Source organism: Panthera pardus, unplaced genomic scaffold (genome assembly GCF_024362965.1).
Source record: "Panthera pardus isolate Hobbes unplaced genomic scaffold, ASM2436296v1 HiC_scaffold_2, whole genome shotgun sequence".
Lineage (NCBI taxonomy): Eukaryota > Metazoa > Chordata > Mammalia > Carnivora > Felidae > Panthera > Panthera pardus.
Window position 1 is genome coordinate 67,975,061 of NW_026526765.1, and position 288,358 is coordinate 68,263,418.

The 288,358-nt window shown below is 37.6% G+C and overlaps 1 protein-coding gene across 1 annotated transcript; it reads right to left on the reverse strand.

Moving 5' to 3' along the window:
* Positions 1 to 3,256: 3,256 nt before the first annotated feature.
* CAMK4 (calcium/calmodulin dependent protein kinase IV) lies at positions 3,257 to 217,003 on the reverse strand. The gene is made up of 11 exons (XM_019450514.2): positions 216,725 to 217,003; positions 114,427 to 114,505; positions 88,079 to 88,141; positions 85,817 to 85,899; positions 63,576 to 63,648; positions 29,964 to 30,054; positions 27,845 to 27,919; positions 15,107 to 15,182; positions 10,383 to 10,509; positions 5,451 to 5,603; positions 3,257 to 3,847 (listed from the first exon to the last, which is right to left on the reverse strand). Exons 1-11 carry the CDS (start codon positions 216,883 to 216,885, stop codon positions 3,407 to 3,409), a joined length of 1,422 nt encoding a protein of 473 aa, XP_019306059.1. The 5' UTR covers positions 216,886 to 217,003; the 3' UTR covers positions 3,257 to 3,406.
* Positions 217,004 to 288,358: the final 71,355 nt, after the last annotated feature.

Below are 288,358 nucleotides of genomic sequence, written 5' to 3' on the forward strand. Positions count from 1 at the left end.
GTCATGTGTGGCTATTGAGCACTTGATGTCCTAAAGGTGTAACGTATATATATATAATATATATATATATAATATATATATATATTATATATATATACTCCTGATTTTTAAAACTTAATATAAAAATAATAAATTCAAAATATCTCAATAATTTTTCATATTGATTATACATTGGGATTATAGCACTTGTTCTAGATGATAACTTCTACAACCATGTTATTCTAATTTCTCCCTTATTTATGTATTTGTGGGGCAAATGAGCTCTTACAGCCTGAAAAACCCAGTGGGATTCTGACTAGACTTTTTTAAATGTGAGAAATAATAATTACCATAATTCTTCATGGTAAAATAGTCTAGTTCATGCTATGTATCTGAACTTATTTGAGAAACAAAAATCAATAATGTATTAACTGTCAGCTCTAAAATGCAAAACAGAATTTATTGTTCTGTGCTAAAATAACCTTAATGTTTTTGCTTTGTGACTATATTGTCTTAATTAAAGGTAACATTATGAAAGAGTTTGTCAAATTAAGGCTCTCTCTACAACAGTCTACCATTATTTAGCTAAGTAATCTTTGTGGGGTTGTTGTTGTTTTTTTTAATGTTTACTTTTGAGAGAGAGAGAGCATGAGCAGGGGAGGGGCAGAAAGAGAGGGAGACACAGAATTCAAAACAGGCTCCAGGCTCTCAGCTGTCAGCACAGAGTCCAATGTGGGGCTAGAACTCATGAACATGAGATCATGACCTGAGCTGAAGTCAGATGCTTAATGGACTAAGCCACCCAGGCGCCCCTAGCTAAGTTAATCTTTGAGATAGATAACAGATCTCTTTTAAATAAAGAAGATAAATGTTTGTTGTTCTTTCAAAATGGTTAATCTAATTATCCTAACAGATTGTATTTCTGTTAAATCTTAGATTGAATCCTTTGGCTGAAATGACCAATTTTTGTGAAAGTCTGACTTGTTTTTGCATTGAAATGACAAAGTTAGTCACTATTTTGGCATCATCAGGACTTCATCTTTTACAGTCAAAATTTAAAACTCCCGTTAATCTTTAGAAAGTGCAATTTACAGGTTAAAAAAAAAAAATAGAGGAAATCACCCTCAGGTGCTCAAGTACTCACCAAGGAAAAGGCATGGGTACTCATTTAAATGGGTAAATTCTTAAACACACACTGGCCTTTCGCATCCCCTACTGCTGGAGCTCCTGTTAACACAGGCCACAGGCAGCACAGTCAGCCTGAGTGATGGATCAGAGAATGACTGCCCTCCCTCGGAACACTGTGGGGGTGGACGGGGCCCGGAAGGGCAACGCCTAATGATGTTCCAACAATGCCACTGTCCAGTAAGATCCATTTCCCTCTCTTCTTTCCTTTTCCAGTATATGGGACAACGACCCTATCTGCCTGTTAAGTCTCATTAGGAAAAGCTCACCGGGCAATTGATCTTCTTAAATGGAAATGTTAATGCTTAGTGAAGAAGGCATTCTTAAAGATTAAAAAGAGTGAGCCCTTTATAATTACTAACCTGGAAATTCTGAGAGAATAAAGAAGGAAGGAAAGAAACGGGAGAAAATAAGTACTCTCAACTAGCTAAAAACAAAAAATAATCTTCTGAGCCCAGATGATGTGCTCTTTCAGGGCTTTTTCCTCTATCCATGTCGGTGACCCATCAGGCCCTTAAACCACGGACGACGAGAAGTCCTACCTTTCCTTCTTATGAGAACAGTAGTAAAGGAAGGTTTGCGCTTGGAAAGCAGAATATCTACCAAGGTCCAGGAGCCCGCAGGAACCAGAGATTTAATTTCATTTTCCAATTTGACAGTTTTGAGGAAGAGCCAAAAGAATTTAAGATCTTTTCTCGGTGAAGATTTTTATGTGACAGTCATTTTTACTGTCCATATTTTGGTCTCTGAAAATAATCCTTTTTTAAAACTGAGGAAACCTATTTGTGATGCATAATTTGATAAAAATGTTCACTTCATCTCCAACTAGAAAGAAATATGAGGTACTTGGAATTTAGGTGTGGTTTCTATAAGGGAAAAGTGTTCATATGAAAAATCAAAGAAAAATATTTTGAAAAAAAATCATAATGAAGTATTAGGTCTAATGTTACAGCTTCTTGTGAGTCTGATTTGAAATCAGTGCTTTTTCTTTGTTTCTTTTTGTTTTTGTTTTTGTTTTTTAAGGCAAATAAAATGTTGCACTGTCCTAAATTTCTTGGCATGGAAACTAAAAAACTACATTGTAAGATGTGGGCACTTCTATTCCAAGTATGAGAAAAAGATATACCAGATTTTCTGAAATATCTTTAGTTCATAAGCAATGTATCTAGTTCATCATCAACTGAAGGGAAAAAGGACTTTCATAAACAAAAGTTTCCTTACTCTAGTAAAGTGGATGATCTTATAATGGAATATTATTCTCACTCTATTCAGACATTTTGGCACCAGCCTGTGGGGTAGATTTTTCTGAATATTTGAAACTCGGTAAATACAGAGTTTATTCATAAAAATGTCACAGTCTTTAAAGTTGTACAAACTCATGAATAAATCCAATTGTATCTGAAAATGACAAGCAGTCAACCTTTGTTAGTTTAGGTCTAGGCCTTAGCTCCTTCTCTTCCCTCAGTTTCTTTAGCCTACCTTAAGTTGTCCATGAGAAAGAAACTGTATTAGCGTGGGAAGGAAGGGATATATCTCTCAGCAGGAGTCTGTAAAATACTTTCTCCAGGATTGTAAAATGGCAGGATTTTGTGATAGAACATTTTTGGTTATTAGTAATATAGTGTGCATAAATAAGGACAAAATTAGAAAACATTTGCTACACAAGCTTTAAGGGCATTTTGTTTCATGGCCCTTAAGTATGCTTCAACTTCTTACCATTGTAAGTGGGATTTTTTATATGTACCATAAAACTGCACCCTATAACCATCTCCTTGTAAACAGTTTGAACACACTGAAAAGTATAATGTGAATGCCATGGGAACATGTCTTATAGCATTACCTAATATTGAGCAACAGTCCAAAGGAATTACTGCCTTGTGAAGAAATCCAAAGGATGTATGATGGCTAGGTTTTCAAAGCAAAAACAGTGTGTCACTAGTTACTTCAAATGTATGCTACTGGTCCCTGAAAATGTATGTTTTTAAAATGTATGTTGTTTACTCAAAATTTCAAATTTAACTCATCAGAATTAGGTATCCATTACATACCACAGAAGACACTATTTTTTCATAAAGCAGTCACATGCATGAAGTTAGGATTACCAACTGATATATATGTATTTTTTTTTGCACCTCAAAAAACAGAATCACTATAATGCAGATCATGCTTCCACATCTTCCTTGCTGAAGGACAAAACATACAAAGTGCCCGCATTTGGCCTCCCGACTGGAAAGAAGCCAAATCAGTACTCTGGCAGGATCACATCATTCTGCTGAGCTCCAAATACCACAGCCGGGTTTTCTTGCTCTTGTTTGGAGGCTGCTGCTTCCTCCGAGGTCTTCAGCTTCTCCTCTACTAGGCCCTCCTCGATTTCTGGGTCAGCCACCTTTGTCCCATCTTCTAGTGCTTTGGGCACCGCACTGGTGGCCTTGGCAGCACTTATATCAGCATCTTTAACTTCTTCTACGGCCTGTACCTTCATCAGCTCAGCCTCTGCCCGCTCAACTGCCACTGGGGCCCCACTTCCTTGAACTTCCTCTCCTTCTGAGATAGCTTTAACATCTTCACTGCCATCCTGAATCGAAGAAGGTGCATGGCCGGCCTTCTGGCTCTCTTGGATGCTGCTGTGGCTGCTGCTGGCGCTTCCCAGCCGGGAAGAGGCCACCACGGCCTTCACTGCTGCCTGATTAGAAACAGAGAAGTGTCAGGTGTCACCTGCACTTAAAATCCCCAATCAGAGCTCCATCTCAGCTTTGCATGTTCCAGACATATTTATTATTCCAAGATGGTTGAATGAAAACTTGTTTGGAGCATAAACAGAAAAATCTCTTTAATCCCAAGCTAGAGTATTTTTAATCATCTGGACCAGTGAAAGCTTGAGTAAATATGTTTGCCCATGGATAACCTATTTTCAAATATTTTGGACTTTGTTTCCTAAAGTATTTGTTTCATGGAACACTAGTATTATGTGACAAAAGAATTCCATGGTTAGGTTTGTTTGAGAAGTCCTGGGTTCAGTCAAAGTTATTTAATCCATAGTATTTCAGATCAATTTGACCACAGAGCCCTTAAGGTTCATTTAGTCTTTATCAGCCTGTAAGTGATGGCTGAATTGAACGTTATTTTTGACCTTCAGCTGTTCTCTGAAATTCTCTGGATATACAGTCAGTCCTAAACACCATTATGTAAGAGAAAAGCATCTAATATATCTTCTATGTATATTCTATAAAAAGATATATTTTGGACAGTTTTCTGTATCACATGAATTACAGTTGACACGTGAACAACATGCGTTTGAATTGCAAGGGTCCATTTACATGCAGATTTTTTTCAATAGATACATTGAAAAGTTTTTTGGAGATTTTCAACAATTTGAAAAAACTCACAGATGAAGTATGTAGCCTAGAAATACCCGAAATGTTAAGAAAAAAATTAGGTATTATTGTAAGAATATAGTACATAAAACATTGAACATAAAAACTATGCATTAATTGACTGTTATCTCTAAGGCTACCAGTCAACAGTAGGCTATTAGTGATTAAGTTTTGGGGGAGCCAAAAGTTATAGGTAGATCAACTGTGTTGAGGGGTTGGTGCCCCTAAACCCAGGATTGTTCAAAGGTTAATTGTATTTTAATTTTTACCAAGTATTGTAATTTATCTACACTACATTATAGTTTTTAAAAGCTTCCCAATTTTCACATATTCAGAAAGAAAACTTTCTGAATAAGTACCAGTTTCCTGAGCAATGCTGTTTAAGCAATTCAGTCACAATTAAATGAGTAGCAGTGATAATGTGTTTGGTGAGTAAATCTCAACATATAACACATTTCCCTTTATTAATAATGAATTCTTTTAAAAATTTTTAATGCCTATTTATTTCTGGGGGGGAGAGAGAGAGAGAGAGAGAGAGAGAGTGAGAGCATGAGTGGGGAAGGGACAGAGAAAGAGGGAGACACAGAATCTGAAGCAGGCTCCAGGCTCTGAGCTATCAGCAAAGAGCCCGACACAGGGCTTGAACTCATGGACTGCGAGATCATGACCTGAGCTGAAGTTGGACACTTAACCGACTGAGCCACCCAGATGCCCCAATAATGAATTCTTAAGAGAGAATAACATGACTGTCAGTGGCTTTACATTGTTGGGATTTCAAAGCAGGATTTTCCCTGGTACCATAGGAGATAAATAATATTATTAGATGAAGAATAGTGGAATTATCTTTAATAGTTCAAGCTAAGAGAGAGATTTTTTTTTTTTAACAGAACAAAACAAATCTACAAATCTTACCTTAAGCTTGCGTCGGGCATTGAATTCTTGGAGCTTCTTTTGAGCAGTATCCATGTGTACAAAATTAGCTGCTTTGCCTGTGACCCATGGGTGCTGGAGAGCTTGGAAAGTAGTCAGCCGTTTCTTAGGATCCAAAACAATTAATTTTCTAACCTGAAATGATAAAGAACCATAGATTTCTTAGGGAGATTTTTTTATGGCTTGCCCCTCAGCTTGTGAACTTCTATTTTCCTAGCAATACCATGAAATATACATTAAAAAAAAAAAAAAAGCTTTTAAGCCGTCAGTAGTCACTGTACTGATAGCTTCAGGTAGCAGCGGCTGAGGGGGTCTGAGAAGACAGTGGTGTGTACCAGCTAAGAGCCTAAACTTGCAGACAGTTTTCCAAGGGAGGTTAAAGAAACAGGTCCTGGCTTGCCTGTGGACTGGAAGCTGTCTGAAGGAGAACCAGCATCTGAATAATTCTAGGCTGTACTTCATACCACTTAGAATTCAGAACTTGTTGGGGAGCCTGGGTGACTCAGTCGGCTAAGTGTCCGACTTCAGCTCAGGTCACGATCTCGCAGTTTGTGGGTTTGAGCCCCGCGTCGGGCTCTGTGCTGACAGCTCAGAGCCTGGAGCCTGTTTCAGATTCTGTGTCTCCCTCTCTCTCTGACCCTCCCCTGTTCATGCTCTATCTCTCTCTGTCTCAAAAATAAATAAAAACGTTAAAAAAAAAAAGAATTCAGAATTTGTTGTATCTCAGTGGAGATAGTATCATTGTGCATCCATCATGTCTTCTATGGGGATTAAATGGCATCAAAGGGACAGTACCATAGTCCTTACTCTTATCCCATGACTCTGTGATAAAGTTCATTCTTTCTAATACCTTCAGGGTTTTGAAGGAATAAGCCAAGTGCTGGAGTAAAAGCCTATTTAGAATCAAAGCAAAGGTGTCAGTGGTTTAGGGGCATGATTTGTTTAAAGGACTGAATTCAACCCATGGCAGACCATTCTGGAGGTTGACCCCTGAGGATGAGCAGATAATAAACTGCCAGGGAGATCAACAACCAAAATAATCTCTGGTCCTGGGCTCAGAAGGGGTGACCTAGAAGGAGACAGAGACTATTTGGAGTTAGGAGGCATGTTCAAGCCCAGTTACATCTCTTGCCTACTTTTGTGACCCTAGACAAAGACCCACATACTAACTGAGTCCCTGTGGACATTCTCCTAGGCCCTTTTCTTATATGATCTCATTTCCACCTTCATTCCTGTGTAAATACACTCTTATGTGCATATAAAAATGTTTCAAAATTCATATAATTCTTTCAATGACCTTATCAACTTGGAACTATTAGCTCCAATTCATAAATGAGGGATGAGAGGAAGCTCAGAAAGATGTAGTGCCTTACCTAAGGTCGGACAACTTGTAATTGGTGGAGGCTGTGTGCAAACTCAGGTCTGTCTTACCTCAGAGCTCATTTTGTGGCTACTCTACCACAGCGCCTCCGTGGCAGTCCGTCAACGCCCCTGGCCTTCAGTCTGCGCATGTGGCAAATGAGGGGCTTTTGGTGTCGTAGGCCTAAGGTCTTCCTAACTCTGATAAGGTAAGAAGAACTGAACACAGGCTAACACAAATCAGGCAGCAACTCAAATGAAGAACACATACCTGGTTCTCCTTTTACTTCTTTTCTGTAAAATTTGCAAAGAAATGTGTGTTTGGGGTAAGAGACAAAATTTGTAGAGGGTAGAGATGTGAGGTTGTTTGGGCTAAAACTCTGAGAGGAGGAAGAACACATACCTGGTTCTCCTTTTACTTCTTTTCTGTAAAATTTGCAAAGAAATGTGTGTTTGGGGTAAGAGACAAAATTTGTAGAGGGTAGAGATGTGAGGTTGTTTGGGCTAAAACTCTGAGAGGAGGTGGTGGGAGGCACAGGTGGTTAAGGAAAATGAATGTGCAGAAGGAAGTAAAAGTCTGATTGCAGTCCCCCTATAACCTGTGGGATACATGTCCTAATAATTTTATGTAAATGGCACCTAATCCTTAGCAACAATTCACAATATTATTTCCCTCCCGTTTTTCAATGGTCCTTTTCCTCCTCCTCATCATTACCATCCTCATCCTCATGAAAATACAAAGAATTTACTGAAATTCAGAATGTTCCCCCAAATTCCACATGTACAGCATTAATCTTTACATCTGAAGATACTGATGCACTGAATTGTTAAACTTGCTGAAGGTCAGAGAGACCCGGTGATCCTGCCAAGATTCAAACCCAAAGCCTTGCCTTGATCCGACAGCTCCCCTCACAACCTGACTCCACCATGTGTTGGCACTGTTCCCCTGCTGTTATCAGAACAGATGCAGGTTCTTCTGGTAAGTACACAGCTGTGGCACTCAAGGACTCTGTTAGTTCTGAAGTTTCATAAATTTATTAGCTCAAAGGTAAGACTTAGCTGGATGGAGGTGCCTGGGTGGCTCAGTCAGTTAAGCATCCAACTCTTGATGTCAGCTCAGGTCATGATCTCACGATCCATGAGTTCAAGCCCTGCATCAGGCTCTGCGCTGACAATGTGGAGCCTGCTTGGGATTCTCTCTCTCTGCCCCTCCCCCACTTGTGCACGTGTGCTCTCTCTCTCTCTCTCTCTCAAAATAAAATAAATTAATTAAGGAAAAATTAGCTGAGGAGTGCCTGGGTGGCTCAATTGGTTGAGCATCCAGCTCTAGGTTTTGGCTCAGGTTCATGATCTCGCAGTTTTGTGGGTTTGAGCCCCACATCTGGCTCAGACAGTGTGGAGCCTGCTTGGGATTCTCTCTTTCCTTTCTCTTCCCCTCCCCCACTCACGCTGTCTTTCAAAATAAATAAACTTAAAAAAATTAGCCGAACGAAGGAATATCACAGCTAATGCTCTTATCCACTTAATTTTCATTAGAGATGAAAAGAAAGTAAAGGAACTGTTATGAGTTAGTTGACGGTAGTTAGTTAACATGCATTATATATCCTTAAGTCTCACAATAATCTAGACAAAGGTACTGTATCATCCCAGAAAAGAAAACTAAAGTAGAGAGAGTAGATAACAAGCCCAAGGTCACACCTGTAGGTTGTAAGAAAGGGGGCACTTTAAAAAGGGGGCACTTCAGGTGTGTCAGACTTTAAAAATCTATGGTCTATTTCCTGATCCATTGTTTCATTCAGTACACATTTACTGAGTCTGCACTACATGCCCATGTGGTACTAAGACCTGGGCACACATGCCTCGACCTCTCCCAGAACTTGCAGTCCAATTAAGGAAGACCTTTCCACAAGTAAATATAACTAACAACCATCATGAAAGCGTGAGTTGGAGGCAAAGGAATAATAGTGGCGGAAGGAACAAGGCAGGTGTGGGAAGGAGGGACTGCTGAAGTGGGAGGTGGGGGGGCGGCAAAGCTACCCCGAGGGAGTCAAATGGCAGCTGCGGCTTGACATGAAGAGTTACCCATGCGAGAGGTGTGTGTGCACGTGTGTGTATGTGCACACATGTGAGAGAGAGGCAGTATGGAGGAAGAGGCTGGAAGATAGGAGGAAGAACGTTACAAAGCAGAGGAAAGAATAACGGCCCACACGCTGAGCTACCCTGACGAGGGGCTGTTAGTCTGATACCCTGGTGTGAAGACAGACCAGAGGACAGTCTGTGAAATGGGTGGCATGGGCAGGGTGACAGGTTCCCGGCCAGGTGGTGCTGTGTAGATCTCATTACAGATTTTGGATTTTCTCCTAAGGGCCTCAAAGCAGGAGAGTGACAGAATTGATTTATTTACTAGGCCCTTCCTCAGGATCCTGCTTGGAGAGCTTACCTGAAAAGGGCATGGAGGAGGTGGGAAGGCCACAGGGGGGTTGTGGCAGTGGTCACAGTAGAGGACAGGCCTGGTAGGGGCAGTGGTGGTGGAGTGGGGAGAAGCGGATGGATTCAAGAAGTGTTCAGGTGTGTGGGGCCTGGCTTGAGCCAAGAGTTGGGATGATGCCTCCACACATCGCACACACTGTCTCTCTGCCTGACTGCACTGAAAAGTCATGGTCTATAGGGGGTTTGTTCCATGAAAGAACATGGATGGGAAGGAGAAAAAGTTTGGAGGGAAAAGAGCATTGGCTGGAAACTTGGATCATTTGTTCCGCTGGGGAGCTGTGTGACCTTGGACAGTCAGTTCACCTCTCTGGGCTTTAGCACCCTCATCTTTAAAAGGAGGGAAACATTCGATGACTTCTAAGATCCCTTGGAGAGCTATCCTTCTGTGGTTCAAAAGTTAGCTTTTAGTTATTTCTGGGTGGTTTTTCTCTAGCCATTGATGGTTACTGCTTTCATCCCATGCTAGTATCCCCTTCATTTTAGAATAGGTGGGCCATCTCCGGTGACGATATACACACAAACTTTAATATGAGCTTAAGTGAGATCCCAAGTAAAACAAACAAAAAACCAAACAAAATGAATTATCAGTAGAGTGTAACTTGTTTATGATGCTGGTGATGCATGATGGGACTTGTGTTACTACTGGGATATTTTAATAAGTTTGAACCTCTCAAGATGCAATGCTTATTTGAAATATAATCAAATCTAGGTAATCTAGGCAAGCCAGGTTAAAATGGAATTATTCTGTGTAAATTATATTTGAATTCACCCAGAACAGCTGGCTTCACAGGCAAGTTTTTACCTTGACTAGATGGTAAAAACTCACTAATTAATACTGTAGTGACTTTTAGTTTGTGATAATTCAGCTGGTGATGAGTCAGGCATATCTGTTTTTCATTATCTACAAGGAAAATGCATTAGTGTGCCTTTTATATGTTTTATAAAAAATACAATTATAAAGAAATAAGATATTAAGAGGGGCAAATTTTAAAAAATGACACTGCCCATTAACTAATTAAAAACGAATATGAGGATTGTTCTTCGTTTTGTTTTGATCACACTTACCAAGTCCTTGGCATTTAGAGATACTTCATCCCACCAGGGGGAGATAAAGTAGTATTCACAATTCAGAATTCTCCTGAACATGAACTGATCACCTCTTTCATCATAGAATGGTTCAAATCCACAAAGTCTAGAAGGACAAAAGATAGGGAATAAAATGTCTTTAAATGCCTAAATACATTTCATCAAATTTTTGTGGTAATTCAGAATTGTCCTTTTCACAGCTTCCCATTACGAACACCAGTCTACTCAGCACGAGTGTGGAACTGCCTCGTTATAATTCACTTTTGCTGTGTAAATACACATCATGCTCTCTGGAAGTAAGAATAGGTACAAAGCCGATTCAGAATTTCTACAAAGAGTTTATAATAACATCAATAACTCTGACACAAAACAATAACAATAATTGTTAACACTATTACAGGCACTATGCTAATGATTTTCTGAGGATTTCTTTTCAGCAGGAATTGAGAAGATGGACTGATTAGAAGTTCCAATTTATTACAAAGTGGAAGAATTAGGATTTTGAGAATAAACAGATTAAGAGGTAGACAGAAAAGATTTTTCAGTCATTTTTCCTCAGCTCTATTCGTTGAATTCCACCATAGAAATGAGTAAAGTACTAGATTTCCATCCCACACCAGTTTGGATGTCAGGATGAACAAAGACAGGAGCTAAGACTATTGTCAGGAAATGACCCTTTAAAACCTGACAGAGTGAACACATGGGGCCAACAGAGATGAATGGGCTGGTGCTCCCTCAGCCCTGTGTGTGACCCTCACTTCTGTATCTCTGGAAGACCTACATTCACCTTCACTTTCCACTAGGGGGTCAGCATACAAGTGAACGGGAAAAGTGGGGGGAAAGAAATAGAAAATCATCTCCAACATCCTAAAGAGAGAGAGGAAAAGTGAGTTGCTGAAAAGAGACCACCAAAAGCCTCCACTGTAGGGGCAGCTGGGTGGCTCAGTCGGTTAAGCATCTGACTTCGGCTCAGGTCATGATCTCGTGGTTCACAAGTTTGAGCCCTGCATCTGGTTTTCTGCTGTCAGCTCAGAGCCTGGGGCCTGCTTTGGGTTCTGTGTCTCCCTCTCTCTATGCCCCTTCCCTGCTCGCGCTTGGTCTTTCTCTCTCTCTCCCTCAAAAATAAAAATATTAAAAAAATTAAAAAGAAAGCCTCCACTCTTTACGGATGGGTACAGGTTCTGAAATCACTAGGGATCAAGAGGAAACTATAAAAACAAGTCCCTACCAGGATATGAGTTGCACTGGACAAAAAATGGAGGGGAAAGGATGAACATGTTAAAAAACATTTTCTTAAATTCTTCTTTCAATCTGGTCAGGAGGGTGCAGAGCATGAAATGTTTGAGTGCTTTCTAATGCAGTGGGTTTCTAGGGAAAAGCATTTTGTCATGTCCTTTGCTCAGGGACTGTTCTATTGGGAGTCTTTGTCTCTTTTGAATATTCTGGAGCCAGGCAGGACAAGAAAGGCCTGGCAGTGCTGAGGCTCGGACCAGTGTGTCCTCTCCCACCGCAGCCAGCCATCTGCACTGAGAGTCCTGCTCCCCCATAAGGAGAGAAGGGAGCCTACGTCCACACAAGGGGGCAGCTCAGCCTTGCCTGGCCCTCCAGTGCCAGCCACAACACTAGAAAAATATAGCCTACTGTTAGTTAGTCATGGAGAAATTAGCCAACGTCCCAGGCTTGGTTTAGGAAACTCTTCTGTTTCCCGTTCTGGAAGTCTAGAAAGAAAAATTACAGTTCAGAAGGTACAGTACTCAAATGCCTTTCTTACTTCTCAAACATATCTGTAAATCTGTGCACTGATGACAGAAGTAAAAAGTTTATGTCATGTCAGCCTAAAATGCCAAAAATGGAAGAACTGTGACACAGAACACACACACACACACACACACACACACACACACACACACACACACTACAAAAAGCCTTCAGAAATGGAAATATTTGAGAATCCTGACAACGGAAGTTGCAGAGGACATTAGGGTTAGGCCAACCATGTGAATGTCTGATACAGGGGAGCTCCAGGCTGCTGGGCAGAACTGTAGGGTGGGACAGATGCAGGACAGAGTTCAAATCTCTGGCCTTATCTGAGTCTGATTCTGACCTGAGCATTGTAGTAGTTGCTTTTGTCTGACGGCACAAAGGATTTAGGTGTAAAAGGTAGAGGGACCAGAATTTCTGTGAGAAATAACAAAATGGCCTTCATTTCTAGTCTACTGTCATCCTTAGAAAATAGCAAGGTCACAGCACAAAATAGCTCAGTGGAACTTTTAATTATAGTAAAGGAGATACACAGGTCCACTGGCACAGTCTTGGAGAACTTGTCCTGGTTGGAGGGCTGTGGTGGTGGTCACAGGCTACTACTGCATACTTTGAAGCAACACCTACTAATTAATGACCTTAAGTGAACCAGGGGAAGGGGCTTTGACAGACTCTTAAAATTATTTTCAGGGCTATGATGTTTCTCCAACAATCACATTCTTCCCTCTTCGTTTTCCCTGCTCAGTGACCACATTATGGGGTTTTACTCGTTCCAAATTTCAGGTTCTCAGGGTGAATGTGATATAGTTTCCTACCTCCATCTCTGAGTTCCTATACAACCTTAATGCTTACACCCCCCCCCCCCCCCATCACATTTCAGCATGAAATTGCAATTGGGTGGGCACACTGATACTTTAGGGGCAAATCTGATTCATTATTTGTGCAGTTCAGTTTTTTATTTCACATCACTGTGATATGTCACCTGCCTAATTCAGGAGCCAATACTGTCTCCTGAGTATAAAAGTGACCTCAAATGTAAGCTGAAGGAGTTCCATGATGTGGCCTCGGGAATTCGTTTTAGTGAATTAAGCACTTAGTATGGCAAAAAAATTACCTAACAGTTTTGCACTTTCATAAGAAAAAACTATGTTTCTCTACCTCTCCAAATGCTTTTCAAGCCTTTACTATATTCTGGATACACAAAGAATTCAACACTGAAACTATCTTTTGACGTTACACAGTAGCAGACAGCTATTTAATGGGTTGCTTATTAAACTTTTTTGTTTTGGCTACTGACTACTGAATATATCCAGGTGAACATAGAGTTTACTAATTTGTTTGGGGGTACCCTAGTTACCCTCTTCCTAGTCCTTATTACCCAGATACTACACTTTCTAAGATCACTATTAAATTCAAAAACAACAATAACAACAACAACACCCAAACCTCTTTCTGCTCTGGACTGAAATGTGTCTCCCTAAAATTCATATGTTGAAGTCCTAATCCCCAGTGCAATGGTATTTGGAGATAGAGTCTTTGGGAGGTAATTAGGGTTTGATGTGGTCATGAGGGTGGGCTAACTTCATGACGTGATTTGCGTCCTTAGAAGAAGAGATACCAAAGAGCTTACATTCTTTCTCTGCCATGTGAGGAAAGAGTTAGAGGACAGGTGTCTGCAAGTCAGGAAGAGAGCTCTCACCAGGACTGGACCTCCTGGCACTCTGATCTCAGACTTCCAGCCTCTGAAACTGTGAGAAATAAAATTCTGTTGTTTAAACCACCCAGTTTGCAGTATTTTGTCATGGCAGCCTGAGCCGATTAATATCCTCTCTTTCATACCTTCCAAAATCTCTACAGATTTGCATGGTATAGGTTCCAACAAGTAACTGTGTAGTGTCCTCTAAATGGCAACCAAATCTGCTTGTCTTAAGTTAAACTCCAGAACTCACTGACACCTTTCTTCTGCAGCCTCTCTTCAGCAGTCTTCCCAGACACTCCTCTGTCCTTGCTTACCTCCCTCATATTCCTCTGCAATTCCATCATGTCTTTGGCAAATTTCCTGAAACCCTTTGTTTATTCATAGCCAGGAGCTCAGGAATGGAGTGGGGGATACCAGAGAGCGAGAGATTAGCCCAACTTTTTTCTACCAGAGAAAAGGTTTCTCTGAGTTTAGGGTATTAAACTCAAGGTCCTTGAGGACCTAACACAAATAGAAAACAAAATTGATAGGCAAATTGCATTAAAAACATTGCTGACAAGAAATGTACCAGTCTGGAATTGTTTACGAAATTAAATAGCCACTTGCTTTTTAAAAAGCAATACTAATAACTAAATACTAAATAATTAATAACTAAATACTAATACTGTATTTTGATGAGATGCAAATAAGTAAAATAAGAGCATGTTTTTAATAGATGGACTTGAGTTTCATATTCATTACTATCATCAAATAATGAATTGTTCTCCAAATCTGCTACACACTGCACCGCAAAATGGGACCGAGAAAAGTCCTGGACAGTGGGGCGCCTGGTGGCTCAGTCAGTTAAGCGTCTGACTCTTGATTTCCGTTCACAGTTCATGAGATTGAGTCCAGTGTTGGGCTCTGTGCTGACAGTGCAGAGCCTGCTTGTGATTTTCCCTCTCTCCCTCTCTCTCTGCCCCTCCCCTGCTCATGCTCTCTCTCTCTCTCAAAATAAATAAATAAACATTACAAAAAAAGAGAGAAAGAGAAAAGTCCTGGACAGAAGTGCCGGTTCTAAGGAAATTATAGAATAAAAAGTAATGCTTATTTTCAGAAAATTCTATCACTGGATACATTTAGTATGTCATAGAAAATTACAAAAGTCAAAAAGTAGTCTTGCTTTGTATGAGGACTATCAGTACCTAGAAAATATTACAGCAAAGGCAAATAGAACACATAGAGGTTGCTTTTCTTCACTTACAAGATGTAGGTGATTATTCCCACAGACCACATGTCCACCTCAGGTCCATAGGCACAGCCTCTAAGGATTTCAGGTGCTGCAGAAAGAATGAATATTGTGTTAAATGGGAGTTTAAATTTAACATTTACATCTCAATAACAAGCAACAGGTAAGACATTAATTAACACAAAGTTCAGAACAGTTTTGTAACCAATTTTGTCTCCCCAAACCAAAGTGTGAGACTACAAACCCTCATGTCTACTTTAATGGGAGAAATCAAAGTCTTTCTGTGTTTGGGGTGCATAAAAATAAAGGTATTAACTTTAATATTCTACATCAGAACATTCATTCGAATCAGACAGAACTGCATCTCTGCTATAAAAGATCCCTTACTTCAGAGGGAGCTTTGTACGCAGAAAAGGAACACAAATTTACCATAATAAGGGGAAACATGCAAGTTATGCTACCTTGAGATCTAGACCTTCTTGGGAGCATGGGGCATCCATGCAAACCTGTATTTGACAGCATGCAGGGCAGGGACCAGCGTAGGGACCTGGGCGGACAGTGGGAAGGACTGGGAAGTCTCTATGCTGGAAGGTTGGAACAGGTGTTAGAAGGGGCCCGGCACATGTCTTAGTACTGACAACTACATGTAGGTTCCCAGAGAGCATCTGTCCCCAGTTTGGGATTATGAACTGAGAAAGGGATCTTCTCCGTGCACAATGAGCCTGCTCCTATTAGCCCTGCCCACCATGGTGAAAATGGAAGGTCTTCTCAGCCATCAAACGGCCCTGTAGTATAGAATGAGGAGATCTTTTCTGTTTTTATTATCTTAGAGCTGTGAAAATGGAGAGTTAACTGCGTCCAACTGTTTGCACCAAGAATTGGAGGTGTTATTTGTTTGCCTAACAAAGGAAGAAAAGGAGAAGTGAGAGTTTTACAATCCATGCAGAAATAAGGCTCGGGCCTCTAGCCCCAGAGTGGCCTATAGCCTCAGTGTTCCCATTTTGAACAAAAGTGCTGTAGATGTCAGTGGGGTCTCTGAGGGAGGAGCTGACCAATCCATGTTGAGAGCTCCTTGAGGGAGGCTTTGGGAGTGGGGGCACCACCCTCCTCCTTCCAGCAGGGGGCAGGAGAGCAAGGGAGCTGGATCCCCGATCTGCAGGCTGAAAATGTCATATTCAGAGTAGGTCATTAAAGTGAGCCCTGGAAGGCTGCTATCCTCCTGGAACTCTGAATTTGACTTAGAGGAAGGAACACAGAGGATTTTCCACTGATGTCTTCCCATACTACCCCCCTCCCCCATCCTTTTGCAATCAGGATATTCTCTTCTCTGCACAAACTGTGTTACATAAAATACAAGAGATGAAGAGCCCATACAGTGAAACGAGAGTGTGCAATGTAACACTCCAAGCAGCAATTCAGCAAGATGCACCCTTTAAAGAATGGTGTCTGGGGCCAGGAAGTTTTTCTCATCTATAGGCATATTATTCCTAGAAAATTTTCCTCTTAGAATTTAATTAACATAATTAAGAAAAATGCACGCTCGTTGCCAACACCATTCACTCCTTCAGGTTAGCTTTCGTTTTCCAGGGCAATCTGTACCCCACACATGGTTCCTTTGGGCCTCAACACTGAGCGCCCACTTGCAAATGCCTTGCTCATCAGGGTTCAGAGGAAACTCTGGTTAGGCTGCCTCTTCCAGGAGGGCCGCTGTGCTGTCTGTGTCACTGGGAGCTGTTCCAGTCAGGGAGCTGAATGCACTCACATTTAGTACGATTAGCCCTTCCCCACTCAGGTCTTCCCATCAGTGAAGTGCTGTCAAGTCCCACACTGACATTTAGACATACAGAAATCTGTTGGGGAGAGTCCTTTACATTTTCTGGGACTCGTTTTTACCTCTAAAACCTAAGTGAATTGGATTAGCTAATTTCCAAGTACTTCCAAGAGTTTGAAGCTACTAGCCACTGTGATATTAGTAGAGGGGTTGTTACTGCCAATTTAAGCAAGAAGAGAGGACAGGCACTCCACTGAATTCCCGTTCCTCTGCCGGAGTGTCAACTGTGTATGCTGGCCCCGGGCGTACCTATCCTATTGGCTCCAGGGCTCTCAAGCCTCCCCTCGGTGCTGTCCAGAGGTGAACACCCTGTCGCAGAGGTCAGGTGCTTTTTCTGGCCATTCTTGATAGCTCCCAGGTAAGGGCCCAAATGAACCGAATACCATGGAACAAAACTCTTTCTGAATCCACTTTTTAGGGCATCTGGTTTTCTTACCTGACCTGGTAATATCTGACCTCCCCTCACAGCACAGGGTGCAACCTTACCCTCCAGAGGCAACTTAGTTCCTTGTAAGGCGGTAGGCTGCAATGTGGGCAATCCCCTGGTGTGAAACACTAAACTTTCCATGGTGAGGTTAACTGAGACAAAAGGAATATAGAATGTTTTTGCCCTCCATAATAAATTTCTCTTAAAAAGAATTTATAATATTTACTAATCAGAATACAAAACTTAGGTGAAACAAACCCTAAGCATCTAGATACAATCAGATCCCATTCACAGAAACCTTTAAATATTTTCACAGTTGCTAGTTATCATAACCTTGACTTCAGGACCAGCAGAATATACTCTTGTAATCTGTCTGAACCCTTTCCAAGAGGCAGAAGCTTTCCAGAATACATTTCAAGCTCCAGCATACCAGCGCTACAGGTCTCCTAGGTATCAAATGTCCTTGCGGTGGATTCTACAAATTTGTGATTTTATTAAGGAGGGAAATACTTGACTACTTCCAACTTGGTTCAGGAAAAGACATCAGCCCACCTTTTAATGCTATAAGCACTTCCAGGTGTCCTACATATCTTTTCACCTCACTGCCCAAACAAACAAATAAGTCAAAAAAATACAGTAAGGGAGAAAATCATTTCAAGGTGTGATCCAGTTTTTAAAAATGTGTTTAAAATAATTTAGAATCCTCTTTTCTAAAAAAGTCAATAATCCTTTATTGATTTCTCTGGATGTCTTCTAAGCGGATCCAAGTTTTGTGCCACTTCGTAAGCTTATCATTCGTGTTATTGCTCATTAACACTAAATGCTACAGAGCTCATACTCCAATCTCCAACACAGAATAATTGTGGTAAATGGTCTTAGAATTGCCAAGATACCAGCCTTCACTTTTTTAAAAAGCAATTTTAACTGAATATCAAAATTATATTAAAAATTCAAACTTTATGATATTTATTTACCAACATACCACTTAGACCTCAGAGTGTTGCTTTTTCGATAAGATCATGGTACCATTAAAACTTCTAGACACTGAGGGTCCATCTACAGACTGGGATGAATTTCAGTTTATTAAATAAACTCACTGTTACTAGTTCTCGAAATGGTCCCACATAAAAAGTATGAGGTATGCCCTGTGACACTCTGACAGGGGCCACTGAGGCTAAGTTTCCCCTCTTTTTCTAAAGCCCTAGGAGAAAAGTAGAGGGATGATTTTGGTCATGGATTGCACCTTCATTTTGTCAATTCCTTCCTACCTATTGAGTTAAGACCACACATTGGCATTCTTTAGCAGAAGACTTTTTTCAAACTACTGTTAACTCTTCTGAGAAAGACAAATCCCAGGGAGACTAAGATGAGTGAAATCCACATGTTCATTCATTCACTCATTAAACAAACCATGAACTATTTATTAAGTACTTGCTGTATGATGGGCACTATGTTAGATGGTGTTGGGGGAGCAATGGGGAGTTCCAGAGAACACGTCTCTGCCACCATGGAGCTTACAGTTTGGTGGGGGAGGTAGGCATTGATCAAGAAAGCCACATGAAGAAACACAAAGTGGTAACTGTAAGTGCTTGGATGGAGGGTGTCTCCAATAGAGGGCTGACCTGGTGAGAAAGATCAAGGAAGGTGAGTAGAGAAAGCAAAGTTTAAAGTGAGATGTGAAAGACTGGAGAAGTTAACCAGGCAAAGGGGGAGAGGGCAGTGGTTGAGGAAAGAGAGTGAAGCGGGTTGGGTGGAGCTGCCACACATGCAGAGACTTTGTGGCTGGCAGGAGCGGGCAGGAGCGAGGGTGCCCAAGGAGCTGAGTGTGGCTGGAGCACAGCCCTGGGCACAGTGAAGTCCCTGTGAGATGAGCCCCTGTGAGGCAGAGGCCAGACTACAGATTCCAGGACATGAGGGCTTCTGTTTGTTTATTTGTTCTTAAATTCTCTCCTATGCTTTTGTTTTAGTGATTCAAAACACAAAGGAACAAATCTGTTTTCATCTTAAAGCCTGAATCTGACTTTGCAGAATTCCACCCCCTCCTACAGCTGAGGGAGAGCCACTGTGGAGCTTTTCACTGTACAGTCTTGTCTTGAATTGAGTTTTCTTCAGAGCACAAGTCTTCAGCATCTAGAAGTCTCTCTACACTTTGCCTCTGAGGAGTGAGCACTGAGGAAGGGATTTATCTACCAGAAGGAGAAGAGCAGTGTTTGGAAATTCTCTCCCCTTGTTGCTCTTAACATGGTGAGGAACCCAGAGGAGAATGCACTCCAGGCAGCTTCCTACAGGCAGCTGGGCAGACCCTACTCTGTGCTTTCCTCAGCACCTGTACCATGTGTGGTCCTTTGTCAGGGTGTCACAGATATTTGGTGAGAACGGGGCACAACATTTAAGCCCTGTCAAGTGCAATTTTTGCTTTGACAACAGAGAAGACAGGTCATGTCCCGGCGCCATTTTGCTTAGTGTTGTAACAAAGGGGTGAATCAGACTGGGATACAGTTGACATGTTTCCAGAAGGAGTTGCCTCTGGCTAGGAGCAGCCTTACCAGTTTACTACAGTGACTCTCAGAATACTACTGATTCCATACATGCCATGGTGTGAGAGGTTGAGAAGGGCTGAGGAGGCATGTGGGGCCTCCGTCACTTTGGGTATCTATGACTTGTAGTGTAGAGCAAGAAAGAAGTTTGAAGGATATTTTAAAACTCAAGGGATACACTTCATGACCTAACTCATCTTTTCCATTTTCCTGGGCTCTTGATCTTTTACACTACAAACATCAGTCAATCCATCTCTCACGTAGTATTTTTTCATTAAAGCTGTTTAAATAAGTCTTCCTTGCCACACGAATTGCATGATACTTCTCTTTGTATAAATCTTATAAATGGGTGAAGAAAGATAGCCTGTTTATTTTCCCCATCTTACTTTTTATTTTTTAAATAATACCCCAAAGAGGAAATCAAGTATTTGAGAACACCTAAGTACTTTCAGAAGAGGAAAAAATAAACACAACCTATTTTTATTACCCTGGGAAAGTTTTATGTCTATGAAATTCACTTTTCTATGATCCCACAGAGCCCTCCCATCTTAGAGCAATCACTATTTGTTCCGAATCTTAATCAGACTGAGTCTCCTGCTCACTTCAAAGCTGTGATGGATGCAGGCCCAGGGACAGCAAAGAGGTATTCATTCTTGAAAAGCTGCCTCTACAAGGAGGTGGAGTATCAATAAATAAACTGAACTCATCCTAATATTAACATCATGCAAGAGTCTCTTTTGGATATGGAGATACAGATATAAAGTGATGGACACGGACTTCGAACTCTGTTAAGTATGGCAAATACCATGTTTTTCTCTAATGGAGCTATAAATCTTATTGTAATTATCACTAATAATTCTCTCAAAATATTTTTATTTTGTGCATATCCTATCTGTGACAACATTCTAAATGGAACACTCTGTGGGTGTTCAGGGCCCAAAGAATACATTTTAAGCAAGTCTCCTTCCCACTTGCCATCAGTCACCCTTCCTATGACCACTTCTCCCCTGCATTCCGCCCTCACATGGGTAATAATAGAGCTGAGTCCTTAGCACAGTGAGTTCTCTGGCACAGCTGGTTCTGTTCCTTAGGTAGTCATTTACAGTTACAAAGAGGGAAGGACAGAGAATGATTTATGGTATGGGGACGCAGAAGTTAAGGATGACCAGCACATTAAAAGGCTGTTTCTAAGCCAAAGAGAACATGAAAAGTAGGCGGAAGGACAATCTCTTCAGACTCAATTTTATAAGCCGTCTCAGGTCAGAATATATTTGGTTAACTTGGATTAAATGAAGCGCTTGCCATAATCCTCAACATAGTTTACACATATAAAATATATATAGACAGACCGTGAAGTAATATTATGAATGTCAAATACTATGTATCTGCTGGGTGATGCAGAAATGAGCAACACTCTGTCTCCTCTCCCCTTGCTCCCCTGAATCCTGAGACACGGGTCAGTAGTCAGCCTCTGGGACCATTTCCCGAGCCAGGGAGGCAGCCCCTCCTTCTGCTGATAGCTTTAGATGCTAGAACACTGTTGAGTATATTGTGCCCCATATCTGTGCCTTGCAGCACCCATTCGTAATTCCTAATTCTGTCCAGTGATGCTTCCTCCACTATCTGATGTTCTATGAATAATAAACATGGTTTCTTCTCTCTGGCCTCTACTGGTGATGTTGCCCCAGGATCAGTCTGGGTTGTTTCTTCTTCTTCCCTGGAGTCTCATGAGTTTCCATAGCATCTATATGGTGACAGAGCCCCCATTTATATCAACAGACATGACCCTGCTCCTGAACCTCAAACATATATACCCTCTGCCCACATGTCATCTCCACCTGGATATCTAACAGGCATCTCAAAATCAACGAGCTCCAACCCCGTTGCTCCTCAAGTCCTCCCTATCTCAGTAAATGTGAACTCTATCCTGCCAACTGGAGCTCTTTGGTCCCCCTCCTACCTATTATTTCTCCCCTTATCATTGCACTTCACTCAACTGTGTCCTTCTTCAACCTATAGACACCCAGCTGTGTTCCTGCCTCAGGGTTGATGTGCTCTGTCCCCTCCACCTGGAATGTTCTTTCCATAGAATCTGCATGGCTTGCTCTCTCCCTGCCTCTTCCAAATCTTTGCTCTTCTGCTCCCTCATGAGTGAAGCCTTCCCTGGTCAGCCTGTCCCAACACTTTCTATCCTCTTTCCCAACTCTATAGGAATGATCACCTTTCTATATATTGACACAATCATTCTCTTTATTATTTGCCTTCTCTCACTAAAATGTACCACCCTTAAAGAAGAGATCTTGTTTGTTTGTTTGATTGATTGTTATATCCCTAACACCTAGAATAGTGCCTGGTGCATAGTAGGAGCTCAGTAAATAATTTATTAAATGAAAAAAGAATTGAATAGGTACATAACTAAAGTTCCACAGAATACACTTTGTCTAGGTCAGTACCAGATCAATACAAATACCCCGAGAGGCTCCTTTTCCTCTAGATTTAAAATTCCAAGACAGCCTGCATTCCACCAGCAGAGTCCCTGTCATCTGTAAGGTCAAGACCAAGATAAGCTACGGCCTTTCCTCACCTCTCGTGTATCTATCCCCAGCCCCACTTTTTCCTTTACCTGGCATGTGCTCATACGGATCAAGCATTGCAAGCGTGCCTGGGACAGTCATATGGTGGCTGCAGACACAGCCTATCTTAGGGAGAAAGAAGGGCCATGGTCAGCAATGGGAGATGGACCTAGGCACTCCTTACTCACCTGCTGAGCATTCTCTGCTTGCTTCTTCTCACATCCCCTGCTCTTGCCCATCGTCCACTAACCCCACAGGAGCCCCGTGTACACACATCAGCCCATCAAGCATGTTATAGGCCGTGCAACTGACATTTTACTATGTACTCTTCTGTTTTCTCTTAAGTTCACTGTAAAAAGAAAGTCACCATAGTGGGTATTTAATTAGCTCTCAGGTGAGATCATCCCTTAGCCAGTTAGATTACCAACATAATCTGACACTCTTGTTATTTCACCTTAGCTATTTAGTCCTCTAGAAATGAACAAAATACATCTTTTATGAAACTATTCTGAAAGCTTATATTTTAGATGATTAGATTTCCTTCTACTACATTAAATTTTCCTACATTGGTCATATTAGTATGTGTTCATGTAGACAGAAATCCCTTCTGTCTGACTCTAGGCTATTGAGAAATTATCTTTAATTTTGGTATAGTGAACATAATAAATTATTTCTTTAAAATATAACAATGCAGAAACAACACAGGATTATCACTCCAATGGGACTCTGGCAAATGCCAAGAGAAAATCAATTCTGAAGAGCTTCTAGACCCTGCAAATTGAATTTGGATAGACGGGCAGAAATATGAACCATGAACATACATAGTTTAATTAACTAAGCTTATGAGTAAATTAGAAATCAGTATTATACAGAAATACTCTTTTACCTAACCCTTTACCATATTGTTTTCTTTTCTACTCTCACAGCTTTACTTGTTTTTGTGACTGGCATTGATAGGCTGAACACCCGCAGACTTCCAGTCTTAAATAGTTAAACCAGTCAAGACATTTGGTAGTAATATTGCATACGTTGTGGCCTATTTATCGGGAGCCATGACCTAATGGATTTTTTTTTTTTTTTCTGAGACCTATTTCTTTTCGCAATAACAAGATGTGGAGAATCTCTTCACGGCTATTTCAGAACACTAGTCATTGATTTCATTTATCTGGATCACAGATTTTAATTTTCTGGCCTGGAGTTTATTTTCCATTGGGCACACTTCCCAGGAAATAATGAGTATTTGCTTAAACATACAGCATCTGTGATTTTTCTTTTGCAATTCACTTATAGGAGAACCCTCTGTTATTAATAGCCTAGGGCAAAGGTTCTATGAATGAGACTGAATGGATGGCTTTTCACTTTTGTATTTCCTGACAAATGACAGATGGTGTAATATAAACACCCACTCCCTCAAAAGATGTAACTGAAAAAGCCTTCCATTAAAGGTAGACACTAGACCCCGTGTACATGAGGAGAACTGACCTGGAGTGTAATCACCCTTCCAATGAGCAAGAAAACAAGCTCACACGTCTCCTCTCTGTCAACTGAAGGGGCCTCAGATACCTTTTCAAGTTAAAACTAAAGTCTGTGTGTAAAGCCATGGTTTCTGTAGGACGACGGTGATTCCCACCAGTCTCATTTCCAACTCATTGTATAAATGGGCAGTTTCCTCCCCACCTAGGTACTCTCAGAAGGGACACGCCAAACTGATGATGGCACTTACATGTATTGCAGGGAGGAAAGGCTAGAACTGAGTGAACCTCAAAGGGGCTTCAGCCTTGCCTATAAAGTCTAATTGTTTCATTACTATATGTTATTATCATTCACTATTATATTAACTAAAAAAAACAAAAACAAAAACGTTTAAACTCTGCATCTTGCCTCTTCTCTAGGCCATCCACTTCCTGTGCCCTGGTGTGACTGCGACCTTGTTTTCCCTAACTCAGCCTTTCCAGTGTTTTTTGTGTTACTATACACAGGTGTATCCTTAAAATCCTGTCCCTAACCTCTAGGCGGGGGTGGGGGTGGGGTGGGGGAAGGGATAGTAAGTGAGAGTAGTGTGGGTACTTTTGGCAGGGGGGAATAGTAAGTGGAAAATAAGCCTCCATTATTAGATGGCATTATCTGTAAGAAGGGTCTGTTTATGGCAAGGACAAGACTCTGAACTAGTATTTTTATTATCATTTTATATTAAAAAAATGATTGGATGTAGGAACAGATCGAATACATCATTCTGAGAAGCTGTTTACGGGAGTGACAGCATTCTGTGTGTACATTTCTGACATCAGAGGGACAGGAAAGAGAATTTATAATCACTTTCTAATTTGTCTTCTTTTCTCTCCCTTTTTTCCCTCAAAACCATCTGTCATAATGACATTGTCGAGATATTTGTAAGATACAGATTTGATTTTAAAATATAATTGCCCTGATTAAGAACCTTTGCTCAATCACTACTATTTACTAAAGCAAATCTGAATTCCTTAGCCTGATGTATAGGTTATTTAAAAATATGGTCCATTGTATCTTTCCAAGTCCAACTATATCTATACTGCAGTTGTGCAAAGTGCCAAAGTAACCAACAGTCCCTGAATCTGCCAGATGCTACCACTCCTCTATGATTTTTCTCTTCCTTTGCCTACTTGTAAAGAATGCCTTGTGGCTACCTCTTCACTTGTTGAACTCCTATCCAACCTTCAGAGTCCAGCTCAAATATTAGGGAGGATTAATTGTTCCCTCCCCTCTGAATACCTAGGCCTTTAGCTTGGATAAAACTACAACTTATCAACACAAACTGATTTATCGTGTATGGGTATTTTTTCTTTAATAGCCCATGAAATCCTTAAAGGACAAGACCATATGGTATTCACTCTTGAATCTCAGAGCCTCTTAGACATTCAATGTTCATTTTATCAATGAATGAATCATTCACTCATAGAATGGCTATTCTGTCACGCTGCAGGAAAGAGCTGCTCTTATCACTATTATCAAAGCCATTAAAAGGATGCTGCTATCTCTTAGTCACAGAAGGGACCCTTAGAGATGGCTACTGTAAGTTCTTCCAGATCTTCCCATTTCAGGGCTGCTAGTTCTCAGAAAAATGCTCCAACCTACCTACCTCCTAGGAATACTCAGTATTTGTACTTAGATAATGATTACTAAATTGCCCATCAGCTTTCTTCTTTTGGGAAATCCTTACTTTGTTTTATCATTCTTTTGTCAATTCTCTTTCAGTGCTACTTTTGATTGGTCAGCAGTTAATACTCACAAATGGGCAATCCCATTTGGCACATGGTACAAAATTCGGGGTTCTTTTTTTATCTTTATGGCCTTGGAGATCGGGAGGCATGAAAGAAATATAGGAGGATGACAAGGACACATGAATTAGAGAAAGGGGAAATATCTATGGCACCATTAGATGTCATGGACAGGTTGCCGGCTAACGGTTCTAAGGAAAATAAAATATACATAAATATACATAAATATATATCTATATCTATATATCTATATCTATATATAAATTATATATGTAAAACAAGAGGATGTCTATAGGGAACATGGTATACTTTAATAGTTTTTTTTTTTTTTCCCCCCCCGGTAATGGGAATCTTACTCAAGTTTGTGCTAGAGATAGTGAGCGGTCTAATGAAATACTTATGCTTAGTAACAGAACGCTGAATTCATTTGGGGCAGCAACATGTCCAGCCAAAAGACTCACTCTGGTAGTATGGAGGCTGTAACCAAGTACTGGCCAATAAGATAGAAGTGGAAGTGATGTGGAGCTTTAGCAAGTCTATTTAACAATGAAAAGGTACACCCTTTTTTCTCCCCTTCCCCCCTTCCTGTCACAGAGAATGTGGATGTAATGACTGATTTCAAGCAGCCATTTTGGACTGTGAGGAAGCATGCTAAAGAACGGTAGAGCAAGACAGAAAAGGCCTGGACCCCTGGCACTGAGATCCACAGAGCCTTACCTGGAGAACCCACCAGGATTGCCTTTCACTAGACTTTTAACATGAGAGAAATCAATTTCTATCTTCCATAAGCCACAGTTACTTGGAGATTTCTGAATTTACTCCTAATTGGTAGACTACTCTTGCCAAGGAGTTAAAGGTCCAGAACAAGAATATTTGGCACAATGTAAAGATTTAATAGAAAGACAGGTATACTTAATTCTGTGTAATTACTGGGTCTATGAACAATTGAGCTACAAGGACATAATATTTTAGATTCAGTAGGGAAATTAACTAGGTAAAAACAAAATAATAAAAAGTTTATTGTGAATATGTGAATTCCATATGTGAATATGGAAACATGGAGAAAGATGAGGAAGAATTCATAAGGCTATTAATACTGATTACACATACTTGGATTTTTACTTCCTGCAATGACTGAGTAATACTTTTGAGGTTTAAAAAACTAAAAACAAAACAAAACAAAACAAAAACATTTTAAGATGTAAATAATAACTGATAAATATTTCTATGAAGGAAAATTATATTGATTTATCTATATTGGCTTTTTTGAAGAGGGAATTGTATAAATCTGTTTTTAGGCTCTTGGATACCTAGATTCTCATCTCTGACCCACTAACAAGTAGATGTGGAATCTTGGGGAAGTCATACTCTAGAACTCAAAATGAGAAAGTTAGCAAATGAACTTTAAAGCTTCTTCTAGCACTAAAATTCTGTGAATTCAATCATATATTTGCTTCAGTGGATATCTAACTGTACCTTCTATAGTCTGATGTGCATGAATTCAAACATTGTTAAAATAAGTTAGTTACGTGGTTGTTAGGAGTGAGGACTGTCACACAGTCCATCTCTAGAGACTGGGGGACTCTGGCGGGGCAAACCCACCTGAAGCCTTTATCTTAATAAGGCTAGGCGAGTGCCGTCAATGAGGACTAGGGACTACCCCAATCTCACTATTATCCTATACGCCCTTTGAATTAATGACACACTCCCTCCTCACCCACCCTCCCAAGTAAAAGCAAACAAGGAAAGTGACAGGAGGACTCATGGCTCTATTTCCAACCACAAATAAGGTTGTTTCCCTGCCCTCTTTCTTGATGATTGTCCTTCTGCTTCGAAGTGGGTTCAAGAGTAGCTACTGCCCAGGAGACAGGTGCAGAGCACCCAGTCCTTTTTCCTAGGGCTCCTTCTTTCCCTGCTTTTCTAAGAAGGGGGCCCTAAAACCAACATCATTGAACCCCTCATGTAGAACAAGAGGTGGTCTAAGTATCATTTATACACGCCTTCCTCATGGAGACTCACATCACATTGTAAGCATTTTAAATAGAGATATTAGGAGTTAGAAAATTAGATCATGAAGTAAAAATCGATTTCAAATAACAATAAAAGTAAATATCAGTATTAAAGAGCATACCGCAGTACCCTGGGGTTCCACACACTGTCTTCATGAGCACTTGATGTTCCACAATTTTAGAGAGTCCAAAATCAGCTAACAACACAAGAGAAACATTTAATGAAACAAGTCTTTTCTTAGCTTTTATAAGATGACAGAATATTTCTGTTATTCAAAATAAAACAGATTTATTTGTTTTTGTATTTGATGACGGATGGATATGTAGAAGGGGACCAGTCACATGGGAGAGGGAACTAAAAAAATAAAATAAAATAAAATAATAATGATAATACCAATTCAAGTCTTGCTTTAAATTTGAGAAAAACATGACTCCCAAATACATTTTATGCTCTATAATCCCTAGTGTTTAGCAAATAAGCTCTTTTTTTTCTTGAAGTAATAGTTGCAATAGATACATTTTGTCTAATATTAATTCTGAGATTTATAAACAGTAACTCTAAAGTATAATATGGTGATATAGAATTAGTAATCCCTTGGACAAAATCAAAATAAAAAATTAGGTTTTCATGAATGTCAAAGAAATTAACAGAAATATCAAAACATTTATTCTGCTTCAAAATAATGTCATTCTTTAGTATATTTGATGGATAAGGATTTACTCTCATATGAGAGATAAAACACTTTTTTTGGGCAAAAGTTCTTTTTATTTATTCCTCAGAATATTACCTAGATAAAACACTACCAAAGTTGCTACCATTATGGTCTGTTTGCTGGGCTACATCTCTCTCACTCAGGAAACATCAGGAAACCATTCAAGGCCACTCTTCAAGAGAGGCAGGTGCAGAATTGATGCCATTTTAGACTTCAAAGATAAACCCACATTTCCACGGAGGTGCTGATCCTTATCAGGGAAAGCAGCAGGAAGTCCTTCAGAAAGAAAGCCTCTCCTGTCTAAATTAGTATCTATCCATCCATTTAAAGAAATTTCTTTAAGGATAAAATCTTTGAAAGTGATGTCAAAGGAAATGGAAGTCTCCCCGCCGTTCACTGCCTTTCAGGAGTGATTATAAGAACAGGATGGCTGCCTAGCAGGCCTTTGGTATTTTTTTCTTTGAGTTCTTGCATTCATAAAGCACATTATGTTGTCTGAGCTCTTCTATGATATGTATAACTTAATTTTCAAAGATGTTAACACTTCTAATGCAGTGAACTGATCAGATTAACATTACACAGGCCAGCACCAGAAGAGCAATGTCCTTCACAGGACTTAATGCAGATCTACTAAAGGAGGATTCATATAAAATAAATTTTATTATTATTATTTGCAAATGAAGATTTGCTTTGGAAAGTAGCATTTAACATATGTATATTTTTTTTCTAAAATGCTGATTTAAGGAACCCTTTGAACAGATGGGAGTTTCACAAAGTTCATCTTTGTAGTTCTTCAAAATGCTTACTGGTAGAAAAAACAAGGTTTCCAAAGTCAAATAAGGTTTGGGAAAAACCTCACAGTACACTAATTTAGATGTCAGTTTACACATTAGCATTTTTAAAGTTCTGGGAAGTCCTGCAAAAATAAAAAATCGTGTTTAAGTTGGCATTTCCTACCTTATTTGACCAACCTTAGCACTTCCACAAACAACTCCCATTTCCCACAAAGGGAATTACAGTAGTTACCCCTGTTCACTCAGCTGAGGAACCAGTGTTCTGTGGAGTGTACTTTGGGAAATACAGATCTCAATTTTCTCTGTTCACATAAACAAGTGACTCAGACCCTAAATTCAAGAATATGTACTAAGCATTTTGTGTCAAAGTTCTTGAATATCTAAAATTAAGCTCCAACTGAGTTGTGGAATAAAAAGTAACAAAAAAAGAAGTGTTATGTTATCTGTGCTTTTCTTCTCTATAAACTTATCTACAAAATACACCATCACCCCCTGGAGTCCCTGCCATTTCTACAAACTACGTTTCCTTTGTGTTCAGCACTGGAGCACCTCCTAGGTACTGATTCCAGAAAGAACACAAACTTCCAAAATAATGCATTATTCCTTTACAGACACCAAATATTCAAGGAAGTTAAATGGAGGCAAAACCGGATGGAGCAGTATTTAAAAATTCCATGAAATAAATTTCTTCTACTCTGGGAAAGGAGTCATGAGACATTAGGAAATGTCCTCACCGATTTTGAGGGGTGCATCTGGGGCTGGAGTTGCATAGAGAAGATTCTCTGGTTTGAGATCACGATGGACAATCCCATTTTCATGTAGGTACTAAATAGGGAAAATAATGAAGTAACATTACAGTAATTGTACTTAATGGTTCCAACATTCATGTTTAATCTTTTCAGAATTAGAATTATCTTTACTAAGTCATGTGATTCGACAACACACATATATGATGATTTTAAAAATAAACACCATAAAGGAAAACATGTTTATACTATACATAATTCAAGAACAGCTGACAGTTACTTGAAAGTGAAATGAATTTTAAAGTGTATAAAACCAACTGCCAGAAATAAAATATTTACTCCTCAGAGAATATTAGTTGTAGCTCTCTTTATGCATATTACCATATCAGTTCAAATCTAATTATTATTATAATAAGTCAAGGTTCTATGTATTGAAGTCTGTCTGGTTTATATCTGAAAAGCATAATTGTATGTGTCATCTCAGAAGCTCACAACCACAGCAAAGACTTACTAATTATTGCTTGAACAGACATTTAGATGTGAGTAATTATTATAGAAGACTATCCTTAATATGATAAATATTGCTTAAAGATGATGAATGCTCTCATAGGCTCTTCTGAGGATTAGTAAATCCAGCTATCAATATAGAGTGGTATATTGGAGACGACATTAAATTAAAGATCACCTCTAGCAATTCCACTAATTTTATTATATTTTAAATTATTTCGTAAATTATGTGTTATCACACATGTAACATACTCTCGCTGTGATTGTGGAGGTCTTACCTGGTCCTGCTTCCCCTGGTTTCAGATCCCTCTCCAAAAGTAATCACTCATCAGTTTGAAATGGTTTTAACTTTTTTCTATGAATTCACAAACATGAATGTATGTATGCAAGGAAATATCCCTGATTTTTCCATTTTCTTATATAAATGCATGATTAATATTAATTTTTATATTGCTTTTTTCACACAATATGTCTTTGAAACCTTTTCCACAAATCACTACAGCTTAATCTCTTTACCACTTGCTTGTATCCATTTCATTGGAAGCATCATAATTTATTTTGCTAGTCCCTTTTTGATGGACATTCAAGTTTTTAAAAATTATAAATAAGGCAATAATAAGCCTTCTATCCCTTGGATGTTTGGCTAGTTTTGCTGGTGTTTCTCTAGGACAGATACCTGGAAGCAGGTATGGTGGGGTCAAAAAGTAAATTTTAAATTTTAATAAATACTGCAAAATCATTCTCTGAAAAGACTCCATCAATATCTACTCACATGAACAGTGTAAGTATTTATGTTTCCCTGACATCTTCACCAAATCTGTATTTTTAACCTTTGCTGGGCTTCAGTGTAAATATTGTATCTTAGATTTGGTTAAATTTGCCTTTCTCTGTTTACTGGTATAGTACATGCTTACTGGTTTTCCTCTTCTATGAACTGCCTGTTTATATCCTTTGCCCATTTTTCTGTTGGGTTGGGAGAAAAAGTTGCCAGTGTACTTCAGTATTTCTCCTTTCCTATCTCCTACGGGAAGGGAAGGAGCCTTCTCTCTTTGCAAGCCAAGTAACAGAAGGTGGATAGCTTCAAGGTCACAATTTGTGGTGCTTGACATGTCAGTGATTTGGGGAAACAGGAATTGATATCCAGCTCACTCATGAAAAAGAGATGGTTGGAGTAGGTGAGTGAGGAGAAAGGGCCCCAATGAGATTCAGCTACTCGCAAAGAATAGCTGAACATAGGTGCAGTTATCTCACGAGGGTTCAATGTGGACTGTGCAGAAGGGAACCAGACATGAGTCTCCCTGAAGAATGTTTCCTGCTGGGGTGATGCCATCTCATTTTAGCATCACAGGAAGCAGAACATGGGGAAGGTGAGAGCAGGCAGTTGAGGAACCAGTGACTCCTCAGAGCACCTGAAGTGAGAGAACTCCCCCGCAATGGGTCTCTGTAGAGCCATCATTGGTGTCCCATAGGGAAAGAACCCTAGGCATTGTAACCTGCCATCCCCGGAGATCACAGATGCCAGACCATAACTGTAGCAGTCTGGTGAGACCTTTCTTCACTGTCCTTCTCCTCTCCCTCTCCTGTCACCCTCACCGCAACTTTAGAAGGAACATAATCAGTTGGTGGGTAAAAAGCAGGAGGAAGAGAAGAAACTAACAAATATTCCTATCCCCTATATTTAGAAATTATAGATCTCTCATGTCCACGTTGGGGGAAGGAAGACATTTAAAAGTTGGATGAGTCTAAAATTTTAGTCTTTTCCTTATGCAAGAGTGCCTGGAAAAGCTATAGGAATAGCTTGAAATTTTATTCATGAAGGAGAGGAATGGGTTCAGAGTGGATCTGCCAGAGCAATGGTGAGATAAAATAAAGTTGCTTTTGCTCATGTCTCACCAGGCTGAGCTCACTCCTTACAGTAGATAATGATCACCTATAGACAATAACACCATACGTGCCCTATGCACGTCCTATATTCCAAGCACTATTACAAACACCTCGTACTTGCAAATCCTATAACGCTTGTTCTGCAAATGAGAAAACCGAGGTAGAGAGAGGCCAAGAGATGTGCTCAGTGTCACAACTAGATGTGTGGAGCTGAGTGAGGTTCAGACGTAGGTGTCCGGAAGTGGAGGCCATAGCCTTGTCTATTATGTGACTCCCAAGCAGATGCTGGACTGTGTGGGGTGGCAATCAGAGGAAAATCACAAAGATGGAGAGGAGAGGAACATGATGGAAGGAGAGGGAAGGTAATGGCAGGGGAGGAGAAGTGAGAAGGCAGAGGGCCATGCTCAGCCTTGAGTGACACCCAGGGAAAACCCACCAGATCCCTGAGGAGGAAGATGCTGTATGTTGTATAAGCTGAGTTTGAAGGCAACAATACAAGTTTCTCATACAGTTGCTTTGGAACACACCTAAGAATTGCAGTTTGGGATCAAGAGAAAATATTGCTCTCCCACAGTCTAACCCAATTTAGAAGCTCCATTCCGTTGGGAAGAAAATGACAGTGAAGATAGCAACACAATAACAACAGCAAATGAGATAAACTTACAAGTATTGGTTTAGCAAAGTACTAATTATTTAAAGACGTTCACTAACTACTGTTCTGGCTTTCTAGAACAGAAATGGTAGTTTTGTGTTCTAAGTCCAAATTAACACGAAACAAAACAAAATGACACCATTTGGCACTTCATAAAGGAGAGCTAGACCAGATAACAGAAGAAAATTTTTAGAGAAAATAATAGACTTAGGAGCTATGCACCAACAGAAGAACAAATTTAAAGACAAAATAAAGCAATGAAATACTGAAGGTCATGATCCTGCCTTTTAAAAATATAGGCAGGGATTAATTACTATAAATTACTTGGTGCATAAGGATTATTAAAAGTTGAGATATAATCATGTACAAATGTTGTAGGAGTCATTTAAATGTATTTGACTGACAAAAATGGCAGGGATCATTATTTTATTTTTGCTTAGACCCACCGACTGCTTTTAACCAATAGTTAATACTTTTACCTTTTACATTATCTCTAGTCAGGAAGCCAAGCAAAAAAGAAAAGGTGGAGCATGATCTTTTGCCTTCCCCCAAAAAGATACAATTGTTAGAAGCAGCAGCAACCTTTTAGAACACCAGATCTCAAACCTTTTGGTCTCAGGACCCTGTTAGAGTAAAAAAAATTATTGAGAACCTCAAAGAGCTTTTGCTTATGTGAGTTATATCTAACATTAGTTACTATGTTAGTAGTTAAAACTGAGAAATTAAAAAAAATCCTAATTTATTTAAAAAAACAATAAACTAATGACACATGAACATAAACATTTTCTAATAAAAATAACTATTTGCTAAAACAAAAAATAGTGCTGTGCTATTGTCTTAAAATTTTACAAATTTCTTTAATTTCTGGTTTAATAGAAGATGGCTAGATTCTCTTATCTGCTTCTGCACTGTCTACTGCAAAATCACACATCATTCAGACTCTGGAATATTCCACTGTACTTTCACAAGTGAAGAGAAATGTCTTCATATTATGACAACATACTTCTGACCTCACAGACCCTCTGAAAGGGAACTCAGGGACCCTCCAGGAATCCTCAGACTGTACTTTGAAAATTTCTGTCTCAGAGCATCTGAGGATATAAAAAGAGCAGTTTAAGGGCTGAATAATAGGCACGCTGCCCTTTATTTTTAAACGGGGTTTTAAATGAAATACACACTTCTAATCTCACCAAGCACTAATCTTATCTCGACACATCAAGATCACTGCACACGGAGAAGTGAAAAAGAAATTAAGGGGAAAAATGCCCCTCAAAATTGTGTACTCATGGGGAATTGTACAAAGACATTTTATGATATCATATTAATGATACAGAAATGATTAAAAAATATCTAATTATGGAGAAAGAGACCTTATCAAGATGCTGCTGATCTTAGCTACTGATCATTTAAATCATGGGGATTCAATACAAACAGACAAAAGGATTAGAGAAATTGAGAAACTTGAGATAACTGGATATTCCAGAACAAACCAAGTGTTCAAAGTAATCATAATTAAAGTAAACCAAACACAAACAAGGAAACCTTGAAAACTAAACACCATTTTGGAAGAAGACCTCTATAACCTAACAATTTAATGGACAGGAAATAATAAATCTGGCAAGAACTGTAGCATTTAACTACTGAATCATGACTAATTGTAACCTATTTTAATAAAGAAACTGTAAGAGCAGATAACTAGGTATATATGAATTTACTTAAAACTTTAAGGAATAAAAAGAAGGAAAAGGAGGAGGGAAAGGAAGAGGCAGAGAAGCACAATTAATTTACTGGCTCAATTTTTAAAAAGTATATTATCTTTTTAGAAAAAAAGCATAAAATGACAAATATTTTATACGCAGAGTAATTAAGATAGGCAACAGGTACGTTTTTAAGGATTAGGCAATGATGCATTTAATGCACTGGTACCAAGGGCATACCTTTGCTAAGTTCTGTTTCAGTATTATACCCTCAGTTTTGAGGAAGGGTTGATAAAAGAAACAAGCATAAGAAGGTTTTTGTGGCATTGTTTTTGAAATAATTATTGAAGAATAACACCATGAGAGGCACTTTGGGGCCATATACCCCCAAGCATGCTATTTATTAGCTGTGTGACCTGGAACAATCTGTCTACCCTTCACCTCCCGGTTTCCCTCTTTGTAGCACCCACTTTGAAGGTTGCACTGAGAATCGGAGGTTAGGCATGGAGACACTTAGCATGGAGTGGACATTCTGTTCTATAAATGGTAGCTGTTAGGAGCACCCTACCACTGTTGTTCCATGTCTCTTGTACAATAAATTACATCCAAAATCCTTTGAGATTTGGAAAACTTGCTCTTTCCTGAAGTATCAAAGAATACTTTAATGGGAAAATATTTGCTTTTTATTTCATCACATTTTCTTCTTCTGTTTTGGTGGCCCCAAACTCAATGTACAAGAGGTTTCAGTTACAATTACCAGCCTGGTTTAGAATATTTACTTCTCCCTCTCTCTTTTTTAAAATTCCCTTTTCCACTTTAATAGCTTTATTTTGTATGCCTTTTTCACTTAATTTGCCACAGCTCCTGTTCCCAAGAAGATGCAATGATAAATCACAGAGTAATAGAATGTAATATATATTAGTCTTCTTCACCCTTGAAATAGGTCTAAGGGAAATACAGACTTAAGTTGCTGTATCTGTGTTCAGTTTCTAAGAGCATTTAGAAGTCAGAAGTGAAACAAAGTATATGCCAATTAGGATTTGAAGCATTCTTACTATATCTGTTCTCCATTGTAAAACAAAGAATTACTACGATAAATACTATTTGTCACTGATAAAGAGGAGCATTTCACAGCCTGTTGTTTCCCTTATGCTCCATCCTCCTTCTCCGGGCTCTTCTTCAGGAGCCATCCTTGGGTGCCCCTGGGTGCCGCTCAGGGTCCTCCTCCATACCCCTCTCCCTACTCAGAGGCACTGCTCCATCACTACTGCCTTTTTCTCCCACGTCTGCTATTCCCTCTTTTTTTGCTTTCATCATACACATACCTCCAGAATGAACAGTATCACCATCAAAAGGAAACAGGAAAAAGAAATCAACCATCACCTCCATGGTCTCTCAAATACACACATTCCCCTCCTGCTCTAGCTGCACTCAGCTATACCCTACTCTCCTCAGTCTCCACTCCCCATTTCCATTTTCTTCCCTCTCATTTTCTTTCAACACACTATTGTTTCATTTCTGACCTCATCAAACCTAACACACACTTTCTGACTCTTTATCTGACCTGTTTGGCCTCTGAGCACACGGACTTGTCTCTCACTTGGCCTCTCATCGCCTGGGGCTCTTGCCACACTGGCCGCATGGTGCTCCTCACCTCTGCTCCCCCCTCAGTCTCCTCCCCAGGCCCTCTGTCTCAAGACTTGCTCAGCACCCTTCTGCTTTTCCTTTGGTTTCCAGAGTTCAGCTCATCTAAAGCCACAAATAAAGGTACCACTTATCCAATGTGCCCCAAATCTCTATTGCCTTCCCCCAACTTCTCTGTGGCTCTGATTTGACAGAACTTTCTACTTCCCATTCCACTTGAATGTCTCACACGTGTTTCAAGGTCAACACGTCCAAAATCAATTTAGTATTTACCCTAAATTTACTCCTGCTGTACCTGTATTTCCAAACCCAACGAATGACAGCATCCTTTTGATCAAGCCAGAACCTGGGTTTACCTAACTTCTCTATCTTCTTTACCGACACATCCAGTCCATGACCCATGACAGTAAGTAGCTCTCGCTCCTTAGTGCCTCATGTATTGGCCTCTTGTTCCTACTTATCCGCTCTTGCCTTCAGTCAGGCCACAAACATGCTTCCCTCTTGATTACTCTGGTGACTAGCTTAATTACCAGCTCCCCAACTTCCAGGGTTGTTCCCATGCAGCCCATGCTCCACAGTGCCATGACAATCATTTTTAAAAAGTGCAGTTTTGGTCACGTCATTCCCCTGCTTAAAATCTTCAGCATCTTTCCATCGCTTTGGTCATTCAGGGTAGCAACGACGTTGCATTTGATTTTGCATCTCTTGAGCAGGGACCAAAAACTCTCCAGGGGTCAGGAAGACACCCTAAAAGAATGAAGGAAGTTGGCAGAGTGTAAAATAAAAGGAAGGCACTGGGAAGTCCTAGGGACTGCATCTGCCCCTGGAGAGCATGACTCCTTACAAGGAGAAGGCGACTCAGATTCAGCCAGGCAGGAATGCAGGCCCCATGTTGCTAGCTCTTTTGATTTTTAAAAAATGTTTTATTATTTATTTTTGAGAAAGAGACAGAGAAGAAGTGGGGGAGGGGCAGAGAGAGAGGGACACACAGAATCTGAAGCAGCTCCAGGCTCCGAGCTATCAGCACAGAGCTTGACACGGGGCTCAAACTCATGGACTGTGAGATCATGACCTGAGCTGAAGTCGGATGCTTAACCGACTGAGCCACCCAGGTGTCCCTCGCTCTTCTGATTTTAAAGGAAAGATAGAAATTCAGATTTTTTTAATGTAAAATATTACAAATTTTAAATGTTGGCACTTAAGTTGAAAATTTTAAAAGCCTGTGCAGGGTACAAACAAAACACCCTGCAGTCTGTGATTCCTGCTTTGGAATTTAAAACAGGAATTGGCGCCCGGCAGATGCTCAATAAACATTTGGGAAGTATAAGTTTATGAATAAATAAACGAATTTTGTTTCTGACTCTGCTTCTTAAATTAGGTATCTACTACTGTGCTTGTAGCCTTCTCTTCTGCTATAAACTCTTCCTGTCTATTCCTTTCTCTCCAGCTACTTTTTATAGCCTCCCCAAAAGTATACATGTGTGTAAAAAAATTGTGGGTAGGGTTATAATTAATTTTAGTTTTTTCTTTTTTTTTAAGTTTTAAAAAATTGTTTTAATGTTTAGTTTTGAGAGAGAGAGAGAGAAAGAGTGCAAGTAGGGGAGAAGCAGAGAGAGAGAGAGAGAGAGAGAGAGAGAGAGAGAGAGAGAGACATGGAATCCAAAGCAGGCTCCAGGTTCTGAGCGCAGAGTCTGACGTGGGGCTCGAACTCACGAACTGTGAGATCATGACCTGAGCTGAAGTTGGATACTCAACTGACTGAGCCACCCAGATGCCCCTTTTTAAGTTTTTTTTTTTAAGTTTATTTATTTTGAGAGAGAAAGAGACCACAAGTGTGGAGGGGAAGAAAGAGAGAGAGAGAGAGAGAGAGAGAGAGAGAGAATCCTAAGCAGGTTCCTCACTGTCAGTGTGGAGCCTGATGTGGGGCTTGAACTCACGAACCATGAGATCATGACCTGAGCCGAAATCAATAGTTGGATGCTTAACCAACCGAGCCACCCAGGTGCCCCAATTTTAGTTTTTTATTATATGAAAGTTAACTATAAACATTATATATTATTTGGGTAATGAATTTTTAAAAACATAAATTTTATATAATTGGCAGGCATTTCATGTTGGCTTGTCCTGAATACCATGCATCTACTATGAATGATGTTCTCTGAATATGAATATGTACATTTAGATGGTAACTATGTCTGGTCTCATATGAACTAAACACATGATGCCATTAATATTGCTAGTAGTTTAAGACTGCAAAGACTATTCCATGATAGTATCTAAAAAAGATGTTCTAATTCAAACTGTTGTTTTCTTAAGCTCCAGGCCCATATATCCACCTGCCCAGGTCTCATTTCCAGCTGGCTGTTTCACAGACACCTTACGTTCAATACGTCCAAAACTGAACTGTTGAGCGTCTTCCAGCCCTGTTCTTTCCGTTCTTCCCACCTCAAAATGTGATGTCTCAACCAACTCAAGTGTTCAAGTCAGAAACTGTTTCTCTCTTCTCCCCCAGTAGCCTCCATCCAAGTCATAGTAGAGTGCTGTGAATTCTAATTCCAAAATGTCTCCAGAATCACTTTGCCTTTCTCCATGGCATTGCCATGAGCTTAGCTAGACCACCACAGTATTCCCTTAACCCTCTTTGATTTCCAACAGGCCCTACCTTCAATCTATTCTCCACACAGCAACATAGGTAATCAGGCCACTTCTTCTCCTTGGGAAGCTCTTCAATGGTTTCCCATTACTGTATCCTAGCTTTCAAGGCCTTGGTCACCTGGCTCCAGCCTTCCCCTCCAGACTCATATCCTGCTATTTCCCCCTTTCTTGCTCTGTTCTTCCAATACTGACTTTCTTTCAATTTCTCTCAAGCCCCATTCCCTCCCCTACCCCCATCTCAGCATCCCTTTCTGACTGCCCTCACTTTCTGGAATGCTTTTTTACATGTTTCTACCTGGCCAGCCCCCACATCCTCAGGCCTCAACTATAATGTCAATTCTTCAGGGAGGCCGTATCTGTATTTCCAAACTAACATGTGCCCACACTTATGTGCCTTCATGGATGCCTCCTACTTTTCTTTACAACATGCCTATTTCTTTGCAAGCTTTATGATTAGGATGCCTCCCTCGCTAGACTGAAAACCCAGGAAGACAAGGAAATTTGGATCTGGTTCCTCAGATATCTAGTTTCTTGCACAGTGCCAGGTACTAAATATGTACTCAAGAAATTTTTTTGAATGATTGATAAACTCAATTTTCCTATAGACATGTATGTTGTTCTACTTTTGAGTCATTAACTTATAGATACTCAAAGAATGGTCATAATCTGCAAAGGATACTCATTTGCCATTATTAATCTTTGATAGAAGTTAAAATTTTGTGCCTACATTGTGGCACTATATTTCCATAGCAACATCACTTTGATACATTTAACTGAAATAAGGCATAGCATCTGTGCCATCTACACTGATTGGATAATAATACTTAGCCACCTCAAAGGTGCTATGAGATTTACAGCATCACTCTGGGAAAAGCCAAAACCCAACAAGAACATTTTAATTGTAAGATAAGGCAAAAGGGTGTCAACCTCATAATGACATCTTGAATACTTATATAGTTTTTGTTCTTCTAAGGTAGCATTGATAGTTATGGCTGAATTAATTTCTTCACATCCTTTGAAGTTGATCTGAATATCCAACACAACATATGCCTACTCAGGGGAGCTTGGGCAAAGACAGCTGAAAATTCATCTGTTAGTTTTCTCTTCAGTTTCCTTTATGTCTGAAACATTCAAAAACTGGACTTGTCAGTGTGAGAAAATGGAAGTGAATAGTGATTTGGCCAGGTGTAATGACACGTTAATGAACAGTGGGCAAGCCAAAGTCGTCTGTTTGTAAATGAAGGTGTCCTGCTGGGCCCTGCAGTGGTGCCCTTGAAGAGCACTGAGCCTGTGCTGTCCCTGTGGTAAGTGTCCCATGGGAGCATCTCTGCTTTAGATTTGGGGTGTGGCTTAGGAGTGTCTGGATAAAACAAAGATGGGAATTTTGGAGTAGCAATGTCATGGAGAAAAGGGGCAGGATGCTGACAGAGAGGATAATTAGGAATGCCACTGGGTAGGGAAACCTGAGGTGTCAAGATTAGAACACTTGATAGGCAAAGAGGTCATGAAAAACCGTCATACTCCAGCTCTTGTTTCTGATTTTGGTATGAGTCTCCTCATGTGCAAAGTCAGAGTGAGGGAACAGGGATACTTTCAACAGGCTGGAAGTTCATTTTCCTGTCTATTTATATATGTGCATGTTACAGAAGTCTACTAAGTACACATTTACAAGAGTGGTCTAGATAGTACTGGTGGCAAGTATAATTTTATCTATACTATTTTCCTTAGATTCAACCCCAAATCCAAAACATTCACTCTTCAATGAAACACTTATCATTGTTTTCAAGAGCAATTATTAAATGAAAGATTATCATTTTAAATTATACATGCAAAAAATTAATGGAAAAAGTGATGTGTCCTGATTTAAACAGACAAGTCTCATGCTAAAAGAGTACAAAAATGAAATCTGAAACAATGTACATGTAATCAACAAATAAATCCATAAATAAAAGGTTTTTGTATATAAGACTGGAGCAAGTGCATGCTGTGGGACAACTTTCCAAGGGGCTGTTGAGAATGCTTAGAAAGGGTAAGCATGTGATAATTTCACCCTCTTATTTCCAATGCATACAGCCAGATTTCAGGAGAGATGAGAATTAAGGAATGGAGGCTATGGAAAGGCTTGGCCAATTAAATGGAAGCTGTATTCAGGAGATGGTACGTAACTGGGGGAAAGGTCCAAAAATCATCTGGAGTTACAGAGAAAGAGGCAGCAAACACATTTCTGTAACGAGAAAGAAGAGATCAGGTTGGGGAACAAAAGAAACACAGGAGCTCCTGAACCTGTGTGCTCTGGTCCAGCAGAGAGAATAGAGTCTACAGAGAGGCTTGAATGAGCGGGACTGAGGATAAAGGTAGAAAGCACTCTATGCTCAGGCAAAGTGTTGAAATTCCTCACAAGGAAGAGGAAGCTGGAAATATTATAATAGATGACTGTACTTCAGATTACATGCTTTATATGTTAATAAGTCAAGTGGATATTTGCAGGTATATTAGAGAAAGAAAGCTTTTGGATTAAGTAAAATGTATATCAAATATCAAAGATTTTCAAAGAGTGAAAAATCTATGCATTTTTCTTAGAAAATATATCCACAGATGTATAAATGGCTCCTAAATCACATATGCATGAAAGTAGAATGTGGAATTAAAAAAAATAAAGAACCCCTAATATATCTTACCATTTGGTCTTTCAAAAAATGCAATCACCAAAAGCCGAAACTCTCTTTTAAACAGAAAAAGACAATACTGCTGCTCTGAATTCAGGGGGTGTCTAGACATGTAATTAAACTCTCTCTATGGTCCTAACAAAAACTGTGTCATTGTGTAATGAAAGCTACTGCATAGTAATTTAGTTTAATTACAGCTATGCTGTGTTCAATGGGCTGTGTGTGGCTAATTGATAATGTCTCAGGAGTTGGTAGGAGGAAGTTTGAATCTCTTTAAAAATCTAACAGGACAAAAAAGAGCCAGTCATTAAAAAAAGAAAACGGTATTCTGATCACAGCTCTCCTTTGCAAAGAAAAATTAAACGGCATGAATTTGCTCTTCTCCACTGCTCAGAAAATTCAGAATCAACACATAAAAATTTAAGTAAGAACTTCAGAGTGAATACTCTACCTTTGTGTCATAACTGCTCTGGAGACCTGCTGCTACCCTTGTCTTTACGCTTGACCTCTAACCTGTGACGCCTTCAGCATTGTCAACAGAATGTATGGGAAAAGCAGTAGGTGACTACCATCTCCCATGACCGGATCAACAGGCATGATTAGGACTGGCCGGCTGTGAGATCCATGTAAGCTTGATCTGTAGAGCATCCCAGGGCTGGAGGAATGCACCTGCAGCAAAGCAGCCAAGTGCTGGCGCTTCTTAGGCATTCCCATTTATTTCAGTCCTCTTTTCTCTCGGTAGTCTTGGTCAGTCATAATTCCACCTCCAAAATACATCCCACATCTAGTCTTTCCATTTACCCTGTCACCACTGAGTACGTAAGCCTTCATATTCTCTACCTGCACTATGAACATCTGTCTCCTAACCACCCCCGCCCACATCCCTACACCTAGATCATCTTTCTGAAACACACATTAACTCATTTCAATCCTCTAGTTTAAAAACAAAAACAACCCACCCTTAAGGGCTCCTCGTTGCCTATAAGTTAAAGTCTAGTATTTTCAGTATGAAAAAAAGGCCCTTCAAAATTTGCTCCCAATTTCTCACTGTGCATTATCCTGGGACATTCTTATCATGCACTGACTACACCCACAGCCTTACTTACTATTCCTAAATCATGCCATACATATTCCCACTTGGTTCCTAGGTAATAATAAGCTTTCATGTGCCAAACTGTATTTTCTAAAGATTCTTGCAACAATATTACACATCCAAATGCTCTTCCAGAATGTTGCCACCTCCCATCTAGAGGTGGAGTCTAATTCTCCTTGAATCTGGTCTGTGACTTGTTGGAAACCAACAGAATGCAGTGGAAGTGAAGGTGTGTATCTTCTGAGGTTAGATCATAAAAAATCAATGCAGTTTCTACCTTGTGTGCTAAATCCTTATTTTTAGATCCCTAAGCTGCCACACAAAAAGTCTTACAATCCTATGGCTGCATTGCTTTAAGAACATTGGGCAACACACAGAAGCCATGTATAGCTTTTCCAGTTGATAGTCCCTGCTGAGGTCCTGTGTGGCAGACCTTTCAACGGCCAGACATGTGAGTGAAGACACCTGTAACTGATTCCTGTTTCCAGACATCAAACCACTAAACCTTTGAGTCTCCCAGCCCAAACTCCAGACGTTATGGAGCAGAGATAACCGTCATTCCCACCATGTCCTGTCTAAAGTCTTGACACAGAGAATATGTGAGTACAATAAAGTGGTTATTTTAAGCTGGTATTTGGGGATAATTTGTTAACATGGCAATAGTACCTGGAATTCTACTTCATAACCCAGATTATACACCATTTCCTCTGTGTGATTTCTCCCCAGCAAAGCAAATATCACTTTCTCTGCCTCTCCCAGCAGCATTTTTCTTCATATCCCTGTAATACTCTAATACTCTGATATAATTGTGTACTTGTCTATCAAAGTAATAGATAAATTCCTTGAGAGAAGGGGTTATTTTATTCACCTTTGTACCCACAGACTCTAGGCAAAAGGTCTGGTATGTTTTCGATAAATGTCTGTGAAAAAATCAATGAAAGAGTGAATGAATGAATGATCAGAATTATGGGCTGAATGAGGCTCTATGACAGGCATCAACGAACAGACACAAAACCCCAGGGAACAGCTAGAACTCATTCTAAGGTTTACCACATACTGGCACTTGTTTTTGTTAAACAAATGAAATGGTAAAACTATCAGGGCTGTGATAGGAAATCTCTCCTAATCCCTCTGGATTAGAATGTCCTATGTCCATCCCAATTCATAACCTTGTGTGGCTCTGTGTTCAAGAAACTTGGTGAACTCAACTCATCCTGCTCTTTGTTTAAGACAATATTAAACAATATAGCTGTCCTTGGACAGCGGGCTGGAAAGTGAATAAAGCATAGACTGGTCAGCTCCATTTTATAGTGCATAACCAAATCTACTCTGGTATAGTATGTATGCTAGTGATGAATTCTATTAGGTTGTGTATGACGAATAAAGGCCTTATTTTGCCTTCACTTTTGGAAGTTATTTTCACCAAGTTTAGAACACCAGGCTGCTTTTTTAAAGTAATGCTTTGATGTCTCTTATTTGCATTCTTTCTCTTTTTTTAACTTTATTTTGAAAGAGAGAGAGAGTGAGAGAGCACATAAGTACATGCCGGTGAGGAAGGCAGGGGGCAGAGAGAGAGGGAGAGAAAGAATCCCAAGCAGACTCTGTGCTGTCAGCAAGGAGTCTGATGTGGGGTTTAATCCTACACACTGTGAGATCATGACCTGAGCGGAAACCAAGGGGTGGACACTTAACCGACTGAGTCAGCCAGGCGCCACTTAGTTGCATTATTTCTGATGAAAATTTAATGTCATCCTTGTCTTTCTTCTTCTGATATAATGCGTCTTTTCTCTGGATGCTTTTTTTTTTTAAATTCTTTTTTTTTCTTTAATTCTTTTTTTTTCAATATATGAAATTTATTGTCAAATTGGTTTCCATACAACACCCGGTGCTCATCCCAAAAGGTGCCCTCCTCAATACCCATCACCCACCCTCCCCTCCCTCCCACCCCCCATCAACCCTCAGTTTGTTCTCAGTTTTTAACAGTCTCTTATGCTTTGGCTCTCTCCCACTCTAACCTCTTTTTTTTTTTCCTTCCCCTCCCCCATGGGTTTCTGTTAAGTTTCTCAGGATCCACATAAGAGTGAAACCATATGGTATCTATCTTTCTCTGTATGGCTTATTTCACTTAGCATCACACTCTCCAGTTCCATCCATGTTGCTACAAAAGGCCATATTTCATTCTTTCTCATTGCCACATAGTATTCCATTGTGTATTTACCCAAGGGATACAGGAGTACTGATGCATAGGGGCACTTGTACCCCAATGTTTATAGCAGCACTCTCAACAATAGCCAAATTATGGAAAGAGCCTAAATGTCCATCAACTGATGAATGGATAAAGAAATTGTGGTTTATATACACAATGGAATACTCTCTGGATGCTTTTTATGGTATCTTATTTTAGTTCTAAGAATACTGAATATGCTGTGCCTTGGTATCACATTCTTCATGCTCCTTGTGCTTGAAATTTCTTAAGATTCTTGGATGTGTGGCTTTATAAGTTTCATTAAGTTTGGAATAATTTGCATATTATTTCTTTAAATATTCAATCCCCCATCATTCTTCAATGATTCCTGTGATATATCTATATCTATATCTATATCTATATCTATATCTATATCTATATCTATATCTTCAAACATATATTTGAAGTTGTTCCAAAGCTTACTGATGTCATTTTTTCTTTGTGTTACACCTTGGATAATGCTATGTCTTAAAGTTCACTTTTAATTCTGAAATGTCTAATCTGCTGTTCATTCCATCCAGTAAACATTTTGTCACAGTTTTCATCTCCTGATGTTTGATTTTGGTCTTTTTTTTGAACATGTATTTTACATCCTCAGTCTTTCCTCTACCCTCTTGAATACATGGAACACAGTTACAGCAACTGTTTCAATGTCTCTATATACTATTTCTTTCACTTGTGTCATTTCTAAGGATATTCCTCTTGATTCATTTTTTCCACCTGCTTTCAGCCAGTCTCACTATGGATGTGCTTTTTGCATGCATTTCTCATAATTTTGACTGGGTGATAGACATTATGATTCTTAACTGGGTGCAGTTAAGTTACACTACTTGTAAACAGTGTGATACTTTTGAGGCTTGCTTTTAAACTTTGTTAAATTCGTCTACTCTATTGGAAACACAGACTCTTCTCAACCCTAAGTGTGCTGCAAGCATTGTTCCCTCTGCTCTGTGGTTCTTTCCCTGGCCTTCTCACATGCACATGTGGATCAGTACTCTGCAGAAGACCTGGGGGGAGTAGTATCTGCAGCTTTCCAGAGATTTCTCTCAGAGCAGCTTTCTCCTCTAGGGCACTCTGCTCTGTGAACTCTGGTCTCCTTGACCTCTCAGACTCTATTCTTTCTCCTCAACCCAGGGAGATTTCAGGGTGGCTCTTGGTTTCTCCCTCCCTATATGGCAGCCTGGAAACTCTCTTCAGGTAATTGTGGGACTCATATTACTTGTGCCCCCTTTTTCAAGGATCACTGTCCTGGGCTGCCAGATATTCAATGTCTGGAAACCATGATGCAGAGTTTTTGGTTTGTGTTTCAGAAAGAGTGTAAATTAGTCCCTTTTATTCCATCTTGGCCAGAAGCAGACAATGTCAACGTTACTCCAGACATTTGAAATGTTTCTAAATAATATTCTATCCGATACCTAAAATTGGAATTATCCTCAGTATTTGAGACCATTTTGAACCTATTACTGCCACTCATAACTGCTACCAGTTAATGCAGTTAAAGCTGCTAGGGAAAGAAAGAATGACAACGGCAAGAAACTCTGCACTTAGTTTAATGTTGATCAAAATTTCTATGGTACTCATTTATAAGTTTCTGAGGTTTCATACTATAGTAAAGAAAAAATAGTTTCAGCTTGCTCCTTGGTTAGAAAGAATTTCTTCCCCTTTTGTGAGCCCATAGGAGTGCTTGAGAGAAGTGCCAGATGTGAAGTGCAGCCAAAGTTGTAGAGATATAAAAGATAAAAATCATATTATGTTTAAGAGAGGCAATAGCGCTTGGCTTGGAGATAATCGTCTCAAAAATTCTTAAATCTACAAAATAGGTGAATCAATGTTTTAACCATTAAAGGCCATATTTCCTTCCAAGTAAAGATGATGTGCTTATTTATTATAGTCTACTTATGCAATGTTTAATTTATTATTTCTAAATCTCTTAAGATTTATTGATAATAAAAATGAACATTTACCAAAATAGGAAAAAAATGCTAAATACATGAAAGGTATAATTATTCTATAAGTATATCATTAAAGCAACCTTCTTAAAGAGTTGATATGAGGAATTATATGGAAGGTTACTAGTTTTTAAGTACTAGTATCAACAGTCCAGTTAGTAATTAAAATGTTTCAGTAATGCTTCATAAAATTATAAAGTAAATCAACTTTGCCTGTATATGGTGATTGTTCAGAGATTCTCTATGCTTTATGACAATTATAAAATCTCTTGATCTTTATAAAATGATCAAATGATCTATTGTGTTCTGTGGTATTTTATTTAAAGAATAGAAAATACAATTTTATCAAACTCTTGAGGGTTTCACTATGTTGAAGTTCCTTCTAAGCCTTAAGTGGCCTCAACTCATATATACTTTAAAAAACATCAAGTGCCTTTCCAGGATATTAAGTCTTATTAAACAATGTTTCGGATTATAATAAATTTAGATAAGCAAGGTGTTTTACACGCAAATTCTTTTAAAGCCCTCTCTGAAGGATTACTGTAAGAATCCTAGAGCCAGTTCAGACTTTAAGAGATTATTTAGGAATCTCAAACTCAAATACTTCTAAAGGAGGGTTGAATAATACGAGAGTGAAGTGCTTGGAACTCCCATTTGAACTTAAATATTTTTATTTAACAACTTTTCTATAGCACTTCCTATGTGACAGGCACTGTTCCAAGTAATTTACCACATATACCAATCCTATTATATCCTAGGTGTATCATATTAATCCTATATATAATATTTTTATGTATAATTCCATTATCTCCATTTTACACATTAAGAACAGCCAAGTTAAATAACATGCTGAAGCTCATACAATTAGTAGCAGTTCTGGAATTTGAATTTAAATAGTCTGGCCCGGAGTCTGTGGTCTTACTCACTAGGCTGGGGAGCAGTGGCTTATGGTAAATGGAGACAGTATATCCTACCCCCAAAGCTCTTCATGATATTTGAAAGCATCGGGAGCTGCTATTTAAGCATCAGCCTGTAGTCATCAGTAGGCTCTGGAGCTGAGTATGCCAGTTAAGACCAGCCTGAATAATCAGCCCAGGAGTACTGCACTACATTTGTGCCCCTCAAAAACTGGCATAAAAGGTCAACTACTTGTAAAGAAATACAATAATTAAGTGGAAGTTGAATGTAGCTACAAAGAATTGAATAAGTAGTCTTCTATCCAGTTTCTTACCACTGACTCACACTGGGGATGTTTCACTTTTGATGTTACCGTCATTCTGGGTATTGATTAAGTTATAGAGCTGCCTACACCTGGAAGAGTTACATCTGTGGAGCTATTCTTATTCCCACCTCCACTTGTCCTAAAAAGAATGGAATATGCATTTGCACATATTCTTAATTTATTTGAGACAGATTTAATTTTTTAATTATAGCATGTAAAGTGATTCTCATTATGTCAAACAAGTAGCTTTCAAGAACTGAATCCAAGAGTAAAAAAGCAGAAGCAAACCTAAGAGGTACACCTGCTGCAAAGCACCTGTGTCTTTTTTTAAAAATGTGAGTTTTTTCCTGCTATGTGATCTTTAAAGTGGATGTACCTTGCTTGCCTCGTTTCACTGCTAGCCCTTGACTTCTTGCCGTGCTTAGGTCTCTGGTCATCAGTGTCTCTGGCTTTGGGTCCAACATAATTTATAGCATGGTACGGTAGGGTAGGCAGACAGCAGAGGACCTAAGAGCATAAACTCTGAAGTCATCTTTGATTTTGTGTTCCAGTCCTGACTCTGCCATGAGCCAGTTATATGACCTTGGGAAAGTTACCTAATCTTTCTGAGTCTCAGTTTCTTTATCTGTGAAATTAATAATAATTAGACAGCCTTATAGGTATGAAGATTAAGTTAATATAATTAGACAGTCTTATAGGTATGAAGATTAAGTAAACTGATGCACATGAAGTTTTTAGCTAAAGCTGGTCTACAGTAAGTACTTTTTTAAAAAAAATGCTTATTGATTTTTGACAGAGAGAGAGAGACAGAGACAGAGCATGAGGGCGGGGAGGGGCAGAGAGAGAGGGAGACAAAGAATCCAAAGCAGACTCCAGGCTCTGAGCTGTCAACACAGAGCCTAATGTGGGGCTTGAACTCACAGACTGTGAGATCATGACCTGAGCCAAAGTTGAACGCTTCACCAGCTAAGCCACCCAGACACCCTAAAGCTTGGTCCACAGTCAGTAACACATGGTAGTGATGGCTGGTGTTACTACTATTAAGGTAGTCACACATGTGACTTGAGAGGAAGAATCTTCCTCTCAAGATTCTTCTTTCTGCTTTCTAGCAAAAGATAGCATAATCATTTAGCCTCTACCAAATGGCCTACTATATGCATAAACAGAAAGTATGAACATTGTGAATCAGTGTGTAATAGGGCTCTTTCTCAATGATATTCAACTTAAAATAAGGTGGCATTCTGGAATTCTGTAGGATCCAGAGCCATTAAACCCTGAGCGTGGCTAAGTCTCTATAGCAATAATTTCACAGGCAAAAGCAGGAAGATAATTTAAAAGTTGGATATTGTAGTTTTGGATGAATTCAAACATTCAAAGGAGTATTTCAAAGGATAGATTACACAGATTGTCAGAACCTATGACACGTTCAATATATTATTCATGAAAAAATGTAAGTGCTTCCAGGTTAAAGTGTGAGGAGTAGAAGCCAAGACTAGAATGCAAAGTGTATGTGTGAGAAATTGTGTTTTTCAACATTATTTCTCCCTGTATCTATCAGCATGTCAAGCTCTATGAAATTAGATATCTGTTCCAAAACATATGGAAATATGCGATGTACATTTAGATTTTAAAATACATAATATTCCACGAAAAGTGCTCTCCTGCAAAACTGGATTAATCATTTTTTAAAGTGGTGTGATTTTTGAAGGTAATGTGACTTAAGTTTATTGAATTATTAAATGTATTTGAAGTCCCACTGTCTTTTAGAAATCATGGCTAGTTCTAAAATATTCCTAGCACTCAAAATGCTGGGATCCTAAACAAGTTTTTTTGTAAACAATTGGATTCAAGTCAGTGAATATGTATTGTGTTTGTTATGTGCTATGAGTACACTGGGGTATAAGGTGTTGTTTGTGTGCTTGTAAGGAGGGGAGAAGGCAGAGGAAAAGGATGACAGATACAGGAGAATAAATCATTATTCCTAGCTTAGAGATAATCTGCCTCTTTCAGGAGACAGGGCCCATGTACAACAAAGCAGAATACAGGGTAGCTACCACTATACAGCAGTGGTAGAAAATGCACAGAGCACAGGGAAGGAAGTAGATTTGCTGAAATTCTGAACTTCTGTCTCTCAGAAAAAGAAAAATGAAAACAAAGACATGTATTTAGCTTCAGAATTTCTTATAGGTGAATGAAGGGGGAGGAAGAACCTTAGATAAGGGTTCAGAAGTTCCATAAGAAATGGGCCAGAGAGTTACAGAAACCAAAATAGCTCAAATGTTCCATCTGCTTTGACTTAAAGAGATAAGTATAGGAAATTATCAAAAGCCCACAAGATTGCTTAAATTAGACTTTTTGTGCACATTGAAACTTAAAAGACCCAGAATCCCAAAGGCCAATAAAGAAGACTTGTACAGATGCCAGGCAATGTGGTCAGGCCTAGACTAGGCTGGGAGTTGTAACAACTTTGGTTCCACTGTTTGTACAGCTGTTCTGAGCTGTGGTTTGGTGCACAACTGTAAGATGGGGGGAAATGCTAGTGCTGTTTTCCTCACAGGAAAAGAGCTGGGGAAACTGACACACAACTGCTTAAGTTATTGACTTTCAAGGATGAAGAAAGGATTCTTAGACCTGTAGGCAGAAGAAAGCAGACCATCTCTACGAAGGGAAATATCAAGGTGGTGTCAGATTTTTGCAAGGCAGCTTTCAGTGCAAGGAGACCACAGAGGAATGCATACAGATTTCTGAGGTGAGAGCCAGGTGTCCTGCAAATATTACAATATGTCCTCCAAGTATAAAGTGGACATAAAAGTCATGAAAGAATTCAGGGGATATATTGCTGCTACGTCCTTCTGCAAACAGAAAAATCAAAAAGACACAAAGAGAGACAAAAACTCAACTACTTGAATGAATACATTCAGCCACGTAATAAGTTAAAGAGAAAAAAATGTGATAAAGGGCTAGTGATGAGCATCAAGACCATTTAAATGTTGAACCCAAACAAATACATAAGATAAGTAAATATAAATGATATAACCCTTACCAATGTAAAACAGAGACATGACAAGAGAGAATCTGAAGGTGGAGATAAATAAAAGGAATCGTATGTATGTTACTTTCCTTATTTTTTCTCAGTGGAAAGATGATATATACTGCTTAAGTTTAATGAAACATAAAATAGAAGTTGAAGGATATTGTTTAAAGTTAGAAAAGTAATCCACCAGAAGAACTAAAAATATAAATGCACACATAAGCTCACTAAACTCACACCAAGATATAGAAGCAACCTAAGTGTCCATCCATAGATGGATGGATAAGGAAGATGTAATATATATATATATGTGTGTGTGTGTGTGTGTGTGTGTGTGTGTGTGTGTGTGTATATATTATATATATTGTGTGTGTATATATACACACATATATATATGTGTGTGTGTATATATATATATAATATATATATATTATATATATATAATAAAACAAACAGAAACAGAATCATAAATACAGAAAGCAAACTGGTGGTTGTGAGAGGAGAGGGGGTTGGAGGGGTGAAGGGGATTAATAGGTTCAAAGCTCCAGTTATAAAATAAATAAGTTATGGGGATGAAAGTAGAGCAGAGGAAATATAGTCAATAATATTGAGATAACTGAATGGTGACAGATGGTAACTATATTTATCATACTGAGCACAGCAAGATGTATGGAATTGTCTAATCCAACAAACTACCGGTTACCAATGGGGAGGTCAGTTGGGGGGGATGAGTAAAATAGATGATAGGGATTAAGGAGTGCACTTGTTGTGATGAGCACTGGATGTTTATGGACATGTTGAATCACTACATTGTACATCTGAAACTAACATTACACTGTATGTTAACTAAATGGAATTTAAATTAAAATGTAAAAAAAAAACCCCAGTTCAAATCACTATAAAAAATGAAAATTGCACAAGATAGCATAAGCAAAGCAAAACTAGGAAAAAACATTTACTTCATTCATCTATCAATATGATACAGATTACATATAAAGATAGGTATGATACAGATTAAAATTTGAATATATAAGGAGCTCCTAGATACCAAGAAAAGAAAAAAAAAACAAAAACAAAAACAAAAATCATTGCAAAGAGAGCAAGAAATAGGAAAAGGTAAAGAATATGATGACCCACTCACAGAGGATTGAAAATGTCCTGTAAACCCAGGAAATATTCATGACATTTTAGTATTATAATTAGAAAAAGTACATCAAAATAATGAATTATTTTTACCACATATATTACTCCCCCCTCCAAAAAAAAAGACTGATGTTATCCAGGATTGGTTAGATGCATATGTTGGTAAAGAGGCAGACTCATACCACTGGCAGGATTGCAGATTGGTAAAGCCTTGCAATTTAGCAGCAACTATAAAATGTATAAAATTATTTTTTTTAATGTTAATTAATTTTTGAGAGAGGGTGAGAGAGAGAGACAGAGCTCAAGTGGTGGGGGGTCAGAGAGAGGGAGACACAGAATCTGAAGCAGGCTCCAGGCTCTGAGCTGTCAGCACAGAGCCCGATGTGGGGCTTGAACTCACAACGGTGAGATCATGACTTGAGCTGAAGTCAGACGCTCAACCAACCGAGCCACCCAGGTGCCCCAAATTAATATATTTTTTTGTCTCATAGAAGCCACTTCTTAGAATGTATCTTAAAGAAATATTTTTACTTATGTGTTAATATGCTTGCAAGGATATTCATGATAATACTATTTATAATTTTTTAAACTGGAAAAATGTTAAGTAACTATCTAGAACCTGGATAAATACATTATAGAAACCACAGTATGAAATAAATTACCCTGTAGCAATGAAAAGAGTGAAAAAGATCCATATGCACCAAAATGTAGTAGACAGAATTATGACCCCTAAGAAGACCCTATGCTCTAATCCCACAGGACTATGAACATGCTACATAACATGGCAAAAAGAACTTTGCAAATGTAGTTAGGGTTACTCATCACTTTGGCCTTAAAATATAGAGATTATTCTGCATTATCCAGATGGGCCCAACATAACTGCATGAGCCTTTAAAAGCAGAAGAGGAAGGCAGAAAAGTAAGTCTAAGATTTCAAAGCATGAGAAGAATGTGATCACCACTGCAGGCTTGAAGACAAAGAAGGTAAGTGTCAAGACAACCACAAGGAATTCTGAATGAGCAACAAACCGAATGAGCCTGGAAGCAAATTCTTCCACAGAGCCTCCAGAAAGAAACACAGCTCTGCTGACACCTTGATTTTGGAATGGAGAGAATCTAGTCATGTCACACCCAACTTCTGTCCTACCAGAACTATGAGGTGATATATGGGTGTTGTGTTATGCTTAAGTTTGTCTTAATTTGTGATGCAGCAATAGCAAACTAATATATAAATGGAAAGATTTCTAAGACATATTATTAAGGGAAGCGAAATAAAAGAGAGTACCACGAAAAAAGAAATGTATCAGAGTATATTGTATATTTATATTTTGGTGTCCCAAGATGCCACATAGTTTCAGCCTCAGCCTCAGCCGTCATTCTTTCTTTTTGATCGCTGATCTGTGTTTGAGCTTGTTTTCTAAGATACAGCAAATAGTTTTGAAGACCTTTGAAAATACTTGTTGTGGTTAATGCTTTGAAGTAGCAGAATTGATTTCCTAACATAAAAACCTGGAGAAAACAACAGGAGAAAAGAATAAAAGGAAGAGCATGAGAACACAGAATAAGTGCTACACATTAGAAAACAAACAAACCAAAACACTTGCCAGTGAATGAGTCTCCGAAAGGCCTGAAAACCAATGACATTCGAATTTATCCTTGTGTCTGGGTCAGCCTTTGGGCTCCTAATTTACTTTCCTACAGAAACCATGTTTGGAGTTGATTAGGTTAAATGCATTATGTTAAAAACCTCATGCATCACACACTGATTATTAAGAGTAGGTTGGTCTGGGTGGAATAGGCAGAATGCTAAGAATGACCACTCTATGGACTTAGCCCCCATATTAAGTGCCCTCCCCTGTGAATGTGGGTGGAATCTATGCCTATGATGAGGTAGCATTTCCATGATTATATTAAATTAAATGACAAAAGGGAGATTATTCAGGTAGGCCTAATCAAATCTCATGTGCCCTTGAAAAGCAGAGAATTTCTCTGGCTGGGAACAGAAAAGAAAAACAGGGAGTTGAAGCTCTCTAGTTGGCTTTGAAGATGGAGGGAGGCATGTGCCAAGAAATGCAGGCAGCTTTTGAGAGTCCCTGGCTGATAAGAAATAAGGAAACAGGGACATCAGTCATACAACCACATGAGAGTGAATTTAGCCAACAACCTGAATTGAGCAAGGAAGCAGATTCTTCCTAGAGCCTACAGATAAGAGCCCATCTGACCAACACTTTGGTTTCCACCCTGTGAGACTCTAGGCAGAGAACCCAGTAGAGCCCACTGGACTTCACACCTACAGACCTGTGAGATAATGAGTTGTTTTAAGCTGTTAAATTTGTGGCAGTTAGTCAGTAATAGAAAATTAACATACTGAGTATTCTGTATTTAGCAAGTGATGAACTAAAGAACATAAACTCCTGGCACATACATGCCACATGTCTCTTCATGACTCCACAGCAGTAGGGACTAAGTATATGCTCAATAAACACTTGTAGTTTGTTTAGGTGGTGAGTGAATGTATCAATGAATTAATGAATAAAGTAATGAAGAATCTTTGGCCAGTCAAATCATCCAACAAATATTTAAAGAATACCCAATATGTATCCGGAAATATTCCAGACATTGGACATAGTACAATGGGGTCCAAACCCTCAGGGAATTTATATTCTAGTTTCAAACAAGAATTCAAAGTTCCAAGGACTAGAATTTCTCATATTGGAGGAATAAAAGGTCACTTAAGTGCCATGAATGAAGGCACATGGAGAGAGAATCATAAGGTCCGCGAGGAGACTCTCCAGGCAGGACTTTAAGGGTCACACATAGAAGGGTGAGTGTGATGGGGAGACAGTGGAGGGTTAAGTGGGGAAATGCTATGATATGATGTATGTTTTTCTCTCTCTTTTTTAAAAATTTATTTTGAGAGTGTGCGTGAGCGCACACACACAAGCAAGTCGGGGAGGGGGGTGGTGCGGGGAGAGTCCTAAGCAGGCTCTTCACTCTCAGCACAGAGCCTGATACGAGGCTTGATCTCATGAGTTGTGAGATCATGACCTGAGCCAAAATCAGGAGTCAGACACTTAAATGACTGAGCCACCCCATGCCCCTGTTTTTCTCTTCTAAATCATGAAGGGTCCCAAAGATTCAAGCAGTCTTTTAAATAACAAAAAGTAAATGTGAGGAAAACCGATGACCACAGAAAGGACAATGCAATAATCTCCAACATGTAGGTCAAATTTAGAACTGAAAGTCTTGTTATACTTTCAGTTCAGTATAAAATGCCCCATAAAGAAAACAAAAGACAGTTAAATGTGACCAATCCTTGTCTGCATCCCAAGTTATGTGTGTAAACTATTCATTTTCCTGGTGGACATTGCCAATACAATTATGCAACTTACATATACCTTTTATTTAAAAAAAATTTAAAAAAAAATTTTTTTAACGTTTATTTATTTTTGAGACAGAGAGAGACAGAGCATGAACGGGGCAGGGTCAGAGAGAGAGAGGGAGACACAGAATCTGAAACAGGCTCCGGGCTCTGAGCTGTCAGCACAGAGCCCGACATGGGGCTCGAACTCAACGGACCGCGAGATCATGACCTGAGCCGAAGTCGGCCGCCTAACCGACTGAGCCACCAGGCGCCCCTTAAAAAAATTTTTAATGTTTGTTTATTTTTGAGAGAGACAGCAAGAAGGGGAGGGGCAGAGACAGAGGAAGACACATAATCCAAAGCAGGTTCCAGGCTCTGCGCTGTCAGCACAGAGCCCGATTGGGTTTGAACTCACGAGCCATGAGATTATGACCTAAGCCCAAGTTGGACGCTCAACTGACTGAGCCACCCCGGCACCCCTATATATTTTTTAAACGACTTGGATGTCCTATTAGTAAAATCTGAGTTTTGACTATTTTTAAGGGTGTACTACATAAGTAAGTAGTTTTTTATTTAATCCACCAACTGTTTATAACATAGTAGGCAGAGCCCTCACATTCCAGGTAAATTTTACAGATTGAAAATAAATAGGACGGTATTTCCTTGAAAAAAAAAATTGGCAAATCAGGCCCTGTAAACTTTAAGCAAAATAATGTGGAGAAATCCCAAGGTTTGGGAATTGTGGAAGATTAATATTAAATATACAGCATGTTAAATACAGGAGATTTATCCAATGCTTCTTTTATGAGCTAAAAATAAACAGGATATAGCACAGAGGGGCCTTAAGTTACATTTACAAAAGGTAGAATGATAAAGTGGGACATTGGAATGAGGAATATATTCTTGCCCTAGGTCAAAAAAACATTTTGAAATCCATAATGGTACTGAAAATTTTCTTTAAAGTAGGCCAAAAAGTTAATAGGAATTGTTAGGGTGTCTAGCATTGCAAATGTTGTTTACATTTGAATCTTCGGATGGTAATGTTTCTCTGGAATTTGTAAGGTAAAGAGAGGTAAGGAGAAGAAAGGAGGAAGGGACAGAGGTTGAAAGAGACAGAGAGACAGAGAGAGACAGAGAGAGAGAGAACAAACAGAATAAGGAGAAGGTTCCACTTAGATGCATTGGAAATTGTGTGAAACTCTTTTTCTTGTCTGTGGTCACAACATCTGGGTCTCTACCTGGCATTAAGTGTATTGAAGCTAATACTGTGGATGAATGTTTGTGTCCCCAAAAATTCAAATGTTGAAGTCCTAGTCCTTAGTGTGATGGTATTTGGAGGTGAAGCCGTGGGAGGTAATTAGATCTCAGGTCTTGAGGGTGGTGTCCCATGAAGGGATTAGCGCCTGTATAAGAAAATGAAGGAACCAGAGCTCACTCACTTCACCATGTGAGGATGTGGAAAGAAGGCATCAGTCTGTAAATCAGGAACACGGCCCTCACCAAAAATCAGACCACGCTGGCATCTGGTCTGGAGCTCCCAGCCTCCAGAACTGTGAGAAATAAATGTTCATTGTTTAAGCCAGCCTACGGTATTCTGTGACAGCAATCAGAATAGGTTAAGACAGCCAGGGATGCCAACCACTTATAAACAGCTGCCTTGCCCAAATGAAACTAGTGTTCCCACTGTCCTCACTGAGAAATTCTACATCTCAGTCAAAGTGAGTAAACTGGACATTTGTGAGCATTCCTCATTCAGGAGCTAAACCCTTGAGATGGGATGGAAGACAGTGATTAAAATAAGAAAACCAAGTTAACCTTTCTGTTTCCATGACTGGTATAACGTGCATAGGCCGTGATCTAGGCCTATGCCTGTATGTTAATTTGACATCTTCATTGAATCACATATTTCTCATTTATTAGGCAGATAAAAATATTTTGTAAAACGTTTGCAAAATTTGTTCCTGAATTATTTAATGATAAGAAAATAAAAATTCCATGTTCAAAGAGTGACATTAACAGAATATTATAACATTGCTTGAATGCTCTCCTTCTAGAAATGAAAAAATATTCTACCTGACTATTTGAGAGAATTGTTCATGTTTTTAACACTACATCTGAATTGGCCATTCCCAAAATAAAAATTCATTTTTATGGGTCAAAGACTTTAGAAGTTGTAGATACACATGCAACACAAAATAGGACTTCATTCTCTCAAGACAGGGAATTCTTCAGTTTTTGGCAGAGAACTATTACCAGAGAGGAAGGAAATAAATTTCATGGTCCTGTCCCCATCTTCCAATAAACAAACAATGGAAGAACATGGAAATAGTTAAGTAGAATCTAACCTTAGTCACTCTACCATCCTTGGAGAGAAGCACGCTTACAAAGAAAAGATCACTGTTCACCTTCAAACCACAACACTTTGATATTTCCCACACAATCATTCTTTCTTAAAAGGAGATCACTGTCAAAGGAATCTTTCCAGCCGAGAGTCCTACCCTGGTAGCCCATAGGTAGAGGCTGTCGCACATAAATTATATCGGTGTAAAGAAGACCTTGTCCTCCTAGAGACCCCGTTGTGGGTGGTAGAATTCTTTGCTCAGCTTTTTCTGAATTTTAGCTTTTCAGAGCATTCAGTATCAGAGGAACAGAATACATATATGCGCACTCCAGTGTCACAGGAATGGAAAATAGGCCAAATTACCAATTAGAGTAAGGTTGTTTAAAATCAAAAAGGTATTGTGATGATATGGTAATATCCTTCATCTCATGGTCTATACAAACCTGCTTGGAATAAGCATTTCTAAACATAATTAAAACTTGTTACCTTTCTTAAAACTATATTCCCTTATAGCCTGAATTCCCCTATTTCTCTCTCTCTTTTTATTCACATTAATCTTAATAGGTCATGTATAGAGACAGACATAATCCATGCCTTTGCTGACCTCATAAGGACACTGTGAGTATTCTTCTTTGTTACATTATTTCCTTTTTGTGTTTTTGGATACCACCATCATTAACTAGACAATACTTCCCACCCTTACTTAAGATTAGCCAGTTCTCCTGCTCCAAAGTCAATGAATCTGTCAATCTTGTGCCCTAATCAGCAGAAACCTGACAGAATAGCTATGAATAAATCTGTAATGACTATAATCTGAGGTCATCAAACAAGAATCAGACCACATCTATTCAGTCACATCATGTCCATGACACTTCAACCAGCTTTTGCAATAGTGAACACACTCATCTCAATCCTGAGAAGAACAATTAACTAGATGTCATTTTTTGAAATCCTCTTTGCGTTGATAATCCTTCCAGGCAGGGATGTGTGCACAATCAACCCCTAAAAATCTGTCCTTTTTTAGGGGAGGTTATAGGTTTTAAAAATTTTTACCACAAGAAGCCTGGAATATTTCATCTTTTTCACGTCCACTTCCTGTTTTACTTCAATGTTCAGATACCATTTTGGTTTCCACAACTTTAAAAGGTTAGATGCTTTTGTTTGTAACTCTTTACCCCTATTATCACAATCTTCAAAATAATTCTAACCCCAACTCTATGTACTAGGGCAGCAGACATGTTTAAGTTCCTCAACCATTTCCTTCTATTTTATTAAATTCAATATATACTCTATATGTACAAGTTTCTCCAGGTGCTCAAGTCATGGCTTTGAAACTAAGACATACCTAAGAGAGTTGTGGCTAGAAAAAAGATGGAAAGCGGCATCAGGAGTGGGGCAAAAAGGAGACAGTAATTCTTTTTGGAAATAGAAGAACAGTAGGATATCAGGGAGAACAAGAAAAGGACTGGAGATGGTGGCAACAGTAAGAGCCATCAGAGGTGTTGGACTATTCCCTGATTATCTTTGTAAGTAAATGGAAAAGGAGGGCTTTAAGACTTGGCATTGTGCTTTCTGACATATGAGGACGTGATGACCCTTCCAAACTGTCCAGATTGACCTAGACCATCTAATTTGGGACTACCTGGAATTCATTTCGGGAAGATAGAATACTCAAGAAGGCTTAATGATCTGTCTGCCCTCAAAGACTAACTGGATGAATTCAAACTCAAAGAGGGAAACATCTTTCACATTCACTTTAAAAGCTTTCATAAATTCTATTTAAAGCTAAAAAGCAGAAGGAGCAAGATTACAGTCAGACAAATACTGTGAAATATTTGGGGCAAGAATTGGGATGAAGTGGGGAGGAAGGGAAGGATTGTGAGATTTGTTACCTAAGAGGTATAATTATCCACACAACATATTTCCCAAGAACTTTTCAATCTTCAAGCTTTCTGCTTCTGTGCTTTCAAAAGCCAGCCTAGATATAGTCTTCTAAGTGTGTGATCCAGAGGAAATGTGAGATGTATCACTGATTACTTTGAGTTCCCAACTGTCCTATTTTTATAGCTATCTATAGCTATGTAGTTGACAATAAACTATTTCATAAATGTCAGCCACTTCCCACAAGTTTTAAATTGCTTGATTATTCTACCTGTGGAAACATTTAGGAAAATTATTATTTTTTTCTCTAAGTTAATCTTTGGTTGTAGCAATCAGAGAAAATTTTTGTAAAACTTCTTTCAAAGAGTGACTTGAATGTGGCAATCTACTTTTTTTTTTTTTTTTTGGTCTTACTTATTTATTTATTTAGTACTTTTTTTTATTATGTAAGTTTTTATTTAAACTCCAGTTAGTTAACATACAGTGTCATACTAGTTTCAGGTATACAGTATAGTGGTTCAATAGTTCCATACATCATCTGGGGCTCATCACAACAAGTGCATTCCTTAATCCCCAACACCTATTTAACCCATCTCCTCACAAACGTCCCCTCCGGTAACCCTCAGTTTGTTCTCTGGAGTTAAGAGTCTATTTCTCAGCGTGCCTCTTTCTCTTTTTGTCCCCCCTCCCCCCCCCCCCTTTGCTCGGTAACTTCTCAAACTGGAGCTTTCTGAGTAGATAGAATAACAAGTTTTTTGTTTGTTTGCTTTAAATTGACAATTAGTAGTAGACTAATCAATCCATCTTGCAAGATCTGGAATAGAGTTGAAGTCTAGGCCCTCTTTTCTATGTGAGGTACCCCTATCTGGGGCATCCCTCCCTGTTGGGGGCCCTTTTATTCCTTAATTGGTGTAACTCCAATAGGTGGAAAAAGTCTGATGATGAAAGCATTCATTTCTCATTCGCTGAATAAGGACAGAGTTCTCTCATTCAGCTACCTGAGTATCACTAAATTGAAGCATGCCCACTGTGATAAACCAAAAGAATCAAGCGCTGACCTAAATGGATGGAAGCAGCCAGAAAGAACATATTGAAGAAGGTGTGTTTTGAATGACGGGAAAAGAATTAAATGATAGTAAGGGAGCAGAAAAGAATCTCATGAATGAAAGCAAGTTATAAAGAAAGCTTTCTTTCATATGAAATGAGCAGAAAAATGATAGTAAGCATGTTTCACTAAATGTATCAGCATCTAGAAAGACAAAACACAGAATAGTGACTATTTCTATTTTGATGCATTTTCAGTTATTTAGTTGGTAAATATTTATTGAGCACTGACTATTGTCAATTGTTTTTGATTTTAGTACTTAGCTGGGGAGTAGGGATGTACGTATAGATTTTCAACATCTAATACATCTTTATACGAATATACTGAGTCTGAAGTTGCTTGCCCTTTTCCCTCTCTTTTGAACATTGCTATCAGCTTCTTTAGTCTTTTCTACTACTCTGTTAGGTTAAATATTATGCCTATTTTACATGAGGAAACTGAGGCTCAGAAGTGTTTAGTGATAGGGCCCAAGCTCACATATCTAGAAATTGAACCAAGCTCTGACTCCCTAAGTCCTCTTAACTGCTATACCAGCTGCCTGCGTGATTTGGATAAATTGACAGTGAGCCACTGCCAGCATGTTTATTTAAATAGATAACCTATCGTATATAGTAATGAGAAACGAAGTTTTTAAATGGGTATTTAAGAAAGGCATAAGGACGCCTGAGTGGCTCAGTCGGTTGAGCATCTGACTTCAGCTCAGGTCATGATCTTGTGGTTCATGAGTTCAAACACCATGTCAGGCTCTGTGCTGACAGCTCAGAGCCTGGAGTCTGCTTCGGATTCTGCGTCTCCCTCTCTGCCCCTCCCCTGCTCGCTCGCACTCTCTCTCTCAAAAATAAATGGAAATTTAAAAATTAATTAAATTTAAAAAAAATAAAAAATTTAAAAATTCAAATTACAAATAACTGCCATTATTGAACTCAGAAGTGACAAGATGAAAACAAGGACTGAAAAAGAGAATTTTAGACTTATATATTTAATGACAGGAACTGGAAGTAACTAGAAATGGTTGTTTGTTTGCTTGTTTGTTTAATAAAGCACTCAGGAGCAGTCATCACATGGTAGGGAACAGGATTAGGTTCAGGGGCAGTAGAAGGAAGACCCCACTGAAGTTGGAAAGGTGGCTATGAGGAGAGAAGGTAATGGAAGAGTTAAAAATCATTCCCAAGCTGGCAAGCTTAAGAAACCAGGGATGGTAACTACACTGCTTGTGATGAAAACTCTGGAGTGGAGGGGTTATTTGGGGTATGGTAAGAGGATGAATTTGAAATAAAATATTCATATAATCAGGAACTGCACTGTATATTTAGAGTAAAATTCCAGGGCATCCTCTCCACCTTCAAACTTTTCATACCCTACCATAGCAAAAAGACCAAAACACTTGTATAGGAAGGAATAATTTGGAAAGACTGGGCTATATATCCAATTGAACTTGGTGTTGATAACTCAATCATGGATTTGGTCAGACCATAGATCTGCTATCTCTAGGAGTCCTGTGGAGACTCTGAAGACTGTTTTTCCTTTTCATCAATGATAGACAAGCTAGTTAGGTATCAGAGTCCTTCCTACTTGCTTTCCTTCTTCTCTCCCTCCTTGGCTCCCTTCCCTCCTTCCCTCCTTTCTGTTTTGGTTGGGGTAAAATTCACAGGACATGTGATCTTGTCACTGTGGTTGATTTCTCAAGATACTGAATGATGATTTTAGTTAGATAATTGACTCCACACAATAGAATATATCTTAATTCTGAGTATATTTTATAGATTTGTCTCTTTAATGCTGATAAATATCTCCGCTTGGGCTTCATCCTGTTTGTTCAGAGAGTAATTTGTTCTGACTTTATATTCAATAAATGAATAATCACCAAAGTGTTCCAGCACATATCAGACACCATTAAACATATGGGAAAAATTTCATCAGTGGAGTCTGTTTCATCTAGGCAAATGTTTCCTTATTAATTCAATCCAAACAAGCTTCTCAAAATTACATATTTCTGTAAATGTGTATGCATGTTTCTATCATCAACTTTCAAAACTTTATTCTAGTTAGAAACATTAACTTATATTTTTCCTTAAAAAATACAATTGTCAGTATTTTTAACTTTAATTGACTTATTACTTGTCTTGAAAGAAAAATCAATAATCTCTATGCTCCAAGATCTATATTTGTCACATTCAACCTTCCTCCACTTCCCTGCCAAATAACAAAAACAATAAGGAAACAAACTCAAGAAATGGAAAGAAAGAGAAGAGAACAAGTATAGGCACCAGCACCAAAGTCTGATTGGATTTCATAATAATGGAAATTATTTTAACAAACTTATGGTATTATACAGGAGGATTGCATCTCTCAGGGAGTAATCAATAGAAAATATACATTTATCAACATATATTCTACAAAGTATTGCATACTGTTTTGTTGTGGATGTTACGGCTGGTCACAGATGTACACTAGTTAACTGATGATTCTGTAAGAAGAAAAGTTTACCAAAAGTTACACTACTGCTGTCACTTCATACTTACAGCAACTGCCTCCAGGATTTGTTTAACAGCATCTGCAGCATCTCGTTCACTATAATATCCCTTTTCCACAATCCTAAAAAAAAAAAAAATAATACTAATAACCATGAAATGCTTCTCAGACATATGCATTCAGTGGAGTAGATGTGAAAACAGTTTAATTAAGTTAATGTTAAGGAAGATACATCTAAACAGCCCCAACAGGCTAGCATAATACCAGGGGAAATATTTCCATAAGCTGATACTCTAGAAATTTTGGGTTTAAGAAAATGAAAAACATTTATCTTGCCTTGGCTTGAACTGTCCATCCTATTTGAGGACAAAAAAAATTCTTTTTAAACTTTGTATTGAGAATTGTGTTAAACATATACCAACTAGGCAACATACCATGAATCATCCTGTGTAATTGCTACACAGCTTCAATAATTATTAATTCATGGCCAATGCTGTTTTATTTATCCAATCAATTATTTTCCATTCTCTTTTTTTAATTTTGAAGTATCAGACATCACATAATTTCATTATAAATAAGGAGTTTTCTCTAAAAAAAAAGGATCTTTTAAAACTCATAACTACAATGCCATTATCATACCTATAAATTACAATTCCTTAATATTTTCAAAACTGCAGTGTTTCAAATATCCAATTGTCTTGGACATGTTAAAAATTGTTTGTTTGAATCAGCATCCAAATAAGGTCCACACAGTTTGGCTGGTTACATGCATCTCTTATTCTCTTTTTACATGTAGCTCCTCATTCTTCACCCCTCCTTCTGCCCTCTCCTCTCTCTCCATCTGGCTTTCTATTCCAAATACACGACTTGCTCTTTTTGCATGGATATGGACAAAGAATCTTTCTTTTCATTCTTTTTTTTTTTTCAAGGAATCTTTCTTTTAACTTAAGTCTTTTTCATTTTGCTTTCAGGAATGTTTTCCTGAATTAGAATGCTTTGTACCCATATCTGTTTTCTTCCATTGCTTTCATTGCTTTGGTTTTCTTCTTTGGGGTGTGCAGTTACATGCACTATGAGGTCTTTTTTTGTTTTTTTGTTTTTGTTTTTTTTACTTTTGACTTATATTTTCTCTCTCCTTTATGATGTTCTTAATTTTAGTATTAAGTAATATTAATTTCAATATTCTGCAGATTATGTAATGCTTTCATCTGTTTTGTGGGCACACCCTCCTGACATGCTAATTTTCTGTGCTCTTATAATCATTTTGTATTGCAATTAATGGAGACACCTGTCTGTTGCTATTTATTTTTAAGCAAAGTTGGTTTTCTTAACCTTTTTGACAGAACGATGGGTCAGGATATCTTTTAGTTTCATGTCTCTTGACTTTCTGATTATTTTCATGAAGCATTCAAAATTATGACCTCATACTTTCTGAGATCTCTTCTCCTCTATCTGAAACTTTACCTCTACTCATCTGCTCTGGGTATTAGAGTCTCTTCCCAGCAGTTTCTCCTAATTTACCCAAGGGGGCTTCAGATAGTACCTCCAGGATTTATAGAGCCTTGACTGTATTAGTCAAGTCCTTCAGACCTTATTGTAGGGGGATCCTTGTGATTCTCAGAGATTTGGATGGCAAAAAGCCCTCACAATTTCAGCTGTTCTTGTATTGGCCCATTCTGCTTCTCAGTGATTTGGAGGCTTTGGAGATTGGAGTCTTCTCCTCTTCTTAGGTTTATCAATGTCCCCTTACGTCCTCTAACCTAGAGGCTAATACTATGTGGCTCTTGTAACGGTCATTAGTTTGTCCTCATTCACTTGTTTCAAGGTTTCGTGGGAAACCTTGTCACCTGGTTTTGTTATAGATATTGTCTGTGAGTTTTATGTTTTTCTGTCCTAGTTTCTCTATTCTTATAGGGATATTTCAAAAGACTAGAAAACTACACTGTTTCTATTTCTATCTTCCCAAAATTTCAAGAAAAACACATTTTTTATACTGCTAAAGAGTACCAACTTGCATAAGATGTTTTCAGCTGACAAAAGTTTGTGGTAAAGATATGCCTGAAAAAGGTCAATTCAAAACATATAAGAGACAAAATTTCAACAATTTTTGTAATTTTGTATTGAAATTTTTTAGACTAACAATATCTTACATAGCACAGTTATTCTTCACAAAGTATCTTCCTTTTTTTTTTATGTTGTGGCAAGAAGCTGTAAGTTCTCAAAGCTGTTATTAAAAGTTGGATTTAAAAATCTATAAAACAGGGGCGCCTGGGTGGCTCAGTTGGTTAAGCGGCCGACTTCGGCCCAGGTCATGATCTCGCAGTCTGTGAGTTCGAGCCCCGCGTCGGGCTCTGTGCTGACAGCTCAGAGCCTGGAGCCTGTTTCAGATTCTGTGTCTCCCTCTCTCTGACCCTCCCCTGTTCATGCTTTGTCTCTCTCTGTCTCAAAAATAAATAAACGCTAAAAAAAAAAATTAAAAATCTATAAAATGTTGGGAATGCAAGCTAGTGCAGCCACTCTGTAAAACAGTATGGAGGTTCCTCAAAAAAACTAAAAATAGAACTAAACCACAACCCAGCAATTGCACTACTAGGTATTTATCCAAGGGATACAGGTGTGCTGTTTCAAAGGGACACATGCAACCCAATGTTTCTAGCAGCACTATCAACAATAGCCCAAGTAAGGAAAGAGCCCAAATGTCCATCGATGGATGAATGGATAAAGAAGATGTGGTATATATATACAATGGAGTATTACTCGGCAATCAAAAAGAATGAAATCTTGCCATTTGCAACTATGTGGATGGAACTGGAGGGCATTATGCTAAGTGAAATTAGTCAGAGAAAGACAAAAATCATATGACTTCACTCATATGAGGACTTTAAGAGACAAGACAGATGAACATAGGGAAGGGAAACAAAAATAATATAAAAACAGGGAGGGGGACAAAAAAGAAGAGACTCATAAATATGGAGAACAAACTGAGGGTTACTGGAGGGGTTGTGGGAGGGGGGATGGGCTAAATGGGTAAGGGGCATTAAGGAACCTACTCCTGAAACCATTGTTGCACTATATGCTAATTAATTTGGATGTAAATTGAAAAAAATTAAATTAAAAAATATCTATAAAATGTTTCCAAAATAGGGGATGGATGATAAGGAAAAGCAGAAAAAAAAACAGGTATCAAATAAAAAATATATAAGAAGATACCTCAGTGACCATAATTATCAAGATTCAGAAAAATTATAATTATATGGATGCAAAAATTTCAATTATTTTATTTTCTCTATTCAACACTGTCAAGAGACACAAACTCATCATCTTTTCAAAGGAGGAATGATGAAATATCCTTCCTCACCTTTTTATTTATCAGATACCGGTTATGTGCCAAGGTCAAATAAAATGTCAAAGTAGATTACAATATTAAGGGAATCATTATTAATTGGTTCTTGAAAATCAGTTTTCATACAATATTTCCTTTTAATATCACAAATTCTTCCAATTCATGATTAAGTTACATAGTCTACTTACTAGAAATTTATTTGCACTATACTTTCTGAACATTTTAAAATTAAGTGTGAGAGAAGAGGAAAAGAAGGACTAGTATGTCAGAGTAAGTTGAGAACTTTGGCTACCATTACATCATCCTCTGCATTTTGCTCTAAATGTATATTTTGTGGTACATCCATCAACCAACTCAAATGTAATTAGTGTCTCCTCTGTGTGTGGCACCTGCACTCTAGCAGCCTGGCTTTCCCCACTCCTCTTAAACGAGGAGAGTTGTTACAAAGACGATGGAAAGGAATGGCCAATAGTTACCTTTCTTTCTACCGCCCATTCTCCCCAGAAGAGGATAAAATCAGTTACTTCCTGCGCTGCAAAAAACAGCGTGGATTTTTCCCATAGTCACTCACCAAGGGTAGAGCTTTATCACAACTGCTTTGTGGCACCCCTCTAGAGGGTGCTATTCATGACTTAGTCTATGTAAGCAGTACTCCGCCAAGTTTCACAACCGTTTGCAGCCTCTCTGATGAGAAATCCTCCTTGTCTGCTAAGTACATAAGTTCTTATGAATGTATCCCCACCTCTTAGAAGGGAAGTGCTTCACCCACTAGAAATTCCTCCCTATATTTTGATTTATTATGATGCCCCAAGCTTTGGCCTACATATGATGTTTATGCATTTTTATTTGGGTATAATTTAGAGTTAATTGCCTGTGTTTAGAATGTGACCATGTGTGTGAATGTCTAGGGACTGGCTAGATAAAGCAGTGAATTTTCTTGGGACCTGTTTTCAGGTAGGATAGAGGGAAGAGTAGTAGGTGTAAGAACAGGTAATGGAAATCTCACTAATTTTCTACAACATATGCTAAATTAGTAAAACATTTCATCTAGTTAATGGAAAGGATGCATTCTTTTTTTTTGTTTGTTTATTTTTGAGACAGAGAGAGACAGAGCATGAACGGGGGAGGGACAGAGAGAGAGAGGGAGACACAGAATCGGAAGCAGGATCCAGGCTCTGAGCCATGAGCCCAGAGCCCAATGCGGGGCTCGAACTCACGGACCGCGAGATCGTGACCCGGGCTGAAGTCAGACGCTTAACCGACTGAGCCACCCGGGCGCCCCGGAAAGGATGCATTCTAACAGATATGTTCATTCACTCATTTATTCAAGAAATATTATGGAATGACCGTTATGTGCTGGGCATTCAGTAGTGAACCAGACATGGCCTCTGCACTTATGGGGTTTCTCTTGGTATTAGCAGACACAGACAATCAACACAGTGTGCTAAATACTGTTGCAGAGGTATTAGAGAATGACCTGAAAGCTCACAGAGAGGACCAGTGATTGATTCTGGAGGCCATGCATGGTGGGAAAAGGATTCCAGAGACAGCTATATCTCAGCTCAGACTTCAAGGGTGTGTACAAGTTTTCTAGTTGCAGAAAGGGTAGGAGCTAGGAGTGGGATAGGTATAGAGGAGGAGCAGGGACTAGAGAAGAAGAAGATTGCTCTTAAAAAATTTTTTTTTTAATTTGAGAGAGAGAGAGGGAGCACACACAAGTTGGGGGGAGAGGCAGGGTAGGGGGAGAGAAAGAGAGAGAGAGAATCTTAAGCAGGCTCCACACTCAGCATGGAGCCCAACATGAGGCTTGATGCCAAGATCCTGGGATCATGATCTGGGCAGAAATCAAGAGTCGGATGTTCAACTGACTGAGTCACCCAGGCACCCAGGAAGGAGTTTGTTCTAAGAAAAAGGACCAACACTACAGTGAGAATTATGAGAGTGTGGACGACATAGTGATAGTCAAACAATAATTCTGTCTAACATGAGCCAGGTACTTGCAGAATCTATAAAGAATAAAATTTGGGTCCTGCCCCAGAGGAAACCACAGTAGAGAAATTATTAACAAAAGCATCACCATAGATGTAAAACATGTTATACTAAGGTTTGTACAGCCAAAGGATTTATAAATTCTGTTGTCAGAAATGTCTCTAGAGTAGACATGTAGGACAGGAGCACAGAATGCAGGCACTCTCCCCACCCCATCCCCTTGACCTCTACTCTCCATATGCTCTCCATAGCTTAACCACATGTCTTCTAGCTTCCTTCTGCTAAAAGGCATTTTGTTCCCAGTGGATTTGTTCATGGAGTTAGGTTTCTAGAATTCAAACATTCATCTTTAAGTATTTTATAAGTTGAGCTTCCACTGAGGCCATTCATGGCTGACTAGAAAGATCAACAGCAGTGAACTTCTCAAGTTGCAAATGCAGGTTTTTAACTTAAACTAAGATTGGAAGTGAAGACATTAGTGACCAAGCAAAGGAAAATGAAATCTTACAACCTTTTTCTCTCCATTTAGGCATGACTACAGTAGATATGTTTGGCCAATACCTTCTGTAGGTTATCATGGGAAAATTTTTAGCCTTCTCACTAGATTTATGTTTTGATCACCCACAGAGCCTCGCTCCCAGTCTTGCTCATACTGGGCAGTCAATAAGTATTTGTGGAATTGTTGAGAAAATGAATAAAGTTTTACACCATAAGATGGCCGATGGGACTAAAACAAGCTCTGGTCTCTGGCTTAGAAACCCCTCTTCCGGGTTCTTCTAGCCCTGTTTTGCCAAGTGCACGAAAACCCTTCCACAAATATGGAGGCTGACAACTATAAATTACCCTTCTTGCTTGCATTTGGGGCTCAGAACTTTGGAGAAATGGTCTCCTCTGAGCCTGCCAGTGTTAAATAAATCTCCGATCCCCCAAGATCTCGGAGTGCCACTTAGTTTTTCCGCCAGCGTTCCAGCCTGGTTCCGTAACAGGCTGGAATCAATACTAACTGCCAAGTAAATGAGTGCCAGAGAAATTTCAGACTGTGGATATTTGAACAACTCCTTTGCCTGTGTTCCTTATCACGGGGAACAAAGCATTGGACTAGAAACTGATGTTTATCACAAGTATGCTGGATATGGATCCAAGGGGAGAGTAGCCATATAGACACTTCCCAAAGCAAAATACAACAGGTATAAAGGTTCCTGTTGGCCTTAGGAATACATTCAGAGTTAGTTCCTAGATATTATTGTAATAACATGAATCTGTTTTGAAACTTATTTTGAATAAAATCAAAATGATTCAAATCAGCAAAATACATCATTTGTTTCATGAGGCAACACATAGCAATTTCTCTGTAATATTTAGCTAGAATTTCAGAAAAACAAGTTGCCATATACATCCAATCAAGAGTTTGTAGCTTTATACAAAATATATTAGTGCCTTCAGTTTTTAGAAGCAATGAAATATTGAATCATTGTAGGGGTTTTAGAGCTGTAAAAAATAGGATAATTTTGGTTTTTATATTTAAATATACTTATTGGTATATTTCTCCTCGGATTTAGCAAACTAATTTCTTTTTCATGCTCTGTAACATAATAAGAAGGGAGTTAAGATGTTATCAGCATCTTCAAATCATTTTCAAAGGCCCAGGGCCATGTAGTTTCTCGCTATTAAGCACATTTTCCTATTTTTCCATTGTGACCTGGGCTAGAAGACTCAGGGCTAAAAACAAAGACTCAGGATTTTAATCACAAGGGGACCCAAAAAGCTACCCTGAGATCTCAGTTCCCATGGGTCCCTCAGTTGCTAACAGGAGTAGCAGACATCTGCAGATCAGGGAAGGAAGTGCAATAGGGATGTGTCTCTGTAGGCTGCCAAGCTGTGATCCTCTGACCTCACTAGGCTTCTTAGTCCTAGACCATGCTTTTTACGGCCACCATTTCCTGTGTGTTGGTGCGCACGCTCTTCTTCCCCACAGTTGGGACTATTTCCCTTCTCATCATTTTAACATTGCAGGATGAAAAAGCACAGGCAATGCCTATTTCTTTCCATGGATCTGCTTTAAAATACGACTTTTGAGCATTTGTTGCTGTCACCTTAATTGCTGTAAATTGAATTGAGCACATCACCCGGCTGAATTGAGCACATCACCCGGCTGGCAGTTAGCACCGGCAATGCAGCTGAAGAGCTCTAATCTGATCATTTCCTGAGGCCCTCAGACTTCCTGGCACGGAGATTAGGAGCCCTCCAGCTCTCCCCACCAATGACAGCTTTTTCTCAAATGGAAGTGCTATTAGATAACCATAGGTTTTTGCGGAAAAGATACTGGTCTGATGACGATGTGTACTGAAGGATCAAATAACATAGGGTAAAAGCCCCAGACAGGAGTTTCAGGAACCAAGTCTTAAGAGCTACCAGTACATCATTACGCTGTTACATACATTAAAGTGAATTCTGCTGTAGCCTGTGTAAATCTATCACTCCTTTATAAGCTTCTTTCACTGCCTTTTCTCATTTCATTGATGACAACTTAGTGAATATTGATGGTTTTTCTAAGAAGTTCCCTGAAGAGTGTTAAATTCATAGACTTAAAAAATAGTTTCAAAGATACTAGCAGCAACTGTTAAATTTGAAAGCTAGGGAGAGAATGAGGGAGCTGTGGATCATTGTGGGTGCTGCTCAGGGACAGGATGGTGCAGGAGAAAGGGGAGGTCAAATCAAACTATAGACCTGGGTTTGGGCCTAAGGGAGCCCTGATACAGTTCCCTCGTACTGTAAGTGAAATGCTTTACCCAAAGATGTAATATAAATTGTCCAAGAGCATAGTATTTTTTCAAGTTATTCGTTTGACAAATACTGACCAACTGCTTACTTTCTGTCTAGAACAGCTTCTAAAACAGAGTCTAAGGTAGTCATTTCTAATCCTGCCAATGTGCTCTGCTTTTGGATATCCCTTTACCCTTCCCTCTATGCTTTACCTGCTAATTTCTGATTTCTCACTTAAAATTCAGCTCAAAGATTCTATTCCTCCCTGAAGCCATTTCTGCCTTAGACGACCCCCTTATTTTGTGCCTAAAGTGCTGTGTTTATGTCTGAATTATAACATGTAATAAAGACTTAGAGCCAAATCTCTGGCCAACCTCTGGCAAATACAAAGTGTCTTATGATATATCTTTTGTATACTTGATTCTTACTTTTATTTCCTTTTTAGTCCCTTGTCCTCATTTATTTTTTTTATCTTGTGATATTGTGGTTGTCTCCATAGCCTTAAACACATTTTTGGGAGATGATGGCAGTATTGAAAAATAATATTAGGGTCCATATCACATTTTTACTTTCCCGATTCTGGACCAGGAGCTCACTGAGGGTGAAAGCACTGTGCTCTGGTTAATGTGCTGGTGAAAAAAATAAAGGTCAGTGGTGAAGCCAGAACAGTAGGGTGAGGCCAGAATGAGTTGTTTTATTTGTCATGTTTAAAAGAACTGACTTTTAGGAAGTATCCTTCTGGGCTGACCTGATCAAATCAGTGCTTTAAACATGGATGGATGGAAGACAGTGAAAGTTACACCAGTTTGGAGGCTGTTGCATTGGCAAAGAGAATGTAAAGGCTCAAAAGGGCACAAGAAGTGGGAAAGGGGAGAGAGAATGGATCTGAAAGCTGCTCAGAGAAAGAGTTATGGGGAGGGGGCTGGACAGAGTGAGAGGAAGAGGGAGAAATTAATGCTGACCAGCTCAGATGTTAAGTTAGTTCACAGAGGTAGGAGGGAGAAGCAAGATGGAGAGTGGAAGGAAGAATGTGGAGTTCACTTGAGGACATACTGATCTAGAGGTGCCTATAGGATGTGCAGGTGAAAATGTCTAGCAGATTGTTGAAAATATGGTTCTTATCTCTGCTGAGACAGCAGTCAGCAATGTGGCTGAAACCACAGGAGATTGTCCAATTTACCTACAGAGAATGTAGGCAAGAGCTTTAGGAAAGGCAGACATTGAAGGAATGGAAAGAGGAAGAAGAACTCAGGAAAGAGATCAGGAGGACATAAGGGAAGGGAAGCAAAAAGAATATAAAAACAGGGAGGGGGACAAAATATAAGAGACTCTTAAATATGGAGAACAAACAGAGGGTTACTGGAGGAGTTGTGGGAGGGGAGATGGGCTAAATGGGTAACGGTCATTAAGGAATCTACCCCTGAAATCATTGTTGCATGATATGCTAACTTGGATGTGAATTTAAAAAATAAATTACATTAAAAAAAAAAAAAAGGAGAAAACTGAAAAGATAGAACAAAATCCAAGGGAAAAAGAGATGCTGTCAAAACCTACATGAAAGATATGGAGAGATTTAGCCAACAGTGTAAAATACCACAGACCACCTCTCCAAAAACATACAAGCTCCAGCCTCAGCAAACCCTTGGTGTTCCTCAAAAATCCTTATTCTTGAATCAGAAGATGGCTGCGTAGGAGGATGCTGGGCTCACCTCGTCCTGATCACTTAGACTCCACCCACATCTGCCTAAATAATCCAGAAAACCACCAGAAGACTAGCAGAACGGACTCTCCAGAGCGAAGTGTAGACAAGAGGCCCACGGAAGAGGGTAGGAAGGGCAGCGAGGTGGTGCGTGCTACATGGACTGGTGGGAGGGAGCCGGGGCGGTGGAGGGGCAGCCCACCCAGCAAGGCAGAGCCCCTGAGTCTGACTTGCAAAAGCGGAGGGACCGGATGGAGTGTGTTCTGACAGCCAGCAGGACTTAACATCTTGAATGTTATAAGTCAACAGCTCTGCTCAGAGAGCGAGAGGGCTTGAGGACAATGGGAGGGAGAGTTGTTGAGCCCTGGAGGACAGAGCTCAACTCGGCAGGGAACAAAGGCACTGGCCAGCGCCATCTCCCTCGCCCATCCCCCAGCCAAAATCCCAAAGGAAACCAGTTCCCGTCACGGAACTTGCTTGCACCACGAAAACACCCAACGCTGTGCTTCTGTGGATCCATCCCTCTGACGGGTCGGCCTCCCTCCCGGTGCCACAGGGCCCTCCCACAGCAGACCACAGAAGGCAAAGCTAGCTGAGCCTGCCCCTCCCGCCCCTGTGCACCTTGTGGATCCACCCTGGCTAATATGCCAGATCCCATCGAAGCAGCACCACAAGCCTGGCAGTGTGAAAGTAGCCCAAACAGGGGCCACACCATTCCGCAGTGAGTCCTGCCCCTGGGAGAGGGGAAGAAAAGGTACACACCAGTCTGACTGTGGCCCCAGTGGTGGGCTGGGGGCAGACATCAGGTCTGAATGTGGGCCCACCCACCAACACAAGTTACTCCAGACAGCACAGCAGAAGTGCCGTGCAGTTGGGCGCCACCCTAGGGACTATCCAAAATGACGAAACGGAAGAATTCTCCTCAAAAGAAACTCCAGGAAGTAGCGACAGCTAACGAACTGATCAAAAACGATTTAAGCAATATAACAGAACGTGAATTTAAAATAATAGTCATAAAATTAATCTCTGGACTTGAAAAAAGTAAAGAGGACAGCAGAGAATCTATTGCTACAGAGATCAAGGGACTAAGAAACAGTCAGGAGGAGCTAAAAAATGCTATAAATGAGGTGCAAGATAAAATGGAGGCGACCACAGCTCGGATTGAAGAGGCAGAGGAGAGAATAGGTGAATTAGAAGATAAATTTATGGAAAAAGAGGAAGCTGAAAAAAGAGATAAAAAAATCCAGGAGTATGAGGGGAGAATTAGAGAACTAAGTGATGTGATGAAATGCAATAATATCCGTATAATAGGGATTCCAGAGGAGGAAGAGAGAGAGAAAAAGGGGCTGAAGGTGTACTTGAACAAATCATAGCTGAGAACTTCCCTGATCTGGGGAAGGAAAAAGGAATTGAAATCTAAGAGGCACAGAGAACTCCCTTCAGACGTAACTTGAATCGATCTTCTGCACAACATATCATAGTGAAACTGGCAAGATACAAGGATAAAGAGAAAAATCTGAAAGCAGCTAGGGATAAACACGCTCTAACATATAAAGGGAGACCGATAAGACTAGTGATGGATCTATCTACTGAAACTTGGCAGGCCAGAAAGGAATGGCAGGATATTTTCAATGTGATGAACAGAAAAAATATGCAGCCGAGAATCCTTTATCCAGCAAGTCTGTCATTTAGAATAGAGGGAGAGATAAAGGTCTTCTCAAAAAAACAAAAAAACTGAAGAAATTCCTCACCACTAAACCGGCCCTACAAGAGATCCTAAGGGGGATCCTGTGAGACAAAGTACCAGAGACATCACTACAAGCATGAAACCTACAGACATCACAATGACTCTAAACCCATATCTTTCAATAATAACACTGAATGCAAATGGACTATATGCTCCAACCAAAAGACATAAGGTATCAGAATGGATAAAAAAACAAGACCCATCTATTTGCTGTCTACAAGAGACTCATTTTAGACCTGAGGACATCTTCAGATTGAAAGTGAGGGCATGGAGAACTATCTATCATGCTACTGGATCTCAAAAGAAAGCTGGAGTAGCCATACTTATATCAGACAAACTAGACTTTAAATGAGGCTGTAACAAGAGATGAAGAAGGGCATTATATAATAATCACAGGGTCTATCCATCAGGCAGAGCTAACAATTATAAATGTCTATGCACCGAATACTGGAGCCCCCAAATATATAAAAAAATTAATCACAAACATAAGCAACCTTATTGATAAGAATGTGGTAATCGCAGGGGACTTTAATACCCCGCTTACAACATTGGATATATCATCTAGACACAGGATCAATAAAGAAACAAGGGCCCTGAATGATACATTGGATCAGATGGACTTGACAGATATACTTAGAACTCTGCATCCCAAAGCAACAGAGTATACTTTCTTCTCGAGTGCACATGGAACATTCTCCAAGATAGATCACATACTGGGTCACAAAACAGCCCTTCATAAGTATACAAGAATTGAGATCATACCATGCATACTTTCAGACCACAATGCTATGAAACTTGAAATCACAGGAAAAAGTCTGGAAAACCTCCAAAAGCATGGAGGTTAAAGAACACCCTACTAAAGAATGAGTGGGTCAACCAGGCAATTAGAGAATTTTCTCTAATGAAAATGAAAATGAAAATGAAAATGAAAATGAAAATGAAAATGAAAATACAACAATCCAAAAGCTTTGGGATGCAGCGAAGGCAGTCCTGAGAGGAAAATACATTTCAATCCAGGCCTATCTCAAGAAACAAGAAAAATCCCAAATACAGAATCTAAGAGCACACCTAAAGGAAATGGAAACAGAACAGCAAAGACACCCCAAACCCAGCAGAAGAAGAGAAATAATAAAGATCAGACCAGAAATAAACAATATAGAATCTAAAAAATCTGTAGAGCAGATCAACGAAACCAAGAGTTGGTTTTTTGAAAAAATAAACAAAATTGATAAACCTCTAGCCAGGCTTCTCATAAAGAAAAGGGAGATGACCCAAATAGATAAAATCATGAATGAAAATGGAATTATTACAACCAATCCCTCAGAAATACAAGGAATTATCAGGGAATACTATGAAAAATTATATGCCAACAAACTGGACAACCTGGAAGAAATGGACAAATTCCTAAGCACCCACACACTTCCAAAACTCAAACAGGAAGAAATAGAAAACTTGAACAGACCCATAACCAGCAAAGAAACTGAATCAGTTATCAAAGATCTCCCAACAACTAAGAGTCCAGGACCAGATGGCTTCCCAGGGGAATTCTACCAGACACTTAAGGCAGAGATAATACCTATCCTTCTCAAGCTGTTCCAAAAAATAGAAAGGAAGGAAAACTTCCACTCATTCTATGAAGCCAGCATTACTTTGATTCCTAAACCAGACAGAGACCCAGTAAAAAAGAGAACTACAGGCCAATATCCCTGATGAATATGGATGCAAAAATTCTCAATAAGATACTAGCAAATCGAATTCAACAGCATATAAAAAGAATTATACACCATGATCAAGTGGGATTCATTCCTGGGATGCAGGGCTGGTTCAACATTCGCAAATCAATCAATGTGATACATCACATTAATAAAAGGAAAGGTAAGAACCATATAATCCTGTCAATCAATGCAGAAAAAGCATGTGACAAAATTCAGCATCCTTTCTTAATAAAAACCCTCGAGAAAGTCGGGATAGCAGGAACATACTTAAGATCATAAAAGCCATTTATGAAAAGCCCACAGCTAATATCATCCTCAATGGGGAAAAAATGAAAGCTTTCTCCCTGAGATCAGGAACACGACAGGGATGTCCACTCTCACCGCTGTCGTTTAACATAGTGTTGGAAGTTCTAGCATCAGCAATCAGACAACAAAAGGAAATCAAAGGCATCAAAATTGGCAAAGATGAAGTTAAGTTTTCACTTTTTGCAGGTGACATGATATTATACATGGAAAATCCGATAGACTCCACCAGAAGTCTGCTAGAATGATACATGAATTCAGCAAAGTTGCAGGATACAAAATCAATGTACAGAAATCAGTTGCATTCTTATACACTAACAATGAAGCAACAGAAAGACAAATAAAGAAACTGATCCCATTCACAATTGCACCAAGAAGCATAAAATACCTAGGAATAAATCTAACCAAAGATGTAAAAGATCTGTATGCTGAAAACTATAGAAAGCTTATGAAGGTAATTGAAGAAGATATAAAGAAATGGAAAAACATTCCGTGCTCATGGATTGGAAGAATAAATATTGTCAAAATGTCAATACTACCCAAAGCTATCTACACATTCAATGCAATCCCAATCAAAATTGCACCAGCATTCTTCTAGAAACTAGAACAAGCAATCCTAAAATTCATATGGAACCACAAAAGGCCCCGAATAGCCAAAGTAATTTTGAAGAAGACCAAAACGGGAGGCATCACAATCCCAGACATTAGCCTCTACTACAAAGTTGTAATCATCAAGACAGCATGGTATTGGCACAAAAACAGACACATAGACCAATGGAATAGAATAGAAACCCCAGAACTAGACCCACAAACGTATGGCCAACTAATCTTTGACAAAGCAGGAAAGACTATCCAATGGAAAAAAGACAGTCTCTTTAACAAATGGTGCTGGGAGAACTGGACAGCAACATGCAGAAGGATGAATCTAGACTACTTTCTTACACCATTCACAAAAACAAACTCAAAATGGATCAAGGACCTGAATGTAAGACAGGAAACCATCAAAACCCTAGAGGAGAAAGCAGGAAAAAAGCCTCTCTGACCTCAGCTGCAGCAATTTCTTACTTGACACATCCCCAAAGGCAAGGGAATTAAAAGCAAAAATGAACTATTGGGACCTCATGAAAATAAAAAGCCTCTGCACTGCAAAGGAAACAATCAACAAAACTAAAAGGCAACCAACGGAATGGGAAAAGATATTTGCAAATGACATATCAGACAAAGGGCTAGTATCCAAAATCTATAAAGAGCTCACCAAACTCCACACCCGAAAAACAAATAATCCAGTGAAGAAATGGGCAGAAAACATGAATAGACACTCCTCTAAAGAAGACATCCAGGTGCCCAACAGGCACATGAAAAGATGCTCAATGTCGCTCCTCATCAGGGAAATCACGCTCAGATATCACCTCACACCAGTCAGAGTGGCTAAAATGAACAAATCAGGAGACTGTAGATGCTGGTGAGGATGTGGAGAAACAGGAACCCTCTTGCACTGGTGTGAATGCAAAGTGGTGTAGCCGCTCTGGAAAACAGTGTGGAGGTGCCTCAAAAAATTAAAAATAGATCTACCCTATGACCCAGCAATAGCACTGCAGGAATTTACCCAAGGGATACAGGAGAACTGATGCATACAGGCACTTGTACCCCAATGTTTATAGCAGCACTCTCAACAATAGCCAAATTATGGAAAGAGCCTAAATGTCCATCAACTGATGAATGGATAAAGAAATTGTGGTTTATATACACAATGGAATACTGCTTGGCAATGAGTAAGAATGAAATATGGCCTTTTGTAGCAACGTGGATGGAACTGGAGAGTGTTATGTGCTAAGTGAAATAAGCCATACAGAGAAAGACAGATACCATATGGTTTCACTCTTATGTGGATCCTGAGAAACTTAACAGAAGTCCATGGGGGAGGGGAAGAAAAAAAAAAGAGGTTAGAGAGGGAGAGAGCCAAAACATAAGAGACTGTTAAAAACTGAGAACAAACTGAGGGTTGATGGGGGTGAGAGGGAGGGGAGGGTGGGTGGTGGGTATTGAGGAGGGCCCCTTTTGGGATGAGCACTGGGTGTTGTATGGAAACCAATTTGACAGTAAGTTTCATATTTAAAAAATAAATAAATAAATTTTAAAAATAAAAATAAAAAATCCTTTTTTTTGCCTTAGTCTGTTCTCACGTTCCTGCTAACAAACTTCATTTCCTTCAAGTGCCCTAGTCCACTGTCTCCCAGCCATTGTTAGGAGATAAATTTCTTTTCTACAATACTGTTAAAATAGAGCTTATCAAGTCTGAACTACTTAAACTACCCTCCCTTCCCCCAACACATTCCTATTCCCAGCCCTAGGCAACCACAGCTTTGCTTTTGGTCTCTATTGATGTGACCCTTCTGGAAATTCCATATAAATGGAGACATACAATACGCAGTCTTTCCTGTGTGTTTGTTTGTTTTACTTAGCATAATGTTTTTGAGGCCCATGTATGTTGTAGCATGTATTGAAGGAACATTCTTATTCATTGATGAACAGTATTGCACATTTTGTTTGCTCATTTGCCAGTTCATGTACAGTTAAGTTATTTTCTCTCCTGGAACACAGCACACGCCATATGCAGGCATCCACCCATGCCTGCAGTGCTGCCCCTGTGGAATCTGCAGGGTGAAGGGAAATGACAAAAACTTGCTGATGCCCATGATGTGCTGTGAGTAGCAAAGTCCTTTGTCTCCGACCCAGGAGTCTCATATCTTTTTCCAACACCCATGAAGGTATAACAGGCTAATTTACTAGTTTGTAAGTAGAGCAGAATTATATTCCAGCCCCAACAGTAAATCCTCTGTGTTCTTCTTTTGCAACATTGTTGTGACTACTCCAGGTTCTTTGAGTCTTCTGCCTCTTGACTCTGCTTCAGAAGAAACTTTCTCTACTTTAAACAAATCCTTTTATCTGCCTCCAGATCTTATTCCCCTATTCCCCGGCATGTTGTTCCATATATAAGTCCCTCTCACATAGATGTTTCCTACCTCTCCAGCTTGTGGGTTCCTTCCTATCAGCAAATAAATGTGTTCCCAGTGTGCCAGCTTAAAATAATAAATAAACCTCCATTTATCCTGTGCCTCCTACTACTACCTCACCTTTATCCTTCCCTTTATAGCCCAGCTGCTAGAAAGACTATAAATCTGGTCCAAATCAAAGTATATGTTTTCTTCACATATAGCCAGATAAAACTGCTTAAAGAGAAGATGTATTTAAAATATCCATGGTTGGAGGCACCTGGGTGGCTCAGTCAGTTAAGCCTCCGGCTTCGGCTCAGGTCATGATCTCCTGGTTCGCAAGTTCGACACCCCCACAGGACTCTGTGCTGACAGCTCGGAGCCCGAAGTCTGCTTGGGATTCTGTGTCTCTCTCTCTCTGCCCCTCCTCTGCTTACTCTCTCTCTCTCCCTCTCTCTCTCAAAAATAAAAATAAAACATTAAAAAAAATTTTAATTGAAAATTTTTTAAAATATCCATGGTTGAATATATACATATTAATATTTAAGTTAAGCCCCCACTGAAGTAAGACAAAATATCACATTACTATTTTGAAGTTCTATTTTTAAGTACTAAGAGTGTTTGCATTTGCTTACATAGCAGCAGCATGACATGCTAGAATAGTCATATGCTTTGGAATCTGACACACTTGATTCCAATCCCATTAAACTATTGTTGTAGACCCAGTATAAGCTGAGTGACCTAACAGTAGTTAATAGACCTCTCTAATCCTCAGTTATCTGGTCAATAAAATGTATACATCAAGGCCTACCTTGTACATGTGTTGCCGTGAGGATTAAATGAGATCACGCTTAGTAAAATGCCCAACCACTTCCAGGACACCAACAGGCACTCGTTATAGTAACTAATTATCCTTTTCAGACAGATCTTATGGATTTTTCACTTTAATAACAATGATCAATTTTTGTCATGACAGTCTTTATAAATTCAGACATAATCTGAGTTTGGTTTAACCACAATACCAACTATGGTACAACTCTGTGGAGACTGGGCAAGGAAAACCCTAAGTTCTATTTCTAGAAATTTTTCTAATGACCATGTCCTTAAAATTCCATTTCTGCCAACACTAAGAACCCTGAAATATTCAAGTGGAGATGACTGTTGGGGCTGATATACTAGGACTCTGTCAGGTGATTAACAGGGTCAACGCATAGTTCCCAAATATAACTACTACTTCTCTTGCTTACTGACCACTTGCAGTTTTTAAAAAGAATATTTTCAGTTTGGAGAACTTAAAAAAAAGTTTGCAGTCAAATAGATAGGAGTTTCAAGCTTGGCTTTATGGCTTAGTTTCTTCAGTTTATTCTCTTGAAAAAATTAGAATAATACCTCAAAACACTTGAAGAGCGATTGAGTGGGTTAAATACATATATAGCTTTGCATAGAACCAACCAATACATCATGGATTCTCCATAAATAGAATAAACATGAGTTTGCTCTCTGGGAAATGATTCGAAAGGAACTAACTGGATTTAATAAGAAAGACAGTGGGGCCATATGAGAAGGCAGAGCTGGACCAGAACATAGTCTGGATGCCTAATTTGGGAAAATCATTTACCTTTACTCATCCTCAGTTGCCACATCTGTAAAGTGGGGACAATGCTTTTTCATCCTCCTTACCTTGATATAAAAGAGGAGAACACATGAGCGTCTGGGAAAGGAATTTTAAAACCAAATATATTGATTTTTTGTTCTTAGCAACAGTGGGGTAGACAAGCCTCCAGGCAAGAACAATGAAAACAAGCTAAATAATTTTTTTTTAAATATATTTGAAGACATCAGAGTTACCAAGAAAGTGAAGGATTTAGGAGCCAAGGTCCAGGAGGGAAGAAAAAACCCAGCAAAGCAAACTTAACATCTGATGCCTCCACTTTCCCTTTAAAGGCATTTACTGCTTCGATATCAGTAGCTAACAGGCTGAAAAGATGAACAAAGCTTCTGGCCATCTCACAAGATGGAAGGAACAGAAGCTGGCATTTAGGGTGTGTCAAGAAAAAGGGCTTGGAACAACTCCTGGCTTAAATTGGAACCCTTAAAGATCAAAACCCTATGAGTAGGAGTTGATAAGAACTAGATCTCCCTGCAGGAAGCTCCACTTTGAATCAACCAAATACCTGATTGAATTAAAGTGATCTGCTCCTTACCTTAACTGCCCGCAAAAGAAAATCTGCTTTTTTGGAAGGTTACAGCATTTAAAGCCTCATATTCCAAAATGTTTTATATGTAATGTTTGGCATCTAAGCAAGCATAATCAGGCAAGCAAAAACCCAAGGAGAAAACAGAAAAAGCGAGACAATTTAAAAATCCATAACATATCTGATACTGGAGTTAGACAAAAATCAGGAAAAAATATTTCTTCAAAAATATAATTAGAAGACTGTAAGTATACTTCTAACTTGGCTGCTTTAAAATACAATCATTCTCTGAAAAAAAAAAAAAGGAAAATTTACTCTTAAAGCAAACAATCTCACACTTTGTCAATTTAAAAAATGCAGTGAATTTCTAAGCAGATGATTAGATTGAGAAAGATGAAGCAGAAAACCTCTGGAGCTTTCTTTTTCCCATCATGTCTCAATTTTGTAAAGGGCTTTCTGGGGGGATTTTCTTGTACACAAAAAAAAATCACTGACTTGATTCCAAAATTTTTAATCAATTGTCCTGTGCACTTTACTATTTATATTCTACATGCAACAGCAGATTCCACTTGAATTTTTACTATGTTTAGTTCTTTAGAAGCACCATGGAATAGATTTTTTTGCTACTAAAATGCAAACATTTTGGCTCTAATGGGCTAACACAATCATCTCTTCATCAATTGTTCCATTAGTTAATCTATTAGAAACTATTAACGTCATCATTAGACCAGGAATGAATTTTGATCATTGCAATTAAATGAATTTGGTTCTGACTGAAGTACAGGAAAAAACAAAACAAAACAGTATTATGATTTTTAACTCTCAAGAAAGAAAGAAATACATGGATAATAACACAGGGTATATTTTCAACTTGATACAATTTTAAAGATAACTGTAGAATTAAGTAATCTAACGGAGAAACCAAGTTCATCTCAGATATGGCAATAGATATGTGGACAACAACATTCAAGGGGGAAAAAAGTCTGGGATCTAAGACCACTAAGAGTTTTTAAGTGATTGAGTGCTTTACTGGCTGTCTGCCATTCTTTAGATGTCTTCTGCTAAATCTGAATATTTCGCCCATTTACCTCTGTAAATGAAATTTCTCAACAGTATTTAGTTTTTCATTTTTATCTAGAGCTGAATTAACTCTGTCTCATCAAATCAACTAGACTACTACAAGATGAGAGAACAGAATCTTTTCATGAAAGGTTGGAGAGGGACAGAAAGGCTTAATTCCAAAATAGTTTGAACAAATAGAGGTAAGAAGGTAAATAGTAAGTGCTATTGGTAGATGATGGCTTTAGTGTGCCATTCCTGTCCTGTAGTTATTTACAGTTAAAGAACATGGCATTTCTCTCTGATAGACTATAATTAGCAGATAATATGTTAGTTCTCCTTAGAGAGACCTTCTTACTCCAAAGGCAGCAGAATTGAACTATAAATTGACTCTATTAATGTGCCTAAAGAAGAAATACGTCCATGAAAGAGTTAGCTATAGAGGTGTTAAAAAAGAAGCCATTTCTGGCAAATTCTGGTAGCATTCAAGTTAATCAGTCTAGAAGAGTCTTCACTAAACATAAGGAAACATGATGGTCTTTATTCTTACAGTGGATCAGTGTCTCAGCTTCCTTAGCAACACAGAATCACTTCAAATTTGTTCTGAGTTTCAGAGAGGTTAAGTAAATCACTCTTAGTTAGCTATTTGTCTTTTAAGTCAAGATCTAGACATGAATCCAAATGCCACAAGAAGTATATGTCTTTAATTAAAATGTTGCAATTTTCTTTTTTTTTTTTTTTTTTTTTTTAAATTTTTTTCAACGTTTTTTTATTTATTTTTGGGACAGAGAGAGACAGAGCATGAACGGGGGAGGGGCAGAGAGAGAGGGAGACACAGAATCGGAAACAGGCTCCAGGCTCCGAGCCGTCAGCACAGAGCCTGACGCGGGGCTCGAACTCACGGACCGCGAGATCGTGACCTGGCTGAAGTCGGACGCTTAACCGACTGCGCCACCCAGGCGCCCCTCAATTTTCTTTTTAATATTCATTTACTTCGGAGAGAAAGAGAGAGAGAGAGAGCATGTGTCAGGGAGGGGCAGAGAGAGGGGGACAGAGGATTCCAAGCAGACTCTGTGCTGACAGCAGAGAGCCCTGACATAGGAGCTCGAACTCACAAATCGCAAGATCATGACCTGAGGCAAAGCTGGATGCTCAACTGACTGATCCATCAGGTGCCCCAAAATATACAATTTTTAAAGTCTGATAAACCACATAACTTGTTCCAAGAACATTTCAATGTATATATAAAAAAAATTATTTATCTATTGAAGATACACATGTAGCTCCAATCAAACTGGACCATTTTACTCCTTCCTATCTGAAGACCCAAATCTGCACTAGGTAACATTAAAAACAGACAGAACCTTTGAAAATGAACATGAATCTCTTTGGAAGCTTCATGCAGGCATCAAATTAAACTAGGTAGAGTCTGGGTGGGGAGGAAAGGTAGGAGTGCTCCTCTCCTGACACCTTCTAACCCTATCCCCTTCAGATCTCTTTCTCCTTACAGTCTATTCATTATAGTGGTTGCTCATTCATTCAGCAAACACTGAGGATTTTACTATGTGCCAGGCACTCATGCTTTATCAGTAGTTCCCTCAATCTTTCTCCTGTCTTCTCTTTGCAGCCCACTTCTCTCTTAATGCATTCTTAACCAACAGGAACTTTGTATTAGTACCCAGCTTCTAACTCTTCCTCATATATGCCTACTTAGTCACTTTGTCTTCTTCCAATTCCATTCTCTTGACTACCCAAAAGAGCACAGCAAAGGGCTCCTAAGAGCCCATCTAGGTAAATAGGGAATTGTCCCAGAAAAATGGGGAAGGTGCGAAAGGCACGGAAACTTAAAGGTTGTGTCTCTTGTACATATTGTTTGCCTATATTATGCTCCACCAGGTTTTTAGGCATATTCCTTGGCATCCTCAAACCTCTGCCTCGAATGATGAACAGATGACCAGACAACTGAAATTGGCTATAACTGGACATAACAGCATCGGTTTTATTCTGCCTCTTGGAACTCTACACAGCCTAATAGAGAAACAAGGCCTTAAAAAAATCATTTGAAGTGTATTGATTTTTATAAGCTTTTGGATCATAACAGAGAATACTATTACATGTTTAACTTTCTATAATTTTCATCAAATATTTTTTCATGAAACATTCTCATGAATGTTACTATTTAATTTAAATTTAGTATGTCTTTAGAAATTCTGTTTTTAATGGGAAAGTAAATGTTTGCAAGAGTAAATGGATATTACGGTGTTTCATTTTTCACTTACTAAGCATCCCAAATTTTCACACACCCACATCATATTAAATAACACTCTCCTTCCATTCTATACTCCTCTGAAGATATATTTCGGTAGAATTTATCAAGTGGTATGATGTGTCATTATGAAAATCATCAGAAGAAATTTCCCTTTGATACTTTTTTGGTGCCTGGAAACAAAACTTTTCTTGAGTTAGATTTCTAGGACCATCTTACCTGTCAAACAGTTCTCCTCCTGTGACGAGTTCTAGGACCAGACTGATTTCTGTAGGGGTTTCAAATATCTCTTTAAGTTTTATCTGGGAAAAGATATTAAAAATACATCAGAAATTCCTTATTTTCATCCTTCTAGGAAAGAGCTAACACTGTGACTAAAACAACACTCTCTGTAATAGCAATATATTGGATCATCATCAATAAAGTTTCCGCATTCTGGTAACAGTAGCCATTTTTCACTCTCTGGTTGTTTTGACCAGTTACTACCTCATTTCTTTAAAGGTCCTTTTCAGTTTTTATATTTTTCTTTTTGACAATTCAAAGACAACTGCCCTAGAAACACTTCCTAAATTTTGCCAAAACATCAAAATTTCTGAAATGCCCTGGAATTAAAAAACGAAAGCAAACAAACAAAGCTTCTTGAGACATTTGAAAGCATCATGGTTGCTAGTGATGTAAATGCCTCTTTCTCCTGGAAGGGAACTTGGAATTAGGGGTCTGAGGCAGAACAGGACCAGGTTAAAGTCTGTCCATATGGAAAGGATACCTCTCAACAGCTAAAATGTTGCTGGTGGATGAAGGGATCCTCAGAAAAGTAGTGATGGCAGTGATTTGACTGACTATAACAAGACTCGCATCACACTCAGATAACTCACCCAATTTTGGATATTTTCCTCCGTATATCAGAGAATTTAGTGACCAGGACTCATCCACATTTGAGGAAAATTCTACATTGACTTGTTGTTGAAAGAAAAAGATGGATAATGTAAAAGTTGTGACTGTATGTGGCAAATTTTGTTAATTGCTTACCCAAAGCTCTTCTCCCCCTACTTTATTGCAAGCAGATTTTGTATAGAGAAGCAAGATGCCTAGCTTCAAATTATGGATCATGATTGGTCTAAGCCACCTAGGATAATCCTGCCCCAATTTTCCAGTTCCATGCAGTGAAGAGGGATGATCTTGTGGCCAGCTTTGGCCAATAAAATCTGAAGAGAATTCTGATGCAGCTGGAAATTTTGAAAAAGCCTCTACTCTTCTCATCATACTCTGCTGGTGAAGCCTTTTCAATTCTTTCTTTCTTTCTTTCTTTCTTTCTTTCTTTCTTTCTTTCTTTCTTTCTTTTAGAGATTATTTATTTTGAGAGAGAGATAGAAAGAGAGCAGGGGAGGGGCAGAGAGAGAAGCAGACAGAGAATCCCAAGCAGGCTCCATGCTGTCAGTGCAGAGCCCTACCCAGGGCTCTATCTCACAAACTGTGAGATCATGACCTGAGCTGAAATCAAGAGTTGGATGCTTAACCGACTAGCCACCCAGGCATGCTCCAGTTCTTTTTGTCTTGAGTATAGGCCTGAAGACCTGTGAAAACTGTGGAGCAGCCATTTAGGACAATGAAGGAACAGCGTGAGGGTGGAAGATGTCTGGGTCCTGAATAGCATCACTGAGGAGCTGAACCAATGCCAGCAACTACCTGCCTTCTGATTATAACATAAGAAAATATATGTTTACACTACCATATTCAAGTTTTCTGTTACTTATAGCTGACTGCATTGCTAACCCATACATTAAGTTTTAAGCACTTTGCTTGGAGCCTAACTAAGCATTGTAGGTCATCCTCCTAGACACCATAACTTTTTCAAGAAATGAGTAAAATATTGTCTTTAAGTAGTTGGCTCAGTTCAAGTTATGGCCTGGAAAATGATTTTGTTCTTTTCACTTCATTGGCTGCAGAAAGCTTTTTGCCAGACCTTTCCCTCAGCACCTTTGTCTGGACATAGCCTAGAGCAGAGCTTCTGAGGACATGTTATTTTCCCCATTGAAGTACATCATTTATTTGAATCTTCACATTGTTTCTGAAGTAGATCCTCTCTCAAAGGAGACTGAAATGACTTTGGAAAGCAATGCATTTTCTTCACAGGCTTTTTCAGCAATGGCATATTAATAAGATAGGCACACAAAAGGAAGAAGCCAGTGTTTTCTTAGAGTGAAACAAAACTTCAATTTTTAGTTACCCTTTCATGCATGAAAACAAAGATGGCATGTATTGCCGATCTGTCCATTTTGAGACTCTTTTGAGGGGTATTATTTTTAAGATTTATTCAGCTGCTGAATTAAAAAATGTGATCAGATGAGGACAAGGGGTAGGCCACGGCTGCCTAATGGTGGTGGAAGAATCCTATCTCATTAATAGCATGGCCAGCAAAGAAGAAAAACCCCATTCTATAACTTTGAAAATTTTTGAAATAGAAGATTAAAAATGACTTACAATGTTTGGATGTGAGAGGCGAAGAAGAACTCCTATCTCAGTTCTTACGATTTTTTTGTCCACCTAGAAGGCAAAATGAAAGAGAAAAACTGAAAGAAACTCCCACCTTAGAAATGTCTTAACTGTGGCAGAGAATCAGAAACAGCAAAAACCACCTGGGTGAATCGGGAAATTGGTAGAGGCTCATTCCTGAGCTTTTTTGTGTCTCTTCCTTCCTCCTACTCCACCTTTTTTTTTTCAGTTGCATGTCTTTCTTCTCTGCTTCAGACATAAAGTAGAACTAGTTACAAATGTGGATCACAACTTGTCAGACCTCTTGCTTGGCCCTATTTAAAACACCACTACTCTCACCACTAAGGCAAAAAGTTCATCTCAACCTATGTCTCCTCCTCCTCTTCACTTCTCTTACGAACCCTTGTCCCAACCCCACTGGGTGGTCAATCACTTCACCTGCCTTTCTCTCACACAGGTGGGCACGTAACCCAGCCAAACCAATCAAAGTACTCCTCCCTGGTCACCGTGGTTGAGTCACAAATACCCACCAGATCCAAGTCATCCCAGTCGGGGCCCTCACCAGAAATTTTGCTCAAATAATCAAGAAAGATGTATTCCCTTTTTCTCTGAAATTGCGAGAGCCAAAGGGAATAGAGTCTGCTACTACCAGTGACCATTAAAAAACATTTTTTTTACATTTATTTATTTTTGAGAGACAGAGTGAGACAGAGTGTGAGTGGAGGAGGGGAAGAGAGAGAGAGACACACAGAATCTGAAGCAGGCTCGAGGCTCTGGGCTGTCAGCACAGAGTCCAATGTGGGGCCCGAACCGATGAACTATGAGATCATGACCTGAGCTGAAGTCGGACGCTTAACCAACTGAGCCACCTACCAGGGACCATTTTTAATACTCTACTTGTATTAAATGAAAGATCTTTAAAAAAGAGAGGCATTTCTAGAACAGCCAGATGACATGACAGATCTCTTCCAAAAAGTTCTTGCCGTGCGCTCTATTTCAGTTTCGGCAGATGGCTTATGAAGAAAATTTGGATAGAGAGTATTTTCATTATTTTTTTATTATTTTTTTCCAGCTCTGAGGTATAGTTGGTATCCAAAAAACCCCCATATAATTAATGTATACAATTTGGTGAGTTTGGACATATCTCTATGCTTGTACTAATGAACATAATCTCTAAAAGTTTCCTGTGTCCTTTTGTGTTGTGGTGTGTGTGTGTGTGTGTGTGTGTGTTTGTGTGTGTGTGTGGTAAGAACACTTAATATGAGATCTACCCTCTTAAAAAACATTTAAATGCACAAGACTGTATAGTTAACTGTAGGCATTATGTTGCGCAACAGTCTCTGGAATTTACTCATCTTGGATAACTGTAACTTTGTACCCCCTTGAACAACTCCTCCTCTCCACGCACCCACTGGTAACGATTCTATTATCTACTTCTATGAGTTGGCCTATTTTAGGTGCCTCATATAAGAGGCATGCAGTGGATACAGATTATTTTTATCACAATCTTCGCTTCAGGTTAATAAAGGTTTCCTCATTATTACAAAATAAACATAATGTTCATTATCGCATAATGCTTTAAAAATTTTTAAGAACTTGAGTGTTTCTTATTTAAGACTGTTACTATTCAAGACTAATGTAACACTGTGTGTCAACTGTACTTAAATAATAAAAGTTTTTTAAAAACAGGGAAAAAAGACCGATAGTATTCAAATTTATTCTCACTATACATTTAGAGTTTATGTAATATAAGGTTTCCTTCTTGTTTTCATAGATTTCTAATCAATATAAAGTAAGTCAGTGGGATCCTTTAATTTTTTAACATGATATATTGATATTAAACAAATGCTTTTCTAATAAAATTATGTATTTTAAGCAAATTTCTTTTTTTACCATGCTGTGTCCCATATATTACATATTGGGATGAGTTTTTAAACATTTTTATTACATTTTAGCTATTTGACAATTAATTCATCTGAACTGTAGAAATGCTGAGAACACACCAGATTGCTTGGACTGGCAATCTTCTGATATAGTTACTTGCTTTGAATTCAGAACTAATTTCTTTTTAAAAATAATTTTTAAATGATAATTATTTTCCCAGTGTACTCCAGATCAATGGTTCTCAAATGTGATGAGAGGACCCTTCAAGATCCCTGAGATTCTTTCAGGGCATATGTGAGGCTGTCTCTTTTCTAGTTGCATATCTGAGTAAGGCTAGATTTTTATCTGTACTTGAAACAAAACCACAAATGGAATGCAGAAGCAGACGAGAATCAAATGTTCTTCTCTTAAGCCAGATAGGAAAGAGATTTTCAAAATAATGCTACTCTTCTCAAAAGTATTTTTTAATTTTGGAAAATATAGTTATTTTTCATAAAAAATACTATTTATGTCAAAATGTAATGGGTTTATTATTGTTATGTTTTTAATTAATTAATACTTTAAAAATTCTGTTCTAATCTCTAATATAGCAAATGTTTATGGCATTTGGAATCTCAATAATTTGAAGAGTATAAAGGGTTCCTAATGCCCAAAAGCCTGAGAATTACTATTCCAGAAAATTTAACATCATACATTTTAAAATAGAAAGGCGACAGAGAAGAACAAAAATTTAGTAATAATTTAAGTGAAAGAAAAAATGCAAACACAGTCTCCTTTCTTCTCCCTTGAATGCTGAAGCCTAGGTCAAATCAGGTGCAGGTCATGTCTTCAGTGGACGCTGAGAAGGGAGTAGCAGATAAGAATCGTAGAAGAGGGAACTTAGAGAAAAAATGGAGCATCAAAAACCAATCCAAAGAGAGTAAATTGAGTGACAAAACCTTGACTACAAGTCAAAGGGATGCCAACCAAAGAAACCAATAGGAGGTAGAGCTGAAAGGGAGAAGTTGACTAAAGAGAAATGAACAGATACATGACTGAGAAACCAGAACAAGACAAGACTGAGGTCAGAGTCTTTCCCAGATAGATATGCTGAGGGCCATTTGCTTTCTTTTTGAAACGAAGTCTCAGAGTTTGGTACAGGTGTCACATCTTGAAGGTCACACAGGTGTGTATCTTGACCACCATATCTCTCACATCTTTCCAATATTTCTCTTGTTCCAGAAGTTAGTATTTCCTTCCTGCTTCTGACTTCCCCCTCCAAGCTCCTGGAAAGGTCAGGAGGGGGACTGAGCCCTGACCCTGCCACTCACAATAAGTGATGTTTTTCTAGAAAATAACAGTCAAGCACACCATAAAAGTCAATGGGTAACTATCTGAACAGTCATTATTGCTACTTGAAATTAGCTTCCAAGTGCTACTATAATTAGCATCTTCAGAAGCGTCAACAGATGGCTTTAACAAAGCAGCATTACAATACTGAAACCCATAAAATTACCTTCAGTATTTACAAAATACCTTGAAGAATGATAGTGTTTGGTTACTAACAATTCACAATTATAAAATATATAATGTATGTTACTGAAATTCTAAGGTAGGGGATGTATTTTAGCCCAGGTTCCCCAGCAAACAAATATGAGGCAAGGATCAACACGCTGGTGTTTTATTAGGAAGGTGCAGTCAGAGTGGGAGAAAATGGAAGTACGGTGAGGTAACAGGGACACGATGCAGTCAGCACACTGACTACTGTGTCACAATGAGCTATAAAGAAATAGCAGGTCATACGGGCAGTTGCAGCCAGTTGGCATACAGTACTTATCCAGAGAAGCTTTACCTGACTATCATGATTGAAGAAGTTCATAGGAGGGACCCCAGGCATCTGCCCAGGGATCTCCTTATCCTGTTTCCCACCGGTGAAATCTCACCTTTTGGTGTTAACTTTTCCATACTTTCAGGTTGCATATCCAGTCTCTTTGGCAGTCGTGATGCTATACCCCTCCTCATAAGGTATTATGTCCCATTCAAATCCAGAAGTGGCTGGAAGGGCTAGAAGTTTCAGGTGTGTGTCTGGTTGGCCTAACTGCATGAAGTAGCTAGTGGGCAATCCAGCTTTCCCTGGTCTGGAAGACTGGTAGACAGAAGGAATCTGGAGAAGCCCATAGGAATTTCTCCAGTCACGATGCGTTCTTGAGTTTTTATCAGTCACAAGGTAAACCAGATTGACAACAATAGGATTACATTCCTGCCTCTCTAATTTACTGCATTTTACTGCTAATCGTTAAGAGCTCTGTCTTCTACTTACATTGTGTCATTGTTCTAGTTACCAATTTGAATGGCTTGGGCACATGGGGTTTTTCTTAAAACCTATTTTAGCTCCCCTATTTAAATTGCCCTAAAAATTCAAAGAAGTATTTCCTTTAATCTCCATAAAGTCACTTTTGAAACATTCAATTTTAATAGCTTTTGAAATACTTTCAATATAAAACATATTTTTGAAGATTATGCATATGAAAAATATTAATGAAATAATTTAATAAAAGTGGTTACACAGATGTGTACACTTTTAATACTCCATGGAACTCAAGATGCCTTAATATTGAAAGAAATCCCAATTTTGCTATCTGCCTCCATGGGGGGAGAAAAAGAAACAACAAAATGTATGATTATAGAGTAATCTGAGAGAAAAAGTTTCCACTGTCAGAAAACAGTTGATCAAACACGGACCCTTCATTAAGATACACAGCAAAAACACTCCTGTGTTGGGGCTGAGAAAGTTGTAGAAAAGAAGGGAGAGAGGATTGAAAAATACGTGAAGAAGAAGTAATGAGGGCTTACAGAAAGAAAAGGAAACCCGTTTCTGCATTGTGGGAGTGACAGATGGAGACAGGTGGTAAAGGAATTGGGAAGGAGAGGATTTTTAACACCAGATCTCTGGTGAACTTGAGCCGCTTGGCCATCTCAGATGTGGCCTAGATCCGGACTCTGGAATTTTAAGTACTCTTGGTGAGGTGGGGTGACCTATATGAGTAGAGACCACTGCTCTAATTCTGGGACTCAGTCAAGTACAGTGGCATTTCCACATCAAATGCTCAGCCTCATCCCATGTTCTTTGCAGGAATCGAGACCATAAATCTTGTTTGTCTATCTATTCTTTCTCTGGTTTCTTAGGCTCATCTGTGGTTTGCACAGTGACCAAAGAATGGAATGTGAAGTACAGAACTGTGCTCCTCAAATACTTTGTAGAAAAAGGCAAAATACACATTATTAGTGGATAAATAAATAAGAAGTCAAGTGTCTTTAAATTTTCACAGCAATTCTCTTCTGCATAGCTTCTGCTTAATTTAGCATCCTCTTTTCTGACATATCAACAAGTACATGTCAGCACTAACATGCTTGATGAAAAGACTTGACAGCTGGCACTTTGTTAAGTTCAAGAATGACGGTTTTAGCCTACAAGGATTTAAAAGGTAAGAATTGCTGTATGAACATGCAAAAATCAAATGTGGGACACAGATAAAAATACTGAGGCTCGTATCTCCAACCACTGTGGAATTTTAACAAAGTCTGATTATTCTCTCTATATTCTTGATCTAATAGAAACCTGGACATCTCATGATACCTTACTTTTCTCATAGTCCTCTCAAGTGGTGTCTTGTTTTTGTCCCAATAGGAAATATATCACAGGCCTGGAAGGGTAGGTGTCCTTCTTGTTCTTCATTGCTATCTCTAAACCATTTCTCCTCCCTTGTCCCCCTAAAACCTCAGCTGTTTTAAAATGTCTGCCATCAGCCAACACAATTTGCAACCTCTTTTTGTTTTAGTCATCTTCCTATCTCTTTGTTACTCATCCTATACTGAAGATTTTAGCAGGTTTCAGCAACTTCACCTCAACCACTGATCTGTCATCATTCCTAACAACTTCAACTTTCATGTGAATGATCCCATCAACATCCTTGCCTCTAGTTTCTTTGCTATTTCCTCAAATTCCAACAATTTCTTCCTCTACTCCCTCCTAGTAACCCATTCCCATGGTCATATTCCAGGCTTTATCATTATCATCAATTGTACCCCTTCAAAAATATTGATTTCAAATAGCATACTCTCTGCTTTCTACTTCCTGTCTTTTTAGTTCTTAGATTCCATGGTCCATTAGGATAAGCATGGATGTGCATATTCCCCCAAATCCTTTGCTCTTATTGGGGTTTGCCAAGAAAAACGCTTAAGTTGGTCAAACTTTACTTTTCTTTCACTCCATGTCTGTGAGTGAACTGAAGTGTCCGTAATAAGGTGCACAACCATCTTGACTTGTTCCATTTTTAATTTATGACCCCAAATCTCAGGGGACCCTCAGCTCCTCACTCTACAACAGAACACTTTATACTCTGTCTCCTCTAACATTCAATACACCCTCCTCCCTTCACTCTCCTATCACAGCCTTGCTTCTAATCCACTGAGAAGGTATAAACAACACAAAGAGAACATAATCTTCTCATCATTCAATCTATCAATCTATATACATCTGTATCCAATTAACTTCATCCATTAATTCCACAAATACATGTATTACATATATATATATATAAATTTAATGTTTACTTATTTTTGAGAGAGAAAGAGGCAGAGTGCAAGTGGGGGGAGGGCAGAGTGAGAGAGGGAGATACAGAATCTGAAGCAGGCTCCAGGCTCTGAGCTGTCAGCACAGAGCCAGACACAGGGTTCAAGCCCACGAACTGCGAGATCATGACCTGAGCTGAAGTCAGACACTTAACTGACTGAGCCACCAAGATGTCCTCTTCCACAAATATTTTTGAGCACCCACTATGCAGATGTTATTCTGGCCATGAGGATATAGCAGTGAACTAAATGGATAAACTTCCTAGGAATTTTATGTCCTGAGAAGCTTATGTTCTACTGAAGACAAAAACAGACAAACAAACAGTCCAGAGTTGATAAACACTAAGGAAAAAAAAAAAGGTTAAGGACATAGGATGGCGAAGGGTGCTGTTTGAGATGGAAGGTCAGGAAAAGTCTCTCAGATAAAGTGACATGGGACATAGCAACTTGGATTTGAGGGAGGAGTGTTCCACACAGAGAAACAGTAAACACAAAGGCCCTCAGCTAAGAGTGCCAACAAGGAGGCCAGATTAGCCAAAGCAGAGTGAGAGAGGAGGAAAGGAGTAGATGATGATGGAGGCTCCTCATGACCAGGAGCCATGTAAATAGAGGGCCATCTTGACCAAGGTAAGAACTTTGCATTTTAGTACCATAGAGGTCAGACACAATTGGGAGGTTTTGAGAAAGGAAAGACATGATCTTAGTTAAGATTTAAAAGGATATTCTGAATCTTGTAGGGATGACGATGATGAAAAGAATAAAAGTAGGGAGACTCAGTACCAAGTTAGGGCAGTTGTTCCAATGAGAGATTATGGAGGTTTGGGCCCAGGTGATAGTGATGATAGAGGTATGAAGCAGATGGATATTTTTAAGGAAGAGAAAAAAATATCTGCAGATGAACTGGCTATGGGATGTAAGAGAACAAAAAGGGTAAAAGTTGACCACAACTCTTTCAGCATGAGAAACAGGAAGCATAAAATTGCCACTTACCAGGGTGGGGTGGGGGCTAAGACTAGAGAAGCAGGTTCAGAAAGATGCTAAAAACATTTTGGCCCTATCCCTTGGACTGAACTCACCTATGAGCTGTCCCCTTTTATTCTAGCTCACTAATCATCTAACTGATCTCTGAAGAAGCCAAGATCATTTACACTTCTAGGCCTTTCCACTTTGTCAGCACAAAGATAGTTTTCTGCTTGAATGTTCTCCTCCCAGATCTTTAAGTGTGAGTTTGGACCCAGTGGAGAGGAGAACGGAAGGGGAAGCTGCACTGTGGAGGTGACGGCAGTGACAAGCGTTGGACATGATGGGGTGGGACAGGAAGGGTATTAATTATAGAGGAACCAGTATCTTATTTTACATTTAACACTGACTAGCATAAAACCAACCTTGTTCTGATCAGCATGGGAAGACAAACTCTAATAAAGTATGTCAATCAAATAAGCTTGGTTTTGAAAACTGTGAAACTCATTTTTCTATAGTCCTGTTAATAGTCACCTCCCACTCCTTGCAGACTCTTCAGTCACTGGGATGGCAAAATGGAGAAAAGTAGAACTTTCCAATGGAAGGAGGAGCCCATGGATGGGGACAGAGTTTAGGCAAGTCAGGAATGGCTCTGTAAAGCTCAAACCTGAAAGAAAGATGCTTGTATTTCAGAACCTGAAATTTCTGTAGTCAGGTAGATTCAGAACAGGGCAGCTCCTTTAAGCAAGGTGCCTCGGCTCCCTCACTCCTACATTCTAAAATCTAAGCCTTTCTGCTCACAGATGCCAGAAATTCTTTCACAAGGAACAGCCTTTTATTTTACAGTGAATGAAACAGGCTTAAAATATTCCTGGGAGATGTGACAAGCTGAACAGCGTTTATACAAAAGATTTGGCTCATGCTAGACTCTCACTAGAAACAGATTTGGCTTAACAGAGAGAAAGAAGAGAGCGGAGAGAACATGGTATATTAAGGAGAAAGGACTTTGTATCTTTCACTAGCTCCTTCCTCGTTCTTTAATCTCTGTATCTCTCCCTGAGATTAAGAATATACAGAGGTAACCCTGATTTAATACCTCTTGTCCTTAAAAAGATCTCATCCCTCAGTTCCTCACCTGTCTTCCTGCTTTCAAAGCATTTCTCTGCTTCCCTCCACAGAAAAACTCTCTAGAGTTGTCTCTGCTTTCTTTCTCCACTTCCTCCCTCCACCTACCCCCCCCCCCACCTTTTTGTCAGTGCAACCCAGTCTGGCTTCATTCCAAGACCTCCTCCAACCACTCTCATAGAAGAAATCAGTGGCCTCCTTGGAGAAGCACTTGGAGCCAAACTACTCATCTTATCCTGTCAGCAGAATTTGATATATTTGATCACTCCATTCTTCAAATAAAATTGATTATTCCATGTCACCATTCTGCTCTGACTTTTCTTCTACTTTAAAGGCTGCATAAGTATTGAAATACTTCCTAACTAATCTCTCTGCTTGTATTCTTACCCTTTCCAATCATTCCCTTTGCATACAAGCCAGAGTGAGGTCTTTAAAATATAAATCAGATCATGCCATTCTCCAACTTAAATGCCTTTGTTCACATCCATTGTGCTTAGAATAAATACAAACTCTTTACCATGGACCATAAAACTCTGGACGGCTTGGCCTCACCAAGATTACCAAATAATCTTATGTCATTTTTTGCTCTACCCAGGCCATTCAACTACTAGACCATTCTCCAAAGTCTTTGCACTTGCTACTTCCTTTTCCACTAGACCTTCTGACTTCACTCAGAGAGTAACTGAGAGGCCTTCCCTGGCCACTCCATCAAAAGTGACTACACATACATACATACACCATGAATCATATCACCCTAATCTCTTTATAACATTTACAAACATCTAGATTATCATTTACTAATTCATTATTTGATTCTTCCACCAGAACACAAGCTCTGTGACAGCAAGGGTTTTGTTTATTTTCTACACATTCACATCTCCAGCATTATTTACCAATGCCTGGTATACAATAATTTGTTGAATGAAGAATGAAGGAAGGAAGGATTAAGCTAGTATATGAATACAAAAGATGGGTGTTTTAAAGAAAAGATCCCTGGTTTGACAGCTTTGGTTAGTTAAGATTAGAACTGGTTAGTCTGTTCTCCTGACATTTGAATCTGTGTAACATTTTTGTCATGTTATTGACACCAATGGAGTGGAGAACAACTATCTTACTGGCAAAGATCTGGAAGCACCCATACCTAGGGCCTGCATGGATAGTAGCCTGCAGTTTCCAAACTGTGAGTCACAAAGGATTATTATTATATTACAGCACACCTTGCCTTTTTGTGTGCAATCAGTGCTTTGAATCAAACACAACTGGAAAAAAAGATTACAAGAAGATGAAGTGATGAAAATGAGGAAATGGTAACAGTAAAAGTTGGAGAGCTGGGGGATCCTTGGTAAGCAGAGGATTATAGGGATGTACCTGCAAATTCTTGGCTTTGTCTCTGTGCCTGCCAGGGGACAGTTCAAGAGGAAAGCTTTGCTAGGTCCCTACTCCTGCATATTCCAAAATGAGGGCACATCAACACCAGTACAGTCAGATCGTTGCAAAAAAGAAGTTGATATCCTGTGATAAGAAAGGAATGTAATAGCCTCCCAAATTCTCTTTTCAGGAGCATGTTGCCAGGGCTAGAAGAAAATAAAGAGATACTAGAAATTTTTAGATAAGTTTCATAGCCATATTTCTAAAAAAAAATTTATTTATTTTTTAGAGAGAGCAAGAGAGAGCAAGCACAGGGGAGAGTCAGAGAGAGAGAGAGAGAGAGAGAGAACCCCAAACAGGCTCTGCAACGCAGAGCCCAAAGCAGGGCTTGAACTAACACTGAAATCATGACCTGAGCCAAAATCAAGAGGCAGAGGCTTAACTGACTGAGCCACCCAGGCACCCCTCATAGTCACATTAAAAAAAAAATGTTGAAAACGTAAGAGTGAGGAACATACCCACTGTTGTAACACAACTATCACTAGTATTCTGGTTCACTTTCTTTCAACTCTTTAAACTCTGAATATTTCTTTACATACTTCAAATGTGGAGATACAGTTTTGTTTCTTTTAATTTTCATGAAAAATATCATAAAACTTTATGGTCACCTGACATTCACAAGCAGAATGTAAAACAGCTTCCTAATGGCCTGGTGTCATCAATGGCTATATTTATCATTAGATACTTATGATTTCTTACAATTTGCTACTCATATAAATCATTCTGTAATGAAGTTCCATGGCTGTACTTTATTTCAAAATGCAACTTGAATTCTGGTTCCGCCATTAAGTCCTTGATAAAATCATTTATCTTGTCTGAGGATATTTCAATTTATTCATAGATAACATGGATATAATAATTGCTACTTACAGTATCATTGTTGTAAGGAGTAACTTAAAATATATAAAGAAATCTCCTGGCTCATGGTAGATGTTCAGTGCCTCTCCTGAAAGGATCTTGTAAAAGTAAAGTAAATATTTCCTAGTCTTCTATTTTCATTTTTCTATATTTTCCCATAAAAATTACTGCAATGGAAATAAACTAAATTTAGAAATATTGGGATTTATGAGTGCCATCCTAGGAAGGAAAAAATGTCTAATAAACTTGAAATACAGTTTTGTTCTTCTTTTCAGTGAAAGACAGTTTCATCAAAATCCTAAACTCTATCCAATATAATCTCCTTATTCGAGGGTAATCAAAGAGGGGAACTGATATCTGTTTGCATTTACATTTAAATGCCTTCCTTCACTATTTTTGAAGATTGGGATAAGAGCTGTACTTCTTTGGTTAAGCTCCACGGAGGTTTTAAAACCAATTTCTAATGTTTATTAATCACTGTTGGCCGCTGAGGTCACACCTGAGTTACTCCAGAGCTGGGTATCAGCAATGCCCTACAGACATCAAAAAGTTCCTATAGAAATGAACAAAGTGCATCATTCCCTTTTACTGCTGAGATAGCGAAACTGAAGGAATGCATAAAAGCTTGCTTTTTGGTCCTTTTCCTGCTTCTATTCTTGCTAGGACCTGCACCTCTACTTTGCACATGTCTCAGTGCAACTGGCGCATGTCCTCTGTGTAAGGGGCAAGAAGTTAATGACTTCTCTAGAATAGAGAACATCTAAGGATGGACCAGGTGAGAATGACCAGACACAACTATCATATGTATATTCCAGACCACCAGCAATAGACATCTCGAGGCCAAAGCCCCCTGGCTCCATAGAATAACACCCGGGGCATCATCTTTGTTCTAGGTGGTTCCTGGATTCCTGAGACAATAGGTACACCAGATCACGATCCTCAATAAAAAATCCCCAGACCCCAAACAAAGATGAGACTCCCTCCTTTCCTTTCTGAGTCTTCCAAACATTCTATACCTGCACTCTCCCTATACCTTCAATAAACTCTGCTTTCACCTCTTGCCGGCTCACGTTTGATTTCTATCCTGCATGCAGCCAGGGACCCTCTTGGCTGGACCCTCTCTCTGGGTCCACAGACCCAGCCTACCAGCATCAGTGGCTTTCAGTGATTTTTATGTGGTCAAGGCAGTACTTTTATTTTTTTTTTCCCAATATATGAAGTTTATTGTCACACTGGTTTCCATACAACACCCAGTGCTCATCCCAAAAGGTGCCCTCCTCAATACCCATCACCCACCCTCCCCACCTTCCCACCCCCCATCAACCCTCACTTTGTTCTCAGTTTTTAAGAGTCTCTTATGCTTTGGCTCTCTTCCACTCTAACCTCTTTTTTTTTTTCCTTCCCCTCCCCCATGGGTTTCTGTTAAGTTTCTCAGGATCCACATAAGAGTGAAACCATATGGTATCTGTCTTTCTCTGTATGGCTTATTTCACTTAGCACATAACACTCTCCAGTTCCATCCACGTTGCTACAAAGGGCCATATTTCATCCTTTCTCATTGCCATGTAGTACTCCATTGTGTATATAAACCACAATTTCTTTATCCATTCATCAGTTGATGGACATTTAGGCTCCTTCCATAATTTGGCTATTGTTGAGAGTGCTGCTATAAACTTTGGGGTACAAGTGCCCGTATGCATCAGTTCTCCTGTATTCCTTGGGTAAATTCCTGCAGTGCTACTGCTGGGTCATAGGGTAGGTCTATTTTTAATTTTTTGAGGAACCTCCACACTGTTTTCCAGAGTGGCTGCACCAGTTTGCATTCCCACCAACAGTGCAAGAGGGTTCCCGTTTCTCCACATCCTCACCAGCATCTATAGTCTCCTGATTTGTTCATTTTGGCCACTCTGACTGGCGTGAGGTGATATCTGAGTATGGTTTTGATTTGTACTTCCCTGATGAGGAGCGACGTTGAGCATCTTTTCATGTGCCTGTTGGCCATCCGGATGTCTTCTTTAGAGAAGTGTCTATTCATGTTTTCTGCCCATTTCTTCACTGGGTTATTTGTTTTTCGGGTGTGGAGTTTGGTGAGCTCTTTATAGATTTTGGATACTAGCCCTTTGTCTGATATGTCATTTGCAAATATCTTTTCCCGTTCCGTTGGTTCCCTTTTAGTTTTGTTGGTTGTTTCCCTTGCTGTGCAGAAGCTTTTTATCTTCATAAGGTCCCAGTAGTTCATTTTTGCTTTTAATTCCCTTGCCTTTGGGGATGTGTCAAGTAAGAAATTGCTATGGCTGAGGTCAGAGAGGTCTTTTCCTGCTTTCTCCTCTAGGGTTTTGATGATTTCCTGTATCACATTCAGGTCCTTTATCCATTTTGAGTTTGTTTTTGTGAATGGTGTGAGAAAGTGGTCTAGTTTCAATCTTCTGCATGTTGCTGTCCAGTTCTCCCAGCACCATTTGTTAAAGAGACTGTCTTTTTTCCATTGGATAGTCTTTCCTGCTTTGTCAAAGATTAGTTGGCCATACGTTTGTGGGTCTAGTTCTGGGGTTTCCATTCTATTCCATTGGTCTATGTGTCTGTTTTTGTGCCAATACCATGCTGTCTTGATGATTGCAGCTTTGTAGTAGAGGCTACAGTCTGGGATTGTGATGCCTCCTGCTTTGGTCTTCTTCTTCAAAATTACTTTGGCTATTCGGGGCCTTTTGTGGCTCCATATGAATTTTAGGATTGCTTGTTCTAGTTTCTAGAAGAATGCTGGTGCAATTTTGATTGGGATTGCATTGAATGTGTAGATAGCTTTGGATAGTATTGACATTTTGACAATATTTATTCTTCCAATCCATGAGCACGGAATGTTTTTCCATTTCTTTATATCTTCTTCAATTTCCTTCATCAGCCTTTCTATAGTTTTTAGCATACAGATCTTTTACATCTTTGGTTAGATTTATTCCTAGGTATTTTGTGCTTCTTGGTGCAATTGTGAATGGGATCAGTTTATTTGTCTTTCTGTTGCTTCATTATTAGTGTATAAGAATGCAACTGATTTCTGTACATTGATTTTGTATCCTGAAACTTTACTAAATTCAGGTATCAGTTCTAGCAGACTTCTGGTGGAGTCTATCGGATTTTCCATGTATAATATCATGTCATCTGCAAAAAGTGAAAGGTTAACTTCATCTTTGCCAATTTTGATGCCTTTGATTTCCTTTTGTTGTCTGATTGCTGATGCTAGAACTTCCAACACTATGTTAAACACCGGTGGTGAGAGTGGACATCCCTGTCGTGTTCCTGATCTCAGGGAGAAAGCTCTCAGTTTTTTCCCATTGAGGATGATGTTAGCTGTGGGCTTTTCATAAATGGCTTTTATGATCTTTAAGTATGTTCCTGCTATCCCGACTTTCTCGAGGGTTTTTATTAAGAAAGGATGCTGAATTTTGTCAAAGGCCTTTTCTGCATCGATTGACAGGATCATATGGTTCTTATCTTTCTTTTATTAATGTGATGTATCACATTGATTTGCGAATGTTGAACCAGCCCTGCATCCCAGGAATGAATCCCACTTGATCATGGTGAATAATTCTTTTTATATGCTGTTGAATTCGATTTGCTAGTATCTTACTGAGAATTTTTGCATCCATATTCATCAGGGATATTGGCCTGGAATTCTCTTTTTTTACTGGGTCTCTGTCTGGTTTAGGAATCAAAGTAATGCTGGCTTCATAGAATGAGTCTGGAAGTTTTCCTTCCCTATGTTTTGGAATAGCTTGAGAAGGATAGGTATTATCTCTGCTTTAAACGTCTGGTAGGACTCCCCTGGGAAGCCATCTGGTCCTGGACTCTTATTTGTTGGGAGATTTTTGATGACTGATTAAATTTCTTCACTGGTTATGGGTCTGTTCAAGCTTTCTATTTCCTCCTGATTGAGTTTTGGAAGTGTGTGGGTGTTTAGGAATTTGTCCATTTCTTCCAGGTTGTCCAATTTGTTGGCATATAATTTTTCATAGTATTCCCTGATAATTGCTTGTATCTCTGAGGGATTGGTTGTAATAATTCCATTTTCATTCATGATTTTATCTATTTGGGTCATCTCCCTTTTCTTTTTGAGAAGTCTGGCTAGAGGTTTATCAATTTTGTTTATTTTTTCAAAAAACCAACTCTTGGTTTCGTTGATCTGCTCTACAGTTTTTTTTAGATTCTATATTGTTTATTTCTGGTCTGATCTTTATTATTTCTCTTTTTCTGCTGGATTTAGGCTGTCTTTGCTGTTCTGCTTCTATTTCCTTTAGGTGTGCTGTTAGATTTTGTATTTGGGATTTTTCTTGTTTCTTGAGATAGGCCTGGATTGCAATGTATTTTCCTCTCAGGACTAAGGCAGTACTTTTCAAAGTACTTTTAAAAGTACCAAAAAAGGATGGAAACACAAAACTCAGTTTTGGTTTTAAATTTCTTTCAGTTTGACAGCAATGATTCAGGTACACAATTCTCAAACCATGTGAAGTGTGGGGCAGAACAGTGTATACCCTGGAGACCCTGAGCTATCCGTTTAATCCTAAAACAAGTGATCATCCATCGGTTATAAAACTGACTAATTAGATATTTAAGAAGTTGATGACTTTGTACTCTCTCAAATAATGAAAACAAAAAATACTCTTATAAACATTAGTATTTTAAATCTCATCAGTTACATCTTGGGGTTGAATTCCTTATGAGGGTATGCTTTGAATAGGGGAATACCTGGACATTCTTAGAAGCTTTAGCTCCTTAACTGTTCTTTCTAAGATAATTAAGACTTTCAAATATGCTCGTAAATATTGTTCAAGGATGCTAAAAACTTCCTTTAAAAAAAAAAAGGATATGTTACTGACAAAAAGATTCTAAATGACCCCAAAAGCAATATAATCATGCTCTGGGGCTGGGGTCATAAAGAAAGAGAGAGTAGAAGTCTTTTTTTTTTTTTTTTAATTTTAAAGTTTATTTATTTCAAGACAGAGACAGTGCAAGTGGGGAAGGGCAGAAAGAGAAGACAGAGAATCCCAAGCAGGCTCTGCACTGTCAGCACAGAGGAGGCCAACGTGGGGCTCGAACCAACAAAACCGTGAGATCCTGACCTGACCCGAAACCAAGATGCTTAACCGACTGAGCTACCCAGATGCCCCATAGAGAGTAGAAATCTTAATGATTTAAGGTTTGAAAAAAATTCCATTGTTGGTGTTGCTCCAGGGCAGTGTTTGTGTCTCTGGATTTGGCTCCCTTGCTGAAGAAACATCTTAACATGAGTTAACCCCAGAGCTTCGCTTTTCCGAAGAGACCAAATGCTTCCAGAAATCGGAAGCTAAAGTGTGTCAGCTCAGTTCTTCTCAACATCTTTTACTTTAGAGTGATGTGCTCATCTTCCATGTACTCCCATTAAGTCTCTTCCAGGCCAAGTGGCTCCGTGTTTAAAAGTCCCATGCATAAGTAATTGGGTAGACATGCACAACATTCCATGATAATGGTCCTAGCATTGCTCCCCCTCTGATACCTTCCAGGACTGTCAGGTTCAGAGAAGGCAGTGGAAAGGGGCCCGTGATTCATGGGCTGGGCTGATCTCTGACTTTGTGCTGCCTGGCTGGTCTGGTCCTGTCCCTGACTGTCTGACCATTATTCAACCCTATGATGTATCCCCAGCTGTCTACAGCTGCTGGTGCCCTCACCCAGTCAGGTGTTCAGTGGTGCCAGCAGCTGGTAATGGCGGTGGTGCATGGGTTACTTCACCCTTGCTGTAGACACCATGCTCCCATGGAGTACTTAAGAAAGCATCAAAAGAATAGGACAAGGGAGAAACAGCTTGGAGATGGATAAACGTACACTGAACATTTACCCTAAAGAAACTCTTCTAAACTAAAAGAGAGTCTTAAATGAGAAAAAACTAAGATATCTTGGACTGGAAATTTTAAGTACCTTTACCCCACATATCCAGTGGCACCAGTCTCAGGAAAAATTTTAATTGTCATAGAAATAGAGGATATTTCAATTTTTTTTTTTGCAGATATAAATGTGGTAGGTAAATTCTGACACTCATCCACATTTCCCTTTATAAAAATGTCACAATTTAAAAGGTGAGGATGGTAATCTTGGATCTGCTTTATTGATGAAAAAAATCATTCACAGTGTATAGTACTTTATTATGTATGCCCCACCTTTACACAGGGTTGATCACAACACTCAAATGTGTCCTGGTGTTATTATGGAAAAAATAAGTCCAGACTATTCTGATACCAAAGTCTCAGAAAAAAAAAAAAATTCTCCCAATGACAACTTGGTATTTGTGGTAGGGGTGGGAGGAGGCACTGTAGATATAACAATCCATTTGATACATTTTTCAGATTTCTGGGGTAGAGATAAATATGAATTTATCCTTGCAGCAGAGAAGAAACTAGAATTCCATACACACAGCCACAGCCCGGGTCACCGCATTCCATCTACCATTAAGACAAAGAGCAAAGAGATTCACACCAAGCAAGGTATGTGGTCTGTATATTACACACTCTCCAGTGATTCTTCTTTCATTTGTTACTGAATATTGTGTGCTGAGACTCATCAAACTAAGCTTTTAACAGCATTTGGAAAATAAATATGTTGCCTGTGTTCTCTGCACATAGGGAGTATTATTTGCCTTTGTTTCACAGTATGACTTAGAAATGCACGCAGTTTCTCTGCGTCTGTGTCAACAAAGGCTTTTTCATCCTTTATCAGATTAGCAACGTCCAGTTTCAGTCTCAGATCTGGACCATGATCATTCCTACCATTTTTTTGTCTTTTTTTGGTCTTTCTTCTATCAGGATCTAGCTGGTATAAATAGAAAGGACCAAAATTTGGGACTCAAAAGCCCTGGGTTCAAGTTCTATATGCTATTGTGTACTTTGGACACATCTCTTTTCTAAAACTTCCATAAGTAAGATACTCCCATGGGGTACTTTGTGTTAACATGTGAAAAGGGCCAAATATATTTAATAATTAAATGTGGGCACCATTCTTATTGGCATTATGCTCCTTTACTGTTAAAACTACTGAAGTGGCATATGTTGATTTGAGAATTCTTACTTTAAAAAAAAGCAGTTGAAAGCTAATTCAATACTGAAAATTATTTGAATCCCTTCTAACTAATATCCTCTGCACAAAGTCATTCACTCCCTCTTTTTTAGCAGATTAATGGTTTTGGAGTTCTATGACTTGATCCTTTTTTTTTTTTTTTTTTTTTTTTTTGCCTTCTTTCTCACCTCTCTTTTTATATTGTCTAGTTGGCTTTGACCATCATTCAATGTGGTACTATAAATATAAAAATCAAAATTTATTGAAATGTTTTTCCCTGGTAACACTAATATTATAGCTTCTCCCCTTCTTTGCAAGCTACAAATCCCAAGTTTGTTCTGAGGCTGTAGGCTGTGTTCCTGCCAGCCCTCTGAGTTCTCTGATTGTGGCCCATCGGGCACCAGTCCCCACCTCTGATCTTCTGACCTTGGCTTCTGTCAACTTCCCTGCTCCCAGTACCTCTTCTGTGGTTACAAGGCCTTTCCAATTCAGCTCTCTGAGAAGTTTCTAGTCTCTTTCTTCTACCATGGAATGGCAACATAAGCTCTTCCTGTAAGATTTCCTCTGTTGCGGCTAGTTACGCATCTCTTTTTTCTGCTTCATAGACTGCACGTAAAGGAAGAAGATCACTTCAGATCCAGCCGCCCACTACTTATAAAAGTACTAGAGGCTTAAATGTGATAGCCTGAGTGGATGGCGTCACTGCAAAGTGTGTTTTCTTTCAGGCAACAGCACACGGGGACGTGCCTATATTCTCAGTCTCTCCTTCTCTCTCACCTCCCACCACCCTCTGCAGCTCCTTGTCTGAATTATGGTGTTTATTTTTTAAAAGGCAACAAAATATCCTGAAGACAGCTCAATATAATGAGAGGACTGATAAGCAAGCTGAATTGAGACAGATTCTCACAGCGTTTCTATCAAAAAAGAAAACATATCACACTTCAACAACTAATTCTCTGCAAGAATGTTCAGATTTCAAAGTGAATCTCTGAATGGGAAAGCATACAAACCAGGCCAAGGCTTTAACATTCCACCCCACTACCTCTTTTCTCTTGTAGACATTTACCTGTCACAAACTGAATAGAAATATCCCTGTTCCTATTCCAGGAAACCTGGCTTAATAGTTCCTATGAAAATCAATAGGTTTCAACTGACAGAATGCTTAAAGAAGTTTCACTTCACTTGACACAGCTTGTTATCCTCAAGTTACTTTCATTAATGTGTTTGGAGACCTCAATTGGGCCCAAAAAGTCTATTTGAGCTAGTGATTTATTATTTTACTCTCCATCACTGACCAAAGGTGACCTTGACTTCACTTTTAGAGGATATTCATGAGTGGTTAAAAGTGGCTATGGCAGCATTTAAGAGATGCATATGTTTAACTCAGATTGATCCAGACATCTCTCTCACATACAAATGGAATATGAATGGCCCATGGTCAGTTTTGTGTGTTCCCCAAGGCCAGGTAGAAAGAGACAAAAACAGGTAATCTTCAGTTTATCCAGTGGCATAAATGGTATTAACTCTATTTTAGAATGGAGGAACACAGAAATCCTGCAATGAAGATGTCCTGAAGATTCACCTACCAAGAATTGGGGAGGAGGCCTGTGTATATTTTACAGTTTAATCCAGAGCAACCTTTCAAATTCTCCCACAACATATTTATATACTCCAATAGTTAACTCATAAGAGTATAAGGAAAAATGAATAGACATTAAAAACTAACAAACAGAATGATTAGCAAATCACAATGTGTGGTTCTTCAACTAAATGAGAAGACAGTAACAGGCCTCTTTCTTCTTTTCACACTTACAAAAATTTTTTAAAAGATAAAGGCATTCTCTAGTAAATTAAATTATTCAACAAAAACCTTTACAGAAATTTATAGGTAACTTTACATTACAATAACTAAAATATGACAAAACTCAGACCTGGAACAGCTTCTTCATTGTAGATCTAGTCACATTGCTCCAATGGTAAGAACCAGGATAGAGCCCTAAGATTGAAAGCATTCTAAATCTAGCAATCACAAACATCCTAGACTTGTTTAAGTAGGTCATAGGATCAGAAATATTTATTTAGTGTCATGTTAAATTTGATTGATAATGGTAGTAACATATATACCCCTTTTCAGCAGAAATTTTAAAAACACTCCAAAAACAATATAATTAATCTTATTCATACAGTATTGCACAGGATGTCTGGTACTGCTTAGTGCTCAGTTTTAAATAAAACTGATGAGAACATTAAAATTGGATAGAATGAAGTGGTACCATCATAATATAAAATATCTGTGTGGACTCATTATAATTAATAATAAGAATAATGTTCCCATTTATTACAAGTTTCCTGGGTGTTGAGAAATATTTTACACAAATTCTCATTTTAATCTTCACTAGAAAACACCGTGAGTTAGATGTTCTTAAAGCCATTTTACAGATGAAGAAACTAAGATTGAGAGATTTATATAATTTGTTGTAAAGCCACACAAGCAGTAATTGGCAGAAGTGATCTTGAACTCCATCCGTCTGGCTCCAGAGCCCATAATCACAATCCACAGCTGCCGAGCCATTCTTAAGGAAAGTCAGAATACTTACGCATTCTGAACTGACATGCTGAGATTGGCTCTCAAAGTCATCAATTCTGAATTTACAGGCTGAGATTAATTCTTAGACTCAGTACTGGGTATTTCATGAAAGGGCATGGATTTTACAGTAAGATGAATGCAATCTCTACTAAGAGCTGAGCCACACAGTTGGAAATCTCACCTGAATTCTAGAATTCAAATATTTGTCCCTAAAATTCTGGGGACACTATAAATGATTGGGGAGCATAATTTTCTTAAATCTTAATCAGCTCTTGAATATAAGCCATATTGATAGGGCTGAAGTGCCACTATTTAGATATACCCTCAGGGATGTACTCCTAAGGAAGAAAGGTAAAGCATGTGACTCTCTCCTGAAATAGTAACTACATTATCACTATGCCATTCTTCAAAAGTTGTGATTCCTTTCAACTCAGCAAAATTCAGTCCAAACTGAAGGTTCCATCTGCTTAATCTGTTCAAATTTTGACACTTTTTTGAATCTATTTTTCTCATTTTATGTAGTTTTAAGTTCAGCATATTCAAAAGTCATGTAATATCAGTAAAAAGGTTCTACCTTGTAAATCACTGGTTGTCCTCATAGCTGTATCTATCAGAATCCTTTAATGCCCCAAAGTTGTTAATCTGAGGAAGTAGCTTAGTAAATCTTTCTTCTCTACTTCAATTTCTTCTAAATATCACAAAAAAATGGAGATGATGAAGGGCTCAGGCATGAAGGAAAAAAAGTCTTGTTTCCTTCACCATTGACTCATGTTTTACAAAGTTCACAGTAAAAATCCCATTGATATCTGCCAATCAATTAGTTCTTACATGCAAGGTAATGAAGTACTTATGGGCAATAAGATATGGCACTGCCTGCGAACCTGTAACTGTTTCAAAATAAAAAATTTACAAAACAGGCTACCTTTTTCTTAAGAGGTAAGTATGGAAGCCACTCCTAGAGATTTGATGACTACTTCAGTACAAGGACCATTAATTCTAAGTGGAAAAAAAATTAAACAAATGCATGACCACAAAAGCCTTTTAATTCATTTCCCTCTCTTGTTTCCTCTTACTGTCCCCAAAGCTTTATCATTATAATGACAGAATGAGATGAATGGATATTGTTTCTGGAAATGTCCAGGTACAAAGTTGATTTGACTATAATTTTCTGTTTTCTGGCACTTCAGTACATCTACAATAGAGACAGTCACTGATGTTTATCATAACAATTAGAAACTGCACGATTTAGAAATGCTTTTTGAATGGCCAGAAGAAATGCTAAGGTATGAAAAATAGGATCTCAATGTTGAAGTATGTTTTAACCCAAATTTTTGGTATGACAATTTTCATATATACTAAAATGCTGAAATACCAGCATGAAATACTGTCCTAAATTCAGTAATTGTTGATTTTTCCATATTTTCTTTCCCCTTATGTACACACACATACTCACACATACTTTTTTATTGTTTAACTATTTGAAAGTAAGTTGCAGACATTATTACCTTGGATGATACGTCTTTTTTAAAATTTTTTAACGTTTGTATTTATTTGAGAGAGAGAGAAAGATAGGACACAAGTGGGGGAGGAGCAGAGATAGAGGGAGATACAGAATCTGAAGCAGGCTCCAGGCTCTGAGCTGTCAGCACAGAGCCCTATGTGGGGCTTGAACTCATGAGCTTCGAGATCATGACCTGAGCTGAAATTGGACAGTCAACTGACTGAGCCACCCAGGCACCTCGATATGTATTTTAATGTATACTAATTCTAAGAAATGTAGTTATCTATATATAAAGTGCGTGGTATTATATCCATATATAAAATATATGGTAATTAAAAATATTTTTATTATATGTTTATTTCCCATAAAGTTATTTTATTTGTTAAAATACCCAATGGCCTAAACACAACAATTCACTTTAGGTTTATTATCAGTATTAAGTCTGTCCTGTACCTGACCACCAAAGAGATATGGATTTCTCCAGAAGGGCTGGTGTTTTAGTCTGTCTTCCTATAGGTAAATTAGAGTTGTTGTCTATCACTCAGATATGTGAGTGCCTAATGGATTCTCAATGATGAATTGGGAGTAAGTCTCTTATTGCCAGTGTAAACTAAATCCTCCCCCAAATATGAAGCTGCGAGAAAAGTACATAATATTGCCATAAAATAAATTTGGGTCCTGAAAAAGTATTTAAACAGATCCTGGGAGAGAGGATAATTGTCATCAAATAATTAACTGTAAAAGAGATGGGAAATCTTTCTTGGACTTAAAAATGTTCATATGTGAATTTAACCACCTATAACCTGGGTAAGTTTTCTTAGGTTTATTAAACTTTCTTGAATGTGATAATAAGTTTCACTCATCTTCAGATAAAATATTGAATGGCATATTTTGAAATTCACCTTAGAAGTGTTCTCTTATAGATCATATAATGGGCACAAACGTGCCCCCCTCCAAAAAAAAAAAGACATGTTGAAGTCCTAACCACCAGCACTTCTGAAAGTGACTTGATTTGGAAAGTGGGTTGTTGTAGATGTAAGTAGTTAATGTAGGATGATGTCATAGTGGAGCAGGGCCAACTTCTAATCCAGTAGGGATGGTGTCATTGTAAGAGGACAATTTGAACACAGACAATGCACAGAGGGAAGATGAGATGGCACATAGGGGGAAGATGGCCATGTACCAACGGAGACAGAGATTAGAGTGACACATCTGCAAGTCAGGCTTCTGTCACCAGAAGCAAGGAGAGAGGCATGGAACAGTTCTCCCTCAGTGCCCTCACCAAGAGTCAACCCTGCCAAAACCTTGACTTCAGACTTCTGGCCTCCAAATTCTAAGAGAACAAATTTCCATTCTTGTAAGCCTTCCAGTTTGGGGCAGTTTATTACACCACACCCAGGAAATTCTCACAGCTGGCTGATAATAGATGATAGATAAGCAGACAGACAGACAATCTTTCAGACCTTTTAGGTTTATGTCCAGTCATAAAATGAGGACCTGAGGAACTTACAAGTGAAGCAGTATAGTGGTCCCAAAGTTATTAGTTGAACCACATAAAATTACCATTAAAAAAAAATTTTTTTTTAATTTTAGAGGGGGTAGGGGAAAAGGGGTGGGAAGAAAGAGAGAGAGAGAGAGAGAGAGAGAGAGAGAGAGAGAACCTTAAGCAGGATCTACACTCAGAGCTGAGCCCAACACAGGGCTCAATCCTATGACCCTGGGATCATGACCTGAACCAAAATCAACAGTTGGATGCTCAACCAACTGAGCCCCGCAAGTGCCTTAAAATTACCATTTTTGTAGGTAAAAAAATGATTTAATAGAGGCAGTTTCATGTGGCTCAATCTAATAAATAGATTACATAAATAATTCAAGTTTTCTAAAGCCCCCTTTTCTTTTTTCTTTTGTTTTAATGTTTATTTATTTTTGAGAGAGAGAGAGAGAGAGAGAGAGAGAGAGAGAGAGAGAGAGAAAGAGAACACACGAGCAGGTGAGTGGCAGAGAGAGAGGGAGACACAGAATCCAAAGCAGGCTCTGGGCTCTGAGCTATCAGCACAGAGCCTGATGCAGGGCTTGAACTCATGAACCGTGAGATCATGACCTAAGCCAAAGTCAGACACTTAACTGACTGAGCCACCCAGGCGCCCCTAAAGCCCCCTTTGCCCTGAAAGAGATCTTTAACTGAATTCACTAGGAAAATACTTTATTTTCCCTGCATTGCTTTTCTTCTCTAAATAGATTCTTAGGCTTCATTCATTTATTTCATTTAGATAAGGAAGTTGTATCTTCATGACCTATATGAAATTAAACACTGGAGGCAATTGCTTTCTGAGATTTTGCCTGCTATTTCTCTTGTTTACACATCTCTGTGAATAGTTTATTCTAGGAGACAATGCTGGAGGTTCCACCCAATTGACGTTCAAAACTTGGGTTTCCCCAGGGGATTTTCTCTTATTCCAATTGGCACAGCAGTAACTGTGTTTGACAACATCTGCCTTCTAGCACCGCTCTGCAGCTCAATCTGACACTTGGTTCCCGTCCACATTTTCTTCCTGCCTGTCTTCTAGGGAAGATGTTTCCACAACAGAGGTGGAGAAGAGAAGACAGCAAGGGCAAACCAGAGCTTTAGTTTCCCAATGAATGAGTCACAAACTCACCAAATGTCTTCGCCTGTCCCTTATTCCAATTCATTCAAAGATTTTTTACATAATCCAATATTTTCTAAACCAGCCCTCTGTCTTTTGGGATTCTGAGCATTCTGATGTCAGTTTTGAGTGTTTCTTTTCCTAGACATTCATACAGCGAATCCTTTTCAGAGTTTCCTCAACTACGTAAATAAAATAACCACTTACAAATTTTACTGACAATTTTTTTTAACCAGCAGGAAAGAAGATAGCCAAGTCCAGAAACATCTCTTGTGTGACCACTGCTAGAGCATGCCAACTTATTTTCATAGAAAGCAGATATTTAATAGGAAGTTCATTTCATAAAATTTTAATGATCCTAATTCAAATAAATGTTATGACTCTAAGAAATTGATTTAAGAGAAAATTCCAAAACTTACCAATCAGAAGATTCCTCTACATTCTGGAATACCTTAAATCATTGCCTACACCAGGTAGGAAGTCCAGAATATAGGGTTTATAGCAGCAACTTCCATTTAAATTATTAAATTATTTTTCAATTAGACTCTTTGTTATTTTGCTGTGACTTTAAATTCTAACAGATTATTTCAAAATGTCATTCTACTTCTCAATAGAAAAAAATCCCATGCCATTATTCTCTTCTTCATTATATGAGATTCTAAAATTTCCCTGTGCCAGACAATATACATAAACAGCTGGTGATATTAAGCTGACTTTAGAAAAAAAATCCCTTGGCCTAAAAGAGGTATTACTTGACTACAAAATTTATATTTCTCTCCTCAGCATACTTTACAGCTGGGTTTTCAGAAGTATATAAATTTCACATATATGTTCACATAGAATTTGAGAAAGGAAGAATGTGTGTTTTTGTGGTTTTGTAAGGGGAAATTCCCTAGGGACAGAGAGTGCCAGTAGGGCATTAAAGTGACAAATACTCCCCGGGGTGCAGAAACTACCATGAGGTAGTGTTAGATGCTGCCATTTGTATCATGAACTCTCACCTGCTGCATTTCATACTCATTAGAGATGAGCCTAAGTACCTTTGCCCCCTCAGCTCATCTACAAGTATATGGCAAGAAGAGGCAATAAGAAAACACAATCCTTCCTCCTTCTTCAAATAGAGACTTCTTAAATGAGCAGGCTCAGTCCCTGAAACGATAACATTAGTCTGGTTGCACTCTACCAAAACAAACCCAACATTTGAAAATCAGCTTAGAAGCTGATGACTCCTTTCACAAATACTTCTATTTGTATTTCACTTAGGTATTTTTAAACAGCAAGATTTTCTAGTATATAAAACTGTGATTGGAGATTTTATATACACATAAAATACACACACACACACACACACGCATGCATGCACACAGATATATCTGAAAATTTGACTGGTATACAAAGCAAGTTCTATCTCCCAGCTCTAAGTGCTTTTTCTTACCACACTTATCCCCAACAACCACATTCAATCTGAGATCCAGTTGCTTTCAAAGAGGCACACAGTTTCCATCAGAAAACAACAGATTTGGCTACACTCTCATAATAAAGATTCAAATGAGTTAGCTGCACACAGCAATTCTCTGACCTCTTTGTCCTATGAATTAGGGTTCCTGACTTCTCCAGGTCACAGATCCCTTAAAGATGCTGTTATATAATGAAATAAACTTACTGTTTTCTTTAACACTTTGAGAGCATAAGGCTTCTGGGTCCCCTTCTGTTTGCATCTGTACACAATGGATGTAGCACCCCTTGAGGGGGAAAAAGACAAAAAGAATATGTTATGTTCTGGACATGAAATCAAGGGGAAAGCTTGAAAATAAGTATCTCTTGCAGTTACCCTCATAACTGACAAGTGTTTATAAGTTATTCCATAGGACCAGCTCAACTGTTGAGAGTATTTTTTTTTTCCTCACAACTAAATACAGTTTGCTCAGAAAAATTCTAGCTTTCCATTCTGTTCTTTTCCTCCTGGCCCATCCCTATATAAATAACATGCCCAGGGCTGCTGCATTCAGTAGGCTCTGGCATAACTGAGCCTACTGAATGCTTTTGCTACTGAAAATAGCTTTTGTCCAGGTAGCAAAACCTGAACACTGAATGAATGCTACCTGAACATAGCTTTTGGAGGACATCCACCAAATTCGTTCAAAGTCCCTGAACTTTCCTAGAAGTATGTGTCTGGAGTAAAATTAGCCATATGGCTCCAGGGAGAGGGGCAAGCGAACAGGGGACCCTGTGAATTTACAACAATTCATTTGGTGCCCTGGCATTCTCTCAGAGCCAACATTAGTCCCACAAGGATTCTGGATCTTTCATCTTGGTGAACACTGTTACCATTTATTTATATATGCCCTAACAAAAATGATTATGTGAGAAGTTCAGGAGAAAATACTATAGAAATGGTCAAAGACATACAGAGAAAAAGTAGATCTACCTCTCTATAAAAAACTCAAGTACAGAATGTGTTTTACGTATAATGGGGAATGGCAAGAAAGGACTCAATAACGATCTTCACACATGAAAGACACACACATACTAAAAAGAGAATATTAAAAAGCAGACAGTGTGATCCTCATGTTCCCTCTCTACACACGAGAGGAAGACAATGAAATAGAGACAAAAGAGGCTCATAGACCAAGCAGGCTTAAGTTACAACCTCAGAAAGAGAACTTCCGATAAATCTTAAAATAAGATCAGTTGAAGTCAATCTGTCACGCTTTGAATATTAGGTTAAAGGACCTCTTATGACATAATCCTATGATTCTGAAATTCTGAGTAAGCATGAACGAATTATAGAAATCAAACATGTTCCTTACTGCCCATTCACAATCCATTTTTAACAGAGTCAGGAAAAGTTAGGAACTGGTGGTGTATGTGCTAATAGAGAAGAAAAATTTCAACGCATTTTTAAAAACTTTGGGAAGACATAACATATACACAAGAAATAAAGGGTTTTAGAAACAGAATAAGTAGAGGTAAATATAAAATTCAACTTTATTTTTAATTGTCTAAAAGATAACTATCTAAAGCAAAACTATTGACAATGCATTGTATTTATAGCATATGTAAAGTAAAATGCATGACAATAGCACAAAGAAGAGGGGAATAAATTAGAAAAATACTCTTGGGTCCTTATACTACATCTTAAGTATTATGAAATTATTTAAAGGTAGACTCTAATTAATTAAAGATGTATATTGTATAGCCTAGGACAATGAATAAAATAACTTAAATAATCAGTAAAGAAAAAAGAATCAATAATGAAACTAAAATGTAATAATCAAAAATGAAATGTGAGAGAGGAAGAAACAAAAGATTAAAAATAAAAGTTAAAAATATGGTGGATCTTAATCTAATCATATTAGTAATTACATTAAATATAAACTTTATAAACACATTAATTAAAATCAAAGATCAGCAGACTGGATTGAAAAACCAAGATCAAATTATACGCTGTGTACAATAAACCTATTTAAATATAAAGGCATATATATGTTAAAAATAAAATTATAGGAAAGGGATACTATGCAAACACTCATCAAAAGAAAGCAGAAATAGCTATATCAATATCATGTCAGCCAGACTTCAGAGTAAATAGAAGATAGAAATTACTTAATTATGAAGGGGTCAATTTCCCAGCATGACATAACAAACGTAAATGTGTATGTACCTAACAACATCACTTCAAAGTACATGAAGCAAAAACTGATAGAACTGAAGGACAAAAAGACAAATCCACAAATACAATTGGAGACTTCAACACACCCTCCCAGGAAATTATAGGATAAATGGACAAATTATCACCAAGGATAGAAGACACGGACATTATTTTTTAATTATTATTATTATTTACATGTTTATTTTGAAAGAGAGAGTGTGTGCACAGAGGAGGAGCAGAGACACAGGGAGACAGAGAATGGGAAGCAGGCTCCGTGCTGCAGGGCGAGCTCTCACAAACTGGTGAGATCATGACCTGAGTAGAAATCAAGAGTCAGACATTTAACTGACTAAGCCACCCAGGTGCCCCAGGGCACGAGTGAACATTATTAACTAAACTAACCTAAACTGACATTAAGAGAAAACCACACAAACACAGCAGAATACACATTGTCTTCAAAGTTAGAAGATTCACATAGTTGATTTCCAGACTTAGTATACAGCTACAGTAATCAAGAGAGCAGTGTTGGAGAAAGAATAAACATGGAAAAGAAGGTAATAAAAAAAAAAATAATCCAGATACAGTTATAAACATATAGGGCCCGTTGGTTTCCAGCAAAGGTAAAAAAGGCAATTCAGTGAAGAAAGGGCAGTCTTTCCAACATAAATAGTGCTGGAACAGCTGGATACTCATATGCATCAAATAAGCAAAACAAAACAAAAACGTTTATCCAAACTCACACTCTACCAAAAAATTCTCAAAATGGAGCACAGATATAAATATAAAACTTAGAATTCTAAAACTTGGGAAAAAAAATAAGCATGAAAGAAAATTTTGTGACCTTCAGTTAGGCAATGATTTCTTACATACAAAACCAAAGCACAATAAATCAAAGAACAAATGAATAAACTGGACCTAAGTTAAATTAAAAATATCCGCTCTTTGAAAGCCAGGGACAGGGAGAAAATTTTTACAAGTCACTGTATCTGATGAAGGACTTCTATCTAGAATTACAAAGAAACTCAAAGCCAATCAATAAAAAATAATGGATTTCAAAAATGAACCAAAGATTTTAACATATACTTCACTTCACCAAAGAAAATATATAGGTGGCAAAATTTGCACAAAGATGCTCAACATCATTAGTCATTAGGGAAATGAAAATTAAAACCACCATGAGATACAACTACATACCTAACGGAACGCCTTAAAGAAAAGAGAGAGACTGTGTGTACCATGATCTGGCAAACAAGTAGAGCAACTAACACCTATACACTACTGGAGGGAATGCAAAATGGTACTGCCACTTTGGAAAACAGCTTTGCAGCTTCTTATAAAATTAAGAATACCGTACAATCCATCCAACTCACTCTTAGGTGTTTGCCCAAGTTAGCTGAAAGCTATGTTCACTCGCAAACTTGAAAACAAATCTTTTTGTCAGCTTATTAATAATCATCAAACACTGTCAACAACTCCAATATCCCTCAACTGGAAAATGGATTAACGATCTGTGACACATCCATATAGGGGAATACTATGTAGAAATAAAAAGGAAAAACTAGTGTGCACACAGCAACTTGGATGACTCTCTAATACCCTAAGTGAAAGAAGCCATGTTCAAAAGACTATATGCTGTGTCACTCCATTTATATAATATTCTTGCAAAGACAGAAAATAGATTAGCTCTCAGAGATAAGGGAGGAACTGACTACAAACGAGTATGGGAGAGTTTTTTAGCATGATGGAACTTGTGTATCTTGTGGTGGTAGTTATACAACTATATACATTTGTTAAAATAGGTAGAGATGTAGAATAAAATAGGTGGAACTTCCTATATGTAATCATACCTTGATAAAAAATACAGTGAAAAATCTTCCCAAGAAAACCATATTGTTCAAAGGTAAGATTTTTAAAAAATTACCAAAACGTAGGCCATATCATTCAACTTAGTCTATGTTTATTTAATGGTAACTCATGAAATTTAAAAAAAAAAAAGGAAAGAAAAGAAAAGAAATTCAAGGGAAAGTGATTTGCAAACACTGAAGAAAACTAAATATCTTATACCCATTTTTATACCAATTGAAAAATTAATATACTCAAATATTCATGTAAAAGATATATATTAAATATCATCCATTTCTTAATTTCCTTATCACATTAAATTAACCTGTCAATAATTTCAGTATATAAATCACTGTCTTAGTAAAAGTCTTCCAAAAATTTTTAACAAAATAAATTCTTGACTGATCAACCTCAGGACACAAGTATGCTAGAAATAACCTAAAACATTTTTTTTAATTTTAATTTTTTACTCTTTATACATGAGGAATCTACTAAGAGATTCCATTTTGCTAATTAATAGACTTATTAATATTAACACATCTTTTAATTTTTCAACCTTTTTGATATATAACTGACATGTAACATGCAAATTTAAGGTGTACAACGTAATAATATGACATATGTACATACTGTAAAATAATTACTACAATAAGATTAGTTAATATATCCATAACCCCACATAGTTGCAATTTTAGGAATGACTTTGCTTTTTTTTAGAGGATGGAAAGATTAAGTAGAAAGAACAGAACAGCTGAAATAAATTTATATGAAAATAACATTTAAGTAATTTCTCTAAAGTATAACCTATTTTCTTTGCTGAAATTAAATGATTAGCTTAAAATGTGTTCATATAATTCTAGAAAGAAACCATGTTTCAGGAAGTTTTAGAGAATTAGGATGAAAATGCCTAACTTTAAGACCATTTAGAATCATGGGCATTCTCCCAGTAAGGAATGCTACAAATCAGTGATTGACTTTCTATGGGAGGACTTATTAGGACTTTTGTGATTTTGAGGTTGAAGCAATAGAGCTTGGCTTCCCTTGCCATCAGACTGACAACTTGCTCTTTGGAAATGCAAGAGAACTTCAGATACAGAATCTCTTAAAACAGAGAAGTCTGGAGGGGGTGTTAACTATGCTGCGTGGCCCCAGGGGTCTCTGTAAAGATATGCTTCATAGTCATTCAAAATGGTCTTTGTCAAGTGTGTGAAGACTCATAAGTTATGAGTTCCATTTTTTTTTTTTAATGGGACAGTCTTGAAATGGAACCAAAGAATCTTGTTACCTTTTTCCAATGTTGAATGTTTTTTCTAATAGGTCAAAATATTAATCATTTTAAAACATTTCAATGCATTGATTTCTTGTTCCATTTGTTTTTGCATTTCATTTAAAGTGGTTTTTTTTTGTTTTTTGTTTTTTCAATATGTGTATGTGCTTTCAGGAAAGATCCTTCGAATGCTCATTAGGGAAAGGTTGAAGAACAAGGCTGTGATTTATAAGAACTGTCAATCATACGTTGAAAACATAATGTGTGCAACTCTACATGTCATGGTATTTCTTCTACATGATTGACTTGCTATTATTTAACATGCCTGTTCTTTTCATTGATTTTTGTTTTTTTAGATTAGATGAATTGTTAAGAAGACTGGTTATAACCTCAAAATTGATTCTTCTTGGGGGTGAAAGTAGAGTCATATTCAGGAACAGGAGCCTGAAAGAGTCAAAGTCTCTAAATGTTTAATGTCAGCACACATCTTGCCCCATTGCAGTGACAGTTTTTCATTGTTTCATTCTGCATCCCTGTCAGCTGCAACCCCTCAATGCTCTTCAATACTTAAGTGTTTCAAGATGTTCTTCGGTCACCAAAGACAAAAATAAGATCTGAACCTTAAACCAACAAAGAACAGGAGGAAAAGCTGCTGAAATGATTTAATTACTGATTTGGCATTTTCAATCTACAACTTGAAGAATGGGCTAACCTTTAGAATTTAGAAAGTTGTTATTAGACCTGGAGGTTTTCCAAGTCAGTTAAATTTTACAGTCCTGAAGTAAATCTCAAAAATATCATGTCAAGGAATGACAGTAAACCCCAGATTTTAAAGAAGTGCTAGAAGCCCAAGGTTTTAATAAGGTTGGGTTCAGAATTTCAGTCTATCCACAACTACACTCTCCCTTTTCTTGTTAAATCCTGCAGGGGGCAAGGGCAAGCACTCTGCTTCAGTTATTAGGGCCATGACCCATCTTCCTACTTGGGGCCTTATCTGGACTCTTGTAACTGTCTTCTTGACAGTCTCATTTGTCATTTCACCCTGATTTTAGCTTGCTCTATACCCAGTCTTTTATGTCTAATTCCTGACCTATACCCCCTTCTTCAGGATCTATCCTGGCAAGTGCTTAACTCTTCACTTCTGATCCCCAACTCAAAGCATGAACTATTATATTCTCTACTTGGTGAGCGTCCGGTTTCTCACCGCCCCCCCCCACCCCCATTAACAATTACTTTCAGCACCTAGTGTGACTTTGTTCCTAGTCCTGGATCTCTGCAAGGACTGGCTTAAATATGATGCCTTTAGTTATAAAAATTTAAGAAAACCCCTGCCCTAAGATAAAGTAAGTGGTTAAGAAGCTTTGGAATCCAAATGCTGAATTTTAGCTACAAAAAAGCAAACAAAAAAACAGCCTCAAATTATCAGGTTGCCTTAAGTATTTGTTTTCAATTAGAAAGTAATGTGACAAAAAAAAAAAAAAAGAAAGAAAAAAAAAAAGCAATGTGATAATAAATACTGTGGACATAAAAGGTCTTGATACTCTTCTCAGTCCTTCCCTTTGTTTGCTTTAAAATATTTACTGCCTCATATGTTAGCCATTAGAATCAATTAACCAAACGCTTTATGAAGACTTATTATTTTTCTTTTCTGTTTAAATGGGTGTGTGCATACCTGTAGCACACATGGAACTGAATTTCCAATCAACTGTTTAATGCCACCATACATTCTGAGGATAGCTACAGCTCTTTTTGTCACCTTTCTTCTCCATTCCCTGACCCATTCCCTTCTATTCCATATGATCTACTACAACATGTCTACTATATTTACATATATCCATTTAATCCAAACTTCACACCTTTACTTAAGCCTAATAATTTCAATATGCAATATATGCTACTGTTTTTGTATACTGTTTGCCATAATTTATTTTTTCTAGCTTTATTGAGATGTAATTGACATATAGCACTGTCTGAGTTTAAGGTGTACAACATGTTGATCTGATACCCTTACATATTGTGAAATGATTACCACAGTAGGGTTAGTTTAACATCTCCATCACCTCACATGATTACCATTTCTTTTCTGTGGTGAGAATATTTAAGATTTATTCTCTTAGCAACTTTCAAGTATATAATGCTATAAATATAATCACTAAGCTGTATGTTAGATCCCCTGAAGTTACTCATCTTATAAGTGCAAGGTTGTAACCTTTGACTATTTCCCCAGCCTCTGGCAACTACCATCCTACTCTGTTTCTTTGAGTTCAGCTTTTTTAGATTCCACATATAAGTGATATATACAGTACATCTCTTTCTCTGCCTGACTTATTTCACTTAGCATAATGCCCTCAAGGTCTGTCTATGTTATCGCAAGTGGCAGGATGTCCTTCATTCTCATGGCTACATACATACATATATACATGCATACATACATAAATAAACATCTTTATCCATTCATCTGTTGATGAACACTTAAGTTGCTCCCATACCTTGGTGATTGTGAATAATGCTGCAATGAATAAGGGAATGCAGATCTCTCTTCAAGATCCTGATTTTTGTTTTCTTTGTATATATACCCAGAAGCGGGATTGCTGGACCACGTGGTAATTCTATTTTTAATTTTTCAAGGAACCACATACTGTTTTCTGTAACGGCTGCATCAATTTACATTCCCACCAACAGTGTATAAGGGTTCCCTTTTCTCCACATCCTTGTCTCTTGTCTTCTTGATGATAGCAATTCTAACAGGTATGAGGTGATATCATATTGTGGTTTTGATTTGCATCTCCCTGATGATTAGAGATGTTGAGCATCTTTTCACGTACCTATTAGCCATTTGGATGTCTTCTTTGGAAAAGCATCTGTTTGGTTCCTCTGTTCATTCTTAAATTGGATTATTTGTTTTTTGCCTTTTAATTTGAGTAGTTCATTTACAATAAACATTATTAATGATATGGTTGGGTTTAAGTCATCCACATTGCTATTTGTTTCATTTGGTCTTTGTTATTTTTTCTATACTTTCCTGCTCTCTTTTGGATTTAATATTATAGTTTTCCCAGTATTCTATTTTATACTTCTCTTGGCCTTTAAGGTATACCTTATTGTTTTACTTTTTGTAATGGTTGCTCTCAGGATTACAGTATATACCCTTACTTGTTATAGTCTGCTCATAGTCTGCTTAATGCTGTAAAATACAAAAACCTCAACATAGTAATTCCATTTACCACCTTCCCTTCCTTCCCTATCCTACTTAGAACTACTGTTTTCATGTATTTTACTTCCACGATGATTTTATTTTGCTTCAAATAATTACATGTTTTAAAAGATATTAAAGAAGAATGAAAAAGAGTCTTTTACATTACCTATCACCTATATTCTTCTATTTCTAATGGTCTTCATTTCTTCCTATAAAACGTAATTTCCATCTTGTATTATTTTCCTTCAGTCCAAAGAAATTTCTTGAGCATTAATTGTGGTTCATGTGCACTGACAATAGATTTGCTCAGTGTTCATTTATTTTAAAATGTCTTTATTTATCTGTCATTCTTGAGAAATTTTTTTACTAGATGTAGAATTCTGGGCTGACAGGTTGTGTGTGTGCACACGCGCGCGTGCACCTGCACGTGCGTTTAGGACTCTAAAAGTATTCAGTCTTCTGACTTCCATTTTTTTCTGATGAGGTATTAGCCATAATTCATATTATTGTTCCCTGTATTTATCGTATCATCTTTGGTTGCTTTAAAGATTTTATCTTTACCTTTGGTTTCTGGCTTTTGACTATATGCCTAGGTTTGGTTTTCTTTTCATTTATTATGCTTGCTGCTCAATAAGCTTCTTGAATCTGCAAGGCTCTTTACCAAATATGGAAAATGTTCGCCTATTGTTTCTCTAAACTCTTTTTCCTGCCCAATTCTTTCTCTCCTCTCCCTCTGGGACATATATTGCATGTATAGTAGCCTTCGTGATATTTTCCCACAGATTGCAAAGGTTCTGCTCCTTTTTCCAACTGTTTTGCTATTCTTCAAATTGGATGACTACTATTGATTTGTCCTCAAGTTTACTGACTCTTTATTCTGGGGCCTCTAATCCACTCTTAAGTCTATAAATTTTTAATTTGACATAATGTACTTTTCAATTCTAAAATGTCCATTAGGGTTTTTTTTTATAGTGTCCATTTCTGTTCTGAGATGCCCCATATGTTTACACATTATGTAACTATTTTATTTCATGTTCCTGAATGTTTGTACTGTAGTTGTTTTCTACTCCTCATCTGCTTATTCCAACATCTGGGTCATCTCCAAAGTCTGTTATTGACTGCTTTTTCCCACCTTGAGTACAGATCTATATTTCTACTTCTTTAAATGTCTAGGTATTTTTTTATTGTTTGATAGACATTTTTAAATGATACATACTAGGGAGTCTGGATTATATTATTTTCTTTTTAAAAAGAGTTGCCTTTTTCAATAGCTGGTGGTGGAATTGTGGACAAATCTTTTTGATCGTGTCCACTTTGGTTTTATTTGTTGTTAGAGCAAATCTATTTGTTTTTTGTTCTTGGTCCAATGTCATGGTCCTTGCTCTAGGGTGTGGTCTATACTCCCAAGGTATCACCTTGTTGAGATTTCAACCAAATATCTGAGGTTCTCAGTAAAGTCTCTCACCTTGGCTTGGCCAGAGATCCAATGTCTTCTAACAGTACATGCCTATTTCTCTGATACTCTGTTGATCCTATTTGGTCTCGTAAAATTTCACTATACATTGTCCCCAGTGAGAGAACCATGGTGAGTGTGGTACTCACCTTGTGTATCTCTTCTCTCCAGAACCAAAGTCCTGTTTAGTGTCTAAAAACAACTATCCCATGCATTATGTCCAGTAATTTACAGAAGTATAAATGTAGTACCTGTTACTCCATCATTGCCAGAGCAGAACTTCTCTCTTACAGTCTTCATTTTTATCAACTTACCAAGTTTGAAGCAGACATTTTTGTTGCAAAAAAGAAAAACAATGTATTATTTCTTTATGCATTTATTAATAGTGCATTACAAATGTTGACAAAGCTTGTGCTAGAAGGAGATTAGTGAATGATAAATCCATAAAGGCAGAACTTAGAAATTCCCTTTGGCATTCCAGGAAGCTTTTAAACATCAATAGCTTCTGTTATTGTTTCTGAAGAAGAAAGGAATTTTGAGGCATGAGATATAATTTTATTATGTCAAAACATTGTGGCCAAGATTTTTTTCCTGTTGAATAGATGATCAAACAGACATATCTTAGGACAAAACAACAAACCCATTTCAGATCACAGACCTTGAGACTGCTTCTAAAGGATCCATGTGGCTGGGAGCTGTACCAGATGGTTGCTACAGACAAGGAAGAGATTTCATCTCTCCCAGCTATGACTTAGTCTTGTCACTGACATTCAGCAACATCTAGCATTTAATATTACAAAACTGTAAGTATTAGATATCAGTATGATCACTCCTTCAATAAGAAGCTTAGCAGGGACAAGGCTGGTAGCTTAGTTAACACACAGATGTTTGGCCTGCACAGGGTTTTTTTAAATGTTGAATGTCTTGCCAACATATAAATATTGAGGGATTTATCAAAAAATTCAGATTTCCAACTTCTCTTGAATCTGGAAACATTAATTTTTAATTTCTGTCCAGCAGTAGTTGATAAGACCAGAGTAGTAAATGATTTTTAGAGAGGACCTGTACTCCCCTTAGTAGCTTTATGTATTTACATAACTTCCCAGATCCTGTGGCATACATATTTGCCTCCCCTGATTTAATGAACATTCAGGAAATAGGAATAACTGGTAACCAAAGCAAATACAAAGGCTCCTTTCCAGAGATATAGGTGGGATTATCACTTCTCTGCTTCAAAATTCAGTTTAATGGTCAAAAGTCCATGATAATTATTCTATTTCACTGTGTCAAAGACACCATCAATTTTAAGAGGCATCATTATTCTGTGATCACTAAGAAAGAAAGAAAGAAAGAAAGAAAGAAAGAAAGAAAGAAAGCAAAGCAAAGCAAAGCAAAGCAAAGCTGTTACTGTTTAACTATGACAACCCATGGACTAAAGAATGCATCTTGATGGCAGAGGTGGAAAATTGTGCATTTTAATATCATATAAAAATGGTGATATCTTATATGAATAGTACACACATGAATAGAATGCTTTCTAGTTGACAAATAAATTTCAATCTCTTCATAATTTCCATCTGCATTGAGGATCCCCATCTAGGCCTCTCGGCTCACTTCCTTTCAATCTTCCTCCTTTCTACTAGCACAATCACCATTCTGAATAGAAACCTGACCAGGTCTGTCCTTGGTGCTCACTACCCCCATGAGCCCCACTATCCCTCACTACCCCCATGACAGTGAGAAGGACCCAGTTCTCTTAGTGTGTCATGTGAGATTGTTTGGTGCCCTTCTCTTTTCTGGTCTCACCTCTTCTTGCCCTCCCTTGTGTATCCAGCAATACCAAATTCATGGAGTCTTTGAGCCTGCTGCCCTTTTTGTTTGAATCACCTCCTGCAATTTTCTGGCTAACCAGATTTTAGTCATTCTTTAATTCCGCACAATCATCCCTCTTATGGGATTCCTGTCAAAGCACACATACTACATCTTCTCATTCCATTCTAGAATTCTCTGGAATGCCTTTCATTCCATTCTCGAAGCTAGCTTGGTCCACTTCTGTACCTAATTTTTGCCTTGTGGTTTATTTACATGCCTGCCTATCTAAACCAGAACTTGCAAATGGCCATCCCATAAGTGGATTTCCCCTTCACAGATACACTTTGCCTACAAAATGTTTAGGCAATTTTTGTAACTAGATGTCCACATTAAAAATATGGATATTTCACATTTTAAGAAAACCAAGCCTAGAAACAAGGGACTAGCATTCCTGGATAACCATAGCCAGTTGGAGCTGGCAGAGGCTGCCCCATCGAGATTAGACACGCTTTCTACAGTGTGTCAGGAAGCCCATCAGTCCCCCTGCTTTATAATATGTGCTTCTAGTCACTTACAATCCAGGTCTGGCCTCAGTAAGCACCAGAGTTTGCAGCTCTGGGCATAAACTGTGTCCTCCTTGAATTAAGGGAGTATCTTATCGATCTGTGTCCCCAGCACAAAGCCTGGCATATACAGTTGGAGTTCAAGAACTATTTCAGGTATTGAGTTGAATAATCTGATATGATAATCACAACAGTCTAATAAAGAGGCAAGGTAAGTATTATGATTCACAGTTCAGAAAGAAACTACAGTTCGGGAAGCCAATGTCTTGCTTCAAAAGACATAATTCATAAGAAGTAAAACTGGGATTTCATCTTGAGGATGAAAGCTTGTTACCAGTATCTCTCATATAGTAGACTCAAAATAGTGATTTGGAGAATTTAAAGGAACTGAATGAATAACTCTCTGTTATTTGTTATTTTTATCATAACGATGCCTTAAATGCCACACGAAAGCAGGGAAGGGAAGAAGGGAAGAAGGAAAAAAAGGAGCAAGGAAAGAAGGAAGAATGTTGATAGAAAAGAAGAAAAATAAAAATTCAGACGAGTCCACTTACACATAATTACTGTTTCCCATCTTTATCAGCAGTATTTGTTATAATAAAACAGATACATTCATAGTGTTTCTAATCTGTTTAGGATTTAAAAGTGTTACTTACATTATTGTCCTATTTATTCTTTCAGATATTTGTATTTGCTTCCACCAGGTCACAGCCACCTCTCTCTGTTAATGGTATCATATGTTTAATGCCAGATTATTTGTTTCATTAGTGACATTTCATGACAATTTAAGAGTCAATCTTCTAATCACAAGGGACTTTGCTCTTCTGGACAGTGTTGTCTGAGTTGAATTGACTCTGATGGATAGCAAAGCTTGATATTTATACAGTTTGTTGGGGGTTTACTCCCCTCAAAAAACAATGCCTTCTTACCTCTTCCACTTAGGTAATAAAATTCACATGGGAAAAAAATAACTATTGTTCACAGTTACGTAAAGGCAATCAGCTCTAAAAGAGTCTTATGAACTATAAACAGTACTCATTGAATCTCACTCATCCCAGAAAACAGGAACCATATTTGGGGTTTTACTATCTGACAACTTATAGGCCTATCATAGGAATACTGCAAAGCCATGAGGGTCACAGAAATTGTGAATTCAGCTAGCCATATACTTTGCCAATTTTAAATCCATATATATGGAAAGCTGGTCACCTTTTTTCCAGTTATTATTTAATAAGCCATTTTGAGTCAGATAAATAACATACTTCCTCCTAATGCATTTACTAAATTAAGAAATATACTTACATAAACCAACCATTACTATTTATAATCATCTTCTTGCCATAAATGAAAAACTAGGGTTTGAAGGGATTCAGTCACTTGTGTAAAGTAAATTAAGTGCTTCGATTCTCTCTGCCCTTCTTTCTTAGGAAAGAGACTCTACTAAAAGATACCCTTTCAATACTTTTTATGCTTTTTTTAATACATTACTGGCTTTAAGATTCTAGATTCTGGGTTTATTTGAAAAGAAAATGTAATTTTGCATTCAGACAACATAAGACACCTTGTTTAAATATTAAGAATTTCAAAGCAGTGACAGCAAAACATTAAACCAAGTATACAGGTTCCTGAGTGCAGGAACCCATGTGACTGCATGGCTCATGTGCCCATGAAGCTGGCTCTGACCAGAGGCAAATCACGTGGCCTCTTTGACCCCTCAGATTGCTCATCTAAATGACCTAATCACACCTGCTTTATCCTTCCCATGGTCATTGTAAGGATCACAACGTAAGTCCAAATGCTTTATAGACTCCAAAACACTTAAATATGTTTGTTTTACAAAGTAGTTATATCTGACAAAGGGCTAGTACCCAAAATCTATAAAGAACTCACCAAACTCCACACCCGAAAAACAGATAATCCAGTGAAGAAATGGGCAGAAATCATGAATAGACACTCCTCTAAAGAAGACATCCAGATGGCCAACGGGCACATGAAAAGATGCTCAATGTCACTCCTCATCAGGGAAATACAAATCAAAACCACACTGAGATATCACCTCATGCCAGACAGAGTGGCTAAAATGAACAAATCAGGAGACTATAGATGCTGGAGAGGATGTGGAGAAATGGGAACCCTCTTGCACTATTGGTGGGAATGCAAACTGGTGCAGCCGATGTGGAAGACAGAGTGGATGTTCCTCAACAAATTAAAAATAGACCTACCTTATGACCCAGGAATAGCACTGCTAGGAATTTACCCAAGGGATACAGGAGTGCCGATGCATAGGCGTAGTTGTACCCCAATGTTTATTAGCAGCACTTTCAACAATAGCCAAATTATGGAAAGAGCCTAAATGTTCATCAACTGATGAATGGATAAAGAAATTGTGGTTTACATACACAATGGAGTATTACGTGGCAACAAGAAAGAATGAAATATGGCCCTTTGTAGCAACGTGGATGGAACTGGAGAGTTTTATGCTAAGTGAAATAAGTCAGGCAGAGAAAGACAGACACCATATGTTTTCACTCATATGTGGATCCTGAGAAACTTAACAGAAGACCATGGGGGAGGGGCAGGAAAAAAAAAGTTAGAGAGGGAGGGAGCCAAACCATAAGAGACTCTTTAAAACTGAGAATAAACTGAGGGTTGATGGGGGGGTGGGAGGGTGGGGAGGGTGGGTGATGGGCATTGAGGAGGGCACCTGTTGGGATGAGCCCTGGGTGTTGTATGGAAACCAATTTGATAATAAATTTCATATTTAAAAAAAACAAAATTGTTGATTGATACACATGATTCTTTTTCATTTATTTAACTAATACTATAAAACACTTCTTACAGGTCCAAGCTTAAAACAAATGAGTGCTTTCATTCTCCTATGAAAACCCAAATTCTTTCTTAAAACAAGCTTTACCATGACTTTATACCAATTGAACACTTTGGGAAGTTGGCAGTAACATACCCCCTGAGACAAGAGTCTATGAAACAGATCTGCCTAAGCACAAATGGATGCCCGAAAAGTAACCTAAATGTTTCAAATTGCAGTATAGTGTAACTCTGAAGTTTTACATTCATTTTCTGGCATATCCAGCCCCTGCATCAGCCTGCCCCATTTTACAAGCATCTCTAGTTTCTGGGTAGAAATCCTCCTAACATGTTAACTTATCAACTGCATTAATAGGCTCTATTTATTCCTTCTTGCTGATATCAGAATTAACAAACAGGGAAGGCTGAGGTTTCCTCAATTCTGAGTTCTTATGTCTTTTTGGCAGAATTTCCTTGGTTGTTGTTGTTGTTGTTGTTGTTTCAGTGTCTCTTCTGTAACTTTCCTGCATTTTGCTTTTGGGGCAAAAGCAGAGGAGACAAACTTAAGCTAGAAATTTCAAAATGAATTCCTGTAATGCTCTTAATCCTCAAAACACAAACCATATCAGGATCCAATTACAAAATGACTCAATTTGTATTGCCGAAGTAAATATCTTTACTTTTTGTTCTGCTCTTTGTTCTCACTCAGCCTTCCAGAGAACATTTAAATAGCTATGAAATAGATCAGAACGTTGCTACTCCTATTCCTTGCAAATGTCATGTTAACTAAAATTATAGATTCCTTGTTCCCGGTGATTTATCAATGCCCATAAGACACTGAGACACTATAAGCTCTGGACCCGTTTTTCTTTTAATAATATAACCATAATGTAACCTAAGAAAACTATTTCTTTTAAGACAAGTAATTTATACAAATAACAGAGTTCTCTGGGTAAACATGACACTATCTAGGACTGTCGAAGAATCTTCTCTGTGCATCTTCACGCTTTTACCTCATTATCCATTTAAAGCTAAGCGTGCACAGAGCTGGAGGAAGATCAATCACTCAACTTCTATCAGAGACTCAGAGTTAAAAGAAAAAGCCACCTCCGTGTTCTATTCTTCAAAGAAAATGTGAAGGAAAAGGAGGTTACAACTGAGAGTCTGTTTCCAAATGTCAGAACGGGCCTCCTGGGCAAATGTTGGTGGGGTGGGACTAAATGGTTGCAAACACTTAAGTGGGACAGTGGTGATCACAAAGCACCCTGAACTGAAATGGCAAAGGCTGGCCACAGAAAAGCAACTGAGCAGATGCCTTATCTTCCACAGGGGACTGGTGACATCTCCTGCCCTGTTCCTGTGGAGTGGGGATGGCCAGAGGAGGTGGGGGGTGGGGGCGGGGGATTAGGCATTAGAGTATCAGTTCACATGCCAGGGCACTGATGTGATTAGAAATGATTGGAAATCCCTTGGGAGAATGTTAATTTCCTCTTTATTATCAGTAATGTTTGCTTAGGGTCATGAAATAATTTGAGTTGGCCTAAAACGCAATTTTTAATGGCTAAAATGTAGTGGTCTATTCTGCTTCCTGCATTAATTAGAAATGGCATCTAATTATTGCCTAATGAGCCAAACAAAATGATAAGCTCCTTTGTGCCCCTTTAGTTTTAATCCTAGGCTGCTGAGCTGCTTCCTGAAGAAAGCCATAAAACATGTGTAACTTACACAGACAAAAAGGATTTGGGCTATGGCACTGAAGCTCCCTTGTAACTATTCAGCTCACAATCAAAACTATCCACCAGATGAAGCTGCCACTGGCTGTGGGCTGGGGAAAAACAGGATTGGCCTTTACAACAAAACATGGTCTACCATTTGGCTGAACATCAACAAATAGAAATCATTTTTTCTAAGACTAACATTATTTAGCTTCTCCTATACACCTTGGGGGAAAAGGATTAGTGAGTTTAAGATTTAGAAGAAAAGACATAAGAATGAAGTAGTAATGAATTTCTTCATATGTAAAAAATGGAGATCATAATCAACAACAGCTAGGGTTGTCATGGGGATTAAATTAAGTATTTTATGTGAAAGACCCTGGCATAGTGTCAGGCACATAAATGGAGCTAAATGAATTTCTACCCGTATCTGATTTCAGAATCCCAACTGAAGACTCCCTTAGTCAGACAGACACAGCCTCATTAATAAAGTGGAGTCCCTGTTCTGTTCACCACCTATGATGTTAATATTTCAAATTAGTCTGAACAAATCAATAGTCATTAAATTTCACAAGGAAAATAGTACATAAAATTAAAATAACTCACTCTTTCTCTCCTTAATCAATTGAAAAGCTAATGCTAGCAAAATTTCTAATTATCTGGGCAAACAGTAACCTTTCCCTTTGACTACCAATTTTGAGGAAGAAATAAAAATTTTCAATTAACAGTTTTCTTCTTAAAGAACTCTGCCCAAAAGGACACCCAAATGTCTATTCATTTCAAATAAGGTATGGAAGGATGTCCCAGTCGATAGAGCAATAAACAAGATAACAAAACGTTTATCAGGACACAAAGCGTCTGGAACAGAAATGGCCGTATGGAACCATATATGTTATCCATTTGTCCTATCATTCCACTATTGCACTCTTCTCATCTTTGATAAAATACTTTTTTGATATCAAATCTATTTGGTAAATGACATTTCATCACCCAGATTGATATCACCTCATCAAAATGTCAAGATTTGAGAAAGCTCTCTCAAGTTGTTTATAGTTGCTGCCGGTTCATTTTAAACACAAATTCTCCCATACTGGTAAATGTCAACCTTCCTCATTTGTATATTGTTCAATATGAAGATGGAAATAGTGATTTCAACATATTAACAAGACACTCATTTGATGATTTTAATGGTTTTCAATCATATTCAGGAACAGAAATAAAACACAAGATTATATTAGGGCATATCACCATATTGATAAGAATTAATTCATTTATTAGCTTTTGTATTTTTTTAACTATCAGCTTTTTAAAGTTTTCAAAAAACAAAAGTATTCTGAAAAGATGATGGAATATGTTTGTTCCTTTTCTGAATTAAAGGCACTATTAAATTTATTGGTCAATTGTGAAGCAATCTTTGGAATGTAAAATGTGTATCATGTGGCACAGGAGCAATACTTCATATTCTCCAGAAGAACATAAAGCAATTTACATTCCTGTAATTACAGCCTTGTAAGTACACTGAAGAAGAGCAAGACTTTCTATTCAGTGATAGGCTTCACTGGTATAAAATTGGGTTATGATATACTATTTACTAATAAATGAATTTGCATCATCATTCTCATGATTATGAAAAAAGTGTTAGAACTGTATTAAAATGGCTTTCTGTTATATGGATTTTGATGTGCTATTGGTCATATCTGGATTTGAACAAAGATGGCAAAGGTGAGTCTTCATGAGTGGTTTCAAGAGCATCAAAAGATATCACTAATTCTTCCTCAAAATTACACAGTCTGAAACTAGCCAAATCCTACATTTAAAAGACCTGACCTTATTTTACACATTAAACAGATTCATTGCCCAAAATAACACAACCATTTGTTTAATATGGGATTACTTTTTGCATTAATTTCTATTATACTTTTGAGGAGTGGCTTCTTAAGAAAAAATTGTCCTAATGGGGGAAAAAGACACACACTTAAGGATTCTATATGCAAGATTCTGCTCCTATCATTTTATATGCCCATACTGCAAGAAATTACTTTAAAAAAAAGACAATCAATTCATACAATTTGACACATAATTTCAAAGAGCATACATTAAAGTCCCATTTCACTGTCCTCCCCTCTGACTTCACTACAGTAAAATATCCAAATAGCACATAGTCATGTCTGTAAAGTGGGTATTTTGTGGAAATCCTTACAGAAGAAATCCACTTAAAGAAGACGTTTTGTATAGTTTAAATGGGAAAGTACAAACAACTAACATGTATTGAGCCCTACACTCCAGGCTCTGTATTGGTCACTTTGCATACACCATTTCATAACAATAACCTATTTGAGTAGATGAGACAACAGAGGTTCAAACAAGTCAAGTGATATGAGCAAGGTCACAAAGCTAACATGTGATGGGGAGGAAGAATTTTCAGAAAAGTCATGTGGCTATTCATATTTCTTAAATATAATGACAGATTAGTTGATAACAAAGACTTTCTAACATACCTTTCAGTAGAAGGGAAAAACATTTCAAGTTTTATTTGTTAATGAAGACATCTGTTCGTTTGCTTACTTATTCAAAAAATCCTTCTTGAGTCTCTAATTAGGCATGCTGCTAGAAAACTAAGTGATATAGGGAAGAAGCTCAGATAAAGGGCAATGGTAACTTAAAGAAAAGTGATGAATTAGGGAAAGCTTCATAGAGGAAGTATCATTTGACTACCTTCAAGGATAGGAAGAATTTACCAGAAAGAGAAGAGGGCAAAGGCCACTCTGGGAAATGGAAGCAAGCAAAAGCTCAGAAGCTGGGATTCAAGACTCACACACAAAGAACAGCGAGACCTTTTAGGCTGACTTTTCCATGGGGTGGGTGAGGGAGTGGTCTAATGTGAAATAAGATGAGGCCAGAGTGTGGACAGTTAAGCACCAAGACTGGGAACCTGTTATCAATCTCTTAGGCAGAGGGGAGTTATTGAGGTTTCTAACATGGGAGTAATAAAATCAGTGCTATAAGAGGATAAGGGATGACGGATATATTGGCGGGAGAGGGACTGTTGGAGAAGCCACCACAGAAGCAGAAGCCTGAAGGAGACAAAAGGAGCTGGTGGTAGCATGAAAGGAGAGAATGGGAAGTTGTAAGAGAGAGATTTCAAAAGTCATCTCTAGGAACGATTACACATGAGAGGGGACAAAGACAGCTGGATAGAGAAGTCAGTGGTGATTAGATTTGAGCCTGAGCTATTGGAAGAATGGCTAATAAAGGAGAAAGAATTAGGAGACAGAGGTTTTAAATCGGGTTCTGATACACGGAGTTTAAAACTAAAAATTCCAGTCAAGATGTTCAGAGGAAAAACTTGCACATAACGTGGCTGGAGGTAATGGCTGATGCCACAGAAAAGGGTAAGTATAAAGAAAGAAGAGCTTTAATGAATACCTTCCAAACAAGACAGAGTGATCAAGGGAAGAAAGAAAGCTTTCTCAAAGCAGCAATGTTAAAGCTGCATAACTTTACCTTTATTAAAATTATCTATGCTAAGTAGCTATATAGTTAAGTCATTGCCTCTCAACTGGGAGTGATTTTGCTCCCCCCACCCCAATGACATTTACAAATCTCTGCAGAAATTTTTGTTGTCATAACCTAGTGAAGTGGTGTTTGTTATTGATAATAGAGGACAGGGATGTTGCTAAAAATCCTGCAATACGCAGAATGACATCCACCTCCACCCTTGACAACAAAGAATTACTGGCCCAACATGTCAATAATGCTAGGGTTGGGAAATCCTAGCATAAGATGAGATTTACCCAATACAGAATTGTAAGTTGTTTAGGCAGATACTCAGAATAGAAGGGACATCCATCTGGTGTAATAATAGTTCTCAAATCCTTCATACTTAGTCTAAGTTAAAGTTGAGTTTTAAATCTGCAAAGAAGTTAGTTTTAATTCTATTTACCCAATGATGGAAAAAAGAGGTCCCATTACAGACTGTAGTCTCCAAAATATATATCATAGCCAATGTTTCAAAGATAGACCCATTGAAGGTACAGTAAGAGTTGTAGAGGCCCTGCACCAACAAAATCACATCAACCAGTGGGTTGTTGGCCCTCAACTCATTTCTACTGTGTGTTTTAAACTCAGGAGATATCTCTGAGAGTTTACTGAACTGTTCTAGAAGATTTATAAGGAATAGCCTGCAGAATTCTCTTTATTCTTTAGTTGAAGTAATAGCCATTTGGGCCTGAAATTTCTGGCTATCACTAGAAACGCCAGAATATTTCATAAGGAGAAGTCAAGGAAACCTATGGATATTCTGATTGAGCCTGATGGAATCAATAGAATCATGAATATTATGAACAAATCCAGGTCTCTCAAAACTCAATAATAGCTAACACTTATTAAGCAGTTACTCTAGATCAGGCATTGTACTATGCTCTTTACATGCGTCATCTCATCTAATTCTCAGGGAAACCTTATTTTTTTTTAATTTTATTTTAATTTATTTTTGTTTTGGGGGAGGGAGAGAGAGAGAGTGAGGGAACACAAGTGGGGGAGGGGAAGAGGGGGAGAGAGAGAATCTTTTTTTTTTTTTATTTTGAGAGAGATGGAAACAGTACAAGTTGGGGAGGGGCAGAGAGGGGGGGAGAGAGAGAGAATCCCAAGCAGGCTCTGTGCTGTCAGCCTAGAGACTGATATGGGGCTCAAATCCACGAAACCATGAGATCACGAACTTAGCCAAAACCAACAGTCAGATGCCCAACTGACTGAGCCACCCAGGTGCCCCTCAGGACAACCTTATGAGCTAGCTATTTTATGCCCGTTGTACAGATGGAAAGATTGAAAGATTGAATCCTGGAGAGGTTACTTACTTGATCAAGGTCATACAATTAGTAAGAGGTAAGGCTAGAATTTGAACTTAGTTGTCTCTAGTGGTAGAGCCATTGCCTGTAACCACCACAATCTGGCTTATTTGGCAATCTCTCAAAGCCGCATCTTCCGGGAGTCTGTGAGGAGTCCTCCACTTTGATCTTAAGGTCCTAGCACGTAGCTGCATGAGAAGCACTTGCACCATGATGCAGAGTACATCACCTTGCAGTAAATGGAAGCATTTCCTGGAATGAACAAGTTCTCTGTACCCAAACTCATAATTAAAAAAACAAGGAATTTGCTTTGCTTTAAAGAGAAAAGGACTAACAGTTTTAGGGCAGAAATCCATGTCATATTTTTAGTTCTTTGACTTTTCCAAAAAAAGGTGTAACTTTTAATCTGGCTTTCTACGTATACCAAGAGAACTGGCTGTGACAAAATGCCAGAGAAACAAAAAACGAAAACAAAACCACAACAGCACAACACAACACAACTCACTGCTACTGAAGATTGAGAAGTCTGACAAATCTCCCGCATTGATTCACTACGGGAATGAGACCAAAGATGACAGCAAACACAGCTGTTTTTATGTAATATTTACAATTCAAAGGCTTTCAAAAACTTCCCAAGAAAAGCAGGGAATCCTTCAACTTTATTTTGAATGACAGCTCAGTCATATGAACAGAGGGTATGATACTAGCTATGCAAAACCTGGATGTTCCCGGACACATTCCGTGGAGGCCACAGACTGTCCAGAACAAACTAGCCTCTGATCCATTATGTAGTCCTTCTACCCTCTCCTGCACTATTTTTCCTTCTCAAGAGAGAGCAGTTTAACATAGCACCTGTTTATAGAGATTTGCCACACAATGCTCAATTCTTCTTTAAACAGAAATCACGGAGGTATAAGGCAAGCTGTGTGGCACACTAATACCAGCACTTTCTCATAGCAAGTCTCCAAAGCCAGCAACGATGCAGGTGGTGGCTGCCACATGGCAGCAGGCAGCCCCCTCCACAAGCCAATTTTAGAAAATCTGAGGAAGAGGAACTAGAATATTTTTTTTTCTTTTTGCCTTGGACCTAATTACAACCTTATGCCACATCTCCTCACCATAGCAGAGGGGGTAAGGGAAGGCGTGGAAGGGAAGATCTGAAGAGTCTCACATTTGCCCAGGCAATGCTCTGAGCAGAGAGAGATTGATGACAGGTTCTTTAATAACATTCTCTTTGCACATAAACCACGATTTAAGTTCAACTGTATTTTAATACCATTCTTAGACTAGGTGTGTGTGAGATCTTTCAAGCTCACTGCTGCTGTTGGAGGAACTCAGCTAAAGGGGCTCATCGTCACCCACAGACCAGAAGACTAGACAAAGCTTCCCAAATGAACACAAATAATTGTTTTACATCTGAGAAAAGGGAGTATATTTACAATGACTTAACATAGCTCGACTACCATAAATAAAAGACCATTACACTTTTTGTAGTTTACTAGATCCTTCTTTAAGTGATTGTGTCAGAACATACTCTTAATTTAAAAGCTATATTGTGTTCAGTAGGACAGAAATTACTGAAACATAAAAAGTAACACTAGCTATCATTGTTGAGAAGTCCCTATGTACTAAATGCCAGGCTTGACATCCTATAAACCACCTTTCACACTGCTGTCAAAGTAACTTTCAGCCTCAAAGCTGATTTTGTCATACGCCTTTTAAAACCTTTCAATAACCCCCTAGAACCAATGGATAAAATCCAAATTCCTTAGCACGACATATAAGGCTTTCTATCATTTGGCTCCTGCCCACCTCTTTTGTTATTACTGCCTATAACAATTTTGAGCCTTACTGAACTTCTGGCAACATCCCAGCATCTCATTTACTATGTAGCACAATATCATTTAGGTATATCTAATGCATATTTATACATAAAACACTTAATTTTATAATGATACATTAATTTCCAAAGACATCAACCAAACACATTAGAATAGAGGCTTACTAGGAGTGGAGGTAGAGAGGTAGGATGTCTGGTGGAGGGGGAATAAAGCCTTGTACAGTCTGGAATACAGGACGCCATGACTGTGGTTAACTCAAACCTGCACCAAAAACAATGAAGCCAAATATGCCTTGTTAGGCTAAGTAACATGTATGAACCAGGGAAAGATACTCAAGAAGGTGTCAGTACACACTCCTCAGGTTATAAAGACTGAATCCTGTCCTGTACTCCAATTTTTAATCTAAGAAACTATTTGTCTGTTTATGTCTAAGCATTTGCAAGAGTTCCCATTTATTTTTCTGCAAGTCTAGGCACCAGCCCATTAATCATCCTTTAACCAACCTCTGCCCTCATTTCCAAATGGCACCGAGGCTACTGCTGGTCCTGGAGATGGAATAAATCCTGAAGTCTTGAGTCCTATACCCAGCTCATATTTATTTCAAGCTCACTTTTTAAAAATGAGAAAAATTAAATAGAATAGACATTTTAAAGAGATGATGATGGTGACTGAGGGGCACTTAATACAGATAGAAGCAAGTTGGATTAGACAAAAATAGCCTACCTACAGCCAGGAGCACTTGAGGCCACAGCTTCCCCGGGGGAAGAACTACCACAACTAAGCAGGTAGTAAATAGCTCAGAACCAGGGTCAACACAGGAAGGGCCAGATGTCAGAGCTCATGTCTTGATTTGGTTTTAACTTAAGGAGCTTCAGCTTCAATGAGTTCTTATGAGGATGGTTAATTGTAGCAAAAATGGGCACACATTCCCCCCAAGAGTAACCAGGGGCCCCCGAGAGGGAGTGGAATATTGGCTCCAGACCCTGAAGAGTTCCACACAAATGCAGGCCTTTGATCATGTTGCCTTTTCTCCTTTTTACCCAGGAGAACTAATATGACCATTCAGGCAGCAATTGATTTAGCGTGGATGCTTATTAACAATAGAATATTTTTAATTTGAAAAGCCCTGCAATCATTAACCTACGTGCCCCTACAATACCCTGAACCAACAGCTGTCAGTCTTGTGACACCTCACCACTCTTCTGTGTGTGCTTCTTTGTCTGAACCCACGAGACTCAAAGATCCTCAAGTTCAGGAATCAAGTCTTATTAATTCACATCTCCAGCACAGATAGTGGTCCTTGGCACCCGGTAAGAACTTAGTACATGTTTGTCGTATAAACAAATCAATCATTTGATGAAGTTAAGCAAATACTATCACAATACAGATAAACCCCATGTGGCAAATGGAGGGTTAACTACATCTCAATTATTATATTTTTCACCTACAGTTAAACAAATATTACTTTCAAATTATGGATATTTTCCTTTTCTTTTCAAATAACTGGGTTTCATTTCGAGATTAAAGCAGGCATTTTTAATGAGTTCAATATCTATGGCTAAAGCCCAGATAATTTGTTACTTCTCATTGTATAAATGATTCCAGGAATATTCTACATAATTGACTTTTTCTAAAACCTGAGTCAACCAAACTGAACATCTCTAAATCACATTATATTTTCCTATTGTGCTACAATTCAATTCCAAAGATGTTCTGCTGTTATTCTGGATTGATCTTCAAAGAGAATGACTCTGAAATTAAGTTTTAAATTTAATCTGCAAACTATGTGACCTATAGATAAATATCCATAAATTAATAAGTACAGTAAAATAAATGATTATTTTAGAACTGATTATTTAATAAAGCAAAATATTCTTCTATAGCCATTGTTATCACCTCCTATCTTATAATTCTATATATTTGGATTTTTAAACCCTGGATTTTCAATTAAGGGACATCTATATTTTATTAGTAAGTGACAGAGGATGTGGCCTAGAATATAAAATTCTTTAAGATTTCCTTGCCATCTAAAGTCAATGGTAGTTTGAAGGTTTAAGATACCAAGGCTTTACAATTTAAGAATATTCACTCTTTGGTAAGTATCCTCACCTAATTTGAATGCCAACTGAATAATTATATCAAAAGCTCTTCAGAATAAATGATACTTAACTGTACAAAGAGACTTCTCTCCTTCTCATATGAAAACCAACTAAATTTAATATTTTTGCAAGTGAACTGCAGAAAGAAAAACCAGCGAGTATGCAAAACAACAACAACAAAAACCCCTACAATGGCTTGTGCCTTCAGTCCAGTCCTAGAAATGAATCTAAATCTGTAAATGGCACCCAGTTTATGTAAAGGTTAAGTTTTTCAGTCTAGTTAAAATAGGGTCCTCAAAATGTAGTGGGAATAAGGCATAAGGAAGCTGGGAGCAGTGGAACCAAATCTTTCTGAGTTGGGAGAATCCAATCCATTTGCTTACTGTCTGCTTTCCAGACCAGGTACCCCTATGAAAGCTACATTTATCAAGAAAATTCATGTTCCTACCTAGGTCCTTTCCCACACCCCCTTCAAAGGAAAATAATGACTTTTCCTCAGGGACATTCTGATCCCAGGCATAGTGAGAATGCAGTCAGGACTCACGGTGCTTTTGGCCACTCCAGTCAGTACAAAGGCCACTCCAGTCAGTACGTGTCAGCAACACCTGAGTGGGAGCAGATGAGCACTCATCACCAGAATCACTCTTGGTTAACTCCTGTCATTGGAAGTTACTTAAATGTGCACCTTTATGTTAATTGTGACTGTTTAGTATGTAAATCATTTTACGGAATGAGAGGAGTCACTCTCAAAAAAGTTTTTTGTTGCCTTTCCCCAGTAAATAATCTTTTCCATCACTGCTACGAAGAGATCTTGCCTGAGATACGTGAAAGCAAATCACAGCTGTAGTCAAGATGCCCTAGTGGGTGAAGGAAGCAAGCCATACCTCTAGCAAATGGCATCAGAACACCTCTGGGTAAAAACAAACAAACAAATAAGTAAATAAATAAATATTGGCCATAAAATCCTTTTCCATTATGTGGATTTTGATTATGGTCAGTTCAAACTGCAAATCAGCAAACTGCAAATTTTCCCAATGGTAAATAAAATTTCTCATCTAAAATTATGGTCACTGAGTTTAAGAACAGAGGTGTTTTTAATGCACTTTGACTCTCAGCTTTATTTTTTCTCTTTTCCTACAATTTAACTGGTAATTTTGATGCATATGCATTCAACTAAATTTAATTTATATATGCAGTTCAAATTTTTACCAGGAGCATTCTTAGGACATGTTAAAAAGTGATGTTAAAATAACCTCATTTACTTTTGATTCCAACATTTACAATCCCATATTTTTTATAACATCTCTCTCAAGCTAATTTAAAACAGGTTGGAAAAATTTAAATAGGTCAGCTCCTTAAAGTGATGTTGGAAGTTTGGCAGTTTCTGAGAAACACTTGAAGAAAAAAAAAACCTCATTTATTCAATGAAAAACGTCAGTTGTATTATTTTCCTCAGCAGTTTATCTATGGCATCTTCCACTATAGCATCAATGGCCAAGAAGCAGACATTGGATTATATATTTTAACAAAGTAGGGGAAAATAAGGCATGTATTTAACATTATTTTTCTTTGAAAAGAAAGCTTCAACAAAAAGACTATGACTGCAAAGATTATTTACGCTTTTTGTCTGTGATTTTACTTTTACTAAAATTGTATCTACCATTAGGAGCTTTCTTCAAAACTAATGTTCTAGAATTTCAACATACTTAAACAGGTAGAGGAAGAGGCAAGTCACATTCCCAGACAAGGCAGATTTTCAGATTAACAAGAAGGAAAAATGTAAGCATTTTAACCTGCAAGCAGTCCACATGTGTTCTTTTGCTCTTTTATATTTTTTATTTTTATTAAGGGCACTTTCCCATCCTGTTTCACAAATCTTACAAACAAAGCAGTCCCATGAGTCAGACATTAGCATACAATTGGGCTATCATTTCTATGATTTCGGCTTATTTCATTGCCTCATGCTTTATCTAATTTTTCATGCTCTTTTCTCATTTTCTTTAGCCTCTAGGCGAAATAATGGAGAAAATGATAAGGAAGGCAGGAAGTGCAAAGAGAAGGGGCCTGGACGAGAGCCCAGCTCTAGTTGCCTCACAGGATGGAACAGGGGGCTGCCTGGGTTTGTTCAGTGGTCTACCCCATGAGAAGTTCAGCACAGATACAATTTCAAAATATTGTAATAAGAAAATTTGACAACCAAAAAGAAAAGCCTGTACTATGTCAAATATGGGACATATGATTAGGAGTTACCAAAGGCTTTCTAAAAATGTGTAAATGGGAGGTAATAATCTTGCAGATGTCATCTGTTTCCAGACTCACGTTTTACAGAAATTAGAACAGCACTCACTGTCCAATAGAAGCAAAATGCTAGCTAGCAAATGCTGACTACATATGTAATTTAAAACTCCTAGTAGGCACATTTTAAAAAGTAAAAAGGAGCAGGTGAAGTTATTGGTAATAATACATGTAATGAAATCAATATATGCAAAACATATCCAAAATATGTCCAATATAAAGTGACTATATCCAAAATATTGTCATTTCAATATGTAACCAACATAAAATTATTGAGGTGGTTTACATTTTTGTCCTTGTAGTAGATCTTTAAAATCTGGTATGTATTTTATACTTAACAGCGCATTTCCAGTTGGACCAGCCACGTTTCCCCTGTTCAGTAGCCACACATGGAGTGGCTGCTACGTATTGGATACCACAGGTCTAGGACATTAGAGGGAACTCAGACTCCACCACTGTCACTAAATATTTTGCCCTTTACAATTAATTCCTTTGATTTTGTTTTTAGGGAATAATAAAATTAGGCATTGCCAACATGCTCGAAGTACTCAGTTCATGTTTTTACTTATGCTGCTGTCTAGAACACCTCTCATCTCCTCTTGCCTTTTCAAGCTACACCCACCCCAAAGTCACTCCTCCAAGTCCCACTCCCTCCTCACCGCCTCCCACAAACACTCCAGTCTCAGTCTTTCCCCTTCTCCCCAGGCATTTGCTTACCCTCTGCCCTCCCAGGCCCCAGCACAAACCCCTTAGGGCCTAATACAGTTAGTGGCTGGCCTTCATCAGGCACTCAGTGACTGCATATTAAATAAATAAATAAGTCATTTCTACAGTTTATCTTAGCATTTGATTCTGGACTGCCTTGCATTGTAAAGATAAATAGGCATTTCCCATTCCTAAATTGTTATTTCTTATATAAAGCAAAGCCCATACTTAAGTTTCCTATAATTACTGAAATCTCTCCTCTTCCAAGAAATGCATGAGACATCTAGTCTTAGAGAAGAATAGTAACCCCTGAAAGCAGAAGAGAGCCCTTTTCAAAGTCTTCAAGCTGGCAATGTATTTTCCCAAATGTCCTCTCAGTGTACTTTTTGTCCAGTCAGGCCACATCCATTTTCTCCTCTTCATGATACATTACTTTTCTTCAATGTCCTCTCGCTTTCCCCTCCTTGAAACTGTTACCCAAGCCTGGAGCTTTCTTTCTCCTATGTGAAAATACTGCCAGGCAACAGAAATACAGGAGTCGCTTGAAATGAATGACACCCACAAAGCATGGAACCGCCTGTGTAATGGACCTGAACTAGTACCGGGATGAAAGCAAGCTCAGTACAGGCCTTCCACACAATTGACAGCTCTCTCGTCTTCCCAAACAACAACAGTACATTTCCACACACATTTGATAGTAAATCTGGTCACTGACAGGAGGGAGGGATTAACAATACAAAATTTCATGGACTAAAATTTGCTTATTGGGCCAGCATTTATTTACTTATTTTTTAAATGTTTACTTATTTTTGAGAGAGAGAGAAAGAGAGAGAGAGAGAGAGAGAGAGCTCAAGCGGGGGAAGGGCAGACAGAGAGGGAGACACAGAATCCAAAGCAGGCTCCAGGCTCTAAGCTGTCAGCACAGAGCCCTACGTGGGGCTCAAACTCACAAACCATGAATGAGATCATGACCTGGGCCAAAGTCGGATGCTTAACTGACTGAGCCACCCAGACACCCCTGACTGAGCTAGCATTTAGAAAGTTGCTACTGATTTTGGTGAGAATGGTTTTCTTGGAGTGGTACAGGTAAAGAAAAAAAAAAAAAAAAGGTTGCAGAGAGATGAGGACAAAATGGAAGGTGAAAGAGTAGAGACCAAGTGCCAACTATGGTATTTTAGGAAGTGAGTTGCTAGGGCCCCTGCAGCCACCACCTTTCTGAAGCACAGGAGGGTGGCATGGTATAAAGGGCGCTCTGGCACAATCTCATCTTCACCTCGCTCTGGGCTGCGCTCTGCCATCCATTCCTCACATTGATTTCACTTAGTTCCAGGTCTTTCTGTCTGCCCATTCTGGGCTTCATCCTCCCATTTTATCTTTGCCTTACTGTTTAGATCTCTCTCTTGGCAGCATTTTCTTAGCTACAGTCTTGGCTTGATCTTACCAATAATTTACACTTTTTAAATAAGCTTACACTAAGTCAGGTACCTCAGGTGAACTCTGCTTCCATCCAGCACAGCCTTAGAAGCCCTGTCTGAGCCCCACCCCACTCTGCTTCCACAGGCAATGCCCCATATGCACAACTGGGACCTGTGAGCGTAACGAGACAGATGGAAGAAGAGAGGCAATGTGATTCTCTCACTGGATACAGTATGATCATAGCTGACTTCAGTTATTCTTAGAACTCTGCAAAAGAGACCATTCAAACTAATCTAAATTAAGCGCATTGTGCATTAATTATATTTCAGTGAAAAGCGTATTGGTCTTATTGCAAGTTATAATATAATTATAAATGGCCAATACGAATTTAAAAAAGCCTACTGAAATATATTCCATTTCCCAATTGTAAAAAGTCCTAGTATAGAGAGGCTTAGAATGCTATTAAGTTGCCTTCCTACTTCTCTGTGTAGAGAAGCTTAAAATAAAACTAGTATTACCACCGTAGGTGCTTTAGAGAGCACCGTACTTCATCAATTTAGAGGTACTACCAGTTGTAAGACATACTAGGAAGAAAAAAAAAACCTGCCAATTTTAAGATGCCCTTTATTATAAAATATATCCCAATGTCACAGATGTCAAAATATGTAAAGCCTGTGTGTCTAATTATTGATGAAACATGGTATTTCTTAATGGAGCTAACAGAAGTAGAGATGAAGGCACGAAATTCAATCAGCAATGTATACATGTCAATGAAGATGACTGCTCTAAACCAAGAGGAACGAGCACCTGTGGCATGATGTCTGGCAACTACAACATTCAGACGTTTGTGTTGACGCAAGTGGAAAACTGAGATCTACTTCTTAGATCTATTTATCAGAACCGCCAGGACCAAGACTATGGTGAAGAGAGTGAGCATTCACTTTGGGTGCAAAATTGAAAGTGACAACAAAACCTGTAATAAAGATTAATAATATTTTCATGCAATACTTAAAGTCAGTGCAAAAAAAGAATCCATGCTGAACAAAATATTAGAATTTTTAATAAAAATAGAATCAGTAGAGCTAAGTTTCCTTTTGCCTCAGGCTCCAATATGGCTTGACAGGGCACTGAGAACGACTCATGTATCAACTGGATATAAATTAAAATCTACTTCAAATGGATGTGACAGAGTACATTGAACTATTTTTCCACATTTTAGCTTGACTTTGGAATACTGCATTGCCCCAGGAGAGATTTTAGAAATGATGAATGTATTACCAAGTTGCCTACATAATCAAGAACTGAAAATTAATTGCATGGTGTCCATAAAGGTGTTAAATACTTTTGGAAAAAGAAGAGAGTGTTTTATTGTTTTCAGTTTGATTCCAAAGGTTTTCTTAAACGTATTTATTTTTATTTTAGAGACAGTGTGAGTGAGCACATGTGAGTAGGGGAGGGGGAGGGAGAAAGAGAGAGAATCTCAGGCAGGCTCCACAGTCAGCACAGAGCCTGAAGTGGGGCTTGATCTCATGACCCTGGGATCATGGCCTGAGCTGAAATCAAGAGTCAGACAGACACTCAACCGACTGAGCCACCCAGGTATTCCTTAACTTTAGTTTTTAAGTACTGTTAGAAATAACTCATTTTTACAGTAAGATTCTGGCTGAGCAAATTTCCAAGAAGTCAAAATCCTCATGTATCATAAAATTATCTGGATCTTTTGACCTTAAAGAAGCTTAAGAGCAACCTGGAAACCCCACCAGACAAAGCAACCAAATGCAGGCTTTTGACCAATCCTAAATAATTATGAGAAGGACTCATTAGGATTTTCTTTTGTAGAACCTCATAAAGGTTCTAATCAATACCAATTTCACTGCATATAACCATTTTCTCAATTTATGCCATATCTGTGTCTAAAATGTATTGATTCAGAACTAAGTGACTGATAATCTACTCAGTATTATGCACAGAACCAGAATTACTGGTACTGAATCAGAAATATGTAGCCCTGCAAGCAATGGGCCCATCACCCAGATGAATTTCCTGAGTCTTCACCAGTATCACAACAAAGCCAATATCCTGAACGTTTTGTTCTGGTGGTGTTTAAACTCCCACTCATTCATTTCTTGGATCTTTTCACCCCAGTCCAACTTCTTTCGAGCCATCGGTTATTCATCTATGCTAATTTATAGAGTTGTCTTATTTCTATGCATATTTGACAAATTTTTAGAAGATACTTATTTGATAAAATAGTCCCAGAACGCAAATGCAAACTTAAATAGATGAAAAAAAAACAAACTGACAGTAGAGATTAGAGTTCATTATGTGTCCCTTTTTAAATGATTTTTCTGAGGGAAACTTTCCTATTTTCCTGAGGGATGGACTGTAAGGGTGGCAGTTTTAACAGAACTGTCTTCACGAGACTTTAATCATTCCCTCACATTTCCTGAAGGGAAGCTTAACTTCTTGTAAATGAAGCTTATATTGAGCTGCCAGATGCTTCTTTCTCCAACACAGCTAATGAACACATATTGATATCTGCCAAACCCACAGTGGAGATGGGACATTGAGAAGGTGCTGAAGAAGCTGCTAATTTTCTAGAGGGAGGCGTGTGCGCTGTGACTTGTTTTTGTTTTTAGCAGGTTAATTACTAATATAAGAAATTTGTGAGTTTTATCTTTGCAAATAAAAACAGTTTTGAGGCCATACCATTATCTGTTGTTATTATATCATTAATTAGTGAAATCATTAAAAGAGAAATAAGTCAGACTAAAAAAGACAAATAGTGCATGGTATCACTTATGTATAGAATCTTTAAATTTTTTTCCTAACGTTTATTCATTTTTGAGAGACAGAGAGAGACAGAGCACAAGCAGGGAGGGGGAGAGAGGGAGACACAGAATCCAAAGCAGGCTCCAGGCTCTGAGATGTCAGCACAGAGCCCAATGCAGGGCTCTAACCCATGAACTGTGAGATCATGACCTGAGCCGAAGTTGGACGCTTAACTGACTGAGCCACCCAGGTGCCCCTATATGTAGAATCTTTAATTTAAAAAGATACTAATAAAAAGTCAAACTCATAGAAACAGAGAGTAGAAAAGTGGTTTCCAGGGGCTGGGGTGGGGGGTAGAACAAGGAAAGGTTGGTAGAAGGGTACAAACTTTCAGCTGTAAGATGAATAATGTTGAGGAGCTAATGTATAACATGGTGACTACAGTTGATAGCACTGTATTATATAACTGAAATTTGCTAAGAAAGTAGAACTTAAATGCTCTCACTAAAAAAGAAAAGAAGGTAAGTATAGGAGGTGATGAATGTGTTTATTAACTAGATGGGGGAAATCTTCTCACAATATATACAACACAAAAATACAGTAAACAATTCCTATGTGAAGGAAGTCCACTATGGTCAACTAACTACACACTAAATGAAGACTGATAAAAAATTAGAAGTCACAGATAATCGAAAGCTCTTAATTATAGTTGTATGCTTCAATCTTATTTTTTAAAACCATATTACCAAAACCAGAAAACAACCTGTCAGTTTGAGTTGTCCTTGCTCCACCTGTCCCCTTAACAACCAGACAACAGTTGGGAGAAGAAAGAGAAGCCAAGCATCTGAATATTTTAGAATACTGTAGATTTCTCCCAGAAAATAATCTCCAAGACAGACTTTGGAATTAAAGGGCAAATAAAGACAGTATTCTTTCCTATGTGTTCCATAATTCCATGATAGCTTTAGTAAGTACTTCTCTAAAATGCATTTGCCTTATTATCGGGAGAATTTTACTGACACAGACTTGGGATGATCTCATCTTACACGCCACCATTAATTACAGTTTCACCAGAGGCTGAAGTTAAAATTTTAAGTGATCATTTTAGGTCTAGAGTTACTGAACTTAAATCAAGTCCATATGCTTCACTTTCAGCTTTTATAGTAGCAGTATGCTGGCAATTTCAGATTGGGAAGTGAGCATGGGTGGTGCATCTAAATGAGAAATCTGTTGAATATGGAGGGGCCTGGAAAATAGTTAGACTTTTAAAGATGTTTATTGTTGGACCTCCCTACTGTAACTGTCTCCCTTTCACACAGTTCCACTCATCTGCAGATATTCTGGTTTCCTTTTCTATTTTAAAGTCTTAAAGGAAGATATAGGGGAAAAGCCAATTTGAGAGAATTATCATAAAAGAGTTAAATTTAAAAGTGAGAATAACTGCAAATGAGCCCTACTAAACCACAACAGCTGGCAATATGTTTTTAATTTGAAATTTAAATCTGTGCAGACTTTCAAAGCCACAAATTTCTAACGTGAAATTTGCCTCTTAATGTTTTATTTGAAGAATTACTTCCCTGTATAGATATCAGAGCTGTATTACAATCAGCTATTTATCACTTTGTATTCAAAGTGAAAAATATAACAGTTTCATGCACTGAACATAGCTTAACAGCATCTGTAGCAATTTCATAATTAGTTATAATAATTATAGCTTGACTTTTTAAAAGTCATTTTGCTCATGAAAAATGCAACCTGCTTTGAAAAAAAAAAAAAAAAAAGGAGGGAAAACCTTTAGTTTGGGGACAGGAAACTCAAGCACCAAGGGACTCTGCTATGGGACATATTCAATTTCACGCAGATGCATATTCCTTAGCATTCCTTAGCACTGCTGGCTTCTCTCCAAAACACTACAAACTAACAAATTTGCAAAAAAAAAAAAAAAAACAAAAAAACAAAAAAACAAAAAAACAGAACAATGTGCATTGCTTTTTGTGTTTCTGTAGCTTAGTGCTAGTATTCATGAAATAGCACCATCTTGATTTTGAACCTGAATGATGGATATCTCAATCATGACTCTGAAAACCGTATTGTGAAAATATAAGAGGGAGACTACATGTGGCATCCTGAACCTTTGAAGCTGTTTCTTGAATCTAATATCTCACATTAATGTTAAGTAAAAAAGAATATAAAAAATGCCTACACTATAATACAGCTATTTAAAATCATGCATGTATATATAAAATAACTAGAAGGTATTATGCCAAACTAAATGTGATGGAATTAGGATTTTTTCCCCAAATTTACTGATTATCAATTACATCTTTAACATCACGGATTTGAAGTTTTAAAAGCCTGTGAACCATCTATGTAGTTCTTAACTTTCCCTCTAGAGTGTAAAGGGCTACCATTTCTATTTCATTCATGGCATCAAAACAACTGTGAGTGCCCTGTATGTATTTGTTTTAATACATGAGTGAATGAATAGGTGAGTGAATAAATGTATAAATACAATCAATGAACAAACTTTCTGTCATTTTCAAGAAAGTAAATCATTAAAAAAACAAAAACAAAAAAACAGGGGCACCTGGGTGGCTCAGTTGGTTAAGCATCCAACTTTGGCTCAGGTCATGATCTCATGGTTCATGGGTTCAAGCCCCGCGTGGAGCTCTGTGCAGACACGCTCAATGTCTGGAGCCTGCTTCTGATTCTGTGTCTTCCTCTCTCTCTGCCCTCCCCTGCTCGTGCTCTGTCTCTGTCTCTCTCAGAAATAAAATAAAAAACATTAAAAAAAAAAAAAAAACAGAAGGACATCTAACTTAATCTAACCTTCCGTAAGTATAGTATTTAAGTTAAAAAGTATAAAAACTTAAATAAATATTTTCCCAGGGAAGCCCACTCAACATAAACCAAAGGTATCATGTTGATCATCAAAGACATCATAGACTTCGGAGCAGCCCAGGATCCAGAACAGTGTGTGGCACATGCTACTTCTCCATAGCAAAAAGGACTAACTTTTAGTTTCAAAAAGGACTAACTTTTAGCAAAAAGGACTAAACTTTTAGCAAAAAGGACTAAACATGGTGGCAATGATGTCTCTTTGACAGTCTTTCAAAGAGAAATCAGTGGTTATATTTCTCTGAATATCAGTTGTATTGACTTTAACAAAAATCAAACTCTTGCTCTGTCAGCTCTTCTAAATCTAAAATTATTTCAAATACAGGAAGCCTTTAGGTTATTAATGGCCAAATTTTAAGCTAGGTATGTTGTTGCATTTAGGCATTAAATTCCACAAAAATAAATTATAAGAGATACTTCAAATATATTTTGATGATTCAAAATCATGATTATCAAAAGGCTAAAGAAGGACACAGAATTTTCATACTATCCTATTAAGGAAACAAAAAATACATACTTTTCTGAAGTTACCATCTTATTTGTACCATTAAAATGATGAGAGCACTTGCCCCACATCTTCACTTATACACACCATATGCACATACCTTAGACAGCAGCATTTTAGTTCTTTAATAATCTGTAGCTGATATTGTACAGTATGAAAACAGAAATTTTAAAGGATTTAGATAAATTCAAATATGATAAGGATACAGAAGGTTACTGTAAGTCAACCAGTTTGAGCACACTGTAACCTTTGAGAGTGACATGACAGGGGTAATTATGAGAAGCCACTGTCCCTGGTGCTATTAAGACCAACTGCCTGCACCCACCCAACACAACCTAGGTTATGCATTTATGGTTAGATGGAGAGAAAATTCACCGCAAATGTGCATGTTTCTTTATTCTCACATCAACCACAGATTTTAGTGCAGGATGTTAGATATATAAATGCATACCCACTGTGGTTTTTGTATTTTCTTCAGCACCTGCAAGTTATTATTACACGTGTTTTGTGTAATGTTTGAATATGATTCCTTATAAAACAGCATGTTCAAAAAAATACTTCAATCTCAAGCAATTGAAAAGTAGCACTTTAAAGGTAGGTAAGGAAAACTCAGGAAAACAGCAAAAGATCTATTTTAAGATATTTTTTATTTATTTATTTATTTATTTTTTAAGATATTTTAAGGTCAGGTTTAAAAATATAGATTTGCTAAAATCTTAATAGGGACTTCAGATACTGCAAGGCAACAAGGAGATGGGAAGACATTTGATTGAGTAGAAGTTTCCACTTGCTCTGGTTAACTTTAGAGAAAAGAAGTATCTGTAGTGTGTCTATAGATATCAAGAAAGAAATTGTAATTTTACATGGAAAAAAATCAACAGTTATTTCTTAGCCTTTTTACTATTACATCATTTAAAACATATTATTCTGTTGTATTTTTTTCTGGTAGGAAATGTAGTATGATTCTTACTGAATATTCAAAGGACACATAAAAGCATAAAGAAGAAAATAATCAGTGAGGATAACCACTGATTTTCAAACTCTAGTTACTTTTTGACCACATAATGAACATAGCTCCTATATTCAATCATCAAATCCAATGCATTTTTATACTAGATAATTTAATGTAAAGATAAGCAATTCTTTAAAAGTTTTAAGCTTTTTTCACTTTTAACCTTCAATCTCATGTACATACAAACCAGGGGAACATGGATTCTAAGATTCTTAGAATTCTGTCCTTAGAATAAGAAGCCATGTGGCATTTTCTTAATTTAAATGACATTTGGACCATAAGCCCAAGTTTCATGATAGAATCCAAATTTGCATATGTGGTTCCTGAAGTTTTAGATATTCTTTTATATAAGTCTCTGACAGAAATGCAATTTTAGACTCTAATGATTATCCTTCCTGCACAGCATGTCTCCCACCTCATACCATGCAGTTTTTCTGCTGATACCACCACTGAACCCCACCTAGCACCACACATGTGCAACCCACAAGTGTGAACAAGCTGATACTCCCTAATGCCCGTCTGTGACCACTTCAAGAGTCAGTGCACAAATTTTTCCCCTTCATTCTGTGCCCATCTTTGCCTATGATGGATAGCCCTGAGAAGGATTCTCCAAGTACAATCTCATGGAATTGAGCAATCAGTTACATTTGTGCATGCCAGCACAATAACACATTGGCTCTCCTTCATTTTCTAGTTCATTTCTCTTGTCCCTCATTCCTAATGCCTAGGATTCAATTCCCCAATTAAGTGATAGCTCGTAAGAATTTTGCCTCAGGTTCTGATTTCTGGCTAGGGACCATTTTATGGCAAGAAGGTACAAAAATGTTTGCACGATCATGGGAAACACCAGTCTTCTAAGATTAGAAGCAAGTGGCCTAGGGTACAGCATAGAGAATACAAGAAGTGATATTGTAATATTGTAACAACATTGTATAGTGACAGATGGTATCTACATTTGTGGTGAGCATGGCATAACATATAGAGATGTTGAATCACTATACTGTACACCTGAAACTAATGTAACAATGCATGTCAACTATATTCAAAAGGTTTTTTAATAAAAGAAACAGATGACATAATAGCTTAATGAAATGGCCAGTTATGGGATTAACTTAGGTATCAGCTCAGGGAAAATTCTATGGGGTTTGAGGAGGGTGCAGTCTATTTTCCAAAACAAGGTTTGTGTATTGAACTAATGGTGTATATACATGATACAGTACAGGTCTGGAATTCACAGGTCTGAGAATCTAGGGATAAAGGTAGAATTGGCCCTTTTTACCAACCTTTCCACTGATCCATTTGTGGAATTTGTACTTCCTATTCCCACAACCTTAGACTATGCCAGTGTAGATTAATGGGTTCCCAAGGAGATACTGCTTCCATGAGAAGATGTAATAAAGTTTCTACAAAACTTTAGACCCCTCGTGCCTGAAGCTCAATAGGCAAATAAATGAGTTACTGTAATATCACAGATAACCCTGATCATCAAAAGGAACTAGAGTTGGGGCCCCTGGGTGGCTCAGTTGGTTAAGTGTCCAACTATTGATGCTGGCTCAGGTCATAATCTCAGGGTTCATGAGATCAAGCCCCTGACAATGTGCAGCTTGCTTGGGATTCTCTCTCTCCCTCTCTCTCTCCCCCTGCCTTACTCACTCTCTCTCAAAATAAATAAATAAATAAAACATTTTTAAAAAGAGAAACTAGAGTTTCTGCTACACAGTGGGGGTGAGGAAGAGTATAAATGTGGGATGATTCACTGACATCTCAGAGTGCCTCTGTGATAATGGTGAATGAGCAAATGTAGCAGCTATAGGCCAGCAAAAACAAGGCATCTAACGGTTCAAATCTCTCAGAGATAAAGATATAGAACTACCCAACAGGCAAGCAACCAAGACTGGAAGCACTGTCATCCAAGAGTAAGAAAAAATCTTGAACTGATGGTGAGGAAAATTTACAGTGAATGCCAACTATAGCTTTGGGATTTTCCACAGTAATAGAGAAAGACCATTACTTGTCTCATTAATCCTCTTGCCTTAAGTCTTTTAGAGAATGTGACAGGTCACCACCTTGAAGGGGCTACTGTGACTGATTAGAAGAGGAGGACATCTTGTATTCATAAAAAATAAAGACCCTATATGAGAGCTGGATACTTCACCTCATAGCTGTGTTTCAGCCTCCCGTCTCACACCACAGCTTCCCTGCTGACACTGGACTAGCAGACTCCACTCAGCACCCACATACACGCAACCCAGAAGTGTGAGGTTAATATCCTCTGTGTGGACCTTTGACCAACAGAAGGCAAGGACTGGCAAGTGCCTACCTTTGCTTCTCTCTCCCGTACTGGAAGGGCCTGAGAGGCATTCATCGTGCTTGTAGGACAATCCTCTTAGACTGAGCGGTCTGTTGCATGTAGTTGCAGCCTACTCAGTGATGCGTTGCCACTGGCTCTCCCTCCACTTCTGTCTTGCCCTCCTTGCCACTCGCTCCTTCTCTCGGAGACTGTACTCCCTAATAAAGCATATAAACCCTCCACCCCATGCTCTGCTATAAGAGAAAGGAAGACTAAGAGAGCTTGTCACCAAAATACACAAAGTATTTTCACAAATCAACACAAACGGACAGACAACATAATAGAAAACTGGACAAAAGGTCTGACTAGAGGCTTCATGAAAGAAGAAATCTTCATAGGCGATAATTATATGAGATGGTGCTCAACATCAGCAGTAATCATAAAAATATACATTAAAATAATTGAGGCAAAGTCTCAAAACAGTGTGTCTGGCAAAGATGTGAAGTAATGAAGGCTCTCATACTACTGGTATGTCAACACATATAATCTCTTTGGGGAAAACTTAGTTGTCTAATAAAGTTGAATATGTGTCCCCTATAGGCATGAATTACACTTCTGATTATCCACCTTAAAGAAACTCTTGCACCGCTTACAAAACAAGATGTTCAGAGCATCATTATCTGTAGTGGCCAACACAACTTTCCATGAGCAGAACAGAAAAATAAACTGTGGTATATTTTTAAAATAGAATACTATACAGCAGTAAAAATAAATAGCTATAATCATACTAAAAGATGAAAAAGTCTTAAAATCTTAATTTGAGCAAAAGGAGCAGACCAAAAAGTGATAGTCACTGCAAAATTTCATTTACATAAAATTTGAAACAGGAGAAACTAAACTATATGATTTAGGAATGTGTACTTGGTGTAAAACTATAAAGGAAAGCAAAGAAGTTGATTACCATAGAAAGGAAGGGTTAGGATATGTATATAATGGAATATTACTTGGCAATCAAAAATAATGAAGTCTTGCCATTTGCAACAACACGGATGGAACTACAGTACTATGCTAAGTGAAATAAGTCCGTCAGAGAGAGATAAATATCATACGATTTCACTCAGATGTGGATTTTAACAAACAAAACAGATGAACATAGGGAAAGGAAAGGAAAAAGAAGATAAAAACAGAGAGGGAGGCAAACCATAGGAGATTCTTAAATACAGAAAACAAACTGGGGGTTGCTGGAGGGGAGGTTGGTGAGGGAATGGGCTAAATGGATGATGGGCACTAACAAAGCACGTTTGGTATGGGCACCAGGTGTTATATGTAAGTGATGAATCACTAAATTCTACTCCTGAAACCATTATTACACTATATGTTAACTAACTTGGATTTAAATAAAAAAAGAAAAGAGGGACGCCTGGGTGGCTCAGTCGGTTGAGTTTCTGACTTCAGGCTCAGGTCATGATCTCATGGTTTGTGGGTTCGAGCCCTGCATCAGCCTCTGTGCTGACAGCTTGGAGCCTGGAGTCTGCCTTGGATTCTGTGTCTCCCTCTCTCTCTGCTCCTCCCCTGCTCATGCTGTCTCTCACTCCTTCAAAAATAAATAAACATTAAAAAAAAAATTTTTTTTAAAAAGGAAAAGTCACAGAAAAAAAAGAAAGCACATTTATATACAGTAAAAGGCACATATCTTAATTATATATTGATGAATATTAAAAATTATACTCATTCATTAACTGCCACCCTAATCAAATATACAACATTTCCATCAATCAAAATGTCTCCCCCTGCCACTACCCAGTCAGCCCACACCCCTATATCCAACTGCTTTTTCCATTTTCATAAATATAGTCTTTTCCTTTTCTAGAGCCTCATATAAATAGAATCTTAGAATAGGTACCTAATGAGATTGGCTTTTTTTGCTTACCATATTATTTTTGAATGTGGAAGATGCTGTCTTTATCAGTTACTCATTGTTTTTGTGCTACTGTATAGAAATTCGTTGAATGAATATACTTCATTTGTAAAAGTTATTCTCTTGTTTATGAACTACTGGTTAATTCAAAGTTTGGATATTATGAGTAAAAATCCTATGTGTATTGTTGCAAAAAAAAAAACTCCTGAGTGTTGGTAATTTTCCATTTTTCTATATCTGTGGATTGTTTTTTCAAAAAGATTAAAATGTAATTTTTAATTTGCTTTTTATATGAGATGGCCACTTTTTGAACATTAAGTCATCTCTAACAGTCAGTAAGTGGTACAGATATCTGAAAGACAGGCGATTATATAATCATCTAATCCTTTCATCACTTTTTAAAGTGTTAAAGTACAAAATAGAATGTGAGTATATTCTGACATTTTGTCAAAACAATATGATTGCCACTGTAAATATTACACGTTTGAAATATAACTTTTCTTTATATCTAATAATTCCTTCCATCACCATCAACAGTATTAAAATTCAAAGCAAAATAAATGAAACCTGAATTGTTCAAGATTTCATATCAACTATAAGTATGAAAGTTGCATCTTGTATTTAAGTATTAACCAAAACTTTTTGTTGACTTCTTCTAAATTCTAACTATACATAATCACTCAATTCTACACCAACTTTCTCTGGGACTTTGTTCCTAACCTGTCTCACCTGGCTTGATTCATGCCTCCTGTCCCTTTAGCATGATGTGTCTACTCTGAGCAATATTCAGGTTTCTTCCTAGTGACCTGTTTACACTAGGAGAGAGGAAAAGTGCAATGGTCTTCTGTCTGCAGGGACCTCTAGGAGTCTGACATAAAGCAAATTTTAAAAGTCAAAGAAGGTTGGGATGCCTGGGGGCTCAGTCAGTTAAGGGTCCGACTTTGGCTCAGGTCATGATCTCACAGTTCATGGGTTTGAGCCCCACATCGGGCCCTGTGCTGACAGCTCTGAGCCGGGAGCCTACTTCAGATCTGTGTCTCCCTCTCTCTCTGTCCCTCCCCCCCCCAACTCTTTCTCTCTCAAAAATAAATAAACATTAAAAAAATAAAAAATAATAAAAGTCAAAGAAGGTTCAGTGAGGCCATTCTTATCAAAAGATAGTAATATCCCTACCAATTAGCAATATCTTAACCAAGAGGTTGAAGAGGTCATGGAATTTGATTACCCGTGACTTCTAAAGAAGTCTCAGAAACACACATAAAGGCTAAGTGCTTTCACTGAGGAAAAAGAGAGGGAGAGAGAGACAGAGACAGAGAGAGAGCATGCTAAGCATCAGGAAGGGATGAATACGTCCCAAACACTGGAAACTTCAACTTCAAAGACACCCAACTATCAAGGAATCAAGAAGTGAATTTCAGTAGCACTTCTCTGGTTTTCTTTTCTAATGTGCATCAATTCACAAGCACCCAATAGGATTCGATTAAATTCTAGTGTTCTCTATTTGGATAACCATTATAAATACCACCAAAAATTAATAGCAAAAAGTCGTCTTCATAAAATGAAGTTTTAGATCACTGTTAGGTACATAGAAAATAGCATGCAATTTGAGTCCCAAGGAACTAGGTTTGAGTCCTGGCTTTGAAGGGCAAACTTCTGAGTATCATTTATAATGGCCACAAAACGTTGTTGAATGGAATAATGTATGTAAAATCTGATATGTCACATATAAAATCATACTATATCAATTTTCATAACTATTATGCTAATTTATTTTTATATTTAGTATTCCTGTAATATAGACACATCATATGAATACTATTTGTCAACTATATATTATCAAGTAAAAGCTCTCTATCTGGTATTTCAGATGCTAAATGACACAGCTATGTGATACTGGACCCATGTTTTACCCTCTCTGAGTTCCATTTTTTTCATCGTTATAATGAGAAAATGCTAAGAATTACCTGAAAAGAGCTGATATGGTGATTAAATGAGATGACATATACTGGTACATACAGAACCTAGCACCCTCTGACTCTTAGATGTCATAATCAAAACTGGAATATGGATTTCATTACATTTTGCATACCTCTATTTTTCCTTACAGGAGTGTGTCCCCAGCTTGATATCATATCCTTAGTATTTTGGTCACATATCAACCCAGCCTGTGATAGATTCTGGCTGATGTTTCATTTATCCCAAGTTCAGTCGATGGCAGCATCATAGCAATGCTGCTAACAGTCAGTCTAAGAGTGATGAAGCATCTTCCTCAACAGACTATGAAATTCTTATCATGGGTTTACTTTATCAGAAAAATGTATGACCACATGTAAATGTCTATGGCAATTCCCCAAAGACTGTCCTGCCGTCACAGGGGCACCTACACAATGACAGAGCAGAGATCTATCTGCTGATGAAAAATACTAATTTTGTCATTTGACCATAATAGCCTTGACAAGGAACATAAACCCATCATTAAGGGGACTACTACAAAAAATAGACGAATGTGCCACTTTATTCTAAGAGTACAACAGAGTTCGAACTGCATTCATGAAAAAAAAAAAAACCAGAAAAGATACGAGGAATTATGTACTTGAAAAAGTATGAGGGGCGCCTGGGTGGCTCAGTCGGTTAAGTGTCTGACTTTGGCTCAGGTCATGACCTCAGTTTGCGGGTTCGAGCCCCACATCGGGCTCTGCTAACAGCTCAGAGCCTGGAACCTGCTTCAGATTTTGTGTCTCCCTCTCTCTCTGACCCTCTCCCACTCACACTCTGTCTCTGTCTGTCTCTCTCTCAGAATAAATAAACATTAAAAAAATTTTTTAAAGGAAAAAGCATGAATTTTGAATGCACTAAAAAACTGCATCCACTGAGCCATGATTGTAGCACAGTATGTGACATCAGTATGCACAGGAACCTCAACTTTGGCAGCATTTTAAGTGTGTTTATGGAAGATGTTTTGGAAAAGCTAATGGGCATCATCTTGCCAACAGCACATGACACATTACGTTATTGAACAATTAAGTTAGTGAGGTAAGTTAGTAAATGAAGCATTCTGTTAGTCATGAAAATCACTTTGGCAACCTGTGAATTGTGTAAGCACATCAGAGACTAAGAAAAGTACAAATTTAACCGTCATTATAGAGATGTATAGAGATACATGGATATCTCAGGTGTGTGTGTGGACGTATTTCATTTCCCAAATTGTATATAAGCTGTGCATGAGTATATTTCTTCTGAATATTCTTCATAATACAGTATTTTTTTCCTTCTGGTGTACCATGATCATTTTAAGACAATTTTCATTTGTTTCAGTTCCTTGGATTAGGGTTTTATTTTTATGCTCCAGCCAAAAGAACAGTATGTGATATAGCTCTTATTTTAGTGACAGACATTCCATATGTACCACGCATGAAATGTTAACAAATTATAAATCATCCAACATAACCAAGCTTATAACATATGACAGATATAGAGTCTACTGACATAGAGTTAGACAGGCAATTTTGAGAAAGTGAGTTTGTAGTAATTTTGAAGGGAAATCTCTTTTTCATAGCTTAAAAAAAAAGTAGAGAAATCAGGAACAAGAGAAAAATATAAATTAGGTGGGCAACAGAAATCTGACTACACTGTTGTTTATTTTCCATCCAGATCACTAGTATGTTTAACTCCCAAATTAGCAAAAGACAAACAAACAAACAAACAAACAAAAAACCATCAGGAAGAAGAATTATTGTCCTTGGTGTCTCTCCCTGCCTTGGGACCGTTTAAACCTAAACAGTTTTCTTCCCACAGCACTTCAGGGAGGAAGCCCGTGCAGGCCTAAACTAAGCATCCTCATGGAACGGGGATGCAAGGTGGGTATGAGGAACTACTTGATGACAGGCTTCCGCCCAGATCTAGCTTCTGTCCACCTGGTACAGAATCTGCACATGCAGGCCCTCCAGGTTGGGAGAGCCAAAATCTGAAGTAACAAATGAGATGCAGGAAGATTCCAAGCAAGGACTAAGCTGGGGAGACTACATGACTTTTTAGTTTCTCATTAGTGCATCTTTATATTTCTCATACTACTGGGTATGTTAATGTTTATTTGACAAATCTACAGTTACAGTATATGGAACTTAAAAAACATGTCAAAGGGACCCCGGGGTGGCTCAGTCAGTTAAGCATCTGACTTTGGCTCAGGTCATGACCTCATGGTTTGTGAGCTCGAGCCCCAAGTCTGTCTCTGTGCTGACAGCTCGGAGTCTGGAGCCTCTTCAGATTCTGTGTCTCCCTCTCTCTACAACCCTCCCCTGCTCTCACTCTGTCTCTCTCTCTCAAAAATAAATAAACATTAGGGGCGCCTGGGTGGCTCAGTCGGTTAAGCATCTGACTTCAGCTCAGGTCATGATCTCACAGTCTGTGAGTTCGAGCCCCACATCGGGCTCTGTGCTGACAGCTCAGAGCCTGGAGCCTCTTCAGATTCTGTGTCTCCCTCTCTCTCTACCCCTCCCCTGCTCATGCTCTGTCTCTCTGTCTCTCAAAAATGAATAAATGTTAAAAAAAAAATTAGAAAAAATATTTAAATAAATAAATAAATAAATAAATAGAATAAAAATATGTCAGTGCCAAATATGAAATGTTTCTTGCCTACAGTCATGTTATGTAAATGCTGAAAATCATCTGGCTTACAAAGTTATAAGTGAGATATGAAGTGCATCATTTAAATAGCTGACTGTGATAATAATAGGTTTAAAGAGGGGAGACTACAATTTCACTTAATTGTTACCTTATTATTAGTTTAATTAATTACATACTAAAGCTTAACTATATGTGAAATATCATACTTATTTTATGAAAGCCTCACAAATTACATCCTAACCATCATGATGCAAATCACAAAAATAAAAATACTTTCCAAGTGAAACAGAACAGCAAAAAAAGGAAACAACCTTAATGCTCAGTAGTATAGGAACAGATCATTCAAGTACATTATATTATTTTAAGTGGAATACTATATAAAAATAAAATAAATGGAACACTATATAGTAGTTTAAGAGATGAACTACTGCATTTCACCAATTCCAAGCTGTACTATTTTCTACATTTTACTATATGAAATGGGGTTGCTTCATAAATTTCTGTTCTTCAGGCAGTAGCCATGCTTCGGATGCTATTGACTAAGCATGGAAAAAAATGACTGTTATCCCTGATGGCACACCTGGACAATTACAATCCTGTAATACTGCACTCAACAAACCACTTAAGAATTGCCTGAAGACTGAGTGTGAATCCTGATTGTTATCCACCTTCTGGACAGATCAAGAAAGTGCCAACACCAAAACTGACCAATGGGTATCAGTGACTTGGAGAAAAATATTGGAGATAATAATAGAGCATTCTTTAAAGAAGTGCTCTTTCAGAAATGCTTTGAATAGCACAAAGGATAATACTGTTTAGAAAAACATAAGCATTAGTAACTGAGTCAAGCAGTGATTCAAGAACTTAACTCTGAATGTGAAGAGGTGTTAGGAATATCTTGTAAATTTTTCTTGTATCTTCCTTTCTATATACACAGAGTAATAAGTAATAAAAATCTACATCTACTAAGTCTGAAAGAGCTCTGTCAGTAAGAAGATCAGTTTAACTGGCAACATTTTTTTCTGTCCTAGTGATATAAAAATATTGACGAGTCAAACATAGTAGATCTATATGCAAATATAAGGATAGATCTCAAAAGCATATTGTTGAAGACAAAAAAGTATGTTGTAAAAATATACATACAGTATGATCCTACTCATATAAAAAGAACTCACATAAAATTGTAACCCATATTTTTGTAGCTACATATACACATGCAGGTCAAAATTTTAAAAATGCACTGAAAGGAAACACACAAAGCTAATTATAGAAATTAATTCAGGCCAGGTGGAGGTAAGAAAATCAGAATTAGGGGTCATAGAAAAATGTGATTTAACCTAATCAGTCATAAAGTTCTACTTCTGGAGTGGGAAATACACTCTTACATTACTGATACTTTTTCAAGTACTATATACCTAGAAAAACTGGCCCAAAGCAAATATTTATATATATATTATATATACACACATACATACACATATATGTGTATGTATGTGTGTATATATAATATATATGTGTATATATGTATTATACACATATATGTGTATATGTGTATACATATAATATATATGTGTTATATATATATATTAATCAGTAGTTAATTACTAGTAGTTAATGGGAATATCAGTCTTCTTTGTTTTCAAGTTAGAACTTTCTCAATTTTCACATTAGGTCTCATGTTTTCAAAAGTAAAATAACATTAGGGAGTTAATCACACACTTGCATTTTTAAATGTCAGATAAAATGATCATGCATGAACTTGATTATGCATCTTTCTATCAGAGCCATCTAATAGTATGAGCCAAAAGTCCTGTATTTGCTTTGTCCCTTGACTCTCTCTCTGTCTCATGCAATGAAGAAAAAATGCAATAAATCTGGATTTCATTGCCCTAATTTCAGGAAATTTCTTGTCAATTTTAGAAAGCAGCTCTTTGTGAGAAGCATCCATTCTTTCATCTTCTATTCTGGATTTATGTAAGTTGTAAACATGACTTTAAACCCTATAAACTTGACTTCTCAGACAAAGTGTTTTATCTTTATTACTCTTGATAATCTCATGTTCCAAAATGGTCTCTTAGTTATTTAATGAAGAAGCTTAACCTCTTTCTCCTTAAATGTTATTCTCTTCTTCCTTACAGAGAAAGACAAAGTAAAGATGTGTGCTTTACAATTCAGCATGGAAACAGGGCTTATGAAAGACTTACCACAGATCAGGGGGATGGAATGCAGCAGGAAATAACAATATTTTGCTATATGTACTGTATCAGCTCGGTTTGGAATGCAGGAAAGAAAAATTATTCCAGCTCTTTTAAGCTAAAAAGCCAATATAGCAAAGTAGAAGTTTGCAAAATTATTGGCAGAACTGGACTAGCAGGCTTTAGGCTAGGCCACCAGTAGGGAATCTCAGAAAAGAGCACAGAACTGTCCCCATGTCACCACTGGGAATTTTTGGAATCCTAAACCTGTGGATCTGGAAGTCATCGATGCCTCTGCCTTAAATGTCTCTTCTCATCAATCAAACTAGCGCCTTGGCCACAGAATGCAGTTACGGACAGACAAACAAACAAACAAAATTTCTCTACAACTTAACTTGCCGACATCAACAACACAGCAGAAACACTGCCTCCACTTTACTTTCTTCCTCCAGATTTTATTTGAGTGTATATAAATGGCAGGACTACATCACATTCAGAAACTTCATAAAGTCTAAAGAAGATTCCAAAAACTCTCCAGTCCTGCCAACTATTGGTATCATAGCAACAATACAACCAATACTGATATTCAATTAATATTCTGAAGAAGTACATCCAAGCACTCTGAATTTTGTTCTGTTTTAATTAAAATTCTCAGAAGTCTACAGTGAGGTAATGTTTCCTCTCTAACTTGCTTCCTTTCTGGTTTTGGTCTCTGCCAATTTACATGTAGAGCTCACTGTGTCACAGTTACCATCTGTTTAAATAACCCACATCTCAGAGATTTCCACGGCTGCACGTGTCTCGGCAAACCTCTCATTTTGGAGATCTAGGTCAGTCAGCCTAGATTTTTAACAGAACAGTTGGCTTTCCTATACAAATAACCGTATTTAGAATTTTAGAGTGTTCATTTCCTTTGTCAAGTTATTGATCATCTGCATATATTTTAATTACAATAAGGCAGCATGATGGAGGGGAAGAAGCATGGGCATTAAAGACAAGACCTTTGGTAGGTGTCTTAAAACCTGGCTAATAACTAGGTTATATAACCGGCAGACTTATTTTGGGTCTCAAAAACCAGGAAAAGAATTTGAACTATTGAATTGTTTTCTGCCTTTTAAGGTACAATAATGCTTGTCCAGTAACTTCAGAATGCTTCTCCATATCAAGCCTGTAATTTACTGGAGCTGATTTTTAAAACTAAGAGGTTATCGCTATTACCTGATAATCTATCAGAAGAATCACTTAAAAGCTTGCTGTGTCTCAAAATGCGCCTCCTTACTGTGATGTCTGGGGAATGTTCTTATTCCATTAGTAAACCACAATCAAATAAATGAAAACACACATTCTGAGAGAGTTCTTGTCCTCTTTATGAAAATTGCCTTCTCATGTTTTTGTTTACAAACTGCATATATAAAATTGACAATTCTTTTTCATTACTATCTGACCTCAGTAATACTTGCTCTGTAACACTCTCCTGTATGACCACCTCCAGTTCAGTCACCAATTACATTTAGTCAGGAGTGGCTCTATCATTCATTAAACATAACCATTCCTAATTACATTCAACAGCTCAAATAGTGGGGAGCCTGGGTGGCTCAGTCAGTTAAGCATCCAACTCTTGATTTTAGCTCAGGTCATGATCTCATGGTTTGTGGGATCTAGCCCCACATGGGGCTTTGCGCTGACAGCACAGAGTGCTTGGGATTCTCTCTCTCTGCCCCTCCCCCACTCACACACACAGACAAACACACACACTCTCTCTCTCTCTCTCTCTCTCTCTCAGTAAATAAACTTAAAAAAAAAAAAAACAATTCAAATAGCATTTATGGAGTACCTAACCAAGTGTCAGACATAGTGGTAGGTACAAAAGACACAAGCATAAATACCACATAATTCTTGTCCTCAGCGCACTCAGAATCTCTTGGAGAACACACACAAACTCAAACACCCAGTACACATACACACATATGCACATGTTTGCAAGGGCACTGCAAACAAAATACAATAGTAGTGAGCTCTATACTTGCAGTGTAACAAATAAAGTTCTTCAGGAGCTCTTAAAGATAAGCAATTGATTAGCAATGGGAACGGGGATTTGCCAAATCAATTGTGCTTTGACACAAAGTAGAACAGTTGTTATTCTATAACTATTAATTATTTCTATTATACGAAAGGAAAAATCACTTTCAGAGAAAATTTTACTTCCTCCCTTTCTCTGGCTCATCTGTGCTCAGTTTGTGCATCCTTCACTATGTAGCATCTGGCTTCATCACAAATGGATTCGATGGCTCAGGGCCGGAGCTGATTGGCAGATACAGCTACAGCTAAGATCTGCAGAAGAGGTCCCAGTGTTGCTATGGTGACAGAGCTCATGCTACCAAGTGGCTCAGTCAGGGTGTGTCATATTGAACCACAGTTACTGGGCGGGGAACCCAGGTCCCTCTGAAGCCTAGCCTGGCCTCCCTTGTCTTTCCCAGTAGTATCCATTATTCTACCCTGATTTCTCAAGTCACTACACATAATCAATTCAAGCCTATGACTAAATTTGTTTCAAAGGCAATTTAGAGTGCAAACTGGACTAATTTCAGGTAAATGACATGAGTTATCTCTCCGAGTAAGTGTTGCTAAACTCCAAGGAATGCCATTCATACTAAGGCTTGCTCTAGGGGGCACCATTCACTAGAATATTCTCTGAAGGTTGTCCCCAGGGGCTACTGTATTGCCAATAGCATCTTAAGACATTTACAATTCTTTCTAGAACCTCTAAGGTTACTTTTTTCCCATGAAAGGAGATCTGAGATATCTACATAAATATATATAGATATTTTCTATATATGTGAAAGTACCTTTAGTTTCCATAATCACTTTGAAACCACCCCCTTTTTAATCCTTCTCATTTTTTTGAAAAGTAAAGAACAGAATAGTTTTTTTTGTTTTTGTTTTTGTTTTTTTTTTTTTGTAGGATGCAGAGACCCAGTTTAAGACGACTGGTAAGCCTCAATAAATACTCAATAAATATTTGTATATTTAGTTTTCTTAATTATTCATTTATATAAGCCTAACAGGATCTCTGTTTATGCTATTATAATGCAATTGAATACATAAATTGTGTATGTTCTTGAATGCACAAAAGCACATTACTTTTAAACTTTTCATTAAGATACAGGTTTTAGTAATTGTGAATGGCCTTTCCCAGATTATTCTGAACTATTTAAGCTTCACTGTATGGCCTTTCCCAGATTATTCTGAACTATTTAAGCTTCACTGTAAAAAAACAAATAAAGCCAATTCTCCAAATTTCATAGTGAACTCATTATTGCATCAATCTGCAAAATGCAGTGATTACATGGGTAGACGTCAGTATCTTTTTTCCACACAAAGGCAGGCACTCCTGAGTTTCCAGGGTTCTGGAAGTGGTTCCAAAGCTCCAAGCATCTTCTTTCTTGAACACTATGTAAGAACTGTAATTATTCATAGAGGAGAGATGCAGAAGCAAAACTATCCTCATGGACATGATAATTTCAGTTGCGAGAAATAAAGCATACAGAGGCACAATGTAAAAACATTATTACAGCTACTGAAACATAAAGTAACAGAATAAGCTGATTCTTTCACTTCTAAGACAGCAGAGTTTTACTACATATCAGCCTGCCCTCTTTCTTCTAGTTATACTGCATCCTGAAATTATTAGGTAATTATTACCTATAAAGATCAAACATTACTCCTGGCAGTACTGAATTTTAAATCTGTTTGGGTTCACAGTTTTTATACATATATGCAAACTTATCCTTATAACACACTCTAAATTCTCACCACTAAGAAGCAGTTCACTATCAATCAAGCTTCTCAGCATCAATAAATGTTCTAACATTATAAAATGTATGAAATGGTACATGCAGTGTAGAAGCTAGATTTGAGAGACGCGAAAGGTTGTGTAACATAAATTCAGAGAAGAAAAATATAACTGACTTTCATAACCAGCATTTAAAAACTTATTATTTTTTTAAGATCTAAAAACCATTTTGATTTCAAGTTAATGCTGACCATTCACTCTTTTAGGGCTACTGAAATTGATTCCTTACCAAAATTGAAGTCACTGTAAATCTTATTATGGGGAAACTTTGAGAGGGAGGTAAAAGGGGAAATAAAAACAAATGGCTTCAAGTCTGTTGAAATTGCAACAAGCAACTGGCTGAGTGAAACATTACTTTTAATCCCAGAAAATCAGTTGCACAGAGTCTCTATGATGTATTATGGTCCTAATGGTTTATGACATAGCATACCCACATGTCACTGCTTAATTCAATGGATATTTTTCAGCTAGTTGCAACAAGAGCAAGCCAAAGACTTATTATAGCTTCTGTGAGATTCTGGTTTAAGTGGTTGAAAGCCTGTGCCCTCCAAAGCCACGGCCAACATCCCTAGGATTCAAATATCTCATTACTCATGGAGCTTCACGTGTTGTATGTGCAGATCCAGTTTCTCAAAGTTAATCATCCATGTGTTAAAATCTTAATGAAAATTAAGTAGATAAAAGATAACATTCCTACAGTATATTTTGGGCTAAGTGAACATATCTCCTGGGAAGTTGCAATCAATCAGGTGGAGATTTTTCATTTAAAACTACTAATTTCAATCTAGCAAAATGTTGTCTATGGCAAAAGAACAGAATTACACATGCTTAATTTTAAGATCACATTGCTTACAGCATTTGAAGGTTAAAAGAGACCAAACTCCTGTGATTTTGAAGAACCGCAAGTAAATGATAACAGAAAAATGGCCAAAAATTATATATATATATATTTTTTAGAAATTCAGTAAAGATTTTTCAACCTTAACATCTCTAATGTTTACCTATATCTATAATAGAGAAGTTATTACTATGACCTAACTCATTAAGGAAGGGTGGGATCAAGATGGCAGAGAAAGGACTCATTGAAGCTTCCCATCCCACTCTTAACCCATACAAAATGGCACAAATATATTTGAAAAGTGAAACATTCACAAGGCTGGTGGAATAAAAGACACGACCTAAGTGAACAGAAATACTTAATTGACAGAATTCAGACTGTCAAAAAAAGGATGGAGGACAGCTGCAAGAGAACTAGAACAGGATAAGGAGTAGGTGGTGGTTACACTGCCCATTAGAAGACTACAGGTGGCCCAGCAACTAAGGATGATTGGCTACATCACCAATCCTGTGCTTTCCCACAGCCAAACATGCCTCCCCAAAACCCCCAAGCCTCACTTGTGCCCAGAAGAAGTAACAGAGGTGCCTGACTCCATGGTGGCTTGACTAGGCCTGGGCAGGAAAAGTCCCCAGAGCTCTCTCCCCAGCCCAGAAATGGGGACACCTCATCCCAAGCATCTCCTGCCACTTTCTGACAATCACTGGTGCGGAAGCATAAAATGCTGTGAACAGGTTCACCACTCACAAAGGTAAAAACACAACATAAAATTACCTATGAAAGAAAGGCCCAAATAAACACAGACGAAGTATGCAACCCAGTACCTAGAAAACAGAACAAAAGAAAGTAACATATGTAATGGAACACATCACCTACCACATGATTCAGAAGTATCTTATACTACATACACATAGAAAATGAACAAGAGATCTCAGAAACAAAAAAAGTAAAAGATTTATTTAAAATTCATAAACTGGATAGGATAGGGAACAAAAGAGATGCAAGTGAAGATTAGTTCCAGGAAAAATAAGTGTGTATATCTATGAAATACCTGTATAAGAATTTTCATAGTAGCTTTTTTCATTATAGTCCATACATCCATCAGTAAGAGTCTGGATAAACAAACTATGATATGTTCATAATAAGTATGCCACCGAGAAGTAGCATACTTCTCAGAAAGTAACATGCTATTGAGACAGATATCATCATGAAAAAAAAAATCTCACAGACATATTGAGCAAAAGAAATGAAACACAAAAGCGTATATGCTATATAGTTTCATTTTTATAAAGCTCAAAAATGGTGATAGAGCTATCAAAATAATGGCTGTCTCTCATGGAGAGTAAGGATTGCCTGGAAAGAGGCTCAAGAGGACTTTTTGGAACTAAGGAACTTTATCTTGATCAATGTGAAGCACCTGGGACCTGTGCGTTTTTAAATATATAAATTATACTTCAATAAAAAAAGAGAGGGAAGAAGTGAGCTGGAAAACTGGCCAAGAAAAGTATACCAAAATATATCAAAACAAGGAAAGAAAATGAAAGCTTGAAAGAAAAACACAGAAACCTGGAGAATAGATGTGAATCCTTAAAGATTTATGCAGTAGTCCCAGAAATAGAGAGCAGATCAACAGAGTGGAGGAAATGCTTCTGTAATTTATAATACTTCTCAAACCTAAATAAAGACATTAGCCCTCACAATCAAAGGGATGAGAGGGATCAGAGGAGGAGAAGCAGACACAGATCATAGTCATTCTGGAACACCAAGAATAAAGAAAAAATATACTAGGCTTCTAGTACAAACACTTGAAGAATCCAAAATTAAATATTAGGTTTGAACAGAATTTTCAATAACATTTGATACAAGAGGACAGTGGAACTATATATTTAAAGTTATGAGATATACTACTCTCTAAATCTAAAATTCTATACTCCTAAGCTGTAATTCATATGACTGCAAACTAAAGACCTTTCCAGGTATGTGAAACTTCAAGTTTATCGATAATTCTCAGACACTATCTGAAAGAGTTACTAAAGGAGCTACTAAAGTAAAACAAATAATAAATATAAGTGGAAAATTGAACACAGAAGTAGCAGTGAGTCAAGAAAACAGTAAAATGTATGGATAAATACAAATAAGTATTAATTGTAAAATTTTAAGCATGCAGTAATAATTTGGAATTTAAATCCCAGGAGCTATCAACATGGGAAGTGTCAAAGAAAGGAAGGAACAAGGAAAGGAAAGTGCTCTCAGATCCTGGTCTTGCTCTCGAGAAGATACACTTACTAACTCTCATTGAAAGTGAAATTTAAATTATTGTTAAAAATGAAGGTGTTCCTCTAGAAGGATGGAACTAGAGGGTATTATGCTAAGTGAAATTAGAAAAAGACAAATATCATATGACTTCCCTCATATGAGGACTTTAAGATACAAAACAGATGAACATAAGGGAAGGGAAGCAAAAATAATATAAAAACAGGGATGGGGACAAAACATAAGAGACTCTTAAATATGGAGAACAAACAGAGAGTTACTGGACGGGTTGTGGGAGGGGGGATGGGCTAAATGGGTAAGGGGCATTATGGAATCTACTCCTGAAATCATTGTTGCACCATATTCTAACTAACTTGGATGTAAATTTAAAAAATAAATGAATTATTAAAAATTAAAAAATTAAAAAAATAAAGGTGTTCCTCTAGAAGGATGGAAAACAGGAATATAATTTTCAATCATTATCAGCTCAAGTTTGGCCAGTGCCCATATTTTACCTGGCTTATTAAGGATTAAAAAATAAAATAAAATTAGTGGCCTGCATGTAAACACAGGACTATTTACTTAAAATCCAGATGGTTTGGCAAGTCTATTTTTTAAAAGGGGAGGGGGTGAGAAAAAATAAGGAATAAAAAATGGGACATTAAAATAGTTAAGAGATTTATTAAAAATGAAAAAAGAACACTTATGAGGAGCTTTATGTAACTTTGAAAACCTAGGCAAATAATCTCTTTAGGAAAATATATTACCAAAATTGGCACAAAAAATTAAAAAGTTCAAAAACAGTAAAGAGATGGAAAATATCTATCCCCCTCAAAAGTCAGTTGTTAAAATAGTTTAATAAGTTAATTTCCACATCCCTTCAAGAAGGAGATAATTCCCAGATTATAGCAACTGTTCCATAACATGGAAAAGTGAAAAAGCTATTGTAATAATTTTATAATGCTGAAATAAACTCCTAAACCCAAGCCAGACAGGTCAATATAAAAACAAAAAGTCAGTCTTACTTAGAAACATGTAGTAAAATTCTAAATAAAAGTAGCAACAGATTGATTCCATCAGGACTAAGTAGGTCATTTATCCCAGGAATGCAACAGTGTCTCAACACTAAAAAATATATCAATGCAATTCACTACAATAATGGACAAAAGGAGGGGGAAGAAATCTATAGGAGGACCTCAAGCAATAAAATCCAACTCTCCTTTCCAATTAAAACAAAACAAAATTTATAGTAAACTAAGGATACACAGGAAACTAAGAAACATTCTTGACTCAGTATGAAGCTACAAGAAAACAAGAGCAATCATGGTATTTATTGGTGAAAACTAAAGCCAGGAATAAGAGAAAGATATCTTTATCTCTTCTATCATTCAACAACATGCTAGACTTTTTCATAAAACTGACTTATAAATCAAGAAAAAAGTAAAAGAATGATACAACATTTTAAAGGAAGTAAATGAATTTCAAGGCAGAAACGATAGCTGCCTACTCAATCATACCTTCTCTTTCACCTTGCATTTAAAAATGACAGTTTTGCCCAACAGCTAGAGAGACATTAAAAAGTTCTCTTACACATAGTGCTGGCAAGGATCCGAGGAAATAGATACTCCCATAATGGAGAGTATAAACTGGTGTAACCTTTCTGGAGGGCTATTTTTCTTGTCTTAAAATTTTAAAGTGTGCATATATTTTGACCCACAGATTTTTCTTATGAGACTCTACTCTAGACACATCCTTGCATATAGGCATAGAGACATATAAAAGAAAATTCACTGTGATGTTGTTTGTCATAGTGTATGACACTTGGAAACAACCTGAACTGTTCCCATCAGAATAGGTGAATAATTTCCATGCTAGTCAGTCAACCATTTACAAATATTTTTTGAACACCAATAATGTGCAAGCCACTGTTCTAGGTCCTGGGGATATATCAGTGAACAAACTCCAAAAGTAAATTCTACATTCTAGTGGAGGAACACAGACAATAAAGAAATAAATCTATTACATGGATACTGATGATTTGGTTGAAACTGTGGCCTCCTGAGTCATACCTGAGTGAATCAGTGAGAAAGATGATGTACACAGTCTAATGATTGGGTGTGGACGGCTCTAGTAAATTAATTCTCTTATTGCCAAGTATTTCATAAACACTGTGTATAAATACAAGGGTTATACAGAGAAATTACTTAAAACCTTTTAAAACCATGGCTTGTTTAAAAATTTTCTCTGGACTCTATAGATATACTCATGACTCCCCCTTTCTAACAAAGCTACCTTTCTTATTAGAGAGATTTATTTTCATTTCTTCAAATTGGCACTCAGACACTGTGCAACTTTGTTGAAATACCTGAACACATTTTATTTACAACATTTCCAAATAATTAATTATCTTAATTGCAAAAAGTCAAATATGTAACATTACCTAATTTCTAATTTGCAACTATTGGCATAGTACCTGACACGAATATGTTAGATGAAGTGTTAAGTTTTATATGAATTTATCTAAGCTGTCATCCCTCAAGAAGATTACAGTCCCAAAATATATTTTTCAAATCTAGATTCAAATCTAGTTTCCTTCCCGTTAACAGCCATATGTCCTTGGAAAATGTATTTAACCTCTTAGCACTTCAGTTTTCTCACCTACAAATGGGGAGATAAAATCTACCCCTTGGGTTATTATTGTGGGTATCACATTCTGTTTGTGCGAGTCACGATACATTAAGTGATTAGTTAATATTTGTGAAAATGCTTAAAACCATTGAAAGTGTGTATATGTTGTTCCCCTTCTCTACAGTGTAACATAAATGAAAGATGGAGAAGGATGGGGAATAGAAGAAAAAAAAGAACAGTGGACCATAAAATAGTTTTAAAAAGTCCAGTGAAGAATTTGGCTAGTGAACTCTTTGGCAGAATTAAAGCAAAGAAATCCAGAAATCTTAAGTGGTAACACAAATTTCCATCATATCTGTGGATATCTGACCTTCAAGGCAAATTACCCATCTTTTAAGTTAATTCAATAGCAACCCACACACATGCACATGTGCACACGCACACACACACACACACACACACACACACACAGATACACACACACACACACACACACACACACACACACACCCCCTAAGGCTGTCTATGGGCCAGACATGATTGAAGGATCCTAAGGCAGAAAAGATATATCCCATATCCTCTCAGGGTTTGTGGGTTGGGTGATCCTCACAGAAGACTTCCTAGGGTATCTAAAAATACTATTAAAGAATGGAGAGAGACAGAGACAGAGAGATACGTTCCATTAAATGAGCAGCAAGGAAACTCCAATAACATGTGGATGTTAGTGTCCACTTGGTTCTGTATCTTTGCTGAAGTCTCAAAAACAGAGCTTAGATGAACTTTTATGGCATATTTAGAGGACAAGTATCCTTGTAGGAAAACTTGGGAACTACACAAGAGAAGGGAGAATGGTGATTAAGAGAGGGAAAAATGAAGCAAGAACAAAGTATAAGCCCAAGCAAAATCTAAGATGTGATCTTAGCAAAAATTAGGATTATTCTTCTTTTTCTAAATTTACTTGTATGGTAACAAGTTTTTTGTGTTCATATTTATTAGACTTTGAGTGAGAAACAGTGTCAACAAAATACTACAATAATTTCATTAGCTGCTAACAAATACTCCTAACTCCTGCTTGCTGTGATCTCATATCCATCTAACTTGCAGCTCCTTGTTCCTTTCTCCTCCCACTAGCCAGTCCAATCATAGCTTTTTGGACTACTGAAACTATGTGGTAAAGGAACACAAACCATGGTGCAGGTGTAGGTGACTAGTCCACTCTGCTTCAACAATTACACAGGGGCTAAAATGCCATGAGGGGTACCATGTGCCAGCCCCTCACCAAATGGTTTATGCCCATTGTGCCTTTGAATCCTCAAACAGTAGATACTACTGTGATCTTTATCTGAACAGTGAAGAGGTCGAAACACAGAGATTCATTAATATGCCCAGGGTCCTACAGTTTGAGATGGTGTCTATATCCTATCCAAATTTCAGGATCTTAAGTACTACCCTGTATGCATTCCACAGGCTTTTATTCATTGAGCAGACATTAGGCAATTACCATATGCTAGGCACTGTGCCTTGCACTCAGAAATTCAGGCTGCAGCATGGAGAAACTGCACTAGATTGATCCAGACTGAGAATCGGTCAGGCAGGTGAAATGAAGATTAAGGGGGAGTTGAGGATATTTTCAAGAGAGTATGGAAGGTGAGGTTCATGGAATTTAAGAGGAATGAGAAGGGAAGGGGGTAGGGGAGCCAACAGGCAAGAAGGGAACACAGAAGCCAAAGGCTGAAGAAGAAAGAGTATTTCAATAGTGGTCATGTGAGAAAGCTAAAAGGAAAGGTTGTGTTCCAAGACTGGGCTGTAGGGAATTAATAGTTTTGGGTGTGAATCCATTCCATAATTTAGTGAAAGTCACAAAGGACAGAAAAGTTGAGGAATCCAGAGGTCAGGATGATGGCAGCCACTAGAGGAAGAAAGCAAATGTACTCCAAATGCTTAGTTTTACAGTTTATGACAGGGAATGACAGTGATCTAAGAAATGGATAGGAAAGAGGAAGGGTGGTAGATGGGATAGAAACAGCCTTAAATTAGAAGGAGCTTTACATAACCTTTTACATCAGAACCTAAATTTAATATTTTTTTATTATTGTAACACAGTTAGCATTTACAAAATGTCGCCCATGTGTTTTCACTTTCCTTTCCAGCAGATATTCTGACATTATGACATCAAGGAAGGTGACAGGGAAAACTCCACTCTGGGAAGGAGAAAAGATATGGCACAGGAAGTGGCTGTAAGATTCAAGGAGGGAATGAAAGGCTGCCAGATGTGGCCAGGTGGATTGCAGGAGCAGAAGATACAGGCAAGGGTGAAAGGTCAGATGCACAGGTCCTTAACTTTCCCAGGCTGGTGAGGGGCAGGGCATTATGGAAATATTCAGGTAGGCACCGGGAGCTCTAAAACACTGGGAAGTCTGGTTAGTGGCACACTTTTGTGAGTGTTGCCTGAGGAAGTTCTTCACATTCTCATGCCCAACACTGTACAACATACAGCAGAAACACAAGTGGAAGAAAGTGGCTCAGTGGGTGAGTGGAATAGAGCCTCAAACCCCGCCCACCATGTTTTCTGTTAGGGTATACAAGGAATCCAGAATTTTCCATATGCCCCAGGGAGAAGATGAGGAGGTGAAAACAGGGCTAGAGGTGGGACAAAGTAAGTACAGTGTGTAGGGATTTGGTGAGCAAAGGCAAATAGCTGGGATCAGGGGTATGTGCTGGAAGTGCTTTTGTGGTACCCACAATGCAAGTCTTGGCCAGACAGATTTCAGCAGCCACCAATGTCAAAAGCAAAGCAAACCAGTCACTGCCCAGCAAGGACCCAGGAAGGTCTAGAGGATGAGGATTGGTTATGCGATCCCCATTTGTCCTGCTAGGAGATCATGTAAGCCCTATCTCCCATACAGCAAGATGTCACTTTAGAAAGGAAATGTGGCAGAGGAAGAAATACAAAACTGAAATTGAATATTCACTTGATAAAGACAAAGCTATCCAAAATAAGTTACTTAAATCAGAAGATAATGTGATGCAATAAATTGTCAAGTTTAAGGTTTGCCTTCTCATTCTCCCCATTCAAACCCTTCACAAACCCCACTATTCAATGCAGATCAGCTCACATGCAGGACATGAAATACCTCCGCTTTCTTGGCAAGTGTGCATGCAGTGTGCAAAGGGACAGTTTCAATGAACACAAACAACAAAAAGTATTTCTTCCAAGTTATCATTATTGGTAAATATTAAGATAATTTTAAACTTAATTCCCATACCTTTATTTCATTTTATTCCTTTTAGTCATAAACCGCTGCATCATGAAATAAATCTTCCCTGCTTTTAGAATCCTTACTTCTGCTTTTCATTATTTGGAGATTACATTCTTTCTTAAACTGATGTAATCCAAGTTGTATGTATTTAGCCCCTACAAGCCTTTCTTTTAAATGAATCTCAACGTTTACTTAATTCCATTTTTTTCTGCTCCACATTTCTTTGTTTTTAATATCTTTCAGGTTTAGATGTAGCTAAAAAGGAAAGGAATACCTGGTTAGTGATGTCTCATTAAATAGAAGCAGAGGTTATCCAGTACATGCCACATATCACACATCAGTCTTCTCAGCTATTAAGTCACATCATAAATGTATGTAATATGATTTCCACTATCAAATTTCTTTCCTTCCTCCTTAATGCTTTCAGAGCTAGATTTGAGTTTGGCTGCCCCAAACCCAACCGCACAAAAGCTCAAAAGACTTTACCTTTTTTTCCCATTAACTTCCTGCAAATGTTAAGATTTCTTTGTACAAAGTAACAGTTTACACAGTAAAACCAAGTGGGGCGTGTATGGGAAATCTTGATACCTTCCTCTCAATCTTGCTTATTAGAACCTAAAGCTGCTCTTAAAAAATTAGATCGTAAAAGAAAACTGAGTCGGAATCATTCATGGGCTGGAAGCTAGGGGTGCTGCCAGAGCAAAAACTCCAGCTTCTCATTATTCCCGCTGAAATAGGTTTCAGCTTCGCTTTTTCTCCAAATAGATGAACACTTACATGTCATTCCAAAATGAATTCATGAAACCTTTTCTATCCTAGATCTATCACAAACACCTCCATCCCTATTTGAACAATGATTAAGATCCTCTCAAAAAGGCTTTCAAAGGATTAGCCATTAAAATATATTTCAGCAGGAAACAGAAAATCAGTACTATATTCACTGGCAGTAAACATATAAAAGGAGAACCACTGATCCCCAAAGGATCAAATCTTTTCACAAGCCTGGAAGTTCCCTTTACAGGAAATGGAGTAAAAATAATGAGAAGTAGAGGGCCCACCTCTAACTTCCACCTGGCACCACCTCACGGTGCAAATTCACTGAGCCTAATTATACCAATCTGCCTGTTGAGTGTGGAATCCCCACAAGACTTCTCTCGGAAACCACTGACAACCTCAACTATAAAGAAGGGAATACCGAGGAAAAATCATTCCTACTAGTCAGCACCATCTGTTACATTTACAAACATATAATACAGAGGTCTGTAACGTTCTAGACAGATCAGAATATGCATGCATACTCATTAGCATTCTCACTAACATTTCCTAAATCAAAAGCAGTATATATATATCATATTGATGGTGATAGCATTAGAATTGTTATCCTGAGGCTGCTGTGTTTGTAATGTGGGGTATTCTAATTCTAACATTCCCCGTGACCTGCAGAACCATGATCATCAAAGTGGAAGAAAGGAAACATAGACGTAAAATACAAAAGATGAAATAGAACCACATAGTCCTGAGCCCAAGTTATAGTCCTGAAATACCATTTCCCAATAAAAGAAACCAGGACTTCCTGGAGAAATGGCTGACCTCAGGTCTAGGGAAGGAAATACATAAGGAGACACTAGAATATCTTCACAAACTAGATAGCAAGGAAGCATCCAGAGACTGGCAGGATCATGTCATAAGGATTCAGGCACTAACTTTAAGAGGATCTTGTTAGCCAAAAATGTGGGCATGAAGGTAACAGCTGGGAGAGCATGCAGAATTAGAAGGGAAGAGGATCTATGCTTTGGAAAACGTTATTTAATGACCAAGTGGAGAATGTTTCTGTAGACAAGAAAGAGACTAAGAGGCAAGGAAAAAAGAAAACGGAGGATGTTATGCCACGGAAACCAATGGAAAACAATGTTTCAAGGGCAGAGTGGTCATCAACATCAAATGTTTCAAGAATTCAAATAAAGTGAGGATTGAAACACAACCAGTGGATTTAGCACTTTGGCACCCTTGGAGCTATGGCATATAGCAAAACCAAAAGATATGAATGAGACACATAAACAAAATGTCATAAGGCTAGACATGATTTGTATGTTAGGACATCTCGGAAACAAGTATGATTCGATCTGGTGTGTGTATTGGGTGGGGGTAGATAGGAGTGAAATATTTATAAAGAAAATAAGGCCAGGGACTCCTGGGTGGCTCAGTTGGTTGGGCATCTGACTTTGGCTCAGGGAGTGATCTCACAGTTCGTGAGTTCGAGTCCCGCATCGGGCTCTGTGCTGACAGCTCAGAGCCTCTGTGCTGACAGCTCAGAGCCTGGAGCCTGCTTCAGATTGTGTCTTCCTCTCTCTCTGCCCCTCTCCTGCTCATGCTGGCTCTCTTTCTCTCTCAAAAATAAACATTAATCAAAAAAAAAATTTTAAAAAAGGACTATTATGCTAATCTGTTAAGAAAGCCTAATTAACAGCACTTCATGAGTAAAGACCATTGGTGGACAAACTCAACTATGGATATTTCAACTATGCCAAAAATATGGAATATTTTGAGCATTTATAGAGATTTTAAGAATGCTTTTAAATACCTAAGAATAGTAAAATAGATCCAAAAATCTATTCCTAAAAATGTAACCACAGGAAGAGATAGTTCATGAGTGTGAAGGTAAAAAAAAAAAAAAAAAAAAAAAAGCCTCTGTTTGAAGAATGGGATAACTTCAATATAGGATAAAGGTAGTAAGGAGATGTTCCTTGTGGGCACCTAACTGTATCTGTATCTGTATCTCTCTCTCTCTCTCTCTCTCTCTGTGTGTGTGTGTGTGTGTGTGTGTGTGTGTGTGTGTAGTAATACATTTATTTAGGAAAACTACTATCCTACCTTTCAAACCCTTAGTCTGTCATCTCTGGACTGTCACATCACAGAAAATTGCTGACTGCTGGTCTCCTTGCCTCCAGTTTGTCTATCCTTCGATCCATTCCGCCAAAAGATGTCTAACTTACTCTTGCTAAGCATGCTGTGCTACTGTCCATCCTACTAACACATCTCTGATGGCTCCCACCAACTACTAAATACATTTCAAGAGAAGTAGAACATAAAGTACACTTAGAGAACCAAAAGTATCTAACTAACCATAAATCTTATCAATTTCATCTTGCTTTTCCAAACAAAAGTTAAGTATATATCCTGAAATATGGTTTGGTAACCAGATGCCCAGATAAAGGTACCAGCCAGCCAGTAAGCTACATGAGGTATGGAACCATGCAATATTCATTTGTGACTTCAAATGAATGTTATATTGGACCCCACAGATAGCAGGACATTAGTACATGATAATTATTTAGTAAATTAATTAATTCACTCAAATATTTATTGAGCAAATCAATGTTTTGGGGGTGTTTTTGGTGCTTGTGCTATAACAGTATATGTGACAGGGAAGATCCTTACTCTCATGGAGCTTATAGTCTCATAGCAGTAGACAAGCAAAACAAAAACACAAACAAGCAAATTTCAGGTAATTTAATTATTAAAATGAAATTCAAACCAGATAAAGGTGATGAATAGAGGGTGAGCAGGGAGAAAGGGACTGATATAGATTGAGTCGTCAGGGAATCCTCACTGATGACGGGATATTTCTGCTGAGAGATGAGCAGCAAGACAGCCTGCTACACAACAATCTGATGGCAAAGGTGTCCCGAGAGAGGGAACAGGAAGGGCAAAGACCCCTTAGCAGAAATAAGCTTGCCAGTTTCAAGGAACAGAAAGCATGATGTGCCAAGAGTAATGTGAACCAGGAGGACAGTGGTAAGATGTTAGGTAGATGAGGTAGACAAAGTCTAGAATCTATTGGGTTTGGAATGCAAGTTTGGAATTTATTCTGAGTACGTGGAAAAGCAACAGGAGAGTTATGCAGGTACTAAGCAGAACAATTTGGTCTGGTTTACATTTTTGAAAGCTTACTTTGTACAAAACATAGATTGTAGAGAGGCAATAAAAATTGGAGTATCAGCAAGGATATTACTGTAGTAGTCCACCTGAGATGTGGGAAGCTGGCTTGGATTAGGGTGGAGACAAAAATGGAGAGGGCAACGGAGGTGGGGTTTGGACAAGTAGCCTCGTGTGGGAGTGGTACAGCAAGAAAGAAATGAAGTTGTAAGCTAAGATGGCAATGCAAACAAAAATAAAATTGGAAAACAATTAAGGGTACTTTCTAAAGAGCTCAAGTTATTAATTGTCCCTGACAGCCTTTACTGACCACTCATTCTGTTCCCCAACCCAACTCCTATCTTTCCTTTATTGTCCCCACTGCATGCAATTTTCTCTATAAGGTCAGGTCACAGTGATAATTATAATATATTTAATATAATAAAAAAATCACTACTGCCTTGGGACCACTATCTGTATTTATGAAATCTATTTTATATAATAGGCATGGGAAAATAAGTCAAATACATATTTTTGAAATAAGCAAGTGAAAAAAAATCACCTGAGATAGTCAAGATCCGCCCTTGAAAGTGTATGTTTTAAAGATGGTGACATTGAAAAATAAAATAAGAATAATAATAAAGATGTGGCATTGATTTATCATCTCTTCTGTTGTCTTACTGACTACTTCACTACTTCCCTTTCTCTTTAACTTAGCTGCTCTCTAGCTTAGTATGAGTTACTTATATTAGAAACAGCCCAGCCAGGGTGCTAAATTATTATTTTCTGCATTTCAGAAAGACCCTAATGGGAACTTCTACAGTAAAGAGAAAGCAATAATACAAATCAATCAAACCACAAGCATTTGCCTGTGTGATAAATGCATTCACCTTTAATAAATAGTGAGTTAGAAGGAAGAAAACAGTGATAATTGCAATGCATTCATTTTGAGGTGCTTTTTCATTCCTTCTCAAAAGGACATGACCTAAGAGGGAAATTATTCACAATGGTAGCACATTAGAATAAAGTGTATATAAATTTCATTACTAATGGTACCTGCCCTACTGCATGACCCATTTCATTGTTATTGATGGAATAGGAAAAGCCACATGAAAGCAAGTTAAATGTGTCATTATTTACCTTTTAGTTTATGCTTACCCATCTGACCAAGATGAACTTAAAACTGCTTGACCAAACTTTAGGCAGGTTTCTTCCTGACTACAGACCCCTGACCTCCTTTTTCCTAGAGTATTTACTTAGAAAACTTGCAATTAATCATTTGTTCTTTGCCCCTTTGGGACAGAAATCTGCTGTAACCCAGGAATGTCTTTCTCTAGGATGTGAGAGCTATCTCTATGAAATATAATCATCAAGAAAGATAGCATCCCTATCCCCCAGTCTCTGTGGAAAGGTAGAAGCCTTCACAAGCACTGATTAGAAATAAAAATGACCTAATCACAATACCAACATCTCCACTAATATCCTCTACTACTTTTCCACTAGCTCACCCCTGCACTGAAAAGCTCTCAGTCCTTTTGTTTCAGGAGAGTTGAGTTCAAGCTCTCTCCTGTCACAATAGTGTTTGTCCCCTAATGCAATTGTCTTGAATAAAATCCTCCTTGCTTATTTAACTGATTTGGTACGATTTTTCTTTTATACATCAAGATTGCAGAAAGGAGACCTAAATTGGGTCTCCATAGCCCACGAAGATATGCTGGTGGAGTAAGGGGGCCCAGGAATTCATAGAAGGTGGTAATAAGTGGATACAAAGATGAGCCTGCAGATGTAAGTCACCTAAAATGCTGAACTACCAGAGACAAAGGCCTATCCTTGATACCTCACACTATATGCCTTGAAAAAAGGAAGAGATATATTATACAAGTTTTGTTCTGGACAACAGTTAAGCATGTGGAGGGAAGAAATACTTTCAAGAAGAGCACAGTGCCAGGCACCCAGAGTGAGACATATTCCAGTCCCAAGGAGCTTAAGCTGGTTCATTAGAGGGGAAAAGAGGATCTGTAAGAAAAAGTAAGGCATGGGATAGGACATTCTTACTAAAGGAATAAGAGGCAAATTCTGCTTGTGATCAGTGCATAAATTGGGAGAGAATGTAACACAAGGGAGAGTGGAAGGCATTCCTTTTTGCATGGTCAATGTGGGTATCAAATAGAAAGGGTGACTCACTCCCAATGTTTGAAGCACAAAAGAAGACCACACTTACTCTGGTGATATGAGGCATAATTTTTCAGAAGCAGAAGATGAAACCCAAGGATGATGAAGTAAGGAGAATGAAAACAATTAGTCTTGTGACTATGACAAATGGTTGCAGGTTTTGGAAGAACCAGGGGAAACTTCACACGTATGACAAATATGTATGTACCACAGAGAATTAACAGGAGTTTACCAGATGGACAAGGTCTGAGAAGGGGTATTCTAGGAAAAGTGACAATAAATTTTAGGATGGAGAGGTCAAAACTTGGAGTGTTGGAATGGCAACCAATTTATGTATCCAGAAATGTAGGCAGGAATCTGATGGTAATATCTGAAGAACCATGACTGAGATAATCAGATATGAATTAGAAAGATAATTCTGCTATACACCAATAACCAAGTAACTGAAAAAGAAATCAAGGGATCAATCCCATTCACAATTGCACCAAAAACAGTAAGATATCTAGGAATAAACCTAACTAAAGAGGCAAAAGATCTGTATTCTGAAAACTACAGAACACTTAAAGAAATTGAAGAAAACACAAAGAAATGGAAAAGCATTCCATGTTCATGGATTGGAGGAACAAACATTGTTAAAGTGTCTATCCTACCTAAAGCAATCTATACATTTAATGCAACCCCTATCAAAATACCACCAGCATTTTTTGCAGAGCTAGACCAAACAATCCTAAAATTTGTAAGGAATCACAAAAGACCCCGAATAGCCAAAGCAATCTTGAAAAAGAAAAACAAAACTGAAGGCATCGCGATTCCAGATATCAAGCAATATTATCAAGTTGTAGCAGTCTAGAGGCAGCAACCTCTTTGACTTCAGCCAGAGCCACGTTTTACTAGACACGTCACCGAAGGCAAGGAGACCAAAAGCAAACATGAACCACTGGGACTTCATCAAGATAAAAAGCTTCTGCACAGTGAAGGAAACAACAAAACTAAAAGGCAGCCTACAGAATGGGAGAATGGCATATCTGATAAAGGGTTAGAACCCAAAATCTGTAAAGAACTTATCAAACACAAAACTCCCCCCCCAAAAACAAATAACCTAGTAAAGAAATGGGCAGAAGACAAGAATAGACACTTTTCCAAAGAAGACATCCAGATGGCTAATAGACACATGAAAAGATGCTCAACATCATTCATCATCAGGGAAATGCAAATCAAAACCACAATGAGATACCACCTCACACCTGTCAGAATGGCTAAAATTAACAACACAAGAAACTACAGGTGTTGGCGAGGATGCAGAGAAAGGGTACCCCTCTTGCACTGTTGGTGTGGGAATGCAAACTGGTGCCACTCTGGAGAACATTAGGGACATTCCTCAAAAAACTAAAAATAGAACTACCCTACAATATAGCAATTACACCATTAGGTATTTACCCAAAGGATACAAAAATACAGACTCGAACGAGTACATGCATCCTGATGTTTACAGCAGCATTACCAACAATAGCCAGATTATAGAGAGAGCTGAAATATCCATCAACTGATGAATGGATAAAGAAGATGTGGTATATATGTATATATACGTACATATATATATATATACGTATATATACATATATACGTGTATATATATACGTACACATATATATACGTATATATACGTATATACGTGTATATATGTGTACGTATATATACGTATATATACATATATACGTGTATATATATATATGTACGTATATATATATATACGTATACATATATATATATATATATATATATATATATATATATATATATAATGGAATATTTCCCAGCCATCAAAAATAATGAAATCTTGCCATTTGCAATGACATGGATGGAGCTAGAATATATTTATGGTAAGTGAAATAAGTCAACCAGACAAATACCCTATGATTTCACTCATATGTGGAATTTAAGAACAAAACAGATGAAAATATGGTAAGGGGGAAAAAGGAGACAGGGAAACAAACCACAAGAGATTCTTAATGATAGAGAACAAACTGAGGGTTGATGGATGGAGGTGAGTGGGAGATGGGCTAGGAGGGTGATGTGTATTAAGAAGGGCACTTGTGATAAGTGCTGGGTGCTGTATGTAAGTGATGAATCACTGAATTCTATTCCTGAAACCAATATTGCACTGTATATTAGCCAAAATTTAAATTAAAACAAAGATATAATTCTGACTTTATGAGGAGGGTGGATGTTAAGAGGAAGAAATTAGGATACATGTTAGGGTACTGGTAAGAAATGTTGAGGGCTAAAAAAAATAGTGGCAGTAGGGATGTAGAGAAATTTCTGGATTTGAACAATCTTCAACGTTGTGAAATGAGGTAATGAACTGAGAAATAAGGAGTAAGCAGAACTTAGGAAGAGACTGAAAACTTGGTGGGATAAGAGCAGGTATTCAGAGAAAGACGCAGGGGGTTATTAAGTAAGATAAAACACTGAGATTGGAAAATCAGGCCAAAAGTTCAGAAGAGAGTGGCCACAGATACGTATCTGAGACAAGAATACTTAATTATAACTAAAAGTGTTGGCACTTACAAGATCACCAACCAAGAGGAAGACAAGGGGGCTGAGTGAGGATGGAGCCTTGGGGGAAGCCCATGCTTTGGGAATAGACTAAGAAAGAGAAGCCAGTAACAAAGGCCAAGAAGGGCTGGTAAGGCATGAAGGAGGTTTTACCAGAGGACATGGTATAAGTAGAACCAAAGGAAAATGTTTCCAAAAGTTTCATATGATTAAAGCTATCAAATGCTAGGAAGAAGTCAACTAATGTAAGGATTAAAAAATAATTGTTGAATGTGGTTAATAAAAGAAAAACCTCAGTGTTTGAGCAGTAAAGACCTGGTGGGACTGAATCAAGAATGACCTCGATAGAGAAGAGAATAGAAGACCAAAATGAGGAGAAATAAATGGACTGACTTCTCCCTCAAGAATGTTAGCCATAAAATAAAAAAGAGACACATTTATTTTGTCTATTGAAAATCCTTCCAGCTATTATTTATGATGATATTAAAAGAATTTATAGACAGTGTACAAGTGTATATAATTGATATGTTCTTGCAAAATGGCTTACAAACTGAGATATTTTCTGCTCAATTCATCTAAAGGTTGCAGAAATACTTTATGTCATTTTTGACTGATCTTCAATTGTCATTGCCTCCTAACAACAGTTTTATATCTTTCTACTCCCAGAAGCCTTCAGGTTGTTAGTGATCTATAAAAATCTACTTTCACACCCTGAAAGAGTTCACTCTTAAATGGATGTCACAGGAAATCCTTTGTTAATGTGAAGTCCTTTTGAAATACTTTTAATTAGTTTTGTACAATGGAAACTTTGTAAATCACACTGTCTTGATGCAAAGCAGAACAACTGGATCACACATAGGGCTGTGGTATTAAAAAAATGCTACACCATCTTCTAATCACTCGGAGCAATGCATGTGTACAACCTGACGAAGAAAATTCAAGGCACTGTACCTTTACCAACACCCCCTCAGCATATCCCTGTCATTTCCAAAGAATAATTGGAACTTGCCTGTATACTCTTCAGTATTATTCCCATGGATACCAAGAGTTCTGTAAGACTATCCTTTAGGGTACTTGGGTTAAAATCGTTTTTTGCCTATACTTCAAATTACACTCAGAAAATCCATTAATTTTGTATCATTGCTGCAACTTTTCCCTGAACTGCGCTGTTTTTAAAGAATAATTCAGTTCCCATTCACTTAAAGACTACTGAAGGTGTTGGTAATCAACTACTAAATTTTATGGTAAATGAGTTAACAAACTGTATGGCAAACACTAAGATATGGCAGTGAGAGATACAGAGATTAATATAAAATGTATTACCCTCTGAGATGTAGATACTCTTGTATCTAAAGGAAGGTGATGAAGACCCACTCTTTTTGCTTCTAGGAGTTCTTATTCTATGACTGTATCTTCTTTTTTTTACTTCATAGGGGAAGGGAAGAGAAGAAGTGGAGAAGGTACAACAGCATATTCCTTAAATGACTTGCCACTTGACAAATCAAGAAAAGCACTAAAGAAGAAAAAAAGCACTAAAGTATAAATCCTTCTCTCTCTTCCCTAGATTTGGGGCTGACAGTTTTACATAAATTTCAGACCATATGTTGAGGTTTACCTCCTTATGGGTTTTTCCTAGGTTCCCCTTGCCATAACTTGAACTCGAAATGCTTGTTTTTTTTAGCCAGCTTAAAGGCCTGGGTATGGATTTCTTAATTTTTTTTAAGCATTAAATAACTTCTACCACATCAGCAAAATTTCACAACACAAAGGCTAGGACTGCTACATTATTCTGACATTTTCTGTGAATATTATGTCAAGCCTTTTCCAGCTCTAAGAGTCAATTACCACATTTATTAGCAACATCAATAAGAGGTTTGTTTTCCTTACAGCACCTTATAACTGCTGCCACATTTGAAAAAAAAATTTAATAATTATAGGTTCATAGGAAATTACAAAAATAATATAGATCTGTCCCCAATGGTTTTATTTCACCCACTTTACCCCCAATGGTTACATTTTATATAATTATGGTACAATATCAAAATCAGGAAGCTGATATTAGTGCAGTAGGTGTGTGTGTGTGTGCGTGTGTGTGTGTGTGTGTGTGTGTGTGTGTGTGGTTCTATGCCTTTTTATCATACGTGCTTATTCACCTAACCACCATAATCAAGATACAAACCATTCCATCACCACAAAGATCTCACTTATGGTCCTCTTTTTGGTCATACCCAACCCCACTCCCTCCCATCACCTCCATCCCAAACCCATGGCAACAACTAATCTGTTATCTACTTCTGTAATTTTGTTAAGACTGTTATGTAAATGGAATCAGACAGTATATAACTTTTTGAGATTGGCTTTTTGACTTAGCACATGGCCCTTAAGGTCCATCCAAGTATTTCATGTATCAATGGTGTGTTATTTTTGTCGCTGAGTAGTGGCCATTGTAAGGATCCAAGAAAGGCTCATTTTTATAAGACATGCCATTAGATTTTGTGGTCAATTAATCAATATCAAATTATAGACAGCTGTATACAGAATATGTGTGTTGGTATGTGTTCAAAAGATGAGGAAACTGACCTTGAGGAAATGTTTTAAATCTTTATACTATATATAGTATATACTATATACTATATACATATACATATACTATATACTGTATACATATACATAGTATATAGTATATACTATATACATATATATATGTATAATATATACTATATACTATATACATATATACTATATATACTATATATATACATATATATACATATATACATATATATATGTATATATACATATATGTATATATGTATATATATTATACATATATATGTATAATATATACTATATACTATATACATATATACTATATACTATATACATATATATATAATATATACTATATACATATACTATATACTGTATACATATACATAGTATATAGTATATACTATATACATATATATATGTATAATATATACTATATATAGTATATAGCATATACTATATATACATATATATATACACATATACTATATATTATACTTAAAATCATTTATTTCCTGCAATATTGCTGATTCTAACCTATTATCCAAAATCCAAAAATACACTGGGGGAAGTTGCTATTTTAAGCAATGTGAAACAGTACTGTGGTAACTAGAAAATGAGCATTTAATTAGAAAACCATCATAAACTCCAAATCATAAGACAATGATACAATGAATCTATAATGCGAAGCTTCTGGGACTACAAAAATAAATAATGGAGACTTTACAAGAACAGTTTGGGGCTTTCGGGATACAAACACACAACTCAGTTCTTGTTTCCATTCCCAAGTCAGACTGAGCTAAGGTTGCTGCAGAAATTGTGACTCTAAGAGTCCACAATGAAGATCTTAGGTAACTTCAGATCATGGCTTTTTAAAGGCACCAATGCATTTGCCAAGCTGAAGTTGTCAGAAAAGATAAACGGTTTGGTAAACTCTACCAAGAAATACACAGAAAATTAGAAAATCAGAAAATCAGCCTACTCCACACAAAAATAAACTTGCTGGGCATGAATCCAAGAAAACCCACTCAGATATAATAAAGACTGCTGCAAACATTTTCTGTTTGTAAGGAGAAATAAAATTGCTCGGTATTTGGAAAGAAGTTTTCCATTCATAGTTCACCAAAGTGAGCCAATCCAATGGGGATGATGATGGCATGGGATCGGGCAGATCAAAATTCTGTTTTTGTTTTGTTTTGTTTCATTTTTTTTGAGAGAGAGAGCCTGTGCTCATGCGTGTGTTTACAAGCAGGGGAGGAGAAGAGGGAGGGAGGGGGGAGACAGAGAGACAGAGAGACAGAGAGACAGAGAGAGAGAGAGAGAGAGAGAGAGAGAATCCATGCTCAGCATGAAGCCCCATGTAGGGCTCGATCTCACAACACCAAGATCAAGACCTGAGCCAAAATCAAAAGTCAGACACTTAACCAACTGAACCACCCAGGTGCCCCAGACCAAAATTATCTGTAAGACACAGGAACCAGGTCTCCATGGCCATCATTAGCAGTGCAGATTATATTCACCTATATTAGACCTTCAATAAAGCCTATCAGAAATGTACTTCAATCATACCAGGAGATTCCAATAATTAGCCCCAGTTTATTTATTTATTTTTCAATATATGAAATTTATTGTCAAATTGGTTTCCATACAACACCCAGTGCTCATCCCAAAAGGTGCCCTCCTCAATACCCATCACCCACCCTCCCCTCCCTCCCACCCCCCATCAACCCTTAGTTTGTTCTCAGTTTTTAACAGTCTCCTATGCTTTGGCTCTCTCCCACTCTAACCTCTTTTTTTTTTTTTTTTTTTTTTTGTTTCCTTCCCCCCCCCCATGGGTTTCTGTTAAGTTTCTCAGGATCCACATAAGAGTGAAACCATATGGTATCTGTCTTTCTCTGTATGGCTTATTTCACTTAGCATCACACTCTCCAGTTCCATCCATGTTGCTACAAAAGGCCGTATCTCATTCTTTCTCATTGCCACGTAGTATTCCATTGTGTATATAAACCACAATTTCTTTATCCATTCATCAGTTGATGGACATTTAGGCTCTTTCCATAATTTGGCTATTGTTGAGAGTAATTAGCCCCAGTTTAAAAGACATAAAACCACTCTTTTTTTTTTTTTTTTTTTAAGTTCTAAGTAAAGATTGGACAAGTTCAGCTTTAGGAACACAGATTTTGTTGGATGATTTTGCAGTTACTGTGCTCACTTCAATGCTATTGACAAAAGACATTTCACGTTTCCCTCCAGCACCTGATGTGGGCCCCATCAAGGTCAACACAAGTAATTGCACACGGTATGAAAAGAGCACCTAAGAACCAAGCAACTCCCAGAGAAAACACAGGGAATGGAGAACAGTTCCTTCATTATCCAATGATGTACACTAGTTTCATTTTTTATCACTATCACACAGAGAAATGTAGGTGCCAACACAGATACCAAAGGATTCACAGAGCCAATCCCTTGCCTTGTAGATGCTGGCAATTCTAGGTGAAAATCTACATACTCAAGAGTAGATAAGATGAGCATATCTATTTAGGTGAATGGATTTCTGTGAATCCTGAGAGAAACTGACCTCCTGGTTCTTCAGTTACTTTAACATGTTAATTTCTTCATATCTTACGTGAACATCATCTCTGCTACACTTTGAAATTTGTATTTTGATATCAGTGTCAGTTCATGTCATCACAGAGTGGGAAGGAGTTAAAGAAGTTTAACAGGTATGTTAACAGGTCAGTGTTTTATTAAGTGTGTCAATCCTGATCACAATCTAGGAAAAGATTCTGAGCAGAGACCTGGGATCATCTTACAACCCACACTGCAATGATTGTATTGCAGCAATCATGGCCCGTCTTCTGGTAGGTCTGCCCACAATGACCTCCCTTTGGGCCTCACATGCCCCTCTCCCTTACCTCATTTCCTGTCAGCTTCCTTCTGTGTATCAGATTCATGGAATGAATGAATATGAGGCAGCAACACAGCTCATTATATCCCAGGAGGCAGAACCAAGGCCCTTGCCCTCAACTTCCAAAACAGACCTTGACTATCTTTGAGAACAAAATTTGAGTCATTGTCATCTCCATGGGCAGCAGTAATCTAGAGGAAGATCATTTGTTCTGGGCTTCTATTTTTCGTAAATCAGATTCAATCTTCAGATCTTAACCTATGGTAGTTTTACCAGAGTTCTATATCTGAGTACCATAAGACTTCTGAAATGTTTTCTAGGTGAAAAGAAAATATTTACATATAACGTAACAAGCAATTTATGATTTAAATAACTGAAATTTATTGGGGGATGATTTAAATAATGAATTGACCTATCATTATGTAGCTAAATGGAGCTGATAATGACAAAAGTCTTGTCTGAGATGAAGAAATACCAGCGTGCATATATGAATATCAAATCAGAAAATTAAAATGGAAATTTCTGGCAAACTCATTTTTGAAAAATGATAAAATTACATTTATAAAATCTATTCAATAGTCTTAGAATGGCTAAATCCTTGTAACCTTGTAACCTAAAAACAGAATAAATAAAATCAAGACCATAGAATTGTAGTTTTTAGCAAATATGCCATGTTCGTTCTGTTCTTCTTTTCTTTTTTGTATTGTGTTTCGCTTTTGTCAACATTGAAACTGTTGGCATTTTGATATGGCATTGTGGTCCCCTTTCCTGCCTCTTTTTAATGAAAAGCAAATAAGAGACTATACACAGTATTGGAGTTCACCAGGTGACAGGACTAAAGACCAAATGCTGGCCATCTGTTGTGGCAGAACAGCTCGACCCTGTCCAGAATTGGAACCGTCTCCCCTCCTAGTCTCCAGGGGCAAGTGGGGTAGCCAGCACCTGCTGTTGGTTTCAGAAGCCTGCTCAGAAGAGAAGGATCAGCACATGGCTCTGAGGCTTCTCCAGTACGCAGCTGCCAGAACCCAAAGCTGTTTTTGGAGCAAGATGAAAGGCAGGAGTACTAGGGCAGGAAGAGGCACACTGGAGTATCATCTATGCAGAAGATGACATTAACTAATGTGAATGTGTGTGTGTGTGCACATGTCTGGTTACTTAATCAGCAGAGGCCAAATGACCTAAAAGAGTAAGTTTCTGTGGACAAGAATTCGGGCTTGATGAAAATAAGAAAGCTAATACGAACACAAATACAATTGACAGCCTGAGCCTGTATCTCTTTATGTATTGTCCATGCAGAGCTGTCACCAATACAAGCAGCGGCACTTGCTATTACTAAGTAATCATCAGACTGGTGAAAATTTGTAGATTACTGGAGTAATTTTTCTAGTTCATGCAGTGCTACATAATAGCTATCATTGCATTAGGGACAAATTTCTTATCCAGTCCTTATTTTGAAAATTAATAGGATCAGAGATTTTAAACATTTCTTTAGAAAACATGGAGTGAGTGACAAAAATTTAATCAAAGTTTTTCCAACAACTTCTTTTTGTCAACATTACATTGTAATTAACTTACTACTGCAACATTATTATTACTATATTAGTTATTAGGCTATTGCTAAAAATGCCATTATAGATTTTTTTTAAATAGGTGAAAATCAATTTTAATAGCATACGTAGGGAATCCACATAAACATGGAAATTCCAAAGGCAGTGAGGCAACAGGATACTTACTGGAGCAAAGGAGAAGGGAAAGTGGTCTGAGGATACAAAGAGGAGAAAAACCATTAGCAGGAAGGTGAAAGGAGATGTTTGGAAAACAAAGGTTGCTCTATGATGCAGTTAAGTTCCTTAGGTAAAGAGGAATCTCAGTTAATAGCTCTCTTACTGGTATAAGCAGACAGTTGAAGGGGAAGTCAAGAGCTTTTCTGAATCTGCTGGGTTTGGATTACTTTTAGCTCAAAATAATATTTATGCCAAAGTAAATACCATGTGGGGGTCCTTAGTGGGCTCTATAAGTAAGGCTCATCAGATTTTCTTCTACTAACTCCACTAGTAACCACTGGTTCCCACAAAGTGTTTCTCAAATTAAAGCTGGTTCAATGGAGAGATCCAGGGAATATATATAAGAAAACATTGGTCTTGAGTATATCATGAGGACCTAAATAAGGAAGCAGTCTTATTTGTGTTCTTCCACACTTCTCCATACTGAACAAAAATATGTAAGAAGGCACTGACTCTTTCATGGTTTACGATATGCCATACTATTTACAGCATGAGTCCTATATCTCCATGTACAGATTGTACTTCAGCAGCCAACAATCAGAGTCCCCACATAAATCAACTGAAGAAGCCAAGACAAATGACTTTGACAAGGTTTAAATACATCTCCAAATAGATACATTCTTGGAAAGTGTACGAGTACAGACTTGGGGAGTAATTCCCAGAGTTGCCGTGAACATGATGGTGCCTTGGCATCTTATAATAATGACTATGCCTTGGCATCCCATAATTCTGCCCTAGCCCAGATGCCTTCTGTCATGCTAGCACAACTCAAGAAGAAATATAAGCATAAAGAAAAAGAAAATGTACACAGATGCGTAAGTTTGGACTCTGCCCTGTTCCATCAAATCTGAGTTCATTATTGCAAGGAGGCATGAGCACCGAAGAGCTAAGGAAGAAACAAGTCAGTGAACCCCAAACTCCATACCAGAAAGTCACATACTTACACCACCTGACATGAACTGGAAAAGTACAAGCTTCCTCAACGTACTTCTATACCAGGAAAACTTCATCAGAGAATACATATTGAAACATCCCTTCCACCACAGCTATAATGTCACATTCTTATTCATTTAGATTTGGCATTTAGAAGAAGCATTAAAGGGAAAGGAAAGACTAGGCAGAAAGGAGAAAATAAAAAGTAAAAGGAGAGAATTAAAGAAAAACAGACACCAGAAAAATCACAGAAAAAAGTAAAAGCCTTCTCAAATTGAATCCTCTTAGCTGTGTTTTTTGTTTGTTTGTTTGTTTGTTTGTTTGTTTGTTTTAAGAAGCTAAACGAGAAGACTATAAATAACCCAGCCCTGCCTTCCTTCTGGCCTTGTAATGTAGTAGGCATGGCAAACACAGTGAACAATGTCTTTTTAGGTAGTTCCCTTCTGCTATGGTATTGGAGGTTTCCATATGACTAGCAGTGTCCTTGTTTACTTCCAAAATCAACTCTAATGCCATGCAGACATGACCTCTCCTAGACTAAATGACCTTAGAGCAAGATTTCAAGAAAGATACCTGTTCCTCCTCTGGAATGAATTAGCTTGGTCAGTGCAACATGAACTGGATATCACTCTGTTGGTCAAAGGCTTTTGTGTAAAGCACAACAAATGGTTGAAGAGTGAACATAATCAGATTATTCACAACACAAGTCTTTCCACCAGTAACAAAAGTCACTTCATGAAATGCAGCTCAAGACTGGAAAATATAAAATGCAGCTACCTCCATTATATTTCTTAAAGATACAGAAATGCCCTTCACTCTTGAAACTAAAGTTTTATCTAAGTACTGCAAGCAACACTGAGGAATGTTCAAGCAAGAAGTTACTTACAAAGCCAAGGCAGCTGTTGGGCTGACAAAAGTCATACTTCATTGAAGGACTAAGTGCTAGATAAAGAGTATGAAAAATCTGAGTAAACTCAAGGATAGGGCTCATAACTGAGTACTGCCTAGCACAGGAATTGCAGATGTAAGATTGCAGAGTGTAAGATAAAGTGGAAGTCAAGGCATAGGATAATGGGGATGGAGAATGGAAAACTAAAAGAAAGAAGAAAAGACAGAGATGGTAAAGTGGGATCCAGGTAAGAAGAGAAGGGCGAAGAATGAAGCAGATATGGGGAAGGTAAATGAACACTGAAGGGATGGAGACACTCTATGAAGGAGAAGCAGTGTACTGGGAGATGGACATGAGCCTTCAGTATGTGGGCATTCTTCTAGAAATACAAAGTAAGCCCATAATGAGCCCATAGGCAATGATAATGGGTAACAAAATATAATCTGTTATCAGCTAACCTTAAAGTCACCAATTTGGTTCCTCTGATACTGTTCTGAGCTCATTATCAAAAACAAACCTGATTTTTTGAAGTCTGTGGAGAAAATCTTCCTTCTTTAAAGAAGTGCATTGTGCCTCAAATCAGGTAGGACTAGGCAGGACTCTCTCCCCTGGCTCTTCGTAAATCCCTGGATAGTATAGTCTGACCATCCCTCTGAAATGTGAAAGAACTCTGAATCACCTCTGTCAAGTTCTGAATATCAAATTTGTGTGCATGGCCAATTTGCTCATAATTTCATATCTTAGAAATTCTGTCTGGGACCTAGTAAATCTGACATGGAATTTACTTGAGAAGAGGCAATAATATAGTTTTAAGAGTATAAGCTTTGGAGTCAGATTAGCAGACAGTCCTGGGCCATGGGCACTTAATGCCCGTGTGACATAAACTGTTCTTGCTCTCCCTAGACCTTTGCTTCCTCAGGTTAACAGTACCGACCTAGCATGTTATTGTGAGGGTTGAGGACAATATAGGATAACGTGCCCAGCCCATGGTACAGACCTGTTAAAGATCAGCTGACACTACGATGTGTGATTTTGTATACCCAATGAAAGAACATATAAAATATGTTTTTATATTTTGTATGAATTATATAGAAGCATATGAAAAAATCAATCAATATACTCCTACATTTATAAAACATTAGCCTTAAGGCCTGAAAATAAAGTGACTGTTTGGGGAAATAAATAATTAGGTGAAAACAGTGACACACACATATATAAATACAAAAAGAACTAAGCATAATGTGAATAGTGATCATTCTTGGGTAATGGAATTAAAAGTAATTTTTATTGTCTGCCTTTTATTTATCTGTCATTTCCAAAATTTCTATACTCAAAATGAATTTATTATTTTATAATTATTCAGATATTTAAAACATTTAAATATTTTTATAGTAAATATAGATATGTTTATATATTGTTCTATATATAAAACATAATAATATTCATTTTGTAATATGGGAAGAAAGTTTTTAAGGTGAGGTGTTTTCAGTTTTCAAGCTATTTCTCAAACAATGCAGATAATTTTGGGGTTGTCTCTGTCTTTGGGAGGAAGAAATCTAAATTTTATAAGGTGGACCTTTATCCCAATTTCATGGCCAAGGATAGCTTTAAAGCCTCTTTTTCTTTTGTCTAGCAAGGAAAAGAAACTAATATGCCCACTTTTTTCATGGCTGCACACAAACTGGCTATTAAGTAATCTTTTGAATTCAATCAAAACTGGCTATTTTAAAACAATAATCTCTTCAGATACAAGATCCTTTCTAATTAAATCAGACTTTAAATTTTGACTTGTTTTCCAAAAGTATTTTTGCTTATTCACAACATCCATGCAAACAGGTTAGGGTGGCCCCTTTCCTATATAAGCAGCAGCTCTGAGGATCTGGAAGGGAGCTAAGATACAGCCATGGACATGCAGGAGACCATCACTTCTGTCTTTCATGCTCCACTCCCCTCTAGGCAAATGGATCTATCCACAGCATGATATGATTACTGGTCAGAGTCTTTGGCCAGGACTTTAAGTCTCTAGGAGTCTTTAAGACTCTAGACTATCTAGACTATCTAGACTATCTCTAGACCACAGGCCATTATGATAGGTTACAGGCTAAAAGCAAATCTCAGATCTGTTTGATCTCATTATATATCACAAGAAGAAGGGATTTAAGCAGTGTTGAGAGGAAATTTTTCTCTCTTCTAAGAGCCAGGCTTGAAATATACCAAGCACCACTGAGAGTAAAGCAATGTGCTGGGTACTGTGAAGGGGCAGTAAAACAAAACTAAACTAAACTAAACTAAACTAAACTAAACTAAACTAAACAAAGCAAAACAAAACAAAACAAAAGCAGAGTTGCTTTCAGACCATAACCTGTTCTATTCTTTTTCTTGTTTTCTATGGATTGAAATAATCTCTTAAGTGGAACAAAGGTATAGCCTGTCACATTAAAAAGTAAAGTGATTGGGGCGCCTGGGTGGCGCAGTCGGTTAAGCGTCCGACTTCAGCCAGGTCACGATCTCGCGGCCTGTGAGTTCGAGCCCCGCGTCAGGCTCTGGGCTGGTGGCTCGGAGCCTGGAGCCTGTTTCCGATTCTGTGTCTCCCTCTTTCTCTGCCCCTCCCCCGTTCATGCTCTGTCTCTCTCTGTCCCAAAAATAAATAAAAAACGTTGAAAAAATTAATTAAAAAGTAAAGTGATTAGATGAGGCTTATTATGCCCATGACATAGAACCTGCTTAATCTTACTGGCTGGTTCTATGCAATGAGAAAATCTCTAAAGGGCAGCAAACATTTTAAAGCCATTACAGTTCAATATCTTCCAAGGCAAGTGATGGCTCTGAGCAAATTTAAAGATCATTAACCCAGGACTTAACAAGCATTCATTTATCAAAGAATATTTCTCAGTCAATGTTATTGAATTTCCGCTTTGTGAAGACACAAAATGTGATGCCAAAAGGGGGTTATAATTTAACAGAGGAAGAGGAATATGCATTAATATATTTAAGAGTACAACCAACAGAAACATACAAATAAAACTGCCCATAATTACAGTAAAGTTCTTCTTCCTAGTCACAGTTTAATCCAGTGTTTTCCAAAATGTATTCTGTGAAATACTACTCCAGTGAGAGACAGTCTTTAGGGAAACAAAAAATGTCCTTGATCAAGTAAGTTTGAGAAATAGTTAAAAAACTCAATGTACTTAAGCACATTAAAGAATGAAAAGTCTTAGAACAATGTCTAATGTAACACCTCTCTAATTTATTTAACCACACAAGCATTCTTTGATCTTACAATTATTAACATCTATGATCGTTAGTTTTAGGTCAACTTGGTTGGGCTATTATTCAGTAAAACACTAGTCTTGATGTTGCTGTGAAGGTATTTTGTAGATCTCATTAACATCTACAATTTGGTGACATTAAGTATAGATTATCCTCAGTGGTGTGGCTGGGCCTCACCCAATCAGTTGAAAGGCCTTATGAACAAAACCGAGGTTTCCCTGAGGAAGAAATTCCACCTCAAGACTACAGCATCAGCTCCTGTCCAAATGTTTCCAGTTCGCCTGCCTGTGTTAGGGATTTCAGGCTTGGCAGCCTCCATATCACATAAACCAATGCCTTCAAATAAATAAATTCAATAAATTAAAAAAAAACAAGTAAATAAAATTTAATACGAATAATGTTCAAATAAAGTAAAATAAATAAATGTACATGCATGTGCATGTATGTATGTGTTTTAACTGCTGTTTCTGTTTCTCTGGTAAACCTCTGACTGGTAAAAACATCCCGAGAACTGATGTTTCATATAACTTTCTTCAGGGAACACCACAAATTCCCATCTTTTTACAGCAGTAAAATCCTATCTCCATAGTATAAGTGTGGAGCTGTGGGACAGCACATGTCAGAACTGTATGTCAGAACTCAATTTAAGGGATGTAATAAATATTGTTAGTTGCTGCTCAACATATTTCATACTAGCACCCACACCAAAGTTGGACTTGCTAAAGTCTTTAAAAGTAGACCCTGAGTGCCATAAACCGAACACTCTTCCCCTTTGCCTCTGGGACTTGTTCAGGTATGGTGGTAACAACAGGCCTATGTCCTTTAGTGCACAGACATCCCCCTGGCCAAACTGATTGGTTCTGCTCATTTAAGGACAGAAGGAAGTGAAGAACCTCCTGGACTGGATGATGATGATTGGTTGCCAACATAAGGACTCCAACTGCTGCATTTTGCTACCATGAGTGCAGCTGGCATGAGGACAAAGGCAATAGACGTAGGATGGAGGGCTAAAATGAAAGAAATGTAGAGACATAAATCTGGGCCCAAGTCAAATCACATGTAAAAGCTGAACACTCTCTATTCTTCAGTAACTTGAGCCAAAAAAATCCATTGTTGAAGACAATCTGAGCTGGGTTTCTTTTGGTGCTTCAATATATATTTGTTCAATTATACTTGCATATAACAGCATCCTAAGTAATAAAAGGAAACATAGAAGAAGAAAAACTAGGAATATAAAAATACAGAAAGCTCTATGGGGGGATATAGATGAACTGGGAAGGGCAGCAAAAGAGGGAAAAAAGTCTGCTAAATGATTAGGTCAATACAAATCACATGCTATCCAACTGTTCTTAGCATATGTAAGAATACATGTGTGGATGAACCTTGAACAGTAGGGCTTCTTAAATATCTTGGAAAATTTGATGAAAGCTATGGTAAGTTGCCTCAGAAAAATTCTTGTACACAAAAAATTTAACTTGCAATTTCAGGAGCTTCATGTAGTCCTAAAATACAGGCAGAGAGGTCTATGCATTGAAGTTACATAGTGGCAGGAAAAACCATCAGCAGTGATGGCTCTTTATAAACAGAGATAGAAGAAAAAAAATTAAAATGTGATTTGGCTGAACACAAGTTATACAAATTAAAATTATTTGTGAGAACCATTTACTCTTGGGATTGATAACTTGATTGATATCAATTGATTATCACATGATTATTTATGATATACACAGCCGATAGAGGTTTTGTGGTGTTATTTACATGAGTAAACTTTGTCCATGAATGTTCAGCATTTCATGGCACAGAAAATATGGTTATCTTCTGGCTTTAAAAAGGGCAAGGAAAAATCTGTTATCAACAGATTCACAGGCAGTTAAGAGGTTTAAAAAGTGAGATCAGTGAATCACTTCGGGAGGTGGGCGTCAAATGGAACTCAACGTTCACTTTCAATGGAAGAATGAGGATAAGAACAAGACCAAAGTTGTTTGAGGAATAAGGAAGTAGCAGTGCGGACTCATGTCAGAGAAGGTAGATCAAGAGAGGAAGCAAACACTTGGCATTGACTACTATGAGAGTATGCAGCCCTTCAGCACGGGCTTAGATATAGGCATGTGAGCAAGAGAAATAAGACATTGACACATTTTTCCCTGTTATTGATAATGAAAACTGCTATTTCTATCAATAATGGCTAAAAATATTTTTCTTATCAGCCAAAACCTAAAAGTTAGGTTTAAAACCTAACTTGCCAGCCTACCACTGTAGTCAGCAAAATTATTAGGGTAAAAAAGAAAAGACAAGAATATTTATTTAATGTAAATCAGGGGCCACCAGCATTAATTAAAATTAAAAATCAACATCCAATATATTTCTCTTATAAATACATTTGAATCATCACTGTCAATAAGAAAATGGGCTTGGTCTCATGACATGTGGAGCTACCATAAAGACACCTCCATGTAATTTTTTCACTTAAGTATACTACATATTGGGGTATTGTATTAATCAATCCATCTGTGCAAACATTCCAATTCCCTGCAGTCAGGAAGAACAAATAAAGGTGATTTATTTTATGTTATGTCTTTTCTCATTTTTAATTAAAGTATAATTGGCATATAATATCCTACTCATTTCAGGGGTACATCATAGTTATTTGATAGTTTTATACATTACAAAATGATCCTCAGTATACATCAAGTTACCAAGTTATACAAGTTATACAATATCACTGACTGTATTCCTATGATGTACATTATATCTCCAAGACTTACTGATTTTATAAATGAAATATGTACCTCTTCATCCCCTTCACTTATTTTGCCCATACCCCATCCCACCCTCTGGCAACTGTCAGTTCATTTTCTGTACTTGTGAGTCTATTTGTTTCGTTTCTTTTGTGTTTTAGATTCTACATGTGAGTGAATTCATGTGCTATTTTTATTTTTCTGCCTGACTTATTTCATTTGGCATAATACCCTCTAGGTCCACCCATATTGATGTGAATGGCAAGATTTTGTTCTTTTTATGGGTGAGTAATATTCTACTTTGTATATATATAACTCTTCTTTATCCATTCATTCATTTACTGATGAACACTAAGTGATGGACACTTAGACTGCTTTCATATCTTGGCTATTGTAAATAATGCTGCAATGAACATAGGTGTGCATATATGTCTTCAAGCTAGTGTGTATTTCATGTTATATTTTAATGTAGATAGCCTTTTTGAAGTGGGTGCAGCAATGACATTTTGACTGATTTCTTCAATTAGCTGTATGAGAATGAGAATCCTAGTCCCAAAAATTACTCACAAACAGGAACAGAATGTACTCTGGCATGCATACTAGAATCTTAAATGTGACTTCAACACACTTAGGGACAGAAGTTTTTTTTAGAAGGTGAACAAATACTGCCCAAAACGTGAAAGAAATCAAGTGTAAAATATTACCCGGTGTTTAATAGTTTTTGTTACATTTTAATTTTTAAGACCATATCCTCTGCAAAACAATGCAAAAAAATGCAAAAACATAAGAAAGGAAATAGTGCAAATTTAAAAATCACAACCTGTAACAGCTTCTTGGCGATAAGAAATTTTGTATTCTGAGATAACTAAGGAAGTTTAAGGAGGAAGAGCCAATACTGGTTTAGGCCCAGGTTTCTGCAAATGGCACTTGTGAGGAAAGGAAGTGTGTCCCAGAGTCAGAGTGCAGAGACCAAGGTTCTGGTCCCATTTCTACTACTAACCAGCTTTGGAGTGCTGAGTAAGACATGCGTCCTGTCTGTGCTTCAATTTCTTCACCTGTCAAAGAAACACTGGACTAGTTGATTTCTAAGGTGCTATCCACTCTATGCTCCTGCAAACCTAAGTCAAAATCTTAAGAATGATCTAGATGTATGCATATTGTAGTCATGTAGATGCAGGCACAGGAGACAATCATAACATCTTCAGTGTTTTCACAATTTCAGGCTTGACATACTACCACTGTTTTTGAACACAGAAGAGAACCATTATCTATGTACCTCTCCTCATCTCGTATGTCCTCATCAATAATATGCTTCATTGTCCAAGCACAAAGTTCCAGGGACAGCTTCTTCTACCAAATTCAAAGTAAATTCCCAACTGTCTAGTACAACTGTCTAATACAGTTCCAACTGCATGATCTATAATGGCAGTATATTTTTACAAGAATTTTGGAAAATGACTTGAGATGTTCCATTACTTTATATACATATAAGAACTCATCAGTGATGAAATAATAGTTTACGATCTTCCCTACAGAAGAACTGTAAATAATATCTGTAGATATTATTCCCTCCAGGAGGTGGAGCTTAATCACCCTCCTTCCCAAGAGTGGGTTAGACTTAGTGAACTAGTTCCAAAGACTAGATAGAGAAGGGAAAGGGATAAACAGTAACTGTAGAGTGGAGAAACCTGACAAATACCATGGGAACCAAGTAATAAAGGTTACTATCATCAGTGATATCATATGGTATCATGTACCCGTGATACAATGTGACAAGAAAGGTACTTCACCTCTATGGTATTCTTTCCAAAAACTCATAATCCCAGTTAATCATATGGGAAGACAGCAGGCAAATCTAGACTTAGGGGCACTCTACAGGATACCTGCCAGCACTCCCCAAAACTATCATGGTCATGAAAAACAAGGAAAGACTGAGAAGTTGTCACATAGCAGAGAAGGCAGGGAAAACATGACAACTAAATGCAATGGGATTGCCTGGATTAGATCCTGGAAGACAATGGAAAAGCTGATGAAATCTAAATATAGTCTGGAGCTAATAGTAAAGAAAAAAAATTATTATTATTATTATTCAAATTTAAAAGTATTGCACAATGTGCATGGCATTTTGTGTTTAATACAGCCATGTAATTTATCTCTTTTCTTTGCAATAATCATGTGAGAAAGACACTAGTATTTTCATTCTACAGATGAGGAAAGTGAAGCTCATTACAATTTAAAACATTCATTAACAATAGCTAATAGGTACAAGACGGTTAATATCAGCTATTAAAGAAATGCATGATGAAAACAGAAGACACTCTTTATTTTACCATTTAGGTACCAAGTTAGAGAAATAAATATTTAGGTATGACTAATAGTGACATAATTTAAATATAAGAAGTCTCTTCAATGTGATATGTTTTTCTTGATCAGTGTACACAGACTATAGACTACTTTAAAATATTCCTTCCTATATACAGTTTTTAATATCATTAAGTGATTTCCAGGACTCTATTCTTTATTTCTGAATCATAGTTAAGTTGCAGTAATTCTGGGTCTTGTTATTCAACTTTCCAGTGAAGCATGCATTATTCTGAATAAAAAAATTAATGAATTCATGACAAAGAGTTAAAAGTTAGTGCAAATAAGATCTCAAAGCTACAAAATGATTAATATTTTCTAATTTTAACATCCTTCTTATAAGCAGAGCCCTGTAAATATTACACAGAAAGGCCACCTACAGTAACTATTTTAAACTACTCCAATTGTTCTTTTGTTTGTAGATAATAAAAAAAAAAAACCCTAAGGTTATACCAAACAATCTTTTCAGTATATGAAATACAAAGAGCAGTAGTCAAATATTTACAAATATTATGATCTCTTTTCTTGAATTTTCTCATGTGAAGCCATGCAGTAAATATCCACTGTTTCAGTGTAGTGTGTCAGCTCCTCATTAACCTAAGAAACATGAACCTTATTCTGAGAATTTACAATTTATAAGACGAAACTGATAGCAACTATCAGAGCAGGCAACCCAGTGCTAAGGAAACACTGAAGAGGTTAATAAATTCAATAAGAGCAAGTGAAGTGATGGTAAACTGGCCCTCAACTACTCATAAACAGACTTCTCAAGGAAATTGTATTTGGAATAAGCAAGTGAAAATGTGATCAAAGACCCAGAAGAAGACTGGGTACTCAGACCTGAGAGAGGTGCCCAAGTGATTGTGTGAGTTGTGCCAGAAAGTAGATCCAACTCCTGATGGAAACATATGATACTCAAGATGGGCCAAGTTTTATTTTTTAATAGCTGAGCTTCCAGCTGGCAACAAAACAATCCTGTGCCAGCTGCTGAGGAAATAATGTGCTGGGAGCTGGCAGGCACTGACCCTTGGAAAGCCAACAGGTATGGATGCACAATGTATACCGAGATGCTAGTGCCTAGAAGGCAGAGGAGAGGGAGAAAGAGTGTGACCACAGAAGAAGTGTCCCAGCCTAGGGTCCGGCAAGGCATGATGTGATAGGGAGCCCATATATACATTTCTATATGTAAATAATAACAGCAACCCAGAGTTAGCTCCATCCATCCTAGATAAACCAAATGCAGGAGCTATAGTCCCTGTGAAGTGAGTCTTTGGACTACATTCCCCAACATCTGGCAGAAAAACAATGGTGGGCATCTGGGAAAGAAGAAGCACATCACTTTTCTCAAACACTGCTTGCCACACTAGTGTAGATTAACTCAGGTTAGTTTTTGAGACATAGCAAGCCACCTCTGAGATTATGACCAAAGTCAAACAGATATCAAAGTGGGGAAAAGGAACATAAGGGTGTCTTAGCTTTGGCTGTCAGAACAAACATCATAGACTAGATGGCATAAACAACAAAAATTTATTTTCTCACAGTTCTGGAGCCTAGAAGTTTAAGATCAGGGGCCCCAGCATGATTGGGTTCTGGTGAGAACTCTCTTCCTGGATTTCAGACATCTGCCTTCCAGCTGATTCCTCACATGGTAAAGAAACAGAGACAGAGAGTATTCTCTCTGGTAGCTCCTCTTATAGGGGTACAGATCCCATCATGAGGGCCCCGCCCTCATGACCTCATCTAACCTTAATTATCTTCAAATATCATCACACTGGGCGTTAAGGTCTAAACCTAAGAATTTTGGCAGGGACACAAATACCTCCATAACAGGGGTAGATATAAGAAAAATGGGAGGTACCTGGGCCCTGGTGGGAAAATGGGAGCATGGAGAAATCAGGCAGGGACAGGGAGGTGCTCATAGAGTGAGGTGTAAACGGACCTACAAAAACTAGACCAGGGTGAAGACTGGCCTGCCCTCTGCTCTTTAGCTCTGTCTCTGTCCCTCTTCCACCTACACAGTTTTTCTTTCACCACACTCCCTGGCCACTGTTGTCAAAATACAGATGGAGGGGCACCTGAGTGGCTCAATCAGTTAAGCATCCAACTCTTGGTTTCTGCTTAGGTCATGATCTAAGGGTTCGTGGGATCAAGCCCCGCGTCAGGCTCTGCGCTGACATCATGGAGCTTGCTTGGAATTCTCTCTCTTTCTCAAAATAAATAAATAAAATAAAATAAAATAAAATAAAATAAAATAAAATAAAATAAAATAAAATAAAATAAAATAAAATAAAATAAGAGATGGAGACATACAAATTTTCCAGAATAATTGTTTCAACACTGATACAAATCATGAATGTAAAGTTAATGACCCTAATTGGAAGTTATGTTGAGAAATTATTTATATTTCTGATTATAATTTCTCAACATAACTTCCAATTAGATATCTCAATACATGATTTTAAAATAACACTTCTAAATAAAGACAGACACAGAGAAGAACATTTACATTCTTATCTCCTTCACAATCCCCTCCTTAGCTCTTCCTTTTCCTCCTGGCTCAGGCAGGGCCCATGTTATAAGACTATGTTACAGGACACTGATAACAGATTATGCAGACACAAACAGGTCATAAGTCAAGCTTTTTAAAAAGAATGATTCCTTTCAAAAACAAAACCAGCAGAGTGGGAAAAGCTAGGAAATATCCCTTTCTGCTAAACCCTGTCCTAGATATCACAAATGTCAGCATCTGTATGGTCTGCTAATGGAAGTAAAAATGAGCAAACATAACAGTAAGTACATGTTTCTAACAAGAGGAGGCATTTAAAAAGCACAGAAAAAGAACAGAAATTATCCAAGGATCTTCTGACACATTTACAAAGACTTTGGAGCTCAGAGCCCTACGTAACTCCCAAACCTTCTCTGTCTCCTGAACACATAGTAAGGATCTAAGGCAATCATCCAGAGAATTCAACTGGAAGAAAACACAGATGCACAGATGCTTGTGGCTGTAAGGGACCTTAGAGGTAAATGGTCTAATCACAGAAGGTCACAGTATTCCATCAGTCCTTGGGTTCAAAAGGACTTTCCATTGCAGAAGCCGCAGTGGTGCAATTGACTCACCCAACAAGTATTTACTGAGTGCTTACTATGTGTCAGACATCGCACTAAGTGCTGAGGACACGGCAGTGTGTGAGGGGACAGAGACCCAGCCTACAACAGTTTACACTCTAAAGAGAGGGACACAGGCATTGAATAATTTCACAGTGTACTGGTTTAGCAGAGGGTTTCAAAGGACAAACATCCTGAAGAAAGAGAAATTTAAGTGCTGCTTGTTTTTCTGCTATTCACCTAACTCCTCCAATATTTATGATTCACTCACTATTCCTCAAACATTTATGAAACACTCATGGGGGAGCAGGTAGTAAGCTGATGAAGAAAGAACTGACTTAGTAGTGGAGATAAAAGATGAATAAGATATAGGGTTCCTAAAGCATAAGAGACTCTTAAAAACTGAGAACAAACTGAGGGCTGGTGGGCGGTGGGAGGGAGGGGAGGGTGGGTGGTGGGTACTGAGGAGGGCACATGTTGGGATGAGCACTGGGTGATGTATGGAAACCAATTTGACAATAAATTTCATATATTAAAAAAAAAAAGATATAGGCTTCCTCTGCCCAAGGCACAGAGGCTCTGGTAATGAAGACCACACGGCATTTACCTATCAGGCAATAAATATATAAAAGATATGAGTGCAGGAGCACCTGGGTGGCTCAGTTGGTTAAGTGTCCAACTCTTGGTTTCAGCTCAGGTCATGATCTCATGGTTCATGAGTTTGAGCCCCGCATCAGATTCTGTGCTGACAGCTCGAGCCTGCTTGGTATCCTCTCTCTCTCTCTCTGCCCCTCCCCTGCTCACTCTCTGTCTCTCTCAAAATAAATAAATAAACTTAAAAAAAAATTTTAAATAATATGAGAGCAGGGAGGTAGAAGAAACCTGCTCCCTGGGGTAGAATGACTGTCCTGCAGGTATCAGAAGGATATTTCAGGGCATTTAACAAAAGAAAGTTTCATGCACAACACCACAGAAATATGAAGGGGTCCACAGAGATTTATGGGGTCCTTGAGGCCAAGACAGGCATAGTGGAAAGAGAACAAACACCTGAGTCTGACAAACCTGTGTTTGATTCCCCTCCCCAGCTGCATGAGCTTGGACAAGCTGCTTGAACATTCTGAGCCTCAGGTTCCTCATCTGAAAAAACGGTGCCAGTGTGCTCATCTTGTTGTATTACTGAAATAATTAGCAAGTTACCTAAGACAGTAAACCACAAACACCAAACACTCTGCGCCAATAATTAGAAAAGGAAGCGGTGTGGAATGAGACTGGCAGGCAAGTTGGGGTCAGACTGCTAAAAGCTAGACTATGGTGTTTATCCTTACAGATACCTAATTTGGAATCATTATCCCCTACTCTCAACTTGTGTCCTGTCTGGGGAATGCTATTAAGCACGTGTGCCAGCTTCAGAGCAGAGTTTTGGCATACGTGATCTCATTTCATCATCATAGCAACCTTGGGGAGGATATAACACCATGACCTTCATTTTACACTGAAGGCTAAGTGAAGTTCAGTGTTATGCCTAAAGGGACACAGCCATCAAGTAGCAATTTTCTCCTGCCTGTTTTCCTGCCCACATCCTGCACCATCTAGTTTCATGTCTTCTCTTAGTGGCTGCCTTACTCAGCAGTCCTCCTTCACCTCACTGACTCAACTATTCAGAATGGCCTGCTTGCTGTCCAGCGTGGAAGCCGCCCTAAGTAGCTGCCTTGCCCACCTCTCCCCTTGGGTTATGGTTCCCGGGGAGGATAACTCACTCACTCACTCCCCTCCACTGCCTAGGCGCCTGCTCAAACCCGGACTGGTGCTCTGCTGCCCCCTCCTGGCCTGGGCCGGAACCTCAATTGCTCCCTGGGGTCTTCTGCACAATCCTGTCATTCCATTTCCTCAGTATCTCAAGATTTAAAAGAACTGTACTGGTTTGCTGTAGATTATCCTGATACTTTCCTCAGCTCTCTATTTAACTAATGTGTCATACACACATATGAAAAGCTCTGTTTATTATGGTTTTAGTTTGCTTCTAGCTACAGGTTACACTCAGGAGAGCTTCTCAAGTGTTTACCTCATTGAATATTATTAGCTTACATGTTCATGTTCAGGGGAAAAGGAGAGGAAGGACTCAGAGTCCTTTAGTGGAGACACTAAAAATGTTTCCGCTCACACAAGAAATCTTCAGAGGCCTATTATGATTGAACACTTTAGGCCAGGCTGACTTATTGAATTACATATTTTGAATTTGGTCACATTTAATAATACAGTCTTATTTTCTCAGTGGTTACCTTAACAGGGAGTTTGGGGGAAAAATACAAGATTCACTTGAATGAATAGATAATAGTATACTTAAATCCTGTCAAAGATTAACCTTGGACTGACTAGCTGTCACACCCAACGAACAACTTTGTACATCTGTTAGAGCCTCAGATGGAAGGTTGTCACTTAGTTAAAATAGTCACTAACTATTCAAGACAGTACAGTCAGGCACACCAAGATAAAAAAAAAAAGTGCAATGAAGGAGAAAATGCAAGCAAAGGTCCCTCTTAAGCAGTCCATAAAGACTTGAAGTAGGGAGAAATCATTCAAATGCACTGTAGATGGCAATAAATGTGTGATCACAGTTACAGGTTTGCAATCCCTTTCCTACTCTTCTTTGTTCTGGTTTGTAATACTAGTCAAGTTCTGTCTACAAGCATGACATAAGTTAAAGAAAGTACACTTTTAGCAAAGAATGCTACTGCAAACTAATAGAGAGAACAGTTAAAAACATGTCATGTCCATTACCTTTTCTAGAAGGCCATTTTAATCAGAGGGTTGTTCAAGTCTAGCCTTTTTTATCTTTTAAGAAATATTCTGTATTTTTGCACCTGGTAAATTTTTCAAACATATGACCCTGAAGTATGACTTAAGAAGTAATTAAGTAATGACAATGCATTTGTTAACAGGGTTAAACTCAATATCTGAGCCCTAATGACCACAACTCTTCAAGCACTGACCACCAAACACTCAGCTGCCTACAACAGCAGTTGTAAAATATACCATGAAGGAAGTCAGGTGTATTAAAATTGAGGTTCTTGCAAATAATATGCATTTGGTGCTCAACAGTAAGGAAAAGCAAAATTCATTCAACCCTCTGCTTGATGGGCAAGCTGTATTCTTTTTCTCTTCTCTGCTATATGACTTCTTTAGTTACAAATGCAGTAAGTTCTTATCAAAACCTCTTATCAGATAGTCTTAAAATGCATAACAAGTGCCTATATGTACCCACTTCCTCTTTCTGCACAAAGACACATCTTGCCACATGTTTTCTTTTTTGTTTGCATTTTTATCTACATATCTGCTTTAAAGTCATGTTCATAAAGTAGAACGTTATTTAAATATAAGTAAAGAAACTGATTTAGTATCCACTTACAACTACCATTCTTTGATCCAATAATCATCCAAGAAGATTTTTTTAAGAACATGCTCCCAAGTTATGTATATTTATGTACTCACGGATGATATACATGTACTACTGAACCCATCTGTAATGTGCTTTTTAAGATATCTAAAAGCAAAAATTAAAAGCAAAATTTAGAAATAGATTCTCTAATACTTTCTTGTAGCACACCCTCCATGTGGGCATCCCATTTTAGTCAAAATATATGTGACCACTTTTGTTTAGCTCTTAAGTCTACTCAAAAGAAAAAAAAGAAAAATTCTATTTTTTCAAAATATGGTTTATTTAAACAGAGTCTCAATTTAAAGGACATTAATTAGTCTACCTGAGATTTATGCATGGCACATAGAAGGATTATTCAATACACAGATAATATATTAGTCAACAGAGAAATTCATTAATTACACTTTACTAGTGAGGGGCAAATCTTTTATCAACAGTTTATTTAGCATATTATTTTTTTACGTTTTTTATTTTTTTGTTTTTTACTTATTTTGAGAGAGAGCATGAGAGGGGCAGAGAGAGAGAGGGAGAGAGAGAATCTCAAGCAGGCTCTGTGCTGTCAGCACAGAGCCCAATACAGGGCTTGATCCCACAACCCATGAGATCATGACATGAGCCAAAATCAAGAGTTGCCACTTAACCGACAGAGTCACCCAGGTGTCCCAGCATATTATTTTGTAATGCACTGTCACTTCAAATACAATAGAAGAAAGAGCAACATGAAATCTATTTCATTATGAAATACGAAATAAATTATCCTCCAAGAAATAATCTCTGGATGTGAACACTGATTTTCAAAGGCATAAATGATGAATGGAACTAGCCAACTTGCCACATGGGTAAAAACTGTTAACTGTTCCAGTTTCAACAGATGTAAAAAAAGGAGGAGTCTGCATTTAATACTTGTGCCCACTTAAAAAACTAAGATCAAGTTGACATTTTCAAAGTGAAAGGGAGATTCAAGGTAGTTTCTTGAATAAATGAAGCCTTCATATCATTTTAACCTGAAATTTTCTGGTTACTGAGAGGAGTAGGATTGTAACTTAACTGTTCTATGTCAGAGTTCAGCAAATCACAGGCCAAGAGCCTAATATGGCAGTCACTTGTTTCTGTACAGTCTGCAACTTAAAAATAGTTTTTACATGTTTTAATGGATTTTAGAAATCAGAAGAATAACATTTTGTGCTGTGAAAATTATATGAAATTCAAATTTCATGGTCATAAATAGGGTTTTATTGGAACATCACCATGTGCACCTGTTTCTGTGTTGTCTATGGCTGTTTTCACTCAGCCATCACAGAGTTGAATTGCCACAGAGACCGTATGGTCCACCAAGCCTGAAATATTAACTGTCTGTCCCTTTATGGGGCTCTTTATTAGGTCTAGGTAATTGATCTCAATTACTTCCATCCTACACTTCCCCTTTCTTATCTCATCCCAGGTTGTGGGTGTCTTTCTCCCTTCCTTCCCTCCCTCCTTCTCTCCATCCCTCCTTCCCTCTTACCACGTGTTAATAGCAAGTTCTAGTCCCACAACATAACCCAAGATACAGCTACTTATATGGCCACCTTTTGTTCTCATAATGTTTACTTTCTCTTTATCTGCAATTTTGGTTTTCAATTGATAAAGACACAATCATGTTTTTTTTTACAGGCTCTCTTTGGCCTGACATCAACTTACCTTCCCAACTTTATCTTTCATGACAATAGTCATGTTTTATAAAGTTTGCAAAATAAAATGTGTATCCTGCATTTTTCTGCCAGTTTTTGCCTTTCCTTAGAATGTACTTTTTACCTGGTATGCCCTTCACCAAAGCTCTACCTGTTAAAATCCTGCTGAATTTCAAGGTTCACCCCCTTGCATGAAGACACCACAACCCTCCCAGTAGGAATTAATCACTCCATCTTTAGACTGCGGACATTGTCTGATCCCTATCTCATATTAGTTTTACTTATTTATCTCAGATTAAATTTATTGTTGTAAACTACACATCTGGAAGCTAATATATAGTGTTCTGCTCATCGTATTCATTCATAAACCAGCCCCCTTGCCCTGCCACACACACTACCAACATACATTGCCTAGTTCATAGTTATGCAAAAGGTGAGAGCTGTAACAGAGAGGTCTTGAAGTGGCACAAAGGCATCGAATTGAATAGCAAAGAATAAAAAAATGAGAACCTCATTCTCTTTTCAACTGTTTTTTCCATTTTTCTGATTGCATCACAAAGAAATCCTCAATTTGTACTACTGTGGTTTTACCACTGCTAATCTTTGATAATCTCCCTTTTTAACAAAGAGAGAACAATCCTAAGGCTTGGAGCCTTTTGCAAAAAAGCAGTTGTAGCCCCAGTTTAATAAAACTGCTTTGTTTTTATTGCAATTTATTTTTATAATTTGCTTCTATTTATGGCATGAATACAACTTAATGAAATTTAATTTCAATTTAATGAAAATAAGTACTCTCAATTAGTAAATTTAGGTTAATTTTTAGACAAAAAATATTAAGCAAATTATAGCACAGGTGATAAGCACATATGACAAAAATCTTAATGGTATTACATAGAAATGGGAGAAACATTTGGTTGTAGCAGATACTCAATAAAGTCAAAAGATTTCAATCCACCAGCCTCCTTGTTAACCTTCTACATAACTAAAGAAACTCACGTAAGAGACTAGCTTCAAGCTTCTGAAACAGTGGTTCTTAATATATCTAGAGATATATTTACTTGTCATATCTTGGGGGTTACGAGGGAGGGTTGCTTTTGTCATCTAGTAGGTAGAGACTAGGGATACTATTAAACATCCTACAGTGCAAGGAGAGCCCCCACAGAAAGAATTATCTGGCCCCAACAGTCTATGGTGCCAAGGTCAAGAAATCCTGCTCTAAGAGAAAAGAGAAAGTTCTACATGTACTATCCTTTGTCAATTGTTATAAATCACCCTGTGTTCAGCACTGCTCCTTACCTTATATGCTCTTTGCCATTGGTAAGATTACTGAGGAAAATCTCCCACCCAAACCTTTCAGTTTTATATCATCCATATACCCACTGCCCCCAATTAGCACTCAGAATTTAAAGATGGACTTTATTGGAGAGTCCACATCCTTTATGTGCTAACAGTATACTCTCAATATGTAGATCTAACTTCCTCATTAAGCCACAGGAATTAGGAGATTTTCAGATGACCATTACCCAAGAGAAAAAAAAAAAAAAGACTACACTAATTTGAGTAAAACCTTGATTCTAGCTAGCTATTGATTTCATGATTTCACTTAAAGTTACTCTTTGGCCTGATTTATATGGTTCAGGGACTCAAATATATTTTGCAGAATAAATCTGACCTTGAAATTTAAAAAATGCAATTTTTTATTGGATATATTAGCTATGTTAGCTTTCCCAAAAGGGAGTCTAAGCAGACCTACTTTTTTTTTTTTAAAGAACTACTTTTTAAGCTAGACAAAAAACCAAACCAAAACAAATAAAAAACATTAACATAAAACAACTAGCAATTGAAATAACTATCATTTGGCACTTTATTCTCAAATGTATTACTGCAAACACATAATACAGACATTTATTCTGAGTGTAAAGTGTTTACAAGAAAGTTCTTTGAAGCTATTTTGTGGTTAGTGTTTTGTTTCTCTTTCTGTCTCTCTTTTTTTCTCAAGTAAAGTTCCCTAGAACAGTTTAGCAGTAAATAGCACCTGTGACTTATTTTTTTTTTTTCAAATTAGGAGTTATTTTTACTCTGTAACAGTATTTAAACATGGAAAACTAGTGTATTCTTAAAGTAATGACCCTATCATAGTCGTCGTTTAATTTTGAGGATCTTTACAATGAGTATATTTCCAAATTTAGCATTTACTATGTATTAACTTTAGTGGTTAGAATACCTTGGAGGCATTTTATGCCTTTACATTCAAGTTGATTTAACTCCTAATTCTGAGATGCCTGTGGTAAAATGATAGTGAAGGTGAAACTGAATCCCTTTCATTTCAGAGCCACAAAGCTCTCTGCCAACAGAAAAGCAGCATTATTTTCAACACCTACAAGCTACAGAGGTGACAGTTATCAGGACTCCCACTGTGAAGAAAGAAAACCAGCACACAGCGAGATTATGGTTGCACAAATTTTAGGGACAAGATAAACAAGCTACCAGATTTCCCTTTCCCTAGGGTCATGTACCCTGTGCCTGGCCCAATTCATTATCATTCACTCACTCCCTCTAAAATCATTTGTTGAGCACCTGCTGAGTAATGAGCACTGTGCTGGGCACTGAGCACATGACAGTGAGGCAGCCAAATCCACAGACTACCTTCTGGGAGCTTATAGTCAGTGTTCAAGCATGTGCAGCCCAGCTTTCTACTCTCCCACTTGCAATCTCGCCTCTCACCATGCTCCTGAGTCAACTGCATGAGAAAAGAATTGGAAGCACAGAGAACAACAGAGGGACTGAACAGCTATATTTTTAATTTCTAGTCAGATCCCCAAAAGAGCTTAAGATATTAAGCACAGTGTGGGTGGCAAGAGATCCATAACCAGCAGTATATTCTGGATCTGCTGTGGGGTCCTAAAGGACACTGTGGGGGAAAACCAAGGGTATGAGAGGTACTGGCTAAAAATGGCTCAGGAAGGGCCTCGAACAAAGAGAGGGAAAGGGAAAGAGAGAATCTGGTTCCTCACCAGCCAGGAGCACTGGTTAGAATGCTTTTGTTAGAAAATGCATACTTTCCATGTTTCCTTACAGGAAGTATCTGCTGGCTATTACCCAGGGCCAGGGTTAAGTATTACCAAGTAGAATACACAAGTGTTTAGGCCTTTGAATTCCTCCCCTATACAGTGACGGTGCTCCTGGCCTAGCATCCTGCCCCCACCCCCCACCCACAGTTATTTCAAAGTATAGTGCACCCAGCATATCTTGGGGAGACATTAGAGTTTTTCCAAAATATTTGGAAGGGAAAACCCAATGAGGACCTGCAGACAAAGACAGGACTTTTCTCTATAGAGATGTGGAAATGGAGACCACACAGTGTTACTAGTTGGTCTGCAGGGCATTTTTCAAAAGGAGTCTTCCTCATGTTTTAAACTGGCATACACAGATTTATGGCCTAAAACAGCATTTTCACACTGAGTCACAATCCATTAGTGAGATGTGAAATCATGTGGATTCGGCCAATATTTTTTAATGAAATAGAATAAAATCAAACAGCATAGAATAGGAAATATTAGACTACATTGTTGGTAATAAGAATATACATTGTTTTATGAAACTTGTTTCCTTTCTATACACACATACTTTCTATTCTATACATACCTATATCTCACTACCTAAATCTGTTTGGTTCCTAAGCAATAATATATATTGCAAAGGATCCTATAAAACTCTGCTTTAACTTGGTTGCCATATAAATGTACTCTCTTAAACTGAACAGCAGTTTTGGTGGGGGGAGGAGGGGGCGGGAAATGAAATTCACTAGTCTAAAGAAACTATAGTTAAGTAGAATGGAAATTTTTAAAAAATGTATCCCCAAATAATTTAACACACTCTTCTTTTGTACTAATTATGTTTCATTTGGTTTCCCTAAACTTTTGTGTATGGGGATACATCTAGTTTTGCTACAAACATTCTTTCAGTCTCCTGTTACAGAGAGAAACACAAGGTGGGAAATAACTAAAAACAGGACATGGGTTTGGATGCACAAGGCCAAATCCCCACCACAGGGCAGCCCAGGCCAAATCCTGTCTCTCCATGCGCCAAACCACTGGACAGAATCTGGAGAGAGGCAGGCTCTTTTCTCCCATAGAAAAGCTTTTAAAATGCCAATTTCTCAAATCACTGGGCAAAGCACCAACTGCTCTCTAGGATAGGGAGCCCTAAAAAGGATCATGGCCAACTTATATTTATAAGCAGAACTGAATGTGTTGGGTCATCAAGGTTTTTGTAAACTTTTTAACAAACTCTATAAACAAAGCAGTATTTTCAACCGTGATTTTAGAAAAATTAAATTAGTTTGCCTGATACTCTTAAATAATCCTTCTTACCCCTACTCCTCACCCTTATCCATATATATCTGTATATATTAGAGAGAGAATAAAATAATAAAATAAAATAAAATAAAATAAAATAAAATAAAATAAAATAAAATAAAATAAAATAAAATAAAATAGCTATCACATGGCCTTGGGCTACCTGTGAAACAGTGCTGCCAGCACTATCCAGAAGCTTCAACTAGCTTTTATTGAGCTCCCTAAAATTTCCAAATATATCCTCAGGGTGTGTTTCCCTAATAGTCACATGTCCAATCTTAATTCAGGACTCACCAGCTTGCAACAGATAATTGTAACAGAGGAATGACTACTTACAAATGAACTTAATCTAGTGGGGACTGTCTACACCCTGGAACTAACCACAATGGCGCCCCACAACACCAAGGTCATTATTCCCCTAACATCATAATGACAACTGTGTTACTAATGAATTAACTATTTTGGCCTTAGAATCACCGAGTTCAGGCAGATTTGGCTCAAGACTGGGAGTTAAGAGAGTAAAGGCTTAAAACCAACTGAGTCTCAACTTTATCATGAGTGGAGGAAGAAAGAGGACTTTTGTCAGTCAATATCTACAATTTTAATTTTTTGCATTCTCTGGCTATATAGATTCTTAGTAATTGTATCTGTAACATTAGTTGCTTTAAGGTTTAGGCTTATCTTGTTGAAAAAAATAACTTTGATCATTAAGTGACATTTCTCAAAGTCTCAGCCAAATGGAATAAGCATGCACCTTGCCCATACTGCCAGCTACAGAGAACTTACCCAATACACATGATTACCGAAAAGCAGCAAGAGAAAGAATTTTTAGATCTCTCAAAATATTTTAATTCTGTGATTTTCAAGGTAATCAAACAACTTTGCAGAGTGAGAATCTTAGCAATATATAAATGATTTATATTTGTGTTGCAAATTTTACTGCAATTATAGCACAAAGCTTTTTTTTTTTTTTTTTTTTTTAATAAACTTCAAGTTCCTTAGGTTTTCCCTGTGAAGTCTACCATCCCATAGACAGGTACAATTGGCAGTTTATTTCTTTTTTCTAACCACTTTTCCATTCCTCAAATTAAGGAAATTTCTTGAGTTTCCTGATAGCAAACCCTATTCATAAAGACATCATGTGCTAATGATAAGTCCGAATCAATTAGAGGCCTCTGGGGTAAATTTACTCAGAAAGCAGTTAGATTTGGTGGTGGGGCAGTCCCTTTAGCACCAGGAGGCACTTCCTCTACGAGGTGGCAGTTTCTAAAACACCAGGTAAACAATTGTAAGTAGATTATCTCTTAAATCAGAAATTTACACTGCTCCACTGCAGCTCACCACACAATTGTAAGATTCAAAACTGAAAGGAGACACTTCACTTCCAACCTACTAATGAATGCACACAACAGCACATCTTCAGATGAACAATGAAAATTTTGATCAAAGTAGGCTATTTATATGCATACTGCTCAATGCCCAAGTATTTTAGAACATTTTTAAACAATGACAATTAAATTTTCATTCTGAAGTTTTGCCTTTCTTGCACACCTTCTGTATTCCACGAGCCATTAATAGTAGTGGCAAATGGAGGGGGGGCAGGGTAGGTAATCCTTACACATTCCCACCAAGTACCAACATCCATAATCCTGCACTGTGGTCTCCAATTGCATTAAAAAAATTGGGGGGGGGGCTCTTATCTAAACTCTTTCCAACAGAAAGAGAGTAGAAAATGAAATTGCAGAGAAGTATTAAATACAGAAGCTTCAACTTGTCAACACTTGAAATTACATTTTCAGATTCCCTATCTTAAAAGGCCTGGATCTAAAATGAGTGTTGAGAAGAATTCTTACCTATGGATAACAGAAAGGCAAGAAGGAAAAAGGAAGAAGAGAAGGGGAAGACAAACAAACAAACAAACAAACAAACAAACAATTTCCAGTGGATAAAAACATGAGAACATATGGCATCTTCACATCGGCCAACCGCTTTCTACCTGTTTGGATCTTCAGAGGAGGGATGAGGGACATTTCTGCAACCCCAGAGAGATGGCTTTCTGCATACATAATTTAAATAAATCACTCCAGCTTGAAAGAAGAGCAGCAGAACTCTTCTAATTACCACTGCCTGGACCTCATGTGCTGCTTTTTCTTTAAAGCCACACTAGTTCATTATTCTGCCTTCAACTCTCCGAAATGATTCATTCCCCCCTTCACTCCTGAGCAGACTCTGCAGGGAAGCCAGTATTTAAGTTTAATTTCTAGTGCCACTTGCTTTGGAGAGTTGGATGAGAAGAAGGAGGAAGAATCTAATTTAATAATTCTGTCACGGTTTGGAGGCGCACCCTCCGCCCCTACCCCCAAAAAATAACTCGACAAACAAGACCCTCTGGCAAGCTATAATCGTGAGCGAAGACACCAATCGGGAAAGGAGGGCCCACGTGTGGTGGGAGCTGTCACCCAAGGCAAGTGGCAGCCGGCGAGGAGGAGGGAGAGAGGGCGGGAGAGAGGCTGCTGCTTGCAGCTGCACCGGCCTGGGCGCTCCGAGAGAGACCCGACTCCAACTGGAACGTGCTTAGCTCTCTCCTAGACACTATGCGGGGAGAAATCAAAGGGCAGGGAGGCTGGATCCCGCGTCTTCGGGAGCTGCCCCTCCGAAAGAAAGGGACAGTCCCCGGAGCGCGCCGCGGGCTTCCCCAGAAGAAGCCCGAGCTCGCGCACAGGACGCGCGGCTCCACCACGTCCAGGGCGCCCCCCGCCTTACCGTCCCAGCTCCGACTCCACCTCGAAGAAATCGCTCAACGCATCCCTGTTGGAACCTTCGATCCAGTAATCCGGGACGAGGCTCCCGGCTCCTGGGGCCACACTGGCGGTGACCGAAGAGCAGGACGAGGAGGAGCACGAGGGCACCGTGACTTTGAGCATCTTCGCGGCGGGACTCCGGAAGCCGCCACCACTGTCGCCGCCGCTGCCGGAGCGAGAAGCCCCGCCGCCGCCTGCGAACGCAGGAGCAAGAGGTGGCGTCCTTCACACACACACACACACACACACACACACACACACACACACACACACACACACACACACCCACCCACCGCCGCCGCTGCCGCCGCCTCCCCCGGCGCCCTGGGCCGCGCGCAGGCTGCGGCTTTCCTCCTGCACGCTCAGGAGGGAGGCAGGGAAGGAGGGTGGGTGGAGAAGGGGGCGAGGAACCCGGAGAGGGTGTGGAGGGAGAACCCGGTCGCTGTCAGCCGGAGAGGAGAGGCGGAGGCACTGCAAAGGAGAGAGATTCCCTCCCCCTTCTCTCCCTCCCTCCCCACGTCCCCTCCTCCCTCCGCCGAGCCCTTCCAGCCCCCTCCCTTTTTTCCTTTCTCCCTCCCAGGCTGTGGCTGCGGCGGTGCCGGCAAGGGCGGCTCCGGATGCGGGAGCTTGGGGAAAGCACGAGGACCAGAGCATCATCCCACGCGCCCTCCCGCGGGAGCCGGGAGCCTGGAAAGGACCGCTCGCAGTGGGACGCTCGCTCCAGGAGTGGCGGGCGCCCAGCGCTCTCTGGGAGCACAGGGGTCTGGACCACCTAGCAGAAGGGTGAGAAAGCGACCTGACTGTTGTTGGCGCCACTCATCCCTCCCTGAGCGCGTCCAGGTGGCGAGTCCCTCCCACCTAGCACCAGCTAACCAGCCATCCCTTGTGCGTCCCTCTGTCAAAGCTTATACTGGCGGCTGGGGAGGGTGCCCTGTGGTCGCCGATCTCCCAAGGCTCCTGTGCCCGGCCCCAGGGAAAGCTGGAGGATAAGGAAGCACCTGGGTCCACAGTGACCTGACTCACCTTTGAGTGAGTCTTCAGTTGGATGAGATGCTAGGGTGCTGCCGCTGGCACTGCCTCCTTTAGCACTGCTGGAGCTCCTGAAAGGGCAGGTGTTTGCCTTGTCTAGTTCACTCCCAACCCTGAAGCTAGAACAGAAATGATCCAGAGAATTACAGGTCTGGAAGGGCCCTCTGCAAGCCTTAAGGCAGGACCTGTTCCCATTCATGACAGAGAAGATTGCTACATTTAAAGCACTTTCCTCCTCCCAAGAGATGTGCCCCATCACAGGCATTCCACTGGCTGTCTGCCAGCCTTCAGGCTAGTCTTCCAAATACTGGTTAAATGTATATCATTTATATTTCTACCCTTGAAATTTTTCTTTCCAGATTTCAGCAAAGATAAACAACAGTCATATTCTGTAATAAATCTTTATATATATAAAGTTATTACATCACACCTATTTCTGACTAAATAACTATGAGGCCCTTTCTTTAACCTTTCCTTCACAGGTGTTACTTTCAGTATTATTATTATTATTTTTTACTTTCCTCCAACACGCACTAAACTCTTCTCATGTGTTCCCATCCCTGATAACACGGTAAACACAGTCCATATTCTATAATTTATTGATTTATTTCTGGTTCTTAAAACCTTTCATGCTATATTAGTGAACTACAAAAAAAAAATCACCAAATAGTGATAGGAATATGATCCTTAGTTGATTGGAAATGAAAAAATAAATATAAAAACTATTCCTCACAGGTAATTTTATGAAGATGAACATATGCTCAATTTACAAATGGACTAAAAATAGTAAGTATATGTACATTCATACAAATTCAGTGTCATTTTCAGATGAAAATGCTCATGTGACATTATTTTTCAGAGAATGAACTCCATAATCTTCATGTTATAAAATCAAGTTCGGGGGCGCCTGGGTGGCTCAGTCGGTTGAGCGTCCGACTTCAGCTCAGGTCATGATCTTGGGGTCCATGAGTTCGAGCCCCGTGTCGGGCTCTGGGCTGATGGCTCAGAGCCTGGAGCCTGCTTCCGATTCTGTGTCTCTCCCTCTCTCTCTGCCCCTCCCCCGTTCATGCTCTGTCTCTCTCTGTCCCAAAAATAAATAAACATAAAATCAAGTTCGTATGCAAAGCAAGTAAATTCTAGTTCTCATGAAGTAAGTGTCCCTTGGCTTGCACTGTCTGGTGGAGGAAGAGCATGAAGTGGTTGCTAGGCCATTTTTATTCACACTTCTCTGAGGCAAGTTCTAAAGTTGCAGCACTACATGCACATACTTGTCTGTTGTGAGCAATTCTTTTACAACATAAGTCCAAAGCAAGCACATTACATTGCAGGAGATGATAAGTCTTTTTACTCTTGCTATTTTGGGGAACAATAGCTAGAGAAACATCATTTCATGGCACAGAGGACATTGTAGAGTTGATATTTACATTCAACACCGGTTTAGTCATTTGATACCTATGCTTTTCAAAACTGACTTTTGTAAAAGTACTATCAACTGATGTTTCAATAGAGGGTATCTGGTTTAACGAATCAGTTTATGTTTATTTAAAAACAGAAGATGAAAATAAGTGTTATTTTAAAACATGTGGAAAAGGACTGAACCATATGATTTATCTTAAATATCATCTAAGATGACCAGAAAAAGAACAAAGGCATATGTCCATAAAAAGAAAGGGAGAAATAGTATCAACTAAATCTCAGAATCTAAGAACAGATGGAAAAATAGTAACTGACTTAGAAGACTGGGTATACTCAAAACCCAGATTTGTAATGGGAGAAGCCAATAAAAAGAAATCTAATTCTTACCACAGAATTCCAGAAATGCTTAGGAATTGACTACCAGATCTTTCTAAAGTTGGGGCAGAGAATAAGACATTAGTTGAACACTTTCATAAGAAGTTCTTAGGCCCCTATATTTCTTCTTCTACCATTCACTGCCAAAAAACACACTTTCTTTTCCAAACCTTTGGAAAAGGGAAGAGATTTAATCTTTGGGAATGTTGAATAAACAATGAAATATGTCTTACATCACAAGGTACAGCTCACACCGTACAGCTCACCCGCAAACAGAGGGATTCATGAAACTCTACATAATAAAATGTGAGATTTCCAGGTCCACCAGACTCCCAAAATACTGACAAATAGGCATAGGTCTATCATATTCCCAGCCACACAAGAAATTAAAGGATTCCTCACTGAGAAAACTAAACAATTCCAGGAGAGAGGGACATAAGGATACTGACAATTAAGATACTCCCCCACAACAAAACATCCTGATTTTTCTCAACACCTTACAGTGAAGCCTATCATTCAACAGGCTCAGGGACCCAAAGCTTCCAATTACCTATTTTTTGTCTCACTCATACACACATGGCTACGGTTCCATTCTGGTATGGCAGAGTAGCTGGTATGACTAACCCTCTATATATATATAGCAATTATAATCTCTGGATTAAATATAAAAAGAGTTATTTAAATGTGCAAAAGACCTACCAAAATCAGAAAACTGAAAATAATGCAACCCACAAAAGAAAGGAACTTTTCTGAATTAGGTACACATTTATTTAGCTTTTCCCTGCGGACTCTACAGGCAACACAACTCTCAGTAGCTTAATGTGGCAGAATACAGAATTCAGGGCTGGCAGAAAGGCTAGAAATTGAGGAAGAAATTCCAGAAAGAAGGGAGCACAGTGAAGGAATCCAAAAATCTACATATAAACTGAGCTCAAATACTAAGCTAATATCTTAACTACGCATATGTGTGGGAAATTCCAAGGAACTTAGCAGAAAGCACAAAGCGATAACTGGAAGGTTGAAAGTTGAGAAAAAATTTTAGCTGTTCCTCACCACAGGAGAGACATGGTTTGGAGTATGAGTTTCACCAAGTTTAATTGTGTGTTACAAGAAGGAAAAAAAAAACTTTAAGAAAGATAACAGAATCCAGAATCTCTGCAAGGAATCACTGACAATCCAGTATACAATTAAAACAAAAATACTAGATATGTGAAGTGGTAGAAAAATTTGAACCACAGTCAAAAGAAAAAATCAATCAACAGAAACCAACACTAAGATGATTGATAGACTGATATTCATAGTCAAAGGATTTAAAATAGCTATTATAAATATGTTCAAATAATTTTTAAAAAGATATTCACAACAAGTGTACATCTGGGTAATACTATCAGAGAAATGGAAACTATCTAAAGAAAAAATTGGAAATTGAAGAACTGAATGGGCAAACTATCTGAAATTTGAAAAAAAAAATCACTCAAAGAACCTACAGAAGAGTTAAGATTGGAGAGGAAAGAATGGGTGAACCTGAAGGCAGAATATGGCATCTAATTTCTAAGATAGTCCCCACTAATCATCTCCTGATAATCATGCCTTTCTGAGTTCACCCACCACAATGAATTGGGTTGACCTTTGTGACAAATAGAATATGGCAGAAGTGAAGATGTGTGACTTCTACAGTCATAAAAGCATTACAGATTCTGCCTTGATCTCCTAGATTGCTCATTCTGAGGGAAGCCAACATCCATGGCATAAGGATTCTCAAAAGCTGCATGGAGATGGTGATGTGGAGAGGAACCAACTTATCAACCACATCAGTCAGCCATGATGGAAATAAATTCCCCAGCCCCAATCAAACCTTCAAATGACTACGACCCCAGCCAACATCTGACTAAAATCTCATAAGAGACCAGAGCTGAACCACAAAACTATTCAGAATTTCAAATAACTCAGAATTCTGAATTCATAGAAATTGTGGGAGATATATGATATTGCTGTTTTAAGTCACTAAATTTTGGAGTAATTTGTTTTTCAGCAATAACAAACCAATAAAAGCAGAGCTATAGAAATTATTTAGTGTAGAGAACAATAACAACAAAGAAAGAAAACAAAAAAATTAAAAGGAAAAAGGGTAGGGGGACAAGTCTCAGTGAATTATAGGACAATATCAAGATACCTTACATATCACTGGGGTTCCAGGAGATAAAGAGAAAGGACTGGGGCAGAAAACTTATTTGAAAAAATGGCTGAAGTTTCCCCAAATTTAGGTTAACATCAGCTTATAGATTCAAGAATTTCAGAAACCTAAACAAAATAAGTAGAAATAAAACCACATCTAGACCCATCTAAGTCAAATGCTTAAAAACAATAGATTGAAAAAAAAATTTTTTTGAAAGCATCCTCTGCTGCAGGGGGGCCGGGGGGGTGGGGGGAGGAAGAGAGAAGGAGAGAAGTATATTACAGATTATAGGGAAGTAATAATACAAATGACAGATGACTCCTCATCAAAAATAATGTAGGCCAAAAAAAATAGAATAATATCTCCAAAGTTATTTAACTTTGAAAACATTTAACTATTAAAGGAAACAAAAATTTGTAGATCCAAAATTCATACTAAAGGAATATTTTTAGGCTGAAGGTAAATAAACAAGATGAAAACTCAGATATACAGAAAGGAATGAAGATAGCAGAAATATGTGTAAATAAAAAAAGCTCTAGTTCTTATTCTTTTATTTAAAAGACAGCTAGTGGTTTAAAGCAAAAATTGTAATACTGAATTCTGTGGGTTATAAAATATGTATTAGTAAGGGGTTTCTGGGTGGCTCAGTTAAGTGTCCAACTCTTGGTTTCAGCTCAGGTCATGATCTCATGGTTTATAAGTTCAAGCCCCACATCAGGCTCTGCAGTGACAGTGCATGCTTGGGATTCTCCCTCTTCCTCTCCTTCTGCCCCTCCCCTGCTCGTTCCCTCTGTCTCTCAAAATAAATAAATAAACTTAAAATTTTGTTTAACAAAATAAAATATGTATTGGTTAAACATGATAAAAATACTACATATAAATCCTTCTACATAATATTAAGAAAAAGGCAAAATTAAGTGATAGAATACAGATCAGTGGTTCTCAGAGGCCAAGATAGGGTAGAGAATGTGCTAAAAATGGGTTTGAGGGGATTTGGGAGTGATAGAAAATTTTAAGTCACAATTTTGATGGTGATTATATGATTTTATGCATTTGTCAAAATCTTTTAATTACACTCTAAAAATTGATGAATTTTTAAAAACATTTATTTAGAGAGAGAGAAAGAATGTACATGCATGTGCCCCTGTGCACACTTTTGCAAGAGAAGGGCAGACAGAGAGAGTCCCAAGCAGATTCTGTGCTGTCAGGACAGAGGGGCTTGATCTCAGGAACCATGAAATCATGACCTAAGCTGAAATTGAGTCTGACACTTAGCCGACTGAGCCACCCAGGTGCTCCCCAAACTGATGAATTTTATTGTATACAAACTGTATCTATTAAAGCCAATTACAATTGTATTTAGCCAATTCTTCAACTTAGGCAAAATCAAAAGTCCATAAATATTGAAAATGAAAAAGTTAAACTGTTGCCATTTATATATGACCTGATTTTTTTACACAGAAAATCTTACAATTTCACTTATACTACTAAAATTATTAAGTGAATTTGGAAAGGTCACAGGGTAAGAGGTCAAAATAAAACAATCAATTGTCTTTTTAAAATACTAGCAGAAAACATTTGGAAAATGGAAAATGGAATAAAATAAAATTAAATTAAATTAAATTAAATTAAATTAAATTAAATTAAATTAAAAAAGCATAAAATACACAATCTTCTACAGTATAAACTACCAAATACTGTTACAAGAAATTAAATAAAATCCAAGTAAGTGGAAAGACATACTATGTTCATTAATCGAAAGATTCAATATTGTTAACATGTCAATTATTTAATATGTAGACTAAAGTCTATTAATTGATATGTAGGCTAATTCTAGTAGTCTTTGTTTATAGAAATTGAAAAGTCTATTTTAAAATGTGTAAAGAAATAGGGGTGCCTAGGTGGCTCAGTTGGTTAAGTGTCGGACTTCGGCTCAGGTCATCTCATGGTTTGTGGGTTCAAGCCCTACACTGGGCTCTGTGCTGACAGCTCAAAGCCTGCAGCCTGCTTCAGATTCTGTCTACATCTCTCTCTGCCCTTCCCCCAAACGTGCACTGTCTCTCTTTCTCTCTCAAATATAAATAAACATTAAAAAAATGTTTTTAAAAAAATGTGTAAAGAAATACAAAATACCTGGTATACAAAAACAATTCTGAAAAGAACAAAGTAGGAGGTCTCACTCTTTTGATTTCAAAACTTACAATAAAGCTACAATGAAATATTATAGAAGTGAAACCAGTACAGTATTGGTGTAAGGACAAAAAGAATAGTTCAATGGAACTGAAAAAAAGAGTTCAGTCTATATATGTGGTCAATTAATTTTGGTAAAAAGTATCAAAGCTATTTAATGAGCAAAGGAAAGTCTTTTCAGTAAATAGTACTAGAACAACTGGATAAATGTGAAAAACAAATCTCAATCTTTTCCTGTACCACAAACAAAAATTAATTTAATATGAATAAGGGGGACCTGGGTGTCTCAGTCCATTAAGTGTCTGACTTTGGTTCAGGTCATGATCTCATGGTTCGTGAGTTTGAGCCCCACATCAGGCTCTGTGCTGACAGCTCAGAGCCTGGAGCCTGCTTCAGATTCTGTGTCTCCCTCTCTTTCTGCCCTTTACCCACTCACGCTCTGTCTCTCTCTCTCTCTCAAAAATAAACACTAAAAAAAAAAAATTTAAGATAGATAAGCTTATGCATATAAGCAAAAAGTATAGTAGCACTTCTAAAAGAAAATATTGAAGAATATCTTCAGAAACTTATAATAGATAAAAATATCTAGACAAGACACTGTGAACTCTAAACATAAAAAAAATTAAAAATTGGAATTTATCAAATTTTAAAATTTCTGCACGTCAACAGAAAAAATTAAGAAAATACAAACACAAGCCACAAACTGGGAGCAAACATTCTCAATACAAATATCTCACCAAAAATATGTACCTGGAATATGCAAGGAATTCTGAGAAATCAATACAAAGATTAAATAAAAACAGTCAAAAGACTCCTGATGTCTGCCTAGCATACAGAAAGCCACAAGGAACACTTCCCCAATCCTTATAATACAACAAACAGCCAAAATGCAAGGTCAAGATTTTCCTGGACCCTTCAGAGAACTGAGATCACAGGACAACCAAGTAGTCTAAAATCTTAGGAGAGACAGCTGTCCGCAGGAAAGATGGCAGTTGCTTACCTGTGGCAAACACGGCCACATAACAGTAAAAATTCTTTATGAAGAGTTAACAAATTGGGGGATGTTGAATGTGGGCTTACAAGAGAATGTGACAGCCTGGGGAGTGACATATATAGGAGGAGCTCACACCTTGTTGCAGGCCTTCCTCCACAGACTCTACTGGGCACACCAAAAAATGGGTGAGAGTCCTGAAAAAGCATGCCTCGTGGTCCAGACTTAAGACGAAGAGAACAGCAGCTACTGTGAGGGGGTAAAAGCCAGCAATGACCTTCTCCCTCATCTCCCCTATTGAAAAAAAAAAATAGCATCATCCTGCAGGAGTGGGGAGGCAACAAACATTGTCACCTTTACACACTGGCACAAACCCACAATGAAGGGAACTAAAAAAAAAAAAATCCCTCTTCCCTGAGGGGAGAGGCAGGAATATGTCCTGAACACAGAACTAGAATGGTGAAAAGGCTAGAGCTCTAAGGTCACATCTCTAAGACCCAAGGGCACAGGGCCTACCTAAGACTGAAGCTGAATGAGAACAATAGAGAATGTCCCGTCTGCTCCCCACCACTAAGCTAACAAGCATCAAGTAACAAGTAACAGTGGAATACTACAAGAGCACAGGCACAGACCTTTGTGGCATGGTATGACTGGAAGACCTAAAGCTAAGGGTGGGGCAGACAGAGAGAAAAAGGCTGAGGAAAATCAGCCCCCACCCTAAACGAAAGACATTGTAAAGAAATATAAAGCATGTTGTGCAATGAGCATAACCAGAGCATGAAGTGCAAATCCAACCAAAATCCTCACCAACTCAAACTCCCACACTAAATACCTAGCAGAAGGGAAGGCATACCTTTTTATAGACACAAAATCTATTTACCTTTGTTTCCACTGTCCAAAACAAGAGGCATGACTTCCAACACAAAATTATGGGGCAAACAAAACATCAAGAAATAAACATACTGCTAAGAAACAAAACTCTAAACTGAACCAGACTCAGATATTATGGGCATGTTAGAGTTATCTAACAAAGACATGAAAATAACTGTGATTATCATGTTAAAAACTCTAATGCAAAAGGTGAAAACTTACAAGATCAGTAGGAAATTTCAGAGAAGAGATGGGATCTCAGAAAAAAAAAAATCAGATGGAATTTCAAGAAACAACCCTCCCCCCCCCGCATAGTAATATAGATTAAGAATATCTTCAACACACATATCAGTACCTACATCAATGAAAGAACCAGTGAATTTATAAATAGGTCAATAAAATTTACCCAAGTTGAAACACAGAACACAGCATCCAAGGCCTATGGGATAATTTTATACAGTCTAACATATGCGAAACAGGATGCTAGAAAGAGAAGAAAGAAAGAGAATGGGGGAAAAATTATGAAGCAGTAATAGCTATACATTTTCCAAAATTAGTAACATACATCAAACTACAGATCCATGAAACTTAGGGAAGAGGAAGAGTATATATCAAATATTATATATATATATATATATATATATATATATATATACACACATACATACATATATATATACATACATATATATATATATATAAGTATTTGTATTATATATGCATATGTACATACTAATATACCACCAATGCATATTATTTTTAATTTGCTGAAAGGAAACAAGGAGAAAATGTGGAGGTAATGAGGAAAAAGATACATTGCATATAGAGAAAAATATGGTAAGAATTACAGTAAACTTCTTGTCAGACAAGGAAGATGACAATGTAGTGATATCTTTGTTTCTGTTATTTCTATGATAGTATGTTTTCTCAACAGTTTTATTGAAGTTTAACTGACACTAAATAAACAGTAAATATTTAAAATGTACCATTTTAAATGACATGTCTATACCTGCCAAATCATCACCACAATAAAAATAGTGAACATATCCATCACTTCCAATCCTTGTGCTCCTTTGTCATCTCTCCTTTTATCTCCCCTCACCAACCCCCGACCTAAGCAACCACTGATCTACTTTTTGGCACTATAAAGAAGTTAACATTTTCTAGGGTTTTATATAAATGGAATTACAGTATTCATTATATTTTTATCCAGCTTAATTTTTAAAGAAACTAACATAAAGATGTGTTTTTAATAATTATAGAGTGGAAGAGAGCCAAAGCATAAGAGACTCTTAAAAACTGAGAACAATGGGGCGCCTGGGTGGCTCAGTTGGTTAAGCGTCCGACTTCGGCTCAGGTCACGATCTCGTGGTCCGTGAGTTTGAGCCCCGCGTCAGGCTCTGGGCTGATGGCTCAGAGCCTGGAGCCTGTTTCAGATTCTGGGTCTCCCTCTCTCTCTGCCCCTCCCCAGTTCATGCTCTGTCTCTCTCTGTCCCAAAAATAAATAAACGTTTAAAAAAAATTTTTTTTTTAAATTAAAAAAATAAAAAAAAAACCAAACTGAGAACAAACCGAGGGTTGATGGGGGTGGGAGGGAGGGGAGGGTGGGTGATGGGTATTGAGGAGGGCACCTGTTGGGATGAGCACTGGGTGTTGTATGGGAACCAATTTGACAATAAACTTCATATATTGAAAAAAAATTATATAGTGTCATAGGGTAGTTCTATTTTTAATTTTTTGAGGAAACTCAAAATACTGTTTTCCAGAGTGACTGCACCAGTTTGCATTACTAACAGCAATGCAAAAGGGTCACTGGGTTCTACTCCTGAAGCCAAGATAGTGTTTACTATCAGCAATGTTAACTAACCTGAATTTAAACAAAAATAAATAAATAAATAAATAAATAAATAAATAAATAAATAAATAAAAGTAAAAGTCAAGAAAAAAGAAAATAAATTAAAATGTAATTATTTCAGGGGAAAAATCATATAGTGTCACAAAGCTTAGTACTCTGCCTTATTTCTATTTTGAATTTCCACTTCTCAGAAGACAGCCTGAGTCCTCAGTTTTCTAAATTATCATAAATTTCCCAGCTATCCAAAGAACTGCAGAACTCTTTCCTTTAGCTAGACAATCTGGCTTCTCTTGCCTTGTTCATCTTTCTTAACATTTTCTGGCTTTGAAATGCAATGATTTTAGCATTTGTCTCAGGAAATAAGAAACAACAAAAAATAAATGATTTAGTTCTTTAAAAAGACCAATGAAATTGATGAACTTCTAGACAGATGATCAATGTAAAGAGAAGAGACACAAGTAACCAATATTGGGATGAAAGCTGGGGAAATTACCACAAATTTGATGCACATTTTAAAAGTCATAAGAGGATATGGAAATATGAAAATCTGGCTCTATATTTATTAAAGAAACTGAAACTCTAATGAAAACACTTACACACACACACACACACACACACACACACACACACAACTCTAGACCCAGATGGGTTCACTGGTAAATTTTCCATTTTAAGAAAAAAATAACATCAATCTTATATAAACTGTTCCAGAAAAGAGAAAGAAATAATAATTCTTAACTTGCCTTTTGAAGCCAGAATCAGTTGGTTTGTAACAAAGACATTATAAGGAAAGAAAAAATTTTCAGGCCAATATCACTAGTGGACTAAATTTTTAAAAATTAAGCAATACGAGATCATAAGTAATACTATATCATGATCAGGTTTGGTTCTTTCCAGGAATTCAAGGTTAGTTTAATATTATGAAATCAACCATATACTTCACCCACAATAGCAGACAGAGGAAGAAAAATCATATGGCCATTTTAGTAGATGCAGGGAAAAAAATGATAAAATCAAATCATTTTAATTGTAAAAACCAAAAAGACACTTAACAAACTAGGCACAGAATCTGCAGCAAAAATCACACTTAAAGGTGAAATGCTGAAAATTTTCCCTCTGAGATCAGAAATGATGAAAACATTCTCTCTACCATCACCTCTACTTCTACAGTATTTTACAGTAGGTTTTTAACAAATGCAATGACAAGATTTAAAAAACAAAAAAAAGCTAGGAGTGCCTGGGTGGCTTGGTCGGTTAAGTGTTCAACTCTTGGTTTTGACTCAGGTCATGATCCCATGGTTCGTGAGATCTAGCCCCACATCAGGCTTTATGCTGGCAGTGCAGAGCCTGCTTGGGATTCTTTCTCTCCCTCTCTCTCTCTCTCTGCCACTCCCCCACTAGCTCTTTCTGTCTCTCTCTCTCAAAAATAAATATACTTTAAAAAAACTAAAAGGAATAGGTACTAAAAGAAAAAAACGATCTGTCATTATTTATAAATGATAAGATTGCTTATGTTGAAAACCCAAAAGATCTATAAATTATCAGAATTAATGAGTTTATAGTCATTGAATAAAAAGTCATCCAAAATTTAACATAAAATTATATTTCCATATATTAGAAATAACTAGAAAAGAAAAATTTAAGCTTTACTATTCAGCAATAAAAATAATAAACTATTAATACACACAGAAACATGAGTGAGTTTCAAAACCATTAAGCTGAATGAAAAAAGTCAGACCGCCAAGAGTATATATTGCATGATTCCATTTATTTGAAACTCTAGAAGAAAAGTGAAGATAAAATGACCCACATGGAAATAAATCTTCTTTTTCTGAAATGTCTGAGAATAACCAAGTTACCTATAAAGAAACAATAGTAAGAATTTCATCACACTTGTCATCAGTAACAGTGGATGCTCAAAGACAATGAAGCAATCACTTCAAAGTTCAAAGAAAAAACTGATTTTGAATCAGTTTTTGAATAGGGGAGGAGTTAAGATGGAGGAGAAGTAGGGGAACCCTGGGTTTTCCTCATCCATCAAACACAGCTGTATTGAGGTCAGATCATTTGAGCACCCAGAAAATTGATCTGTGGAGTGGCAGAAAGATCCACAGTGAGAGGAGATGGTGTGGCAGGTGTGAAATGCTTGAGTGAATTGGGGGAGAGAAAAAACGGCAGTGACATGGAGGGGAGGGAACCCTTTCTGTGGAGAGACAGACAAAGGAAAGAGGAGAGAGAGGCTGAGAAAGTCAGCATTGAGTTCACACAGGAGGAAAGAAAACCTCTCTGGATCACAGACTGGGGAGTGAGAAGTACTTTTTTCTCTCAAACAGCATTTGGAGCTCAAACTCTGAGGTTTTGGAAGTGCACAGCTTTCTCTTGAGCAGAGCTGTGGTGAGCACTCCTGGGGTGGAGGAAGCTGGCCCCTAAGTGCACAGCATGGTGTAGCCATCTTGGGGTTCATTGGGAGAGAACATTCCCCTTCCTGGAATATGTTTGGAAGAAGGTATATTGCTTCTCCAAGGACAAAAGACGAAGCACGCACCAGCATAAGGCCTTTCATTAGCAGAGGACAGAGGCACACCAAGAGGGAATATAACCTTTGCTGCTTTTAGTGGTGCTGCACCACAGAGTCCATGCAGCGTGCAGGTGTGGGACTGTTTTCCAGGGACAAAGGACTTCAGACACAGAATGGAGAAGCTCTACTCCGGAGGGGAGGAGGAGGCAGATCTGCACAGTTCCCGGTACTTTAATAATTCTGGTTTTGAATCCCAGCTGTGTGCCAAAGAAAAATGGCAGGAGAGTTGTGGCACAGGGTAAGCTGACTGCCCTCGCATTTATGTGAGGGGTGTGAGATCCCCGGTTCTGGGATGAGAAATTGGGCTAGCGCCATTTTCCCCTCAGCACCAATATCCGGGGACTTCAGAGAGCAACACAGCAGCCCCAGTGGAAGTGGGACCCACTTACACCAAATCTCGCCTCCCTGTGCCTGGCCACTGCTTATTTACTACCTATTTATTAATTTACTGGGGCAAAACTGACTCTAAGCCAATACAGCGGGCCTCTCCTCCAAAAGACCAGCACAGTCAGTACCCCTCATGAGCAAAATACACTGAAAATCGAGTGCTGCAAAATGACACCTACAGTTCTGGTGGAAATAGGATCAGGCTTACTTTTTTTCTCTTTTCTTTTTCTTTCTTTCTTTCTTTCTTTCTTTCTTTCTTTCTTTCTTTCTTTCTCTTCTTCTTCTTCTACTACTTCTTCTTCTTCCAGAATCAGGTTCATAGTTTCTTGTTTTTTTCATTTCCTTTTCTCTTTTTTTTTGGGGGGGGGGATCAGGCTTTTTATTCTTTTCTCTTTCTTTTTTCTTCTTTTTTTTTCACTTTCTTTTTCTTTGGACTCAGCCTTATAGTTTATTGATTCTCTGTTTGTTTGTTTTTCCCTTTTCTTTTCTCTTCTTTTCAGGGATCAGCCTCCCCCCCAGCCCTTTTTTTTCCAGGCTTACTTGAACAAACAAATAAAGTACACCTAGTTAAAGGTCCGGACACTTCCCACTACAAGCAAGGAAGAGCTCTGCAGAGGACTGACCAGTGGGAAACAGAAAGCCAAAACAACAGCAGAATGCACACAGCTTATACCAGAAACACTTTCTGAAGTTCCAGGCCCTTGACCATGTATGATCCCTTTTTAATATAGCAGTACTCTCTGGTGAAGGAAACATAACAAATTTTTAAAACATGCAAAAGACAGAAACTTAGTCAAAGTGACCAGACAGAGGAATTCTCCCCAAAAAAAAGATCAAGAAAAAAATCACAGCCAGAGACTTGCTCAAAACAGATATAAGCAATATATCTGAACAAGAATTTAGAACAATAGTCATAAGACTACTAGCTGGGCTTCAAAAAAGCATAGAAGACACTAGTGAAACCCCTGCTGAAGAGATAAAAGACCTAAATATTACTCAGGCTGAAATTAAAAAATGCTATAGCTCAGATACAAAACCGGCAGGATACAGTCACAATGAGGACTGAAGAAGCAGAGAATAGGTGATATAGAAGATAAAATTATGGAAAATAATGAAGCTGAAATGAAGAGTGAAAGGAAAGTATTAGATAACGAGGGAAGACTTAAAGAATTTAGTGATTCTATAAAATGAAACAATATCCACATCACAGGAGTCACAGAAGAAGAGTGGGGGGAAAGGGACAGAAGGTTTATTTGAACAAATTATACCTGAGAACTTCCCTAATGTGGGAAGGAAACAGGTATTCAAATCCAAGAGGCACAGAGAACTCCCCTCAAAATCAACAAAACAGGTCAATACCATTCCATATCACAGTGAAACTTGCAAAATAACAAAGATAGAGAATTCTGAAAGCAGCTAGGGACAAAAGGTCCTTTACCTACAGGGGTAGACACATAAGGTTAGCATCAGACCTGCCTACTGAAACTTGGCAGGCCAGAAGGAAGTGGCAGAAAATATTCATTGTGCTGAATGGGGAAAATACGCAGCCAGGAGCTCTTTATCCAGCAAGGCTGTCATTCAGAATAGAAGGAGAGATAAAAAAATCCCCAAACAAAAACTAAAAGAGTTCATGACCACTAAATCAGCCCTGCAAGAAATTTTAAGGGGGACTCTCTGAGTGGAGTTCAAAAAAAAGAAAAAGAAAATTAAGAAAAGAATAGAAAAGAAAAGAAAGAAAGAAGACCAAAGCAACAAAGACTACAAAGAACCAGAGAATATCACCAGAAATACCAACTCTACAGGCAACACAGTGGCACTAAATTCATACCTTTCAATAATCACTTTGAATGTAAATGGACTAAATGCTCCAATAAAAAGACATAGGTTATCAGAATGGATTAAAAAAACAAGATCCATCTATATGCTGCCTGTAAGAGACTCTTTTTAGATGTAAGGACATCTGCCGATTGAAAGTGAGAGGAAGCATCTACCATGCTAATGAACATCAAAAGAAAGCCAGAGCAGCCATACTTATATCAGACAAACTAGATTTTAAAACAAATACTGTAACAAGAAATGAACAAAGGCATTATATTATAATTAAGGGGTCTATCCCTCAGGGAGATCTAACAATAGTAAATATTCATGCCGCAACTTGTAAGCTCCCAAATATATAAAACAATTAATCACAAACATAAAGAAACTCCTTGATAATAATACCATAATAGTAGGGGACTTTAATACCCTACTTATAGTAATGAACTGCTAACCTAAGCAGAAAATTAAAAGGAAACAATGGATTTGAATGACACACTGGACCAGATGGACTTAACAGATATATTCAGAACATTTCATCCTAAAGCAGAAGAATACACATTCTTCTCAAGTGCACATGGAACGTTCTCCAGACTAGATCACATACTGGATCACAAAACAGCCCTCAACAGGTACAAAAAGATCAAGATCACACAGTGCATATTAAAGAGCATCCTACTAAAGAATGAATGAGTTAATCAGGAAATTAAAGATGAAATTTAAAAGTACATGGAAGCCAATGAAAATGAAAACATGATAGTCCAGCTCTTTTGGGATGCAGCAAAGGCAGTGCTAAGGGGAAAGTACACTGCTTTTCAGGTCTATCTCAAGAAGCAAGAAAGGTTCCAAATACACAGCATAACCTTACACCTAAAGGAACTAGAAAAGGATCAGCAAAATAAAGCCTAAAGCCCAGCAGAAGAAGGGAAATAATAAAAATTAGAGCAGAAATAAATGATATAGAAACAAACAGAAACAGATAAGCCGGACTTATCAAAAAGAAAAGAGAGAAGACCCAAATAGATAAAATCACAGATGAAGGAGGTCACAATCAACACCATAGAAACACAAACAATTATAAGAGAATAATATGAAAAATTATGTACCAACAAACTGGGCAATCTGGAAGAAAAGGACAAATTCCTAGAAACTCAAGCACTAACAAAACTGAAACAGGAAGAAACAGAAAATTTGAACAGACACATAACAAAGGAATTGAATCAATAATCAAAACTCTCCCAACAAACAAGAGTCCTAGGCCAGATGGCTTCCCAGGGGAATTCTAAATTAAAGAAGAGTTAATACCTATTCTTCTCAAACTGTTCCAAAAAATAGAAATAGAAGGAAAGCTTCCAAACTCATTAATGAAGCCAGCATTATCTTGATTCCCAAACCAGACAAAAACCCCACTAAAAAGGAGAATTACAGACCACTACTCCTGATGAACATCAAGGCAAAAATTCTCGACAAGATACCAGCAAATCCAATCCAACAGTATATTAAAATAATTATTTACCATGACCAAGTGGGATTTATTCCTATGCTGCAGAGCTAATTCAATATTTGTAAATCAATCAACATGATACATCACATTAATAGTAGAAAGGCTAAGAACCATGTGATTCTCTCAACAGATGCAGAAAAAGCATTTGACAAAATACAGCATCCTTTCTTGATTAAAAAAAAACCATCAAGAAAGTAAGGACAGAAGGAACACACCTAAACCATCATAAAGACCATATATGAAAGACCCACAGCTGAGACCATCCTCAATGGGGAAAAACTGAGAGCTTTCCCCCTAAGGCCAGGAACATGAAAGTGATGTCCACTCTTACAAGTGTTGTTCAAAATAGTACTGGAAGCCCTAGCTTCAGCAATCAGACAACAAAAAGAAATAAAAGGCATACAAATTGGCAAGGAAGAAATCTTGGCAGATGACATGATACTCTATGTGGAAAACCCAGAAGACTCCACCAAAAAGCTGCTAGAACTGATACATGAATTCTTCAAAGTAGGATATAAAATCAACATACAGAAATCAGTTGCATTTCTATACACTGATAATGAAACAGCAGAATGAGAAATCAAGGAATCGATCCAATTTACAATTGTACCAAACACCATAAGATACCAAGGAATAAATCTAACCAAAGAGGTAAAAGATCTGTATGCTAAAAACTATAGAAAACTTATTAAAGAAATTGAAGAAGACACAAAAGTGGAAAAGCATTCTGTGCTCATGGACTGGAAAAACAAATATTGTTAAAATGTTGACATTGGGGCACTTGGGTGGCTCAGTTCGTTAAGCATCTGACTTTGGCTCAGGTCATGGTCTCACAGTTTATGCGTTTGAGCCCTGCATCAGACTTGGGGCTGACAGCTCAGAGCCTAGAGCCTGCTTCGGATTCTGTGTTTCCCACTCTCTCTGCACCCTCCTTTTTCTCTCAAAAATAAATAAACATTAAAAATTTTTTTAAAAATGTCAATACTACCCAAAGTAATCTGCACATTCAATGCAATCTCTATGAAAATAATACCAGCATTCTCCACATAGATAGAACAAACAATTGTAAAATGTGTATGGAACCACAAAAGACCCTGGATAGCCAATGTAATGTTGAAAAAGAAAACCTAAGCTGGAGGTATCACAATTCCAGATTTCAAGCTATATTACAAAGCTATAATCAAGATAATGTGGTAGTGGCACAAAAACAGACACAAAGATCAATGAACAAAATAGAGAACCCAGAAATGGCCCCACAAATGTATGGCTAACTAATCTTTGACAAAGCAGGACAGAATATCCAGTGGAAGAAAAGACAGTCTTTTCAAATGGTGCTGGGAAAGCTGGACAGTGACATGCAGAAGAATGAAACTGGACCACTTTCTTACACCACGCACATAAATAAATTCAAAACAGATGAAAGACCTAAATGTGAGACAGAAAACCATCAAACTCCTACAAGAGAAAACAGACAGCAACCTCTTTGACCTCAGCCACAGCAACTTCTTACTAGACATGTCTCCAGAGGCAAGGGAAATGATAGCAAAAATGTACTACTGGGACCTCATCAGATAAAAAGCTTCTGCACAGCGTAGGAAACCATCTACAAAACAAAAAGCAACCAGAGGAATGGAAGAAGATATTTGCAAATGACATATTGGATAAAGGTTAAAATCCAAAATCTATAAAGACCTTATCAAACTCAACACCCAAAAAAACCAAATAACCCAGTGATAAAACAGGCAGAAGACATGAATAGACACTTTTCTAAAGAAGACATCCAGGTGGCTAACAGATACATAAAAAGATGCTCAACATCACTCATCATCAGAGAAATACAAATCAAAACCATGATGAGATACCACCTCACACCTGTCAGAATGGTTAAAATTAACAACTCAGGAAACAACAGATGTTGGTGAGGATGCAAAGAAAGAGGAACACTTTTGCACTGCTGGTAGGAATGCAAACTAGTGCAGCCACTCTGGATAACAGTACAGAACTACCCTATGACCCAGCAATTGCAGTACTAGCTATTCATCCAAAGGACACAAAAATGCTAATTCAAAGGGGCACATGGATCCCAATGTTTACAGCAGCACTATCAGCAACAGCCAAGCTATGGAGAGAGCCCAAATATCCATCAACTGATGAATGGATAAAGAAGATGTGGTATATATACACAATGGAATATTGCTCAGCGATTCAAAAGAATGAAATCTTGCCACTTGCAACAATGTGAACAGAACTACAGTGTATTTATGCTAAGAGAAATAAGTAAAAGACAAATATATGATTACACTCATGTGGAATTTAAGAAACAGAACAGATGAACATGGGGAAGGGGAAGGGAAAATAATATAAAAACAGGGAAGCAAACCATAAGAGACTTAAATACAGAGAACAAACCAAGGGTTGCTGGAGGGGAGGTGGGTGGGGGGATGAGCTAAATGGATGATGGGCATTAAGAGGGCACTTGTTGGGATGAGCACTGGGTGTTATATGTAAGTGATAAATCACTGGGTTCTACTCCTGAAACCAATGCTACACTGTATGTTAACTAACTTGAATTAAAATTAATAAATTTAAAAAATAATCACTATAGGATGAACTGCAATAAAACATTTTATATGCACAGGAGTGACATAGGATACAAGAAAGAATGCTAAATGAGCAAAATATCTAAGTTTTTTAAAATTATTTTAATGTTTATTTATTTTTGAGACAGAGAGAGACAGAGCATGAACAGGGGAGGGTCAGAGAGGGAGGGAGACACAGAATCTGAAACAGGCCCTAGGCTCTGAGCTGTCAGCACAGAGCCTGACGCGGGGCTCGAACTCAGACTGTGAGATCATGACCCTAGCCGAAGTCGGACGCTCAACCGACTGAGCCACCCAGGCGCCCCCAAAACTCTAAGTTTTGAAAGTTATTAGTGCAAATAAAATAATGTGGATTTATATAATACATCAGTCTAGAAGCATGAGTGGCAGCAGAGGAGAGAGGTTAAGAGAAGAAAACATAAAAATAGACTATAAATCCCATGCCTTCCAAGCAAAGAAGAGATATTCTGATTAAATATGGACATTGATAGAAAGTTATAAGGTTAATGCACACTCAAACATGTAAGGATAAAAATCAAAAGAATAGAAAGTGGTTATAGTTTTCAAATAACTAAGTCAAACAAAAGTTTGATAGATAAAAGGGGTGAAAATAAAACAGCCTTATAAAATATTGAAATTGGCAATAGAGTGGTGCACTGTCACGGATGCCGCTCTCAATGTTGGCTCCCTCCCTGGAAGCAGCTTGCATCCAATTACTCATCCCATACTTTTTACCTCAATTTAGGACACCTCTGAAGGTCCCATCTTCAGAGCTCCCTGCAGGATTGGCTGAAACCTCTAGGACAAATACATCATAGTTCAACTTCTCCTTCTGCTCAGTCCTTACTTACTCCCTCACAGGCATTGTTTCTCATTGCTCTCCAATACACTTTGCGCATGCTTATCTCTGTCTTCTCTATCTCAACAAATATTTCTAAGGGGACCTGATTTCAGGCAGTTGGTGCTAAGTGGTCCAAGGAAGCAGACTTTAAGGATGAAATTTTTGTAGCCAAATCACTCACCAGCTGGTTAACAGTGAAGATCCCACTATTAACAGTGAATGGAGTATGGCATCTCCCGACATACTGTGGCAACATTTTCTGATTACATATTGTTGTATAACAAGTAATTCCGAAGCTTAGTGTCTTAAAATAACCATTTCATTATTTCTCATGATTCTGTGGGCTCAGTTGGGCAGTTCTCCAGCTTCGATGAGGTCAGCTGGGGTTGCAGTCATCAAGTCATGAGCTTAATTGAGCTCATTCACATGGTTGGAAGCTGATGCTGGCTTCAACTGTGAGATCACCTGGGACTGGCGATCAGCATGCCTACAAGTGGGCTTTTCACAGCATGGCAGCTGGGTTCCAAGAGGGAACATCCCAAAAACAAGTGTTCCAAAAGAGAGGATGTGGAAACTGCTAGGTCAATTAAAGTCTAGGCCAAAGCATCACTCATTTCATATTCTATTGATCAAAGCAATCACAAGCATAAGCCAGATTCAAAGGGAGAGGAAATAGGATGTGTAACATACACATGTTGGATGCGGTGGCACTGGGGTCATCTTAGGAGACTAGCTCTTGCAGAGTAAACCATTAAAATTCCACTGGTGGTTAACTGAGATGGGATCATAGTGGAAGGAAAAGCACTGATGTGTGCAAGGTCTCAAATCTTCAACAGGTTTGAGAAAAGTCATAATTATAAGGACAATGGAATCAGACGGAATTTGTTGAGTACAACCAGGCACTCGAGAAGGAAAATAAAAGCCATTGATGATTAATCATCAATTTAGGGCAAAGTGGGGAAGATAGGGAGTCTCCTTGGCAGCTTTTGAAGAGAATCTCTCCTCCTGCAATAGGACAACAGAAAGAAAGAGTTGTGAATCAGGTACAGGACTACTTAATTATAAATATAGCTGGCTGCAAACAAAGCTAAGTCTGCTCTACCAAGGTCAGGTCCTTCATCATCTTGAGTGTGACTCTGAGTGTTAGTATGGAACCATCTTGGTTGATGTACTGGAGAAACTTGAAATCTCAGATTTCCCTGAACCATCTGGACCTGTAGAAGTGGCCCACCCCTCCCTTAAAAAGGCTGTCACACCTCCCTTGCTTGGAGATGGTCCAGAGGTGTCTGTCTTGCAAGAAAGTATGCATCCCACTCAGCATCTATCCTCTCACCATTCCCCCAGGTCTCCAGACCAATAACTAGGGTCAAGTCACGACATAACATATCAGGGATGTGTGGGGGTTGCTATACCAGGAAAGGGATGATGGTGTGAAGGAGCTGTAGGACATAGCCAACATGGAGTGACATGTGTTTGGATCCTGATGTTTCTAAATCAAGGAAGTCAGAACATGAAATTGCATAAGGAAGAATTTAGGGGCACAAGAACTGCTCCCTTTGATACTGGGTTTAAGCCCCCTGGTAGAAATATGTGTGTTGAGCCACAAAGAAAATTCTCATTATTCAAACAGACAAATCATAGAGGGTAAATTTTTTCTTTCCAAACTGCAGTAAAATTAGAAACTGACAACAAAAAATAGCAAAAGGAATCATACACTTGTAAATTTTTAAATGCCCTTCAGATGAAAATAAAGTTGAAATTATAATTATAATTCATAACCTTTATAATGAATAAAATGAAAGCACTAATTATAATAATATGTGTAATGTGGTCAAAACAGTCAGTACTCAGAGAAGTATTCATAAATTTAAATGCACATATTAGTAAACAACAAAGATTGAAAATAAATGAGTTAAGATTATGTAACTGGTATGTTGAACTAGCAGTAATTGATAGGATGCAAACATAATACAAAGTTATTTATTTTTAATTATCCTCTTAAATCCATTCTACAGTCTTATTCATCCCCTCTCATTGGATAAAATATTGAGAAAACATCATAGCTTTCCTGGTTAGACAGTAAAAAAAAAAAAAAAAAAAATCCTCCAGTCACTTCGAGTAACAACTACAGTTTTATTTAAGGGATTCAACTGTCCATTTTAGTAAAATAGTCTACATTGGGATTTTATTTAATGCTTCACTTCTCTCTCCCCCAGCTCAGGTTCATTTCAGGATGCAATTCAGCAGGAGAGGGCAGGGTGTGTGGGAACTTCTGCCCTTGCTTTGTCAACTCCTCCTCACTCAAACTCACACCATTAGCTGTGATATTAGGACGCTCCAGGGTTGGAGCTGGGCAGAGTCAGAGATGGGATAAGGGAATAAAGGGGAATAAAAAGTCTGACTTGATGGGGAAGTGGTGTTGTGACGTGGTGAGTGTGCTCTCTGGGCTTGATGATTTTTCAACGCTGACTTCATAGGGTATTTTTGTGGGTTTTGTAGAGATTTCTTCACTAGGAACATCCAATTGTAGCTCTGTTGATATAGGCAGAGCTGTTTCTGGCCTGGCCACTTAAGATTTTGCCCTCAGATTCAGTATCTAAGGTTACCTCCAGCCTCTTTTTGGTCCATTTATCCAAATGGCTCTATTTTTATGACTGACATCTGGTTTAGGAAAACACATATTTCTCTTTATCCATCAGTGGATAAAGGGACCTCTCTGCTCTTCCACAGGAAGATCACTCTAGCCACATACTTTCTGCTTTTCATTTTCTGTAAGTTCAGACCAAAAACTGTTCCTTTGCCTCATCAAACACCAGGGGAAAAGGGGGGAAGGCAGGGATATAAAATTCTATAAGAGTATCTCTTAATCAGCAAAACTAAAAGGCAACTTATGGAATGGGAGAAGATATTTGCAAACGACATATCAGATAAAGGGTTAGTATCCAAACTATAAAGAACTTATCAAACTCGGGGCGCCTGGGTGGCTCAGTCAGTTAAGCGTCTGACTTCAGCTCAGGTCATGATCTCACACTCCGTGAGTTTGAGCCCTGCGTCTGCCTCTGTGCTGACAGATCAGAGCCTGCAGCCCGCTTCAGATTCTGTGTCTCCCCCTCTCTCTGCCCCTCCCCAGCTCATGCTCTGTCTCTCTATGTCTCAAAATTAAATAAAAACATTAAAAATTTTTCAAAAAAAGAACTTATCAAACTCAACACCCAAAAAACAAATATTGCAGTGAAGAAATGGCCAAAAGACATGAATAGACACTTCTCCAAAGAAGACATCCAGATGGCCAACTGACACATCAAAAAATGCTTAACATTACTCATCATCAGGGAAATACAAATCAAAACCACAATGAGATATCACCTCACACCTGTCGGAATGGCTAACATTAACAACTCAGGCAACAACAGATGTTGGTGAGGATGTGGAGAAACAGGATCTCTTTTGCATTGCTGGTGGGAATGCAAACTGGTGCAGCTACTCTGGAAAACAGTAGGTTAATTCCTCAAAAAATTAAAAATAGAACTACCCTACAACCTAGCAATTGCACTACTAGGTATTTATCCAAGAGATACAGGTATGCTATTTCGAAGGGGCACATGTACACTACCAACAATAGCCAAAGTATGGAAAGAGCCCAAAGTCCATCAATGGATGAATGGAAAGAGGATGTGGTGTGCATGTATATGTATGTGTATATACATATACATATACATATACATATACATATACATATGCATACAAAATGGAGTATTACTCGGCAATCAAAAAGAATGAAATCTTGCCATTTGTAACTACATGGATGGAACTAGAGGATATTACGCTAAGAGAAATTAATCAGTCAGAGAAAGACAAATATCATATGACTTCACTCATATGAGGACTTTAAGATACAAAACAGATGAACACAAGGGAAGGGAAGCAAAAATAATATAAAAACAGGGACGGGACAAAACATAAGAGACTTAAATATGGAGAACAGAGAGTTACCAGAGGGGTTGTGGGGGGGGGGGTGGACTAAATGGGTAAGGGGCACTAAGGAATCTACTGATTCCATTGAATCATCTGAAATCATTGTTGCACTATATGCTAACTAACTTGGATGTAAGTTTTTTTTTTTTTAAGAGGATCTCTTCAAGGCACTCTAATTTGTCCAGAGGTCAGGGATAACATTGCCTCCACCCACTCATCCCACACACTAAATGTGGAGGGAAGTATGGTTGGAAAATGTCATCAAGTGATAACACTTCCTCACAATATCTTCTTTTCCTCGGCTCTCCAACCTCAATCTTTTTATCCTCTCAAGTTGAGTTTAGGGTCACAAAACTGCTTGTCAGCTAATTCTTTTGTCAGTTGTACACAGATAAACTATTCCTTCATTTAGAAATATAGGGCTCCTTGCCCTCTACTATTCTGCTTTTAGCCTCTGGGTTTCAGATTAAACTGAGACAACAAATATCTGATTTACTCATCCTATCACACATATGACTTAAGAAACCAAGAAAGACTGACAAGAGACCAAAAAGGGGTGCCTGGGTGGCTCAGTCAATTAAGCATCCAACAATGGCTCAGGTCATAATCTCATTGTTCCTGAGTTCAAGTCCCACATCAGGCTCTGTGCTAAAAGCTCAGAGCCTGGAGCCTGTTTGGGATTCTGTGTCTTCCTCTCTCTCTCTCTGCCCCTCCCTCACTCACACTCTGTCTCTCATTCTCAAAAATAAATAAACATTAAAAAATTTTTAAAAAATAGGCCAAAAAAGTTAAAGAATTAATAAGTATAAAAGCAGAAATTGGCTAAATAACATGAAAACAGTAAGCATAATGAGTGAAATCAAGTTTGTTCTTGGGAAATCCCATTAAATTGAACATCTGGCAATTATATTGAAAAGAAAATTAGAAAAGGCACAGATAAACAACATTATAAGTGGCACAAGAACTAAAATTACATTAAACAAGGTATGAATTATAAGAAAGCATTATGGCTCTCCTTCGCCATAAATTTAGAAAACTAGGTGAAGCATATCACTTCATAGAAAAGTATATATTATTATAGTTAACTTAAAACAAAATAATAGGAATAGAAGTATTAGTAGTGAAGAAATGAACAAGGCAATTAAAACTATTTTTAAGAGACTTTAGGCCCCGATAATTTAATAGAAGGACTCTATCAAACTTCAAATATTTTCTACATTATAAGTAAACTGTTCTAGAGCAGAAAAAAATATGAAAACATTGGTAAATCATTCTTTGAGAATAGCAAAACTCTACCGTCAACAAAGGACAAATGTGTACAAAAAAGAGGAATGTAATCCAATCTTTTCTCATGAGCATGAAAATTAAAGAATACATCATAATCAAGTAGAATTATCTCTCTTTGATGTTGGCAAAAATCAGAGGAAAGTTGCTCCCCTTAGTTATAGATATATGTGTGTGTGTACATCTGATAAATAAAGAGGCAGAAATTTCAGTACATTAAGAGATTCAGAAAACAGAGTATTACTCCACTGAACACTTATTCTATAACCAATACCATATTACACAAAACGTAGATATCATCGCACTTGTTTCAGTCTTGCCTATGAGATTCTGGTTTTTTGGTTTTTTGTTTTGTTTTGTTTTGTTTTGTTTTGTTTTGTTTTGTTTTGTTTTGTTTTGATGTGCCTGACCCCTTTCCTTCACACTTTATGTGAGGAAGACAGATCTCTGTCTAACCTCTTGGTGCAGCTAATGACTGGTAGTAAACTGAACCAATTATTACTCCATTACCTTATTCACACTGGTTAAATGATCTCTCCCCTCTGTTCTTTAGTAGAAATGGGAGAGGAAAAATCTTGAAATGTATGCTTATAAAGAAAAGTCTAACAAGGGTTTCCCAAAACACCTGGTTAAATATTACGAAATAAATGCATGTATCATTATTAGCAGACTAAAGAAAAAATCCATTGATTATATTCAGTGTTCTTTGATGATTTAAAAATTCAGCAAGTGGAAGCTAAAAGGAAATATCCTCAATTAATAAAGGATGTTTATATGAAACCTACAGGAAACAGCAGAGTTCATGGCAAAATTGATAAGCATTCTAACTCAAGACACAAGAAAAGGACAGCTCTCACAGCAATGCTGAGTGTAATGAAGACACAGGAGAAAGACATGATCGTCAACAGGAAAAACAGAGATAAAGCTAGCACATTTCTTTTTATAGGCAAAATCCAGTGAAAAAATAGATCTCATTAAAAAACGTTAAATACTTGGAAAACAAAATCCAAAAGACTGTATCAGTATCAATCTATTTATCTAATTTCTTTCATATAGAAAAGAAGATGCCCTGGCAGAGAAAAAAAATTCTAAAAGATTATCAATGAGCAGGACTTCTAAATAGATAGAATACATGTGATCAGGCCTATTCTAACTAAAACTGGAGAGTTTGGGAATAGGGAAATAAAACTGAATAGGGTACACAAGCAGATTCACAAATATGTAAGTCTTTACAATTAGGTTGGCCTTTTAATCAGTGGGAAAAGATTGCATATTTACTAATTTGGAGGAAAGTAGCCATCATATGAAAAAAGTAAAGCAAGATACTATTTCTTCCTCAAATTATTTACTAAAACAAATTCCAGATGGTTTCAAGTACTAAACATTAAGCAAAAATATATATGTATTAGAGGAAAATACAGAATATTTTAAAGCTTTGGGGTAGCAAAGCTCCTCTCAAGTATACCCCCAATCCAGAAACTATCAAGTATCGATGAAAGATTTCTCTCCCAGAAAACTTTAAAACTTCTGTGTAATTGGGAATAAAACATTAAAAAAAGATAAAATATATGTGGTAGAAATAAATTACTGTAACACATTTAGCAGACAAGGTATTAATAACTGGAATGTATAAAGACTGTTACAAATAATTTAGTAAAAGACAAACAACACTAAAATGAGTACAGGATGCCAGACGGCAATTATCAAAAAGAGAAACAAAATGGCCAGCATACATAAAGGATAGTCATTCTCACTGGCTATCGTGTGTGTGTGTGTGTGTGTGTGTGTGTGTGTGTGTGTGAGTTTTCACTTATCAGATGGCACAAACTGTCATATGTGGGAAAGATACAGGGAAATGGACACATTAACATTCAGTAGACTTTTTAAAGTCTTTTGGGAAGGCAATTCGGAAATATATACCTAATACTTAAGTTCCTTTAGACTAGCAATTCTACTTCTAGAAATTAATTTTCAAAAAACACTTTCTCAAGTGCCCATTGATATATTCAAGGCTATCCATAAATTTATTGTCTGTATTAGTGTAAAACACTGAGATGCCTGTCAATAGAAAAGATGTGAATGGAATACAGTGTATGGCACATAAAAAGAATGACTTATACACACATATGCCTATAAAACATACATGTATATATATGTGTATATATGTATATATACACATGTGTATACATATGTATACATGTATATAAGTTCAAATAGTAGGATATGATCCCCTTGTGTTAAAAATTATAAAGCAAATACACGAACATGAACACGCACACACACACACACACACACACACACACACACACACACAAATGCATGGGCAAGGACAGAAGGATGCCTGTATCAGACTCTTGAAAGTGGTACCAACTGGGAAAGGAAAGTAGGAAAAGCATACTAGAGGGGTTATGTCAGGGTTTGCTCTTAATACTTCTGAATTTTAAAAATCTTCTACCATGAGAATAGATTCATGCATTGATAAGGTAATTAAAAAGACAAAACAATTAGAGCAGTGAAGTAGCAGATGATTTTCATTTTTGGTCCCTGGCCACATCTGTTTATAATGAACAAGCTGACCCCAGTTTAGTCACTCCATTCATTTTGGCCATTTATTAGTTATGTTTTGAGACAGGGACAAATTTCTAATGGATGCAGAGGAAAAGCAGCAGCATATTTCTCAAAGCAAATTATTCACCACAACAATCATCTCAAAAGCCTTCACTTTAGATATACATTAACCTACCTTCCACACTTTCCCCCACTGGAATTTAGAATTTTCCTTCCTGAAACTTCTAGTTGCTAAGCAACATTTCCTTCTTCTTTGTGGGGCTGGGTTGGCATGTTAACTTTTCATCAGCTTGATCTTTCTGTTCTTTCCCTCCAAGCATCACACGCGCACATGTGTGCGCGCACACACACACACACACGTGCGCGCACACAATCACACAGAGTTTTCTAGGGCTCTTCTCTGGTCACAGTGTTTCTTCCTTCACTTGTTCCATAAGAAATTAAAGTCTTAACTTTTTTTATTGTTGAAAACTCATAACCAAAAGAATGAAGGATTCCCTTTCCCCCTTGTAAAAGGATAGCCATCTCAGAGATGGCTTTCCAAAAACTGAGAAAAGGATTGGCTTGGGAATTAGAGTTTGGGGATGGAGTTCTAGGTCTAACGTACTACTTTAGAAGGATGGTTTCAATGGTTAAGGCCTCTTGTAATTTCATTTAGTAAATATTTATTGAGCTACTACCATACCTCCTATAATGTTAGGGATGTTGAGAATGCAAACAGTCACCACCCTCCAGCAGTTTACATTGAGAGGATGGTGCAATATTGATGCATGTCTCTGACTCCAGCCTATTCAAACTGCTCCAGCTTGCAACAGTAGCTCCAAGTTAAATGACAGCTCTCAGGGAGGGAGGTTTGTAAAAGGGTATGTGAAAGCCTTATGCCCTACTTGGGTTCCAAAGGAGTGATGGGGTATAGGATGTTTCCCTACTTTGGCCAATAGAGCATGAAGACTGGCAGTAGAAAAGCCTCATGCAAGGATCTGAACCCTGGGATTCCTGGTGATATTCTGGCCTCTGGGGAGCTTTGATCCCTTTAAAGGAGCTACTGATCTCCTTGGTCCTGGAATAGCCATGAGGGATACACATGTGAGGAATCCTCATGTGGGTAGAATAGCATATTCCAGTGCTAATTCTCTTGCTAGTGACAAAGAGTTCCCAGATTTAAGTTCTGGCCCCATTGTTTCCTAGTTGTGAAAGCTTAGGCAAGTTTCTTGACTCCTCTTTCATAAAATGGAGATAACAGTGTGTAGATCAAAGAGTTGTTATAACAGGAATATTTAATTTCATAAATTGCTTAGAACAGGACCCAAAGCAAAATATGGTCAAGAGAATGTTGACTTCCATCTTTTCATCCTGACACTAATTATGTAGCTGAGAGTGGAAAGAAAAGAGGTTCCCTTAGGAACAAGCCATGCTTGTCTATCATCAGCTCACTTTGCCCCACCATTTGGCTGGTGATGCTGATGTCTCTAGTACCCAATGAGGTCAACCTGAGCCCTGAAGGTAATAAAAACCAGCGCCCAAAGGGGCCCATCACCATATGGGGGAAGAGCAAGCAGAGCTTGTGGCTCCCAGCAAAAAAGTAGCTCTCAGGGATGGACAGGCTACACATTTGATATCATCAATAACAAAGAAAGAAGAGAACTTAAGGACATTTGGTCACAGAATTAAAACATACTTTCTGTAAATGGAAAGCATAGTTTTTAATTTTTAAAAAATGCCACACATTAGATGAAAAAAATAACAGAATGAGCAGTGCTGAGAATTGAATTATTGTCGCAAAAAATCAAAGTATAGAAATGTTTCAAAATGGAGCAAAAATCAATAAATATATAAATCCTGAAGAAAGATAAAAGTGATTTGGAGGACACATGAGAGTCCAAATGAGCAAATCATAGATGATCCAGGAGAGAAAGAAACAAGGGAAAAGAGGCAATAATTAGATACTAGGCTTGGCTTCAAGAAAGATTTGCATTCTGCAGGTTAAAAGTGCTCACTGAATTTGAACAGGATTGACTTATAAAAGATAACATCTATGTATATTATATTGAAATGTTTAAATAATGCTTATGTCAATGAAAGTAGAAGACAATATAAGCTTCTAGACAAAAAGTATTAGTTACAAAGGAAAAAAGAACAGACTGACATCAGATTTCTTGCCTATGATCTTGGCAAGTAGACAGCATTTAAATAACACTGACAGGCTAGTGAGAGGAAAAACCACAGACTAATAAGCGAGGACTCACAGAAGGTTTCACACACATCTCTTCTGAAAAGAATACTCAGAACAGAAATCTTAACATAAGCAAAGGGGAAGAAGAAAGAAAAGTGATGAGAAATGAACTTCACAATGGGAAGTGACTTGAAATCATGAAGGGTTTTGAAATAAAGTGGTATTCTCTGAGATAATACAAATAATAGTTGAGAGTTAAAACACAAAATAATTTCACCAAACCTTTTGATGTAGAGAATGAGGGGAAAGGGGGAGAAGTACAAGAATTCTTTTTTTTTTTTTTAATTTATTTATTTTGAGAGACGGAGAGAGCGAGTGGAGGAGGGGCAGAGGGAGAGAGAGGATCGCACGAAGTCTTCACATTATCAGTTCGGAGCCTTACATGGGGCTCCATCTCATGACTGTGAGATCGTGACCTGAGCCAAAATCAAGAGTTGGACGCTTAACTGACTGAGCCACCCAGCCGCCCTGATAAATACAAGAATTCTATCAAGTTTGGGAAGAGTTTGGAATCAGAGCATTCATCTAATCCATCTCATGTGAGGTGAGTAGCTGGGGATTAGATGTCTTTGGTCACAGTGACTGTCCCGATTTGGACTGCATTCGGCTACTCAAAACAAGTAGTCTGATCGGACAGGGGCCTGTGTTTCTCGGGTAAGAGAAGGTGGATACAGGCAGTCTGGCACAGTTCCACATTGCCAACAATGGCCTAAATGCCTGCATTCCCACTCAGTCCCCTTCCTTGTGGCTTTTGTCATCATGATCACAAGATGGTTGCTTCTTGTGAAGCAAGATATCTGCATTTTAGGCAGGATAAGAGAAAGAGCAAACGTCAAAAATACATGCCAGCTGAGTATACGTATTATCATTCTCCCTAAAGTCCCACCTAATAAATTTCTGCTTGTATATCATTAGCTACAGAGAGGTTCCTGGCCACTCTTAGTCAAAAAAAAAAGCACAGGAAATCAAATTTGCCGCAACCCTTTCTCCCCAAAGAAATCTGCATTCTGATTAGTACAGATAAAAAGAAGATTATCAGGTAGGTAAGTAGTAATGTCCATAATAGAAAGTTAATATTTTGCTATTATTATCACAAGTGCGAATTTGTGTTTAAAACTGTAACCCCTAGTACAACTGAAACATAAAGTTGAATTTTCAATTAAATAAGAGGAAAAAGACAGTAAAGTATAGTTTGGTCTTATCAAGAGAAACAAGGAAAAGGAAAGGAGAAAACAATAAAATTAAATAGTAAACATTAATATGGTAGGAAGTATGTAAGTTCTTATTTCAAATATGGAAGGGCCAAATTATTCCAACTATGTTTAAAAAACAAAACCCCAATGTAGAGGGCATTATACTAATTAAACATTCAGACAGAGAAAGATGCCATGTGATCTTACTTATATGTGAAATCTAAAACCACAGCAACCCCTACTGCCCCCAAATCCAAATTCATAAATACAGATAACAGATTGATGCTTGCCAGAGGCAGAGGCAGGGGCAGGCAAAAAGGTTGAAGGTGATCAAAAGGTACAAATTTCCTGGGCATGTAAGGTATAGCATGGTGACTACAGTAAATCATACTGTACCTATATCATGTATTTGGAAGTTGCTAAGAGAGTAGATTTTAAAAGTTATCACCACAAGAAAAAAAGTATATATATGTAGTGCTCATTCAAACTGACCATGGACAATACAGGAGTTACAGGTATTGAAAATCCACATATAACTTTTAACTCCCCAAAAGTTTAACTACTAATAGCCTACTGTTGACTATAAGCCTTACCGATAACATAAACAGTTGATTAACACATTTTTTATGTTATCTGTTTTATACACTGTATTCTTACAATAAAGTAAGTTGGAGGAAAAAATGTTATTAAGAAAATCACAAGGAAGAGAAAATACAGTACTGTAAAAAAATCTGTGTATAAGTGAACTTGTGCAGTTCAAACCTGCGTTGTTTAATGGCCAACTGTATACACAAATACTGAATCATTATGCTGTATACCTGAAACTAATACATATAATGTTATATGTTATTATATCTCAAAAACAGAACTAAACAAAAAACAAAGCCCAAGGATATGCTATTTGTAGGAAATATACCTAAAGCAATAAATTTGAAAATGTCAGTAAAAAAATAGAGAAATAATTACTAGGCAAATGTAAATACAAAGAGAGTGAAATATATACAAGGTACAATTTAAAAATACAATCATGGGGTGCCTGGGTGGCTCAGTCAGTTAGGTGTCCGACTTCAGCTCAGTGGTTCATGAGTTTGAGCCCCGCGTCCGGCTCTGTGCTGACAGCTCAGAGCCTGGAGCCTGCTTCGGATTCTGTGTCTACCTCTCTCTCTGCCCTTCCCCTGCTCACACTCTGTCACCGTATCAAAAAATAAATAAACATTAAAAAAATTTTTTTAAATAAAAATACAATCACTACTCAGCCAAGATGATGTAGTAGCTATACACTTGTATGCATCACACAATACAGTAACTAGAAACACATACTGATAACTTATAACTATAAAACTGAAAAAATTATAGAGGAGGATTTTACTGTATCACTTTAAGAATTAGGCCAACCTAGTATAAAAGAAACTGATTTTCTAGTTTTGGGATTTTCCAGTATTGGGAATACTGGAATGGAACAGGCAAGCAGACAGGCAATTATAACACAGGAAAATAATTGCTATGATAGGAATGAATACAGGGTGTCCCTAACCCAGTTCCTTTTCTAGTCAATGCTACACATGCAAAGTAGGTTAAGTAGGGAGGGTTTCTGCCTTCTAGGAGTTCATGATTAGGCCACATAGTTCCATTCTGGGATATACTTTGAGGTCAGCTCCACTGTTTCTAAAGGTTTCCCTTGTTTAAAAGTAAAGATTAACAAGTACATCATCAAAATAGCCTGTGATAAACACCTATGATTTTACAAAATAGAAAATTTTTTGCAAAAAAAGGTAATTTCTTTTTTAGGTCACTGATAACTTCATTAAATGTTTTTTTTTTCTTTTCTTTTATTTATCTTTAAAGTTTATTTTTGAGTGAGGACACGAACACTCATTTGCACAAGTGGGGGAAGGGCGGACAGACAGAGAGAGAATGTCAAGCAGGCTCGATAGGCTTGATCCAGAAACTGTGAGATCATGACCTAAGCCATGAATTGGATGCTTAACCAACTAAGCCACCCAGGCAACCCTCTTTTTTCTTCATTAAATATATATATATAAATATATATATAAATATATATTTATATTTATATTTATATTTATATTTATATTTATATTTATATTTATTTATTTTGAGAGAGAGCAAGAGCAGGGGAGGGGTAGAGAAAGAGAGAGAAAGAATCCCAAGCAGGCTACACACTGGTAGTGGAAAGCAAGAATCAGACGCTTAACCGACTGAGCCATCCAGGCACACCTTTCATTAAATTTTTTTTTTTTAACATTTAATGTTTATTTATTTTTGACACAATGTGAGAGACAGAGTGCAAGCAGCGGAGGGGCAGACAGAGGGAGACAGGGAATCCGAAACAGGCTCCAGGCTGTGAGCTGTCAGCCCAGAGCCCGAAGCGGGGCTCAAACTGACGAACCATGAGATCATGACCTGAGCCAAAGTTGGATGCTCAACCGACTGAGCCACTCAGGCACCCCTTTCATTAAATATTTTTAACGAAGGAAATGTCTGGGCAAAAATACTCACCTAATTAATCATTTTTCTCATTTATAAATGAGTGTATAAGAACAAGTGTTCATAGGTCCTTTAAAACAATCACAGTTCCAGGATGGGATTGGGGACAAATTACATTTACTGATGTAATGATCTGCTTGACTAACAGAGGTTCTGAGAGACTCCCAAGGTTGTGACTTCATCACTTAGGTCATGCACTGCTCCTTTATGCTCTCAAGAAAGTTAATAATTTCTAATGTTCCTTTCCTCCTCCACATTTAACCACTTGAATTTTTTTTCTGAACTTATTCTGATATATTTACTGTTATAGTTCTGAAGTGATTCAGATATGTAATAGTTACTGGAGCATATTGAATTTTATAGAAAACAGACCTGTGAATTACATAATCCAGTTTTTTTCAATAGTTCCCTGGTAATATGCCAACACAGAAAGATGCTTATGAAATATCTGCACAAAATTACTTACAAAAGCCTATGAGTACAGCAGTTAGATACAAACTTTAAAAAATATGTGTTGTGTCACATGAGGTTTTAATTTCACCTCTGAATTTCACTTTTTGCATTTATTCCTCCTGATGGCCTTACTTCCTGCAGTTCAGTGAATGCTGAACACCAAAAATGATTTGGCCATCTTTCAAATCATTGCTGAAAGTTTTCATTCTTTGAGTCTGACCCTGGCAAACTGATAATTAACATCTACAACAGTGATTTTCAGTGAAGGTTACACCAAAACCTAACGAGAACTCTATAGATGTATGGGGCCACTTTGGGTCACTACAGTGACTAGGGACTACTACCTGCATCTAGTGGATAGGTAAGAGATGTTAGGGCTTCAGAAAGTAATGGTCACTCACAGTCAAGAGCTGCCTCACTTGAGCACAACTTTCCAACACCTCACGAGATGTTTATGCAACTGAAAGACCAATTTATAATTAGCTGAGCTTAAAATATTTGACATATAAACACATTTATAATCTTTAAAAGATAATCACAAAGTATTTTCTTGTGGTTTTAATATTTTTCAAGAATGAAACTAGAATGTTGATCATCAGTTCAGGAAATCATTTTAGGGAAAGCAATGCTGTCTGTGGTTTTGAGTTGACAATACAATATACCACTACTGTCCTGTATTCTTATTCTTAGTTCATCTGCAAACATATAACAAAGGAGATCCAGACTCCTAATAGACTTAGAGAAGAATATTTTTAAATAAACAAAGACATATGATAAGTAAGAATCTTGCTAAATTTGTCAATAAAGGGGTTTTTAATTTTTCACATTAATACCTCCTATGTAAAGTTTAATCGTAGCACAGGATAAATCTAGGTTATAAAATTGCGTATTAAAACTATTTCCTTGGGGATGCCTGCATGGCTCAGTTGGTTGAGCTTCCAACTCTTGATTTCAGCTCAGGTCATGATCTCACGGTAGTGATCTCATGGTCATCAGATCAAGCCTGCTCTGTGCTGGCTGTGGAGCTTACTTAAGATTCTTCCTCTGCCCCTCCCTGCATGCATGCTCTCGCAGGTGCTCTCTCTCTCTCTCAAAACAAAACAAAACAAATTTCTTTGGAAGTTACAGATTACTCTTACTTTTTTCCTGTTGCAAGAGTATGCCACACAGCCTTTGGCGGCCCCTGGTGTTTCCGTTTGTTTCAGTCCATCCTTTGTCCCTGGCCTCCAAGTGTCAGAGACTGAAGGTAATTGCCTGTAACTGTCTGATGTTATCGCCACATCATCTGAGGTTAGTTCATTTTTATTCTATATTCGTAAGTCTTGTCTTTTATTACCTATCCCAATTCTAGGTTTTTATGTTCCCTGTACCTCTGCTCTTTGATTTTACTTATACTTAAAGTGTATTAGATCAACTTCTCTTTTAAAAAAAAATTAGTATTTATTTATTTTTGAGAGAGACAGAGACAGAAAGAGAAAGAGAAAGAGAGAGGGAACATGAGTGGGGGCGGGCCAGAGATAAAGAGAGACAGAGAATCTGAAGCAGGTTTTGCACTGTCAGCACAGAGCCTGATGGGGGTTCGAACTCATGAATCATGAGACCATGACCTGAGCCAAAACCAAGAATTCGATGCTCAAACAACTGAGTCACCCAGATGCTCCTAGATCAACTTCTCTTAAGTGCAAACTTATTCATTATGATAACAGGGAAATATTTGGCTTCTTCATTATGTTTTCTGTTACAGTCATATTCAATATTTTCATAGTGAAATTTACATTGTTTCATGAACTACTTTCCACTTTTAATAGAGTTGGGGCATTATATTGATTTTTCAAAAGTATGTAGTTTTAGGTTGTATTATCTCTAATGTAATTAAAGAAGAGTGAATGAGGTATCTGATCCTATAGAATTGAGAGCCACAAATCCATGTGATTTCCCAAAGATTTTGTGGACATGGGTATAGGTGTGATTGCGATTTTGGTTATGATTATGGTTAACAGCTATGGTAATGGTTATGATTACCTTAGGGTTATATACCAAAGTTAAACCATACCAGCTAAGTACCAATCCATAAGCCTTGAGCAAAATTTTTGTGAATTTACTTTTCATTTCACTTTCCCTATTCTCTTTAATTCCCTGCCAACGTATTTTCTCCCTGACTCCTTCTAAAAGGTTTGTACTTCCCAATCTCATCCCTTGCCTTTACTCAGGCGCTATTCACCCTGCCTGGAATGTGCTTCCCCCACTGTCAGTTTTCCAGGATTGAGCCAAACACTATATGCTAAGAGAAAGCCTTCTCTCATCACATACTGGAAGTAATTTTCTTTAGACTCCAAGTTTTCATAGCACTATTTTTTTTAATGTTTACTTATTTATTTTGAGAGAGAGTGCATGCGTGAGCAGGGGAGGGGCAGAGAAAGGGAGAGACAGACTCCCAAGCAGACTCTTCACTGTCAGCGCAGAGCCTGCTGGAGGGCTCAAACTTGAACCCTGAGATCATAACCTGAGCCAAAATCAAGAGTCAGACGCTTACCAACTGAGACACCCAGGCACCCCTCCACAGCACTATTTATTTTATTGTATTTATTTTATTTTTTTAATGTTTTGTTTTGTTTTGAGGCAGAGAGAGAGAGAGAGACAGAGAGAGACAGAGAGAGACAGAGAGAGCACAAGCAGGAGAGGGGCAGAGAGAGATGGAGACACAGAATCTGAAACAGGCTCCAGGCTCTGAGCTGTCAGCACACAGCCTGACGTGGGGCTTGAACTCACAAACTGTGAGATCATGACCTGAGCTGAAGTCGGACCCTCAACTGACTGAGCCACCCAGGTGCCCCACAGCACTATTTTAAAGCAAATATATTCCTCTTTGTCAATTTTTCTACTTCATATTACGGCTATTTATATACATGACTTAATTTGTTTTAGGAGCATTAAGCACTTTCAGGGCAAGATGTTTGCTTTAATTTATCATCCCTCCACTACGTGCTTTGCTTGACCAAATAATAATCTATAATCCACCAGAAACCTAAATTCCTAGGAATTGTGAACATTAAATAGCTGTTATTTTCAATATTACAGTTAACTACCTAATCTTAAATTTAATTGGGCTTAAACTTGATATACATTATATATGTATACTATATAAAATCTCCAATGCAAAAAGATTTAAATGAAATTGAGAAGGAATAATATCAGTGTTTCATGTACAAACATTTAGGTCTTCTGATGACATTTCTATTGAAACTTAACTATGGTTCAAATTTCAAAAGGATGATTCCAATAACAAAAAAAGGGATTGGTCCTATTAATATCACTGTGGAAAGATCACATAGTTAATAGACAGAATGGGCATTTCACAAAGGAAGATGTTATTTGCATTAGTGGGTAAGTGGAAACATCTTTAGCAGAATGCTGTAACAAATTGTACTTGAATGCAGTGGCATCTATTTGAACAAATTCTCTTCACAGAATGTCAATGATTTTGTGCACTTCTAATGCTTCTTTCTCTTGCACTTCTGAGACTCATAAAATAAAAATGACTTATTAGGAGAAAAAACAATTAAAATCAGACCCTTAAGTTATATCCCACAAGTTTATAGGGACCCAGCCTTGAAAGTATATAACCAGAGGCATGGTGAATGAGGAATCTCCAGGGGCAGCCAATTCAGTGACAACTTGGGGCCTTGCAAAAACCCACTCTGAAATAACAAACACAGATTCTGTAAGGTGAGGCATAATCAGTACTAATCAAGAGGCTTTTCCCAAAACTTTTCATGGAAAACATGTTAAAAAATTTAGTCATTTTATACTTTTTTATTATGCACACATTATTTAACGTATGAATTTCTTTCCTAATCCCCCCAAATTAGGATTACAATTCACTTTTTTTTCTATTCTGTATATTTTACTGCCATCTAAATTAATAAACTTTAAAAATCTGTATACCTTTTACTCACCTTACTCAATTTTTTAATTTACTTATCTTCTTCAAATACTGAATATATAAGTCAGGGTATAGTTGTGGGAACAGAAACCACACAGTTATTTTAACAGAGTAAATTTAATTTAAGGAATTGGTTAAAGAGTTATTGGATGACTGGGGTGCCTGGGTGGCTCAGTCAGTTAAGTGTCTGACTTCAGTTCAGGTCAGGATCTCATGGTTTGTGAATCTGAGGCCCGCATTGGACTTTCTCCTGTCATCAGGGAGCACCCTTGGGATCCTCTGCCCCCTCTCATGCATGCTCTCTCTCAAAACTAAATAAACATTAAAAAAAAGAGTTATAGGATGACTGAAAGGTAAAAGGAACCACTAAAGCAGCAGATAAAGGAATTACAGAAAGCAACACTTATCTTTACAGCTGGAGGAACAAAGAAGAAGGATGAAGTTATTACAACTGGCCAACTGGTGCTGGTATCCCCGGAGCTCAGGAGAGAGACCTATGTGACTGGGACTCAGAAGTCTAAGGAAGGGACACTAAGGGGGCAGCTGCAAGTTGGTACTGATATCTCTGAGGACACAAATGAGGCCAGTTCTGGGAGAATGAGAAATAAACTGGCACTACCAGGGTGAAAAACTATTCCTGCCATGACACTGACATGAGGAGGAAGCAAAACTGGAAGGAGCAAGTCCCTTTTCCTGTCTCTAGTTTTGCCTTCTGCCTCCTGTGCCCTAATTTTGCAGGAAGTCACAGATGGCAAAGAAGAAATGCGGTTTGCAAAGTTGTATCCCCAGGATCACAGAGAAGAGTACAGAAGGGTATGTTTGAGGCTAAAAGATAAAAGGTAATAAACAGAAAGTATCAGTAATTATACTTTTATATCTTAATGGACATGCACATTTAAAAATTTCAAACACTTAATGTTTTAATTCTTCATTAGTATTATTTTATACCACATACAACCCCCAAGGGGATTAGAATTCAATTAAACTTTTCCATTAGTATCAAATTAAAAAAATTATAAAATGTGATGCTTTTTCTTTGCCTTGTAACAAAGAATAGATTACTTATGTCATAATTTTACTCAAGTTGCCAACGAACTATTAGCAAACTATTTCATACTTTTGGTTTATGACACTGTGTTAGAATTCCCTGATTAAATTACAGCCTTATAACCAATTTCTACACATCAACTAATCTCCAACATTTTTCTTCATATATTAGTACTAGTTATATAAGAAAACTATGAGAGTTGTAACATAAAATAACATAATTTGGGGCCAACTAGGAAATGGCCTTTATAAATAGAAATATAGGTGTTTTATTTCCGACTTTGGCTCTAAAATACAGTTTGTTTTTCTGTGAAGCTTATACTTTAAATTTTTTTTTTAAACGTTTATTTATTTTTGAGACAGAGAGAGACAGAGCATGAACAGGGGAGGAGCAGAGAGAGAGGGAGACACAGAATCTGAAACAGGCTCCAGACTCTGAGCTGTCAGCACAGAGCCCGACACGGGGCTCGAACTCACGGACCGTGAGATCATGACCTGAGCTGAAGTCGGACGATTAACCGACCAAGCCACCCCGGCGCCCCCCTTTTTTTTTTTTAATTTTTTTTAACGTTTATTTATTTTTGAGTATACTTTAGAATAAATAACATAATTTATGGAATACCTACTTTGCGCCAGATGCTGTCATGCTCAATACATAGATAATCCCCATTCCAAATGTTTGAGAAGGATAATATATTATCATTTTATAATTACAGGAACTAAGAATATAAAAGCATAATTTCACTAAGATCACATAGTTAATTTATGGTTAACAATAATAAGTTTTGTTACAATGCCATTGGCATCAATTGCATTATAATTGATATTAGCTACCTACACAGCTTATTGGTACGAGTCAAACTTGATTTCTTTCTCTACAATGCAATAATGCTTCTCTTGAGGAAGAGTATGATCACCATCCTTAAAATTCCCTCTCCCTTCATACTATTTTTAGTTGTGATTTGAGATGTATACTACTGGGAAAGTGTAATTTATAAGGAGTATAGCCTTATCTGTAATGTTAACAATAGAGTCTCAGAGTTAGAAGAGACCTTAATAATCAACACCCAATCTAGTAAAAGAAATCTCTTCTCTTAATACACTAAAATTTATTAAGTACTTGTTCTTCTTAGGCATGATGCTATGTGATTTACAGGCACTAACTCATTTAATCTTCATCACATTAGAACTAATAAGTGAATATAGGAAGATTGCTGGATACAAGATTAATGTACAAAATTTAATTATATTTCTACATATAAGCAACAACAACAACAACAACAACAAAAGAAAATAAAATAGGATCATTTACAATATTATGAAAACTCACCAAATACCTATGCTAGGAATAGATTGAGCATATAGTGGGTGAGATTTCTATACAAAAAACTACAAAACCAGTACTGACAGAAATTAAAGAAGAAATACATACAATGGAATAAGCCATGCATATAAATCAGAAAACACCACGGTGAAAAGACATCAGTGTCAATTTTCCTCAAGTTAACTTATAGATTCAGTTCAATCCTAGTCGAAAAATCAACAGGTTATCTTTTTTGTTTTTTTGCAAAAAAATTAACAAACTCCTTTCAAAATCCATATAGAAATACAAAGAACTAGAAAGAGTCAAAGCTATTTTAAAGAATGAGGTGGAGAAATTACAAAGAAAGATCAATGTGTTTTAAAAGGTGTATTAATTAAAACAATGTGGTATCCACACAAAGATGCAAATTGACCAGTGGGGGGGAAAAACATATTTCATTTCTGGCAAAAATGACATTATGCCTTTTCAATATACAATAGTCAATTGGATATCCATATAAAAAAGATGTATTTTGACTCTCCCTCACACCATACATAAGAATCAATTTCAGGTGGATTTTACATTTAAAAGCAATAGGCAGGGCCGCCTGGGTGGCTCAGTCAGTAAAGTATCTTACTCTTGGTTTCAGCTCATGTCATGAGATAGAGCCTGCTTGGGATTCTCTCTCTCTCCATCTTACTCTGCCACTGCCCTACCCATGCTTACTCTCTCTTTCAAAATAAATAAACGTACAAAAAAAATTTTTAAGTAAAATGCAACAAAATAAGGCTTTAAGAGAAAAACACAGGGAATATCTTTAAGGCTATCAAGTTAGGAAATATTTCTTAAAGTGGGACAAAAAGCCAAAAAATTTATATATTGAACTATATTAAAATATGACATCCTTCTGGGCATCAAGATACTTTAAGAGCCTTTTTTCTAAAAGCAAGCCATAGGATGGAAAAGCATATATATAAATCAACTCATATCAGGAATATAAACAACTCCTACAAATCAGTATGAAAAAGATAGTCAACCAAATAGAAAAGACCTATATTTCCCAAAATAGAGTATTCAAATGACCAATAAACATATTAACACTTTCTTAATAATCAGGAAAATGCAAACTGAAATTTAAAATACAATGCAACACCTGCCAGGCTAAAATAAAGAGACAAGATAGCAAACATCAGGAGTATGTGGGAAATCAGATTCAAGCATTGCTGGTGGGAGTGAAAAATGGCACAACTATGTTGTGAACCATGTAGCAGTGTCTCTTAAAGCTGAACATATGCATATTCTACACGACCCACAATTTCACTCTTAGATTAATACAATGCCCACATAACTTCACCAAAGATATACTGAAACAGATAAGTAAATAGTGTGGCATTTTCATAAACCTGAATCATATATGCAGTGAGAATAAATTATTCACAACCACACACAATAGTATAAAGAAATCTCACAAACATAATGCTGAAAAGTGAAGTCAGGGTCGCCTGGGTGGCTCAGTCAGTTAAGCGTCTGACTTCGGCTCAGGTCATGATCTCACAGTTCATGGGTTCGAGCCCTGCGTCAGGCTCTGTGCTGACAACTCAGAGTCTGAAGCCTGCTTCATATTCTGTGTCTCCTTTTCTCCGTGCCCCTCCCCCACCCACACTCTACTTCTCTTTCTCTCAAAAATAAACAAACATTAAAAAAATTTTTAAAAAGTGAAGTCAGACACAAAAAAATACGTAGTACATAATTCTACTTAAAGTACAAAAGGTGCAGTAAAGTATGTAGCAGTTAGAAATGAAGCAAATGAGGGGCGCCTGGGTGGCGCAGTCGGTTAAGCGTCCGACTTCAGCCAGGTCACGATCTCGCGGTCCGTGAGTTCGAGCCCCGCGTCAGGCTCTGGGCTGATGGCTCGGAGCCTGGAGCCTGTTTCCGATTCTGTGTCTCCCTCTCTCTCTGCCCCTCCCCCGTTCATGCTCTGTCTCTCTCTGTCCCAAAAATAAATAAAAAATGTTGAAAAAAAAAATTAAAATAAAAAATTTAAAAAAATTAAAAAAAAAAGAAATGAAGCAAATGATTTTCCTTGTGGGAACTGTAACTGGTAAATACCATAAAGGGGACTTTCAGGAGGTGGGGGGGGGGGGCTGGTAAACTTCTATTCTTTGAACTAAATACCATTACACAGGTGTGTAAAATCTATGAAAATTCAGTGATCTGTATACATTTATGATGTTTTCACATTTTACTATGTTACATTGTAATTAAATTTTAAAAATACACATACCCTTAGATCTAACAACCCCTTTAATTCCATAAAAATAAAACAATTAGTTGGCAGGAGTTATGTACAAAATGTTTATTTTAATATCACTCCTGGCTTTAAGAACATTGGAAGCAACTTAAATTTCAATTAAAAGATGAATTGTAAATGTGTTGTCCTTCATTCCCACCACAAAATAATATGGCAATTAAAAAGAACAGAATTGGATTTATATCAGCTGATTCAGAGAGACTTGCAATGTGTATTGTTGAGGAAATCCATGCAAAATATATAAATTATGATTTCATATTTATAAAATGAACTACGTGTGTTTGTGTGCATGCATATATGTTGATCATCAGCATGTTGATAACACTGGTTGTTGGAGTGGGTGGGTGCCATAGAATGGAAAAATGAAGAGAAAAAGTTCACACACACACACACACACACACACACACACACACATATACATTCGTAAGACTATATTTTGAAAAAGAGTTTCCATATTAGGAAAGAAAAAAGTCATATATGCTCTGTCTTCATGCACCTGGGAGTAAAAAGATGAATCAAAGATTTGTCTTTTAAATGTTAATGGGATTCTCTCAGGGTGTGGGATTTCAGGTAAATTTTAAAATTTTATTTCTCATATGTACATGCATTGTTTGAATTTTTTACAATGTGTATTTATTAATTATATGACCAAATCTATAATAAAGGTTTCTTTCACTATAAACATAAATCAATGATAGGTAGAGAAATTGATACTTATGAGAAGTTTTAAATGAACACTGATTAAAAGGCTACTGACTAATCTGGGAAGACACTTAAAAACAAGATATTACTAAAACACAGGAGCACATTGACATGGAATGATTAGATTTAACATGTTAAGTTTTGTATTGATAAGAGGTGGATGGAATTGTTGATTAACTTTGAACTTTAATTTTTATTTATTTTATTTTACTTTTTAATTTTTTAAATGTTTATTTATTTTTGAGAGACAGAGAGAAAGAGCATGAGCTGGGGAGGGGCAGAGAAGGAGGGAGACACAGAATCCAAAGCAGGCTCCAGACTCTGAGCTATCAGCACAGAGCTCGACTTGGGGCTGGAACTCACAAACTGCAACATCATGACCTGAGCTGAAGTTGGATGTTTAACCAGCTGAGCCACCCAGGCGCCCCTAACTTTGGACTTTTAAAATCAGATTTTTATTACAAATGTATGGGTAAATATTAAAAGAATAAAAATAGAAAACAGAACTTTCAAATCTGTAGAGGAGAGAAAAGTGGAATAATAAAACCTCAATTATTCTAATACAAGGCAATAAAAAAAGAAAAGGAAAAGCATGGTAAATAGGAAGCATAAACTTGGAAATAAATCTGAATTTCAAATAGAACAGCATGAATCAGACTTTTCTCCTTTACTAGAAAGAATTACGTAATATTTGGCATTTGCCATTCAAAATAGGCTATCACATGAGAAAAATTATATTGCAAGCCAGGCTACTGCCTTAAGCAAGGACCTTCCTACTTCCTTTACCTCCTTCTTGAGCATCATCACTGTGGGGAGAGAAGACTGGAAAGGTAATGTGAGGAAATCCCATGCCTTCCAGCTTCTGGAGGAGAGAAAGAGAAGGAAAAGATAAAAGGAGGAAAGAGTGACATTATCAGGTGTCTGCTCTATCTAGTATTGGCCTCGAGAAGAGGAAGTGTTGGAACAGTAAGGACAGAAGAAGACTCCTGCCTAAACCTACTTGGCAGGTTTCTGGTTTCAGTAGGAGGCGTCAATCTTAGCACTCAGGATAAAGGCAGGAGTAGCTTTAGGCTAAATAAACCACATTTTCTCTGCAAGACAAGTTAGAGTGTAAGGTGAATTTCACAGTCCTATTTTGTGATTCATCAAGTAGAAGCTTAAAGTGAGATTTTAAGTAAGTATTTTCCAAGAATATATTTTTTAATTTTTAAAATACAGCTTACAGTCTCGTAAGCTCCTTTTTCTTTTACATCTGAATTCCTTTACTTCTACAGAAATCAAAAATTAGGTAACTTATTAAAGATCTTCCCTCTGGTTTTTAAAATATTTTAAAATTTGCTTTGGAGAAAAAGCAAGAAAATGTTTTATAGAGGATTGCCAGAGTAATCTAAGTTCTAGCTTCACTCTTTTATATAACTCTGCTTCTGATTATAGTGTAAAGGTTAATGCAGTGAAATTAAATCCTAGAAAGCATATTAAAGAGAATGCTGTCAAACATTTTAATTTTGACCCTTAATTCTGGCATTTTTTTATATAAAGAGAAACACTTTAAATTGTTCTTTCTCTTTGTTAAATAAAATAATAAATTACCATATTTAGGTCTAATGACTTAATAATTGAACATCATTCATTTTCATTATTACCTACTATTTCTTACTATTGTGAAGGCTAATTCTTACTATAACTAAAATATTATAGTAAATGTATTCCACTTTATAGTAAAATAAGATGGTTATTTCCATTTCTTCAACTAGGAGGCCATTCTGTTCTGGTTTCATAATGTATATATTTTTTTAACAACTCTCCCATAAAGCAAACTTTACAAAGTTTTTTATGTCATAATATTATATTTATTCATGATAAACTGTCATTTCATGAAAATGTAAGGAAAATAAAGTTACCTATAATTCAACCACCTAAATATAATCATGGTTAGCAATCTGTTTAACAACCTTTCATATATTCTTACATGTATACATAAAATTTTGTAATGAAAGTAAAATTATCTTACACATTTGAAAGCTCATTTTTCTGACTTTGTATCTTTTTAATATCTTATCAATCAATAAATACACGTCTCAAATATCCTATAATTTACCCCTTAGGATAAATTGTTCACACTGAGATTGGTCAGCCAATGTGTTATTTTGATCGATTTTATTTTCATACTTTTGGTATGGTTTTTACTCATTTATATACATTTCTGATATATTTGATTTATATAAATTATGAGAATAGGTTCTCATGTGGTGACTCAGCTATTATCATTCTCCTCTACTTCTATATATTTGACTTTTTAAGATTCCACATATAAATGAGATCATGCAGTTTTTTCTGTGTCTAGGGCCCATTCTTTTTTTCCCATAGTTATAGGATTTATGTTTATTTTATAAGTTTTTATCTATTTACATTCCAGTTAATATACAGTATAATATTAGTTTCAAGTGTAGAATTCAGGGATTCATCACTTAACATACAACATTCAGTGCTCATCACTACAAGCACCCTCCTTAACCTATCACCCATTTAGCCCATCCCCCTGCCCATCTCCCTTCCAGTAACCCTCAGTTTGTTTTCTATTGTTAAGAGTCTGTTACCCGGTGTGCCTCTCTCTTTTTCTTTTCTCATATGTTCATCTATTTTGTTTCTTAATTTCCACATATGAGTGAAATTGTATGGTATTTGTCTTTCTCTGACTTATTTGGCTTAGCATTATACTCTCTAGCTCCATCCATGCTGTTGCAAATGGCAAGATTTCATTCTTTTTTTATGCCTGAGTAATATTCCATTGTGTCTATATACCACATCTTCTTCATCCATTCATCAGTTGGTGGACATCTGGGTTCTTTCCATAATTTGGCTATTGTTGACAATGCTGCTATAAACATCAGGGTGCATGTCTCCCTTTGAATTAATGTTTTTGTATTCTTTGGGTAAATACCCAGTAGTACAATTGCTGAATCATAGGGTAGTTCTATTTTTAACTTTTTGAGGAACCTTCATACTGTTTTTCAGAGTGGCTGCACCAGTTTGCATTCCTACCAACAGTGTAAGAGGGTTCCCCTTTCTCTCCATCCTCACTAACACCTGTTGTTTCCTATGTTGTTAATTTTAGCCATTCTGACTGGTGTGAAGTGATATGTCATTGTAGTTTTGATTTGTATTTCTTCCCTGATGATGAGTGATGCTGAGCATATTTTCATGTGTCTGTTAGCCACATTTGAATGTCTTCTTTGGAAAAATATCTATTCATGTCTTCTGCCCATTTTTAAATTGGATTATTCATTTTTGGGGTGTTCAAGTTTTATAAGTTCTTTATATATATTTTGGATACTAACATTTTATCAGCTATGTCATTAGCAAATATATTCTCCCATTCCATAGGTTGCATTTTAGTTTTGTTGATTGCTTCCTTCACTGTGCCAAAGATTTTTATCTTGATGAAGTCCCAATAGATTATTTTTGCTTTTGTTTCCCTTGCCTCAAGAGATATATGTAGTAAGAAGTTGCTATGGCCAAGGTCAAAGAGGTTACTGCCTGTGTTCTCCTTTAGGATTTTGATGGTTTCCTGTCTTACATTTAGGTCTTTCATCCATTTTGAATTTATTTTTGTGTATGGTATAAGAAAGTGGTCCAGGTTCATTCTTTTGCACATTGCTATCCAGTTTTCCCAACACCATTTGTTGAAGAGATTGTCTTTTTTCCATTGGATATTCTTTCCTGCTTTGTTGAAGATGAGTTGACCATATAGCTGTGGGTTCATTTCTGGATTTTCTATTCTGTCCTACAGATCTATGTGTCTGTTTTTGTGCCAGTACCATACCATCTTGATCACTACAACTTTGTAATATAACTTGAACTCCAGGATTGTGATGCCTCCAGCTTTGCTTTTCTTTTTCAAGATTGCTTTGGGTATTCAAGGTCTTTTGTGGTTCCACAAAAATTATAGGATTGTTTGTTCATTCTAGATCTGTCAAAAATGCTGGAGGTATTTTGATGGAGATTGCATTAAATGTGTAGATTGCTTTGGGTAGCAGACATTTTAACAATATTTGCTCTTCCAATCCATGAGCATGGAATGTCTTTCCATTTCTTTATGTCATCTTCAGTTACTTCATCAGTGTTTTATAGTTTTCTGAATACATACCTTTTACCTCTTTGGTTGGGTTTATTCCTAGGAATTTTATGGGTTTTGGTGCAATTATAAATGGAATAGATTCCTTGACTTCTTTCTGCTGCTTCACTGTTGGTGTATGGAAATGTAACTGATTTCTTTACATTGATTTTATATGTGACTTTACTGAATCCATGTGTCAACTCTAGTCTTTTCTGGTGCAGTCTTTGGGTTTTCTATACAGAGTATCACCTCATTTGCAAACAGTGAGAGTCTGACTCTTTCCTTGCTGATTTTGATGCCATTTATTTCTTTTTGTTGTCTGATTGCTGAGGCTAGGACCTCCAGTACTACGTTAAATTAAAGTGGTGAGAGTGGACATCCTTATCTTGCTTCTGACCATCTAGGGCCCATTCTTATACATAAATTTTAAATGTATACATTACTCAATACATTTTACTTTTTGTCTATAAGTAAGTAATTGGGAAAATTCTAATGATTCTGAAGATATAAAACTCAATCCTGTGAATTTTTAAATTACTTCTACTTTTAAAAAGTTATATTATGGCTGACTGCCATTGCCTAACCAATATCCATTTCCTCTTTCTTAAATGAATAATCCTATCTTTGTTCAAAGTATGAATGTGTCCAGTGAAAAGTACTCAGTCTCTCAGCCTCCCTTGCAGATGGGATAAGTGCTAACTCTTCTCGTCACTCAGTTATAAAAACAGAAGTGCTCTTGTCCTGACATTTAAGCAACAGAGCCAGAATATTCCCATTCCCCAAATGAACTAATTTCCTGACTGAAAACTGAAATCAGCCATGTTTTACGCTCATCTGGTTATCACTTCACCTTGCCTCTTGTATAGGAAATGGTCAGCTAACCCATACTGAAACCCTGTAATATCACAAACAGACTTGTCTACCAGGTAAGTTAAAAGTATAACTCCATCCTAACTACAGTACAACAAAGAAGTCTGTGATGAGAAGTAAACATGCACAGCCTAAGGCATTAATACTTCATTTTAAAAGAGCTATTTTCAGGCCAAATAAATCAAGTTTATTGGCTTTATTTATTTACAGCCAGCTTTTGCAACCCTCAGTTTCCTCTGTGCTAAGCACTGTGCAAGATGCTATGGATTATATTGGACTGCTTAAGTCATGGCCACTGCCCTCAAAAAGATTATAATTTACTCTGGGTGGTAAGATGAATGGTCATGAATTATGGTCAGCAACACAAAATAGTACATAATTATCTATTAAGGTGTCCATTATTGGCCATAAATATCGTTGGAGTTATGAAATATGGAGAAGAAAGCCTAAGAGAACTGGGAATGTTTATGGGATAGTCCTTCATCTAGAGTATGAAGAATGGGTAGAGTTTGGATAGACAAAGAGCAATGCAAAAAGTATTGGGAAGTTAAAAATGGAACCCTTAAGGTGGGAATGAACCTAGCATGTTTGTATGGAATGGTAGAGATTAACCTAGGGAGAAAAATAAGCAAATACGGTGAAATGATAGAATTAGGTTTGGATAGGTAGGGTGGAATCAGATTCCAGAGATGTTGGAAAATAGGCAGTTAGGATTCTAGACAGCATGAAAAACAAAAAAGTTTTGAAAACAAAAGGACATTGAGGGTAAAAAGTGTGACACAAAAGAAAGAAGCTTAATGAGAAAAGTATACCAAGAAGTTTAAGAAAAACCAATGCAGGGCACCTGGGTGGCTCAGTCCATTAAGCGCCGGACTTCAGCTCAGGTCATGATCTCACAGTTCGTGGCTTTAAGCCCGGAGTCGGGCTCTGTGCTGACAGCCCAAAGCCTTGAACCTGCTTCAGATTCTGTGACTCCCTCTTTCTCTACCCCACCCCCACTCACACACTGTCTCTCCCTCAAAGACAAATAAACATTAAAAAAAATTTTTTTAAAGAAAAAACAATGCATACCTTCTTCAGACAACTATGCCATTCATTCATTCATTCACTGATTTATCATACAATAAATAATTGATAAGCACCTATGAAGTCCCAGGGACTAAACTAGGTCCTGGCCTTACAATCTCAAAAATGAAACAAAAACAAATTAAACCATGCAATTAGGTTATGTAGTGAGAGGCCCTCCAAATATCTAAGAGTCTTCTTTTTCAGTAGGGACTCTTAAAACAACCTAAAATCATGCAGTGAGAATATCCACTGAGAGAACATTCAATATAGTTCTGGAAGTGCTAGCTGATGCATTTAGATACCAGAAAGGCAAGATATAAGCAATGGAAAGGAGAAGGCAATTTTACTATTTGTAGATGATTATGTTTTATTTCTAGAAACTGAAATAAGAGAATCTAATATTCTGGGTGGTTACAAAACTAATACTGAAAATCACCAGCCTTTTCATAGATAAGAAATAGCTCATTATAAAATATAATGAATGGAAAAAACCTCAGTTAAAATAAAAAAAATAAATTTAAAACTGCATAAAATCTTACAGGAAGAAAATGATAAAGCCTACTGAAAAATATAAGAGAAACTTTAATAGAAAGACATACCAATTCTTGGTTAAGAAGAGTAAAAATTATAAAAGTGTCTTCTTAAATTAGCTTGTAAATTTAACATGTTCATGACAGTGCCTAGTATCCAGTAAGAACTATGTAAGTGCCAGACAGATAGATTAAATAAAGATGGAATTTTTTATGGTGGGAGTAGGGGGAGACAAGGCTCTTAGTTTACATGAAAAAACAAACCAAGAAAATTCTGAAAAATAAGCTGTAATTAATTAAAAGTTTGATTCTAGCATAGATTGAGTAAACCAAATAAAGAATCCAGAAATAGACCCAAATGTCTATGGGAATCTAGTATATGATAAATGTGGCATTTCAAATCAGTGAGGAAATATGGATTACTTAAGAGTTAAGAGTATAACACAAGAATGACCAACAGAAATGGATTAGGTTGACCCCACCACATCTATGCTCTGCATGCATGCCTCTTTTAGACATTAAAGGTCAACTGATGTGGAAGAAAGAAAGAAGGAAAGAAAGAAGGAAAGAAAGAAGGAAAGAAAGAAAGAAAGAAAGAAAGAAAGAAAGAAAGAAAGAAAGAAAGAAAGAAAGAAAAGGAAGCGGGAGGGAGGGAGGAAGGAAGGAAGGAAGGAGAGAAAAAGAAAGAAAGAAAGAAAGAAAGAAAGAAAGAAAGAAAGAAAGAAAGATGAAGAAATAGGTTGTTGCAAGCTGACTTAAGTAATAGAGGTATGTGCACCCAAGTTTCACTATATAAAAGTAGCCACTGAACCTTTGAGGAGATGGATGTAGTTATAGACATTCCTTTAGTCAGAATGAAAGCAAGCTTCCAAACACACACACACACACACACACACACACACACACACACACACACACACTCTACATGTTAAATAATGTCCAAGATACTTTAACCACTACCTTGCATAAAAGATTCACATGAGCCAGACCTGAACATTCCTGAGAAGGGATAATCAGCATCATACAACCAACCACACTTTTAAACTAATGGCTGGATTCAGAACTACTTAGAGATTTAAGACTCAAGCTCTATCCCAAAGGGTGCAGAGTGGAACTTCAATGGATTCTTAAGCCCCGTTCATGCATGGTTTGAATGTCTCTAAAATCTTTTGACCCATCCATATATCTGAAATACTTTTAATTTCACCAGTGGTATTCCATTGCTAATTTTCATCAAATTAGTAAACAGGTAACAATTTCAACACAAAAACTTAAAAAAAAAAAAAAAAAGAAAAAATTTCTGACATTCAACATGCTAATTAGAAAAGTAAGGCTTGATGGAGCCGGTTATAACAGAAGAGCTTGTAGTCGCTTCTCAGGAGTACGGGCTTTCTGATAAAATGACTTGCATTACAGCTCAACATAAGTAACACACATAATACTATAATATAAACACTAAAGGATATTCAAAGTAATTTACAGACATTAAGATGACTGGATTCAATGTCACTCTAACACCAAAATACATTCCAGGGAGAGCATCCTTTTTAATGTAAGACAAGGCAGATGAGGGTACTAAAAGAAAATGTGACAAACATTTTTAATTCTCTGTCTTTCTCTCTCTCAGCAATCAAATGAAAACCAGAAGCAATGAAAATAAGATACATTTTGACCCCTAAAAAATAAAAAGTTTCACATAAACAAGTTCAAATGATGAATTAAAATCAGGAAAAAGTTTCTACAACAAAAAAGATGATAAGAACTAATGCCATTAATATAATAAACTTGTATAAATCAACCATCCAAAAGAAAAATAAGCAAAGATTATGAAAAGTCAAATCATAGAAAGTAAAAAACATGTGAAAAGATGCTGAATCTTATTTTATAATAAGAAAAATACAAAACAAAACTAAGCAAGATTTCAATTTTCAATTGGGTCAGAAAATATTTTAAAATTTGATAACACATGAGGTGTGGGGGGGGGTTGGAACCAGAGTATCCATACACTGCCAGTGGGACCATAAACTGGCAAATTGGATTTTCTATCAAAATATTAAGTATATGTACTTTATGGCCCAGCCAGTACATATTTGGGAATTTATTCTACAGATATATACTATGTGTCTACAAAATATTATGTACCAGAATATATATTACCACATTGTTTGTAGTGACATAAAAGTGAAAAACACCTAAACTTTCATCAACAGGGAATAAATATGTTAACTGCAGCTACCGTCATACAATGGTAGTCGCAGCTTTGAAACACTGAATATCCCTAAAAAATGGGCTCCCCTATGTACATTAAGTGAAAAATATCGATCAAAAAGTATCTATGATATTCACACATTTGAGAAAAATTAAAAATTTAGTTATCTGTTCATATACACTGGTAAAGCATAGAACATATTTGGAATGATTCACAAATGGACTGTGCTGCAGTGGTTGCCTATGAGGACAGAAACAAGAGGTTGGTGATGGGCATACACTTTTACTGTGTACCTCTGTACTTCAACTTTTTTTTTTTTTTTTACTATATATTATCTATTATTACCCCTTCAAAGGAGTAAGGGAAAGAAAAATAGGAAGGAAGAAAAGCACAGAGGGATGGAAGAAATGTTGACTTTTGGGTTTTATCAGGAGTCAACATTAGGTCTTTTAATTTTCCTGAGAGCTGAAATTTTTACTTCTCTAGCATCGCTCACAGTATCATTTTTGGATTAAGTGGTAAAATGAAAATACAGTCAGCTCTTTTATCCTTAAAGTCAAATGCGACTTTAAATGTAAAGTCAATAAATGTAAACAATAAATGTAAACACACATGTACATAAGAATGCTCTAATTATGATTAATTTGTTTCTCTTGTTCTCTGTGTTGGAAACCAATGCACAGTCCAGTGCTATGAATGGACATCGGACTTCCATATAGAAAGTGCATCACTTCAATGATTTTGAGGGAAAAAAAAGCTAAACATTTCATAAACAATTTTTTTTCTGAGTAGAAAGTAGTTCCTGGAATGGAGAGTTCACTTTTTTTTTTTTCTGGAAAAACCGGCACTGTGTGTGCTGGGAATTTATTGTAGAGTGCCATATATAATCATGAATGAGATTTATTTTCCTTGACATAAAATGACAGCAATTTTCTCTGTTGCCATGTTCTGTTTTTTTTCTGGGTATGATTTAATCTTATTTCAAATCTAAGAAAGTTGCTTATATTGAGAATAAGTGGATTAAAATAGATAATGAGAACTGAATAGAAAAACTTGCACCTCCTGTCGGATCCAAACTATTCTATTAGAGCACAGCACAGTATGATGGAAAATTCTCTATCAATACAACCTTTACAGAGTTCCTTCTCTCAGCTGTATCTGTATTTTGCTATGTACAAATTAATTAAAATAGTAATTGGGGTGCCTGGGTGGCCTGGTTGTGGGATTGAGCCCTGTGGGTTGGGTGTAGAGCCTGCTTTGGATTCTGTCTCTCCTTTTCTCTCTGCCCTCCTCCCACTTGCACACTCTCTCTCTATTTCTCAAAAAATAAAATAAAACTGGGGCACCTGGGTGGCTCAGTCGGTTGAGCTTCAGACTTTGGCTCAGGTCATGATCTCACAGTTCATGGGTTCTAGCCCCATGTTGGGCTCTATACTAACAGCTCAGAGCTTGGAGCCTGCTTCAGATTCTGTGTCTCCCTCTCTCTCTGCCCCTCCCCTGCTCACACACACTCTCTCTATTTCTCTCTCTCTCTCTCTCAAAAATAAACATTAAAAAAATAAAGAATAAAATAAAATACTAATCTAGTGAGAACCTATGATGGCTTACCATGGGCAAGAACTCTCACTAAACAAAATGAGTAGGTCATAGGTATTCTCCCAGGGAATATCCAAATTAGTTAGAGAGAGATGAATAAAATAATTCTTACAAGGCCATGGGAAGGTTTCTAATTGAATAAGATATCTGAATATATGCATTTATCTTCACTCCCAATTACAATCCTACTGAAACAACAGTGAAGGATAAAATAAAATTTAATTAAAAATTTTAAAGGTATAAACCCATATGGGAGGATAGAACAGAAGAAGAAATTACGGCAATGAAACTGATAAAGATGAAACCCAGATGGATGAGTACTGAGTAATTTTGCAGACCCAAAAGGCCATAAAACCTAAGATGCCTCCAAAGGTCCCGTGTTGTTCAACACTGCGAGAACCCCTTGTTCAATCTGTCAGGACTACAATGTTGAAAAGCCAATAAGGCACAGGCAACTCATATTCTCCATTAGAGAGAATTCTTTTGACATTTAGATTAAGGTTTTTTCAAGTGATAAGTACTGATTCCATTAAAATATTTTAATGATTGTATATATCTTTGGGGGATGGATAGGCACATATTTGTAAAGACTTACACATATGTGTAAAGACTAACATCATAATTGGCAGCAAGAGACATTTACATGACTTACTCCAAGTTCATAATATGTTTGCCTATTAACAGAATCAAGGCATACATTTTAGAAACTGTATTTCAAATGAATCTTGCAAAATCTTAAAGATTAAACAATACCTCATCTGCCGATGGCACCCAGAACCAATTGGGGGAAATAAAAGGTCAAAATGCAATTGTGAAAATAAAATCACCAAGGTTTGTGCAGAAACCAGACATACTCAACAGCTCATATGGATGAAACTGTCTCCCTCATAAAATGTTCATGAATAGGCCTTCTGGTTATATAAAATGATAGGCCTGAATTAGCACAGGACATGAATAGGTAGATAGAAAATGGAACAGGGAGTCCCTACATTCCAAATTTGGCTCCTCCTTGCCCATATTCTGAGTTGTAAATAAGTAACCACAAAACTGGTTTACACAAGCTGCATTCAATCAATCAGTACAGCCCTGGCTCCTATCCCACTCTGAAAGTCAGTCAATCCCTACCCTTCATGTTTCCCCAAATTCTGAAAGGCTAGCTTTTTGATGTTATTGCTGTTGTTTATTTGCTGTTATTTTTTTTTTTTCAGAAAGACTGTGGCCTAAAAAATTTTTCTATCTTCCTTAACAAGCAATACATTTAACTTAGTTTCAGACAACTTTGTAGTGATCTCTTCCTACTTCCCATATTCTACTCTGTTGAAAGAATAGAACAGAAAGTCTGGAAATAGCACTCAATTGACACTTAGATTTGATATCTCTTAAAAGTGGATATCAAAAAGCCAAAAAAGTTTGACTTTTTAATACATAATGTTTGGAGAATTGGGAGCCATAGAGAAAAGAATAAAATTATATCCATATCTCCAACTCAACACCTGAGTAAATTCCAAATGAGTCAAATATAGAAATGTAAAACATAAAAATAAAAGTACATGGAAGAATTCTTTTATAACCCTGGACTTGGAAAGGCCTTTCTATGACTCAGCAAGCCATAAAGAACAACTAAATTAAAATAAATAACTACTAACTAGCAAATATATACCACAGATAAAACCCCAAACAAATGACACACTGGAATTCAACATTTGAAACTCATATCCCAAGAGCCAATCTCTCTGACTATATATATTTTTTAAATATAAATAAGAAAAAGGTAAACAAATTTGTAGAAAATAGGTAAAAGGCAACAATAAAGTTCACAGAAAAATAAATACAAATGATTATTATACATATCAAAATTGTTTAACCTGACTCATAAATGGAGAAATGTAAATTGAAAGCTCACTAAAATATAATTTCTTATTTAATATATTGTCAATTATCCAAATTTGGCAATGCATTCTGGTGGCAAAGCTATGGGGAAAGTCACTCTACTGCTTAGGAGTAAGAACTTGCACAGTCCATCTTGAAAGAAATCTGATAATATTTGTTAAAATTATAAATGCATCTACCCTTTGACTTAAGCTACATTTCAAAGAATTAATCCTGCAACTAAAATACTACATATACCAAATAAAGTATCTGTAAGATTCTTCATTTAACACTATTATAATAACAAACAATTGGGAGTAACCCAAGTATCCATCAGAAGGGGACTGGTTAAAGAAACTGATACATTCATAGAAAGAAATACTATTCAATACTATATCAATGCTCAGGTGAAAGAGCTCAAGGTTTTATTATTAAGTTTAAAAAAAGCAAAATTGGGGGGCCTGGGTGGCTCAGTCAGGTTAAGCTTCTGACTCTTGATTTGGCTCAGGTCAGATCTCATGGTTCATGATTTGAGCTCTGCATCAGGCTCCTCACTGACAGTGCAGAGCTGGCTTGGGATTCTCTCTCTCTCTCTCTCTCTCTCTCTCTCTCTCTACCTCTATCTCTATCTCTGCCCTACCCCCACTCACATGCTTGTGCTCTCTCTCTCTCTCTCTCTCTCAAAATAAATAAAATAAACTAAAAAAAGAGCAAAATTCATAGCACTCAACATTTATGCTAATATTTGTATTAAAAAGAATGAAATAAAAATACACATATTTAAGACTTTCTTTTATTTTAAGGAAAGAGTGAGTGTGGGAGTGGTGGAGAGGGGCAGAGAGAGAGAGAGAGAGAAAGAGAGAGAGAGAGAGAGAGAGAGAGAGAGAGAGAGAGAGAGAGAGAGAAAATCTTAAGCAGGTTCCATGCCCAGCATGGAGCCCAATGTGGGGCTCAATCCCATGACCCTGATATCATCACCTGAGCTGAAATCAAGAGTTGGACACTCAACCAACTGAGCCACCCAGGAGTCCCCAAAATATACATATTTATATTTGCTTGTGTCTGCATTAAAAAAAAAAAACACTGGAAAGATATCACAAGAAACTAGTAAGACAGAAGAGAGAGGGAAGTGTGAAAATGAATGGGGGCTAGGAGGGGAGCAATCATCTTCAGGCTATACTTTTTTGTATTGTTTTGATTTTTGAGCCATACAGATATTCAAAAAATATTCAATGTTTTAAAAATACAGAAAACTATGCATTTGTACCTAGAGCTATTACTATACCTTTTATTATTGGTGATCCATACCATAATAAAAATATAACAATACATTCATTTGACATCTGAGATGTCAAAAAATATGCAAAATGCTTACATTTCCAACACTGGATCTAACAACATACATCTCAGAACACGGATGGAAAAGCCCCTATTATACAAGAGCCTCCCACCTGAGAAAAAACTTAGAAAAGCTGGAAGTTCTTGCTTTATAAACCACGCATGATTGACATTTTTTCTGCCTTCTCACATCAGTAACACAAAATGGAGGTATCTGTCTTCTTTTAGCAACTAACACACTTGGACAACTGCTGTGTGTCAGTAATGGCACTATGTTCCCTGAACAAGCACTTACAGCTGTATCTTGGTCTATGCTAAAATTATGACCTTTATAGATTCTAATAACACTTTGATTCTGGGAAAACTTGCAAATTTAGAAAAGAAAATATGATACTCTCAAAGGCACTTATTTTACTTGCAGAACCCCTGCTTACTAATGCATGCCATGCAGCTGGTTGGGCTTATGCTGGATAAATCTTCTTGCCCAGGCTAAGTGTTATCTTCCCGAATGAAAAGTATGCCATATTTGTAATTAAAGCACATTAAAACTGGGAATGCAATGATGCCTTCATATGGGTTTGAGAGCTCTTTGAGACAGATCAAGAATCTTAACCTTTTAGAACATGACTGCTTTCTCAAACCTGCTCACAGCCAAGATGGTGGCCATTAGAACTAGGTTCCTAAAAATTGTATTGGAATTTCCAGGAAGAGTTTTACATTCTCAGTGGCAAAGACTTCTATGCCTATATACCTGAAAAATCAGAATTTACCACCCATGTATCAAGCTACATACAAAAGGAAATAAAACATTGCCAAATACCAGTGGGAGAGCTGGGACCTATTTACATGGACTGACAGCCTTTCTGGGAATTCAGGAAAAAATTATATATTTTACTGATTTAGAGCATAGTGATTTATTCATTTAGGATAAAAATACATATAAATGTTTCATAAATTGTAACCTTAAGGAAGTTTACCACAAGCCCTTTCACCTTAATAATAAGCAAACAGTGTATACTTTGTATGACATTTAGGAAGATTCTAAGAAATGAAATCTGTAGAGTAAGAAGTAAGGAGTCTCCTGCTAGACAGCATTTCCAGTGTACCATTCAGAGAAGGGGATTTCAAAGAGACCTCAGCAGTCTGGCTGAGTTGACAAGAAGGGGTTGGAAATTCAAAGACTAAGGTAGCCAGAATTTGTGTGTGGCAGGCAGGCAAGTAGGGCAGCTGGTAGGGGAGGTGGAGACCAGAGAGAGATGAGTTTCATAGAGACCTCTAAGATCTACAGAAGGGTTCACATGAGTCTGTGGCTGAGTAGTGTTCTAGGCACATATGTGAATAAACTACTCAAGTCTGGGGAAAGAACCATTGGTACAGAGTATGCAAAACAATTTTCATAGCTAAAAAAGGGGTGTAACTAATGCTTGTTCTCACCATCCAGAATGGAAAAACTTACTATTACATGGGTCTCTGGGCGGAGTCATCAGAAAGGTATTGCTTTAATAGTGAGACTAAATTAGTCCTAGACCAATCCTGCTCTGGGCCCAGTTTAACAAAGCTCTAAGTGAGCCTTGAAAGAAGCCAACTCTTTTCAAGTAATTTAACTGTATCCCAGAACAAAATTAAAAAATATTTAAAGAAGTAATTTTTTGAAAAGCCCTCAACCAATAATGTAAAATTGAAAATGTCTAGCATCTACTCTAAAATTGTCAGGCATGAAAGAGGTAGGAAAATGTCCCATAATAAAAAATAATCTTTATTAATAAAACAGGCACAGAAATGTTAAATATGATAAAATTAGGAGAAAAGTACATTAAAACAGCATATATACATGTTGTGTATATATATATAATATATAGGGATTATATGTAATATATATAACATAGGGATATACAGTATATATATATAGAATACATACACATGTGTATAAACATATGTATTTATATGTTCAAAGGATATAAGAAAACATGAACATGATGTTTAAGAAATGGAAGATACACAGGAAAATGCAAATCAAAACTATAATGAGATACCCTTCACACCTATTAGAATAGCTAAAATTAAAAACACAAGAAACAACAGGTGTTGGCAAGGATGTGGATAAAAAGGAACCCTTATATTGGTCAGAATGCAAACTGGTGAGGCCAATGTGGAAAAACTGTATGGAGGTTCTTCCAAAAGTTAAAAATAGAACTACCCTATGATCTAGCAATAGCACTACTGGGTATTTACCCAAAGAATACAAAAACACTAATTCAAAGGTATACATGCACCCCTATATTCATAGCAGCATTATTTATAATAGCCAGATTATGGGAGCAACTCAAGTTTCCATTTATTGATGAATGGATAAAGATGTGGTATATATACAATGGAATATTATTCAGCCATAAGAAGAATGAAATCTTGCTATTTATAATGACATGGATGGAGCTAGAAAGTATAATGCTAACCAAAATAAGTCAGAGAAAGACAAGCACCATATTATTTCACTAACTGTGGAATTTAAGAAACAGAACAAACTAGCAAAGGGAAAAGACACAGAGAAAGCGACAGAGAGAGAGAGAGAGAGAGAGAGAGAGAGGAACCAAGAAACAGATTCTTAATTATAAAGAACAAACTGAAGGTTACCAGAGGAGAGATGGGTGGGGAAATGGGTTAAATAGGTGATCAGGTTTAAGGGGTGTACTTGTCACGATGAGAACTGTATGGAAGTGTTGAATCACTATATTGTACACTTGAAACTATATTACAATGTATGATAACTAACTGGAATTAAAATAAAAACTTAAAAAAAAAAGACATTATGAAAAGAAGGAAAAGAACTAAAGTGGGAGGTGGTACGTGCAACCAGTAAGTAATTTTCACAAACAGATGTTAAAAGATGGCCAAAAATACATAAATAGGCATTTCATGGGAGGTGAAATATGGATGTCCAATGAAGATTTTAAAAGATGCTCAATGTCATTAGTAATAAGTTAAATGCAAATTAAACTCAGAATGCAACAAATTTTCACACCTCGCAGTTGGGCAAACTTTTAAGAATGACAATGAAAAGGTTGGAGAGATGAGGAATAACAGGACCCATTATGCCTGTTAATGGGAACATCAACTGTTTGTCATTACACTGTACATCTGAACAAGTACATTCTCTGTTTCATTAACTCTTATCCAAGGCATAGAACAGTTACACATGAACCATTTCCATAATAGCAAAGAGCTGGAGACATTCCAATATTCACAAAAATTACTGGATGAATTTGGTTTATTTTATTTTATTTTATTTTATTTTATTTTATTTTATTCTATTTTATTCTATTTTATTCTATTTTATTCTATTTTATTCTTTTGAGGGTGAGAGAGCATGCAAGCAGGGGAGGGGCAGAGAGAGCGGGATAGAGGATCTCAAGTGGTCTGTGCACTGAGAGCAGATAGCCAGATGCAGGGCTCAAACTCATGAACCGTGAGATCATGACCTGAGCTAAGTTGGACACTTAACCAACTGAGTCACCCACGTGTCCCTAAATTTGGTTATATTTAAATTATGAATTAGTAAATAGGAAAAATAAATCAACTGCATACATCAACATGGATATATCTTTGAAACCAACATCTAACACAAAATAAAAATTACATCACAAAAGGACAACTATGTGATTCTACTTATATAAAAGGCCAAATAAGGAAAAGCTAAAGTATCATTTAGGAACACACATGCATGTGAAAACCTCTAATGAAAGCAAGGGACTGTCATAGGTTGAGATACACAGAGGAATTACAATGTTCTATTTCTGAAGCTGGGTGGTGAGGACATGGGTTATTTGTTTCACTATTATTCTTTAAACTATCCATGTATATAACCTATGTGCCTTTCTTTCTGCAATACATTTATCAATAAATGTGGTGCCATAAAAAAAAAGAAAAAGAAATGGAAGGCATAAAAAAAAGTCCCCAACCGAACTACCAGAAGTGAATAACAAAATACATGAAATGAGAATTTCACTGGATAGGGTTAACAGCAGACTAAACACTGAAGAACTAAAGAACAGTTAAAATGCAGCAATTTATCAAGAGACCACAATGATCCTAAATGTGTATGTACCTAATAACAGAGATTCTAAATACAAGAAGCAAAAACGGAACCAAAAAGGGAAATGGGCAAACTCGTAACAGTTAGAAATTGTAATGCCTTCCTCCCAATAATTTACAGAACAAGAAGAAAGCATCAATAAGAATATAGCATATTTGAAAAACATTATCAACCAACATGAAATAACAAAGGAATCAACTAAATGAAATACCACCACAATATCAAAATGGAATAAAGATGTTTTGAGACTTTCAAAGTCTCACATGTATATCTCCATACAGATCCTTTCTTAGGAAGCTTCAAAAAGAGATATTCCATTAAAAGACAACAAAGTAAGAAAGCAGAAAACATGGGATACATAAGATAGAGAATCCAATACAATGAGAGGCAAAGCGAGTCTACAGAATGATAGTGAACCTAGAATTGCAGCTGAGCTACAAGCTTAGAGAGAAATCACTTCAAATTTTGACAACAGAATAGTTGGCTCCAAGAGAGGAAGCAAAAAGAGATGAAATTCATAGAAATATCTATTAAGTTTGAATTACTGACAGAAATTTTTAAGTTAAAGAGTGTGCCGATGATTTAGTGATAGCTACACAGAAAACTAAGGAAACTAGGAAAAAAAGATTTTTACTCTCTTCTCCATGAGAAACAAAAATTTTATATTGCTCAGCTGTCAGCCATATAGTACCACTGTGTTATATGTACATCAGAAGGAATGTCAAAGATCTCTGTGTGTGTGGATGTGTGTGTGTTTATTTGGTGAGCTGCGGACGGAGTGGGGAAAAAAGTCTTATTTTCCACAGAAATAAGACTAAGAAATTAAGAAATAGCAGTAAAAGCAGTAGAAGCTCATCATTCGGGGATATGGAGTTAGAACAAAGTGAGAACGGGGCGCCTGGGTGGCTCATTATTTAAGCGTCCAACTCTTAGTTTTGGCTCAGGCCATGACCTCAACAGTTTGTGGAAGTGAGTGCCGTGTTGGGCTGTGTGGGGGCAGCACGGAGTATGCTTGGGATTCTCTCTCTCTCCCTCTCTCTCTCTGCCCTTTCTCTGCTTGTGCTTCCTCTCTCTCTCAAAATAAATACATAAAATTAAAAAAAAAAAAAAGAACTAGGTGAGGAAACCAAAAGAGTTGAAAGTAGTTGAGTTTGGACAGTAGGGCATATTTTTCATGAAAAGCTTGTACAACTGTTTAAGTCATATGTATGTATAACCTTGATGAAATTTTTTTAAATTTAAATAATAAATACAGTTTATGAGAAATCCCATGAAAAAGAGATAAACATAAATTAAAAAAAAAATGTCAGGGTTTTGTTGGTAGTAGAGCAGCTCCCTTGCTGTAATGAATCTAAAGTAAGCCCTCAATACAAGGATTTGCTTAAAAAAAAAAGATAAACACAGGATTCTTTAGGAGATATAGTTGTTGGAGACAGCCCAAGTGACACCTTCTAAAGAGAGAGAGTACAGAGAGTGATAAGAATTACTAGGAAAGAACCCAAAAGCACACCAACATTTAGTGGGGAAATTTATAGAAAAGAGACTAAGAATAATAGGGGAGAAATGACCTGAGGGGGTGGAGGAAAACCTGGAAAGAGAGGTGTTTCAGAAATCAAGAGAATATTTTCAAGAAAGAGGAAGTAGGGGCACCTGGGTGGCTCAGTCGGTTGACCGTCTGACTTCGGCTCAGGTCAACATCTCGTGGTCCGTGAGTTTGGACCCCACGTTGGGCTCTGTGCTGACAGCTCAGAGCCTGGAGCCTGCTTCGGATTCTGTGTCTCTTCCTTTCTCTACCCCTCCCATACTCATGCTCTGTCTCTCAATAATAAATAAACATTAAAAAAAATTTTTTTTAAAAGAAAGAGGAAGTAGAAGACTGTAGCACACACCACAGAAAAAAATCAGCAAGGCCAGAAAAAAATGTCCTGAATTTCACAATAACAAAGCAAAGGACGGCTTTGGTGAGGGCAGCAGCAACCTTGCAGCAGGTGTGTTACAGCAAACTGGAAGAAAGGAACAGAGACAGTATGCGCCCTCTTCACTGGACTGGACACAGGTCAGGGGAGAGCCAGGTTACTCCTACCCTTTCAAGGGTTGATCTTAAACTAGGATTAGTTATATTACCATTTTTTTTCTCTTAAGACACAAAGATTAAGTTTGGAATAAGGATTAATTAAGGCGGCCTAAGGTTAACTGAAAGTACTGGCATTTAAATTAGGCCTTCTAGAAACTGTGCTCTTCACCACACTTTCTAGGACAATGTACAGCTACTGTGTTCGTTTCTGTATGGCCTAGGTCTCCTCAAACCTGACATGTATGGAATCTCAAGAAATGTCTGAAATCATTCAATTGTGTAATGTTCAAAATGAGGAGGATTAATTCAATTTGATCATAGTATGGATGCTCAAATGAACCAGGGAGCTTAGGTGAACTGCTCAAAACCAAGTTACTAACAGTTACTAAGCCCAAGGATTGAGAGTATAAGCCCCATTTCTTGACTCCTAGTAAGTTCAACATATTTCTTAAAAAACTATGCCCAAAACTACAGTCTAATGTATAGGAGACACAAGCTTTTCTGGTCTGAGTGAGGCAGATCATCCCAATGAGTCAGACGTATTATCCAAACCTGTTTTGGACACAATATAAAAGCAAAAGTTGAGACATAAAATTACTTTTATCTGAGATAACTGTTTGGACCCCAACAAGCCTGCAAAGCAGGCTCTCCAATGAGGAACAACAAAGACCCTAAAATATTGTGCCAAGTTTCCCCTTACTTGTTTAAAGCCAAAAAGGCAAGCTGAGATTCTCATAAGAGAGGCCAATTCTTTCAGTTCTGGAGATAGTGCAAGGCAGCCTAGGCTAACAGGAACAGAAATCTGCATCTGGAATTCTATAAGAATAATAGTTATCATCTTTCTGACATTTTTTCTTCTGTCTCTTCCCCATCTTCTTCCCTCTGTTCCTGCATCTTCTCTCCCAGCTCTCCTTTCCTCCTCAGTGCCTTTCCTCTTCTCAGCGTCCTTTCCTTTCCTTCATCTTTTCCTTCCTATTTATCTTTCTCTCCTTAATTCTTATAAAAAATAATTACACTGAATGGTGTTTCAAAAAACACTGAATTGTGGTCCTGAATGTCATCAGCAATAACCTCTGCAATGATTCAGTCAAGAGCAAAGCACCCCCCCCACCCTGCCCCAGACTTCTCAGGATTCTAGCACTGAGGCAGGAGGAAGGCTTAAAGTCCCTGTTGATATAGTTGATATCAAAGTCCCTGTTGATAATCAAGGTTATCTACCAGTATTGAGACATTTATATCATTGGAATATTTTTTTTGCCTGTTGTAAGTTGTATAAAGTCCATGTTTTCATTTTTGCCAGTAATTTTACTAGATAAACTTCATAAGGTCTTTAGCAGGACAGAAACGAATTGCTAGGAGCCTGTTTCTATTTTCAAAACTCTTTCCAACAGTCTTTAGATAATAAAAATAAATATTAGAAATAACTGGGAAGCCAATGAAGTTTTAGGGATACTCAAGGATAAGAAACTATTTTTCAGTAAAGCCTCAAGGTAGAGAAATATTTAGGTGAAGAGAACTGAACTGTGCACTGGAGGGAATCAAAATAGCAACATAATTCTAGGTGCCATCCATGTAGGCTGCCAGATGTTCTGACTCCAAAGGCTTACAAAACTCATGGGGTGGGGTGGAGTGGAGGTGGAGAGCATCAAAGGCTGTGTGACAGGTGTGCAGCAAGAACTCTCCCTAAGGTTGTGCTGTGGACTGATGCCCCACCCCCACCTCATTGATGGACAGGGAGCAGCCTAAATTATAATAATGGGTATGAACTCAGATCCCTGGGGCATAAGCCCAGCTCCACTCTTAGTCATTATATCCTAAAAGTAATATTCTCATTTTCATATATGAGAAGCAGTGAGGGGCACCTGGGTGGCTCAGCTGGTTAAGTGTTCAACTCCTAATCTCAGCTCAGGTAATAATCTCAGGGTCGTGAGTTCAAGCCCTGCACTGGGCTCCATGCCAGGCATGAAGTTAAATAAAAGAGAGAGAGACAGGGAGAGAGGGAGAGAAGGGGTGGGGGAGAGAGAGAGAGAGAGAGAGAGAGAGAGAGAGAGAGAGACAGGAGCAGTGATTGGGTAAATTTCAGACTAGGAATTCAGACACAGAATAGCAATGGCTAGAAGTAAATTTCTTTTTTCAGTCCTCCCCTGTTGGACCTCATCCATAATGTCATTGTTGTTTCATTCAGTCATTCATTCATTCAAAACCCAAACATATTAAAGGCCTCTATCTTCACAGCTAAGACTGCCTTGTTGAGTTAATAAGCATATACATAAACTTCCAAAATTATTCAGTTTCTTCAAATGAAAAATGAAGAGGATGGTTGGATAACTTACAAAGGACCAATGATGGGAATGAGAAATAGAGAAGTGGATGCCCACTTTAAAAGTTCTTGGTAACTGGGACACCTGGGTGGCTCAGATGGTTAAGTGGATGACTCTTGATTTCGGCTCAGGTCATGACCTTGATTTCGGCTCAGGTTCATGAATTCGAGCCCCACATCGGGCACTCACAGCACATAGCCTGCTTCCGATCCTTGTCTCCCTCTATCTGCCCCTCCCCCACTTGTACTTGCACACACTCGCGCTTTCTCTCTCTCAAAAATAAATACATGTTAAAAAAATTTTTTTAGGTTCTTGGTAAATGAAGGTAGGAAAAAGAGAAGAAGGTAAGAAGTTGGGAACATAAAGAGTAAGTTTTTAAAAAATAATCATAATGCCACAATAGAGTTCGGTTTTGATGGAATAATCAACTATCTTCTATCTCTATTTAAATCTGTGTCCTTCTAATCAGAAAGAATTTATCTTAACAGCTAAGCCCAGAAATGGATAAAGAAATATGAAATCTGTAATTATAAAGTATATACTTATTCCCATGGGAATAGGTTAACTTCTGATACCATCAACTGACGGGGAAAATGAATTTTAAATCACGTTTGAAATTTGCATCATTAGCAGCTTAGCGTTTCTTCTGCACTTCCCATTACTTAACCGCTGCTGAAAGAACTTGCCCAGCTTCTCTTGTGATCTAAATCAATGTTCATGCAATCCTACAAAACCACCAGCCTGTATTAGTAAAAACAAAACCTACAACATTTTCTAAATAATAATGATTTGTGGGTTTGCCTGCCTGAACATGGGAAGGGTTTTGTAACCAACTACAACATACATCTCATGACCTACATTATGCACATGCATATTATTTTAGACATATCTAGATCCTCAAAATTTTCTGGGAAAAATGCTTCCTTCTTAGATAATATTCTAAAACATACTCACTGGATTTCTAAAAAGGAAAAGACAACCCAAAATTTGCATTTGAAAAAAGATACACAAGAAAGAGATTGTATTTTTTTAAGGAAAAGAAGGGGGGAATTTATTGCAATGCTATTGTATTGATCTGAGGAATCTAAGAAGCAGAAGAAGGTAGGTCACAGGCTATGCAGACAGGAGCAATACTTAAAATAATCCAGCAGAAGTAACCTGCTTGAGATACCAATGCTATCATTATTGTCACAAGCACCAAGTACTTTAGCTTGTATAGCCAACATCACCAGCACTGGGTGTGGACACTGCCCTAGTACTTACTACTGCAGGGCTGCCCTGGATACTCCATGCCACTGCAATTACCACTGTTACTAAGGGATTCCCCAGTTTCCCATGCTCTATCTTACTAGGTTGCAACTTAGAGATTGAGTAGACACACATGGTTGGCAGAGTTACATCACATGCTTACACACTTGATACAACGACAGCTGGGAGAGAAGTACCTGGCCTCATCACATCTATCTGGAGATGGTTCTCCTCCTACCAAAATTCATGAAGTGAGAAATTCCTCAAACATAGCAAGAGTGCTTAGATGCTGGGTAGACTAAAGGAATGATAAGTGTCTGCCTAAAAAGATAAGGATGTGTCCGGTTCTTCTGGATCTCCTGCATGGGCTCCTCTTCCAAATTTTGGTGTTTCCTTTTGTGCATTATTTTCTCATCTATACCCAGTCTCTTGAGATCTCCTCCATTCTCATAGTTTTTTTTTGTTTTTGTGTTTTTTGAGAGAGAGAGAGAGAGACAGAGAGAGACAGAGAGGGCAGAGGGCATGGGAGAGAGAGAATCTCAAGCAGGCTCCACGCCCAGCAAGGAGCTGACTCAGGGCTTGATCTCATGACAGAGAGATGATGACCTGGGCTGAAATCAAGAGTTGGGTGCTTTAACCTACTGAGCCACCCAAGTGCCCCTCCATTCTCATAGTTTAATGGCTCCTAAATATTTATCGTTAGCCACCTTCACTTACTATGGCAGAGATTGCTCACTGCCCATCAAAATCCATTACCTTTTCCTTCTATAGAAAGGGAGGGAGCCAAACCATAAGAAACTCTTAAAAACTGAGAATAAACTGAGGTTTGATGGGCGGGTGGGAGGGTGGGTGATGGGCATTGAGGAGGGCACCTGTTGGAATGAGCACTGGGTGTTGTACGGAAACCAATTTGACAATAAATTTCATATTAAAAAAAAAAGAAAATAGAATTTTAGCTGGGCATGGGGTTTCCCAGGCATACAAAATTTCCTAGCTTTTCTTAATGTTAGTTGTGACCACATTGTCAATTTCTCTTGAAAGCAATGTGAACAGATGTGATTGTGCCACTTCCAGCTCTGAGACGATGTACAGATCTGTTTCCTCCATATTTCATTTTCTCTCACATTTGCAACAGCTGGAATCTGTGACAACCCCCTTCAACCATGTAGATGATGACAAGGCTTTGAGGAATGAAGAAGCAACCTAGGAACCTGGGTCATTGAGAAACAGGGGTACCCACCAACCTGGAATGCTGATCTTGTACCGATATATGAGAAATAAAGGTCTATCTTTGTAAGCAACAGAAAAATTATTGGGCGTCTTTTTTTTTTATAGCTTCTTGGCTTTATGCTAAGTAATACACACATACACATGCACACATGCACACACACTCACAAGTTCACCACTTCTTTCAGTGAAATCGTATCTACCCAGATACGAAATCTTGGGGTTGGCCTAGACTTCTCCTTCTCTCTTACACCTCAAATGCAATAGATCACTAAATCCTGTTTACTATACTTCATTAGTTTGTCTCTTTCTCTAAACCCAAAGCTACTACCTCAATCTGGGTTCTGATTTTTTCTCCCAATGAACTCATTGCTAGATTAGTCTGCTCAGGCTACTACAACAAAATACCACATACTGAGTGGCTTAACAGAACTTCATTTTCTCACAGCTCTGGAGGCTAGAAGCCCACTTGCTCCTTCCCCTTGCTTCCTTGCCTAAACTTCTGAAGCTAGAGACCACACAAGTTCCAGTAGAAACCACAACTTTTAAATCAGAACAACTTCATTTCCTTAAGGAGAGTTTTCTGAATACTGCAGTCAGTCCCTGGGGGAAATGCTGATGGAAAGATAATTACCGAATCCTAAAACATTAGGCTTCCTATCCTGATTACAACAAAGAGATCTGAGGGCTTTCCAGGAGACAGCCAATCCTAGAAATAGTATTGTAATTGGGATGCAAGGCAAAAGGAAAATAAAATTCAGATCAATTCCCTTGGGTTCTCTGCCCTCATACTTTCAATCTGTCACATGTCCAGACTACAGTATGCTATTCTAAGACTTAATGTTTTCTTGCTTTTTATATACAAGTTTAAAGGCTCTGACCTGGCACACACAAGAGAAAATCCTCTTAGCATGCTTCTGGTTGGGTGGAATCATCCCACAGAGACATTACGTAATGTAGCTTCCAAGAGATCAACTGACTTCTCTGATCTTGCATCCTCATCACCACTGATCGTGGAGATCATGGTGGTTATCAAATTATAATTATGGAAAATAACAGACATGATGTGTCATGTGCTCATACTGGTCCAACAGTCTCATTAAATTGCTGACCTCTTATCTTATTTATCTACAAAAATAGCAATTTCATAGGCTTTCATCCAAAAAATACTGAAGTCTAACAAATTAAGCAACTTCCCCAAGGTAACTCTATTTAGTTGGGGCAGTGGTAGGACTGTCATTAGAATCTAGTCTTCACTTGCCGATCCCTCTGATGATACCTTTGAGACTCTGCTTCATCTTACCATTAACCAACATTTTTTTGTTTTTTTAAATTTTTTTTTTTAATGTTTATTTTTGAGAGAGACAGTGACAGAATGCAAGTGGGGTAGGGGCAGAGAGAGAGGGAGACACAGAATCTGAAGCAGGTTCCAGGCTCTGAGCTGTCAGCAAAGAGCCCAATGTGGGGCTAGAACTCACGAGCTGTGAGATCATGACCTGAGCCGAAGTTGGACGCTCAACCGACTGAGCCACCCAGGCGCCCCCCCCCCTTTTTTTTAATTATGCATTTTATTTTAAGTACATTATTTTACCATGGTTCTTATTATTGTTCAGTTATCAGTCTGTTCCTGTGTTTATGTGTATGGCACAGCAGCCTTGAAACATCCTTGAAACAGGCTTAAAACAGCCTTGAAATCGACCTGGCCTCCCAACCCAAGAAGACACAGCTTAATAGTCAGCTCACTGAAACTTTTCTGAAAAGCAACTAGAATGGGTAAAAAATGGAGGATGGCAACAGCCTCCCTTATTGCTGCTTCCTAGTTAACTTAAACTATCGACTGAGCCCTGATTCCAATAAGATATTTTTAATAGTAAATGCCACAGATACATTTTGTTGTGGAAATAAAAGATGACTCTGAGCAATTCATAGTACAATTTGACTTCTAAAAAAAAAAAACACAATTAGAAAATGACCATCTTCAGATTTGGGAAAACATTTTTTTATATCTAGGAATAATTTCAGTAATTTCCACAATTTTTGGTGAAAAGTTATAAACTATTAACCAACATTTTAATGAGATTAGGTAAAGAGATAAAATTTGAAGCAGGCTGTGTGTGAAGCATATAGCTTAGAATAGGTGCTACATAAATGTAAATTACATTTATAGAAATCAAAGTTATATGTTTCCTATTTTTCCAACAATGTAATGGCCAATTTTTAATCAAATGTTTTCAGAGTAAAAGATAAGCTTCAAACATTCTGACTTTTCCTTTCTACTCCCTGCTTCCCAAAATGAACACACACACATACACACATGTGCATGCACACACACATCTCTTTCCCTGGAAAAACTTACGAAGCAACTCCACGGTCACTTTTCCAATAGATAAGATTATTCATGTAGAGCCTATGTGTAGGTGGAGTGGGCTGCTACAGATGTAATCTTTGGTATTCCAGGAGGAAATCCCCAAAATATACCATTAAGTATCCTTCACCCAACATCCTCTACTTCCCCGTCCTTTTAAGCCCTTGTTTGGTTACTATCAGGGAGGCAAAGCATTTTATATTGAGATTTCTTATTTGTTTTAAAGCTTCCTTACCTACAAGGGGTGTTGCATTTGTCCCGTATTTAGTTTAGTTTATTGCATCAGCAGGCTATCATCTCACTCAGAATGTTGATCCAATTCTATCAGAGTCTTGAAAAGAAAATGAGAGATCTATAAACAAATAAGGACTGTAAACAATTAGTGTCTCAAACTGGAGGGATTTCTAGTCAGGAATCTTCCTTCATGTGTTAGGTGGTGTTGTCACCTACTGGCGAAATGTGATATTGTAGCTCAGTCCTTGCATTGGGAGGAGACTTCTACAGAGAACCAATGCAGAGTACCTTCTCCT

Coding starts and splice junctions, on each gene's coding strand:
- CAMK4 (XM_019450514.2), bottom strand. CDS start 216,885: ATGCTCAAAGTCACGGTGCCCTCGTGCTCCTCCTCGTCCTGCTCTTCG. Junction 30,055..63,575: donor AAATCCTGGAGGCAGTTGCT/GTAAGTATGAAG, acceptor TTCCCTATTTAG/TACCTACATGAAAATGGGAT. Junction 27,920..29,963: donor AGATGCACCCCTCAAAATCG/GTGAGGACATTT, acceptor TTGTGTTGTTAG/CTGATTTTGGACTCTCTAAA.